This window comes from Pelophylax lessonae, assembly GCF_965119305.1.
Source record: "Pelophylax lessonae genome assembly, chromosome: 6".
Classification (NCBI taxonomy): Eukaryota; Metazoa; Chordata; class Amphibia; order Anura; family Ranidae; genus Pelophylax; species Pelophylax lessonae.
This window is the reverse complement of record NC_138773.1, coordinates 165,813,563-166,037,154: the sequence shown is the minus strand read 5'-3', so window position 1 is coordinate 166,037,154 and position 223,592 is coordinate 165,813,563. Positions and strand designations below refer to the sequence as shown.

At 43.8% G+C, this 223,592-nt stretch overlaps 1 protein-coding gene across 1 annotated transcript; it reads left to right on the top strand.

Moving 5' to 3' along the window:
* Positions 1-9,688: 9,688 nt before the first annotated feature.
* Positions 9,689-208,252, top strand: KATNIP (katanin interacting protein; the record flags this gene model as incomplete). The annotated part of the gene is given in 28 exon segments (XM_082261741.1): positions 9,689-10,343; positions 10,612-10,869; positions 18,366-18,421; positions 21,515-21,588; positions 37,832-37,992; positions 53,676-53,755; positions 57,778-57,903; positions 67,585-67,771; positions 96,023-96,168; positions 122,165-122,238; positions 130,135-130,195; positions 135,239-135,433; positions 136,476-136,613; positions 150,090-151,023; positions 152,152-152,865; positions 156,623-156,834; positions 156,836-156,838; positions 162,373-162,448; positions 176,317-176,494; positions 176,910-177,075; positions 178,527-178,681; positions 178,905-178,966; positions 179,703-179,813; positions 188,699-188,838; positions 192,401-192,502; positions 200,323-200,483; positions 207,721-207,806; positions 208,050-208,252. Coding segments are annotated over 28 exon segments (5,370 nt in total). The 3' UTR covers positions 208,109-208,252.
* Positions 208,253-223,592: the final 15,340 nt, after the last annotated feature.

Sequence of the window (223,592 nt, the reverse complement as noted above, 5' to 3'; positions counted from 1 at the left end):
GAAATGGTACTTTTAATCCCAGACCCTATATCCTTTATAAAGATATTAAAAAGTAAGGGTCCCAACACTGAACCTTGGGGTACACCACTGATAACTTTAGGCCATTCAGAGTAAAGCCCCGTACACACGATAAGGAATTCGGAACGGAACATTCGTCCGACGACCGATCTGCCGATTTTCGGATTGTTAGTATGGTGCTTTCGACAGCCGACTCCGACTTTTCGGCTGACAAAATCCTGATGTGCAGGGTATAACATTTTTGTTGTCCGTAATACAACGTCCGATTTTCGTCTCATTAGTACAGATTTCGGCAGAAAAAAATCTTAAGAGCAAGACTAGGCATGCTCAGAGATGAAAGAACACATACAAAACAATCCAACACATGACATCACTTCTGAAGTAGAATTCTGTCGTACGGGAAAATTCGTAAGAAAAAAACCTCTTCACTTTCCACATCAGACTAGCATGCCACAAAAAACGGACGACCGGTCGGCGGAAATTCGTAGCGTGTGTACGAGGCTTTAGAATCATTAACCACTACTCTCTGAATTCTGTCTTTTAGCCAATTTTCTATCCAATTACAAACTGATCTTTACAAGCCAGTAGACTTTACCTTACTTATTAGCCGTGTGTGGGGAACTGTGTCAAACACTTTTGCAAAATCCAAGTATACTACATCCACAGCCACCCCTCTGTCCAAGGTTTTACTTACACAGGCATTGCTACAAGTCCAGGCAAAGTCACGTGACTTTCAGTTTTCACAAGTGTGAAAGGGGCCTAGGGGCTCGTCCAAAACATACCTGCATAAAAACTGATAGGAAAACCACGAAGATTTCACTTTACAGAGATATCAGTTTCACATCAGTTATCATGTGCGCTTCAGTTAGTTTTTTTGCACGTTGACATCAGTTATATGCCCTATTCACACCAATGTTGATGTCACGTTAGTTTTTTGTTTTTTTCCTGTGCAAGAAACGGCATACACGTTGCCGATTCCTGAGCAGAAAAAAATCTGCACGTTGTGGTGTGAACAGGGCACATAGAGAACCATTGTTTTTTTGTTCCTTTTGCAGAACGCATGCAGAAAACTAACGTCTCTATACCATGGTGTGAACGAGGCCTAAATAGGTCCCTTGTAGACGGGGCAAACTTTACCAAGCGAATCCGCCTGCGCAGCGAGGGATCTGTCCACTTGATCCCTGCTGAGCAGGCGGATGACAGGTCTACGCCTGCTCTTTTTTGTGGGGCGGTCAGATGGAAACGGACTGCTTGTCCATTTCCTTCCAACTATCATCCGATCCACTGGATGGAAATAAATCCTCATCCGTCTGTTTTTAGCGGACCAGTTTAGATCGGATGCCGGCGGTTGTCAGCAGGCACATGTCATTGACGTCTGCCGCTCCATAGAAAGCTATGGATGGCCCGATCAGGTCTGCCTGAAAAGCTGACAGGTGGAAACGATCAGGTCTGCCTGAAAAGCTGACAGGTGGACCCGATGGGTTAGTCAATATGAAAGGGGCCTAAAGTAGAATTTCAGCCTAACACTAACTAGTCTTCAGCCTAGTACACACTAGTATTTTTTTTTTTTTACTTCAACCCAGCGGGCTGAACAAAAATAACCTAACAGCTCAGGAGGAGCATTAGTACAGCAATCTCCTGATGAGAGCTGATCGACAGACCTTTTTCAGTCATGCCCCTTCGACAGAAGCTGGCCAAATGGCCAGCTTCTGTCAGGCCAACGGTCCAGACATGTGATCCCAAGTGTCGGTGCACTGCCTGCAGGGTAGAGGAGGGAGCACTAGACAACGGCTGGGAATTCAAGGAGCCATGGCATCACCCATAGGCTCCTGTGTCTCAGCCGTTGTTGGCACTGCCTCTGACTCTGTCACACGGAAGCCAAAGCTGCAAATCATGTGACCAAAGCGAACTTCAAATAAGTATACAGCTTCTTCCTTTTTTTTTTTTTTTTTTTTTTTTTTTTTACACTGATTAGGCTGTATAGGTAGCAGGAGAGGAGAAGGAATATTTTTAAGACTATTTAGTATTTGGCTGGAATTCCAATTTATCTACTTCAAGACCGGACTGTTTCACCTCTTTTCTGCCCAGACCATTTTTCAGATTTCAAAGCTGTCACACTTTGAGCCCTTGTTCACACCAGTGCGATTTGTCATGTTCAATTAAGCTTTGGCAAGAAAACCTGGAAGCTGATTAGTTTTTGTGCACAGCCACATCAGATTTTGCACTCTCCAGCTTTAGTAAATTTCCTCCTGTGTTTTCAGGATCGCCATTTTGCATAATTTTGAGCACACGCAAACTGTCAGCAGCTAATTAGCCAGTTTGTATGTGGCTGTGGCTGTGGCTGTGGCTGTGGCTGTGGCTGTAGCTCAGAGTGTTGCTGCATTCAGTGTTAATGTTTAGCTACCTCTGAACAAAGCAATCTGCTGCTAAACTGCCATGTGAATGTAGCCTAATGCCCCATACACACGTGCAGATTATCTGCAGACTTTTGTCTGCAGATTTACCTTTTCTATGTAGTGCAAGGGCCTGCCGGATTGCATACAAATTGAAAGTGTTTAGGTTTGACCTCATATTATATGGTTTTGGTAAGTCTGCAGACAAAAGTCTGCAGATAATCTGCACGTGTGTATGGGGCATAACTGAAGAAGATGAAGCCCCCCTCTAAGGGGTTTTCACCATCAATACAACCAACTATCAATGTTCAGCCTCGTAACTCTCTTTGCAGCTTTACTGCTCAGGCCTCACGCCTTGGTCCTCCAGACCATCTAACACATAGACATGGGCTGAACAGCCTCGGGTTTGATTTGTGGCAGAACTTTTGAACATCGAAAACGTTAGGAACCAAGTAACAAACCCCATTGAAGTCTATGGGACCAGAACTGGAATGATCAAAAGGGCCCATTTTGGAGGCTTAAATGCAAGTAATTGGGCATACAAAGGATATGGGGGTCAGGGTACTGCCCTGGGGTACATGTATTAATGAACACAACGTTTGTAAAAAACATAATTTTTAAATGAACAGTGATTTACTGATGCTTAAAGTGAAACCATAAAAATAAGAAATAACAAAAAAATCAAAAATTACTTTAAATATAGTGCCTGGGGTTCCCCTTAGTCTGCTTGTAAAGTGGCACATCTGTACCATGTATAGAACCTGCTATAGCAATAATGACAAAATAAAGCCCAAAAAATGTAATTTTCCCTGTAAGCTTTCTTTATTTTGTAAACAACGATATGGGGAGCCAGTCTGTATGATGAAGTCACAATTTAGTGCACTCAGAGCAAGATTCGAGATTTTTTTTGGATAAATTCCGGTGTCTCTTTCGCACACTTTTGATAGAAGTAACAGGTGGTGAAAAATTGGGCTTTGGGTGTTGGTGGTGTCTTCACACTGTAACCCTATAGAGGTACTCTTAATGAAGGCAAGATTAGACCTTGCTGTCAAAAATTGAAATTATATGCCCCAGTCAAACAGTGCCAGAAATATTGGGATTTTAGTGTGGAGGGTGGACATGGAGGTAACATAAGCCCCTCTGGCAGCTGCGGTGGACTGCGCACTAGTCTCTGCTTAGGTGATGAAAGATGAGGATGGTTTAGTAAGCCAGTCCACCACCTCCTCTGCATGCTGTGGCTGGATAGCACGGGCAACAGGGGTGTTTGGTCCACTTTAAGTTGAGCACTCACTACACAGACACACTCCACTGACACACTACAATATACTGCAGGAAAACTGCACTGACACACTGAAATATACTGCGTTAAATGTGCATTAATGCACTGAAATATACTGCGTTAAATGTGCATTAATGCACTGAAATGTACTGTGTTTAGCATGCATTAGTGCACTGCAATATACTGCAGTAAACGTGCAATAATGCACAGCAATATACTGCGTTAAATGTGCAGTAATACACTGCAATATACTGCGGTACACATTCACCAACGCACTGAAATATACTGTGCTAATGTGACACTAAAGTTAAAAATGAGGGCGTGGCTTGGTCCCGATCTAAGATGGCCGCTTAGTGCCGAGCTCCTGCACCTCGAGGCCTGATCCCCACGCAGCGTAGCCGACTCACACCCTGCCGAATCATCACAACATGGGGAGTACCTCCCGAAGCAACTCCGCCACCCGTTCCCGGACTCCGCGGGAGCCGGAGACACAGCTGAGCCGCGGTATCCCCGAACTCTTCAGGTCCCAGGCGGGGACCTCACAGAGGCCTACTCCCTCCTCCACTCCACGCTCTCGTTCCTGCTCCCCGAGCAGACTATCGTCCGGCGCCAGAGCCCGGTCTCCTACCATGGACACCCCACCTCCGCCGCCCTCTCTCTCCTTTCAGGATCTCCAGCTGGTGGCAGCGGACATCAGGGCGGACATCAAGACCGCCCTGTCGGCGGTAATAGCGGAGCTCCGAAGCGAAGTCCAGGCTGTGTCTTTGCGGGTAGAGGAGGTGGAAGTTACCACTGCGCGCCATGATGCCTCCCTCTGCCATGTCCAGCAGGTGACAGAATCGCATGCATCCCTGTTGGACTTAAACCGGCATGTAGAGGACCTAGATAATCGGGGGAGGCGGAGGAACCTTCGTGTCCGCGGAATCCCCGAAAGCGTGGAGCACCAGAACCTCCCTAGGGCGGTCACCTCCATCTTCAACGACCTCTTGGGCAGACCCCCGGACACCCCGGTTGCCCTGGAACGTATCCATAGGGCTCTGAGGCCTAGGAGAAGAGACACCGACGCCCCAAGGGACGTGGTCTTGTTGTCTTGTCTCCAATTGAAAGAAGATGTCCTCCGGAACGCCCGAATTCGCCGCCATATTACTTTCCAGGGGGCAGAGATCAAGTTGTTTCAAGACCTGTCCAACATAACCCTGCAACGGAGGAGAGAGCTGCGCCCGCTGTTGGATGTGCTACGATCTAGAGCCATAGTCTACAGGTGGAAGTTCCCATTTGGGCTCTCTGCTACCTCCCAGGGCCGTACTGCCCTTCTCCGTGTCCCGGAGGACCTGGAACACTTTTGCTCCACTCTGGACATCCCCTATACTGAGCTACCGGATTGGTACAGTGAATTTCGCCTGTCTCCCCTTCGCAGAGCCACCTCCATGGAAGGGATACAACCGGCGGGGAACTATAGCATCCGACGCCGCAGGGCCTACCCTGTCTCCCCCCCCCCCCCCTGGCCGAGGGGACGAAGCACCTAGAGATGGCAGCCCTATCGCATCTCCTGATCACAGGAGGGCGCGCCATAAAACGCCTTAAACTGAGGAACTCTGTACCGGTGAGTGCTGCCGTGTCCTTGCGGCTACTGACTTCTATTTGACTGCCCTTTCCCCCTGTTTTCATGGACATGGACTGATCGTGAGCCCCTAATTTGCCACCCCTCCTGATTTTGTGCTCTCTTGGTGCCATTTCCATACCCGGTCTGCCTCTTCTACTGTCCACCCTGGATTTACGGCAGCCGCCAATCTCGACGCCTGAATGCCCTTTCTGACGGTTTTTATGAACTGCACTTGTTTCTATCCGCTGGATCGGGGGCCCCCTGCTATGGTCCGCGGCCCTGCTCCCCCTCCCCCCCCCCCCGGGCTTGCCCGGGGCTGTACTGCCGCCCGCTCCCCTCTCCTGTGAAGGACATCCATACATCGGTTTGAGGACTATCGGCTTGGATGCTACCCGGTCTCATCCCTCCACGCCCACTGCTCTTGGGACTCAAGACCCCCGCTGCAGGAATGCCCTTGGCGATGGTTATTCCGGTTTATGCTTTAACTTAGGAATGTTTCTTTACATGGGGTTGTGACTTCTGGGGTTGTTTCTACTGTACTTTCCCTTTTTTTTTTTTTTGTTGTTCCCCATGCTACGCGGCCTTACGTGCTTGACGGGGGTGGGTGGGGCCGGGGATTTCCCGCACCCGGCGGCTGGCTCATCGCGCTACGTGTATGAGTGGGTCACTCCTGCGCGCCGTGTGGGTTCTCCCGGGGCCCCCCCCCCTCTACCTCGTCGCTGGGGGTGCTACGGGCCCGATATCTGATTTGTATGGACTTGTGGTGGGGGGGCCTACGTGTCGGGCGGGAGCGACTGTGTCCCTGCCTTCCTGCTAGGGGCCGCGAATTACCGTGGTGGCCTGGCCGAGGGGCGGGGCGCAGTTCGGTCCAGCCCCTTCACTCTCTACACATGGTTCTTCATACAGCTGCTTATGTCTCCTCTGACCGGCTCTGTGGTTTTAATTGCTGCTCCTGGCTGCCAATAATAGATGGAGGTGGACTGAAGAGGTTCCATGATCCATGTTCACTTGTTTATTTTTTGAGCATTGTTTTTGTTCACTTCTCCTTTTCTTTTGGCCCTTTTTAGCCGTACCCCCATCTGTTGCTGGACAGCACTCGCCGGTATAGTAGGTTATGGTTAACCCTTGTACTACTGTTTCTCTGACTTGCTCAGGTCTGTTATATTGCACGCCCACAGCCATTACGTTGCGTGCCCAGGGGCCGCCCTGCTGCCTAGACGGAATGTGTTTGCTTTATTGGGCTTCCTCATCCCTTTACACTGAACCTTTCTATTGGTACCTACACTGTGGATTCCTGCCGCCCCTATCCTCCCCCTCCCGTCCCTTCCCCCCCTTCTCTCCCTTCCCCCCTTCTTTCCGCCCTCCCCCCTCCTCCTCCCCCTTCTTTCCCCCTCCCATCCTCTACCTTCCCCTGTATTTACCTTCCCCCCCCTTCTTTCCTCTCCCCTCTCGCTTCCCCCCCTCCCCCCCCCCTTATTTTTGTTTTTTCCTTTCCTCTCCCTCCCTCCTCACTCCCCCCTCCTCTCCCATTTCCCTCCCTGAGGCTGCCTGGCGCCTCCCCGAGGCGTCATCTCCCTACTCCATGCGCCCTGCTTGACCCTCCCCAACTATGCCCTTACTCTATGGCCCATCCCCTCGCTGCTCTACACTCCCCTCTTGAGTTTGCCTACTGCCGCTTCCAAGACCACTGTCTACTTCCTATCCCCTGGTGTTTGCCCACCGGTCCCCGCTCCAGGTCCTTCCCCCGTTTGCCTGGGTTCCCCTGTTTAATTACTCCAGTCTACCTCTCCCCACTCCATCCAATTTCTTGCTGTGATTCGGCTACCCTTTACAGCTTCCAATGGCCCTACAGGTGCTTGGTGCTGACTCCCATTTTCGGTCTTCCTATCTTCCACTCTCCCCAACGGTAGAGGAATTACCCTCTCCCGACTGACATCCGCTATCCTCCGCCCTACTCTCCCCTTTCCCTGTCAGGTGCCGTAGCAGGTCTACTAACACCCGCGGATTTACTACCTTACCCTTTCAACCTTCCCGACCCTCCCTCTCCTTAACCCCCCCCCCCCCCGGGGGGTCTTTTTTTTTTTTAATCTAATCTTGCTTATCTGTTTGTTGTTTGTCTTCGTCGATTGTCCGTCGTCCTCCCCGTTGTCTGTCCTTGTGCCTGTCTCCCCGCTGGAGTCTTGCAAGATGCCTCGGCCCCGTTCGGCCCGCTCTGACACCCAAACTTGAAAAATCGTATCCTTGAATGTTAAGGGCCTTAATACGCCCCAAAAGCGCTCTTCGATCTTGACACATTTGCGTCGGCTCCGGGCGGATGTGGTCCTCCTTCAGGAGACCCACTTTCGCTCGGACTCCGTACCTCGATGCTATAATAAATATTACCCCACTGTATTTCATGCCCCTTCACCTGACTCGCGTACCAAAGGGGTTTCGATCCTTGTGGCTAAATCGTTGCCACTATCCATTACGGACTCTCTGGCTGACCCCGATGGCCGCTATCTTTTTCTGAAGGGTTCTCTCCACGATTTTCAGATTACCTTGGCTGCAGTATACAGCCCGAACTCCTCCCAAGTCGCTTTCTTTAGGAAAGTCGCTTCGGAGCTGATCCCGTTTCAGAGGGGAGCTCTGATTCTTGGGGGTGACTTCAACGTCCCCCTGGACCCCTTGCTAGACACTTCCTCCGGCACTTCCTGCCTCTCTTACAGGGCTCTGAAACAGATAAGACTGAGTTTGCAGTCCCTACAACTCCACGACTCTTGGCGCACCTTGCATGCAAGGGACAAAGATTATACCTTTTTCTCTCCGCTCCATTGTAAGTATTCTCGAATAGATTACCTGTTCCTCTCCCAGGCGGCTCTTCCATACCTCACACATTCTTCCATCGAACCGGCTGTCTTATCGGATCGCAGCCTGGTCACTATGACCTTATCGCTACCTCTTTGTACTCCTCGCGACCGTGTATGGCGACTTGACTCCTCTCTGCTGACAGACGCGGCCAGACTTTCTGAAATACATTCTACCCTTCAGGATTACTTTCGTGAAAATGCTACCTCCGACACTTCCCCGCTGATTCAATGGGCTGCCCACAAATGCGTGATCAGAGGCAAGCTCATGGCCCTCTCCTCGGCCCTGCAGAAGCAACGGGAAGCAACCGTCGCGGACTTTTTATCCCGAATCTCTGCACTGGAACGGACGCACAAGCGGTCCTTGGCACAGAGCGCCCTCGCGGCTCTTACGGAGGCTCGCGAGGGCCTTCAAGCCGAATTGGACAGGAGGACACGCAGGAGCTTCCTATTGTCACAGAATCTTTTCTACGAATACGGCAACAAAAGCAGCCGTCTTCTCGCTCGGGCCTTACACGCTAGAAAGGCCAAAACGGTGGTTCACCACCTCCACTCCCCTTCTGGGGTGAAGGTGACGAACAACCGCAATATTGCGGGGGAATTTGAGCGCTTCTACCGTCAGCTCTATAACCTGCCAGGAGCGGACTTATCATCCTCCCCAAATCCGGCTACTAGACCCCGTGTCCTCGCGGATTTTCTGGCCCGGAACTTACCTCGAGCGGTTTCCCAGGATTTTAGCTCCACCCTGGATGCCCCTATTTCTCCACTTGAATGGACTACTGCCCTTAAGCAAATGAAACCCAACAAAAGTCCTGGACCCGATGGTCTCCTGGTCGCGTATTATAAGTCCTTCCCCGATGTCTTGTCCCCCCCCTTCTTGACGGCGTTCAACTCCCTCTCCCCGGAAACCTCACAGCCCCCCTGCATGCTTGAGGCCCACATTGTAGTCATACCTAAGGAAGGGAAGGACTCCTCCTCCCCTTCCAGCTACCGACCGATATCACTGTTAAATGTGGACGTGAAGCTTTTTGCCAAAGTCTTGGCGAACAGGCTTCTCCCACTCCTTTCCAAGGGTATTCATCCAGACCAGGTGGGCTTTGTCCCTGGCCGAGAGGCCAGGGACAATACCATCAAGGCGATCAACCTTCACCATGCTCTCTCTACGACCAAACATCGCGGTTTCCTCCTATCGCTGGATGCGGAGAAGGCATTTGACAGGGTCTCTTGGGACTATATGGAGGCGACCCTGACGGCATGGGGCCTTGGTCGTCGCATTCTCAATTTTATTATGTCTCTCTATGCGAAGCCACGGGCCCGTGTTCGGGTTAATGATACCCTGTCGGATGCCTTCCCCATCGGTAATGGGACCAGGCAGGGGTGCCCTTTATCCCCAATCCTCTTTGTACTCACCCTGGAGCCCTTCCTCAATAGCATCAGAAATAATGCACCCATTCGCGGTGTGCGTTTCGCGGGGGCAGAATATAAGGTGGCCGCCTACGCGGACGACCTCCTCTTATTCCTCACGGAACCCGTTACCTCCCTCCCCGCGGTTATGAAGGAATTCCGACAATTTGCTCTTTTGTCCAATCTCAAAATACATTTTTCAAAATCCTCCGCCTTGAATATGACGCTACCCCCGTCGGCAGTACAACACTGTCGGGACAACTTCCCTTTCGTTTGGCAAAGCGACTCGATAACGTATTTGGGGATTCAGCTCCCCTCCGACCTTCGCCGTCTGTTTATCTGCAACTTCCCCCCGATTCTTGCCCACATCAAGACCGACTTGTCCGCCTGGACCAAGCTCCCAATATCTTGGTTCGGACGAGCGGCGGTTCTCAAGATGAACATCTTGCCCAGGATACTCTATGTCCTTCAAACCATCCCGGTGTCTATCCCGAAACCATTTTTCCGCACCTACAAACAATTGACGACGGACTTCCTCTGGCAACACAAGCGACCTCGCATTCACTATGATCTTTTGTCCCTACCTAAACATAAAGGGGGCATTGGGCTCCCTGACATCCGCAACTACCACATTGCCTGTCATCTCACCAGAATCGTTGACTGGAATGTCCATAAAACCTTTAAAGACTGGGTCACCATCGAAGATGGTTTTACTTCTCTCGACCTGGCATCGATTCCGTGGATCAAGACGTCCTTAGTTCTGCCTGATCTACTGCAGCATCCTCTGATCAGTTCAACACTCTGTACCTTTCGACGGGCGTGTAAAACGACGGCGGTTTCGGCGCCTTTGGGCCCTATGACCCCAATCAGATTAAACCCTGATTTCCCCCCGGGAATGTCCCACACTTACCTTGCGGAGCACTGGCCTGATGCCCATTTGCGTATCCACCACCTCAGTGATGGCAGGCAGCTCTACCCGGTCACTTCTATTGCTCAAAAGACCAATTGCCCCCCTATCCCGCCTTGGGCCTTTCTTCTCTTGAGCCATTTTGTTTTATCCTTCACTCGCAGATTTCCGTGTACGGACTCTCCGTCCCCATTTGATGATCTTTGCCAACAAGAGGGCCCCCTTCGCAAACTTGTTTAGATCACTCATTCTCTTCTCTTTTCGCAATCCGGTCAAGCTGTACGTAAAAGGTGCACCGCCTGGGAAGAGGAATTATCCTGCTCGTTCTCGGAAGAGGACTGGGAACAAATCTTTATCAAGAATCACAAGTGCTCCAGGAATGTGTCTACTCAAGAGAATGGATACAAACTTGTATCCCGGTGGTACCGTACCCCGACGGTTCTGCATAAGATTTTCCCTTCTATCCCCCCCACTTGTTGGAGGTGCTCCTCTGATGCTGGATCCCTTCGCCATGTTTTCTGGTCTTGCCCGCAATTGTCCTCCTTCTGGCGGGAAGTGCATAGGATAACCACACAGGTTACCACGTATGCCTTGGAATTCACACCAGCTCAATTCCTTCTACATCATACCCCTGCCTCACACGCCTCTTACACAAAGTCATTGGCGGTTCACATGCTCAGCGCGGCCCGGCAATGTATCCCAGTGTTATGGAACTCCCCGCTACCCCCGGGGATGGAAGAACTCATTCATATAGCCCATGACACTCCTGCCACATATCACAAAAAATGGGCATGCTGGCTGCACTTTATCAGCACCCCGGAATTTTCTACGCTCAGCCGTTTACCGCAGTGCCATTTCCTGCTGACCCCTTCCTGATACTGGCCTCTCTTGCTGCCACCTGCCTTGCCTGTGCTTACTTCTCCTCCCCCCCCCCCCCCCCTGGTGTTGTGGTGTGTATTCGTTTTGTGTGTGTCTGTTGGCCCTCCCACCCCCACCCCCCCTTTTTTTTTTTTTTTTTCTTTCTCTCTCTCCCCCCCCTACCCCTCCCTCCATTTCCTTCCCTCCTACTCACCCCCTGCCATGCGATACCCTCCCACACTCCCCCCCCCCCCTTGTCCCCTATGCTCTCTGCTGGTTGGCTGTGCCAATTAGCGAGCACTCCCCACACTTCCTGCGAACGTCTTGCCATATTATGTCTGGTAGCTTCATTCCCCCCTCCCACCTACTCCCCCCTCCTGAGTGTGTTTGTTAACTCCTGTTTAGTGGGAGGACGTTGAGTTTGGTCCTCTTTATAAGTGACACTTGCTTCTTGTAGCTCCTTATGGCCTTCTCCGAAGCGCCTCCACATGCCCAGCCTGTGTCCCTTGCTATGCCCTACTCCATTGGGGCAGCTCAAGGTGTCTTTTGCTTACTACACTTGTTGAGGTGATTTTCCCCTCACCTACTGTTTATAAACTGTTATGCATCTGTCGTTTTTCTGTATTGTACATTTTATATCGGAATGTGCTATTTTCAATTGTATTATGTGTTCTTTGCTTTTATATGGCGTTCATTTCATGTAATGCTCTTTACCTTTTATTCAATAAATTGTTTTGAAAAAAAAAAAAAAAAAATGAATGATCCTCACTAGTTTCACACTAAACTGACACTCTACACTCACAATAGAATCAAAACAGTACACTATAGCACACTAATTCGCTAGTAGCACTGAACAGAGCCCTGTTCTAGCTCTCTCTATGCCAATATCGCACTGCAAATGGCCGCAATGGGAAGAAATATTTTTGTAGTTTGGGGTGGGACTAAGAGCAATGAAAATGAGGATCTGGCTTGGATCACTTACGATGTATCTAGCCTGTATTCTTCGATACCTCACGATCTTGCAATACAGGCTATTGAATTTAGTTTGAAACAATACACTAATTTGACTGATGACCTTCGATCTTACATCCTCAAGGTTTTACAAATTCTTTTGACACACAGTTATTTTTCTTTTGATGGCAATTTTTACCTCCAAAGATGTGGGGCAGCGAAGGGAGCCAAGTTTTCTTCCTCTCTCGCCAACCTTTATATGGGTTGGTGGGAGAGACCCCACATCTTTGGAGGTAAAAATCCTTACAGAGATCAGATCGCTCTATTTTTTCGATATATTGACGATCTGATCTTTGTGTGTCATCGAGATGTCAATTTGGATGAATTTTTGCACTATCCTAATTGTAACTCGCTAAATTTAAAATTTACCGGCCATAAAAGTCCGGACAATATAGAATTTCTGGACGTCACACTGGGCCATTCAGGCAAAAAAGTTACGTCCAATTTGTACAGAAAACCTTTATCTGGCAATAGCCTCTTACATGCGAAATCCAGCCATCCTCTACATACAATTAAGGGCATACCTGTAGGTCAATTTTTACGATTACGCAGAATCTGTAGCAATTTGTCCGACTTTAAACTAGAAGCATCTGCACTTTAGTCCCGGTTTCTCGATAGAGGGTATCCACATTGGATGCTCGATAGAGCATATTATATAGCTCTAAATAAAGATCGTACTGACCTTTTATGTTCAGGGACCCCAAAAGAATATCCTGGGATGGATGGTAATGGTGTTGGAGGTGCTGCCCAAGATGTGGACGTTTGTGTGACAGCCACTGATAAACACAGAGTAACTCACAAATATAGGAATAAAAACAAGAACAAAAATATGAGTAAAACAGAAACACCTCCATCTGTCACTCTGTCTCTGCCTTACAGTCTAGAATTTAATGAAGTTAAAAAGATTATTCAAAAACATTTGCCTATTCTATTTGTGCTGACATACTCAGTGACGGGGTTAATATAGTTGCCAAAAGGGCAGTTACTTTGGGAAATTCCCTGTCACCCAGTTTATATACTTCTAAGAAACGCAGCACATCTACCACTTGGCTACACTGTAACGGAAACTTTAGGTATGGTATGACGGATTGTGTGACCTGTCCACATATCCTGCAGAGAAACAATTTCATTTCTACTTATAGTAATAAAACATATGACATATGCAAATTCTTTAATTGCAATACTCAGTTTTTGATTTACCTCATTACCTGTAAAGCGTGTTCCGCACAATATGTTGGTAGAACCTGTAAAGCGTGTTCCGCACAATATGTTGGTAGAACCACGCGTAAACTTAAGGAACGTTTTAGGAAACATATTAGTGATATACGTACACGCAAATCTACTAATGTACCGCGACACTTTAACAATGATCATGCAGGCGATTTAACATTGATACAAGTTATAGATCACATCACCAAACCCACTAGAGGCGGTGATATGTTTCGTCTTCTCTGCAGGAAAGAAGTTTTGTGGATTTTTAGGCTCCACACCCGCATGCCACACAGCTTAAATTGGGAATGGGATGTCACCCATTTTTATGAGTGACATCCCCTTCCTAGGTGGTTGTCATTCTTGTATTATGGTGTGTGTTCTTCGAGTCGTTTATATGCCTTTATATACACATATGGATGTTCTATGGGTTTTTCCCGTATTTCTACCTCTTTTACATCCATATAGCTGAACCATATCAGTTTGTATATGGCACCTTGAACAGCGATTTTCATCCAGAGAGAGTTGTGTGCAATAGTTTACTCTCTCTGGTGAATTTGCTTCTTAAAAGTCTCTCGTATAAGGATCTATATTGTCATGTTGTTCTCTATATAAGTTCTTTATAACTTTTATTTGTGGATATTGGATTTGATATATATTCGATGATACAATAGGTGGGAGGGTTTCTCCATTGTATATTTTCTTTCTGGTTTTGATCTCAATTAATATCCATGTGTTGACCTTCCTTTGTTTTGGTTGATATATATGGTATTGACACATTTGACCGTGTTTATAGATACTTCTTATTTAGATATGTGTACCAACTTCACACAAGTGTGGGTCGGTCTATATCCACACATGTGTGGCACTTGTTCTATATGCGCTCAATTGCAAGGCTTTTTGTACTATATTTATTATATTAATTAAGAGTGATTATCAGCAATTTTTTCATGCGCGTGTATATGTGTACATCTGCTGGTTCACACATGTCCATTAAATCCACTTGGATTATTTCCAATACTAGACATCAATTTTCACATGTGTCTACTTTCAACTGAGATCTTTTTCCACATTTGGACATGTTCATGCACACGGAATCTCTCCTACGCAGGCTGCAGATTTTTATGTATTAATATTCTTGGTGTCTAGTACACTTTTTTGTGTATCACTTTATACGTTCATATATGAACAGATTTTCACTTAATATCTCTTTACACCTGTTCGCAGGTATTCACTTGTTTATCACCATTTATATTGGAGCATGTATGTATGTGTTGCCAATAATTTGGGTTTTAAGACTGAGGTAATTTTATATATATTGTGACAGGAAGTCAGGTAAATCTGGGAATGTAGTCACAGGCAGGAGATACATTTCCACCTGATTTAGAAAGTTCACTAATTACTATAGGGTGTTGGCTACAGAGCTAGCCAGCAGGAAGTTGAACAGACCTCAGCTGCTCAGAATGAGGAAATGAAGGCCTCTATAATTTGTCCAAAGGAAGTCCTATTGATTGCTGCCTCCTGTCGCCGTGTGAGCTGGGAGAGGAGGACAGACATACGTGTGCCTCCCGACGCCATGTGGGCATGGGAGAAGGACTGCTGCCTCCTGTCGCCGTGTGGGCTGGGAGAGGAGGACAGACAGATGAGTGCCTCCCGACAAGCTGGTGAGCATGGGAGAAGACCCCCTGAAGTTATGTGCGCTAAGGAGGGTAAACAAGTGTGAAGACTACTCGAAGTGAGGTCTTGGATCGTCTCAAGGTGAGAAGAGAAACTATTTCTATGTGGAAAGAAATAAATGCACTGCTTGCTATGTGGAGAGACAAGCAAATGAACTGTGTTCAATGTGAAGAGTGTGAAGAGACAAAGGGACATGTTCCATATGAAGAGGAAAAGGGACATGTTAAATGAACTGTTTGCTGTGTGAAGAGATAAAACATGGACTATTGAGAGTCTGCTGTATGACCAGCAAAGTCTGCCCAACAGTAGGTTGGGGACAGACTTCATTAGATAGGTTCCAGTGTGTGAGAAGGTAGCTGCCCACAGTGGCAAGGATTTATTTTGTTTTATTTTATTTTGGCTGTTTTGAGGCTTGCAATTGTGTGAAGTAAATTGCATGAATAAAACAAAGTGTTGTTTGCAACCACTGCTTGGCTATCTCCCAAAGGGGTCATCCACGCCTACCACCGAGCTAATCCCTCACAATATGTACACACATTTTTTCAAATACATTTTTATATATGTGTAATTTTCACCCTCATTGACAATACTGCATATCTTACATACACTGGCTCCTTTTCTTATTTGCCCTTTCACTCCCATATATATATATATATATATATATATATATATATATATATATATATGGGCGATATTTCACCCAATTTTTGATTCATACTTTTATTCTCAAATTCTCTTCTTTTTTTTTTTTTTTCACTTCTATATATATATTAATGCAGCCTGTTATTTATGTGAGATTCCGTTTGTGCACATACGGTTTTACCCCTCTTGCAAATGTTTGTTTTAAATGTTTGTTTTTATTTTTCATTTTCCCATCACTTGGGATCCTATGTATAATTGAAATGTCCTCACTGCGCTATTGCAAGCAGTCCGGCTCAATCATCCATTCAGGTGGTTTAACATGTGTACATCATACCATTTAATTGATGCTCAATTGATTGGTTTTCTTACAAATACTCGGCCGACCCTTGCAATCGCACAATGAGTAAGAGACTGGGAATGTCGTGAAACGCGTCAACCTATACGTCTGCTTGTACACTGTCTGTCTTTTTGCTTTTACTTGAGGAATAAAGAAAACGATTTTTGATTTCAACCAATCATTCTACTGGAGTGCGGTCTCACTTTTTCTACTTTCACTAAGAGCAATGAGTCATAATTGGATAAAGTCGTCATCACAGTGTCCAATCATGGCTCTGACAGTGCTATGTGCCCTGATTGAGCAAAACTATCATTGCTTCAGCCAGTCAGGGCTTCCAGTGCACTGTGCGGCAGCGCAGTGCATTGTGGTTGTTCAGCGGGCCGAACAAACTGTGGAACGCCCCGATGAAACAGCCAATGTTTGGCCCGAACTCATGCTCGGGCCAAACTGTTTGCCCAACTCTACTAACACACAGTCCCAGTGTTCATGCACAAAACTCTACCTTTTTCAGTTTGACTTCTTGTCCTGCAGCTCCCAGCTGCTCCATCTCACAGGCTCGTGCCTCTGCCTGTCTGTCCTGACCTGGACAGTACGGTGCGATGTGCACCTCTCTGCTCTCTCTTCGCACACTGACCCCCTCGGGAGAGTGGGGCCCTGTGCTCTAATGCTGGCTCTAAGATGAATGCAGGACACACCTGTATCAATAGTGTGCCTGCTTCCAAGAAAACCTGGCCCAGACCGCCATATTAAACAGTGACACTGGTTGGCTCTGCCACACTACCTATTTTCAGAGCACTCCTGTCTGGTTATGTGATATCACCAGCCTCCAGCTTCATGGGAGAGGAGAGCGCGCAAACAACACTTTAAATGCTTATGCGGTGACATCATCCATACGTTTTTTACTATGGGGCATCCATTGTCGGCTGTCTCTCCTCTCCCCTGAAGGCGACCGCTGGGAGTTGATCACGTGGCCAGACCAGGAGCGCCCTCAGAATAGGCAAGTATAAACATCTTCCTTCCACAGGGCAGGATTTAAGCTTAGTTCAGGGTTCGTACGGTCATGAAAAACCTGGATAAGTCATGGAATTTTAAAATGGCAATTTCCAGGGCTGGAAAAGTTTTGGAAAATAATTGAACCCACAAAGTTTTGGAAAAGTCATGGAAATTTGTTTCACAATCACTGTATATTCGAATATGCAGAAAAGAGAGAAAGGCGCCACTCAGTGTAGCAGATGTAAATAATTTTATTGACACATATTAAAAACTTACATGGAGGTAAGCATCTATCTTCATAGCTTGGCGTCCTTCCGGCTCCATGGTGTTTCCATCCCTGAGGCTGGCCAGGCATAACAGGTTTTGGAGCATGCGTGAACCGCTCCTTGGAACGGTTCACGCATGCTCCAAAACCGGTTACCGCCCCCCGCGTCATCACGTTCGTGCGGCCCTCCAGTGAGATATGCACTTCACCGCTGCCTCTATCTGACAGAGTCCCCTGATTGGTTCTCCCCTAGTGTCATCTCCTGGCTGCTGGCCAGCCTCAGGGACGGAAACACCATGGAGCCGGAAGGACGCCGAGCTATGAAGATAGTTGCTTACCTCCCATGTAAGTTTTTAATATGTGTCAATAAAATTATTTACATCTGCTACACTGAGTGGCGCCTTTTCTCTCTTTTCTGCCTGTTCGTGGGACTGTTGCTACGGCCTAACAAAGAGTTGCCCTCGATGTAAGCGCCACATTTGTGCATCTATGCCATCCATACCAGTCCGGCTGCACCTTATCCATCATGATAAAGCCTGAACTGAAGCTTTATCCCCAAGCAAGAGCGCCCATCAAATCTTTTTCTTTTTCCAGTATATTCGAATATAGTTGATAACATTGGTTAAATTACAATAGTTACATAGACATTTCATGAAACATTAGGTCATGAATATTTACTTGAAGTCATGGAAAAGTCATGGAATTTTATTGGTAAAAATGTGTATGAACCCTATTAGTTAGATCTATCCTGGAATTCCAATTGAATTAAAACTGTCATTTCATCTTTCTCTCATTATTCAGGTCTTGTTTCTCTTATTCTTGTATCTTGTCTCATGCAAAAAAAAAAAAATGTAATTATAAAAAAAAAAAAAAAAATACGAAGAAACACTGACTTTTTTTATTGTATTTTTTTTTTATTTTTATAGGAAGATCTATAGGAAGCCATGAAAGAAGGCATTCCAGATCTAATACTAAAAATGTGGTGAGTCAAATGTTCTCATTAATATTCTGACACTTAAGCAATATGTTGCTCTAATATAAAATCAGATATGTTTTGCTTGGGTTGAATTTTTACTGCATGGAGGACTAAAAAATGGAAAAAAAAAAACAATATTTTAATATTGTAATGTAATTTAGGCCAAAATGTATTCTGCCTTTGAATAAAAACTAAAATAAAAATAAGTGTGCATTGATTGGTTTGCGTGAAAGTTTTAGTGTCCACAAACTATATATATATATTGGAAATGTATTTTTTTTTTTTTTATACTACTTATGATGGTGATCAGTGACTTTTAATGGGACTGCGATAGTGGGGCGGGCAATCTAAAACGAACTGATGCTGGGGGGGGAACTGACTGACTGCCACTGACATCACCAGTGCAGGGATGTTCAATTCCTATCTCCCGACGCCCAGAACATGCAGTTCTGGGCTAAGGGCAGGACAGTTTCTTTTGACGTGTAGCCCTGCTGCTGGTAAACGGCAGGGTTTAGAGACGTCGGTCAGCTCTCTTGTAAAAGCAGTCCCAGTGGCTAGATAGCTGCTGGATTGCTTTTACAAGCAGCGGAAGGGGTAGTCCCCCCCCCCCCACCTTCCACAGGCTGTCCAATCCCACTAGGACATCCGATCGACCAGCCAGTGCTTCCAGCGGCTGATCATAGAGGCAGAACCGCTCTGTCCATCTCTGAGTAAACTGGAAGCTATGAGCATACATCACTTCTGGTTTCCCCAGCGCTATTTTTAAAGATGGAAAGCATTTCATCACACTGATTTTGGTGTGATCAAATACCTTTAAGGGCAGAGAAGGGAACAATGTGTAATGCGTGCTGCTTTTTACTGCAGGTCGCATTATTTATTATCTCTGCTTTGCAGAGATAAGTAACAGATCGCTTTTCCCCTCTGTACAGAGTTCTGTGTTAATTTTCAACACAGGACTCTGGGCTGTGATTTCACACAGCTGATCAGTAGGTCCCAGCCATGAATCATTGGCTGGAACTTTTTCTGACAGACTCCCGCTGTGTATAATCACGCATGCACACACCCTAAACCAAGAAGTAAGCAGTGGTGTATGGGAATGTTGCTTTGTCTATGCGGGCAGGTGGTTAAAGGATCAGTTCACCTATCTGAACATGTTGCATGTTACACCCATATTTAGGGTGAAACTTGTAGCATGTTAAGCATCTGCTTGCTCATCCCCCAATTCTGCTGATCGTGGGTGCAATGCTTTACAGGTTCCTAAAAATAAACAAACAAAATAATTATAAATATATATATAATATATATATTTTTTTTTTTTTACTTGCATAGCAAGATTTGCATTTTATTATGTTTTAAAACACAATTTGTGAGGTCTTTTGAACTATTTACTTTTTAATTACCTACTGAATATAATTTGCATGTTAAGGAACATTTATTCATGGTTAACAGAAATGTATTATACATACAGTATCTTACAAAAGTGAGTATTGCCCTCCCATTTTTGTAAATATTTCATTTTATCTTTTCATGTGACAACACTGAAGAAATTACACTTTGCTACAATGTAAAGTAGCAAGTGTACAGCTTGTAAAAAAAAAAAGTGTAAATTTGCTGTCCCCTTAAAGAAGAAGTAAACCCTCCTCTGCAACTTGTACCTATAGGTAAGCCTATATTAAGGCTTACCTATAGGTACTGTAAATATGTCCTAAACATGCACCGTTTAGGAGATATTTACTTTGCATGCAGCCATGACGACATCACGGAGCTGGTGGATGTTAGAGACCTTGCGCTCCTCCAACTTCAGTTTTGAGGATGCCCCACAGATGCTCAATAGGTTTTAGGTCTGGAGACATGCTTGGCCAGTCAATCACCTTTACTCTCAGCTTCTTTAGAAAGGCAGTGGTCATCTTGGAGGTGTGTTTGTGGTTGTTTTTATGTTGGAATACTGCCCTGGGCCCAGTCTTCGAAGGGAGGGGGTCATGCTCTGCTTCAGTATGTCACAATACATGTTGGCATTCATGGCTCCCTCAATGAACTGTAGCTCCCTAGTGCTGGCAGCACTCATGCAGCCCCAGACCATGACTTGACTGTAGGCAAGACACACTTGTCTTTGTACTCCTTACCTGGTGGCTGCCACACATGCTTGACACCATCTGAACAAAATAAGTTTATCTTGGTCTCATCAGACCACAGGACATGGTTCCAGTAATCCATGTCCTTAGTCTACTTGTCTTCAGCAAACTGTTTGTGGGCTTCCTTGTGCATCATCTTTAGAAGAAGCTTCCTTCTGGGACGACAGCCATGCAGACCGATTTGATGCAGTGTGCTGCGTATGATCTGAGCACTGACAGGCTGATCCCCCATTCCTTCAACCTCTGCAGAAATGCTGGCAGAACTCATATGTCTATTTCCCAAAGACAGCCTCTGGATATGATGCTGAGCATGTGCACTCAACTTCTTTAGTCGACTATGGCGAGGCCTGTTCTGAATGGAACCCGTCCTGTTAAACCGCTGTATGATCTTGGCCACCATGCTGAAGCTCAGTTTCATGGTCTTGGCAATCTTATTATAGTCTAGGCCATCTTTATGTAGAGCCACAATTCTTTTTTTCAGATCCACAGAGAGTTCTTTGCCATGAGGGGCCATGTTGAACTTCCAGTGACCAGTATGAGGGAGTGAGAGGGATAACACCAAATTTAACACACCTGCTCCCTATTCACACCCGAGACCTTGTAACACTAATGAGCCACATGACATCGGGGAGGGAAAATGGCTAATTGGGCCCAAATTGGTCATGTTCACTTAGAGGTGTACTCACTTTTGTTGCCAGTGGTTTAGACATTAATGGCTGTATGTTGATTTATTTGGGGGGGACAGCAAATTTACACTGTTATACAAGCTGTACACTCACAACTTTACATTGTAACAAAGTGTAATTTCTTCAGTGTTGTCACATGAAACTATATAATAAAATGCTTACAAAAATGTGAGGGGTGTACTCACTTTTGTGAGATACTGTACGTACCAATATGTTTCTAGTGTTCCTCACCTAAACTAATACTATCATTTTTTTTTTTTTTTTTTTTATTTTTTTTTTAGCAGGACTATGATAAACAGAGTGACTTTGATGAGAAGCACGATGAATATTTATTATATCTCCAACAGAAAAACAGGTAATGTGCAAAGAAAATTGTATCTGAAAGCATCTTTAAAGGCTAGTTTTATTAAAATTTTAAACGTTATACTTAGCTGCTCTATGCAATGCTATTGCACAGAGTGGCCCGAACCACCTCTTCTGGAATCCTTCCTGGCGCACCAGGCTCCTCTTCTCATTGTGCCCAAGCTGGGTTGAGTGCATTAATAAACTCCAAACACAGCGCTGCTCAGCCCCGCCCCTGCTCTCTGCCAACAGAGTTTGATTGACAGCAGCAGAAGCAAATGGTTCCCGCTGCTGCTTCTCTGTCCTGGGAGGAGAGAGAGCAAGACCAGCGCTGCTGCAGACAGGCACAGCTCTGGATTGAGATAGGGCTATAATATAAGGGGGTATGAGGGGGCGATACTAGAACATTTTTTTACTTGAATGCAGGGAATACATTAACATAAATAATGTTCTGCCTTTTGGAACCACTTGAGATTCCTGCCCAGGCCAATTTTCAGCTTTTAGTGCTTCTGCACTTTGAATGACAATTGCGCGGTAATGCAACACTTTACCCAAAATACATTTTTATCATTTTTTTTTTTGTTCACACAAAGGCTCCTTTCACACGGCCGCTCCGTGTGAAAGGTCCGCTGCGGGACTTTTTTTTTTTTTCTTCCACGGAGCGGATGACATTTCTGTCATCCGCTCCGTGTGCCCGCATATCATCCCATCCGTTTGCGGATGATATGCGGACATAATGTATGTCTATGGCACTGCGGATGTCAGCGGATGACACCGCTGACATCCGATTTTCCTTCCTTTCCGTGTTTTACACGGAAGAAAAAATGGGTTCTGTTCCATTTGTAAAAACGGAACAGAACTGAATGGAGGAAAATCGGGTGTCAGCGGGTGGTATTCCGCTGACACCCGCAGTGCCATTCACTTACATTATGTCCGCAAATCATCCGCAAACGGATTGGATGATTTGCGGACACACGGAGCGGCCGTGTGAAAGGACCCAAATAGAACTTTCTTATTTTTTATTAAAAAAAAACAAATCGTTTGTTTCAGTTATAAAAATTTGTAAATAAATAAAAATTTGTAAATAAATAACCTTTCTTCAAAAATTTAGACCAAAATGTATTCTGCTACATTTTTTTAGAAAATAACCCAAATCCTAGAGTCCATAAACTATCGTATACTGCATATCTGAAAATCGATCAGAAAATCGATCAATCTTGATATACTGATCTCATTTCTTGAGGCCCAAAAATGCCAGAACTGTACAAATGTCTCCAAAAGTACCCCTTTTTGGAAAGTAAACCATCCAAGGTATTTAGCAAGAGGCATGGTGAGTTTTTTGAAAGTGTAATTTTTTGTCACAATTTTTGGAAAAATTAAGAAAATAAAGAAATTTTCACTTTTTTTTTTTTTCTTTTTTTACATACTGCCACCAGTGCCATACAGCGTTATTGTATAACAGGTGTGGAGAAGATCACTGACTGGTGACCGTATATAAAAAAAAATAATAATAATATATTTAGTATTCATATTCATTTTATTTTTTTATTTGTTTGTTTAATTTTATTTGACAGACTGTGACCAGATCAATACAGTGTTACCATAGTAACACTATAGTACTTTGGGGAAGTGATCAGAATGTTTCTTTTTCCACACATTATGATTGATTATACCTGTGAATTTCACTGATGTATGCAACCATTTTCATTGACTGAAACTGATTCATTCAGTGTGTGTTTTGTTGTGATTTAGCTGTCATTGGCCAAAGCTAATTGCATGGTAAAGATGAGATAATAATTCTAAACAGCACTTGCTATAGTTCTCAATACGTGCCAAACTATGTGAGACATATATATACTCATTTTAACATTAATATAACATTTCTATACCTTAAAGATCAAACGTACAAAACAAAAGTGAAGTTATACTGCCAATCATTTGTGTAATAAAAATATGAAAAAATAGTCCACACATAAAAAGAAAAAGATAAATGTGACAAAGTCCTTCTATATGTGCAGAGAAGGTGTCAAGTATTGATGACCATCAAGCGGAACTTCCGCCACATTATTTCTTGTCTGTAGGTGGAGCGCACTCTGGGGAACAGGCAGCATCCATCTTGTTTGGCAAACCAATGTAATTACTTTGTGGCTTTGTAACTGTTTTAACCACTTAAGCCCCGGAGGATTTGGCTGCTAAACGACCAGGGGGTATTTTGCGATTCGGTACTGCGTGACTTTAACGGACAATTGCGCGGTCGTGCGACGCTGTACCTAAACGAATTTGGCGTCCTTTTTTTCCCACAAACAGAGCTTTCTTTTGGTGGTATTTGATCACCTGTGCGATTTTTTGATCATGCGCTATAAACAAAAAAAGAGCGTCAATTTTGCAAAAATAACAATATTTTTCACATTTTTTTATATGAAATTCCCCCAAAAATAAATGTAAAAATCAAAATTTTTTAACATTTTCGGCCAATTTGTTTTATGCTACCTATGTTTGGTAAAAGAAATTGCAAAAAGCGTATTTTGATTGGTTTGCGCAAAAGTTATCGCGTTTACTAACAAAGGGAAAGATTTTTGTCATTTTTGGTGTTTTTTTTTTAACGCGTAATGCGATTTTTTTTTTTTTTTTTTTGCGGTACTGCGACATTGGGATCAGACCCTTGACTGACATTTTTGACACTTTTAAGGTTACCAGTGACATTTCTACAGTAATCAGTGCTATACATATGCACTGTTACTGTAAAAATACACTGGTAGTGAAGGGGTTAACTTTATTTGGGAGGGAGGGGCTGTGTGTGTCCCTAGGGGCGTGCTTTCTACTGTGATTGGCTGTGGCTTGAGCTGTAAGGACACTGATCAACGGATCTACATAGTAGATCCGTGTGATCAGTGTCTTTACACCGAGGAGAATGACAGGCAGCTTGTTTACACAAGCTGCCTGACTTTCTCCCTCTCCCCCGCCGATCGCAGAGTGGCCGGCGGACATCGGGTCCGCCGGTCACACGCGCGGGGGGGGTCAGTGACGCGCTCGCTCCCCCGGCCCTCCCAGGCTAGTGACGTACCGATACGTCACTCTGCCTGTGAGGGGCTGACCGCCGCAGTACATAGTCGTGCGGCGGTCGGCAAGCGGTTAATATTACTTAAAAAAAAAAAAAAAAAAAACCTCAAAGTAGTTTTACACTATGAGAGGACTCCTCTCCTTTTCTCATTTTACAAGCCACTCCTGCCTATTGAATGAAGTGGCTAAAGACCAGGACCACTTCAAGGAGGGGACAGCATCCAGGACAGAGGTTGATAGAGAGATCAGGATAGGTCCCGCAGTGACCAAGAAAGTGTTATTGACTCCTCTTGCTGTACAGTCATTGAAATCCGGTGCGTGTGGTTTATATCACACAAGCATGAGGTGGAATAGCAATAAGATAGTCGGCCTGGGTGTTGAAGCACAAGCACTTACTCCAGGACTTTGTAACATGTTTATTTTTACTTTTCATGTGTGGACAATTTTTTTTAAACTTTTTTTACTAGTGATTATCGTTTGGCAATGTAAGTTCACTTTTGTTTTTTACGTTTTGATCTTCATGGAATAGAAATGTTATATGAATATTGAAATGAGCACATACATCATATAATTTGGCACGTATTGAGAACTATAGCAAGCACTAAATACAGTAAAACCTTGGATTGTGAGCATATCAAAGCGAATTTCCCCATAAGAAATAATGGAAACTCCGATGATTCGTTCCACAACCATTTATTCAGAAGTCCTTCAGTTTATAGTCCATATAAAAGATTTATAGCAATGTGATAGGTTGTGTAACCATAAAATGTCCATCCACAAATGGCGCCTCCACAAGGAGATTAGAAGCAAAATCCAGCAGGAGCTACAGTGTATAAAAGAGAAGAGAGGCGCCTCTAAGTGTAGCAACATGGTTACATTTAATAAAGGTTCAACATTTAGAAACTCACATGGTTGATGATTAAAAGAGGGACATCTAAGGGACATCCTGGGTAAAGCTGTCCACATAGACCATCCTCCTCACCGCCGGCTCTCACCGCTGTCAGTCTGCAATCGTGACCGGAAGATTACCCTGCAGTAGAGCGATTTGAAAGCGATGCTTGAAGCTCTCGTGGAGTGCAGCGTGGAAGGGAGGACATTGATGGCCGTAAGGAAGACGGTCTATATTGACAGCTTTCCCCCCGGATGCCTGCATACTTAGATGTGCCTGTTTTACCGTATATAGTCGAGTATAAGCCAAATTTTTCAGCATGTTTTTTTTCTGAAAAAGCCCCCCTCGGCTTATACTCGAGTCACTGTCTTTTTAAAAATGGCACCGCCCGGCGCCGACGTGTCACCGTGCATGCACCGCATGACCGGGAATAGCCAAACGTGTACGGGCTTTCCCGAGCATCGGCGGCGCATTCGTGGTGACGGATTGGTGCCAGGATGCGCGATTTTTAAATCGAAGGCGCCTCACCGACAGGTAAGAGAGACTCCTCCGCAGCCCCTGCATTTCCTCATGCAGTGCTGCGGGCATGGTACAGGACATTCTCCTGTACCATGCCCGCAGCACTGCATCTCCTGTGCCATGCCTGTACCTACTGTGCCATGCCTGTACATACTGTGCCATGCCTGTACCATCACCTGTCATATGCCTGTACCATCACCTGTCATATGCCTATACCATCACCTGTGTCATGCCTATACAATCTCCTGTGCCATGCCTGTACCATGACCTGTACCATGACCTGTGCCATGCCCTTACCATGACCTGTGCCATGCCCTTACCATGACCTGTGCCATGACCTGCGCCATCTCCTGTACCATGCCCGCAGCCCCTGTTTTGTGTCTCGTGGGGGTCTAGTTGGGTCCGGTAGCTGCTGCATTTTCCACCCTAGGCTTATACTCGAGTCAATAAGTTTTCCCACTTTTTTTGTGGTAAAATTAGGGGCCTCGGCTTATATTCGGGTCGACTTATACTAAAGTATATACGGTAATCATCAACCATGTGAGTTGCTAAATGTTGTACCCTCATTAAATGTAATCATATTGCTACACTTAGATGCGCCTCTCTTGTCTTTTATACTCATTTGTGACATGATGCTACTTGTATATCAAGACATTGCTTGTTTATCAAGTCAAAATCCTAATAAAAAAATGTTTGCTTGACTTGCAAAATGCTCTCAAACCAAGTTACTCTTAATCCAAGGTTTTACTGTAGCTTATTGTTTTGTTAGAGGTAGTAGACAGCAGCTGCAATTTTTAATTAATTTTAGTAAGTTACTGGGGTGTGGGTGTTTTTCGTGTGTATATATACTGTATGGTAAAGGTGGACTGTGATCACTGTGACCAGCGGCGGCCGGTACACTGATCAGTCATCGGCTGTGTCCAATGGATAGCTGCTGACAGATTACGCCGCAAAGTGGCCAGTTCCGCAAGGACGTCCACCCGGATTGACGAAAGTCCCGCCTAGTCCTTACTTTGCTATAGGCAGGGCGGGAAGTGGTTAAAATAAAAAACATGGTATATTTACCTGCTCCATGCCCCAAACCTGCTCATCTGGGGTCCCTTGCTGGTGCTCCAGGCTCCTCTTCTTTTGAGTTTGCCCTTATTGCAAGCCGCTTGTTATGTGGGAACACCTGGGGCTTCGCTCCAGAGCCAAGCTGTGTGCGCTCATTGACACGCACACACAACGCAGCCCAGCCCTGCTTCCCGCTCTCTGCTTACAGGTTTGATTGATCAGCTGCTGCCGAGGCTCCTAGAGAGAGAAGAGAGAAGAGCAGCGCTGCTGCAGACAGGCACACAGCTGGGTCAAGATCGAGCTCAGTATTAAGAGGAGTAAATAGGGAGGATATCTTGATGTATGGCTACTGTAAAATCACCCCCCCTTTTTTATATGTTTGATAGGAAATCTTTAATAAAATAAGGAAATAAAAAAAAAAATGAAACTGTTTAAAAAGCTTTGTATGCATACCTAAAAAAAAAAAAAAAAAAAAAAAGTCATATTTGGAAAAACATTTAGAGTACATAAAAAAGAATAGCGCAACCATGCAAAAGAAATGACTATTAAATATGGAGACAATCCATAAATAAAAATGGGGATTTAGTCCCACCATATGGCCATATCGTGCTCAAGCCCACCACTGCGTCAAAGTACCCCATTATCAGTGGGTCCTACACTATCCATAAAAAAGGGGTGAATCCAGCCTCTCCAACCCTTGGAGACAACACTCCTTGCTGGGATGGATGTGCTAATGCACTACAAAGGACTCCTCCTATATCTACTTGATGGTGGACTCTGATAGAGTACAGGTGGGTGTGTCTCTATCAGAGTCCACCATCAAGTAGATATAGGAGGAGTCCTTTGTAGTGCATTAGCACATCCATCCCAGCAAGGAGTGTTGTCTCCAAGGGTAAGAGAGGCTGGATTCACCCCTTTTTTATGGATAGTGTAGGACCCACTAATAATGGGGTACTTTGACGCAGTGGTGGGCTTGAGCACGATATGGCCATATGGTGGGACTAAATCCCCATTTTTATTTATGGATTGTCTCCATATTTAATAGTCATTTCTTTTGCATGGTTGCGCTATTCTTTTTTAATATACATGTTGCTTGGTCCATAGCTGCACCGGCTTTAGATATACATGTTCAGGGTTTGCTCCCCCAATTTTTTGCTTGTTTATTTAGAGTACATAGTTACCCAAGACAACTTGGTTAGCATCTAGCACCACATAGCATGCAGAAAAAAAGTTGTTAAATGCCAACTATCGCCAGGTCCCTACTTAGAGACCAAACAGCCAAAGATTGGGAAATGAAGACAGAGGTAAGCATGGGTCAAAGAGGAAACTCCCTTAGAGGGATGTCTGTCTATTGGAAGTCAGCCCAGACACCATGTGAAACATACATCCTGCATAAGAATGGAAATGTCCGATGAAAGAAAGTATGAGCAATAGTCACAGGTGGAAGTATCCAACAAATAACATCACACCAGAAATACATTGAAAAAAACAAACAAACTCTAGATGTGAAAACCAGCCGCCACCAAGAGGACTGGTATTTAAATCTATAATTGCAGCAATTGAAGTGAGCTTCTTGGAATGTATACCAGTGGTCCTCAACATTTTTGACATTGGGGACCGGTTGTGTGAAAGAACATTTTGCCTAGGACTGGGGGGGGGGGCAGGGTTCGGGGGTGTTCGAGATTGTCGCATCACAGATTTGAAGTCCTTACGGCGACTGGCTGGTGCGTTTTCGAGGTCTCGCCTCTTCCTCAGAGCCTGCTGTACTGTATCTCAAGCTCTATATTAATAGAACCAGACTCATTGCAAAGAGGTGTAAACCAGGGCTAGCCCCTCCCAGATGGGTGTGTGAGATCCTATGGTGTCTGTCAACCCACCCAGCATTGTTAGGCCCCCTCAAAGCACATAATGCAAAGGCATATATTGGGTGTATAAAAACATTGCAAAATGATACTTATAAAATTCATTATGAGCAAAATACTTAAAAAGCATATACATACAATATTACATCATTGTCCTAAAAAAGCTCACCCTTTGATGTCATATTGGAAAGTGAGTGTATAGATGATAACTCATTCATCTGTTCCATGACTCCAGTGGAGGGGGAAGGGGGGGTGTTGTTGGGAAAAAAAACAAGACATTGGGAGGAAAAAAAGGAAAGGGGGAGTAGGGGAATAGAGAGGCCAGGGATGCTCCAGGTATCCCGATCGATGTCCTACAGAGGCAACGAGTGGGATCTCCCATGATGGCAGGGCTTTGGAATGGCTGGAACGCATGCCGCTGCTACCAGGAAGTGCGGGCGCCTCCTGCGTTCCAAGCCACTGACATCAATCCTGCCCACGTCATTTCCGAGCCGGCAGCATCTGCGTCCCTTCCGCCCCTAACTGCGAACGCCTCCCACATCAAAGACACCAAATGCTATTAATAACAATGCCATTGCCATGCTTCCAAGGGCCACTCAAGTGAGGGATATAGACCACTTTATTGCCTATAAAGGGGGAAACCAAAGTAATAGCAATTAAATATTGAAACATTCTACATTAATGTATCTATAAAAAGTATAATATATATATGTGTATATATAGCCATGAAATATATATCCCTACAATGTTGACTGGTAGTTATAAATATAAATCTAAAACTCCTAAAAAAAATCCATTAAAACCCATATTAATGGTAATAGTGATAGTATTGATTATATGTCAGATTTAATTCCACCCTAGCTAATGAAGGGGCTGATCAAATCTGAGCTACTGATTACTAGGTGATTCTTTCCTTTTCTGTAAATGACAGATGTATGGTGCCACAATTACTCTGCAAAAAAAATAAAAAATAAGTTGACTCTTTCTCTCGAAGCTAGATCCTTAATTCCAGTGCATCTTGACATCCCCAGTCTTGAGAGGGCAGCAAGGCTGGTGCTATCCCAGGTGGACAAGTATTAGAGCCCTGAGCAATACGTTTCATGAGGCCCATCTCTAAGCGCAGAAGAGTGGTGTTTTTTTTTTTGTTGGAGTCTGGGAACCTAGGACATGGATACTGATTTGGAGCCTTTGTGCTCAAACAAGCATTGACTCTGCTAGGATTAAGTTCACCTTCCGGAGGCACTGTGTTGCCCTGGGCTAAATGCTGCAGTTCCAGTGTCCACCAGCAGGTGTCTCCCAGAAGCCAGCAGGCTTTTATAATCACTTACACCTGTATTCAGCTGCCAGGTGGCTATTTAAGGCTGCTCCTCCCTTTCTCAAGGGCATCACTATTGTGATTGCCTTCTTGTTGCCAGAGCCTTGTTCCTGCGATCCTGAGTCTTAATCTATCTTGTACCCATGTGCCTTGCTCCTGCTCTCTGCTCTTGTACCCCTCTTCCTTGCATCCCTGTATTCCTTGTTCCCACATCCCTTATAAGGTAGATATTTGTAGATTGTCAGTTGTTGGTTACATAGAAACATAGAAACATAGAATGTGTCGGCAGATAAGAACCATTTCGCCCATCTAGTCTGCCCAATATATCTGAATCCTATGAATAGTCCCTGGCCCTATCTTATATGAAGGATAGCCTTATGCCTATCCCATGCATGCTTAAACTCCTTCACTGTATTTGCAGCTACCACTTCTGCAGGAAGGTTATTCCATGCATCCACTACTCTCAGTAAAGTAATACTTCCTCATATTACTTTTAAACCTTTGCCCCTCTAGTTTAAAACGGTGTCCTCTTGTGGTAGTTTTTCTTCTTTTAAATATGCTCTCCTCCTTTACCGAGTTGATTCCCTTTATGTATTTAAAAGTTTCTATCATATCCCCTCTGTCTCTTCTTTCTTCCAAGCTATACATGTTAAGGTCCTTTAACCTTTCCTGGTAAGTTTTTTTTTCCTGCAATCCATGTACTAGTTTAGTAGCTCTTCTCTGAACTCTCTCTAGAGTATCTATATCCTTCTGGAGATATGGCCTCCAGTACTGCGCACAATACTCCAAGTGAGGTCTCACCAGTGTTCTGTACAGCGGCATAAGCACTTCTCTCTTTCTACTTCTTATACCTCTCCCTATACATCCAAGCATTCTGCTGGCATTTCGTGCTGCTCTATTACATTGTCTTCCCACCTTTAAGTCTTCTGAAATAATTACTCCTAAATCCCTTTTCCTCAGATACTGAGGTCAGGACTGTGTCAAATATTCTATATTCTGCCCTTGGTTCATTAGTTATTTTTGTCTTTGGGGTTGGGTTTTGTTTGCTGGTATTGCCTATGTTCACTGGTTGCTGTGTATGCTTGTTTGTATGTTTCACTGTAAATAAACCACACTTTCAGGCTATGTACATTGTTTGGTCTCAGTTTCCATGTGTTGCTATGTGTCTGGTCTCCCTAGCTGCTGCTGAATCCTGACAGACTTTTTAACCCAAATACTGTAGCTGCTGACTTATAATATAAGGACACTTACCTGTCCAGGGCAAGGATCCAGCGATTTCAGCACCCCGTCAGAGCTGATTCTTCAATCGGCTTTGGGCGCAGCGCCGGCATCTTCACTAAGGGAAACTGGCAGTGAAGCTTTCAGGCTTTATAGCTGGTTTCCTACTGTCCATACGCGAGTCGTGCTGCACTTTCTGAATGGTCCCACAGTCTTCAGGTACCTGCTCCCTCACAAAAAAAGTGTCAGAGGTGGGATCTTCTTCCTCCATTTGAGCAGTCCAAGCCTCCATTAGGACTCAGTGTCTGGTGATATCGAAGAAGTGTTCCAGGAGCCGGTCACCATGAAAGCAGAGTTCCAGTGGCAAATACAAGAGATGTTCGCGCAGGACGGAGAGCTTGGTTCTGCCTGGGACGTACTGAAATTGAGAGACGGGATCTGGCGGGAGCTCTGGATGAAGGCTTTTCAAGTGGAGCAAGACAATTGGAAAGGTCCTCCTTGCATCCATGGAACTGTACTCGCTGCAGTTGGACTTGCGTATACCATTCCTAGGAGAGCATCCTTGGGAGGAATGGCTGACAGAGCTGGATAGGCTGGTCCAGATAGAAATGGTTCTGGACGATGGATATTGGGGGCTGGAATAGTATGGTACCCAAGTGTGTCCCTGGCTGAAGAACAGCAATCATATAGAAGGCTATGACTACTGCGGCCTGGGATTGATATTTGAGATGCTTCAGAAGGATCCGCATTTCGGTAGTGCAGCAGAGTGGAGATGGGAGGACATCTGAGAGTTTAGGGAGTTGGAACTTCCCATTGAGCTCAGATTGAGAAGTGACTTGGGCTTTATAGTTCCACAAGAATGGGAGCTGGAACAAGCATATAAAAAACTGTTCAACGAAACTCAACAGTATGCCCCAGCACCCATGGATGTTATAAATTATAAGTCATCCGACGAAGCACTGGAACTTGGCCCAAGTGCTGCCAGCCCATATCCTAGATTTTTAGCAATTCTAGAGGCTGGGGTTTTATTAGACTTTTTTCTGCTGAGGAGGAACAACCCAGTGAGCCACCAGCAGAACAGCTGGCATCAAGGCAGAGTGCTGCTAACTTCTGTCTACAACAACTTGTGACCTTGGAGGATTGGTGCTAGGCCACCAATTTTTTATTTTATTTCCCAGCAGAACAGCTGGCATAAGGGTAGCGCACCACTGACCTCTGCCCAGTACCCACAACACTTCCAGAGCTCCAGTGAGCCAGAGCAGGCAGTCCTTCTCCCCAGCAACAGGCCAATGCAGAGAAACAAAGCTCTAACTCCCAGCTGAAGTGCTGGCAATAATGCAGGGGTCTAAGTCCTCTGCCTACAACCGCAGCAGTTCCAAGGGCCCAGGGTCATAAGGTAGCAGTTCTTCTTCCCCAGCGGCAGACCAGGATCCCCATAGAAAACAGAGAGGGGGTGGTCATCCTCACTCCCCAGCAGCAGTCTGAGATGCAGGGAGGGGACAAAGCCATTCGACTTCCCCAGTGGCAAGCCAAGGACCAGGGAGAGGAGGTGGTCATCCTCCCTCCCCAGCAACAGATCCACAGTCTGGGAAGGGAGGAAGCTATCCTCCCTCCCCTACAATCAACCAGAGCAGAGGAAACGGTCTTCTGAGTTTACAGGTGATGGAGCAGTCGGCTCATCTCCCCAGCCACAGGCCAAGGACCTGGGAGAGGAGGTGGTCATCCTCTCTCCCCAGATAGACCGATATATCGGGGGGGCCGATATGTACTTTCCCTGATATATCAGTATAGGCCCCGAAACTGGCCGATATTGTCAAATATTTTTGTGATGTCATTCTGCCTTCTTAGGCCGCCTCCCTCGCCTTACACTCCCACGAGACTAGTCCAGACTCCAGACGAGGCTGTCTATCACAGCCATACACCCACCCATAGCAGCCTGGTGCCAGCCAGCCACCCACATCCACAGGCCCTGTACCAGCCAGCCAGCCACAGGCCCTGTACCAGCCAGCCACAGGCCCTGTACCAGCCAGCCACCCACAGCCCCTGTGCCAGCCAACCACATACCACAGGGTGCCAGACAGCCAGCCACCCACAGACAGGGTGCCAGACAGCCAGCTACACACAGGCCCTGTACCAGCCAGCCACAGGCCCTGTACCAGCCAACCACCCACAGGCCCTGTACCAGCCAGCCACCCATCACAGGGTGCCAGCCAGCCACCAACCACAGGGTGCCAGCCAGCCAGCCATTAAGCATTAAACATAAATTCACATGTTCAGTACCAGATTTGTGTCAAAAATTGTCTTTATTTTTCAAAACATTAAAGCGGTTGTATACTCATGAAAAAACCAAACCCTGCAGGACAAAGGCATGATGAGCTAGTATGCATCGCATACTAGCTTATTATGAAATACTTATCTTAGAACAAATCCCCAACACTGTCGTCTGGACAACGACGAGGGCGATGACATGCTCCCTTGGCGTCTCTTCCTGGTTCGGTGGCTCCGGCGCTGTGAGTGGCCGGTGCCGTGATGACGTCGCTCCCGCACATGCGGCAAGGCTCACTTTCCGGCAAGATCTGGCAAGGAGCTCTGAAGGTCTGCCGCTGATGTCAGCGGCTGCATGCAGGTTGAATATCTCCTAAACCTTGCAGGTTTAGGAGATATTAATTGTACCTACAGGTAAGCCTTATTATAGGCTTATCTGTAGGTAAAAGTCAAATAGCGGAGTATACTACCACTTTAAATGTACAAAATATTGGCTCATATCGGCCGATATCAATACGTTGTCACCAAAATATCGGTATCTGCCCTGTAAAAACCATATCGGTCTATCCCTACCCAGGAGAAAATTTACAGTTTGGGAGTGGAGGAAGGCGGTCTCCCTCCCAAACAGTTAGCCTCAGTGGATGATGTGGGGTCCCCAGTAGTAGTGCTGACATCAAGGCAGAGTGCTACCAACCTCTGCCCAGCACCAGCAACTACTCCGAAGCTCCAGGGAGTCGGGGCAGGTGCCCCCTCTTCCCAGCAACAAGCTGATGTAGTGAAGCTCCTACTCCCAGCTGAAGCGCTGGCAACAGGGCGGAGCGCCGCTGGTCTCTGCCTTGCACCTACTGTGTCTCCATGGCTCTAGGGAGATGGGGCAGTCGGCCTGTCTCCCCAACAGCAGACCAATCCCCAGAACCGTAAAGACCATCATCCATGTCTTTATGGACCTTGCTTTGTGCACTGGTGCGCAGTCATGTTGAAACAGGAAGGGGCCATCCCCAAACTGTTCCCATAAAGCTGGGAGCATGAAATTGTCCAAAATATATTGGTATGCTGACGTCTTAAGAGTTCCCTTCGCTAGAACTAAGGGTCCAAGCCCAACCCCTGAAAGACAACCCCACACCATAATCCCCCCTCCACCAAATGTTTGGACCAGTGCACAAAGCAAGGTTCATAAAGACCTAGATGAGCGAGTTTGGGGTGGAAGAACTTGACTGGCCTGCACAGTCCTGACCTCAATCTGATAGACCACCTTTAGGATGAATTAGAGCAGAGATTGCAAGCCAAGCCTTCTCGTTCAACATCAGTGCCTGACCTTACAAATGCGCTTCTGGAAGAATAGTCAAACATTCCCATAGACACACTCCTAAACCTTGTGGACAGCCTTCCAAGAGGAGTGGAAGCTGTTATAGCTGCAAAGGGTGGGCCAATCTAATATTGAACCCTACGGATGAAGACTGGGATGCCATTAAAGTTGTATGCATATAAAAGCAGGCGTCCCTATCCTTTTGACAACATAGTGTATACACCTCATATATTTTTTTCCCTTTCTAAAGGTCCCTTTTGCTGTAGAACATCCTACAGATGTGCAGCCTCACAGGCAGCTTTAAGGCATCCCTTGAACATGTTATTTAAAAGAATTGTGCATTTTTTATGTTTCACATTGAGCCTTGCTAAAGAAGCTGCTCCTTGTCAAAGTGGAACTTTTTTTAAAAATACCCTCCTGGCAGCACCCAGCTTCCCATGCCCTTTGTTTGACAATACCTTGCCTATTAGCCCTGAAAATAGAAATTGTTTTTTAAAAGTCTCCTCCTATTGACTTTAATAGGGGTTCACATTAAAATTCTAAATTTTCAGATTGTTTTACATATTCGTTGAACCTGTCCAAGCAGATTTTCTTACCTCCTACTCAGCAATGATAGCTGAAAATAACAGTTGTGTGGTTGACAAAAAGATTATTATTACAAATAACATACGTGCTAGTGTTGTGCAGCTACATCATCTAGTTTGATACTAAGGCTAGCCAGGTAACCAGGGCTAGTGGCAGAGGAGGGGCTTGCTTTTCAGAGAGGGAAGATATGTTTAAACCTGAACTTTGGGCCAGCCCCACTGCAAGGGTCATTTTTTTTTTTTCTGTTTACCAGTTAAACCAGCCATTTTTGCCTTCTGGCGCACATTAAAATAGGCATTTTAGGACTGAAGATTAGTTAAATCCAGCAAACATTATATATTATTTTTAAGCAGACACCCTGGAAAATAAAATGGCGGTAATTCCAACATTTTATGTCGCATCAAAATAGCATAAGTTTTCATCAAAAAAAATACACTAAAGTTCATTTTAGTACACACAAACGCAAATATTACCCAATGTTTTGCTAAAATATAAAAGATGAGGCTGCACCAAGCAAAAAGTTACCCTACATGCCAAGCCTTAAAAATGCTTGTGAAGCTGCAACAAAGCTCTTACAGGTTATCAGTCTAGTGTTACAAACAAGTAGCCACTGCCCCCACATATAACTGGTCTTTGCAGAAAGGAGCACTGGAAGGACGACGTATGTCAAACAAAACCAAATAAATTTCCAAAGCTCCCCTTATCAACGAGCCTGCAGCCAACCAAATGGACCTGTCTAATAATATGTGTTTAAAAACAGAGGTTTAGTCTGCACACAGGGCACGTTAGCCGTGAATAATATACTGGTCAGGCAACATACTGACCCCCCTGCTGCCATAATGCTATGTGCTGGGTGTTCAGTGTGCCCCTGAACTTTTTAAGGAGGTGTGGGCTCCTTCAATACTCACCAGCCCTCTACCTATCCATTAAAATGCATGTGCTTTCATTGTCTCAACAGAAATTATAGTTAGGACTACAGAAAATGGGGTGCCTTGACAGGGCCTGTAGTTTGCACATGTATTTGCAAATGTGTGCAGACTAAACCCCTGTTTTTAACGCATATTGTTAGACAGGTCAGTTTGGTTGGTCGCAGGCTGGTTGGTAAGTTGAGCTTGGAAATTTCTTTGGTTTTGTTTGTTAGTCTAGTGTTAACTGTGAGTATTTGGTCTCACAATTATTGCTGTCACTCCAGCGTTTGCAGCGATAAGGAACAGGTGTAGCATAATCAACATTTTGTATGTAGCCCCTGACGTGTGCACTTGCTTACTTATTTGTAGGGATGGTGGTTAATTGTTTTCTTAAAGAGGGTGAGTTTTAAATGCTTGGATTTTTTTTTTCCTTTTGTTTTTTTTTTTTTTACTTTATTGTCTTTTTATTGTGGTGGGAAGTGGGTCGTTTTTATTTTTGTTTTGATAATTTATGTGATCTAATTTAGGTATTTCATATTTTTGTAATTTTTAGTGTTGCATTTTGAGAGTGGCCTCTAATGCCTCGAAGGCTCAGATTTAATGGTTCTTTTTGTTAGACTGTACCTGTCTGCCAATTTTTTGTATATGTGTGTGTGTGTGTGTGTGTGTATGTATGTGTGTGTGTGTATATATATATATATATAATATATATATGATGCGAATAACCATAGAGCCCGACCCCCTATTGTTGTAGTGAGTGGGCCAGCACCACGTGTATTGATCTGATACCCATTGAATTGAATATCCCTCCTTTTTTAAAAAAAAAAAAAAAAAAAAAAGATGTTTGGAAACTCTGAGCTCAAAGGAAAGGAGGCAGTGACCAAGTTAAAGCTACACAATACAGTAATCAGTAGCAGGTCCGAGTGCAATACAGGACTGGCAGTTGTCTCCCCAACTGTCATTCCCTGAGTGGCAGCTGCTTATCTATTGCTATGCAAGATCTTTAGAAACATTATGATTTTGCTTACTTACATCCTGTAACAGTTAAAGAATGTAAACAAGCTTTAGTTCTCAAATAATTCAATGAATTATGCTATAATTTTAAGGTATTTCATAAAGCAAGCCAGCATCATGGGTGCCTGATTGTTAGAGGTACTGGGTGACCTTCTTCTCTGAAATGCCTGATTAGATTACATACTGTTAGTGATATGGGGGTTATTAATTCATTCTGTTGTTGGTATTCAGTGATCAAAGCTTTACTCATGCATTTTTGTAGGGTACAGAACATTAGCAAAGCAAAGGATCCTACACAAGTCAAATTAGAACATCTGGAACAAGGATTTTCTGTCTATATAAATGGAGCAAATGCTGAGTTGAGAAAACATTACAGCACACACAATTTAGCAAGAGGTGATTTAAAATCACGAGAAGAGAAAGGTGGGTATTGTTTTCAAGAGCAAATATGAATGCCTTTACAATATTCCTCTGTGTTAGCCATTCTTTGTCAATCAAATTGTAAATTGAATAATACAGCATGGTTTCAGGGTTGATAAATGTAATAACTAACTTAGACATACTGGGGTTGATTTACTAAAACTGGAGAGTGCAAAATCTGGTGCAGTTGTGTATGGTAGGCAATCAACCTCTAACTTCCATTTTGTTTAATTTTGGCTTTGACAAAAAAAAAAAACGGAAGCAAAAGAAATGGAAGGATGAGCAGGACTTTAGAGGTAGCCACTGGTGTTCCCATAAGGAAACACAAGTACTCAACAGATTTAAAAATATGAAATTTATTATGACAACATGATAAAAAAAAAATAAAACCATGTCGTAAGGAAAAAAATATATATGGTAAATACAGTGCAGTATCTCCCCAGACGAGGTGGGTATATAGCTAAGCGTATCAAGCTAAGATCTGGCATAAAGGAACACATAATCTGCAATGATCTTTTGGATATCTGGGCCAAACAGGAATCTTAAGCATCATAAGCCAATGGATTGCGATGATACGGCATATAACAGGTTCTTGTGCTATATACCCACCTGGTCTGGGGAGATACTGTACTGTATTTACCATTATATATTTTTTTCCATATGACATGGTTTTAATATTTTTTGTCATGTTGTCATAATAAATTTCATATTTTTTATCTGTTGAGTACTTATGTTTCCTTATGGGATCACCAGTGGCTACCTTTAAAGTCCTACTCATCCTTCCATTTCTTTTGTAGTGTATTTTTTGGATGTGGTGCCACATATCTCTGAGTCATGTCTCAAATCTGTTGAAAAAAAAAAAAATGGAAGCTGATAGGGTGCAACTCTGCATAGAAACCAATTTTGCACTCTTCAGTTTTAGTAAATCAACCCCACTGTCACCATCCGTCCGTGTCTCTACAAACAGGCCTGCTTAATCCTCTTGTTTATGCCTTGCCAGCACTCCCTTCCTGTTCCTGCCTCTGTCCAGGCTGCCTGCAGAACCTGGTCTGGGTTTCTGGTATCTGGTAATCCTGTCCCAAAATAAAAGAATATTAATCAAGGATCAATAAAAATAATTCTGAAACCCCCCCCCCCCCCCTTAGGCACAGCTTGTTCCCTTATGGGGTGCCTGGGGCTGGGAAAAAGGTACGTTCAATTAACCCTCGTAATTGATTGTACTCGTTTTTGCCATCCTCTTTTTTTCTGTTATATCCTTTTGTATTCATTCACACAAACCTGTATTCTGTATGACATGGTGTGATATTTGTTTATCTTCCGTTTGCTGTTAATACTGGAAAAATCCTAACAACCTTTTGAACGAGAAAAATAATTCTGATATACTCAAAAAAAGGAGAAAAAAAAATGAAAAGGATACCTTTTTACACATTTTTTCACTACCAATATTCAAAACTTTCCAAGATAAGTGATTTTTTTTTTGGTTCCTATTTTAATAAAGCTGCGTTGATTGCCTCTAAATAGACATATCTAATACTCCTGTTTACCTATTGGGATTGTCAAGCTCTTCTGGGGTCCCCCACTGGCTCCTCCTCTTCTGCGGCTCAGCTCGGGTACCCCCATAGCAAGCTGCTTGCTCTGGTGGCACTCATCAATGACGGACCAGGAGCGCCAGCGAGGGACCTGAAAAGAGGACGATCGGAGCTACTCTGTGCAAAACCACTGCACAGAGCAGGTACGGTAAGAGTAACATGTTATTTAAAATAAAAAACTAAAAAAAAAAAGACTTTAATATTACTTTAAGTGGAGGGCGGAGCTACCGCGGACGTGCATGGCCGCATGAGATAGGAGCTCCGGCACAGGACCAGGGAATACACCTCTACGAAGCCGAGTTCCCCTCACTATTCGCTCCCCTAGGACGGCGGAGAACCCGTGTACTCAACGGAGATGTCTAGGAGACAGAGGGACCCGCCGCAGCCACGCAAATTGACCCTGTACTTCCCGCCAGCAGCGGGCCGCTCGAGCCAAAATGGCGCCCGGACCTCTCTCAACAGGGATGCGGCGAGTGCTCTGGCAGCAGCAACTCTCCTACGAGATGCACAACTCTCGGCGGACAACGATCCAGATCCAGCCTCAGGTCAGTCGACCCCCTCCACTCACAGCCCGGCCAAAAGTAAGCTGAGGCGATCTTCACTCTCTGACACGTCAGGCCCTGCACAGGGAGGGGATGTGGCGGGGGATCCACTCGATATGGAAACTGCCATCCCGGACCCTATTGCGGCTTTCCCTACCACAGGTCAGTCCATATCTGACACAGCCCTTAAGGACATTGTGATGCTGCTGCGCTCTTCCCTACAGGCTGATCTGTATTCTGGACTGAAGGACTGTAAGAGAAGTGTACAAGTTGTGGAATCCAGGGTTGATCACATGGAGAATCAAATGACTGATTTTGCGACCTCATTCAACACCATGGTGGATGCTCATATGTCTCAGGCAGATGATATCTCATGGATCAAATCCAAATTGGCGGACCTGGAGGACCGCTCGAGAAGGAGTAATCTCAAGATACGCGGCATACCTGAAACAGTTTCATCTAACCAACTCCCGCACTTTGCAAGGGACCTCTTTCTAGCTGCGGTTCCAGGTTTCTCCCCCACTGATGTGACGATCGATCGCATTCACCGCATTCCCAAACCCCCACATCTTCCTGCAGATGTGCCAAGAGATGTGCTGCTTAAAATGCACTATTACCAAGCTAAAGAAGGTATACTCCTAGCCTTTAAACAAAAAGATCAACTGCCTGAGCAAGCAAGGACCCTACAAGTCTTCCCGGACTTTTCTCGCTATACAATGCAACGCCGCAACAATCTGTTAACCGTCACCAAAGCCTTGCGAAACCATGACATTCCTTATAAGTGGAAATATCCGGCAAGCCTGTCCATCACCAAAGAGGGGTCCACCAAAACTATACACTCACTGGAAGCCGGATTGGAACTTCTTCGCACCTGGAATATCATTCCCCCCCAGCCCCCAAATCCAGCGCCACCTCAGAAAGCGAACACATCACTTGGGTGGTCCAAGCCCGTCCACAACCGCCGCAACAAGTTTTAACGGCACTCCTCAGACTCTATCCTGATCTACGGACTTCCCTGGTCCAGTGCCTTGGTACATGTCACCGTACCTTACCCTGCTAAATGTTGCAGGCTTGCCTGCCCGAATACCTCTCGAGGAATTCCCTTTTTTATGCCTGGCGACAGGCCTCCCTGTTACTCCCGTTGGAGTTAGTTGATACCAATCACCAGCGTTCAACCTCCTGCTTTAGTGCACACTTAAGCAACACTCAAAAATTTGCTCCCATGATCCAGTGTCTATTGTCGATTCCGAACTTTTTCACATTATCTCTCCCGCCTGTTGCCCCAAAAGATTGTCAGGATTCACTCTGGCATACCACAGATCCAGCAATCCAATCTTCGAGCTCAAGATGCACAGACCAACCAGCCCATCTCTTCCACTCCCTTTCCCATGGGACTGAAGATCTTATCTATTAACTCCAATGGACTTAACCACCCAGCCAAACGGAGGACCCTGTGGAAAGACGCCATCTCACAAAAAGCCGACATCCTGGTAGTCCAGGAAACTCATTTCCAGGTAGACGCATCCCCCTACTGCCAGCATAAGAACTTTCCTCACACTTTCTTTGCCTCGGCTCCTGTAAAGAAAAATGGGATTATGGTCGCTATAAGAGACTCGGTGGTGTTCACTCTTAAATCGTCACATCTCGACCCGGAGGGTAGATATGTCATATTGATATGTGTTATTGATAATGTACCTCTAACGTTAGTGTCTATATATGCTCCTAATGTTAAACAAATGTGCTTCCTGCGAAAGATCCTGAAAAAGGCTCGGGGGCTGAGGGAAGGTCACCTCCTCATCTGCGGTGACTTTAACTTGCCCCCCGACCCTCGGATCGACACCTCCTCTAGATGCGGCAGGCGCTCGCCGGCTATGGGGAACCTGCTACACCGAGAGGATCTCTATGACGCTTGGCGTTGTTTTCACGCGGAAGAGAGGGATTTTACCTTCTTTTCGGCCCGCCATAAGTCATATTCACGAATCGACCTTTTTATTCTTAATTCTTGGTTGTTACATCGTACCTCTGAGGTTACAATACATGACATCACATGGTCGGATCACGCAGCTATATCTGTCACAATCCATCTGGAGAAGCCTGGTCCTGGCTGCTCCACCTGGAGATGTGACAATAGGCTGATCCAACTGCAGCAACATGCGGCTATGCTTAAAGACCACCTAAAATCTTTCTTCCAGCTTAACGATAACCCGACCGTTTCTCCACAGATTTTATGGAATACTCATAAAGCTGTCATGAGGGGCATACTGATTCAGCTCAAGTCTAGAGAAAGGAAATCGCACAAAACGGCTGTGGACACCTTGCTGGCGGACATCCATAAATTGGAGGTCGCCAACAAGGCCTCTACCACTGACACACAATCGGCGGCTCTAACTAACCTCCGACGCGAACTGCGCTTACTATTGATCCGAGATCATGATAGGGCTATGCGATCCCTCAAGCTACTATTTTACTTGCAACACAACAAGGCTGGGAAATTCCTCGCCAACCGCTTGAGAGCCCGCAGAGCTAAATGCAAAATACCCCATATCTTCCACCCCTTCACCAAGCAGAAGCTCCTAAAACCCCAAGATATCGCTGACGCGTTTTCTGATTACTATGGGGCGCTGTATAATTTGAAAGACGACCCTTCCTGCCCTGTCCCATCTGACAAGTGTATTATGTCATTTCTCAATAAAATCCGCCTTCCCGCACTGACGAATGCCCAACTCCTGACCTTAAATTCCCCCTTCTCCTCTGAGGAAATTACCAATGCTATCCACAACCTACCAAATGATAAATCCCCGGGCCCTGACGGTTTTACCAATGAATATTTTAAACAGTTCCAGGACATATTATCCCCATATCTGCTCCGACTTTACCGAACGATCTCCCAATCTGGCACTTTTCCCCCAGAGATGCTTAAAGCGCACATAGTGGCTCTCCCAAAACCGGGCAAACCACCAGATACCCCAGCGAATTTCCGCCCAATTTCTCTGTTAAACGCAGATGTAAAAATATATGCCAAATTAATTGCCACCCGCCTTTCTGCCATCCTACCCACCCTAATAAATCCAGACCAGCTTGGATTCATGACAAAGACAAGCGGCAGATGCCACGCGCCGAGTCATTAATCTAATCCACTATGCAGAGATATCAAAAACCCCTTCCCTTTTGCTATCCATCGATGCTGAAAAAGCCTTCGATAGGGTCTACTGGCAATATATGCGGCTGGTTTTGGAGAAGTTTGGATTCCAGGGGCTGATTCTATCGGCCATTTTGGCACTATATTCTACCCCTTCCGCTCAGGTGTTTTTATCGGGCATTTTATCCAAGCCCTTCTCCATAACCAACGGTACCCGCCAAGGCTGCCCACTGTCCCCGAGTATATTTAATCTGATGATGGAGCCACTAGCTGAATGTATTCGCTCACACCCCCACATCTCCGGCTTCCGTATTAGAGGTACCCCTCATAAAATAACGTTGTTTGCTGACGACGTCATCCTATCCATCTCCAACCCCATAGTGTCTATGCCCTTCCTGCACCAACTTTTGGAGTCATTCTCAGCCATCTCATACTATAAAGTGAATTTTTCTAAATCGCTTATCCTCAATTTGGGGATACAAAAACACACCAGACAACACCTTGAATCACAATTCCCGTACATATGGACTGACCACGAAATCTCGTACTTGGGGCTAAAACTGACACCATCGGTTTCCTCTCTGGCAGAGGCCAACTACAAACCACTAATGACAGACATACAATCGGATCTGACCAAAAAATCGTACCAGGAACTTTCGTGGCTAGGAAGACTGGCAGCCTTCAAAATGATGGCCCTCCCCAAAATTCTGTACGTTTTTCGTACCCTCCCAGTACCTCTCCCACCCGCAATGATCAAATCTCTCAACCGTATCCTTAAACACTATATATGGCAGGGGAAACATCCCAGATGTTCATGGGCTCACCTTATCAGACATAAAAAGGTAGGAGGAACAGGTATGGTACAACTAAACGACTATTTTCTGGCATCCCAACTATCCCAGCTACGTACATGGTTCCCGGAGCACCCAGGCATACATTGGTCACACATAGAAGCCGCACATAGTAAAGTCGACCATCTATATCTGCTACTCCTAGCAGACATGTGGAAGCCCCGAAACATGACTGACCTGTTGATCACGACCAAAACATCCATTCTAGCTTGGAGGAAATTGCAAAAACACACTAATGTGGAAGAAGCACAATACAAACAGAGATTACCCATCAACCTCCTAGACATTCTGATCCCGTGTCTCTCAACCCTGAAATGGAGAGATAGGGGCATACACTGGCTTGACGACCTCTTTCTCACAGACCGACTGAAACCGTTCGCAACCCTCACGCGTCAATATGACATTCCGAACTCAGAACTCTTCACGTATACACGGATAGCCACGTTTCTGACAAAATATCCCCCTCCTAAGGTCACTATCCCACTTCCGACCATCCGATTCTTTACAAACCTCTCTGGACCGACTAAAGGCATCACCTTCTTCTACCACATGTTTAACGCCAAGACCAAGTTCTACAAGTCTAGCCCCATGATAAAATGGGAAGGCGACATTAAACGTTCTTTCTCGCAATACCAGTGGATGTGCGCATTTCGACACTCGTATGGCGTGTCGAGATGTGCCAACCATTGGGAACTATCCCAAAAAATTTTGTCAAGGTGGTATCTAACGCCCTATAGACTATCCCAGTTCTACCCAACACACTCTCCGCTTTGTTGGCGGGAATGTGGCCAAGTAGGCAACTTATATCATATTCTCTGGACATGTAAAAACCTAGCTAGTTTCTGGAACCAAGTTTTTGGCCTTATCTCGGCAGTGACAAAAACTCCTATCGCACCGAACCCTGCTTTAGCCATCCTCACTCTAGATATTGATGGGATTCCCATCAAAGATAGGTGGGTTACGGCACATATACTATTGGCCGCTAGGGCCACCATCACTAGGAGGTGGAAAAAAACAGAGTCCCCAAACCTGTCAGAAGTGGTGACCTCAGTGAATCTAACATATGAATATGAGAAAGCACTGGCGCTACGCTCACACTCTATTTCTAAACACAATACACGCTGGGATCCATGGATCATTTGGAATGACAATTGACAGTTAATTGTACCTGTTGCATTTTGTGAATTACTATGCCATGTATTTCGGTTGCAAAAGTGAACTATTCTTTTTTTTTTTTCCTGTTATATGACGACATGTTGAATGCATTTTTGTTCATGCTATTTTAAAACCAATAAAAACTATTTGAAAAAAAAAAAAAAAAAATATTACTTTAAGTAATACATTAACATGTATCACTTCTCAGTCTGTTTATGTATAAATGGAAGATTTACTCCTTTAGGCTCGGTTCACACTGCCGCGACCTCTAAGTCGCCTCATAAGGGGCGTCTTTTAGCGTGACTTCAGCGCGACTTGTGAATTTTTTTACACGACTTATATGATAGACGACTTTGTACAACTTTGTAATTGGCCAATCAGAATATGATGTGTTGTGACCTAATTTCCCTTTCCTGTTTTTTTTTTTTTTGCTGGCATTTATCGGGCATTTCTTGGGCGTCTTTGGAGGCAGGCATGTCTTTAGTGTCTGGGGGGGGTCTAAAAAGTGTACCTAATGAAGTTTCAGCTCTGTAGCATGTCCAGAACCCCCAAAAAATATCATTTCTCTTACGTCCTCCGACAGTCGCCGCCCACTCGCAAGTCTTCACCAATGGGTATTGACCTTTGCTCCGCAGGAGTAGCTAGGCAACAAGAATTGTTAATACAAAAGCTTTTAGCATAGACACACCCCTAGGGGCTGTCCCCTCAGTCAATACCTCCCTGCACCAGCATTCCCAACTCAGTTTTTGATCTTGCCTAGCTTAGGAGTAGCAGGCTTTCCTGTGCTGGGGCTTTAGTCTCAGCCTTCTACCCTTTTTGATTTTATTTCAAGTATTTTTCTTTTCTTTACTAGCTGTTATTTTGTCAGCTTTAGTTTAGGGTTCTTCGGATGAAGATGCTCATGCGGAGCTGGGTCTCGGACTGGCCGCCCTGGATCTCAGGGCTGAGTGCCAGATGGATCCCCAGCCTGCCATCAAGCGTTCAGCTTAGGTTTGCCCTGGCACATTGAACGACCCATCCCTGTTCGCTGCAGGGATGCTGCCTGTGAGGTGGCTACCTCACTGGACGCCATGCTGCGATCTATGGCTGCAGTCCACAAGCGTCCTGGCTGCGGCACTCCCTGTCTGCCTTGATAGCGGTTTGTCGCTGGAGACGGTTCCCCACGCCTTCTGGTACGGTAAGCACCTTCTGTGTGGGGACCTTCTGTGTGGGTGTCAGTCTGTGGCTGTGTAGAACCCCCCCATGTCTGTGTAAATGCGGGCTCCCTGTCAGATCCCTGTATGGCTGCATTGCCTGTGGGCTGCGAGGGGGGGCCATCCTGCTCTGCTGTGGGTTATGCTCTGGGTGCAGATTTAGGTACAGACATGTGTTGTGCGACGGCCGCTGCTGCGATCCGCCATTTTTTTGCATATATGCTGTGGCCGGCCCTGTCCCTGTACAGCGCCGTGTTTTGGCGCCATTCGCCGCCATTTTGGCGGGCCGCGCTCGTTCGAGCACATGTCGGCGCCATTTTCCTGTAGCCTCATCCCTCAGCCGAGCGGCCATGTTTGCGGAGCCTCATAGGCTATATCAGTCAGCCAGCTATTGCATCACTTCCTCTTTCTCTGGGAACAGCGATCGGTGGCAGCAGCCTGTTGTGCTCTCTCCAGGTTTTTACCTTCTTTGTCCTGTCATTCCTTGCTCAGTGTTCTATCCCTGCGGGATCGGTGCATACTGTAGTGTACGGTGGGCTGCGCTCGCCGTGGTGTTAAAGGGCCAGTACCTTTTTTTCCTTTTCATTGCTGGGGCATGGATTCTCAGGATAGCAAGTTTCCCCCGCCCTGGTGGGGGACCAGGGGGCTGCTGCACCCCCCGAGGGGGGCTTATCTGGCCGCGGTGGTGGCATCCTTGGTTTCTCAGGTGCAGATGCTGATGGCTGATCGATCCGCTAAAAGGGCCAGGTTATTCATTTCCTCTGATTCAGAGGGCGATGTGGCTGCTGTGGCTGGCGTACCCTTCTCGGGGTCCCGCTCATCTTTGGACCTTATGGGGTCCGAGGGGGAGGCAGAGGTGGAGGGGGTTGATGTTTCTCCCCCTGGCTCGCCTGAAGAGCTTGCACTCATGAATGAGCAGATTGCCTCCATTAAAGATACCTTGCACCTAGAGGATGAGCCTACTCCTCCTGCTAGGGTGTCCGCTTTTGGAACGCAGAGAACTCGAAAATCAGCGCAGGTTTTTCCCTGCCCTGCGGAATTTCATCATACTGTTAATGAGCAGTGGCGCAATTTAAAGAAGCCCTTTACTGTGCCAAGTAAGTTTAAACTGCTTTATCCGTTTGCGCCCTCCACCGACGAGCGTTGGTGTGTGGCGCCTCAGGTGGATCACGCGGTGGCCATTTTGAACAAGGCTACTGCGGTTCCTTCTGAGGATACCCCGGTTTTCCGGGACCCTACGGACAGGAGACTGGAGTCTCTTGCCCGTCATGCCTATATGGTTGCTGGTTCTATGCTGAAGCCTATTTTTGCCTCCATTATGGCGGCACAGGCTGTTGCAGATTGGACGAAGATGCTCAGGCGCACTCTGGTGGCTGATTCGGCTCCGCCTACCACGTTGGCTATGGTGGATCAGATCCATCAGGGTGTCATGTACTTGTGTGATGCGGACTTGAATTTAGCTCCCTTGGCTGCGCGCCTGTCCAGCGTGGCGATACTGAACCGTCGTCTGATATGGCTGAAAAGTTGGTCGGTCGACCAATCTTCTCGCAAGACGCTGGCGGATTTTCCCTACGCGGGATCTCGCCTTTTTGGCGAGGCTTTGGATACTCTGATAAAAGGGGTTACGGGGGGCAAGAGTACTCTCTTACCCCAGTCTCACAAGCATAAGTCCTTCCGTGGTAAACGGAATTCCTCGTTTAGACCCTCTCAGGGGTCCTTTCGTGCCTTTAGGTCGCAATCCAAGGGCAAGCCCTTCAAAGGCCAAGGCTCCCAGAAGAAGCCGTGGGCAGGTAAGCAGAAGTCCGGCCAGTCCGGTTCGACTTCCCATACCACTTCCGCCTGAAGGGGCGCCCTCACCCGTTTCTGGGGTGGGGGGACGTCTGCGCGGTTTCCTACAACCTTGGCTGACCCACATTCGGGACAGATGGGTTCAGGAAATCGTTCGATCTGGTTACAAGATCGAATTTCTCTCTCGGCCGGCGGGCAGATTTTTTTCCCTCAAATCTTCAGCTGTCTCCGGAGCGCTTGCAGGATCTGCACCTGGCGGTGCGGGACCTGCGGGCCCAAGGGGTGGTTGTTCCGGTGCCTCATCGGGACAGATTTCGGGGTTTTTACTCCAATCTGTTCACTGTGCCCAGAAAGGAGGGCAAGGTGCGTCCGATTCTGGACTTGAAAGCTCTGAACCGCTTTGTGCGGGTTCGCAAGTTCCGCATGGAATCCCTGCGCTCGGTGGTGGCTGCCCTGAGTCCGGGGGAATTCATGGCCTCCATCGATCTGAAGGATGCGTACCTACACATCCCCATTTTCGAGGGTCACCAGAGGTACCTTCGATTCGCCATTGCGGAGGATCACTACCAATTCGTGGCGTTGCCTTTCGGTCTCGCTTCGGCTCCGCGGGTTTTTACCAAGGTGCTGGCGCCGGTTCTGGCCCTGTTGCGAGCACAGGGCATTGCTGTCTTGGGGTATCTGGACGATATCCTAATAAGGTCAAACGCCAGTCAGAGCCTGGTGACCGACCTGTCCACCACGATGCGGACACTGCAGGAGTTCGGTTGGACTATAAACATTCCGAAGTCGACTCTGTGTCCTTCGGTTCGTCTTCCCTACCTGGGAATGATTCTGGACTCTGTCCAAGCAAAGGTCTTCCTACCGGAAGACAAGCTTCGGACGAGGTCAGGTCCCTCAGGGACAACCGGCACTCGTCTCTCCGGTTGTCCCTGAGGGACCTGACCTGTCTAGGTTTAATGGACTCGGCTTTCGAGGCGATCCCCTTTGCCCAGTTTCACACGTGGGGTCTCCAAGCGGAGATTCTTGCCGAGTGGGACGGGCGGCCGCAATCCCTGGATCTGCGGATCTCGTTGAGCCAATGCACCAGAAGGGATCTTCTGTGGTGGCTCCAGTCCCCGGCGGTGTCGGGGGGCAAGTCTTTTCGTCCATTATTGTGGACGGTGATCACCACGGATGCCAGCCTGTCGGGCTGGGGTGGTGTTCTGGGCGTTTTGTCCGCCCAGGGACCTTGGTCGGAGGAGGAGTCCTCCCTTCCGATCAACATTCTGGAATTGAGGGCGATAAAGCTTTGCCTTCTGCGATGGACGGACCGGCTTCGGGGCCGTCCAGTTCGGGTTCAGATGGACAATGCCACCGCGGTGGCCTATATCAACCATCAAGGGGGCACCAGGAGTGCCCGGAGCGGCTCGGGAAGTGGCCGACATTCTGTCTTGGGCCGAGACGCACGTCCCGGCGATAACGGCAGTTCACATACCGGGGGTGGAGAACTGGCAGGTGGACTATCTGAGTCGCCAGACCCTGGACCAGGGGGAATGGTCCCTTCACCCGGATGTCTTCCAGATGTTGTGCGCGAAGTGGGGTTCTCCAGATGTGGACCTGTTCGCGTCTCGTCTAAACAACAAGGTGGAAAGGTTTGTGGCAAGAACGCGCGATCCTCGGGCGGACGCCTCGGACGCGTTAGTGGCGCCCTTGCATCAGTATCGTCTGATGTATGCCTTTCCCCCGATTCAACTTCTGTCCAGGCTGCTTCGCAGATTGGCCTCGGAACAGCATGCAGTGATTCTGGTGGCACCGGACTGGCCTCGCCGGTCTTGGTACGCAGACCTCGTAAATCTGGCAGTCGACGCTCCGTGGCGCCTGCCGCTTCGGGAAGACCTTCTGTCTCAAGGGCCGATATTCCATCCTGCTTTACAGTCGCTGGCTTTAACGGCCTGGCTGTTGAAAGCCAGGTCCTGAAGGATAGGGGTCTCTCCCCTGAGGTCATTCCCACTTTGATCAAGGCAAGAAAAGCCTCTTCAGGGAAAATTTACTACCGTACTTGGAAAGCATACTTTGCCTGGTGTGAGTCCAGGGGGTATTCCCCTCGCTCATACTCCTTTCCTCCAAACTGGAGTGGACCAGCGTTTGGCGTTGGCCACGATTAAGGGTCAGATTTCTGCGCTGGCCGTTCTCTTTCAACGCCCTGTGGCGTCTAATTCATTGATTAGCACCATTGTTCAGGGGGTGCGACATTTGGCCCCTCCTAGGAGGGAACCTTTGCCTCCATGGGACTTGAACTTAGTTCTGTCCGTGTTACAACAGGCTCCCTTTGAAAAGATCAGGGAGATCTCGTTGTCTCTGTTGTCCAAGAAGGTTGCTTTTTTGGTGGCGATCACTTCGGCTCGCAGGGTGTCGGAGCTGGCGGCTTTGTCCTGCAGCTCTCCCTACCTGGTGATTCACAAGGATAAGGTGGTCTTGCGACCTAACCCATCCTTTCTTCCGAAAAGGATCTCGGAGTTTCACCTTAATGAAGACATTGTCGTGCCTTCGCTCTGCGCGAAGCCTAAGCATCCGAAGGAGGTTTCCTTGCATTCTCTGGATGTTGTTCGGGCTATCAGGGTTTACCTGTCGTCCACTAAATCTTTTCGCAAGTCGGATTCCCTCTTTGTCCTTCCTGAGGGACCTCGGAAGGGCATGTCGGCGTCAGCTGCGACCATCGCCAAATGGATCAGACGGACCATTGAGCAAGCCTATGCCTTGAAGGGGAAGGTTCCTCCCTTCCCTGTGAAGGCGCACTCTACCAGATCTTTGAGTACGTCTTGGGCTTACCGTCATCAGGCTTCTGTGGCCCAGGTGTGTAAGGCGGCGACTTGGTCGTCCGTTCACACCTTCTCAAAATTTTATAAGGTGGATGTTCAGGCATCGGCCGATGCCTCCTTTGGCCGTAAAGTTCTCAGTGCGGCAGTTTCTTAGGGACCCTTGTTTTTTTTGGGCCCTTGGTTATTGGGGTGTTTTACCCCTGGGTTACTTGTTTTCCTGGGTTGTTGCTCCTGTTGAGCACGTTTTCCTGTTGCCAAGTTGGTTCTCTTACTATGGTAAGGTTCCTTTCTCTGATGTGGGTACTGCGTTGCCTTTTCTACGGTTGCGTCTCCCACCCCTCATGTCTACACTGCTTTGGGACATCCCATTGGTGAAGACTTGTGAGTGGGCGGCGACTGTCGGAGGACGTAAGAGAAAACGGAATTTTTGTAAAATCTTACCGTAAAATTCCTTTCTCTGAGTCCTCCGACAGTCGCCGCCCCCCGCCCCTCTTTTGGGGTTTTTGTGTACTCTTACTGCTATGCTACCAAACTGAGTTGGGAATGCTGGTGCAGGGAGATATTGACTGAGGGGACAGCCCCTAGGGGTGTGTCTATGCTAAAAGCTTTTGTATTAACAATTCTTGTTGCCTAGCTACTCCTGCGGAGCAAAGGTCAATACCCATTGGTGAAGACTTGTGAGTGGGCGGCGACTGTCGGAGGACTCAGAGAAAGGAATTTTACTGTAAGATTTTACAAAAATTCAGTTTTTTCTTATAATTATTACTACAGCAGTGTGGCGGCTTCTCTACACCTTGCATTTTTTTTTTGCTGGCATTTATCGGGCATTTTTTGGGCGTCTTTGGAGTCATGCCTGCCTCCAAAGACGCCCAAAAAATGCCCGATAAATGCCAGCAAAAAAAAAAATGCAAGGTGTAGAGAAGCCGCCACACTGCTGTATTAATAATTATAAGAAAAATGAAATTTTTTTGGGGTTCTGGACATGCTACAGAGCTGAAACGTCACATGTACACTTTTTAGACCCCCCCCAGACACTAAATCCAAAAAAAGTCACGCCTGCCTCCAGAAAAATGCTCTCTTTTTCTTGTTCAGGGCCATTTTTATGGAAAGTCGGATCGCAAGTCGCTTCAATTAAGATAAGGAGGCGACTCCCATTGAAGTATATGGGACAAGTCGGATCACAAGTCGCCTCAAAGTAGTACAGGACCCTTTTCTGAAGTCGGAGTGACTTCAGTAGTGCCAATTAAGACGGCACTGATTGATTAACATTGCTTTTGTTATGTCAAGCGACTTGGGGCGACTTGAGGGCACACAAGTCGCCTCACAAGTCGCGCTAGTGTGAATGGGCTCTTAAAGTTAATATCAAAGATCTACAACATACATTTAAACCTCCAAGGTCAACAACAAGACCGTCTAATGAAACAGGATTTGGATTTGAATGTTCTTCTAGACTAGTGGTGGTGAATTAGAAGAATATAGAGAGCTTTGAGTGCAGGGGGTTCGCACAATAGCAGTGTGTTTTCAGGCATTGAGGTACATTGCATCAAGTTAGGCAACCCATTCAAAATGATTGGACTGTAATCCACCTCAACACCCAAAGATTTCAGTCCTGCTGCTATTTTTGTAGCTTACTGCAGCCCACACTGAAGAGATAGTGGGAGTAAAATAAGTGCCATCATTGGTGTCTGTGACAGTAAGCAAAAACACCAAGTGTTTGTGTCTGTAGATGTAATAATTGCCCCCAGGATTGCGGTCAGTGGCCACAATAATTGACCCCAGCATCGTTGTCAGTGGCTGCATTAGTAACCAATAGCATTAGTGACAGTGGTAGAAATAATAGTCTCCAGGATTGGAATGGTCACTTTAATAACCCACAGCATTGGTGCCTGTGGATCCAATACTAACACCAGCATTGGTGTCAGAAATCGCAAGAATTAACCTCCTATTGATTTTGATAGGTACAATAAGTGTACTAATAAACCCTCCTCCAGCCTTTGTGGTCAGAGGCAATGCTTTTTCTCTATTCCACTGTACCCCCCCCCACCCCTCCCCCCATCCCAAATCATGGCTCAATTGAATAGGTGAATTGAATTTTAATAGTATTGAAGCTATTTACCAATTCCGCTGTTTGTGGTCAGTGGCAGTGAAATGTTTATTTAATAGCATTGGAGGCCGAGACTTTCCTTGCACTATCAGTCGGAGATTTCTCTTCCTGTCAGTACAGTGTTTAATTCAGTGCCAGGTGTTGGAACACAGAGATTGTTCCATTGTCCATTAGCCAAATGCCGCTGTAGTGCCCAACAGGTCGCAGACCCAGCCAAGCACACAGGGTTCTGGACGGTTAGAGGGACTGCTTGGTACAGGGTACATATGATCTGGTTATCTTGTCCCCAACAAAATCTTTAGCCCATAGAGACAGAAAAAAAAAGTACTGGCATAAACAACAGGTAACTTTAATGGCTTTATAACCAATGAACAAACAAAAAGGTTTGTTTATTAGTTAAGACAGGTGTTTAACCTCCCTTGTTGGTTTTGCAAACACTTTTAGGACTATAATCACTCCCACTTGGTTATGATGGCTTTTTTTCTTTTTTCTTTTTTTTTGTATTTAATCTATTTTGGCTTGTTTAGTTTTAGATGATGGAACAACTGTTGTTGGGAGGAGAAATCATACAGCTCCGGGCAAGATACAAAGAAAAGCATGGGTGCAGGTAACAGAAATTCTTTTTATTTAATTATTTGGTTTGATGTTGCCATTGTAAAATTACACACTGGGTGCACCATCTCCTGCAAGTGTCAATGTAATCCTAACGACACCCCAAATGCCCATTGCAAACACAGTGCATTTGCCTGCATTGGATCGCAAAGTACCAGTACCATGCAATCTGGTTACAGTACATTTTTTAAAGTAGTGAATGCACTACTTTTGGCACAATTCACTGTGATTTGTGATTTTTCAAATTAATGGGCTTAAACGTGCATAGCACTTAATTGCACTCGCTCCACGTTCCAGTGCAATTGCTGTGTGAACTGGCTTTAAAGAGAAAGTAGTGATGTGCTTTTACCTTGAATCTTTTATATGACTTTCACATATTTTTAGAAAAAACTTGCTTTTCCATATTTTTGTTCAATATAAAACGTTGTGTTATATATATATATATATAGTGTTTTTTTTTAAAGCTGGTGTTGGAGGTAGCCCTCTGTGGTGTGTTGTGGTTTGGGGCAATTACTTTGTATTGCTCTTAACAACTGTTCTGATACGATATTTAGGATTTCCTGCCTTAATGTTATATTTAATGGATATCATTTCTGGCCTTATTGAGGCCATAGATTGCAGGGGTCACAACTGTGCCCGTTCGACTTCCCCCTCCTGAATCAGATTTTGATTTTGCCTTTGACCCAGACACATTATGCGAGGAGAACATGGTAGTTGATGATGATCCCTCATCTTCTGAGGAATCCAATCAGGATGAAACATCTGTAAAAAGAAACTTGTGGTAGAGTTATACATTTTAATTATTTATAGATTATTAATAAGAACAAATTATGTTCCATGCTGTTTTACATTTGTAGTGGAGTTTTCACCCAAACCTTAAGTGGAAGTAAACGGCATGTCGGGAATACGAACTGTTTGCTTGTGCTTTCAACCAAATCGTGAAACCATCAAATGGCTGACATCATAACTGTGCAGCACCATAGCAGTGTCAAATCAAACAGGCTAAGATGGCAGCTTCTTTGGCTTAAAAAGGGTAGGAGGGTTTAGTTCTGCATTAAGTATACTATAGCTACCCTTGTTGGTGCTGTACACTCCTGTTTAGCGTTAAAGAAGCCCAAGTCTGCTCACTCCAAGGTAGAGCTGCACGATTAATCGTAACAGAATCGAGATCGCGATTCACTCCCCCTGACGATCTTAACATGACACTTGCTCGATTCTTTACATAGCTGTGAAGGAGCAGCTGTCAAAAAAAAAAAGCCTCCTGCAAAAGCCTATCAGCATTAGTCTCCCACTGAACTGTAAACACAAATGATTACATTGTATATTTTCTTTCCCTCTGCCGGAGGCAGGAAGTTTAACCTCTTAAAGACTAAACCTTTTTCCTACACTTATTGCTTGCAAGTTAAATCGGTTTATTTTTCCTAGAAAAGTAGTTAGAACCCCCAAACATTTATATATTTTTTTTTTTAGCAGAGACCCTGCAGATTAAAATGGTGATTGTTGTAAATTTTTATGTCGCACTGTATTTGCGCAGCAGTCTTTCAAACGCAATTAATACACTTTAATGAATAAAAAAATAAAAAAAATAAAACAAAACCGTAAAGTTATCCCAATTTTTTTTATAATTTAAAAGATGTTACACAGAGAATCGTGATCTTTATTCCAAGCAAAAAATTTGTGATTCTCATTTTGGCCAGAATCGTGCAGCTCTACTCCAAGGTATTCGTTATGCAATCCCTTAAATTGCCTCAACCAGCTAAGATTTTTCTGATCCACCTGCTGGTAGACCCTGCTTTGTCTCAATGGATGCCTCAGTCCACAATTAGTTAAACCTTTTACCCACAACCTTACACTACTGCATGAACGAGTTGGTGGACACACTTTGAGTTGGTGGAGTTGGTCAGATTTCCAGGATGAGTCTCTTCCACTCACATGTAGAGGATTCTTTTGGTTTAAATCCTGGTCAACTGGTGCAAAAAGCACCTTGAGCATTTCTCCTTAGAAAGCAAACACCTGTTTGGTACCTCCTTGATAAGTACATCATGAGATTACAGATGGTAAAAATAAACTTGTCGTCCAGAAAAAGAAAACTCGCACATCCTCCAGTGGTACTCCTAAGGTTAGGAAGGTTCCTTTCATCCCTTTCAATCTTCAAGTTCCAAATCTAAGGCAGGAACATAGACTATATTACCAAAAGTATTGGGATGCCTGCACATGAACTTTAATGGCCCACCCTTTGCAGCTATAACCGCTTCAACTCTTATAGGAATGCTGTCCACAAGTTTTAGGAGTGTGTCTATGGGAATGTTTAATCATTCTTCCAGAAGCATATTGTTTTGTTTCTGTTCTCCACCTTACCCCCCCCCCCCCTCCCTTTTTTTTTTTTCCCCTCCTTCACATCTTCTCATGTCTTAGCGGTGTTGGATGGACTCTTTATTCAGCCATTCAATGATTTTGGATCAGGAAGTTTTTTTTCCTTTATCTGAAAGGTTTCACATTTTTGACTAAATCCAGTTTACAGTTCCTAAGCCCACTGGAGGCATTTCTACCATCCTAGATTTAAAGGTTTTCAACATTTTGTATGTTCTCAAAAATTTTGAATAGAATCTTTTCCTTCAGCTATTGCCTTCCATTATCTAGGAGATTTTCTAGCATCCATCGACACCAAGGATGTGTATTTACACATTCCTGTCTTTCCAGATCTCCAAAGTTTTTTCTTTGATTTGCTGTGGGCAAACACCACTGTCGGTTTGTTGTTCTTCCCTTCAGTTTTGCCTCGGCCCCCCAGATTTATTCACAAAGATCCTGGTTCTGGGCTTTCCCTGTCTCAAAGATATCCCAATTATTGGATATTTGTACAATCTTTTGCTTCACAAAGAGACTTTTATGGCCTTGGAAACTAGTTTGTCAGTCATACTGTGGACTTTGGTGAACTTTTGATGAATCCTGAACATCAAGAAATCTTCTGTGACTCCATTGCATTGCTTGGAGTACTTGGGTTGTACCTGATCCCCAATCTCCTCTACTTGCCTGTGAGCTTATGCACCCCATGGATGACTGAATTCCGGCTTGGATGAGAGTGTTACAAGCAGCAGTCTGATTTCTAAAGCTACAGGTGGATTGTTGCTTACGCCAGGCTGTGTTCTCCGCTGACTGGGAAGGCTGTGAGATTAACCCCCTACATGCTTACTTTCACCGTTTTTGTTTGATACATAGGGGAAAAGGAGGATTGTCACTGAGTTTATTCTCCATCACGGGTGAAACCTTCCCTCCCCCCTCCCTCCTTATCAGCAGAGTTACACTATGTTGTGTTTTATGCTCTTCTTCATGACACTACTGAGAGATTGATCGAGGAACTGTCACCTCATTTGATATCACTGGATAAAGCAGCTATTTGATTGGCTATAGACTGTGTTTGACTTTGGACTGTTCTGAAGATAAGTTCCACATTTTTAATTTTAATTTTTCTTTTGGCACTGCAAATTCTTTTATAAGCTTCCTGTGGTGGCACACCAAGAAGAGGAGGAGCCAAAAGTGTTGGTGGGGAACCCAAGAAAGATGAGGTTTGAGGCTGCTCTGTGCAATTCAGTTGCACAGAGCAGGTACGTATGAACCTGCTTGTTGTTTAAAAAAAAATAAGTGAGCCTTTACAGTCACTTTAAAACTTGAAAACCTACTTCCTGCCAAATCTATTATCACATGTGGAAGGCTTCCTTTTTTAATGGTTTGAGACTTTGGGATTTCCTTATGGGACTTTTAGGTGCATTGTGTGCTTTCCTTTTTTCAGTTGGGGTACACCAACATTTAGCCCTCTGCATCATCAAAGGTCAGGTATCTGCTTTCTTGGTGCTTTATCTACTCCATCTAATGGATATATTTTATGTAATCAGATCTACTACTCAGCCATTAAAAAATCAGGGTTTGTTTGTTAAAGCTAAGGTTCTCTAAAACTGTCATTGTTCACTGATGTTTTTTGTTGATGATGTTGTTACAAATGGCTATGTGTAATTTTTGTAGAGTTCCATAAACATTAAATCCGAAAGTGGATCAGCTGTTCATATCGTTCCAAATGTGAATTACTCAGAAGATTTTGAAACTGATGAAGATGGCCATTCGGATCAGAGTGATGAATATGAACAACAGGTAATGATATTCCATTAATGTTTATGTCCTGTGGGTTTGGGGTGAAATTTTTTTTCGAAAGATGATTACCTTAGGTCTAGTTTATGTTTGCAGTGGGGAAACAGTAAAGACAAGCATTTGAGCTGCTGTTTTACCTCCTCACACTGCTCTGCCTTAATCTGCAAAGGCAGTGGAGGGGACGTGTGTACATATGCCAGGGCTATGATGCTTTGTATCATGGTGCAGCAAAAATTATCCTTGCTGTTGTGTTCAGTGGGCAGCACCACTCAGAAAACGTAACCCATTCAAATTTTTATACTTTATATTTAAACTCTAAATAAATAATAAAAAAAAGAGCTTTTAAAAAAATAAAAAAAAAAGAAACACTATCATCGTTTAAATGTTACAAAGAATATAACCGAATATGTAAAGAGAAAATAAAGGCCGCAAAAATTTTAACCGAACGACCAAGACCCCCCCATCTCCCCCCCCCCACTAAGCACCAAGACCCCCCATATCTCCCCACTAAATACCAAAATGCCCCATCTCTCCCCACTAAGCAACAAGGCCCCCACCTGCCCTTCTAAGATCTAAGATTCCTAATCTCTCTCTACTAAGCACCAGGACCCGCTTTCTTTCCCCACTAAGCACCAAGACCCGCCTTCTTTCCTCACTAAGCATCAAGACACCCCCCCCATCTCTCTCCACTAAGCTCCAAGACCCTCCATCTCTCCTCACTAAGCACCAGACCCCCCCAACTCCCCCACACTAAGCACCAGAACCCCCCATCTCTCCCTAGTATGCACCAGGACCCCCCATCTCTACCCAGTATGCACCAGGACACCCATTTCTCCCTAATATGCACCAGGACCCCCCATCTCCCCTGATTGAATTTTTAAGCAGGTATGCAGGGTTGGGGGCCCCATTAGGTAGGTTTCTAACAGCGGCCCTGCAGCTGCAAATAGAGGAATTGATCTTTCCATATTCTTCCTGCAGGCGCTGAATGACTGCAGGAGGGAGAGGAGGAGAATCAGGCATTCAGCAGCTGCAGGAGGTATATGGAAAGATCAATTTCTCTATATGCAGCTGCCCCGCCACTCCTCCTATCCAACTCCTTTTGCTGGCCCTCCAGTGCTCTCCAGCCCCCCCTAGTGATTTTCAGCCCCCCCTCCTCAGTGCTCTTCATCTCTTGTGTCACGTCCGCAGTTTCTGACCATCTCTTGTGTCACGTCCGCAGTCTCTGACCATCTCTTGTATCACGTCCACAGTCTCTGACCATCTGCTGTATCATGTCCGCAGTCTCTGACTATCACTTGTAGCACGTCCACAGTCTCTGACTATCTCCTGTATAATGTCTGCGGTATCTCCTATATCAGGTCCGCAGCTTCTGACCATCTACAATAGCATGTCTCCAATCTCATACTCAAAATTAAAAAACATTGCTAATAGTATTAGCTATCTGTTTATACCGAGGTAGGACTGTGCAGGGGAGGCAGACAGTGTAAAAGGGGGCACTTTAATTAGAAAGGCGGGGGGCAGACTGCAAGGGGCACTATGAGCTTGGTTTGCAAAGCGAGCAAAGTCCTTGTATTAAGAGAGGTATGGACTCCAAAGAGAGAGATATAATTTTCTCTTACGTCCTCCGACAGTCACCGCCTCTTCATATTCGTCACAATGGGGTATTAGACTTTGCTCCGAAGGAGTAGCTAGGCAACAGAATATGTTAACATTAAAGCTTTTAACACATCCCACCCTCAAGGGGTGGTCCCCTCAGTCAATACCCTCCTACTTCCTGCAACCATATCTCAGTTTCAATGTCTAGCTTGTCAGGAGTAGCTGGTTCTCTCTGTGCTGGGGCTTTGTGCCCCAGCCTCTTTCTTCTTTTTTGATTTTTGTTTGAGTTTTTTCTCTACCTTTTACTTAGCTGTTCTTTTTGTCAGCATTTGTTAGTTCTTCTGACAAAGAGGATCATGCGGGCTGGGTCTCGGGCTGATCCCCCTGGTCGCAGGTCGTGGGTCAGTGGCTTCCCAGCCTGCCATCGAGCGTTCAGCCAGGTAACGCTCCTGGCACAGTGAACGACCCATCCCTGTTCGGTGCAGGGATGATTGGTGAGGTGGCTACCTCACTGGACGCTGTGCGGTTTCTTAACCCCCATTTTGTGCGTCTTGTATGCGACTCTCCCTGCCTCATGTGCAGCGGCTTGTTCGCCTGTGTGGGTCCCCCACACCATTGAGAGGTAAGTGTATCTATGTGGGGACCTGTCTGTCTGGGGGGGTGTCAGTCTGGGACTGTGTAACCTGCCTCTGTTCACACTGTTTGTCTCCCTATCACTCTGCTGCATGCTGTGGGCTGCAAGGGGGGGGGGGGGGGGAGCTGTGTGACACTGTCTGTGTCAGCCTGTTGTTCAGTGTGAGAAGCTGTGTGCTGTGGGGCATGTTTTGTGGCATGTTTGGGCACAATACAGCGATCGCTGCGGCGATCTGCCATGTTTTTTTATATGGATGGTGTTATGTGCATTACTGTACTGTAGGAGCGGCGGTTTCGGCGCCAAACGGCGCCATTTTGCCTGCACTCGCTCCGGCCGCATGTTCTACATGCATGGCGGCCATTTTCTTGTAGCCTCCCATAGGCTTTAATAGAGCGCCCTGGTCTCATCACTTCCTCTTCTCCTGGGTACACCGATCGAGGCAGCAGCAGCGGCGAGGGTCTCCTCAGGTTTTATCCTTCTGTTCTTGCTATATCCATTGCCTGTGTCAGTTTATTGTCCCTGTGGGGGTCTCATTGTGCTTGTGTGTGGTGCGGTGGGCTGCGCTCGCCGCGCTTGTTAAAGGGGCAGTTAACCCTTTATTCTCCGGCATATCATATTGGGGCAATGGATTCTCAGGAGGGCAAATTTCCTGCCACCTTGGTGGAAAGCCAGGGGACCGCTGTTTCCCCCCCAGGGGGGGATTTGGCCACTATTGTGGCCGGCCTTGCTGCTCAGGTGCAGATGCTGGTGGCTGCTCAATCTACTAAAAGACCCAGAGTTTCTATTTCCTCTGATTCTGAGGGTGAAGGTGATGGGGCTGTTATGGCGGGGGTCTCCTTATCGGGGTCCCGCTCCTCCCTGGATCTAGTGGGGTCCGAGGTGGAGGCTGAGGTTGAGGGGGTTGATAATTCTCCCCCTGGCTCGCCTGAAGAGCTTGCAATCATGGATGAATTGATTGCTTCCATAAAACAAACGCTGCGTTTGCAGGATTAAGTGTGTCCCCCCGCTGCCTTGGCGGCTTATGGGACGCAGAGAAAATGCAGGACGCCGCAGGTTTTTCCCTGCAATGATGATTTTCAGCGCGCTGTTAAGGAACAATGGCGCAATTTACGCAAACCTTTTGCTGTGCCAAGTAGGTTCAAGCTGCGTTATCCTTTTTCGCCTTCCACTGATGAACGGTGGTGTGTACCACCCACGGTGGATCACGCAATTGCGGTTTTGAACAAATCCACTGCGATTCCTGCAGAGGATTCCCCGGTGTTCCGTGATGCCACGGATAGAAGAATGGAGTCTCTTGCCCGTCATACTTATTCTGATACGGGTTCTATGCTTAAAGCTCTGTTTGCCTCTCTCATGGCGGCCCAGGCTGTCGCAAGTTGGACGCAGATGCTTAGGCGCGTCCTAGTGGCCGATTCGGCCTCGCCGGCGACCCTGGATATGGTGGATCAAATCCACCAGGGTGTCATGTATCTGTGTGATGCGGACTTGGACTTAGTCCCGTTGGCTGCACGTGTACACAGCGTGGCGGTGTTGTCTCGCCGCCTGGTTTGGTTGAAGTGTTGGTCGGTGGACCAATTTTCACGTAAGACCTTAGCCAATCTGCCTTATGATGGGTCTCGCCTTTTTGGGGAGTCCTTGGATGTGTTGATTAAGGGGATCACCGGAGGTAAGAGCACTCTCTTGCCCCATTTCCCCAAGGCTAAGGGGGCTTCTGGGAAGAAGCATGCTAATTTTCGGCCCCCTCAGGGGTCCTTTCGTGCCTTTCGGTCGCACTAGAAGGGCAAACCGTTCAAGGGACAAGGCTCTCAAAAGAAGCCCTGGTCTGATAAACAGAAGTCCGGTCAGTCCGGACCCGCTGCCCATAACAGTGCGGCCTGAAGGGGCGCCCTCACCCAGTTTTGGGGTGGGGGGACGCTTGCTCGGTTTTCTTCAACCCTGGTTGGCCCGCGTGCGGGACAGGTGGGTTCAGGAGATCGGTCGATCTGGTTACAAGATCGAGTTTCTCTCTCGGCCGGAGAGCATATTTTTTCCCTCAAATCTTCAACTGTCTCCAGAGCGTTTACGGGACCTGCACCTGGCGGTGCGAGACCTGAGGGCTCAGGGAGTGGTGGTTCCGGTGCCTCATCGGGACAGATTTCGGGGGTTTTATTCCAATCTGTTCACCGTGCCCAGGAAGGAGGGCAAGGTTCGTCCAATTCTGGACTTGAAGGCTCTAAACCGCTCTGTGCGGGTTCGCAAGTTCCGCATGGAATCCCTGCGGTCGGTGGTGGCTGCCCTGGTTCCAGGGGAATTCATGGCCTCCATCGATTTGAAGGATGCGTATCTTCACATCCCCATTTTCGAGGGTCACCAGAGGTACCTTCGATTCGCCATTGCGGAGGATCACTACCAGTTCGTGGCGTTACCTTTTGGTCTCGCCTTGGCTCCGCGGGTTTTCACCAAGGTGCTTGCACCGGTTCTGGCATTATTGAGAGCCCAGGGCATCTCTGTCCTGGGGTATCTGGACGACATTCTGGTTCGGTCTGCGATCAGCCAGGGTCTGGAGAAGGACCTGTCTGTCACGATGCAAACTCTGCAGGAGTTTGGTTGGACGATAAATTTTCCAAAGTCGACACTGAGTCCGTCGGTTCGTCTTCCCTACCTGGGAATGATCCTGGACTCGGTTCAGGCGAAGGTCTTCCTGCCGGAAGACAAACTCAGATCTCTTCAGGAGGAAGTCAGGTCCCTCAGGGACTTTCCGCACTCGTCTCTGCGGACGTGTGTGAGATGTCTGGGATTGATGGTCTCGGCCTTCGAGGCGATTCCCTTCGCCCAGTTTCACACGCGGGGTCTCCAAGTGGAGATCCTGTCCAGGTGGGACGGGCGACCTCAATCTCTGGATCTTCAAATCTCGTTGGGCCATCGCACCAGAAGGGACCTTCTGTGGTGGCTCCAGTCCCCGATGGTGTCGGGGGGCAAGTCTTTTCGTCCTATCTCGTGGACGGTGATCACCACGGATGCCAGCCTGTCGGGCTGGGGTGGTGTTCTGGGCCTTCTGTCCGCCCAGGGAACTTGGTCGGAGGGGGAGTCCTCCCTTCCGATCAACATTCTGGAATTGCGTGCGATAAATCTCTGTCTTCATCGTTGGACGGACCGGCTGCAGGGCTGCCCGGTTCGGGTGCAGACGGACAATGCCACGGCGGTGGCCTACATCAACCACCAAGGGGGCACCAGGAGTGCCCGAGCGGCTCGAGAAGTGGCCGACATTCTGTCCTGGGCCGAGACTCATGTCCCGGCGATAACGGCGGTTCACATTCCGGGGGTGGAGAACTGGCAGGCGGACTATCTGAGTCGCCAGACCCTGGATCAGGGGGAATGGTCTCTCCACCCGGCTGTCTTCCAGATGTTGTGCGCGAAGTGGGGTCTTCCAGATGTGGACCTGTTCGCGTCTCGTCTCAACAACAAGGTGAGAAGGTTCGTGGCAAGGACGCGCGACCCTCGGGCAGACGCGTCGGACGCGTTAGTGGCCCCGTGGCATCAGTACAAGCTGATGTACGCGTTTCCACCGATTCAGTTGCTGTCCAGGTTCCTTCGCAGGTTACACTCTGAACGCAGCACGGTGATTCTTGTGGCGCCGGATTGGTCACGCCGGTCCTGGTACGCAGACCTCGTGAATCTGGCGGTCGACGCCCTCGTGGCGTCTGCCTCTTCGAGGCGATCTCCTGTCTCAAGGGCCGATATACCATCCTGCTTTACAGTCGCTGGCTTTGACGGCCTGGCTGTTGAGACCGAGGTCCTGAAGGAGAGGGGTCTCTCCCCTGAGGTCGTTCATACCTTGATCAACGCGAGGAAGTCTTCCTCGGGGAAGGTTTACTACCGTACTTGGAAGGCCTATTTTGCCTGGTGTGAGTCCAGGGGGTTTTCACCCCGCAAGTACTTGGTTTCCCGAGTGTTGTCCTTCCTTCAAACAGGTGTCGATCAGCGTTTGGCGCTGGCTACGATAAAGGGTCAGGTGTCTGCGCTGGCCGTTCTTTTTCAACGTCCCGTGGCTTCCAACTCCTTGGTTGGCACTTTTGTTCAGGGAGTGCGGCATCTGGTTCCTCCTAGGAGGGATCCTCTGCCCCCTTGGGACTTGAATCTCGTTCTATCTGTGTTACAACGTGCTCCTTTTGAACAGATCAGGGAGATCTCGTTGTCTATGTTGTCCAAAAAGGTCGCCTTTTTGGTTGCGATCACTTCGGCTCGCAGAGTGTCGGAGCTGGCGGCTTTGTCCTGCAAGTCTCCGTATCTGGTTATTCACTTGGATAAGGTGGTCTTGCGACCTAATCCTTCTTTTCTTCTGAAGCGAGTTTCGGAATTCCATCTCAATGAGGATATTGTCTTGCCTTCGCTGTGCGCAAAGCCTAAACATCCAAAAGAGATGAGACTACATTCTTTGGATGTTGTTCGGGCGATAAGGGTTTACCTTAAATCGACTGAGTCTTTTCGAAAGACGGATTCCTTGTTTGTTCTTCCAGAGGGTCCTCGGAAGGGCATGGCGGCGTCGGCCTCTACCATCGCCAAATGGATCAGGCAGACCTTTGAACAGGCCTATGCTTTGCAGGGGAAGGTTCCCCCTGTGCCTGTGAAGGCGCACTCTACTAGATCTCTGAGTACGTCTTGGGCCTGTCATCCTGGGGCTTCTGTAGCCCAGGTGTGTAAGGCGGCGACCTGGTCGACCGTGCACACTTTCACAAAATTCTACAAGGTGGATGTTCAGGTATCGGCGGATGCTTCCTTTGGCCGCAAGGTTCTTAGTGCGGCAGTTCCCTAGGGTCCCTTGTTAAGACCTCTGGCTGTTGGGATAAGTTTTTATCCCCTGGTTCTTTGTTTTTTCCTGGGTTGTTGCTCCTGTTGAGCAAGTTTTTTTCCTGTTGCCCAGCTGGTTTCCTTCCTTTGGTGAGGTTCCTTTCCTTGATGCGGAGACTGCGTTGCCTTACGGCGCGGAATGCGTTTCCCACCCCCTCATGTTTGCACTGCTTTGGGACGTCCCCATTGTGACGAATATGAAGAGGCGGCGACTGTCGGAGGACGTAAGAGAAAACGGAATTTTTGTAAAATCTTACCTGTAAAATTCCTTTCTCTGAGTCCTCCGACAGTCGCCGCCCCCGCCCCTCTTTTGGGGTTTGGTTGTATACTCTACTGCTATTCCACTGAAACTGAGATATGGTTGCAGGAAGTAGGAGGGTATTGACTGAGGGGACCACCCCTTGAGGGTGGGATGTGTTAAAAGCTTTAATGTTAACATATTCTGTTGCCTAGCTACTCCTTCGGAGCAAAGTCTAATACCCCATTGTGACGAATATGAAGAGGCGGCGACTGTCGGAGGACTCAGAGAACGGAATTTTACAGGTAAGATTTTACAAAAATTCCGTTTTCCCCTGTAAAAATCATTAGTAAGACCTCCTCTGGAATATGCTGTTCAGTTTTGGGCACCAGTTCATAAAAAGGATATCGGGGAACTGTAGAAAGTGCAGAGAAGAGCAACCAAACTGATAAGAGGCATGGAGGAGCTCAACTATGAGAATAGATTAGAGGAACTGAATTTATTCATTCTTGAGAAGAGGAGATTTGGGGTGGTATAATCAACATGTATAAATACAAAAGTGGTCCAGATAGTGAACTTGGTGTTGAGTTATTCACTTTAGGGTCATCAGAGGACAATGGGGGAATTATTTACATCTGGAAGAAAATAGATTTAATGTGTAAATATGGAAAGGTTTCTTCAAAGTAAAAGCTATGAAAGACTCCCTCAAGAGCTGGTTCTGGCCAGCTTAGTAGCTTGCTTTAAAAAAGGGACTGGATTACTTCCTAAATGCACATAATATAACTGGATACTAACATTTATAGTTAAAGTTGATCCAGGAAATATCCGTTTTGCCTCTCAGAGGATCAGGAAGGATGTTCTTTTCCCTGCTGGAGCAAATTGGATCATGCTAGGGTTTTTTGCTTTTCTCTGGATCAACTGTGGGTATAGGATTGTGTATATGGGATTGTATTGGATTTCTCCTTTTTTTTTTTTTTTTTTTTTTTAACTGTTTACCTTTTATTGGTTGAACAGGATAGACTTTTTTCAACCTAACTAACTTTGTTACTATTTGTGAACAGGCAAGATTTGTACTGCAGATTAGACACATAGTATGTCTGTTCTGCATTAAAGTATTCTTATCTGTTTGATCACAATGTACACTGAGTTACGCATGTACAGCTTCATGTTTAGTTTCGGCATTTGCCAAGATAAATAAACTCCTGTGCAAGCGCTGGAGTGTTGTCATCCCAGCCCAGCCTCAAAAAGACCAAAGATTGAAACCCAGGAGATCTGCAGATGAAAGTGCTTGTAGAGGTGAGTATAGTTCTACTTTAGGGACCTTAGCTGGATGCCAGTGTGTGTCCTTGATAAAATGAAAAGCAGGTCTTTATGATTTTGCTAGCTAGAACTGAAATGCTATTGTGTAAGAAATTTTAAAAACAAATCACATTTGGTAATATACAGTATGCTTACCTTCACTCTTTTTTGTACTAACCACTAAACCTTTTTCTCTAGTAGTTTAATTGGAGGCAAAGGACTTCAAGGTGAAGGAGTATTACCCAATTTGTAGAATAATTGAAATCCTCTGTTACCCAATAAACTCTAGAAGAAATATTCATCCACATAATCTGTAAGAAAAGCCTTAGTAAATGAGGGTTAGGAAGCTACTTCTGACATTAAATTCATGCTTGCCTAGTTAAATTATGTACTACTTTAATTTCTTGAGCATTCTGTGTTCCAATTTACCTTTTGGTTTGTTTTAGCTGGTATGAAGTAAAATATGAGTTGTGCTAAATGAAAACCGGACTCTTTGTTATCAGGATTAAACTGGTTATATCCATTTATCTTCAAGTATAATTAGCTACTCTATATGTAGTCCATACTGTAGATAAATATTCTGAGGCTGTAGATACATGGGTGCATTGGGCACACCAACATGCCTGGAAGCTTGGGAGGAATTCACGACAAAGATACATTTTTCTTGTTACTGCTTAGGCAGTTTTTTTTTTTTTTCAAATAATTTTTATTAATGGTTTTGTTTACATACAGCAAAACAAATCACCAACATGAAACATTCATGCTTCAAAAGAGCAGATAGTAGAGATGTACCGAACCTTTAGCGGGAGAAACCTATCAGCCGAAAATGGTGATCAATATGAACAGCATATCAGTTTATCTTTCCAGATCTCACAGCACAACTTACTTTAAAATCTAGGTACTGATTGATGTCATTGCGCATGAACTTTGTCGTGAACTTTACCGGATGTCCTTGTTTGATATATTTTCCCCCCTCTTTTCCTTTGTTCTGTTGTATATTGGAAAAATGTAATAAAAATTGAGAAGGAAAAAAAAAAAAATCTAGGTACTGGAACTGATTTCTCACAATAGAAAATTTTGTTTTTTTCAGGCTTTAAGGGAAAGCTTGAAGCATGGCAACAGTCACAGCTCAGCTGATGAATATGACCACACTGAAGAAGTCCTTGAAGATGAACCACATGAACTTACCAGAAGTTTAACTGAATTAAGGCCTGTATCTTTAGCTGTCAGCCAACAAAGACTGCCGCCAGGAAATTTAGTTGTGCTAGAACTTAAAGGTAAGACTACTTGTAGATTTGCAAATGTATTCAATGGGGATGACAAATATGGGTAAAGTTCAAGAGCTAAAAATACCTATTAGCTCTTGTGAGTCCTAAAGTAAAACTCTTTTCAAGATTTTGTACTAGTTTTGGCTAGAGTAGGAAAGCTTTAGTATAGTCTGTATAGTAAACGTTTGTATTGCTGTCTATGCCTTGATTTTTTTTTGCTTGGGAGAGGTCCCTCTCTCATCACACGTAGGGGAGGGGCACGGACGGAACACTGCACAGACTGAGCGACGGCTGGCTGATGCAGCTGATCCCAGGCTTACAGTTACTTTACCACACAACCATGTTATTTACCTTAATGTCGATTGTAGATTGGTGCACTCAAGCAACTTCCAAATGTGAGAAGTTTACTGTGTTTTTTATAAATAAATTTTAATGGATTTCAGCACTATCGAGTTCTCTTCCTTTCATGTATGACACCACTATTGCATATCAGAAAGAGCGATACCCCATAGAGGATCCCCACCTGGGGGAATTGAACAGATTCAACCCAGCCTAGGAAGGCATTAAGCGCTTTATGACTGAGCTTGGTTGCAAGGTCGCATTTATTAAGGCCGGGACCCAACTACAAGGGGGTGCACAGTTGTGGAGATATTTTCACTGAGGCACCTTTTGAAGCACATTGTCACTTTTGATCATTTATTTGTGGCTTTATTCCTGCATGTTTACAGCACTACTGCCACCTTTGAAGAATTGATTTTTTTATTGTGGCAGCACTTTATATTTATTTGGACTGTTTTTATTGCACAGTATGGACTTTTGAGCACAGTTATTTTTACACAGTTTATTTTTATACAGCATATTTGATCAGTTATTCACTATTTGTGTTATATCACTGCCACAATTTTGATATATTTACACGTGATTTTTTCTATCGCCCATTGACAGACGCAGCCTCCATCTTTATTAGCTGAATGGGTTATGCTGCCCCTGCAGGAGTAGTCAAGGCAGGAATAATTTAAATGTACACGCCCACAGGGCCATCCCCACAGGCATAACCCACACACCTTTCCTGATATTTTAATTTCTCACTTACTTAATGTCTTTAATGAAGCTGCATCCTTTGGCTCTTTTCCCAGAGAAATGCTCCAGGCCATAATCAAAACATTGCCTAAGCCAGGGAAGGAGCCCACTGTGCCACAAAATTTCAGACCAATTTCACTCCTGAATACAGACCTCAACTTATGCTAAGGTTATATCTGTATCTAATATCAGACCTATGCAGATTTCCCCTGATCGGGTGGGGTTTGTAAAACCAAGACAAGCGTCTGATGGGACCCGTAGGATTCTGAATTTACTTAGGATAGCTGAAACTCGTAAGCTTCCCACTGCATTCCTTGCATTAGATGTGGAAAAAGCATTTGATGGGGTCCTTTGCATTCAGATCTAGACCCTGTACACGCATTTATAAGGTGAATTATGGTAGTTTATTGCAACCAGTCTGAACTGAGCTTCCACAACTGGCTAAATTTGAATCATTATGGCTAGAACACATTGCTGGTTTTAAAATGGTTGTGTTACCAAAAAATCTCTACTACTTTAGAACTGTTGTATTAGTGCTACCAGCTCGTTTCTGCCCAGACATTAATGTAGCTATTTGGCAATTTATTTGGAAAAAACAAAGGGTTAGGGTTGTCTTCTCTACCCTTACTAAACGTAAATCCATGGGGGGTATGGGACTACTGGTGTTGCAGGATTATTTTAGGGCTGCTTTATTAGACCAGGTAAAGGTATTGTTTGACCTTTCCCCTGAGAAACAATGGGTCTCTGTTGGACGGGCCATGATCTATAACAGAAATTTTAAAGCGTTATTGCTAGCAGCTGCTACTCAACTACCTCCCAAGTCCCAAATCATCCTGCCATCTCAGCTACATTAGCAGCTTGGTTATTTCTACTATTTAAACCAAGTGTGTCCCTTTCTATTCCAGTGCAGGATTTAGCTCCGCAGGTATACAAATTTCTAAAACCATCCTTTTCTACTTCATGTTGTTTAGACAGAGGTTATACTACCCTAGCAGGGGGCCCTGTAAAATTAAAAACGAAGACTGTTTTTCAATTGCTTCAGGTCAAGCAACACACATTTCCAGGAAAAAAGTGGTCTGGAAATATTATCACATGACCTCTATAATAAAGTGCATTCAAATTATAGTGCATAAATAAATATCTGAAAACAGTGTAAAAATCATCTATATATAATACATTTACGTAAGTCCATCTATTCTTATATACACACACAGTCTATAAATAAATGATTCCATGTTCGTGAAACAAAGTGTGGTCCCATACACCAAAAGCTCTTCAGTAACTTCACCCGACCTTTGGGTGTCTTCTCACCTGCTTGAATGGACCTCACTAATTAAAAGAGGTCTATATGTGCTTCGCAGTGTTATAAGTGGCTCCGATCCCACTGACTGTACACTTCAAATCCGTAGCTCTCAGCATGGTGTCACTCATATAGGAGGTGAGAGGAAAGAACCAACAAATCGCTAATAAAAAGTATTTATTTCCATATAAAAATCCATTCACGTTTTAGAGGGTAAAAAAACGGGCATTTCACAATACAATCCTCGGCATACACAGCTCCACCTAGTCCCAGCATGATTACGTCACCACCCACCTTTGAGAAAGCCCATTAGGCACAATGTGTGGGGTGGGAGGTGACGCAATTACACTTATTGGAGTTGCCACCATCTCTCTTGGAAGGACAATATTCCAAAGGGACAATTTTGTCACCTAAACAGAAATTGCACAAAAGTCAATTTCTGATAAGTTCTGGGAAAAAGGCTGCCCAGAGGAAATCGTTGATAGAACATACATGAGATACCGAACCCCTGAGGTTTCCAATTCAAGACGGAGTAAAAGGAAGGAAAACTTAAGACCTGATTGGGTTAGGTTCATCACCAAGTTTAATTGCAAACATTGTACCATCTCACGCATTGTATGCAAAAATTGGTATATCCTACTGAATGGATCCTAGACTGAGTCTTTCACCACCGTGGGCCCCAAACATCATCTTCTGGAAGACGAAGTAAAAGTTAAAAACCTAGTGGTTCCCACTAAACTGACACATTCAGTCTTTTCTTTGACAAGGGCACTGGGGTTTTCCAGTGCAAAAAGCACAGTCGTTTGATGTGCCGGTTTATTAGTCTGAGACAACGCTTTCAATGATTTGGCAGGCAACAGTTTTCACATAAACCAATTCATTACCTGCTCTAGTCAATATGTGGTTTATGGCCTACAATGTACCTGTAACCTCTTATATGTTTAGTGCACCAAAAGTACTTTGCATAAAAGAAAAGGTGAACATAGGAGGTGTAGATGCTATGGTATATAGTAGGGGCCCCGTTCAGATGCTTAAACAGCCCAATATCGAGGGAACACCAACCCAATAATTGAAAAGCATTAAAAAAGGGAGTAAATGTTAAGTGGGTGTTAAGCTGTGATCCCTGGATAATTTAATTCACCTCACATAAATCCAGATATATTAAAAAGTAAAAAAAAAATGTGTTTATTAATACATAGAAAAATATTAAAACAAAGAATTTGTCGAAGGGGCATACAAAAGCCCACATACATATAAGAACATATATATATTAGGAACAATCAGGCGTAGTGTGGAGTATACCACATGGAGCTTTCCTACATGTTTCGCGGCACAGGCTGCTTCTTCAGGGCTTCTTTCTCTGTGTAAAGAAATATACTATGTATATTAGCGCGCCAGAGAGGTGGTTTCAGAAACCTGGTATGAATAAATAATGTGTAAAAAAAATATAAATTCTGTGATTATTAAATTAATAGCAGCTGCTATGTAAAGTGCGGGTGCCAGTGATGAAAAGAAAAGTAATCACAATAGTGATACCTATAGCGCTTGCTATTTGCTCCCTAGTGGAGATTCATAAATTAACTATTACTAAAAGTACATTGCCAAAAAATATATATCAAATACACTGATAAATATAAATAGTGTATAAATTAATAAATTAATAAACCACTCATAAATAAATGTCCATCCAGTGTATGGTGATAAATTGATCAATTGATAAAATTAATAAAAATAAGTCCAAACACAACTAAGGTGACTAAAGTGCTGGTGCTTCTTCCTTTGACTTCTTGGTGCTTCCTTCACCGTGAAAAATAAATGAAATGCCCACTCACCAGATACTGTGGGTCCTATATGTCTTATGTTCGGATTCCCTCTCCCTGGGTGTAGACAGCCGCTGCGGTTAGACTTCCACCATGAGATGTGTCTCCTCCAGCCACGATCCACTTATTGGGATGTGCTTCCCCTGTAAATCAGCTCCAATCACAAGCCGTGATGGGAGAATAAACGGATAGTGTGGTATTATTTTTCCAATAAAATTTATTTCACACACCCCGCACACTTCAACGGTACAAATCCATAAAAAATTCCCATAGGTGAGTATAATCAGGTGTCATGCACATCCAAGGTTCAAATTTGCAGCAAAAGGTGAGGCAAAACCTGATCAATCCAAACAGTAACAATCAAACAGACAGGACCGTCATACACGTGAGCTCAGTCAGTGGAGAGCGGTAGTTCCGGCTTGCGTTCCACTCGAGCACGTATGACGTCACGGCGTGCGTTCCAGCTAACGCGTTTCGTTAGTGGGAAAACGAGGAAATCTGTGTCTCTTTGGTGCTGTTCACACACAGCAACGGATCAGTTCACCTGCTTGAAACCTTTCCAGCCTCAGCACTCACTTCCACAGCCTTCTGGTGCATGGAGATAATTTGCTGCAGATTTGAACCTTGGATGTGCATGACACCTGATTATACTCCCCTATGGGAATTTTTTATGGATTTGTACCGTTGAAGTGTGCGGGGTGTGTGAAATAAATTTTATTGGAAAAACAATACCACACTATCCGTTTATTCCCCCATCACGGCTTGTGATTGGAGCTGATTTACAGGGGAAGCACATCCCAATAAGTGGATCGTGGCTGGAGGAGACACATCTCATGGTGGAAGTCTAACCGCAGCGGCTGTCTACACCCAGGGAGAGGGAATCCGAACCTGGAAAGGATCTTCTAATAAGCACGGTTGGTTCTAATGTCATAAGACATATAGGACCCACAGTATCTGGTGAGTGGGCATTTCATTTATTTTTCACGGTGAAGGAAGCACCAAGAAGTCAAAGGAAGAAGCACCAGCACTTTAGTCACCTTAGTTGTGTTTGGACTTATTTTTATTAATTGTATCAATTGATCAATTTATCACCATACACTGGATGGACATTTATTTATGAGTGGTTTATTAATTTATACACTATTTATATTTATCAGTGTATTTGATATATATTTTTTGGCAATGTACTTTTAGTAATAGTTAATTTATGAATCTCCACTAGGGAGCAAATAGCAAGCGCTATAGGTATCCCTATTGTGATTACTTTTCTTTTCATCTTCTTTCTCTGTGTCGGACTCAACAAATCTGATATACGCAAACAAAACAAACATAATCAATATTTACATTATAATACGTGAAAGCAAGGATATCCCCCATTGGGACTTTGTAGGCAGTCAAGGATGTCCTTCACAACAGACATGAATCCTCTCTATCTTGAACAGATCTATGCAACAAATTGGCATTTGTGACGATCCTTAAGGGCAGTTTATATGGCCGAGATCTGGTAGATCCCCTCCTTCCCTTGAATACAAGGTGGAGGGAGACTGCTCTGTATAAAAGATAAAAAATCCCCTTTATAATCGATTCATATTCAGCTGATCCCTAGCGAGCCCTTTACTGAGGGCCTACCTGTGCTGCACCCCAAGTGAAACAGGCATTTGGAATCCAATACCTCAGTGTAATACTCTGTATGTGCACTAGGCGATTAATACTGTGTTCAGATTTATTCCCTGAAGAAGGATTTTCCGAAACATGTTGGTATTAGTGATAATATGGGATTGATTTCCCGATTTGTTCACCCTCTGAACCAGCACTATATTTGTACCTATGCACATGAATTGTCCTATTGTTTTTATATGATGTTTTTTTATGTTTTTATTCTTTGTTAAATAAAATAAAATTTTTACTTAATTACACCTTCTCCTTGACTGCCTACAAAGTCCCACTGAGGGATATCCTTGCTTTCACGTATCCAATTAGGGATGTGGCAGTCAGTCATACTGGACCCTCTGCACACAAACTCTATAGTATTTTTTTTATATACATTATAATATGTGAAGCTGAAGGCCTCTGTCAAAGAAACCTGGGCTTCCATAACACCTCAGCAGTGCCACAGGCTGATCGCCTCCATGCCACGCCGTATTGATGCAGTAATTCTTGCAAAAGGAGCCCCGACCAAGCACTGAGTGCATACTATACTACATGGACATACTTTTTAGTAAACCAACATTTCTGTATTAAAAATCCTTTTTCTCTTTCGTTCAGGGACAGACACAGCTCCTGATTCTTCTTAACCTTTGGGTTATGCTTCCCCTTCTACAGGAGTAGGACACTAGGCAGGAAAAAACTTGACTATGCCTATGGGGCAGTTAAAGGGGTATACTCCTACTCCCTGCTATAGGTACTCAGTTTTTTTCTGCCTAGTCAGGAGTAAGGACCTTTTTCCTTGTTGAGAGCTCTGGTCCTGGCAGTTTTTTTTTTTTCATCTTAAATGGAATTTTTTTTCCTCCACAAACTGGATAATATAGTTCCTTCGGGTCCCCCCAGTCTGGCCAGTGAGTGTGTGCAGACCAAAGCTCCGAGCTAGGTCGGCCGCGACATTGCCACACTGGAAGGGGGCTGGCCTGCAAGTTAAACGTCTCGTGAGGATGCATACCAACTGGTCTCAGCCTGAGTTGCAGCTTTTCCTCGTGGGATCGACAGCACCCATATTTATGATGGAGTGGTGTCCTGTCCGGAACGGTTCCCACCCTGTTCCTGGTGTGATAAGTAGCAGTCCCCCTCCCCTCTACCCCTGGAGGGTTTTTGGGTGGACATGGGCCCCTCCCTGGGATGGTTGGACCTCCAGGTTCCCCTCCCTTCCCCCGAGCCCCTCTAAATTTTAGTCACTTTGGGTCTTTCGCCCCCCCCCTCCTCCCTGGGTGAGGTTATGAGTTGGCTGTTGCCACATGCTCTTAAGGGGGGAGGGTTGGAGTTGACCAGGTTTCCCTGGTGTGCAATGGGGGGGTTAAGCAGGGTTCCTTGCCATCCTGGGGGTTGGTGACTAGGGCAGGGATGTCCTCTGGTTTCCGTGTGGCAGTAGTGAGGCTGGGGGAGCGGATAGTTAGCATCCGCGGGCCTCACATGGCCTGATCCAGCTGAAAATTTAGGCCGCGGCTTTGCAGGCCTACTACTCGGAAACTACATGAGGCTGCCCCTATGAACATGGCTGAAGTAGTCTGTGGTCTACAGGGCCATGCAGCCGAGTCGTGCGCCGCCGTTGGGGAGGGGCCCCAGTGCGTGTAGCTGAAGCCCTCACTCTTCCTTCAGGCATCTGCCGAGCTGAGGATCTGTGCAATTGCGGCTGGGCCAAGGCTTGCGGCCTGCTGGGCCATATGGTCCGCTTGGCACCTCCCTTGGACAGGGTGGCTCTGTGGGGGCGCTTCATTTTTAATGTCAGTCTTTCTTCCCATTATTGTGTGGGGCACCTGCCTTGTTTTAGTGAGGGTACCCTGCCTGCGCACCCGCGTCACGGTGGGCGGCCCCCTTTGAAGGGGGCTATATCCTAATATGTCCTCTATGGAGGGCTCAGAGGGTGACCCCCTTGTTTTTTTGCAGGGTCCAATAGGTGGTCCATTTGTTGACCCTTGGCCAGCGTCCCCTTTGCAGAATCGCAGTGGGCAGCCTCCCCTAATTATATTTTCGGGGTAAGCTCATCATATAGCGACCCTACTGGGTCTGTGTCCATGCACCCTGAGTGCTCAGATAGTGTGGATGATTCTTCTGCTCCTCTAGCTGCGCTTAAATAGGCGCTGATGAATGCACGGTTGGTGTCAGTGCGTGAAACTTTAAAAATGGAGGTTGCGGTCGATGCCGCGTCAGAGGCACCGGTTTCTTTAGGCACCCACAGGCCCTCCAGAGCTGCGAAGATGTTTCTCTTTCCGCTTACCTTGACAACATTGTCACAAAACAGTGGGGTGATCCAAAGCGCAGTGGTTGCTTTGTGTTTTTTGCTTGCGGTATCCTTATGAGGATTTACTGCATAAAAGGTGGATGGTCCCACCTGAAGTGGACTCGCCGGTTTCCAGGTCAAATTGAGTTACCTTTATCCCAGTTAAGGAGTCCCCGACCTTTACAGGTTCAGTTAATATGAGGGCAGCTTTTAACGCCGGGACCTGGAGGGAGAATAGCTTTCTCCTGTCTTTGCTGAGCTGGCGGACCTGTTGGTCCAGGGGCTACAGTTTGTCTGTGATGCCTCTTTGGATGCGGCTCCTGTGATTTTTAGGAAGTCTATCCGCAGTGGTCCTTCTGGGTATTGTCTGGCTGAAATGCTGGTCTGCGGACTAGACTTCTAAGAAGGCCTTATCTGATCTTCCGCAAGCTACCAAGGGCAAGAAGCCCAGTCAGAGACGTGGGCCATTCTCCTCGGCTCCTAAGCGGCCTGTTCGTCTCTCCGGATCTCAAGACAAGGGATCAAAAGTCAGGGCCTCCACCGGAGGTTTAAAGAGCACTTGGTCTGGCAAGCCACGAGCGGGCTCTTTCAGACCTGCGGACAAGGCTGCCTTTGCATTAAGGGGTGCCCTCACCCGTCTCTGGGGTGGGGGGACGTCTTCACTGGTTTCCGGATCCATGGACCTCCCTGGTACAGGACAAGTGGGTCCACAAAGTTATCCGGTCAGGAAACGAGATCGCGTTCGGTCTTGTCCTTCCAACCTGCACTTGTCTCCAGATCGCTTATGGGGTCTCTTTGGGGCAGTGCAAGACTTGTTACTTCAAGGGGTGATTTGTTCCGGTTCCAACTTCGGAACATTTGCAAGGTTTTTTTACTCAAACCTCTTTACAGTCCCCAGGAAGGAAGGCAATGTACGTCCAATTCTGGACCTCAAGGCGCTGTGCAAGTACAAAAGTTCAGCATGGAGTCTATTCACATGGTAGCGGCATCCCTACATCAGGGGGATTTATTCTCGCTTCTATCGACCTCAAGGACGCTTACCTGCACATTCTGATATGTGCTGGTCGCCAGCGCTTCCTCCATTTTGCCGTGGATGAGGAGCATTATCAGTTTGTGGCACTGACCTTTGGTCTTACCTCCGCACCTCGGGTCTTCACAGGAGTGTTGGTCCCAGTGCTAGCATTGTTTGAGTCAGTAGGGGATCGCGGTACTGGGGTACCTGGATGATCTTCTGCGAGGGGAGTTTCCTACTGCTCTGATTGACTACTGGAGATTGCTCTGCCAACTCTGAGGGAGTAAGGTGGGATCCTGAAAATTCAGGAGTCTGCGTTGGTTCTGTCCACAAAAACTGGACTATCTGGGTCTGACTCTGGACTCGGCCTCAGTCAGAGTGTTTCTTTCTCAAGAAAAACTCCAGACATTGCGCTGGTTCGGCTGGTCACTGATGCTCCTTGGGGACTTCCTCTCTAGGAGGATCTGCTGTCCCAAGGACCAATCTTCCATCCTGCTTTACAGTCGCTGGCTTTAACGGCTTGGCTGTTGAATGCCAGGTGCTGAAGTATGGAGGTTTGTTTGAATCAGTGCTTCCTATGCTGTTAAAAGCAAGGAAATCTGCCTCTAGGAAGATCTACTGTACCATCGTACGTGGAAGAGGTACATTGCGGTGTGAGTCATTTAGGGTTCATCCTCGCTCCTTCTCAGTGGATCGGATCTTAACCATCCTTCAACGGGGGTTGAACAGAACTTGGCCTTGCCTACCATCAAGTGCCAGGTATTGGGTTTTGGCGGCCTTTTTCCAACAACCTTTGGCCACACACTCTCTGGTGCATACTTTTTCTTCAGGGTGTCCGACCTTCAGTGCGAGCTCCGTTGCTGCCCTTGAATCCTAATGTGTTGCTTTCAGCTCTACTAAAGCTTCTCTTTGAAAATATTCGGGAAGTTTCCCTGCTTACGCTGCCCCAGAAGGTGACCTTCTTGGTGGCTATCATCTCTGCATGCAGGGTGTCTGATGGCGTTATCCTGTCGTTCACCTTATGGTGATTCACAAGGGTAGGGTGGTGTTTTGCCTCTGTCTGTCATTCCTTCCTAAGGTGGTCTCTGACTGTCTTTTGAATGAAGACATTGTGTTGCCTTCCCTGTGTCCCAGGCCTAAACATCTGAAGGGAATTGCCTTGCATGTCTTGGATGTGGTCCGGGAAATTAGGGTGTACCTGGCAGCTACAGAGTCTTTTAGGAAGTCAGACTCTCTATTTGTGCTAACAGACGGACCTCACAATGGGTTGTCTGCTTCTTCTGCAACCATATCCAGATGGATAAGACAGACGGTGGTTCAGGCCTATTGCATCAGGGGTCAGGTTCCTCTTTTCCTGTTTAGGAGCACTCTACTAGGGCGCTTAGTGTCTTCTGGGCTTTCGGTCATCAAGCGTGAGTGACGTAGGTTTGCAAGGCGGCCACTTCGTCGTCGGTGCGCGCTTTTACAAAGTGGTTGTATTGGCATCTGGGGATGCTTCATTTGGCCACAAGGTTTTTGCTGGCTGCTGTTTAGAGGACCTGGTCCTCTTTGAGGGTGTATTGTTTTTTTCAGGTGAGCTCCAATTATTTATGGTTGCGCTCCATGTTCCCTGGTTGGCTATGGTTAGCCTTGGGAATTTTTTTCAGCTGTTTCCCACCCTCATGTTTGACACTGCTTTGGGGCATCCCAATGGTTTAAGAAGAATCAGGAGCTGTGTCCGTCAATGAACGAAAGAGAAAATGGGATTTTTGACTTACCGTAAAATCCATTTCGCTGACTTTTATTGATGGATACAGCACCTCTCTATGGAGTTGGGGTTTTTTTCTTCTGACACTGCTTGTAACAAAACAGAGTACCTATAGCAGGAAATGGGAGTATACCTCCAGGACTGCTCCATATGTGTATTCAAGTTTTTTTTCTGCCTAGTGTCCTACTCCAGTAGGGGGCAGCATAACTCAATGGTTAAGAAGAATCAGGAGCTGTGTCTGATAATGAACATCAGAGAAATTTATTTTACGGTAAGTCAAAAATCCCTTTTTTTTTTTTTTTGGGTCTTATGTAATATTCAAATTTTCTGAGATTTTAGTGTTGGGTTTTCACTAGCTGTAAGCCTTAGTCATCATAATTAAAAGAAAGGAATGCTTTAAAATATTTATCTCTTTGTGTAACACATCTATGTAAGATTTATGAGTTTTACTTTTTGAATTGAATTACTGAAATAAATAACTTTAATAACTTTATGATGATATTCTAATTTTATGAGATGAACCTGTATATTAGTTGTTGGGATTATAAATTCTCTTATACCTTTTGATGTTCTCTATATTATTATTATTATTATACTTTTTTTTTTTTCTTTTTTTTTCTTAAATTTGTTTTTCATCTGTTATGGTTGGATCTATTGGAACTGTACCACCTGTCCTTAAGTTTTTGGTGCATCTGTTTTTTGCTTGCGTCTATCTAGCAAGGCTACTTTGCGGTATAATCAAGGAAGCTCAGACCTCTGTTGTGTATAAATGTGTTTTTACTATACAAAACATTCTGTACATACAAACTATTACAATATTAGGAACATAATACAAGACTGGCAGATACAGATAAAGATAAAGGAAAATATAACAAGAATACTTAACTAAAGATGTTTCCCGCCATGGAGTCCCATTTGCTATTATGCAACATGGCACAGGTAATCAGGACCAGACACTTGCTTCATGGATGTTCTGGGTGAGACTAAACTCTAGCAGCTTGGGCAGTGGTATTTAGACTTGGGTATAAGGAATATACCATCCCCCAAGCTAACACCCTTGTAAGCAACAATATGACATTCACATTCCTGAGGAGAAAGGGCTCGCTTATCCATTGTTTGGACAGTGACTTCACCTTTTAAGGGAGAAGGGTGGGCTTGGTCATACTGCATTCCTCAAGCCTTACATCAGAAAGGTATAAGCTATACATATGACCTTATATGGCTTCTTGACCAGGACTTGGAGGCTTAGAATGCAGTGAGCCACTTAATTAATAAGGAAATATGTAATGTGTAATTTCCACAACAATCTGTCAACCTATGGGGTCACATGCACTTTTGCAGAGCAGCCCTTTTTCATGAGGTCCTGAACAGGTTTAGTTATTTTTGTTTTAAATTTGCACTATAATGATTTTTATTTTAATTTGTTTCTTATCCTTTAAAAAGTGGAAATCATTTTAATTCATGTCTTACTGATGTTGTCTTTAAAGTCCCATTTGAAATGCTTTAAAATGTTTTCTAAGATTTTTGGACTTTTAAGTTTAATGTAATTTTACAATTCTTAAAGGGAATTGAGGGGTTAACTATTAGTGGTGCTGAGGTTCTGCACTGCCTCTTTCCGATGGACCTGCCCCCTGTACTTTTTTTTTTTTTTTTACAAATAAAGAAGAATGCTTTTGCTTGCGCCTTTTTTCTGTGAGTCAATTTCCTATTGAGCTCCTTGGTGACTCGTGTTCATTGCCTCATCTGGACTTGACATTGAAGCTGAAATTACTGCACACCATTGACAGCTGGGATTGCTATGTATTGCCAACCCTTGGGACTACATTGCGCTATAGAGGCATACTTTGTTTATGGTGGCATATTATTCATGTTGTTTTGTGTGTTTTATTTTTTATACATTATTATTAATTGTTGCTATTGCCTGTAGGTCTGCTATTTTTCAACTTCGTTTAACAGGCAAAGCTATCCAGAAAAAGTTTCAGTTACACCTTGAACAACCCATATATCAATGGGTTGGGAGGTGCTTTCTAGTCACCTTTTATTCATACGGCTTAAACCTTTTTTCCAATAAAAAAAATGCTTGTTGCTGTTTTCACTTAACACTTGTTAGCTGAATTTAAGCTTTTATATGTGTTTGTTTTCTTTCAACACAGATGGATATCCTTTTAAAACGCTGATAAACCCAAAAGCAAAAAAATGTTTATACTGTATATTGCAGCTTACCAGTCATTGGATGTAGTAGCTCCATTCGTTTTTTTTTTTTTTCAAGCTTTGATTCCTTTATTTTCATCTGGGGATCAGCCAGTAAAACTCCTCCTGTCTTTGAGTGGCTACACTCACTCCTCCACTGTATCTGTGGAGTAGCAGTGTAGCCACTCTTGGACAGCAGCATTGTCAATCATTGAAGAGAGCTGTGTGAGATGGATTAGTAGATTTAGATAGGCTTAAGTGACTAACAATTTAAAGCGGAATTCTGGCTAACACTGATACAGTTATAACAGTTTTTTGATTTGTTGTTTTTTTTTGTTTTTTTTTGCTGGACAACTTGCACTCGTGTGGCCACAGCTTTATAGCTGTATATCTCCTGTGTGGGATATGCCAGTTCTTCTTCTGACTCCTAGTCAACTGAGATTTGATGATGTCAATACTGTGCTGCTCACTGTTCTCCTTGGTTCATCTTTTTGAATCCAGGGCAGTTTCTTCATTTGTTCTACAAAATTACTTAAAACCCCAAGTTATATTTTTTTCTAAAAGCAGAGGCCATGTAGAACAAAATTGTGTAGTTGCAATTTATGTTACATGATATTTGTGCAACTGTTTATTAGGGATGCACCGATCCGATATTCGGATCGGATATTGGCCCCGATACAGGCAAAATAGCTGGATCGGGGGATCGGTAAAATTAAGAGATCCACGGGCTGATCCGGTTTCGCTCTTTACATAGCATGTGGGAGAGCAGAGAACAGCTGTCAAAGGAAAAAAAAAAAGAGCCTCCTGCAAATGCCTTTCAACTCTCCCAGTTAAGTAAACACAATGATTACAATGTATCTTTTCGTTCCATCTGCCGGAGGAGGGAAGTTTAACCTCTTAAAGACTAAACCCATAAAATTTTAGATTTTGAATGCAAAATTGTTATAAGGTATCTGCCGATACCGATCCGGAAGTATTATTTTGTTATAAGCTCACAAAACAGTACTTCCCGATCGGACTTGGGATCGGCGATTTCACAAAGCAAAAGATCGGGATCTGGACCAAAAAAGTCAGATCGGTGCATCCCTACTGTTTATCAAACTCCTGTATCTTAAACATACAGTACAAGACAAAGGGTTTGCAGGTAACTTTCAGGTGATTGGACTCTGGCAAAACCCTTGCTAGGGCCACCTTCTTCATGCACCCATATAACCCCGCCCACTTCAGGAGACTCCTGTTTTTGCTATTGTCTTTAGGTAATGGACCTGTTCTCTGGAGAGGTGGTTTTTCTTTTTAAACCATTCCATTTTGTTCTTCTTGTACTTCTATCAATATTTGACTGCTTATTACCTTGGGCTGTCTGGCATGTTCCAGATTAGTACCCTTTGGTGTTACTTTGTGGGCTATACCCAGACCCCACAGTGTGGATCTGTTCTGTAATGTTTGCTTCGGGCATTGGATCCTACGTTAGATGGTGACCTTGGCACAAAGTGCATGTGTAGTTAGCTGCAGGGTAATATACAGGTCCAGGGCTTTGGTCTATTTCTTTGATTTCCAGACCCTGAATATTTCTTCATGGATTTGCCCACCATGACGGGACCCTAGTAGGCCCAAGGTGGATAAGGTAAGACAGGGCTAATCTGTCTGTTGCCACTGATTCCTAGCTTTTAATTAGACAACCTGCAGTACATAGCACCCAATACGATTTGATAGGCAGAGAAATCGGGAGTTATTCATTTTGTTGTACCCACTCACGTTTTGTCTGAAATGTTTCTCGGATTGAGAAACTTTCAACAAATAAGAATTTTTTTCTCCTCCTTAGGCCCGCCATACATGGGTTAAATTTCAAAAAAAAATTCTTACAAAAATCTTATCTAAGAATTTACAGACTATATGAGGTTTTCACTCGGTTTACACTCAGAGCCTGAACTGAATTACTATTATACAGATGGTCTTTTGGCTCTCCAGCAGGGGCCAAGAACATTGTGCAATCAAGTCAATCAACCTTTTCTATAATCTATGAACCTGGTACAGGTCTTTTCAAGGAACATTGTGATCTTCCATACATACAACTGACCCCCATTAGGCTGTTAGAGATCATAAGGTTTGTTTTTTTTTTGCACTGTATATTTGAATGTGTTGTAAATGTGTATCATACCTCCTCCTGTGTCATTCCTGTCTTGAAGCATGCCAAAGAATACTGGCTTACAGAGGACTGCAGAGGAAGGGCTATGGGAGGGTATTATGTAACTGTTTCATTTATATGTAAATAAATCACTTCATAGAGAGCAGGGCTCTGGAAGGGCAGGACCTGAGGGGTGGAACTCTCCCGGTTCACACTGGTCGACATATTTAACTGGGCAGGGTTGAATTCAAATTGTTATCCATCCAAACCTGCCCAGCAGCAGCACGGCTAGCTTTTAGAACAGGCTGTGTATGAAGAGGTTTCCTTCTTGTATAATGCTGTGATCTGTGAGGTGGGATTTGGGAGGTTTGGACTGTCTCTGTAGGTGTGACTGGGCAGGATGGAATGCTAATTAGGATGTATACCATCCCACCCGCCATCAGAGCTGTGAAGGAAGTTACTACATCTGCTGAATGACCTAAAATTGACTACAAAGGGGAGTGCACAGACTGTATATCACGTACCTGGTGCTAGAGGCCAATGGAGAGAGAGGGCTTCCCTTGCGGCTAAGTTCCAGACCCCCCTGAGGATGAGAACAGGAGAGGTCAAGCCCAAAGTAGCACGGGTCGCCTGCTGGATTGTGTGCAGGAGGATCCAGAGTACAGCTGGAGTGGAATCAGCAGACAGGTGGCGCCCGTGAGGTGTTTGCAGGACTTGGATAATGCTGAGACTGGAACCTGGTCGGGTGGATAGCCAAGATCAGGAGCCAGGTGGATATCAGAGCAAGCGTGGTCAGGTGGATAGCCGAGATCAGGAGCCAGGTGGATATCAGAGCAAGCGTGGTCAGGTGGATAGCCGAGATCAGGAGCCAGGTGGATATCAGAGCAAGCGTGGTCAGGTGGATAGCCGAGGTCAAACACAGGAAGCAATCAGGAGACCGGTCAAGGACAAGCCGGGTTGGTAACAGGAGACAGGAACTGGAATATCACAGGGATAACACACTGGAGGAGCTGAAGATCAACCAGCAACTAAAATCACTGGCAGGTTTCCTTAAATAGGCCCAGGTAAATTGCTGGTAGTGCTGCTGGGTCCTAAAGTCCTTCTCCTGGTGTTTGTGCCCTGACACTGTAGTTGCTGCAGGAAATGGCTGTGGAAGGGACGGGACAGAGCCTATCTTCAGGATATACAGAGTGTCACATGACACAAAGCCACACCTAAATATCAGGGGATCTGCAGACAAAAGAGTAATATAATACAGAGGTATAATCTAGGCTGGTATTAATCATTTTATTCAGTTCTAGTAAAAAGAAAGTTGAAATTCAGCTTTATGCATACAGTGCCTCGAAAAAATGTTCATACCCCTTGAAATTTTCCACATTTTGTCATGTCCCAACCAAAAATGTAAATTTTATTTTATTGGGATTTTACGTGATAGACCAACATAAAGTGGCACATAATTGTATAGTGGAAAGAAAATGATAAATGTTTTTTACAAATTAATATCTGAAAAGTGTGGCATGCCTTTGTGTTCAGCTCCCTTTACTCTGATACCCCTAACTAAAATCTTTTGGAACCAATTGCCTTCAGAAGTCACCTAGTTAGTAAATAGAGTCCACCTGTGTGTAATTTGATCTCAATATAAATACAGCTGTTCTGTAAATCCCTCAGAGGTTTGTTAGAGAACTTCTTCTTTTTTTTTTTTTTTTTTTAGGTTTGTTTATTGAGTTTCAAAGACAGAGAAACATACCGCAGTACAACAACCTTGCCCAGAGCAGTGCAAAAAAATAAAAATATGCACTCAAGAGAGCTTTAAACAATATAAAATTATCATCACACATATTTATAAATGTGTGGTCACCAAGAATTATACAAGCCGCAGAGTTTCGGTTTAGGGAAATATTAGTCAAAGTGAATAGGGTGTGTTGCACAAACAGGGAGTAAGATTGCTATCACACTGACATTTGGAGTAAGTGTCAGAGGGCTAGCCATCAATCTACCCCATGTTTTATGAATTTTTTTAGCTCTTTTCCTGAGTATCAAATGTAAGTTTATACTAGGGTAACGAATCACTGATTAATTTTAACCATAGGGATCTTGTGAGGGGCTGCAGTCCCTTCCATGACAATAAAATGGATTTCTTGGCATTGTAATATAAGATACATAGTAGGCTCTTAGCGTGAGAGGGGACATGCAGATCACCAAAGACACCCAGATGGCAATTCTTGGGATTTACAATGTTTGGCAGACCCAATGCAGAGGAGATAACAGAACCTATAGCTATCCAAGTGTCCTGAACCAAGGGGCAGGACCAGCAACAGTGAAGAAAGTCAGCGGTTTGGCTACAGCCTCTTAATACATTTAGCTGAATTGGACAACCCCTATTTTATATAGCTTGACTGGAGTAACATGGGAATGGTGAAAGACCTTTAGTTGGATAATGCGGTCTCTGGAGGATATGACCTGAGGATTTATATGTATCACTAAATTCAGACCAGTCGTCCTCTGTAAGAGGAATATGCAGGGAAGCCCACTTCGTCTGCGCAGCCCGAAATCTAGAGTTAGTCTGTAACAAGAGCAGCATAATATGTGGAAATAAGTTTAGTAGGGTCAGGATGTCTTAACATTTTTTTTCAGTGGCGGCACTTTATAAGGATTGTCCAGAGAACCAAACTGTGCACAGATAGCACGTTGAAGCTGGTAATAGTAAACAGATAGGTGCGTGGTATGTCAAAGTCCATGCACAATTGTTAAAAGGACTTAAAACCCTGTGTAGTGTATAAGTTGCACAAATATTTAACCCCTTTGGAGTACCATTGTTGTGGGTCAGGCAGGGAGTAGGCAGGTTAGAGTTGAACCACAGAGGGTTATTAGGGGATGTCAACCACCATTCTTTGGAGATTTTCATAACTATGATCCGAAATAGGGAGAGGGAGGTATTTAGCATTGATGTGCCTGGGCAAGTTGGAACACGGCCCCTATAGATAATATTATGAACAGTTTCTAAGGAGAAAGCGATAGCCCCTTTCGTAGTGGTACAGGCATTCGCGGCAATTGGATGTAGCCAGTCAAAAAAAAAGGAAACGCCAAACCCGCCAGGTGTGCTGGGAGTCAGTGTTTCAAGTGCCACCCTAGGGGAACGGCGATTCCATAGGAAGGCCGTGCATATTGTAACAATGTGTTTAAAGATTTAGGGATTTTACAAGGGGAATAGTCCATAATGTAAAGCAGCTTATGTAGATATATGATTTTGAAAATATTGGCCCTTCTCATGACGTCCAGGGGTAAATCCATCCATTGCTTGGTCTGTTTGCAACTTAGATATCAGGGGCATAGATTGTTATTAATATACAAAGATAAAGGTAATTGAACTATTAACACCCAGGTATCTAAAATAAGACCCAATTTGTAGTCTGGAGTCCAGGTGAACAATTGATGTCGCAGCCTTGCCTAAAGGAAAAAGGTTAGATTCGCCCTAGTTCACCCGGAAGCCAGAGTAGTCGCCAAAGGTGTTAATTTCAGATAGAAGATTTTTAAGGGAGTCATGAGTGTCAGCCAGATATACCAAGGTGTCATCTGCGTAAAGCGAGATACACTCCTCTATAGTATCAATAGGTAGACCCTTAATGAAAGGGGAACTACAGATATGTACAGCAAAAGGCTCCACAGCTAGGGTGAATAGGAGGGGTGACAAAGGACCTCCCTGTCTAGTGCCCCTGGTTATAGGGAAGGCGTCCGTAACATGGGAGTTTACTCTTATACGGGCTAACGGTGAGGTATAGAGGAGTCCATTATATAAAGCGAGGGCCAAATCCATAAAGCTGTAACACTTGGAATAAATAGGGCCATTCTACACTATCAAAGGCCTTACATGTATCTAGGGACACAATAGTATGAGTAGGGTGGCAATCATGGGGATACTGTAAATTATAGAACAACCTACGAATATTAATTCTTGTTGACTGGCCTGGTATAAAACCTCCCTGATCTCTCCTTACCAGTTTTGTAATCAGTGTTCAGATGGTTAGCCAGCACTTTAGCTAGGATCTTAACATTCACATTAATAAGAGAAATTGGGCGGTATGAGTCCCATTTAAGAGGATCTTTACGGGGTTTTAATAACGGAATAATCAGAGCCTCTTGCATAGTGGGAGGGAGAATTCCAACTTCTAGGGCCTTTTTATTATAGGTATGAAGAAGAAATGGGCATAGTAAATCTTTACCCACTTAAGGACCAGGCCTATTTCTGACACTTGTTTACAAGTTAAAATCAATATTTTTTGCTAGGAAATTACTTGGAACCCCCAAACATCATATATATATACAGTGCCTTGTGAAAGTTTTCACCCCCTTGCACTTTGCGACCTTTTGTCACATTTCAGGCTTCAAACATAAAGATATAAAACTGTAATTTTTTGTGAAGAATCAACAACAAGTTGGACACAATCATGAAGAAATTTATTGGATATTTCAAACTTTTTTAACAAATAAAAAACTGAAAAATTGGGAGTGCAAAATTATTCAGCCCCTTTACTTTCAGTGCAGCAAACTCTCTCCAGAAGTTCAGTGAGGATCTCTGAATGATCCAATGTTGACCTAAATGACTAATGATGATAAATAGAATCCACCTGTGTGTAATCAAGTCTCCGTATAAATGCACCTGCACTGTGATAGTCTCAGAGGTCCGTTTAAATCGCAGAGAGCATCATGAAGAACAAGGAACACACCAGGCAGGTCCGAGAAACTGTTGTGGAGAAGTTTAAAGCCGGATTTCCCAAGCTTTAAACATCCCAAGGAGCACTGTGCAAGCGATAATATTGAAATGGAAGGAGTATCAGACCACTGCAAATCTACGAAGACCTGGCCGTCCCTCTAAACTTTCAGCTCATACAAGGAGAAGACTGATCAGAGATGCAGCCAAGAGGCCCATGATCACTCTGGATGAACTGCAGAGATCTACAGCTGAGGTGGTAGACTCTGTCCATAGGACAACAATCAGTCGTATACTGCACAAATCTGGCCTTTATGGAAGAGTGGCATGAAGAAAGCCATTTCTTAAAGATATCCATAAAAAGTGTCGTTTAAAGTTTGCCACAAGCCACCTGGGAGACACACCAAACATGTGGAAGAAGGAGCTCTGGTCAGATGAAACCAAAATCGAACTTTTTGGCAACAATGCAAAACGTTATGTTTGGCGTAAAAGCAACACCGCTCATCACCCTGAACACACCATCCCCACTGTCAAACATGGTGGTGGCAGCATCATGGTTTGGGCCTGCTTTTCTTCAGCAGGGACAGGGAAGATGGTTAAAATTGACGGGAAGATGGATGGAGCCAAATACAGGACCATTCTGGAAGAAAACCTGATGGAGTCTGCAAAAGACCTGAGACTGGGACGGAGATTTGTCTTCCAACAAGACAATGATCCAAAACATAAAGCAAAATCTACAATGGAATGGTTCACAAATAAACATATCCAGGTGTTAGAATGGACAAGTCAAAGTCCAGACCTGAATCCAATCGAGAATCTGTGGAAAGAACTGAAAACTGCTGTTCACAAACGTTCTCCATCCAACCTCACTGAGCTTGAGCTGTTTTGCAAGGAGGAAGGGGCAAAAATTTCAGTCTCTCGATGTGCAAAACTGATAGAGACATACCCCAAGCGACTTACAGCTGTAATCGCAGCAAAAGGTGAGGCGACAAAGTATTAACTTAAGGGGGCTGAATAATTTTGCACGCCCAATTTTTCAGTTTTTTATTTGTTAAAGTTTGGAATATCCAATAAATTCCGTTTCACTTCATGATTGTGTCCCACTTGTTGATTCTTCACAAAAAATTACAGTTTTATATCTTTATGTTTGAAGCCTGAAATGTGGCAAAAGGTCGAAAAATTCAAGGGGGCCGAATACTTTCGCAAGGCACTGTATATATTTTTTTTTTTATTAGGGACCTAGAGAATAAAATGGAGATCAGTGCAATACTTTGTCACACCGTATTTGCACAGTGGTCTTACAATAGCAATTTTAATGGAAAAAATACACTTTTTTTTAACCACTTGCCTACTGGGCACTTATACCCCCCTTCCTATCCAGGCCAATTTTCAGCTTTCAGCGCTCTCACGCTTTGAATGACAATTGCGCGGTCATGCTACACTGTACCCATATGAAATTTTTATCATTTTTTTCACACAAATAGAGCTTTCTTTTGGTGGTATTTAATCACCTCTGGCTTTTTTATTTCTTACAGAAAAAAAAAAAAAAGACAGAAAATTTTGAAAAAAAAAAAAGTTTTTCTTATTTTCTGTGAGTAAATTTTGAAAATAAATAACATTTTCTCCTTCACTGATGTGCGCTGATGAGGCGGCACTGATGGGCACTGATAAGGTGGCACTTATGGGCACTGATGAGGTGGCACTTATGGGCACTGATGAGGTGGCACTGATGACGAGTTACTAATATGCCGCACTGATGAGCACTGATAAGCGGCACTGATGCGTACTGATAGGCGGCACTGATGAGCACTGATAGGTGGCACTGAGAGGTGGCACTGCTGGGCACTGAGAGGCGGCACTGAGAGATGGCACTGATGGGCACGGAGAGGCGGCACTGATGGGTGACACTGATGGGTGGCACTGATGGATACTGATAGATGGCACTGATCAGCACTGATGGGCAGCACCATCAGTGCCCACACTCAGTGCCCATAGTGCTGCTAGTCAGTGCCCATCAGTGCCTAGATGAGCAGGCACTGATGGGCACTGACTGGCAGCACCATGGGCACTGATGGTGGGCACTGTGGGCAGTTGTGGCATTATTTCCCCTCTTCAGTAATCAGGGCACTGGTGATCAGTGCCCTGATTACATTGCTGTGTGTTCCCTTACTGGTGATCGGGCTCTGCTCCTTCCTCACACGCAGTCTCTGTGTGAGGAAGAGAGCTGGCGATGAGAGGTGATCTCATATCTTTACATATGAGATCATCTCTCATTGCACGGTCCGATCACGTGGTAAATGGCCGCTGTGATTGGCTATTTACCACGATCTGTGATTGGCTGTGTCCAAGGGACACGGCCAACACAGATTTTCCCCGATGCGCGCTCGCGGGAGCGCGCGGGTAGCCTGCTTCTGGGAGGCCATATAAAGACGGCCTCCCGAAAATTAGAGTCCGCGCTGCAGCCGTACATAGGCTATAGCGTGGACCGGACGTGGTTAAATTAAAAAATAAGAAAATTGAAAAGTTAGCCCAATTTTTTTTCTATAATGTAAAAGATAATGTTACTCCAAGTAAATAGATACCCAAAATGTCATGCTTCAAAATTATACACACTCGAAGAATGATGACAAACATTGGTACTTAAAAATCTCCATAGGCGACGCTTTAAAAATTTCTACAGGTTACCTGTTAGGAGTTAGAGGAGGTCTAGGGCTAGAATTATTGCTCTTATTCTTATGATCGCGGCGATACTTCATATGTGTGGTTTAAATACTGTTTACATATGTGCGCACGACTTGCGTATGCGTTCGCTTTTGCGCACAAGCTCCGAGGGACAGGGCACTTTAAATTCATTTATTTTTTTTCTTATTTATTTTACGTTTCATTTTTACACTGTCCCTTTTAAAAAAAAAAACTTTTTTTAATCACTTTTATTCCTATTGACATATATTGACAGGATGCTTCCACAGCCATATCTCAGTAACACCATGTATCTGTGCCCAGTCAGTAAATGAAGTAAAGGATCTACTACCACCCCCCCCCCCCCCCAAGCGGTCCATAGCCGGGTCCAAAACAGCATTAAAATCCCCAACATAAAGTAAGGGACCAGGGGGCCTAGACAGGAGCATATTAGGGACAATTTGAAGAATAGGTTACCAATGTGAACGTCACAGAGACAATCTGTATGGCAAGTATAACAAATCTCCCATCCGTGTCAGTTTTACCCTGCATAACCTCTGCAGGAATGGACTTGGCCAGTAAAATAGAGACCCCTCTAGAGTAGGTTGTATAAGTAGCATGAAATGAGTTAGCCAGCAGCTATGGGTGTCTAAGGGCCCATACCTTTGTGTCTGTAAGATGTGTTTCTTAAAGACAGATTGATAGTGGTTTATATTTCTTCAGAAAAGAAAAGACCAGGGACCGCTTCTGGGGTGAATTTAAACCTCTGACATTCCAAGATATAACTTTTAATGACTTGGACATAGTAAATCAAACCTTGCATACCAGTTACCTTTAGGTAGCAGAAAAAAACCCTAACCAACCCTCCCCGTTCCACAATCACAAACATAGTAAGCCTTGGATCCTGTAATTAAAAAAAAAAAAGAAAAAAAAAAACAACCTTAACTGTTGTTGATGGTAGTCAGCTTAAAAAAATAAAATAAAAGGTACATAATGGCAGTGGCCCATGCGACATTCCAGGGGATGGGTTGGAGAAAAGAATAGAAGGTAGGCCGTAGGCCTATATACAAACACTGTAGGGTAATGCCTCAGCAGGGCACAGGCAAGAGGCGGGTGAGGAACAGCAGCCACAACAGGGCAGGTAAGTGACCAGGATATGGTGAGTGTTCACAAATAAGGTAACTTCTGTAAGTAGATAGGGAAATCTAAGGATCTACAGCAAAGAGTCAGGGAGATATTCCTAGTTTCCACAGTCAGGATCAGTTGCGTCTGTGCCTAGGTGCATCTCCAAAGTGATCATTCAGCCAGGCCATAGCTTCTTTTGGGCTTGTGTAGAAATGAGCTTTGCCATTGTGAATGATACGTAACTTAGTAGGAAAAAGCATAGCATATTGTAGGCCCTCAGTATGTAGACGGTCCTTTACAGCCGTGAATGAGGTCTGCTGGCGTTGGACTTCGGCTGCAAAGTCAGGATAGACAGAGATGGTATTGCCATTGTATTTGAGCGGCCCCTTTTCCCTGGCAAGACGTAGAATGGTCACCTTGTCTTGGAAATTAAGGATCTGTGCATTGAGGGAGCATTGAAGGGCTCCTGCGGGAGGAGGGTGTAGAGGTGTGCGATGTGCTTGTTCAATTGCAAAGGTAGACAAAAGTGCATCATTGCCAAAAACATCCGGCAGGCATGAATGGAGAAACCATTCAGGACGAGAGCCCTCTGAACGCTCAGGGAACTCCACAAAGCAGGTGTTGTTCATGTGGGAACAGTTCTCCAGGTCATCTAATTTAGCTCGAAGGTGTACCAGCTTATCTGTAGCTGTGTGCATTGTAGCAGACAAGGGATGCACTGTATCCTCTAGGGAGCTAATGCGTTCCTCAGCCGTCTCAGTTCTATCACGAAGGTTCTGTACATCCTGCTTCAATATGGAGAAATCAATGTGGATGGTTTCTATTTGGGCAGTGAGAGAGGCCTTGCAACTTTGTATAGCAAGCATGATGTGTGCCAGCGTAGGTTCAGCCTAGGTTCATCCTGGGGAGGATCCGTGGCATGGCTGTTTTCCACACAGGGAATAGAGCTCTGGGGCGATTGAGAGTCTGCTTGGGTAGAGAAGGTAGTAGGTAATGAGTTACTCACCTATGGTGCGGAGTCCTGTGAAGAGGATAGTGAAGGCTGCTGTGTATCTGAGGGCAAGGCTGGGGTCGCAGGACCATCTTGCGGAGAGAACCGAGTGAGCTCTGCCACAGATGGGGGTGCGGGCGGCCCATATTCTACCATTATGTCGGTCCAAGGGGATGCTCAAAGCTGTGGGGGAGAACACTGTGCCAATTGGCAGGAGAAAGAACACAGGATGACAGCAATGTTCCGAGCCGGAGCCGCGTGTCTATGCAGCTGCTCGCTTCACCATCAAGCCACCCCCCGCCTCGTTAGAGAACCTTAGGGAACAAACTGCATCATGAAAGCCAAGAAACACTGCAGACAGGTCAGGGATAAAGTTGTGGAGAAGTTTAAAGCAAAGTTAGGTTATAAAAAAATATCCCAAGCTTTGAACATCTCACGGAGCACTGTTCAATCCATCATCCGAAAATAGAAAGAGTATGGCAAACCTACCAAGACGTGGCCGTCCACCTAAACTCACAAGCCGGGCAAGCAGAGCGTTATTAAAGAAAAGCAGACAAGAGGCCTTTACTAACTCTGGAGGAGCTGCAGAGATCCACAGCTCAGGTGGGAGAATCTGACCACAGGACAACTATTCGTGCACTCCACAAATCTGGCCTTTATGGAAAAGTGGCAAGAAGAAAGCCATTGTTGAAAGAAAGTCAGAAGACGTTCTGTTTGCAGTTTGCGAGAAGCCATGTGGGAGACACCGCAAATAAATGGAAGAAGGTGCTCTGGTCAGATGAGACCAAAATGTACCTTTTTTGGCCTGAAAGCAAAACGCTATGTGTGGCGGAAAACTAACACTACACATTCATTTGAACACATCATCCCCACCATGAAACATTTTGTGGTGGCAGCATCATGTTGTGGAGATGCTTTTCTTTAGCAGGGACAGGGAGGCTGGTCAGAGTTGATGGGAAGATTGATGGAGCCAAATACAGGGCGATTTTAGAAGATAACATGTTAGTCTGCAAAAGACTTCAGACTGGGGCAGAGATTCACCTTTCAGCAGGACAACCACCCTAAACATTCAGCCAGAGCTACAATGGAATGATTTAGATCAAAGCATATTCATGTGTTCGAATGGTCCAGTCAAACTCCAGACCTAAATCCATTTGAGAATCTGTGGCAAGACTTGAAAAAGTGCTGTTCACAGATGCTCTCCATCCAGTCTGACAGAGCTTAAGCTATTTTGCAAAGAAGAATGGGCAAAAACCTCACTCTCTAGATGTGCAAATCTGGTAGAGACATCCCCAAAAAAGACTTGCAGGGAAAGGCGGTTCTACAAAGTATTGACTCGGGGGCTGAATACAAATGCACACCACTCTTTTCATATATTTGTACAACATTTTGAAAACTACCCTTTTTCTTTCTACTTCACAACTATGTGCCGCTTTGTGTTGGTCTGTCATATAAAATCCCAATACAATACATTTACGTTTTTGGTCGTAACATAACAATGTGGAACATTTCAAGGGTTATGAATACTTTTGCAAGGCACTGTATTTGTATTTTTTTCTAGTGGTGTTATTATTTTTCTTTTTTAGGCTTGATTGCTTGCTTTTCTTTTATTTTTACCTGCTGATCTGTCCAGTAAGTCTGTTTTTTTCCAAAAGAACAAACTCTCTTGTAGGTGTAGCAGTTACAGGATTGATGCAATCCATTTCTGACAGGGGAGCTTACAATGATCAGCTTTTATTTATTTATATAAAATCTTTATCCTATGAGGAAAAAAACTGTTGCTGTACCTGCTTATAACGTGTGCGCTGGAGTTAATTTTCAGTTTGTTAGTATCTAAATCTGCTAGTACATCTAACACTACCCTCCTCCCAGGCTGACAGTGCTGCTGTGCAAATTTAATTCCTGGCATTTCTGTAGTTTATAAGTCCACCCAATCCCTTTTTATATGTGGACTGCTGATATAAGAACCTCTTCCAGCAGAGCAAGAATAATTGCAATTCCATAATTGCTAAGCCAATTCATGGCACACTGTTCATTAACCACTTGCCGACCGCCGCAAGTACATATACTGCGGCGGTCAGCCCCTCACAGGTACGTCACTATCCTGTGAGGTTCTGGGGAGCGAGCGCGCGCCGCCAGAGGCGCGCTCCCGGACCCCCCCCCCTCCCCGCGCGTGTGAGCGGCGGACCCAATGTCCGCCACTCACTCACGATCGTCCATGACAGAGGGAGAAAGGCAAGCGGCTAGTGTAAACAAGCCGCCTGTCATTCTCCCCTGTGTAGAAACAGTGATCATACGGTTCTACTATGTAGGACCGTTGATCATTGTTCCTACACCTCAAGCCACAGCCAATCACAGTTAGAATCACGCCCCTAGGGACACACACAGCCCCTCCCTCTCAAATAAAGTTAACCCCTTCACTACCAGTGTCATTTTACAGTAACAGTGCATATGTATAGCACTGATTACTGCAGTAATGTCACTGGTAACCCCAAAAGTGTCAAAAATGTCAGTCATGGGTCCGATCTGTCTGCCCCAATGTCGCAGTACCGCAAAAAAAATCCCAGATCGCCGCCATTACGCGTTAAAAAAAAAAACAACAAAAATTACAAAAATCTTTCCCTTTGTTAGTAAACGCGATAACTTTTGCGCAAACCAATCAAAATACGCTTTTTGCAATTTTTTTTTACCAACCATATGTAGCATAAAACAAATTGGCCGAAAATGTTAAAAAATTTTGATTTCTACATTTTTTTGGGGGGAATTTCAAATAAAAAATTTGAAAAATATTGTTATTTTTGCAAAATTGACGCTCTTTTTTTGTTTATAGCACATGATCAAAAAATCGCACAGGTGATCAAATACCACCAAAAGAAAGCTCTGTTTGTGGGAAAAAAAGGACGTCAAATTTGTTTAGGTACAGCGTTGCACTACCGCGCAATTGTCCGTTAAAGTCATGCAGTGCCGAATCGCAAAATACCCCCTGGTCAGGAAGGGGGTAAAATCTTCCGGGGCTTAAGTGGTTAAGGATGTCTGCATCACTCTGTACAGTCAAAGGTTAACGCCCGTGTTCACATTGAATGTGGCTTTGAAATCGTGCGACTTCACCTGAAATTACACAATTTCAAAGTTGCAAGTCAGTGCGACTTGAAAGACATCTGTGCAGCTTCATCCACAGATGTCTATGTAAGTCGCACCTGAAATCGCCAAAAGTACTGCAGGAACTACTTTTTTAAATCGAACCGGCACCGCCAAGTCAGCATCGCACTGATTTTGAACACTGCTATTGCCCACAATAGGGTGTGACTTGTCATGCAATTTGACCTGTGTAAACGGGGGCTTAGTGTCACTTCTCATGTCTGAAGCCATACTAAAACTATTGTAAGCAGAAAAATATTCTGAAACACTAGATACATCAAAAAACAAATTAAATGCTCAAATATAACCTACCACTCAAATGAGCTTTGCTTGTATATATCTAAAATGAAAATAGAAAAAAAATGTGTATTTTGAGTTTTACTCCTAAAGCAAATTTGCTTTGCTTTGTTTCAGATCCAGGAAGTCGGCAAGCAAGACCCCTATCTGCATCAAAGAAAAACATTTCAAACAGCCAAGATCCTGACCATTCAGCATATCAAGTTATAAACGCAATGCGACAGGAAAATGAAGCAGTTGAAAGAGCAAACAGCAGACAGACAGTAAGCCATCCATGAGCTGTAAAAGTCAACACATTAACATAAACCAATTGAGCTGAAGTGTAAAATCCAAAAATTAGCAGTTTGTACATTATTGGATTCAAAAATGGTAAAACCATATAAACTAAAGTGCAGCGCTTATAAAACAAAATGTATATATATCTAAAATGTCCACACAAACAAAAGCACTCTATTGTGAATTCTAGGTGAGCTAATTTTCAAAAAAATCTGCGTTTTAAAAAAAAACACTCTCCTTTCTTCCACACCAGTTTCCAAATCAAAGGCTTATTGGACAGTATGTCCCTTAAAATGTGAAATCATATACAGTGCATTGCGAAAGTATTCGGCCCCCTTGAACTTTTCGACCTTTTGCCACATTTCAGGCTTCAAACATAAAGATATAAAACTGTAATTTTTTTTTTTTTTGAAGAATCAACAACAAGTGGGACACAATCATGAAGTGGAATGAAATTTATTGGATATTTCAAACTTTTTTAACAAATAAAAAACTGGAAAAATTGGGCGTGCAAAATTATTCAGCCCCTTTACTTTCAGTGCAGCAAACTCTCTCCAGAAGTTCAGTGAGGATCTCTGAATGATCCAATGTTGACCTAAATGACCCAATGATGATAAATAGAATCCACCTGTGTGTAATCAAGTCTCCGTATAAATGCACCTGCACTGTGATAGTCTCAGAGGCCCGTTTAAAACGCAGAGAGCATCATGAAGAACAAGGAACACACCAGGCAGGTCCGAGATCCTGTTTTGGAGAAGTTTAAAGCCGGATTTGGATACAAAAAGATTTCCCAAGCTTTAAACATCCCAAGGAGCACTGTGCAAGCGATAATATTGAAATGGAAGAAGTATCAGACCACTGCAAATCTACGAAGAACTGGCCACCCCTCTAAACTTTCAGCTCATACAAGGAGAAGACTGATCAGAGCTGCAGCCAAGAGGCCCATGATCACTCTGGATGAACTGCAGAGATCTACAGCTGAGGTGGGAGACTCTGTTCATAGGACAACAATCAGTCGTATACTGCACAAATCTGGCCTTTATGGAAGAGTGGCAAGAAGAAAGCCATTTCTTAAAGATATCCTTAAAAAGTGTTGTTTAAAGTTTGCCACAAGCCACCTGGGAGACACACCAAACATGTGGAAGAAGGTGCTCTGGTCAGATGAAACCAAAATCAAACTTTTTGGCAACAATGCAAAAAGTTATGTTTGGCGTAAAAGCAACACAGCTCATCACCCTGAACACACCATCCCCACTGTCAAACATGGTGGTGGCAGCATCATGGTTTGGGCCTGCTTTCCTTCAGCAGGGACAAGGAAGGTGGTTAAATGATAAATGAATTGATGGGAAGATGGATGGAGCCAAATACAGGACCATTCTGGAAGAAAACCTGATGGCGTCTGCAAAAGACCTGGGATGGAGATTTGTCTTCCAACAAGACAATGATCCCAAACATAAAGCAAAATCTACAATGGAATGGTTCACAAATAAACATATCCAGGTGTTAGAATGGCCAAGTCAAAGTCCAGACTTGAATCCAATCGAGAATCTGTGGGAAGAACTGAAAACTGCTGTTCACAAACGCTCTCCATCCAACCTCACTGAGCTCGAGCTGTTTTGCAAGGAGGAATGGGCAAAAAGTTCAGTCTCTCGATGTGCAAAACTGATAGAGACATACCCCAAGCGACTTACAGCTGTAATCACAGCAAAAGGTGGCGCTACAAAGTATTAACTTAGGGGGCTGAATAATTTTGCACGCCCAATTTTTCAGTTTTTTATTTGTTAAAAAAAGTTTGAAATATCCAATAAATTTCGTTCCACTTCATGATTGTGTCCCACTTGTTGTTGATTCTTCAAAAAAAATTACAGTTTTATATCTTTATGTTTGCAGCCTGAAATGTGGCAAAAGGTCAAAAAGTTCAAGGGGGCTGAATACTTTCGCAATGCACTGTATAGCGCTTAAAAAAGGATTTGTTCAAATCCTGGATATAAGATGTCGCTACTTCACTCCACCATAGACATTGGCAGCCACTCAGGGGAATACGCATGAAAAAATTAAAACGCTCCACGTGTAAAATCAATGATATCATATACTTAATTAAAAAAAGTCTACGTTGCTAGCCTGTGAGGGTCTAGGGAGCGAGCGCACTCCGCCGGAGGCGCGCTCCCGCGTGGTCACGGACCCCCCCCGCGCGTGTGACTCTGCGATCGCCGCTGCAGAGGGAGAAAGTCAGGCGGCTAGTGTACACAAGCCGCCTGTCATTCTCCCCTGTGTAGAAACTGTGATCACACGGTTCTACTATGTAGAACCGTTGATTACTGTTTCTACAGCTCAACAGACAGCCAATCACAGTTAGAATCACGCCCCTAGGGACACACACAGCCCCTCCCTCTCAAATAAAGTTAACCCCTTCACTACCAGTGTAATTTTGCAGTAACAGTGCATATGTATAGCACTGATTACTGCCGTAATGTCACTGGTAACCCCAAAAGTGTCAAAAATGTCAGTCAAGGGTCCGATCTGTCCGCCGCAATGTCGCAGTACCGCAAAAAAAATCGCAGATCGCCGCCATTACGTGTTAAAAAAAAACAACAAAAATCTTTCCCTTTGTTAGTAAACGCGATAACTTTTGTTCAAACTAATTAAAATACGCTTTTTGCGATTTTTTTTTTTTTTTTTTTTTTTTTTTTTTACCAAACATAGCATAAAACAAATTGGCCGAAAATGTTAAAAAATTTTGATTTTTACATTTTTTTGGGGGGAATTTCATATAAAAAAATGTGAAAAAATATTGTTATTTTTGCAAAATTGACGCTCTTTTTTTGTTTATAGCGCATGATAAAAAAATCGCACAGGTGATCAAATACCACCAAAAGAAAGCTCTGTTTGTGGGAAAAAAAGGATGTCAAATTCCTTTAGGTACAGCGTCGCACGACCGCGCAATTGTCCGTTAAAGTCACTCAGTGCCGAATCGCAAAATACCCCCTGGTCAGGAAGGGGGTAAAATCTTCCGGGGCTTAAGTGGTTAAAGGGGGACGAAAAAAAAAAAGCAGCTGAGAGTACTCAGGGATTCTCACCCATGCAGGGTGAAGGGTTCTAGGGTGATCTGGCAAAACGGGTAATGACTTGCAATTTTCCCAGGATTATTAAGGCTGAACTTTTACCCATAACATCTTGATAAAAAATAAGTTCTTTATCAAGGAACATACATTCCCCATGAATAATGATGCTGCCAAAATGAGTGCGTGCTGTAAATTGCATCCAGCATTGCTCCTGTCTCTTCGTGCTGGAGGCTGCCATTTTGCTAAACCCCCGAACCCCAGCAGTGAATCATAAAGCAGAACTAAACCCGTCAATTTAGCAGTTTTAAAAACACAGTTCCTTTTCTGTAATGCCGGGATTGCTAACTGTCTCATTTACTTGTGTCTTCAACCAAAATGTCAAACCATCAAATGGCTGAGGTCATAACTGATCACATGTGCAGTACCATGGCAGTTGCAGATCAAACAGAAACATTTATCTTGGCTGTAAAGGATAGGGGGGTTTAATTCCTCTTTAGGGCTGTCAGCAGAGCGGCCTCTATAAACTCGGCAGTGTCTAAAAATGGCTAAAAATAGAGTGCAACTGAGCATGTGCAGAGCGGAGTGAGACAGTGTATTATTGAATTTTAAACCGTATAGACTCTTATTTTTATTGTTTTACATAGATATGCCTACAAAAAGGGCCAGCCTGAAGTGATATCCAAAAGTGAGATATCCAAAGCCACCCAACCACAGCAACAGTATTCAGCAACGCAGACCCATGTAACAGTATACAGCAATTCGTAAAGTTAGGAATATTATTTCCTCTTCAGCTCACACTTGACGCAACCTGGCCAAAATTAGTGTGGTTGAGCAACACCCAGGATACAGTATCTAGCCAACCCTGCCATATTTTTAATAATTCATTAGGTAAATTACAGTGTTGAGCATCAGTTTTTCTCGTATCAGAGTGGAATTGACCTGGTTTATCCAGATTTGTTTTGAATTGGGTTGATATCTAATGTCTTGCTTTAAATTTTCGAGCAATATAGTGAAGCCTCGTAACTGCCACAAGGAACAGTTCTTTATCCAAAGTACCCAAATGGCAAATTACCTGATATGGGGAAATGACAATAGATATGGTTTCTTAAACATCATACCAGTATCTACACAATTTCGGATATCGCCAAATCATGTGAATAATGTCTCCTCTATCTCTATTACACTTGGGGCACATCAGGGATTCTCTCCTACCCCACTTATAGTGGAGTTCCAGCCTTTCACTCACCTGTCCAACGGTCCAGCGATGCGGCCGCCCGAAGCCTCGATCCTCTCCCTCGGCGCCGGCATCACTGCTGTGGGCACCCGGCTGTGACAGTTTGCGGCTTCCCAGCCGGGTACCCCACTGCGCATGCGCGAGTCGCGCTGCGCGCCGTGATTGGCCGGCAATCTTCTGGGACCTCTGACGTGTCCCAGAAGATTGCAAGGAGGGAGGGGGAGAGGAGAACTTCCGTTCAGGGCGCTGCGGCGCTCCGAGCGGAAGTGGGAGCGGTTACCTGTCAAAACTAGGTACCCGCTCCCCCCCCAAAAAAATGACATGCCAAATGTGGCATGTCAGGGGGGTCAGGACTCCCTAAAGCGGAAGTTCCACTTTTTTGGGTGGAACTCCGCTTTAAATAGTTTGACTGGCGTTCTGTTCTTTGGATCCGATGAAGTATAAAAAGCTAGATAATTCTCTGAGATGCAGGTCAAGAGGCCGTGGATAAATTCATGTAAAAATTACTATTTTGAGTGTGGTCTGAGTTGTTTCCCGAATTAATGGAGGGTCATCCAATTTCAGATCCGTGAAATGAGCATGTGCTTGTAGCACATGCCGTAGCTCCAGGTATCTGTAAAATGTGTGTCAAACTAGGCCAAATTCTCTCTGCAACCCATCAAATGGTTTTAGTGTATTCCCATAGAATAATGAAGACATAAATTCAATACAACTCCCCTACTAAGAGTGGAACCATTCCAATTTAGCTAATTCAACGTTACAGTTAAGGTCGGCATTATCTCCAGCGTCCCACCCCATTAGGTGCTGTAACTGCACTGCCAGAAACTATGTTTTAAAATTCAGAACCGCCAACCTCCCACCTTTGCATTTTACAAAGTGGACAGTTTAATCCCGGCTTGTTGATTTTTTTTTCAAAATTTAAAGTTCTAAACAGTGTGTCTATATGTGTGAACCATTTTCTAGATATCCATGTTGAGGAATTATAGAATATGTACAGTAATTGGGGAGCCCATATTATTTTGATTAGGTTTACCCTCCCCACCTTGAGAGAGGTAGTGTGCACCAGCTGGTACATTTCAAATAATTTTTTTTTATTTATGGTTTAAGGTTCAAATCTAAGCACAGAGTGGGGCCCGGGTAGAGGAAGGAATGGAAAACTGAACAGGAGGGACAGTGGGGCACAATTTACTATATCTGATCCTTTGTAATTCTCTCCCTGCAGCTATTGAAAGATGGAGGGAGGGGAGGGGGAGGAAAAGAAGCAAACTTTCAGCTGATGCAGGGGGGAACTATAAGGGATTGGTTCCAGTACATGCCACACCTCTTGCCCAGGTTTCCCTTCCTTCTGCTTATTAGCAGCACAGAATATGAAGTTGTTACTTCCCCGCGCCACTGCATATGTGGGAGGAGCAGTCCAGGGGTCGGCGGGGAAGGAACACAATCTATCCATCACTGGCCTGTGATTGACGGGTTGCCGACCCCAATTTAGAGAATGTAGTTCATCCAGGCTCTGGAATGTCTCTTAGCTCTGTGCATATGCAGAGGATTTTGCAGCAAAAAGCTTGGTCTGCTGAACCCGCTTGCAAGTAGCATTTCTATGCATACATGTGAATGTCTTTTTGGGGAATTCCTTGATAAATTCAAGTAATCCTATGGCTACTACTTCTGCTCAGCAAAAGGAATCTTTTGTGCTTTCCCCAGGCAACAATCTCAAAACTAAGGCTTAACATCCTTTTATCACAAACCCTGGATTCCTAAATCCACCAAGCCTGCCTAGAAACCCTTCTCACAGTGAAAGGGTACCCCAACTCCTCGAAGCTTCAAACCACAAAAGCAAATTTAAAGGAGAAGTTCCCCGTAATAGCTGTCACTTTTTGAAATTAGTGCGGCCATGCGGGGCTCCGCCAACACGGCTACGTCATTGGTTCACACGGCTCTCTGTGTGAATGAACTACAAGCCCTTTATAACTGTCGGCTCTTAGTTTTCAATAAACTATCACGGCACTGATTCTTCCTGTCAGTGCATCTGCTTGTCCATACGGGATACACTGACAAATCTGTAGACCTGCATGGCACCAGTGATCTGCTGGACAGGCTCCAAAGGGAAAAAAAATGCAAATTTTTTGCATTGCATGTTAGCACATTTTGAAAGACTTACCTTTAAAAGGGATTCCTCCAGTGGTGTACTGTTCCTGCTGACAGGGCTTCAGTCTTCACCTGGTCTCCCTTCCTCTATGAATGGGCAAGCTGCGATGATGTCACTTCCACGCATGCACACAGGAGCCACGGCCACGGCACAGCACTCTGGAGAGTGCTATCCATTCAGAGTGCAGGGTGCATGTGCTGATGATGGCTGCTACAAATGTGAATATCTCCTAATTGGGGCATGTTTAGGAGATATTCACTGTACTTACAGATAAGCCTTTTTCTAGGCTTTTCTAGGCTTGCCTGTATGTACAACTGAAACTGTGGACTTTACTACCGCATTAAAATCTCTAATCAGATTTCTTTGTGTACCAAAATTCCAGTTAGAATAAACAAGATACGCCATTTCTTCTCTTAGACAAGAAGGTTTCTGGCATCAGTAGACATACAAGATGTTGACCTGCATGTGCCCATCTTCCCCTCTAATCAAAACTTTCTTCATTTTGCTGTGGGAAACAAACACCTGCATTTTGTAGCATCAGGATCTCCTATGCAGCCCCATTGTTCACAAAAGTGATTGCCCCACTTCTGGCTCTTCTGTGAACCGAGGGCATTCATGAAACAGCTTACCAGGGGGACTTAACTTCCATGGTTCCTGGAGTCAAAATTCCTCAATGTTCTAGAACAGAGCCATCAGTTTCTTTACAACCCTGGCCCTCTCATCTGAAAGGCCACCCAGTCTGGGTGCAGGCGAACAATGTTACTGCAGTGGACTACATAAATCATTGGGGGGAGGGTACCAGAAGTCAATCTGCCCTAAGAGAAACAAGTCTACTACTCTCCTAGGTGGAAACTCGCATTCCTGCTCTCTCAGCCATCCACATCCCTGGAGAGGAAAATTTACAGGCAGTCTTTCTAGCCTGCCATTGCAAAGACGAAGGTGCGTGGTCTTTGCACCCCGAGATCTTTCAAAATCTCTGTCAAAGGTCAGGAAAACTGTATGTGGACATCCTGGCCTCCAGGTTCAACAACAAGCCGAACATGTTTGTAGCCAAGACCAGGGATCCTCTAGCCTCCACAGTAGATACTCTGGTGATTCATTGGATTCATTTAAAATTGGTTTATGCCTTCCCTCCATTAAAGATTCTACCTTAACTTCCTTGCAAGATAGAGTTGGGAGGGGTCCCAGTGATTCTCATTGCATCATGTTGGCCCAGCAGGACATGGTACACAGACATACTTAGACTTCTAATGGACAAGCCTTGGCCTTTTACAAAAGGACAAGACTTACTAGCCCAAGGCCCTCTATTTTATCCAACTTCTCAGTCACTAGCTTCACCGACATGGCTGTTGAAACCAAGGTCCCAAAGAATAGGGTTATTTCTGACTTCCCACCTTACTCAGAGTAAGAAAATTCAACTCCTGTTTACTATCACACATAGAAGGCTTATTTTGCATGCTCCAAAGGCAGATAGCTGAATCCAGGGAATACTCTATCACTTGTGCAACTCAAATTCCAAAAAAGTGACGCTGAGTAAAAGCTGCATAAGAACAGAATGCAATGATTTGTAAATCTCATAACCCATTTTTTATTCACAATTAAAAATAGAAAACATATCAAGTGTTTAAGGAAAAAATAAGGTAACTTTGAGATTGATGGTAGCAGCACGTCTCAAAAAAGTTGGGACAGGGCCATGTGTACCCAGGTGTAGCATCCCCTCTTCTTTTACAAAACTCTTTAATAGTTTGAGAACTGAGGAGAATAGTTGCTGGGGTTTTGAGAGAGGAATGTTGTCCCATTCTTGCCTGATATAGGATTGTAACTGCTCAACAGTACTGGGTCTAATTTGCTGTATTTTATTGTTTCAAGCTGTGGCAAATATTTTTATTTGTGAAAGGTCTGGACTGCAGGCAGGCCAGTTAAGCACCTGGACTCTTCTACTATGAAGCTATGCTGTTATAGATGCAGTTTATCATTGTCATGCTAAAATATGTAAGGCCTTCCCTGAAAAAGACATCACCTGGATAGGAGCATACAGTTTACTGCTCTAGAACCTGGATATATCGTTCAGCATTGATGGTGCCTTTCCAGATGTGCAAGCTGCTCATTCCATACAAACTAATAAACCCTTATACAATCCGAGATGCAGGCTTTTGAACTGAGCTGTTTACAAGCCAGAAGTTCCCTCTCCTCTTTAGTTCAAAGGACGCAGCGACCATGGTTGCCAAAAAGAATGTAGTGCTGCCTAAGGGCCCAAAGATCACGGACATCAAGTATGGCCTTGTCCCTTGTGCACAGAGATTTCTCCAGATCTCAAAATATTTTAATATTTATATATTGTAGATATTATATTTAAATTTGATTAATAAAGTTAGGTGGCGCTATAATCAGCGCAATCATGCTAAATGACAAAATAATATAATTTTTTTGTTTTTGCTTAGGAATGAGTAAAGTGCAGTCTTTTAGATGATAATCATATGTGCTCTTCTGAAACAATAGACTCCTTGATTCTTCAATGTAAGATATTATTTAAACCAACACTTGCTTGTGTCACCCAATAGTGTTCTACTGGAATGCCACTCACCAAAAATCCATGATCCCTTTAACAAAAAAGAAGGTCAAAAATCGCCTGAATGATTGGGAATCTTCTTGCACCTGTCAGGGATCCTAAGCAACACTCCTCTTCTTCGCCATAATACCATAAATCAGAAAGAGGAACTGATATAATGTATTACCGTTTAACCACTTCCATACCGAGTCATAGTAATATGACGTCGGCATGGTGGTTGTACGGATCCGGGCGGGCGTCATATGACGTCCGCCCGCTCTAGCTGCTACTGCGCGCCCCCGATCGGGGGTGAGGCTCGTCCCTCGGACATAGCCCATCCCCGATCAAGGTAAACAGCCAATAGAAATTGGCTGTTTACCACGTGATCGGCTGTGTCAATCACAGCCGATCACATGAGCGGCTCCAGCACGAGCCGCTCGTTCTCTCTGCAATGCGCGCCCCCGGGGGCGCGCAGAGCAGCGATCGGGGACGAGGCTCGTCCCTCGGACAGAGTCGATCCCCGATCTAGGCAAAGAGCCAATGAAATTGGCTTTTTACCACGTGACCGGCTGTGTCCAATCACAGCCGGTCACAAATGTCAACAGAGAACACGGTAACTAGCTGTCACCGTGTTCTCCTCCTCACACACTGATCCTGTGTGAGGAAGAGAGTGTGGTAACAGCTAGTTACCAAGTACAGTGCACCCCAACCACACTGATTGCCCCCCCCCCAATAAAGAGCACCTGTCACTAGCCCATCAAAGTACCCGAGTACCTGTCACCAGCCCATCAGGTACTCAGATGACAGGTACTCGGGTACTCTGATGGGCTGATGACAGGTATTCAGGTACTCTGATGACAGGTATTCAGGTACTCTGATGACAGGTACTCGGGTACTCTGATGACGGGTACTCGGGTACTCTGATGACAGGTACTCGGGTACTCTGATGACGGGTACCCGGGTACTCTGATGACGGGTACTCGGGTACTCTGATGACAGGTACTCGGGTACTCTGATGACAGGTACTCGGGTACTCTGATGACGGGTACCCGGGTACTCTGATGACGGGTACTCGGGTACTCTGATGACAGGTACCTGGGTACTCTGATGACAGGTACTCGGGTACTCTGATGACAGGTACGCAGGTACTCTGATGACAGGTACTCTGGTACTCTGATGACAGGTACTCGGGTACTCTGATGACGGGTACTCGGGTACTCTGATGACAGATACTCGGGTACTCTGATGACGGATACTCGTGTACTTTGAGTACCTGTCAATGGAGTACCCGTCATCAGAGTACCTGAGTACCTGTCACCTACCCATCAGAGTACCCGAGTACCTTCCACCTGCTCATCAGAGTACCTGACGCCTGAAGTACCCGAGTACTTGCCGCCTGCTCATCAGTACCCATCACTACTCATCAGTACTCATCAGTACCTATCACGTATCAGTATCATTTATCAGTATCAGTACTACTCATCAGTACCTATCACCTGCCTGTCACCTGCCCATCAGAGTACCCGAGTACCTGTCACCTGCCTATCGGAGTACCCGAGTACCTGCCACCAGCTCATCAGTACCAGAGTACCTGTCACCTGCCCAGCAAAGTACCCGAGTACCTGTCGCCCTTCATACAGCCACCATGTCCAAGTCCAAAAAGGTTTATATACGTCCTCGTTTAAACCTAAATACCGGTGTTATGGCAGCAGATAGCTGCCATAACCCTGGTATTTTTTTAAACGGTGGACGGTTGGCTTTCCGATAAGGGTGGTCCCAGCGGCGGATTCGCCGTGGGATCACCCTTCTGGGATGGCGGAAGAGGTGCCCCCCCCCTCCCGCCGCGTCCGGTCCTTTTCCCCGCTTACCGGACCCGCCGACAGCGGGGAAAACGATCCGGTCCCGAATCCTCACAGACAGGATGTCGAGTGAGGGAAAGCTTGCCCTCACTTAAATCTATGGTCTTGGAGGACCGGAGCTACGGAAAATGTTGTTGCCTAGCAACCGGTTTAAAGGTCCTTTTTTTTTTTCTTCATTTTATATAATAATTTCTTTTTTTTTTTTTTTCTATCTTTTAGTGTACTTGTGAGATCTGAGGACTTTTTGACCCCAGATCTCACAAAAAAGAGGTCCTGTCGTGCCTTTTTCTATTACAAGTAATGTTTACATTTCTTGTAATAGAAATAAAAATGATCCTTTTTTTTATTTTTTTGTTAAACGGTGTAAAAATAAAAAATAATAAATAAAATAAATAGTAAAAAAAAAAAAAAATTAAAGCACCCTGTCCCCGTTAGCTCGCGCGCAGAAGCGACTCATACGGAAACCCCGCCCACATATGTAAACGGTGTTCAAACCACACATGTGAGGTATCGCCGCGATCGTTAGAGCAAGGGGAATAATTTGAGCCCTAGACCTCCTCTGTATCTCAAAGATGGCAACCTGTAGAAATTTTTAAATTGTCGCCTATGGGGATTTTTAAGTACCAAAGTTTGTCGCCATTCCGTGAGCGTGCGCAATTTTGAAACATGACATGTTGGGTATCTATTTACTCGGCGTAACAATATCTTTCACATTATGGAAAAAAATTGGGCTAACTTTACTGGTTTCTTATTTTTTAATTTAAAAAAGTGAATTTTTTCCAAAAAAATTGCGTTTGGAAGACCGCTGCGCAAATACGGTGTGATAAAAAATATTGCAATAATCTCCATTTTAATCTCTAGGGTCTCTGCTAAAAAAAAATATATAATGTTTGGGGGTTCTAAGCAGTTTTCTAGCAAAACAACTGATTTTAGCTTGTAAACACCAAATGTCAAAAATAGGCCTAGGCAAGTGGCTAGGATGCATGATGATGCTCCTTGGATGTTGGGCCCCTCTATATGGCTAGGCTGTGAAAAAGTCTCACACATGTGGTATTGCCATACTCAGGAGGAGTGGCAGAATGTATTTTGGGGTGTCATTTTTGCTGTGTACATGCTATGTGTTAGGAATATCCTATAAATTGACAACTTTGTGTAAAAAAAAAAAGTTTTCATTTTTTTCCCACATTTTCCAAAAACCTGTGGAAAAAAATGACATTTTCAAAGGACCCATAATGCCTCATAGAATATACGTTGGAGTGTTTGCTTTCCAAAATGGGGTCATTTTGTGGACTTTTTCATTGTATTGGTGCTCTAGGGCCTTGAAAAGTGTGATAGGTAGTAAGAAAGTTTTATGTGTATTTATGCTCCTAGAACGCCTGAAGGTGCTTCTTGGACGTGGAGTATCTTTTTGTGGCCAGGCTGTGTAAAAGTCTCACACATGTGGTATCGCCATACTCGGAAGGAGTAGCAGAATGTATTTTTGGGTGTAATTTTTGCTGTGTACATGCTATGTGTTAGAAATAGCTTATAAATTGACAACTTTGTGGGAAAAAAAAGAAAAAAAAAATTTTTTCTTCATGTTCCCAAGAATTGTGGGAAAAAATTACAACTTCAAAAAACCCACCATGCCTCTTACTAAATACCTTGGACTGTCTACTTTACAAAAAGGGGTCATTTGGGGGGTATTTGTACTGTCCTGACATTTCAGGGCCTCAAGAAAGGAGATAGGCAGTCAGTACATCTGGTGTGATCAATTTTCAGTAATTGGTACCATAGCTTCTAGACTCAATAACTTTCACACAGACCAAATAATATACACTAATTTGGGTTAATTTTACCAGAGACATGTAGCAGTATACATTTTGGCCCAAATGTATGAAGAAAAATTAATTTTTTGCAAAATTTTATAATTGAAACTAAAAAAAAGTGTTTTTTTTTCAAAATTTTTGCTCTTTTTTTGCATATATCACGAAAAAAAAAAAACCCAGTTGTGATCAAATACCACCAAAAGAAAGCTCTATTTGTGTGAAAAAAATGATAAAAATTTTGTTTGGTTACAGTGTAGCATGACTGAGCAATGGTCATTCAAAGTGTGAGAGTGCTGAAAGCTGAAAATTAGTCTGGGCAGGAAGGGTGTCAAACTGCTCTGTATGGAAGTGGTTAATGCACACAAATTTAAAAATTATTTACAAGCTGCTTACATATTGTAGTGCTTTCCCCGGCACTGGATAAGTCCACGTGAGGTGTTAATAGGAATGCCGCCACTCTGCTCAAGCCCTGGAGCCGGTGTGCGTTCCATTGACCGATTGATGAAAACCGGAAGACATGGACCCGGAAGTGACGTGACCAGAGATTATGCTCTCATCATTTTTTGGTTTAGGGTACTCCTACACTTTGAGAGCAGCTTCATAAATTTCCTTTTGTTTTTTTAGGTGGCGCAAGGATTATTTTTATTAATAATTATTAATCTGAAATTGTTTGACAATTTTTAGAAGCAGCTTTTCACAGATTGGTGAACCTCTGCCAATCTTTACTTCTGGAACACTGACTCTCCAAGATGCACTTTTTATACCTAGTCATGTTACTGACCTGTCGTCAATTAACCTAATTCAATCTGGTGCTAAAAGAAAAAGTCTGGCTACACCTATGAGCAGTCCCAGAGGGAATACTCCCTCTCTCTGCTATAGGGACTCAGTTTTTTTTCGGCCTAGTCAGGAGTAAGGACCTAGTTCCTTGCTGGGATCTCTGGTTCTGGCAATTTTTTTCTTTTTAGATAGATTTTTTTTCCTGTGAGATCTACAATCAACTGCCGGACTGGCTGACAGGCTGGATAATCTAGATCCAGTGGTCACCCCAGTTTGGCAAATGAGCGTGCACAGACCTCATCTCCACACTTGGTCTGCCAAGACATAGCCCCACTGGACAGGGGCTGGCCTGTGTTTTAAATGCCTCGTGAGTCGCAGCGTTCCTCCTGGCCGACAGCCCCCATTTCAATGGAGAGGTGGTTCTGTTTCGAGCAGTGCCCGCCTCGTTCCTGGTATGGTGAATAGCCCCCCATCTGCCTCCCCTCCTTCACTGACTTTGGGGCTGTGTGGTAGCCTGGTCCACCGCCTGGGGTGGGGGCAGAGTGCTGTGCTGGCGATAGGGGTGGGGGGGTTCACTGCCGGCGACCAGGCGATTGGCTGTGGTGGAGGGGGGACTTTACCTGTTGGGGGCTCCTGCCAGGGCCCCCCCCCTCCTGCCTGTGCTGTATTCTGAGGCCTAGGGATCCCTCCTGGGTCCTTGGGAGCCTTGTGGTGCCGCCATTTTCTTGTAGCCTGTGTGCTCAATGCACAGCGGTAAAGTTTGTGTAGTCTGGTGGCCATTTTGCCGTGGTTTGCATTTGAAAATAGCGGTGGCCATGACAGTGGAGCCCTCCGGGTGGCAATTACAGCAGTGGGAGCCCCTCCTCATCCCCTGGTGCTGACTCCTGGATATTTTTATTTCCTGGTCACCGCACGTGCAGTGCAGATTCTTCTGGTGGCTGCGGTGCCCGGTTTCTGCTGGATGGTGAGTCTGGTGGGGTTCTCTCCCTCTCTGCTGAGGATAGATTGGGTGCTCTGTTACTGGCGACCGGGTGGTACTGCCGGAGAGGTTGTGGTGTCCCTTTTTAGCAGTGTTTTTTTACACCTTTTTTGTGGGGTCCCCCTATTGGCCTGATGGTGTTCTTGGAGCACATTTCCCCACCTAAACCCCTCTCTGAGGCTGCGGGCCCTCTGGGTCCCAACCATCCATTAATACTCTGACGGCGGTCCTGGAGTCCTTTGTGTCCTGGGTGGAGGTGATTTTTGGGAGAAGGGATTGGAAAAAGTGCCCCCTGCCTTCCCCTGCCTCATCTGTCTTCTCAGATCCTGAATCTGATTCGCCCGCGGCGGACGTGGGTCTACCTGCTGGGTCTGCAACCACGCGCCCTAAGTTCTCAGATAGTGAGGATGATTCCTCCACTCCGGTAGCCGTGCATGAAAAGGCACTGTTGGATGCACTGATTGTATCTGTGCGTGAGACCTAAAAATGGAGGCGCAGGTTCCCTTTTGCACTCACATGTCATTCAGAGTGGCAAAGGTGTTTCCTTTTCATACCTATTTTGACAGAATTGTCACCAAAGAGTGGGAACGACCAAAATGTCCCCTTGTTGTCCCTAAGCGATTTACCCCTATGGGGAGTCCCTTCTTAAAAAGTGGACAGTTCCACCGGTGGTGGACCCTCCGGTCTCCAGATCGAACAAAGCAACCATGTTTCCGGTTGAAGAGTCTCCGGCCTCTATGGACCCGGCTGAAAGGAAGGCAGAGGCTGTGGCCCGCAATATGTACACTCTGGCTTGTTCGGCACTGAAGACTGTATTTACCATTGCACTGGTGTCGCAAACTCTGACCGAGTGGGCTAAGCTTTTATACCGTGACCTGGAGGGGGAGCAGCTTCCCAATGCCTTTGCTGAGCTGGCGGACCAGTTGGTCCAGGGGCTGCAGTTTATCTGTAATGTCTCTTTGGATGCGGCTCCCCTAGTCACTGGGATTTCTATTTCAGCAGTGGTATTTCGGCGTATTTTTGGGCTAAAATGCTGGTCTGCTGACCAGACTTCTAAAAAGGTCTTGACTGATCTTCCTTTTCAAGGAGATTGCCTGTTTGGAGCTACCCTGGATGACATCATTAAGGGTCTCAAAGGGAGGAAGAGTACCTTTCTTCCGCAGGCTAGTAGACGTGGGCCATCCTTCTCGGCTCATACATTTTTTTATCCCTCAGGGGCGCCTGACAGGGGATCAAAACCTTTCAGGGCCTCCTATGGTGGGTCCAAGTGAACTTGGTCTGGCAAGTCGAGAGTGGGCTTATATAGACCCACGGACAAGGCTCTATCAGCATGAAGGTGCGTCATTATCCGTATCGGGGGGGGGTAGGGGATGTCTTTGCTGGTTTCTGGACCCATGGACTTCCCTGGTACAAAACAAGTCGGTCCATAAAGTCAAACGGCCCAGCTACAAGATCGAGTTTCGTTCTTACCCTCCGGAAAGGTTCTTTCCTTCCAACCTGCGCCTGTCCCCGGACCGCTTACTGGGTCTTTTTGGGGCGGTGCAAGACCTGTTACTTCAAGGGGCGATTGGCCCAGTTCCAACATTGGAAAGTTTTCAGGGGTTTTACTCAAACCTATTTACAGTTCCCAGGAAGGAAGGCAATGTGCGTCCAATTCTTTACCTCAAGGCGCTAAACTGCTTTGTACGGGTGCAGAAGTTCAGAATGGAGTTCATTCGCACGGTGGTGGCTTCCCTGTATCAGTGGGATTTTCTTGCCTCTATCGACATCAAGGACACTTACCTTCACATTCCAATGTGTGCTGGTCAGCAGCGCTTCCTCCGCTTTGCCTTGGCAGAGGAACATTATCAGTTTGTGGAGTTACCCTTTGGTCTTGCCTCTGCTCTTTGGGTATTCACAAAAGTGTTAGCCCTGGTGCTTGCATTGTTACGTTAACGAGGGATCGCGGTACTGGGCTTCTTGGACGACCTCCTTCTGCGAGCGGAGTCTCCTGCTCTGGTGGAAAAACTTGAGATCACCATACTAACTCTGTGGGAGTTTGGCTGGATTCTGAATTTTCAGACGTCTGCTCTGGTTCCATCCACAAAGCTGGACTATCTGGGTCTGACTCTGGACTCAGCCTTAGCCAGAGTGCTCCTTCCTCTGGACAAACTCCAGAAACTGCAGGCTGCAATTTGTCTCCTGCTGTCCAGCAGATGGTCATCCCTCCTGACTTGCATGTGGGTGCTGGGCCTTATGGTGTCTACCTTTTTGAGACCGTTCCGTTTGCACAGTTCCATAGGAGGTCCCTGCAAAGGGAGATTGTGGGCAAATGGGACAGGAATCCGCAGTCTCTGGACAATCCAATCCGGCTGAGCTGGGGAGCGAATGTGTCCCTCATATGGTGGCTTCATTCTCCAGCGCTTCAGCTGGGCAAATCCTTCCTCCCCTTGTATTGGACAGTGGTCACCACGGATGCCAGTCTGTCCGGGTGGGGATAAGAATTTCTGCTCAGGGTGTCTGGACACTGGGAGAGTCCAGTCTACCGATCAATGTCCTGGAACTCTGATCGATCAGACGGTGCCTGAAACATTGAATGGATCGTCTACAGGAATGTGCAGTTCGCATTCAATTGGACAATGCCATGGCAGTGGCTTATGTCAATCACCAGGGGGGGCACGAGAAGTGTCCTGGCGGCTTTGGAGGTAGTCGTCATTCTAATGTGGACAGAACAGTTAATTTCAACCCTCTCTGCCGTACACATTCCAGGGGTGAAAAACTGGCAGGCGGATTACCTCAGTCGGCAGGTGTTGGACCAAGGGGAGTAGTCCCTTCATCCGGAGGTGTTTTCATTAGTTGTGTCTTCGGTGGAGCATCCCCGAGGTGGATCTGTTGGTGTCTCGGCTCAACAGAAAGGTGCAGAGGTTTGTGGCTGGATCACGGGATCCTCTTGTGGACGCCACAGATGCGCTGGTAACCCTATGGGGTCAGTATCATCTGATTTACGCATTCCATCCTCAAGCTTCTGCCAAGACTTCTATGTAGAATCAAGGCAGAAGAATTTCTGGTCATCTTAGTGGCCCCAGACTGGCCTCGCCTGGCTTGGTACGCCGATTTTGGTGCAGCTGGTCGCCGACGTTCCTTGGAAACGTCCTCTCAGGGAGGATCTGCTGTCCTAAGGACCAGTCTTCCATCCTGCTTTACAGTGGAGGGGGAGGGGTACTGCGCTTCAGGGAAGTAGTATAAATCAATAAATATTAAATATTAATAAAAACCAATAATTAATATGTGATGTTCAATTATATTCAAGTGTCTTCTACAAATTGTGTGTGTATTTCTAAAATATAAAATAATCAATGAGTCTTTATAAATTTCTCCTAAAATTATAAATATAAAGTGCACAGTGCTTTCAAACTTAGTGAAAGAAAAAAGAAAATAAAGCACTGTACTTTCAAATAATTAGAATCATTTCAATAAGTGACATAGTAAAATCTCATATAAGTGACAGTGAAGTGTTCAGTGCTCAATAAATACACAGGTGAGTGCTCTTATTACACAATCTCTCCGTTTTTAGTCCTTATAAAGTGCTTAGAGTGTCCAAAATATAAAAAAATATAAATAGTATCCTTCTCATTCCGGGCGTTGAACCTCCACCTAACACAGTGTGGGAAGAAGAGACTATTTTTAATTAAACCCCAGAAGAATTGCTTTTATATAAAAGGTTTATAGATGATGTATTTTTATTATGGAATGGCACTTTAGACACATTGGAAAATTTTTTAACTAAATTAAATGGTAATGATAAAAATATTAAGCTTACATGAGAGATTAGCAATAAACAAGTCACGTATCTGGATCTCACAATTATTCAAAATGAAGAAAACAAGATCATTACGAAAACTCATTTTAAAGAAGTTAAGAATGGCTATCTCCCCACAGACAGCTGCCACCATATGAATTGGATATGGAATATCCCAAAAGGCCAATTGTTAAGACTAAAAAGGAATTGCACCAGAAGTGAAGACTTTGAGGAAGAAGCTAAGATGATTGGAAGAAGATTTGTCGAAAAACGTTACACTACGAATTTTATTACAGACAAAATAAAAGAAGTTTTATTTTAACATATAGAAAGAAAAAATTAGATAAACACCTGAGCTGCAATTTACCAGAAAAACCCGCCTTTGTTTACAGAAAAGCACCGACAATCAAAAATATGATTGTGAAAACAGTAGTTGATCCACCGAAGAATAATTTCACATTTTTTTCCGGAAAACGCTTTTTTCCATGCAAGAGATGCTATGCATGTTTGAAGACAGAATATCCTAAAGAAAAAATCTTCGAATTTAAATCGACAAGAAATGGACCCACCCACAAGATAAAAGATTTTGTTTGCTGTAACACTGAAGGGGCAGTGTATGTCCTAGAATGCGACTGCGGCTTACAGTACGTAGGGAGAACAAAGAGACATTTAAGAATCAGAATAAAAGAACACATTAAAAATATAGAGAAAGGCTTTGATAAACATAGTGTGTCTAAACATTTTGACAAGTATCATCAAAGATATCCCTCCAAACTCAAATTTTGGGCAATAGAGCCATATAAGAAACACTGGAGAGGTAGTCATAAAGTAGGATCCTTGAGTCAACGTGAATCTTATTGGATTCACACTTTAGATTCCCTTACCCCCAATGGCCTTGATATAGAATTTGACCTCAATTGTTTTATCAGTGACTTTTAAACTATTTATATATTTCATTATTTGGTCTCCTTTATAAGAATCATTTTTATAGAATAATAATTTTTAGAGTTTTAATATTTATATAGGCTGTGCTGTTTACCCCCCCTCTGAATACCCATGCAATATTATTTTAATATAAGAATAAGAGTTACTCCTTCCCCCCTGAAATTCATTTAAAGAATAATTTATTGGCTATTCAATTAAATTCCTTTTTATGGTTTTAAAAAAATGTATGGAGTATAGAATGACGAATTTGGTTTTTATCAGTAGTTTAGTTAACATCATACCCTCTCACTAGTTGAACATGAATTTTAAATAATTCATATAATAAAATATATTTGGTGAAGAGTATAATTATTAAAACACCTCTCTTTGAACATAACCCACAACATATAAGAAAATAGACGGTAATGTCCATATGAATGAGAAGGTCCACTATTATTCCAGTTTGTGCAAATAGACATAGTTTTACATGATGTGATATTGAATGAATGTATTGTATACCTCACTTCCGGTTATAAACTGTTTTAAAGATCTGCTAGAAATAAGTAGATATCTACTTTATTATGGCCCATTATTCTGTATTTTAATTAATTTTCCCATTTGGCAACCTATTATTCGATAAAGTATTTTAATTTGAAGTATAGAGTTTAAAATGAGTTTGAGTGTAGTTATATTCACGGAACTCTCGGGAATTCGATTTTCAAACATGGTGGAACTAGTACATCCGGTTCCGGAAATCCATTTGATCTAAAACAATACAACAAGAAAATGGCGATTTAGGCACATCCGGCTCCAGCGCTATAAAGATATGTCACTCGCATATGCAAATGATCCCCTGAAGAAGTCACGTGAGCGGACGTGACGCAACGCGTAGGGCAGAGTATCGGAAGTGATGTCGTAAATACGGAAGCGAGGTCCGCGATTACCTGTACCCAGCTAAAAGCTTAGCAAACCACGTTTGTTTGTAAGTGTATTTGATTTTATTTAAATAAAACCGTTTTACTATAGCAATATTGCACTATGTGAGCATCTTACTTTGAGATTCGTGGGACTCCTGGAGGACGTATACCCCGATCCACACAGCAGAGGTGACCATCATCCCTTGATTATAGAATGAATAAAGAAGGAGAGGAGTGATACATCTGTATTACAAAGAGGTGCATGACTATAGAATTTGTGGTGAGCAGTTAGCATGCCCTTAGGGGCAATACGTGAGAAGAAGCACCCCACAAATTTCCACACGGTGTTAGGTGGAGGTTCAACACCTGGAATCAGAAGAATACTATTTATATTTTTTTATATTTTGGACACTTTTAGCACTTTTATAAGGACTAAAAACGCAGAGATTGTGTCATAAGAGCACTCACCTGTGTATTTATTGAGCACTGAACACTTTACTGTCACTTATATGAGATTTTACTATGTCACTTATTGAAATTATTCTAATTATTTGAAAGTACAGTGATTTATTTTCTTTTTTCTTTCACTAAGTTTGAAAGCACTGTGCACTTTATATGTATAATTTTAGGAGAAATTTATAAAGACTCATTGATTATTTTATATTTTAGAAATACACACACAATTTGTAGAAGACACTTGAATATAATTGAACATCATCACGTAATTATTATTGTTTTTTATTAATATTTAATATTGATTTATAATACTTCCCTGAAGCGCAGTACCCCTCCCCCTCCACTATATATTTTATACTGTATGGTTTACAGAATCGGTGCATGCAGCATTAAGGGAGCTGACACGTATACATCCCCCAGACAGCACGAGACTCACACCAATATATACATCCTGTTTTACAGTCGCTGGTTTTGACGGCTGTGGAATGCCAGGTGCTGATGAATAGAGGTTTATCTGAGTCAGTGATTCCAACGCTGTTAAAAGCTAGGAAATCTACTTCTAGAAGGATCTACCATCATACGTGGAAGACTTACATTGCGTGGTGTGTGTCTCTTGGGGCTCATCCTCTCTTTTTCGGTGGCTCGGATCTTGACCTTCCTTCAATGGGGGGTTGAGCAGAAACTGGCCTTGAGTACTATCAAGGTCCAGGTGTTGGCCTTAGCGGTCTTCTTTCAATAGCCCTTGGCCACACACTCCCTGGTGTGTACTTTTCTTCAGTGAGTTCGGCACTTGGCTCCTGCATTGCAGTCTCCTTTACCGCTTTGGGACCTCAATTTGGTGCTCTCAGTCCTCCAGAAGCCTCCTTTTGAGAATATTTGGGAGATTCCCCTGCTTACGCTGTCCCAGAAGGTGGCCTTTTTGGTGGCTATCACCCCTGAGCGCAGGGTGGCAGAATGGCGGCGTTATCCTGTCGTTCCCCTTACATGGTGGTTCACACATGGTGGTTTTTCGCCCCTGTCTGTCGTTCCTTCCAAAGATTGTCTTTGATTTTCATTTTAATGAAGACATTGTGTTGCCTTCCCTGTGTCCCAGGCCAAAACATCCAAAGGAAATTGCCTTGCAAGCCTTTATGTGTTCCGGGCAATTAGGGTGTACCTGGCAGCTACGGAGTCTTTTAGGAAATCAGACTCACTATTTGTGCTCACGGATGGGTCTCGGAAAGGGTTGTCCGCTTTCTCTGTGACCATTTCCAGATGGATCAGACAGACGGCGGTTCAGGCCTATTCCATCAACGGTCAGGTTCCTCTTTTACCTGTTAAGGTGCATTCTACTCGGGCACTCAGTGCCTCCTGGGCCTTCCCTCATCAGGCGTCAGTGATGCAGGTTTGCAAGGCAGGCCATTTGGTTGTCGTTGCACACTTTAACAAAGTTCTATAAAGGGGATGTGTTGGCATCTGCGGATGCTTCCTTTGGCTGCAAAGTTTTGCAGGCTGCTGTTCAGAGGACCTGGTCCTCTTTTGAGGGCGTATTTTTCTTTCAAGTGGGCTCCATTTGATTTTGGTTGAGCTCCTGTTTACATGGTTGACTATAGTTTAGCCTTGGGAATTTATATTTTTGCTGTTCCCACCCCTCATGTTTAACACTGCTTTGGGATGTCCCAATGGTTAAGAAGATCAGGAGTGGTTTCTGTCAATGATCAAAAGAGAAAATTGGGTTTTTGACTTACCATATAATACATTTCTCTGATGTTCATTAATGGACACAGCATTCACTGTGGAGTTGTAATTCTTCTGACACCTATTCGCCCCAAAGAGAGAGCACAGCAGACTGACCCCAAAAAAAAATCTGTATTCTTTGTCAAGATCAGCAGACTTCAGCTGCATCACTCACAATATCATTGGCTCCTGTTAGTGGGTGTGTTTGCCCCAAGTATCTGTACCCCTGCTTACACTACAATGATTGGTCTGTCTTTTTGCCTTGGTGTAGCTAAATCTCTGCATGCTTAATACAAATAATTGTGGCTTGGGCAGCTAGCTAGAGAATATAAGCGTAATGTTTGCAGAGCTCATGGAGAAGATGGCACAGTATGGAGTGGAGGGATGTGCAGGCTCATCTGTGTTACTGCAGTCCTCCTGAGCAAATTTGAAAGAATCCACATTTGGATGTGTAGACCTGTTTTATGAATACCTTGATACATTTATCAAGGATGTTACCAGGGGAAGGTACTTTTACTCCACAAAAAAAATCCAAGCCTACTACTACTACTACAGCTACTATCTCTTCTAACAAAAAGGGATCCTTTTGCTCCACCCAGGCGTCCTCCTAGAAGTCAAAGGCAGGTTAATCCTTTTATTACAAGGCTTGAATCCTAAAACCTTCCAAGGCTACCCAGAAGCCATTCTCAAAATGAAGAGAGGCCTCCCTCTGCAGAGTGGGGGGATGTTTGTTGGCATGCGTGGCAGTCTGAAACCGAGATGTGCTGGACCTCTGGTTCTTGTCTGTCATTTAATTACAAAATAGAATTTCAATCCCTTCCCCCTCCTTGATTCCTACCCTCCAATCTGCTAGCTTCATCTCAAAGACAGGCAGATTCATGGTCGACCCTGTGTCAACTTCAGACACAAGGAGTTGTAATTCCAGTTTCTGCAGAGAAGTTCAAAGGGTTTTGCTCAAACATATTCACAGTCCCAAAGCCGAATGGAGGTATTAGCCTTATTTTCGACCGAAAATCCCTAAACAGATATCTGCGTGTTCCCAAATTTCATCTGGAGTCTGTAGGATCTGTCATGGCTTCCCTCAGATCAAGGAACAACTCCCTCTTAAATCTTCAAGAGGGTATCAGAAGTCGAACAGCCTTTAACTAAGCAAACCTGATTTTCACCCTGACCTGTGCGGTGGGTGCCTTGGTCCCCATTCAGACTGGTTTATGAATTCCCTCCTGTGAAGATTTTCCTTGGACTGTTCTGCAAGATAGAGGCAGAATGGAGTCTTGTGGTCCTCATCACTCCAAATTGGCCCAGGATAATTTGGTACACAGACATACACAGCCTGGGGCTCTTCCAAACAGGCCAAATCTCCTTTCACATGACTCTCTGTTCCACTCTGCTCCTCAGTTGCTGGCATTAACAGCAACCCAGATCTTAAAGGATAGGGCATTGCTAACGCTCATTCACACATCACTCAAGGTGAGAAAATCTACCTCTTGTAAGATCTACCATAGCTCCTAGAGTGCGCTCTTTGGCACCCAAAAGAAAGCAGCCCTAGACAAGCTTAGTACTCTGAAGGGACAAGTTTCTGCCTTGTCCATCCTACTGCAGAAACCTTTGGAGTTGCTCATGATATTCCCCAACTACGACCTTCTTTGTCTCTATAGTATCTGAAACTGGTGCTTTCAGTTCTTCATAAACTTCCCTTTGAAACTGATTCAGGAAATCCCATCAGCGGATTACACAGGTAATATGGCCTTTTTGGCCTTTCTTTCAATGAATTTTTTAATCTTACATAGGGCCAAATTTGTCCTGAGAACCAGACCCTCCTTCCTCTTCAAGTTAGTCTCTTCTCAAGTGATGCTTTTGTTCTCCTTTCCTTATGTCCTGCTCCAAAATGCTCCAAGGATATTTCACTGCCTGGATGTGGTCAGAGTGTGTATGGGTATACCTACAGTACCTGCAACATCTTCCTTCAGAAAGACTTATGCCCCGTACACACGTGCAGATTGTCGGCCGAAAAGATTCGGCCGCTGACCGATCGGCCGATTTTCGGCTTGTTAGTATGATGCTTCCGACAGCGCACTTTCGGCCGAAAATAGTCGTGCAAGCATTAAAATTTTTGTATGCTTGTATGCCGACACCAGAGCGGCCGATTGTTCGTCAGTCAGTACAGAATTCGGCCGACAGACAGCAGATTTGCAAGATTGGGCATGCTCAGAAAAGAAAAAACACAGGGAAAGTTAACCATCACATGACATCACTTCTGCAGTCGGCTGTAGTCGGCGGACAAAATTCTTGTGCAGTCTTTTGCACTTTTCAACACGACAGCCCGGGGACAAAAGACGGCCGATCGTTCGGCCGACGATCTGCACGTGTGTACGGGGCATTAGTTCTTATTTGTCATCCCTGAAGGTCCCAAGAAGGGACATCCTAATTCTCTTCCACCATTGCTAGGTGGCTCGGGCTACTTTTTTTCCTAGTGCCTACACGCTCACGGAACAGGTTCCTCCTTTCCCTATACGGGCTCATTCCATCAAATCTATAGGAGTTTTTTCAATTTCAAACTTCTATTTCACAGGTTTGCAAGGCCACCACCTGGTCTTCAGTACATACTTGTTCATATACAGTATTTTTAACAGATAGATAGTCAGGCCTCTACCAATGCCCAAAGGTGCTTCAAGCTGTCATTTGAGTGCTTAGGATCCACTGACCCTTCCTTTTTGCAGGCTTGTATGCTGCTTTTCACTATGTTGTTTCCCACCCTAAGTTTATTGCCTGGGGACATCCCAGAGCAATACTTCATGTACTGTGTCCTGCACTGTATGATTAGGACAATGTGAATTTTAACTTGCAAGTAAATTCCATATCATGAAGAACCGTACAGGAGAAAAATACCCCCCACCTCCATAACCATCCATTTTTTCTCTTTATTGCTTGCTACAAAATTAAGGGGCGTTCCCAGCAAACCTTTTGCCAGTGTTCAGTCACCTGAAGGTTGCTGCATGTAAACCATGGTCTATGACTTCCTGTATTGTACTGTACTCTAGAATATGAAATGTGGAGTTCAGCTCTAATTTGCCTCATCCTGCAGTTTGTATAGGGGCATCTATTTCCTAAGTGACCAGTATTTGTGGTACATTTGGGTATATTCTTATTACTAGTATAATAGCTTGCTTTCCACTGCTTGCTAAAATATTTACAGCATGCCATCAAGCATTGTGATCCAGAACTGACACATTTTAAATACATAAGACATGTCACTTTTTTTTTTACAATATAATGTTTTCTGCAATTTGTTTGTGGCTGTGTTGCATGGCCCGCTTGGATGCAAGTAGTGCTTAACAGAAATTTCCAGAGATTAATTTTACGCAGCTCCAGGCTCAACTTTTTTTTAGTTTTGTAATGATAGAAGGTTAGAACCCCTGTCCGGTTTTCAATTTTGTAACACCTGTCAAACAGGTTGTAGAGAGATTTTCACTAAACAATTCACTTCTGCTCTACACTCATGTCACACAGATGTCTATGCAAGTCGCACATGAAGTTGCCAAAAATAGTGCAGGAACTGCTTTCAAAACGTTTATGTCAGTCGTCATATCGCATGCCAAGTCACACCGGTGTGAAAGGAGAGTTAAAGTTTACAAACATTCTCATTCATCCACATTTGGAGTAGGGTTTTAAATGCAGAAAATGTTAATCTGCTTTACATGTAATGCTGTGTTCCAGTTTCTTTGCATTATTATTATCTATTTTCTTTATTTAATTTGTTACTTTTGTGTTTAAACCAGTTCTTTGACAGAGAAAAGAAGAATGAAGATGTGGTTTCACCAGCTGTTGAAAGACTTCCCCCTCTAAGTTCAAGGTAGAATTTCTATTTTAATCTGATCATTTTTTTTTCTAACATTTTTGTTTTTGTTAAGAAAAGTGTGTCTGGCAGATAAAAGTAGCTGACCATAAACATAGTGATTCTTGTAAGTGTTCATAATAACAACTATTTGGGAGGCTGGCGAAGCCCCCCCCCCCCCCCCCCCAGACCAGGACAAATTGGGGTTTATTTACTAAAGGTGGAGAGTGCAACATCAGGCTCACTTCTGCATAGAAACCAATCAGCTTCTAACCTCAGCTTTTTCAATTAGGCGTTGGCAATAAAACCTGGACGCTGATTGGTTACTATACAGAAGTGAGTCTGTATTTGCCCTCTCCAGTTTTAGTAATAAACCCCATTCTCTCTGTCAGATGTGGGTGGTCCCCGAACAAGACCCTAACAGTCCTGGTGGATGTTCCAATGTTCAATTGCTACCACAGGAATTTGCCAGACTTTGTCAAGCGCATTGCTAAGGACCCAGGTTTTCTGCACATCAGCATTGGGAATTTTTCTCAGAGGTGCTACATTTCTCTGTGGTTGGGTTAGGAGATTGCATTTTTTGGCTCAAATGTTGGTCAGCAAAGCTCCCAAGAAACTGGAAGGGATGCCCTTTGAGGGCCAAAGGCTATTTGGCAATGCATTAGATACATTTATATACAATATTGCTAGGGAAAAAGTACACTTGTCATTAAAGCAGGGCTCGACAAACAACAGGCACCAGGCCGCATTGGCGACTAGAATTAGTGGCCTGGCGCCTGAGCTACACTGCAGCAGGTGTCCTCTCCCCATGCCAGACATCCCAACTTTCCCGCGAGTTGCGGGAGTTGGCTCCCTGACACCTGCAAGTGCCGTGCAATATCCCGGCTCCGGGCTGTCGGCTGTCAGAATAGAACCGATGCTTCTAGTATAGTTCCGGCTCTGTCCTGTTACAGGCGGAGTTATATAAAATGCACTCCACCTATGAGAGGAGAGATACAGGAAGCATCGGCTCTGCATGCTTCCTCCAGCACTGCTCCTCACACTCCGTTGATGTCTCTCAGAGGAGCCAGCATTTCCTGCCAGCAGTACTCGCTAGCAGTACCCACCAGCAGTACCCGCCAGCAGTTCCCACCAGCAGTACCAGCCAGCAGCACCCACCAGCAGTACCCACCAGCAGTAAGTCACATGTGCTAGGGGTGCAACTAGCAACCAAGCACATAATTGTAAATATCCCAGCATGAGCAGTGTTTCTGACTCCTACTACCATGACCACTTCAAATCACTGAAGTGGTCAGGGTGGTTAGTGTGTTCCTTTAGTATCTCTCGGAAGACGTAAACATCTGTATACTGATTGCATTTCATTTGATCATCTTCTAGTTATGTTAAATTGGTGGGGGGGGAGGGGGGGGCGCGGAGTGCCACCTCCTTGAAATTAGTTTTTGCAGGTTGGGATGTCTGCCAGCGGGCTGCGGACTAAGATGCCGCGGCTTTGCGGCTTGCTGGAGCGAGACGCTTACATTGGGGAACTGGTGCCCTCTTGTGGTGGCCAGGGCTGCAACAAGTAGTCACTGGCGTCACTGAGGGTTTCCACTGCCTGCTCTCACTCTGCCTGCCCATCTCTTTCCAAAGAGAAGAGGTTGAAGGTGTTGCAGGCTTGATCTTGCGCCCTGTCCTTACCGGTGAGTGGACAAGGAGTATGAGGCAGCTGGTTGGAACGGCCAGTTCCATTTACTACCTCACAAAGATGGAAACCATTTTGTATTATTATTATTTTTTTTTTTTTCATGAAAATAGATTTTTACACAGGCTTTTAGATCAGGTCCACCTGTCAGTTTTTTAGGGGGACCTGATCGAACCCTTCAGTCTACTCTACTCTATGGAGTGCGGATGTCCGCTGACAATCGCTGCCATCTGATCCTGGCTGCCTAAAACAGACGGATGGTGGTCCTATTTTCAATCCGTCCAGCGGATCGAAGCAGATGGCATTGGATGGAAATGGACAGGCAGTCCATTTCCATCTGATTGCTCCATAGAGGACAGCGGGACTGTGTTAGTGATCGCTGTGCATAGCGGAGCGGACAGGACCTGTCATCCGCCTGCTCAGCTGGGATTAGCGGAGAAATCCCAGCTGAGCAAGCAGATTCTACTTAGCGGAGGTGCCCGTATGAAAGGGGCCTAAGGTGGCATAAGTTACTGGATCTCCTATCGCCCCAACCTTGCTGCACTGTACTTCCCTAGTGAGCTACTGCTCATCACACTATCAAGCCAAGTACACACGGACCGAATGCCAGGCAACATCAGCCGGTTCAAAAAAAACTGGCCGCCATTCGGCCCGTGTGTATGGCAGGTGGTCCGACAGAAGCCGGCAATTCGGCATGCGCGAAAAAAAAAAACTGGCTGCCAACTTTTTTAGCTGGGTACTAGATTCCAAGCAAATTTGTCAAGCCCTGCATTAAAGAATGTTATATAGTTAGACAGGTTGAAAAAAGACACAAGTCCATCTAGTTCAACCAATAAAAGAAGAAAAACAAATCATACAATCCCAAATACACAATCCTATACCCACAGTTGATCCAGAGTAAGGCAAAAACCCCCAGCATAGCATGATCCAATTTGCTACAATCCCTTCCCTATCCCCCGTGAAGCAATCGGATATTCCCTGGATCAACTTTACTTATAAATGTTAGTACCCAGTTATATTATGCACATTTTAGGAAAGAATCCAGGCTTTAAAAAAAAAAAGCAATCTATTGAGCTGGCCAGAATCCGCTTTTGAGGGAGCCTATTCCACATTTCACAGCTCTTACTGTGAAGAAACCTTTCTGTATTTGGAGTTGAAATCTCTTTTCCTCTAGATTTAAAGAGTGCCCTCTTGTCCTCTGTGATGACCCGTAAGTGAATAACTCCACCGATTTTACCATATGGACCCCTTATGTATTTGTACATGTTTACCATATCCCCCCTTATTCTCCTCTTCTGAAGGGAGAATAGATTCAGTTCCTCTAATATTTCCTCATAGCTGAGCTCTTCCATGCCTCTTATCAGTTTGGTTGCCCTTCTTTGCACTTTCCCCAATATCCTTTTTGAGAACTGGTGCCCAAAATTTAACTGCATATTTCAGATGAGGTCTTACAAATGATGTGTACAGGGGCAAAATTATATCATTCTCTCTGGAGTCCAAACCCTCTTAATACAAGAAATGACTGATCTTCTAGAGCTCTACCATTGATTCCCCCAGCTGTACTCCCCCTTAGTATGCATGATGCATGCATATTCTTAGCCCCAAGTGCATAACTTTACATTTATCAACATTAAACCTCATTTGCTTCATAGTTGCCCAATTAAATAGTGCAGTGAGGTTGGCTTCTAGGTTGGAGACATCCTATAAAGATGTTATTCCACTGCATAGCTTGGTGTCATCTGCAAATACTGAAATTGTACTTTTAATCCCAGGCCCTATATCATTTATAAAGGTTTTAAAAAGTAAGGCTTCAAACACTGAACCTTGGGGTACACCACTAATAACCTTAGACCATTCAGAGTGAGAATCATTACCCACTACTCTCTGAATTCTATCTTTTAGCCAATTTTCTATGCATTTACAAACTGATCTTTCCAATCCTGTATACTTTACCTTACACATTAGCCATGTGTGGGGGAACTGTGTCAAACGCTTTTGCGAAATCCAAGTATACTACGTCTACAGCCACCCTTCTTTTTTTTACTTACTCTTCTTTTTTTTTACTTGCCTGCTAATAAAATCCGGTTTGTTTGACAACTTCTGTCTTTCATGAATCCATGCTGTCTGTTTAAGCTTGCTTAAAATATTTTTTCCAGCAAGAACTCATCTATGTGGTCTTTTATTAAACTCTCCAGTATCTTCCCGACTATAAAAGTTAAACCAACAGGTCTATAGTTACTTGGTAAAGACTTTGATCCCTTCAGTGGTAATATTCCAGTCATTAATGAATCCCTAAAAATTAGAAACAATGGCTTTGAAATGACAGAGCTAAATTCTTTTAGGATTCATGGGTGGATGCCATCAGGTCTAGGTGCTTTATCCACCTTTATTCTGTCTAAATATTTCTGGACCATATAACCTTTGAGCCATTGTGGATCATTTGGGGCTGTGTCAATACCATCCCAGTTATGAACCTGAGCTCCCCATGCTCCTTTGTATACACTGAGCTGAAGAAAGTATATAATACATTTGCCTTCTCTTTGTCCCCAGTCACCCACTCCTGATTATTTTGTAAAAAGCCAACATGCTCAGACATGACCTTTTTATTATTAATATATTTGAAGAATTTTTGGGGTTTTGTCCTACTATATTTTGCAATCTGTCATTCGTTTTGAATTTTAGCTTCCTTGATTTCCTTTTTACATATACATACATTCTGTTATATTCTTTGTAACCCTTAAACTATAATAGCGTTCCCTCATTTTTGTATTTTTTAAAAGCTCTTTTCTTATATATAGCTTTTTTAACTTTGGCCACATAGGTTTTATTTTTGTGTTTTTGCTGTGAGCCACATAGGTTTTATTTATAGCCTTTTAAACTTCTTGCCCATGGGAATTTACTTTGCAGTGAGTTTACATACAGTCTTTTTGAAGAAATCCCATTTCTGTTCTGTGTTCATCGATGCCCATACTCCCTCCCAGGATAAGTCTTAGAGAGCAGCCCTTATCCTTTGAATATTTTCTCTCTTAAGGTTAAGTGTATTTATATTTCCAGTGTGAGCCTGTTGCTTACAGCTAACATTAAATTACATCATGTTATGGTCACTGCTACCCAGATGATCTTTTACATGGACATTGGTAATAAGAAATTGATGGGTTTAAGAAATATGCCTTTCTAACCTTCCAGGCTTCGGGTTCCACACAAATTCCAGAACCCCCTTCCATAAATGGAACTAGACTCCCAATTCCTCCAAGGTAGGTGATAAGCCCATGTTCCTGTGAAGGAGGCTGCCCCTACTGCTGGCTTTTGCGTCAGTTTGGACACATTGTGTTCAGAGGCCACAAGTTGGTGTTTTGCCTCATTCAAAAAATGCATCAAATGTGCTTTTTGCTTACAGTAGAAAAGCACTTATTCTGCAATCAGCCTGTCCTTTTAGCACTAGACCATTCTGGTTTGGGGTTTCCTGGTCAGGGTACAGTCTGGCAGTGGTGCACATCAATAATCTTTGCAGCACTAGTGTCAGGCTGCTCTCAAGGAACTGGAACTCATTTGGACCTGGACAGAACTCCCTGTCTGGCCCTGTCCATGGTGCACATTCCATGGTTGAAAAATTGGCAAGCAGACTTTCTCAACCGTTAACCTCTGGATCCAATGGCCTCTCCACCTGGAACTGTTTCTGTCTCAGGTGGGGGACACTCAACATGGAGTTTCTGCCATCTCAGATTCAACAAGAAACTGAACAAATTTGCAACCAGGTCCAGGGATCCTTGGGCCTTTGCATGGGATTACCTCATGACTCTGTAGGGTCAGTGTAGGTAGGTGGATCAAGCCTGCCTTTTAGTTACACAAAGCCACAGGTTTTCATTGTGCAACATTACAACCTTCTAGTCATTGACATTCTAACAACCAATGTTGTAATCAGTTTATAAAGAAAATGTCAGGCACCTGCATAGCATCCTTGTTTGCACCCACCCCTCTCCTCCCTGAGTGAGAAGAGAAACACTGGAATACTAGTCAGTACCAGTGTGACAAGATGTTTTTGCTTTGGAAGAATAAATCACCTCTAACCTTGGGTGTCCTACTTATGTGGAAGCTGTTGCAGTATTTAAACCTATTAGTTTTTTTTTTGTTTTTTTTAGAATGGTGTGCCTTGAGGGTGTGCACAATTTTAAAGGGTCCCTTGCCTCCAAGAAGATTGAGAAATACTGGTCTAGACTTCTTATCTCAAGGACCATGTTCCTCCCTGGCTTTACCGGCTTGGCTTTTGAAGCCCCTGTTCCCGGAAGTACAGGGGATATTCAGATTCAGTCATCCCCACCAGGAAGTCCTCTTCCTGTAAAGTCTACCTCCACACCTTGACATCATACTTTTTTTGCTACCATGAGAAGAAATTTCATTCCGAAAAGTACTTTGTGGGACGAGTTTCGTCTTTCCTTTAGTCAGGCTTGGACAAGTCCTTAGCCTTGAAGACCATTAAGGGTCAGATATTGGCTTTGGCAGTGCTATTCCAGGGACCTCTTGCTTCTCACTCCTCACTCTCACACTTTTTGCTACTATACTAACTATCTCCAGCCCCTCCACTCAAATTCCCCAGGGACATGTATGGTCGTTTCTTTTCCTCCTTGGTGAGTGCCTTTGTCCAGTGAGTGACTCACATGTTCTCGGACTCAGTGGGACCTTAACCTAATTTTTTTTGAGTCTTCAAAGATCACATTTTTAACCTATCAGAGACATTTCTCTTCCTTTCCTTTCCTTTCTCATAAAGTTGCCATTCTCATAGCGGTTACCTCTTTTAGGATCTGAGTTAGTGGCCTTATCCTGTATAGTACAGTTTTTTGTGTCTCAAAAACTCTAAGTTGTTTTGAGGCCTAGAGCCTCCTTCTTAACCAAGGTGGCTTTTGCTTTCCACCTTAGTAAGGTAATAGTGTTGCAATCTTTTCATCCTGTTCCAAAATATACTAAGGAGCTTGCTTTCCGCTGTGTGTATATAGTTTGGGGTATGAGAGTCTACCTTTCGGCTACAGCTCCATTTTGCCTGTCTTGACTCCCTGTTTTATTCCCTTGGGGTTCTTGGAGAGGGGAGGCTGCTAGACCGATTTGCAAACTCATCATTTAAGTTTATTATGTTAAGGAAAGGGTTCCCCTTTTTGCTATAAAGACTTTTTCACTAGAAGTGTAAGTGCTTCATGAGTCTTTCAGAATTTGGTCTCGACCTCTCAGGTCTGCTGCTCACAGGTTTGTTAAGTTTTATCAGATGGATGTTTGGACCTTGGCAGTTTCTCTCAGGCCTCCAGAAGGACCTGTAAGGGGCCTTACCTTGACTTGTTAACATTTTTTTTTTTTTACCCGTTAGTTGTTGCTGTGTTACCTGATTTTTTACTTGCCTGTAAAAAACTTTTTTTTAAGCACATAGGACCTTCCACTCTGTGTCTATGATCACTTCTATATTACTTGCTGTAATACAAAACTGAAACATGCTGAACGTGGGAGGGCAGGTTTCAGCTTTGCTTCCAGTATCCAATCACCTGGAGATGTAGCATAACCCAGTGGTTTAGGAATATTGTTTCTGTGTCCTGTGATGGACTTCATGAAAATATTTATTTAATTTATTCTCCCTGGAAATATTCTCCACTTGAGAGGAGATATGATAGTGGTATACAAATACCTCAATGATGATCCCAGCGTAGGAAGAAAACTTTGCAGTCTCAGGGAGTGTAAGTGGACACAGGACCACACAATGAGATTGGAGGAGAAGCCGTTTAAGCTTAAGCTGCGTAGGTGGTTTTTCACTGTCATGGCGATAAGGATATGGAACTCTCTTCCACAATTGGTGGTGTCAGCAAGGAGCATTGATATTTTTAAAGACTCTTGGACGTGCATCTTAGTGAACACAACATACAGAGATATGGGAAATGATTATCGACATTGACACATACACCTACACAGGTTGAACTGGATGGACTATTTTCCTTATTCAACCTTACCTATTATGAAACTATGAGAATTCTGTTTTATTGTACTAACTTCTCTGAACTGGAACTGAAATCTAGTCCTAATAGATAACTGAAAGTGATGCCTAAATGTTGCATTCAGCAATTATTACGTAAGTCATAACAACTATACCAGCGTTTTGAAGCTTTGCATGTTGTCTTTAATTAGGTGCAAGTGAGTCTATTACTGTATGGTGTAGTGCAATCTGGACTGCTACAATACTTTTTTTTTTCTCCTCTTAGCCAACAGAAGAAAATTATTAAAAATGATGATTACAAATCTTCATGCATTCATGATACAAAGGTAAGCAATTTTAGTTATAATTTAACAGTAATAACATAAAGTAAGCCATTGAGAATATTGCTGTGGTAAGACAGTAGCCTTAAGACTATTAGAACTTTTGATCCCTTAAAAAAAAATAAGGTTCTGTGGAAAAAACTGTTACACCCAAGCACTTAAACTCCCCCCCCAAAAAAGCTTTGATTCCCACATACATGCACAAACCAACATAAACACATGCGTCAGAGTGCCTACATAGGAAAGTGTAAATTACGCCTCACGTGTTACACATCGCCACGCACACTGAAGTGAGAGCAAAACTCTGGGGCCATTATTCATGATGAACTCTTTTTTAAGTTTTGGATAGAGTGGAGAGAGTTTATAACACCTGTTTTTATTGCTGTCTGTACCCCTGTTTGGGAGAGTCGCCTTTTTTTTCTTTTCAAACATTTTTTATTAAAGCAAAAGGAATGTAGTACAAAACAATACCAATAAACATGGAAAGGTATATAATAGAAGTATACACTTCAAAATGACATAGCAAACAGCAAGCAGTTGCATAACAAACAGATTTGGGAATAGGAAAGGGGCAAGCTGGGCCCTGCGGCTTACAAGTACAAAGGATAGTCGCATTGTACAAGGGCGGCTTAGAGTAAGGTTAAAGGGGAGGCAGTAGTACAACAAATGTCGGTGGCCCAGCCACAACAGGTAAATAAGGTGGGTAGAGGTAAACTCGAGGCAATGTGGGGGAGAAGAAAAAGAAGAGAACAAGGGGGGCAAGAGGGGGAGTGGGGGAAAAGAAGGGAGTCGCCTTTTTTTTTTGTCATGTGCAAAGTTATCTTCGAAAGTAGAAGTAAAAAAATATCCCATCTCATCATTAATTGAGGGAAAATCTTACAGTGGGGACACTACAGTAGTTCTGGTGATCCAAGGGCCAACCAGGGTTTCCCTTATATTGGAGGGATTTACAAGCCTGTTTATTGATAAAATATTGCACTTACTACAATCTCCATGTCAAAATCGCCTGTATGAAGTAAGTGCAATATTTTATCAATAAACTGAAATGTTTAAAACTTACTGCACCATGAGAAGTCTCTTTTGCTTTACACTTATGTCTGCATTGAGATCCCGGTGTTATATCTGAGAGCTCGCCATAGGAGAATGGATAGTGGAGCTGAGAAGCTGAGGATCGTTATATTGAGTGGATTCAAAGTCTATATGACCCCCTGTAATTAAGGGGTCATATACTTCTGGTAAGAAGTACCTTGCTTGAACACTGGGTGGAAGTGTGGAGGTGGAGGTTATTTCAACACCACTATCAAGACTCTGCTTTATCTTATATAGTACTGTCAATGCTTCATGGACTCTGATTCTCTGTTGCTGTATATGGACTTTACTTTTTTGATATTAAGCTAATTTTGAGACCCTTTTTCACATTAATTTTTCATGTAAATTATATTTGCACAAGCACTTTTGATTATGATATATGTTGAGCGCAATATCTTTTCCAGTTGTTTATGGTTGAGCTTCACGTTACCTGGTTGGCTACACTCTAGCCTTGGGAATTTTTCACTTGCTGTTCCCACTCCTCATGTTTGACACTGCTTTGGGACGTCCCAATGGTCAAGAAGATAAGGAGCTGTGTCCGTCAATGAATGAAAGAGAAATGGGATTTTTTACTTACCATAAAATAAATTTTTTGATGTTCATTGATGGACACAGCACCCACCCCTCTGTGAAGTTGGCTTTCTTCTGACACTGTTTGTAACAAAACTGAATTCCCTATAGCTGAGAGTAGGAGTATACCCCCTGGGACTGCCACATAGGCGTAGTCAAGCTTTTTTCCTGCCTAGTGTCCTACTCCTGTAGGGGGCAGTATAACCCAATGGTCAAGAAGATGAAGAAGCTGTGTCCTTCTTCAATGACCATCAGAGAAATGGATTTTACGGTAAGTCAAAATTCCATTATTTTATATGGATGCGTTACACACAGAGTGATATATTTCAAGCATTTCTTTCTTTTAACCACTTAAGCCCCGGAGGATTTTCCTGCTAAAAGACCAGGGGGTATTTTGCGATTCGGCACTGCGTGACTTTAACGGACAATTGCGCGGTTGTGCGACGCTGTACCTAAACGAATTTGACGTCCTTTTTTTCCCACAAACAGAGCTTTCTTTTGGTGGTATTTGATCACCTGTGCGATTTTTTGATCACGCGCTATAAACAAAAAAAGAGCGACAATTTTGCAAAAATAGCAATATTTTTCACATTTTTTTATATGAAATTCCCCCCAAAAAAAATGTAAAAATCAAAATTTTTTAACATTTTCGGCCAATTTGTTTTATCCTACCTATGTTTGGTAAAAAAAATCGCAAAAAGCGTATTTTGATTGGTTTGCGCAAAAGTTATCGCGTTTACTAACAAAGGGAAAGATTTTTGTCATTTTTGTTGTTTTTTATTTTAACGCGTAATGGCGGCTATCTGCGATTTTTTTTGCGGTACTGCGACATTGCGGCGGACAGATCGGACCCTTGACTGACATTTTTGACACTTTTGGGGTTACCAGTGACATTTCTACAGTAATCAGTGCTATACATATGCACTGTTACTGTAAAAATACACTGGCAGTGAAGGGGTTAACTTTATTTGGGAGGGAGGGGCTGTGTGTGTCCCTAGGGGCGTGATTCTTACTGTGATTGGCTGTGGCTCTAGCTGTAAGGACACTGATCAACGGATCTACATACTAGATCCGAGTAATCAGTGTCTTTACAGCGATGAGAATGACAGGCAGCTTGTTTACACAAGCTGCCTGACATTCTCCCTCTTCCCCCGACGATCGCCGAGTGGCCGGCGGACATCGGGTCCGCTGGTCACACGCGCGGGGGGGGTGCGTGACCGCGCGGGAGCGGGAGCGCGCCTCCGCGGGCGCGCGCTCGCTCCCCAGACCCTCCCAGGCTAGTGACGTTAATTAACGTCACTCTGCCTGGCAGGGGCTGACCGCCGCAGTAAATCTACTTGCGGCGGTCGGCAAGCAGTTAAAGTTGATTATTACGGCTTGCAGCTAGTGAAAACCCAAAATTCAGTATCTCAGAAAATTAGAATATTACATAAGACCAATAAAAAAAGGGTTTTCAATACAGAAATGTTGGCTTACTGAAAAGTATGTCCATGTACAGTATAGTATGCTCTCAATACTTGGTCAGGGCTCCTTTTACATTAATTACTGCATCAGTGCGGGGTGTCATGGAGGCAATCAGCCTGTGGCACTGCTGAGGTGTTATGGAAGCTCAGGTTGCTTTGATAGTAACTTTCAGCTCGCCTGCATTGTTGGGTCTAGTGTCTCTCATCTTCCTCTTGACAATACCCCACAGATTCTCTATGGGGTTTAGGTCAAGCGAGTTTGCTGGTCAATTAAGCACAGTGATACCATGATCATTAACCACTTTACCACCGGAGGATTTTGCTGTCCTACGTCCAGGTCACTTTTTGTGATTCGGCACTGTGCGACTTTAACTGCCATATGCGCGGTCATGCAACGCCATACCCAAACGAAATTTACGTCCTTTTTTTCCCACAAACAGAGCTTACTTTTGGTGGTATTTAATCACCTCTGCACTTTTTATTCTTTGCGATTAAAAAAAAAGCAACAATTTTGAAAAAATAACAATATTTTTCTACTTTGACAGTTAAAAAATATCCAATATATTCAATTTTTGTCATATATTTAGGCCAAAATGTATATCTGGGGCATGGTTACTAAGATAATCTAGAAAGTTTCAGCCCCCAGCAACCTCTCTAGATGTTTATCCAAGACTATAAAATCTATTTTAGTGTGGGTGGAATAAAACAAATACAAGGGAATGCATGAGTGTCTAATACACTTTTTAGAATACCTACATAGCAAGCATAATGGGGTGTCAGGTCTGCTCCTTTGTGATTAACAGCAGGCAGTGGGCGCAAATCTTTAGCCAGTTGACAGCTTGCTATAGAATGCACCCATTGCCTGATGTCATTTACATGGTGAAAACAGACCTGATTTTGAGCTAGTGTCTCCGCTTCCCCAAAAGGCTCCCCCCACTGCAGAATCTTTGGTTGCTAGGAGGCTGTTTGCTAGTAAAGCTGACAGCGTCCTTAACAACCAATGACAGAGAGAGAGTAGCGGCAATAAATATGTCACTCTGCTACACATCATACAGAAAAAGGCAATTTGCCTGTCTCTGTATGCCAAGTTAGAGTAGATCTTAATTTACAGGTTTGTTAGCTTCGTAGTAGGGTTCAATATTGATTTGGCCCACCCTTTGCAGCTATAGCAGTTTCAACTCTTCTAAGAAGACTGTTCACAAGGTTTAAGAGTGTGCCTATGGGAATGTTTGACCATTCTTCCAGAATCACATTTGTGAGTTCAGGCACTGATATTGGAGAGATGGCCTGGCTCGCAATCTCTGCTCTAATTCATCTCAAAGGTGTTCCATCGGTCAGGACTCTGTGTGGGCCAGTCAATATCATCCACCCCAAACTCGCTTATCCATGTCTTTAGGGAATTTGCTTTGTGCACTGGTTCAAATCATTTGGTGGAAGGGGGATTATGGTGTGGGCTTGTGTTTTGGGGATTGGGCTTGGCCCCTTAGTTCCAGTGAAATAAACTCTTAAAGCATCAACATACCAAGACATTTTGGACAATTTCATGCTCCCAACTTTGTAGGAACAAGTTGGGGTTGGCTCTTTCTGTTCCAACATGACTGCAGATCGGTGCACTAAGAAAGGTCTTTAAAGACATGGATGAGTGAAATTGGGGTGGAGAAACTTAACTGGGCTGCACAGAGTCCTGACCTCAACCAGAACACCTTTGGTAAATTAGAGCGCAAACTGCGAGCTGCTTCTGCTCTGCTATATGAATTATGCTCTCGATAAGAAAAATTTAATGATGGAGTTTTTCCAAAGGCAACATACAGAATATTTGCTTTTTTTTAAATAAATTCTCTGAAATAATTTGGCTATGTCAAATGCAATATAATAGCTGTGTGTGTGTAATTCTTATCTCCCTTTTTTTTTTGTTTAATTTTTTTAGTCAACCGTAAAAAATGATATATATATTACAGTTGAAATTTTATCTAATTGGGGAAATCCCCATTTTGTGGGTTTGACTGAAGTCCAGTTCTTTGATATGAAGAATCAGAAAATATATGTGTCCCCTCTTGATGTAGACATAAGGAATGCTGATTTTCCTGGAGATCTTCAATGTTTGGTCAATGGAAAAGTTAAGGTGAGCGCTGGAAATTTTCCATTCTTTTTGGTAAATATACTTTAGACCACAACTTGGAAGGTGATGGGGAATTGTTCTAGATTAGTTGCTGACTGTTCTAGGGAAAGTCCAGATTCTTGGTATTGACCAACAGCTACATACAATCCCCATTTTTACTGCATGTTATATTAAAGCAGATCTTCACTGTATCTGAACAACACAAATTAAAACTGCTATTTAATTAATTTTTAGTATTCAAAGCAAGTCGCCTATCCATCCATGTCTCCATGCATTATTTTGTTGAGAAATCACTTTGAAAAACACCACCTAGCATCTCTGGTCCATAACAAAAAAAAACATATATTTACCCAAAACATCACACAATGGTTAGATAATAAGCTAGAATTGACACAAGCCTAATCTCATCATAAGAACCTGCAACAGCCAACAAACAGAAACAATAGGTGACTTAAATAACTCAATTAACAATGGGAATTTACACCTAGGGGGTACACATTGAGAGAGACGTATTTAACAGAAAGACACCTAACCCCTTAATAAACAGACTATAGCAGGAGACCCCAGTATCAGGTTGCTTTGAGCTGATCATATTAACATCTGCTCTGAGTATCCCAGTCTAAAGCAGTCATCGCTGGTTTGGGCAAAGAGATCCCAAATATGTATATGGGTCCTCCAGTTCCCAGAGTCTGTGTGTTTAAGGGGAAACATGGACTTGAATCCAAAGCAAGATAAGGGTCCCCCCAGGCACACACCTCCCAAAAAGTCGTGTTCCCTTAAAAGCCAGGGCCCATAGTCAGGAGGCAAAAGGCCACCCTGCATCCCCCCCCCCACCCATAAAAAACCCTGACCTGGTTGGGTCTGTCACAAGAATTTATTGTAATTCATTGTTTTGTGATCTTTGGTCTATGGATTTGAAGCTGTAATATTTATCTCACATATTTCTAGTATATCCTAATGATAAATGTATAAATGTTACTCCTTTTTTCTGTGTGAAAAAAAAGATCTAATGTAAAAGATTTTGCTTTGTAATTGTCCCCTTCAGACCACAAAGGAACATTTCATGTGGATGTGCCCTTTCCATCCTCCTGTGCAGCTTTACTTTGTTATCCGAAATCCTACGCGGTCATGTGATTTTGACATATGCAAGGTGAAGATCTGGAATTATAACAAGATGCTTAGTGTAAGTAGCAGCAGCACATGATGGTATGTGCTCACTCCCTCTCCCCTTGTATTGTGTTGTATTTTAATAATCTGCAAGATATAAAGCACAAGGTAAGTCACTGTGTAGAAAGACTTGTCTTTATTTACAACAAGTAATGTTTAGTATACCTATTTCTGTGTTAAAGAGGCTATTAGTTAACCACTGAAACAATTGCAATATTGTAAATGAGAAGCTGTCATAATGATGTCATCATTTTGTTTTTTTCTTAAGGGGGGAGGGGGCTAGTTAAAAATATTTTCAGTTAAGATTTGCACACCTTTTACCTGGAATTTATGTGAATAGTGGTAATTTTTTATTCATTTTTTGTTTTAAATAGACCCCTCAGAGAAGTCTATCCATTTTGCTACATGCACAGGCAAAACACATGTAGGTGTATATTTATTAAACTGAGATGTTTCCTTTCTTTACACATTGCTGCACTTCACAGTGTATAAAGCTCTCAGAGGAGAGCCAATTGTTTTACATTTGTACTTCTCTTCTCTGACTGAGAAGTGAATGAAATACACTGCAAATGGCCACTATGTGTAGTGTTAGTGAGGTTTGAGCCCATGATCTCGAGAGATAAGGGGCTCAAATACTCTTGAATGAAAAATAAAATATAAAAGATGATAAAATGAGAGTTAAAAAGTGAAATTAAAGTTAAAGAGGAACTGCAGTCTGCTTACATAGTTTGTAATAAAAACATCTTTGCCAATCTGAAGCTTCCCTCCAACCACTTTGCGTATAATTCTATATGTACTGTGATTCTGTACTTGCCAATTATGCTGCATAAATCTCCCTCCACTTAGTCTGGCTGCAGCCATTTTAACTGTGGGCAGCTGAAGCTGCTGACTGTTCACTTCCTGGATTGACACAGACACACACACAAATATATACACACACGTATACAGACAGACAGAGACACAGACAGATACACTCGCACCCCTGCTTGCCTGCACATTTGTCCTCTCTTGATGAATACACATGGATCTCTGCAGTCTATTTTTATCTCCGCCCTCATCCAGCCCCCTCAAGCTCTAAAGCTCTCCTATGACTCACCCCTTCTCTCTTGCTGACAGACTCTCACAGTTAGATAGAGAGCTGTGTATGATGTCATTAGCCTAGGGTCTAGGCCAGGGGTCTTCAAACTATGGCCCTCCAGTTGTTCAGTAACTACAATTCCCATCATGTCTGTGAATGTCCGAGTTTTACAAAACCTCATGGGGTGTGTAGTTCTGCAGCAGCTGGAGGGCCGTAGTTTGAAGATCCCTGGTCTAGGCTAATTACCAAACAAGAAAGAGGAAGTGGGCTGTATAAGGTATTTTCTGGCAGAAAAAAAAATGTTTTACTATCTCAAGTTAAAACAAGGGCAGGGGATTTAATAGATGGAAAGATAAAAAAATGACTGAAGAGCCGCTATAATAAAGGTCCTATGTTAGAGGAATCAATAATTAATAAGTGTGTTTTAATTTATGTCAAGACATTTTTGTAAAACTTGTAACTAAGTGTATTTACTGTAGTTAGTCAAAAAATACACTCGGCTGCAAGTGTTACAGAAATGTCCTGATATAAACAAGAACATAATTATTTATGAATGGTTCCTTGCAAGTGTGTGTGTTTGTATGTGTTTATATACAGGGTTTTTTTTTCAGCGGTAATGAAGGGAAACACAGCTCCATTCCCTTTAGCACTGTATGTATGTAATGGCAAGGGGCGCTGGGATACATTGGAGAATCTATTGATGCTAGCTGTTGGGGATCTATTGTAGCTGAAAGGGGTCTAAATTTGGGAGGGTCTGTTGTTGCTTGTGGGGGATCTATTGTTGCTGGGGGATCTACTGTTGAGGGAGGGGCATCTACTGTTGAGGGAGGGGCATCTACTGTTGAGTGTGGGGTCTATTGTTGCTGGCTGCTGAATGATCTATTAATGTTGGCTGCTAGGAGATATAATATTGTTGCTGAAGTGAATCTTTTGTTTTCGGAGGGCATATATTGTTGCTGGGGGATCTATTGTTGGTGGCGGGGTCTGTAATTGCTGGATGCATCTATTTTACTGCTTTTCTTATTATAATTAACAAATTCCATACAAATTACCTGGCACCAAAAGAAAAGATTTTGTATTCTCTAAAAGAGGTGGTACTGGGAGGTTGCTAGGGGTGGTACTAAATAGATGTGCTCACAGCTGAGTAGGGGGCAGAGACCAGGGGTGACTCGGAAAGGGGGAGATACCTGCACCTATTATCTGAGAAAAAAAAGCCCTGTGTGTGTGTGTGTGTGTGTGTGTGTATGTATGTATGTGTATATATATATATATATATATATATATATATATATATATATATATATATATATACAGTGCCTTGCAAAAGTATTCGGCCCCCTTGAACTTTGCAACCTTTTGCCACATTTCAGGCTTCAAACATAAAGATATAAAACTAATTTTTTGTGAAGAATCAACAAGTGGGACACAATCATGAAGTGGAACGAAATTTATTGGATATTTCAAACTTTTTTAACAAATAAAAAACTGAAAAATTGGGCGTGCAAACTTTTTCAGCCCCCTTAAGTTAATACTTTGTAGCGCCACCTTTTGCTGCGATTACAGCTGTAAGTCGCTTGGGGTATGTCTCTATCAGTTTTGCACATCGAGAGACTGAAATTTTTGTCCATTCCTCCTTGCAAAACAGCTCGAGCTCAGTGAGGTTGGATGGAGAGCTTTTGTGAACAGCAGTTTTCAGTTCTTTCCACAGATTCTCGATTGGATTCAGGTCTGGACTTTGACTTGGCCATTCCAACACCTGGATATGTTTATTTGTGAACCATTCCATTGTAGATTTTGCTTTATGTTTTGGATCATTGTCTTGTTGGAAGACAAATCTCCGTCCCAGTTTTAGGTCTTTTGCAGACTCCATCAGGTTTTCTTCCAGAATGGTCCTGTATTTGGCTCCATCCATCTTCCCATCAATTTTAACCATATTCCCTGTCCCTGCTGAAGAAAAGCAGGCCCAAACCATGATGCTGCCACCACCATGTTTGACAGTGGGGATGGTGTGTTCAGGGTGATGAGCTGTGTTGCTTTTACACCAAACATAATGTTTTGCATTGTTGACAAAAAGTTTGATTTTGGTTTCATCTGACCAGAGCACCTTCTTCCACATGTTTGGTGTGTCTGCCAGGTGGCTTGTGGCAAACTTTAAACGACATTTATTATGGATATCTTTAAGAAATGGCTTTCTTCTTGCCACTCTTCCATAAAGGCCAGATTTGTGCAGTATACGACTGATTGTTGTCCTATGGACAGAGTCTCCCACCTCAGCTGTAGATCTCTGCAGTTTATCCAGAGTGATCATGGGCCTCTCGGCTGCATCTCTGATCAGTCTTCTCCTTGTATGAGCTGAACGTTTAGAGGGAGGGCCAGGTCTTCGTAGATTTGCAGTGCTCTGATACTCCTTCCATTTCAATATTATTGCTTGCACAGTGCTCCTTGGGATGTTTAAAGCTTGGGAAATCTTTTTGTATCCAAATCCGGCTTTAAACTTCTCCACAACAGTATCTCCGACCTGCCTGGTGTGTTCCTTGTTCTTCATGATGCTCTCTGCGCTTTAAACGGACCTCTGAGACTATCACAGTGCAGGTGCATTTATACGGAGACTTGATTACACACAGGTGGATTCTATTTATCATCATTAGTCATTTAGGTCAACATTGGATCATTCAGAGATCCTCACTGAACTTCTGGAGAGAGTTTGCTGCACTGAAAGTAAAGGGGCTGAATAATTTTGCACGCCCAATTTTTCAGTTTTTTAATTTGTTAACAAAGTTTGAAATATCCAATAAATTTCGTTCCACTTCATGATTGTGTCCCACTTGTTGATTCTTCACAAAAAATTACAGTTTTATATCTTTATGTTTGAAGCCTGAAATGTGGCAAAAGGTCGTAAAGTTCAAGGGGGTCACATACTTTCGCAAGGCACTGTATGTGTATATATATATATATATATATATATATATATATATATATATATATATATATATATAATATACTGTGTGTATATATATATATATATATATATATATATATATATATATATATATATATATATATATATATATATATATATAAAGTGTGTGTGTGTGTGATATATATATATATATATATATATATATATATATATATATATATATATACATATACATATACATATACATATACATACACACACACACACACACACACACACTGATGGTACATTATTGTGGTATACAGATGTGAGTCAGGCACTTTGGGATAGACCAGCCCTATATATATGTATCCCAGTGGAAAAAGAGGGCAAAGAAATTAATCTCACCCCACACAACGCGGGCCTTTAAATGGTATCTCCCAAAGAGTATGTAGTAGTAGTAGTACAAAAATCGAATTTAAAATGTACAAAAATATATTTATTAAACATACAATGTTGTATACTGTACATAGCCGTACTGTATCTAGAGCCAACAAAGAAAAAAAGGGGGCCTTTAGAACATTATACATACAGTGACATCAATAGTGTATAACAGATATAGGTATGAAAAAATGCCAACATGTTTTGCGGTGTAAGTATTCTGCTTCTTCAGGGCTTCTGTTGTCCGCAAATACTTCACAGATGTCTGCTATATACATGTGAAAGTGTAGAAAGAGAATAAAAATACAAAGTATATTTACAAAAGCACTATACGTAAAGATGCAGTATATATGGGAAGAAAGAGAAGAAAAAAAAAACAAGTTATAAAAAAATAATTTATATATATATATATATATATATATATATATATTGTGAGGGATTAACTCGGTGGTAGGCGTAGATGACCCCTTGGGGGGTGCGTTTTCACAGAGAGATAGCCAAAAATTGCTTGCAAACAACAGTTTGGTTTATTAATGGTGTTTTCTTCACCAGACTGCATGCAGCAAAAACATCCAAAATAAAATAAAACAGAAAATAAATCCTTGCCTCTGTGGGCGGCTACCTTCTCACTCTGGAACCTACCTAAGAGTCTGTCTCCAACCTACTGTTGGGCAGACTTTCTTGTCCTACAGCGGACACTCAATAGTCCATTTATAATATCTTCACAGGGGATAACAGTCCTTTATTTCTTTCACACAGAAACAGTTCGTCTTCTCACCTTTGAGACGTCTTCACACTTGGTTACCCTCCCTGGTACACATTACTCCGGGGGGTCTTCTCCCAGGCCCACACATCCTGTCGGGAGGCACACGTCTGACTGTCCTCCTTCTCCCAGCCCACATGGCTTCAGGAGACAGCTTCCGGAGGCAGCCATCCTCAGACTTCCTTTGGACAATTATAGAAGCCTTAACTCCCTCATTCTGAATAGCTGAAGGCCTTTCAACTTCTTTACACCTTCCTGCTGCCTTCTGCAGCCGACACCCTATAGTAACTGGTGAATTGTATCTCCGATCTGTGACAACACTCACAGATTTAGCTGACTTCCTGTCACATTTACTTGACGTCCTGTTACATATCCCCCCCCCTTGTCTCAAACCTGGGGTTGGGACACAGTTTTCCAGGCACGCATGTGTCTGGCATTGCTCTTGACTCTCACTGATAAGCCTCTCAGTATCTTCCCTAGTAATGTTCAGTCCATTCAATTCTCTGTCTGCTTCAGCTGCCAGAGATACATCCTTCTGAGCAATCTGCTCGGCTCTCTTCATCAGCCATTGTCCTCCATGCCGACATGAATTTACAACTGCCAACCTCTGTTGAAAGGCCTGCAGGAGTGGCTCTCTCTCCAAGTCCGTCAGCTTGTCCACATACACTTGTTTTGGCTGATCCTCTCCATCTTCATTTAGCCAACTCTCTGTATTTTCAAGCTTCAGGATGAAACTGTTTCTGTCATCTTCACTGACAGATTTCTCATATACATATTCCTCAACTGCATTTTTGGCATCATTTAGCTCCTTCTCAAGTTTGTCCTGCATACAAGTTTGTCCTATCCGCCATGGGGGACCGTGATCCATAGGCAACTCAATTGTGCTAGTCTTAATGTCTTCAACATTCTTGAGTCGCCTCTCTCTGCAATTCATAAAGGTTTTCCACAAAACTTTGAGAACCTTTGCTTCACTAAGCTTTGTTCCAAGTAGGGACTCTTAACGTCCCTCTGTGACTGGAGTTGCCTCTCCATACAGCTGTACACAATCATTGACTCTTTGTGTCTTGAGCTTAGCTTGCTCTAAGATGCTGTGCAGAGGATTTTCCATTTGCGACAACAGGCTGCCACACATTTCTTCAAAGTGACCCCTGTTCCTTTTTCCAGAGACATCAATATCATTCACCAAACATTTCATATTCAGAGGCAGATCTGAAGCATTTGCACTCATCCACTTCTTAAACTTTTCGCCCTCCTGAGCGAGTCGCAATAAAGGCCTATTATTTGATTTGATATCCAGTTTATATTTCTTGCCCAACTCTTCACAGAAGTAGCCAACCAGAACATCATCAACTTTCCTTCCACCAACATAGGGGTCAAAGGCAACAATACAGTCTATTACAGGTTTCTTCAATGCACTTTCTGCTGAACTATTTGACCACTCAAGGTCACCTCCTTCCTTTTCTTTATCTGAACTCCACATGGAATGTATCTCAAGATCACGATCAAACTTCTGCCACTTATCTTTCACCAGTTCCATTTTGGAAATATTCCCTGAAAGGCACTTATTCATTTGCTTCACGTTTTCACCAACAGCCTTAGTTTTCTCAACTAGGTGGTGTTTGCTTTTTTCTCCCAGCTTTATACCACGTGCTTTAGTTTTCTCCGCTTTCGTTTTCTCCACTAGGTTTTCAGCTTGAACTGAGAAATCACCACATTTCTTACCCAGCTCCTTTTGTTTGCTGAAGTTCTAATGGTACATTTTCCAATGCTTGAAGTTTTTGAAGGAACTGTTTATTCCAGAGGGGTGATTCAAACAACATGTCATCACATTTCTGATGCTCACTCAGGACAGACCCCAAAACACTGATCCTTTTAAAACTTGCATCAGGCACACTATCCCGTCTTTGGGAAAGATCCTTTGTCGCCTGTAATTCCTCTTCAAGTTCTTCCAACTGAGTCTTCATCTCTTCTACTTGCTGTTCTAAGGCTCGCTTAGACTTTTCTAGCTCCTGAACGTTTTTCTCAACATCATCCTTGGAGCTGACCAACTCTTCCATCTCTGTAGACAGCTGTTTGTTAACTCTTTCTAGTTCAACCTTACACTCTAGAGCTTCCTCCAAGCAGCGAGCCAAGAACAGGGCTTTGCTCTCTTTCTCCCGAGCCTCTGCTTTTGCACGGTCACGTTCTTCTGCATATTTTGCAGACACCGTCTTCTCCTCACCAAGCATCTGACCAAACTTCTTTTGCTTCTTCTCCAGGTTGGACACAATCTGATTCTGGTGATCCAGATTCACACTCAGTTCATCCAATTCCTGCTGAAGTCTTGTCTTGGTCTTCTCAAGCTTGTCATAAGCAGCTGTTTTTTTCTCATAGCGTTGATTAGCAACTTCAAGGTCTTTCTGCAGTTTCTTTTTCACAACTTCAACACTCTCTAATGAATAAACGCTTTCTTCCATGCATTTTTTCATATCCGCTATCTTAGCTTGCAATGTTGCGACTTGCTCGGATAGGTTTTTCTTTGCTTCCTCCTCCTCTTTAAATTGTTCCAGGAAGCCATTTTTCTCATCTTCCATTTGTTTGAGCTTTGTGCTAAAACTCAGCCTTTGACACCTCTCTTCCTATAAGAGTTCCTGCATGTCTTGCAGCTGCGATTCCAAGATAGAGAAATCCTTGGCAATTTTTCTAGATTTGCTGTCTGCTTGAGAAAGCTGATTTGTAACATTGTCCAGCTCAACCTGCAGTCGGTTTGCCTTCTCTGACAGCTTAGCACACACTCGGTCACCTTCTGACACCTTGACTTGCGATTCCTGCAGCTGTGCCTCTACTTTTTTCCTCTTGTGTTCCGAATCTCCTTTTCCCTGCATAAGAGCTTGCACCTCATTGGCTAGCTTTTGGGAATGAGACTGTAATTCTGCCACACAGGCTTCTTTCTCCTTTAACTGCTGCTGGACACGTTGGACTTCATCTTTCCCACTTTCACAGTCCATACGCAATTCATCTACCCACTTCTCAAAGTGGTGAGCTCACACATAGTACTCAGTAATTTAGCCTCTCTTTCACTTTTCTCCTTGTCGCTGAGCGACAATGTCGTTTTCAGAGCGACATTCTGTTCCTGCGCCCCCTGCAGGTCTATTTTGGTAGCTTCAAAAGACTGAAGACTTTTTTCCAGCTGATTACGCAACTCCAACATATCAGCCATACTTTGCTTCTGCAAAGTCTGAATTTCACTTTCCTTTTCCATGAGGATGGTATCTTTCTCCATTATAGTCTCTCTGCGTTTGTGCAACTCGGAAAAAAGAAGAGCAGTGGATTCTTCCCACTGGAACACCTGAGCCTGCACGTTTCTATGCTCCATCCTAAGCAACTCCAAAGGCTTGTTCCTTTTCTTCCATTTCCCGTTGCAAGGCATCCAACTCAGTCCTGCACACATACTCGGTTTTCTCCAAACCGATTTCCTCCATTGGCTGCTGGCGTCTCTGTTTCCAGCCTGCCATGCTCTCTTGGTGAGCCTTTTGTTGAGCTGCAAAGCTCTGCTGGTTCAGCATCTCCCCCATTTTGGGTTTACTTTTCATCTGAGAACACTGCGTCTCCATAGCAGTTTCATTTGCCCCAGTGTTGCTAGGGACAACAACCTTTCTCTTTAGCCGATTCTTTTCAGGCATGGATGGGGCTGGTTCAGACGGTAACATCCCCTCCATCCATAGAATCCGGTCCCTCATTTCAGCGATCCTTGCATCTTTCAGGCGTTTCGATCGCCCCATCTTTAGTCACTCCACAAAAAAAATGTTTCAAAGTCCAGAAAAACTTTTAAGACCACTGTCTCTTTAATAACTTAGTAGTTTTTCTCTCTCTTGCAGGATTTCCTTTCCTGTACACACAGTTTGTGCAGTCCCTTGCACCAGACACAGTTCATCAAAAATTTTGAGACCGCTGTCTCTTTAAAACACTTTTTTTCTCTTTCAGGATCTTCTCTCCTGCACACATAGATTGTGCAATCTCGTGCACCAGACAAAGTTCATCAAACATATGCACTTCCTTGCAGAGATCTCTGCTTCTGCCCACTGCATACCTCCACCATATGTGAGGGATTAGCTCGGTGGTAGGCGTAGATGACCCCTTGGGGGGTGCGTTTTCACAGAGAGATAGCCAAAAAGTGCTTGCAAACAACAGTTTGGTTTATTAATGGTGTTTTCTTCACCAGACTGCATGCAGCAAAAACATCCAAAATAAAATAAAACAGAAAATAAATCCTTGCCTCTGTGGGCGGCTACCTTCTCACTCTGGAACCTACCTAAGAGTCGGTCTCCAACCTACTGTTGGGCAGACTTTCTTGTCCTACAGCGGACACTCAATAGTCCATTTATAATATCTTCACAGGGAAAAACAGTCCTTTATTTCTTTCACACAGAAACAGTTCGTCTTCTCACCTTTGAGACGTCTTCACACTTGGTTACCCTCCCTGGTACACATTACTCCGGGGGGTCTTCTCCCAGGCCCACACATCCTGTCGGGAGGCACACGTCTGACTGTCCTACTTCTCCCAGCCCACATGGCTTCCGGAGGCAGCCATCCTCAGACTTCCTTTGGACAATTATAGAAGCCTTAACTCCCTCATTCTGAACAGCTGAAGGCCTTTTAACTTCTTTACACCTTCCTGCTGCCTTCTGCAGCCGACACCCTATAGTAACTGGTGAATTGTATCTCCGATCTGTGACAACACTCACAGATTTAGCTGACTTCCTGTCACATTTACTTGACGTCCTGTTACAATATATATATATATATATATATATATATATATATATATATATATATATATATGAAAATACCTACCACAAAAGGAAACAAGTAAGTGTTGTCGGATATGTTCCAGTTAGGGGGAAACCAAACAGTAGATGCATCAGGCACTGCGGGTTGGTAAAATTTCAGTACTTATCCAAGAGTAAATTGGGACTACCAGCTCTGAGACAAGCAATCTATCACATTCCACTATAGATACATATGAAAAAGAAAAAAGAGAAATATGGAAAAAAACATATAAAATGGGTCAGATCAAAGACTGTTAAAAAATCTAAAAATAGGGTCTACCCACCTATTATAAGGAAGATGGTCTACTGTCTTACCATCACCAAAAGTGGACAATCGTATCTTCAAAGTCCCATGTCAAAAGGTAGCTATGTTCAAATGAGGACCCCACAGCAAGATGCCTGGGTCTCCCGAGACCCCACCAAATTGACATTGATTGCCCCGTACAAAGGCCACCCCTTATGAGGCCAAAAGGGGGGCGGTCTTGAGGTGGGCTTAGCGGGAGCTCTCTTGTTAGATTAAAAAAATACCAGCTGATTTCACCTGAATACTTACCCATAGTAGCCTAGGCCAGTGTTTCTCAACTCCGGTCTCAGGGCACACTAACAGGCCATGTTTGCGAGAAAACTGAAATACATCACAGGTGATATCATTTGCTGCTCAGTGATTGCAGTATTCTAGTCTGCATCTCCCCAAGGTAATACTTAAAATCTGGCCTGTTAGTGTGTCCTGAGGACCGGAGTTGAGAAACACTGGCCTAGGCTGTGGGAGGCAAAAAGAGGCGAGTGGAGTAAAGGCGATGGCCGGCTCCACATGGAGAATACCTTCTGGCCGAAAGACGCTGACGCCTGGAAATTAAGTCAGTTCCTGTTCCCCGGGCGGAAGGGATGTTGGAACGTGATGGGATGTAAACATCCGTCAGTCACCCAGCGGAGATATCCGGGCCGTCGTCAATGTCTCTCAAACAAGAGGAGGTGACGCCCGGCCCAAATAAAAAAAGACAACAAAAAGGAGGCGTCCAAGCGCACAACATACACCGGGGAATCACCGCCAACGCCCAGTCCAAATGTAAATACACATCAGACATACACAAGAGATACAGATCAACCAAAACAGCCCTCTGTTTGCAACTTATCTCTGTGCAGAGACGGACCTGTCATGTCAGAGTTCCACTCTCCTCTACAGGGAGATCAGATGATACGCTTGACAAATGCCGAACGTATCGCCATTCATCTGTTTTCAGTGGATCTTTTCGGATCGGATTACAGAGGGGTGTCAGTGGACACATGTCCCCTGACATCCGCTTCCCAGAGAGCCATACACTGTAAAGAAAAGCTAGCATATTTCCGTTACTGGGAGTTTAAATGTATACAGGGACTGGTGTGCATCCAGGCCTGTTCTTCTGTCCCTGTAAGCATGTAAACGCCCAGATGTATTGTCCCCAGTGCACAGCTGCAGCCTTTCTTTAATTTGTATAGGCCGCTTCTTGGGGCTGTATGCAACCACTTGTATTCTTGACACAGAAATATACACTTCTGTTGATGGTGTATTGCAGCAGTGTAAATGCTAAATCTAAAAAACATTATAAATAAAATTCCCAAATCTATTACAGGTCTTTAAAGTGTTTTTAGAAATGAGTTCAAGTGATCAGCTTAATGTAAATAATCTTATGAATTTATGTTCATTTTATCAAAAAAAAAAAAAAAAAAACTTATTTGCACATCACTTATTACAGGGCTTACTTCCTGCTTCATAGTGCTGTACAAAAAATGTTGCCTTTAGACTGTCCTTAAGTTTCTTGTTGTAGTGCCTGATATGACACTTGGGCTGTTTATGGGTGCATCTTGGTGTTGAAAATACATCTAGCTCTAGAAAAAATTATTTCCGCAGATATTTTTTTACTTTTTGGAAAATTGCACATAACCTGGCAAATTCTTCTTAGATGCACTGGCCTGAGAAGTGAAAAATGAAAAAATACAGTATTTCTTAATTGTAAATTTATGGGACACAAGATTGGGACTGTGTGCTTGTGAATGCAGTGAAGTTCAATCATATAATGGTGCCCAAGCAAAAATCCTGTTCTTTCTGACACTTGAGTGGGTAACCCATGCAAAGTGATTTTTTTTCATTTCCTTTGCCGTCTTTAAAGTGAAAAATAAATTTGCACAGTAAAAATTCACTATTCTCCTAACGGACCCCTTCCCTTCCCTTTTTTTCTCTCTGTTCACATATATCCTATTCCCTACCTCCCTTCCACCACCCTCCTCATTTTAGCCATGACTCCATCCGGTACCTCCACAGCTGGACACCTTTGCACATATAGCTGGAGTTTAAAGCAGCCCATGCATGAATAATTTTTTGTTGAACGAAAAAAAGATGACTTGATTCCCTTATCCATTTGACGTATTTGATGTGTTAGGAGGAATCTTCCCCTTTGAGTCTTTGTATCCTGACAGTGGGGAGAATTCTCTGCCATCAGAATACACTGATCATCACTGCCAGCTATAGCTGGCGGCACTGATTGTGCAGAAATTTTCCAACAGGCTGGTTGTACAGAAGTCAACTTCTGTACAACCAGCCTACCCATACATGGATTAAAATTAAGCTGATCCGTGCTGAACCAGACCATGTCCATGTAGGGACAGCTTTAAGTGTTTCACCCCAACAATACCCCCCCCCCCCCCCCCCACACACACACACACACACCTCATTTCTTTACTGCTAGGCTATGATAAACCATTGTTGGAAACTAAACAATGATAATGACTACCTCTGTTGAAACCACTACAGAAGCACACATTTAAGCCAGCTATACATGGAGCCAGCCAGTTCAGCAGAGATCGGCTAAATTTTGTAGGTTGTACAGAATTCTATCTACCAGTTGACTTCTGTACAACTGCTCTGTTGGATTTTCCCTGCTCAAGCAACACTGTAGGCTATAGCCTGCAACACTGATCTATGTACCTTGTACAGGCAGGCAGATACACACTGACAGGAAGAGACAATAAGCTACCAGAGTGCTCAACAGCGTCAAGGTAGTTTATTAATCACTACAAGTACTATCTGCAGTTTTCCATTCACAGAGTTCTGTGAATGAATGGCGCTGACAGAGCCCTACATGGCTGTATTTGTTTAAAAATTGTGACCGCAAGCAGATTCCACCCCGTCTAGAAACGGGGTGGAACAGGTAGCAATTTCCCAAAGGTGAACTTATCCTTCAAGGTGCCCAGGTAAACTTTAATTTGACAACTAGGTATATTGCATTGTATTGCATTTTTAATTTTTATTTATTTTTTTGCATTCTTTATTTATATTCATTTTTCAATACATATATTCAGTACAATAGGTGGCAGAGTCACCCTAATGTGACTTGCAGTATATTACTTGAGTGCATTTAATTTTTGATTTATGACCCAATAAATAATGCTGCATATTAGTTATTTTTGCTGCAAACATTTGCATTGTATAATTTTTTCATGTATCTGTATACATGTGTCTTTTTCAGTATCTTAACATTGGCGCAAAACATGTGAGAATATACAAAAATGAAACGTTGATGTTTGATGGGTTCTTAGAGAAAGGATGTGGAAATAAAGTATTTGATTACAGCAACACTATTGATTTATTTACTGGACAAGTAAAGTCTGTCTCCCCACCACCTCTACCTATGTCCAGTAATCAGATGGATGTAGAAAATGAAATAAACAGCTCACGCAGCACTAATGACCACTTGCCACAATTCTCAACCTGTGGAACGTTGAGCCCTATACTTCAAGCCCCTACATCAGAAAGTTACTCAGTGTTAAAAGAACATAAGCTTATTTTACATTGTAAGCTGGATGATTTAAGTACCAACAAGCTAAATACATCTGTAACAAGACAAATTGAAGAAGGTAATGAGCCTGAAGATGTTGAAGAGAAAAGACAGAATTTGTTCAGAGAGGAAGATAGACATATAAATGAATCTAAAAAAATGCCAGAAAACCCAACGTCTCCATCAGATAATGAAGACCTGGTCATGAAAAAACTGGAAACAAACACTGGACAAATGGTAGAAGGATCATCAAATAAAACCCCGCAGTGGCTGTCTTCTTTCAACTTACAACAGAATTTGCATGATCAAAGTTCTTCAATGCTGGATCTAGGTTTGACTGGTATTCAACCAAATAGAATGAATACTTACAAAAATGATGAAAATACTATTATAAATGATTTTGTGCAAAGTCCCATTACACATAGGGGACATCTAGATAGAAATGAAAACAGAAGAAACCTTTCTTCTTTATCGTCTGTGAATATCGGTAATGAGTTAGAAAGCAGGAGCCCCAAGTACTTTTCTGAATTAGAACGGCCAGTCAGTGACAGAAGAAGGAAATTACATGTCAAGGATAAAAGACTGGACACTGATAAATGTAGAGATGTAAACCTGATAACAAAAAGTAAGTGTGCAATATGAAACATTGTTATAACTGAACTATTTTTTGCTACGACTATTACCATGAAATATTTTTGTAAATGACGTAATGTCCCACATTTACTTGCACCCTTTACCTGTTGTCTTTGTCAGTAGCTAGCACTTGCTACATATTGCCGTGCTACAAATATGCTTTCTGAGCTTCTGTAAGAAAGGAAAGCCAGGTTCATTAGGCAGATTGCTGGAGAAAACACCCTAAGGCCCCTTTCACACTTGGCAGAAGCGTAGAGGAATAAGCCAAGGGTTGATAGCGAATGGTAGCAAAATATGGAGAGCAGGGAAAGACAGGAGCAAGATACTGGCTGAAGAGAGCACAATAATCTGGTAAACAGGAAGAGAGACATGGCTGTTTACCAAATTATTGTCCCTGGAACTTTCTAGCATTCCAGGTAGCTCAGCAAGAAGAGACATTGCCTGACAGAGCCGAGGTTCTGTATTCAAATCCAGCCTCCCCTTTTTTTTTCATCTTTTCTTTGCACACAACTAGGTATTTTTTGCAAAGTGAATTTTCACTTGACTTGAACTCATTCACTAAGCTAAGTGAAAATTCTCTTTGAAAAGTGAATACACTGTGTACTCCTTTAGGCTCCATTCACAACTGAGCATAGCGATTTTACTGGCGTTTTTCGGGCATTTTCTTAAAGCATTTTTGCAGCTTTTTTGCAGCTTTTTACAAGCATATTTAAAGCATTTTAGTAGTGTATTACAAGCGTTTTACAGCTTCAGGTGTTTTTGTTTAGCCAATAGAAAGCACAAGGGGAGGGGAGGAGAGGGAGAGGAAATTAGGGGTGTAGAGCTGCTATTTGAGCAGATGCTCCTAAAACGCCCAAGTCAAGTTTTTCCATTGAAGTCTATAGGGCCAAAAATGCTTGTAATCTGCCAAAAAGAAGCTCATGTACTTTTATGAGCAACAGGCATTTTTCTTCAGACCACAGAACACTCATATGTGAACAGGGGCATTGAAATTGATAGGATTTGGCTTATTGAGCGTTTTTAGAGCTACAAGCTTCAAGCAGAAAATCAACCCATTGTGCATCAAAATTGTATGTCACTATTACAATTCCATTTTTTTAAAACTTATTTTTACTTTTAGGTAATCCAGGAAATGTTAGTTCCAAGCAAAGTTGCAGCAGGGATCAAGATAACATTCTAATGGAGTCATGGACTTCATTAATGCAATTTAATCAGTCTCAGCGTGGTCGAATCTCAAACATGGAGTTTGAAGGGGATATCTTTGATGAGTTTTTGCAGCAGCAAAAAATTGGAAGGCAACATGTAACAAAAAGAGATCACCAAGAACTGTTCAATCCAACAGATGTGAATCTGTATGAAAATGAAAAAGATGATGGAATAGAGTTTGAAATACCAGTTTTACCTTATGGCCAGCGCTTATGCATTAAAATAGTAACTACCTGGGGAGATAGACATTATGTTGGACTTAATGGAATAGAATTGTATTCTTCCACTGGCAACCCCATTCCTATAACAAAAATTGAAGCTTTTCCCCCCAATAAAAATACAATCTCTTCATTTTCTAAAGACCCTAGAGTTGTATCAAACCTTATCGATGGTGTTAACAATACACAAGACGATATGCATCTTTGGTTAGCACCATTCACACTTGGAAAGAGTCAATATATTTACTTAGACTTTGCATCCCCATGTCAAATAGCTATGATTAGAATATGGAACTACAATAAATCAAGAATTCATTCATTCCGTGGTGTAAAGGACATTGAAATAGTTCTAGATCACACTCTGATTTTTAAAGGAGAAATTGCCAAGGCATCAGGCACTCTGTCTGGAGGTATGTACAATGCTTTTGGTTCTACGTTAAAATAATCAGTTAACCACTTAAAGTTGGTCTTTGGAAGCATTAGAACTTCTGCCCAGTTACAAAGAGACCCTGTCATGAGAGAAGTATGGGGGCTACTATCTCTGGCCTCCTTCTTAAAATGCTTTTGTCAGCACTTTTTTGGAGTAGCAGACCTGAAACATACAAGCTGCAAAAGAGCCTTAGAATTCCATTTTGTTGCAGGTTAGTATGACAGCTAGATATCCAGTGTTATCAAAAGGGGCTTAGGGGCTAAAAATATGCATGCATCATACATACTAGGGGAGTACAACTGGGGGGATCAATGGTGGAAAAGGATCTAGGGGTTTTGGTAGATCATAAGCTTAATAATAGCATGCAATGCCAAGCTGCGGTTTCCAAAGCAAGCAAAGTCCTTTTCTAGTATTAAGAGAGGTATTGACTCCAGAGAGAGAGATAATTATGCCTCGTACCAATCATTAGTAAGACTTCATCTGGAATATGCAGTTCAGTGTTGGGCACTAGTTCTCAAAAATGACATTGGAAAACTTGTAGAGAAGGGCAACCAAACTGATAAGAGGCATGGAGGAGCCCAGCTATGGGGATAGATTAGAGGAACTGAATTTATTCTCTTTTTAAAAGAGGAGATTAAAGGATAAGTCCACCCTAACACTAAAATCCCTGCATCTATAGATCTCCACGATCTAACACTAACCTATCTAGCCCTGTAAAGAAGAAATCAGTATACTAACCTTTTTTTGAAGCCGCTCCAACCCGATCCCACACTAAGCTGTCATTCGCAGCTTCGCTGTGGAGGCAGGTGGAGAGGACACATCCAACAACGGAATCCCCATAGTAAGTCTTTGGATGACGTAATTTCCTATTCATTTCACAGCGGTTGTCGGCCGTGTCCTCTGCAGAGCTTCCGCCGCTAGAGATCGGGTAGGATCGGCTTCAAAAAAGGTATGTATACTGATTTCTTCTTTACGGGGCTAGATAGGTTAGTGTTAGATTGTGGAGATCTATAGATGCAGACATTTTAGTTTTAGGGTGGACTTATCCTTTAAGGGGGAATATGATCCACATGTACACTTTAAGGTCATCACAGGGGACAAGGGGCACTTTTTACATCTAGAGGAAAAGAGATTTCATCTACAAATACGGAAAGGTTTCATCACAGTAAGAGCTGTGAAAATGTGGAATAGACTCCCTCCAGAGGTAGTTCTGGCCATCTCAGTAGATTGCTTTAAAAGAGGCCTGGATTCTTTCATAGATGTACATAATATAACTGGGTACTAACATTTACAGGTAAAGTTGATTCAGGGAATATCCCATTGCTTCTCAGGGGATCAGGAAGGATTTTTTTCCACTGCTGGAGCAAATTGGATCATGATTTGCTGGGGTCTTTCACCTTTCTCTGGATCAACTGTGGGTAAATGATTGTGTATATGGGATTGTTTGGTTGTTTTTTTTGTATTGGTTGAACTAGATGGACTTGTGTCTTTCATAGCTGTCAGTGCCCCCATTGAGATTTTTCTTTCAGATTTGTATTAATTTTGTTTCCTTCATAATAGAGATTTCTTATTCCGTTATGTATTACACCTGTCATTTAGACAAGAATGGAAAAACTTTTCTCAAACCCTTTGTTCTGTGGAATAGACATAATAGAGTATAAATAACAGATTGATAGAACATTATTATCATAGATCTTAAGTCTTGCTTATAGACTTATTCAACCTTCAAAACGACACCGTCTCCTTGTTGAAAAAACTGAAACTTGAGCAGACTGTAAAAGATGATGCGCACCTACCGTTTCTTTTTTTTTCTCCTCAACAGAAAAATACTTTATAAAGCAGATTTTGCTCTTCAATGACAGGGAATCCCTTTCCAATTATAATTTGCTGCAAAAAACTGTCTAAATAATCTTTTTAGGTGATCAAATTAGTTATTAATAACCCCCCTTCCTGCCCACAGTGCCTAGATAAGTGTGACATCACCATCTTTCTGGTGAGATCCCAAGGACTGCAAAGAAGATGCTACTGCACTGTTCTGTAGAGTAATTTCCTAAGATCTTGGGTACTTGACCCATGATTGCATCAAAAGGATGGTGACATCACACAGACACTACAGAAACCGAAGAACAGTTGTTTTGTGACAGTGTTCTTCACTGGGTAAGGATGTGGGTTGGGCCCTCTCTGAATTAGTGGATCTTACATAAGGGTAAGGTCCAATTTTACTACAAGTGTCCCTCCCTCTTCAAGTCAGACACAGTTGGGTAATGCTGTCACCTGCAGTGGGACTTAATACTGACAAACAGAATAATCATAAGCTAGCCTCCAGTATAACGTCACCTCTACCCAGCATGGCTCAGTTTTTACTAGTCTAGGAGATCGGATGCCTTTTTTTGTTAACTCTGCTGAGCAGTCTAATTATTTTTCTTTAATGTACATTCAAAGACACAGGATATCTTCATATTTATTATGATAGGGTTATGCTTCCACCTTCAGGTGATTAGACACTGGCAAAAATAATAATAATGAAAAAAAAAAAAGAACCCCCTATCAGGCATAACCCCTCCAAGCCAGGCAAAGCCTGATGGTCATTCATGTGCAGTCTCTGTACACAGCTTTGTTTTACTTAAGATTCCATATGGGATTAGGAGACTGGTTTATCTGGATTTGTTCCTATGCCATAATACCTGGAACCAGTATCTGTAACATTGCCGGTTGGCACTGGGCTCTGTGTAACGGGACTCTGTGTAGTGATAGATTTCCTGGTGAACCAGCATGACGTTATACTGGTCCAGGGCTGTGATCCCCAGCTGGGGAAACATGTTCCTGAAGGTCCGTGTGGCAACAGCCTGCTGTCACCCCCCAAAGCAAGGGAGAGTGTACAGTATCTGCGGCATGAACTAGTGAGTGGAAGTCCTTCAAATTTACTGGTACTGAGTTTGTATGGGGTTGAATGAAGGTCTCAATATTCCTGTATTTCCCTGGGGTGAGCTGGAACGCTGCTGTTTAAGCTGGTCCCTGTAGAGAACCTACCTGCTAAGTGTTTTTAAAAATGCGCATGTGTACCTAGAAGCAGGCAAATGGTGGCTATGGCAAATATTGATTTGATTTGGATTTCTTTTCTGTAAATTTACTTTCTATTTATAAACTGATAAAAAAGAAACTATTAACACTTCTCATTCTAAAAGCATTCTTAATTTACAGCATTTTTTTCTTTCATACCTGCCTAAAACTTTTGCATAGTAGTGTATATCTTTCACAACCCATCCCTGGTGTCCTATACTATATATATATAGTATATATATATATATATATCTATATATATATATAGTATATATATATATATATCTATATATATATATAGTATATATATATATATATCTATATATATATATATAATAGAGGACACCAGGCAGAGGTTGTGCAAGGTATATACTACAGTGCCATCAATATATTTAGTATAGGACACCAGGGATGGGTTGTGAAAGATATACACTACTGTGAAAAAGTATGTGTGTGTGTGTGTGTGTGTGTGTATATATATATATATATATATATATATATATATATATATATATATATATATATATATATATATATATACTGTATATCTAGATCAAATTCCATTGTGTGCAATTGCAATTTTACACACCTTGTGATTTGCAGAAAGTATTTTGAAACATTGTTCTCTATGTTCTGTTTGTCTATTTTACCTTGAATTTTTTATTTCTAAACTGCAGAACAATTTGGGGATACAATATTGTTCACCACCAGCGATGAAATTTTGCAAGCAATATCAGTTTATGATCATGCATTTGATGAGGATTTTGAAAACACATCTGTTCAGATAGATGCAGAAAAAGTGAACATTCGTCCAAAGACTGCAGACAGTGGTGGCGAGGGAATGCCAATGATCGAGGCAGACTACAGTGAAAAAGTACAGGTGATGACTTAAAGTGATTATAAAGTCTCATTTTTTTTTTTCACTAAAAATAATAAACATGTTATACTTGCCTTCTCTGTGCAATGGATTTGCACAGAGCAGCCTGGATCCTCCTCTTCTTGGGCCCCTCCTCTGCTCTCCTGGCCGCTCCCTCCTGGTGGGTTCCCCCACAGCAAGCTGCTTGCTATAGGGGCACCTGAGCCGAGTCACAGCTACCTTTGTCCATTCAGACATGGAACTGTGGCCAGGCCCCGTCTCCTGATTGGCTGACTGACTTTGACAGCAGCGGGATACAATGGCCCTGCTGCTTTGTTTCAGCCAATCAGGAGGGAGAGTCTCGGACGGCCAAGACAGCCGTGGACATCACTGGACAGAGATGGAACTAAGATTAGTATTAGGGGGTGCTGGGGAGGCTGCTGCACACAGAAAGTTTTTTGTCTGAATGCATAGAATGCATTCAGATAAAAAACCTTCAGATTTTACAACTCCTTTAATACATAGTTTCGTAACATAAAATGGGAAGCAAAACCCAAACAACATGGTGGAAAATAGCAGAGTTTTACAAATACTGTTTTCCTTCTTATTCCCCACAAATTGTCTAAGATAACAATTTTTTAGTAGTCAGCAAATTATAATGATTCTAACTTTAGATGGGATATCGCTGTTACAGCCTTTGCAATCCAGTATTTTAAGGAGCATTTTCCCTCTTTTTAAACTGCGATTGGCTGTTGAAAAGTTTAGAAAACAAACTAATCGTAACCACATACTAATTAGTTAGTCTGCCATATAATGAATATGAAGTGCAGCGCTATAAAATTACAAATAGTGCATAAAATCATTCACATTAAAATGTATAAAATGCACAATAAAAAGCATGTGGATCATAAATCATAAAGTCCTTAAAAGCTGATTTCCAAAGTGAAAAACAGGAATATTTAAAACGACACTGCAAACGTGACTCCTCCACCACAGATAATACAGCCTCTCACCTCCTGTATTCGACCACTAGGGGTCACAACACTTTGTATCAGTAAGCCAGAGGCAGCCAGAAGATCTGTATATCCAGGATCCAACAGGTTCACAGAAACTCGTGTATGGCAATCCGGAAAAGATAAATAAAACGATCTAATGCTCTCCGCTTAATTAAGGACATTTATTAAAGTAAAAAATAAAGCATCACTCACAAGCAAGGCACTGTCACAGTGCCAGATGAAAGCGAAAGTGCAGACATGTGTTCCAGGATCTCAGAGAGCTGCGGGTGACATCAGACTCCTTCCCCCGTATGCATTACGTCAATAAGCATGACTTCCTCAGCAGGGGTAAGGAGGGAGACCGCACCCGCTCATTATAAAGGCGTCTCATAGCAACCAGAAGCCAGGTCATTACAAAACAGGAAGTGAAGGGGAATGGAAATCCTCCACCCCCTTCAACCAAGGACCAGCCCAACTTCCTGTAGACACAGGAAATAAGAATAACAGAGCTGAACAGCAGTGGTCAGAGGAAATAAACAACACGGATTAACCCCTGAAGCTCCGCTGCAGCTCACCATCAGTGACTAAATAAATTATGGCAATATAATTGGAAATGCCCGAATAATTCACTGCCTAACATAGACAGTCGAGCAAAATATTAAATATTAAAATAAATATCCAATTTAAAACCAATATAAAATCGGAATATGACAACAACCGCAGCTCTCCGATTGGAACATCATGCAGATTAAAAACATATACATATAAAACCTGCGCATAGAGAAATACATATATGTATAAATATAAATATAAAACATACAATATGCATGACCTACATGATACATGCAATAAAATTCCAAAAGAAAAACTGAATAATAAATAAAACAGATCTATTAACTATTAGAGATAAAACAATTCAAATCAAAATCGGCATTTAAACCTCCTGGTGACAGCACATGGGTCCGATAAATCCAGAAGGATTCTCTGCGACTCAATTGTCGCACGAAATTCCCACCCCTCCAATGATGGGCTGTTTTTTCAATGCCCCAAAATTTTAAACTGGTAGGGTTGCAATTGTGGTGTTTCTTAAAGTGTCTCGGCACGCTATGATTAGTCTTTCCTTTCCTGATCTTACTCATATGCTCACCTATGCGTACATGGAGCGGTCTAGTAGTTCTACCCACGTATTGCAACCCACACCCACACTGGAGCATATAAACTACACCCCGTGTGGTGCAGGTGACAAAATCTTTTATTACGTGGGTCTCATGAGTGGCAGTAGCAATAAACTCCTTTCTCCTTTTTAGATTTGCTTTAGAAGTCTTGCAAGCGGCACATCTGCCACAAGCGTAAAACCCCTTTAAATCTGGGAACAACCTGTTCTCAGCTCTAGACGGGGGGTCAACAACCCCAGGTGCTAAGCGATCCCTGAGAGTCGGAGCCCTCCTATAGATGAACTTAGGTCGTTCTGGAAGGGCGGGGCCTAAAATACGATCGCTTTTTAATATGGGCCAATGTTTAGCTACAATGCCCTCAAACTTTTTAAACTGGACATTATAGTCCAGAACCAGACTGAATTCATTATTGGCAGGTGTCCTTTGCGTTCCAGAAAGAACTACCTCCCTATTCACTGAGCTGACCTTCACTATTTCATTATCAATAAGTGCCGGATCATAACCCTTCTCAAGAAACCTCTTAGCAAGTACTTGCGACTGAGACCGGAAATCCTCTTCCGAGGAGCAGTTGCGCTTAATGCGCATGAATTGCCCTCTCGGGATATTACATAGCCACAGATGGTGATGGCAGCTGTTCTTAGGTATGTAGGAGTTCCGGTCCGTCGGCTTGAAATAGGTGCGAGTTTTTAGGGCTCCATTTTCCTTAAATATCTCCAGATCCAAAAACACGATTTTTGAGTCGCTAACATTCCATGTTAACTTAATGTTTTTGGTATTGGCATCAAGCCTCTGCATAAAACATTCCAAACTGGACATATCACCCTTCCATACCAAGACCAGATCGTCTATATAACGACGATAGCAGCTTAACTGGGGGGGACGGTTAGCAAAAATGGCTTCCTCCTCCCAGTGTGACATAAAGATATTAGCCACACTGGGAGCAAACCGTGCCCCCATAGCTACTCCCTTTGTCTGTAAGAAATACCTCTGGTCATACCAGAAGTAATTTTTCAGCAGGCAGAAATCGAGACACTCCAGCAGGAATTTACAATGCCTAGAAGGTAATTCAGACTTGGATAGGGCCCATTTCACAGAGGTCAGGGCATCCTCGTGATTAATGATAGTATATAGTGACCCCACATCTGCGGTCACTAATATACTATCCGAAATGTCAGGTAAGTCAGACAACACTTGTATCGCATGCTTAGTGTCTTTTAAGTATGCAGTGGTGCCAACTACTATCGGTTGGAGGAAACAGTCGATGTACTGACCAAGTCTGGCCGTCACAGACTCAATGCCATTAACGATCGGGCGGCCCGGAGGCCTGGTTTGATGTTTATGGATTTTGGGTAGGAAGTAGATTATAGGGGTTCTACAAAAACGGGGATTTAGATAGGCCGCTTCCTTAGAGCTTAAAATCCCCCGTACTTTGCCCCTATCCACAAGACCTCCCAGCTCCTTTTTAAACCTAACCATAGGGTTACTCGTGAGAGGGGAATATGTTTCCCCATCACCGAGCAACCGCTGCATCTCCTCCCGATAATAGGCACCACTCATAACAACCAGTCCTCCTCCCTTATCCGCAGGGCGGATCACAATGTCCTTCCTACCTTCTAATGTTTTGATACCTTTCTTAATCTGCTGAGGGTCATTCGCCCTCTTCAGCTTAAGTAAATCAAGATCTCTGCAGACCAGATTTTTAAACACTTCCAGATGTCTGGTATCAACATTCGGAGGATTGAACACAGACTTATTCCTCAGTTGTGAATGGATAGTGGTGTCCGTAGACACATTTCTTTGGACTGGGTTTGATAAAAAATGCTTTTTAATATTCATTGACCTGACAAATTTTTGAATATTGATATAAGTATCAAACTTATTCATATTTTTTACAGGTGCAAATTTTAACCCCCTATCCAGGACTCGGACCTCATCCTCCGTTAGGGTAACACCGCTAAGGTTATAAATCCCTGTACCTATTGGGGTTTTGGCCTTTTGTGCCCTGCGTCCTCCCCTACATCCTCTTTTTTTCTTTTTCCCGATCTGTTCATGGGATACGATGGGGGGTGCCTCATGTTGGTTCCCTTTGGGGTTGATGGACCCTGTGGAGGATCCCTCCTGGGGGTCCTCTGCACCCCTAAAAAATGAGAGTCATCATTATAATTTTGCAATGGCTGGAACCTATTATCCATGGGAATTGGACGGTTAATAGTTGGATGGCCACCCCTCGAATAGGTTAAACTTCCTCTATTCTGATATGGGACTGTTTGCCAATAATGGTCATCCTGATGATATACACCACTATTCCAATCGTCCCTAGAGGATGATCGATAACTAGGTAGATTACCTCTGCCTCTACCTCTACCCCTCCCTCTCCCTTTTCTTCCTCCATGGCCTCTCCCTCTAGGCGGTGGGCCGGTCCTTAAAGGAAGATTGGGACGGGGGGTCCCTGATTGGGACACCACTTTGGGTAAATCATCCTCCTCAATAGAATGTGGGAGAGGTGCTGCACCTGTACTAATATCGGGCACTGTGGCATTCCCAGACGGGACCTGCCACCTATAGATCAGGCCTGCTCCAAAATCTCCCACATCCCTGAGGAATTTTTTCTTTTTCTTATCTTGGGACTCTTTATCCCATTTAATAAGCTTATTTTTAAGCTCATCAGACAACCTAATAAATTCAGGTTTGTCTTTATCCTTTTCAATGGATTTTTTGATAGTATCAATTTGGGTTTCTAGAGTCTCCATCTTCCTCTGCTTCCGTGATAGCAAAAAAGATAAGAGCTCTAGACCCTTGGAGGTGAAAAAATCCCCCCACTCTTTGTTAGAATCAATATCCATTAATCCGTCATTAGGTGGAATATCCCAACGCAAACGGCGAGGGATAATCTTGGCAGATAAATATTGCTGGAAGGACACAATATCCCACCAGGTTTTAATCTTTTTCTCAAAGATATGCCCCAGTTTCTTAAAGTTGTACACCAAATCACTGGGCTCCTTGGAAACTGCCACCCGTGAAAATACATCATCTAACCTGATTTCACGGGCTTCTATATAACGGAAGATATCCATATAAATCAGATCAGCAGCCAAATTAAATAGGATTGGGAAAATATACAATAAAAATAAAAATTCAGCGCTTAAAATCAAATGGATGGGTAAGCAGCTGTTTTTTTTACACCAGGATAGGTCAAACCTACCAAAACCTATAATATATAATATATTATATATTATAGGTTTTGGTAGGTTTGACCTATCCTGGTGTAAAAAAAGACAGCTGCTTACCCATCCATTTGATTTTAAGCGCTGAATTTTTATTTTTATTGTATATAATGAATATGCTTATGTGTTGCTGTGTTATTGCAATTTGCAATTTTAAATTTTTTTTCTGTTTTACAGCTTTGTGATTTGAAAATGAAAGCAGAAAGTCCCCAAAATCTTGCCAGCACTACACCTGGTATATACAATGGTAAATGTAAGTATTTAAATCAGAAAATCTTATACAAAATTGCAGCATTTTTTTTTTTTTTGCATTCCCAATGTTTACATGGAATCCGCAAGGTGAGTTATTGCCTATCTGTGACGAGGTGAATACTTGGGATCAGTAGACATTTAAAGGTTAAATTCACCTTTTACAAAAAAGATACAGGTAAAAAAAATTAATTTTTTTACTCTGCAGCCTGTAAGGCATTGCACCGGTGATCAGAATTGAGGTCAGCTTGTAAGTTGGAGACCTCCTGTAAGGAAGTTATTCCACTGCAAAGCTTGGTGTCATCTGCAAAGACTGAAATTGTACAATTAATCCCAGACCCTATATCATTTATAAAGATATTAAAAAGTAAGGGTCTCAACACTGAACTTTGCCAAGATTCAGCAATACCAATTAAATCATAATTCTCCTTGTGCACCAGAGTTTCCAACTGACCTATTTTGCTTGGCAGACTTCTGACATTGGTCAACAAACACTTTAATTCATTGTCAAATTTTGCACACTTATTTTGCCTATTTTTTATTTTGGTACAAATCGTACCATTTCCAATGGTTGTTTGTAACATGGGAACCTTCTTATCCTCTGCCATAACTCTCCCTCCATCTTTCCCTATTCCACCCACCAATAGTGTTTCCATCTCTTAGTTCAGGGAACCTTGTCACCTAGGGAAGCAACGCTCCTGATCATCATTTTGGCGCTCAGAGCAAAAAAATTGCAAATTCACCAGGTACTACCAATGAGGGTGCAATCAGACAATGCTACATTAGGGGTCTATATTAATCATTGGATGGACCCAGGAGTCAGGCAGCCTTGAAAGAAGTAAGTCATATTATCTCCTTGATAGAAAAGCACTGTTTAGCAAACTTTTCTGTTCACATCCTGGAAATGGACAGTTGGAAGGTGGATTTCCTCACTTGTCACTGCTTGGACCAAGGGGAATGGTCCGTCCATCCCGACCTCTTCAGTTTCCTATGTTATAAATAGGGGAACCCCAGGTGTGTTTATCCTAGCCTCCAGATTCAACAGTGTTACACCTCTTTGTAGCCATGGCCTAGGATCTTCTAACACTGGCATTGGATAATCTGGTAATTCCTTGGAATCCTTTCAGGTAATATACAGTATCTCAATAAAGTGACTACACCCCTCACATTTTTGTAAATATTTTATTATATCTTTTCATGTGAAAACACTGAAGAAATGACACTTTGCTACAATGTAAAGTAGTGAGCGTACAGCTTGTATAACAGTGTAAATTAGCTGTCCCTTAAAAATAACTCAACATACAGCTATTAATGTCTAAGTCGTTGGCAACAAAAGTGAGTACACCCCTAAGTAAAAATGTCCAAATTGGGCCCAATTAGCCATTTTCCCTCCCTGGTGTCATGTGACTCGTTAGTATTACGAGGTCTTAAGTGTGAATGGGGAGCAGGTGTGTTACATTTGGTGTTATCACTCTCATACTGGTCACTGGAAGTTCAACATGGCACCTCCTGGCAAAAAACTCTTAACTTTTGCAGCACTCATGCAGGCCAAGACCATGACACTCCCACCACCATGTTGACTGTAGGCAAGACACACTTGTCTTTGTACTCCTAACATGGGTACCACCACACACGCTTGACACCATCTGAACCAAATAAGTTTATCTTGGTCTCATCAGACCACAGGACATGGTTCCAGTAATTAATGTCCTTAGTCTGCTGTTCTTCAGCAAACTGCTTGCAGACTTTCTTGTGCATCATCTTTAGAAGAGGCTTCCTTCTGAGACGATAGCCATGCAGACCAATTTGATGCAGTGTGGGGCATATTGTCTGAGCACTGACAGGCTGACCCCCCACCACCCCCCCCCCCCCACCCCTTCAACCTCTGCAGCAATGCAGGCAGCACTCATACGTCTATTTTCCAAAGACAACTTCTGGATATGATGCTGAGCACGTGCACTCAACTTGTTTGGTCGACCATGGCGAGGCCTGTTCTGAGTGGAACCTGTTAAAGCGCTGTATGGTCTTGCCCACCGTGCTGCAGCTCAGTTTCAGGGTCTTGGCAATCTTCTTATAGCCTAGGCAGTCTTTATGTAGAGCAACAATTCTTTTTTTCAGATCCTCAGAGAGTTCTTTTTCATGAGGTGCCATGTTGAACTTCCAGTGACCAGTATGAGAGAGTGAGGGTGGTAACACCAAATTTAACAGACCTGCTCCCCATTCACACCTGAGACCTTGTAACACTAACAAGTCAAATGACACCGGGGAGAGAAAATGGCTAATTAAGCCCAATTTGGACATTTTGACTTAGGGGTGAACTCACTTTTGTTGCCAGCGGTTTAGACATTAATGGCTGTGTGTTGAGTTTTTTTGAGGGGACAGCAAATTTACACTGTTATACAAGCTGTACACTCACTACTTTACATTATAGCAACGTGGCATTTCTTCAGTGTTGTCACATGAAAAGATATAATAAAATATTTATATAAACGTGAGGGGTGTACTCACTTTTGTGAGATACTGTACGTGAAAGAATGAGTACCCCTTGGGGGGGGGGGTGACTGTGGCACCACACATAGCAGATCATAAGCTCAGGAACAAAGGATCACATGGTTTTGTTAGATTTCGACTCTGCTCTCAGTACTCTGCAAGGGGCTCCTAGGACCCTCTGTTCCGATAACTGCCCTCAGTCTGATTCTCCACCTTTCTCTGGCAGATTTGCTGATCCTTCAGTTGCACACCTTTCCTCTTACCTATCTAAAGAGGAGTTTTTTTTTCACCACCATGTGTGAGCTTTTTTACTTTTGGAAGCTAGAGATTGCAGGGTTTACAAACGAGGCCTTTCCGTTTCCCCTGCTGTTGGTCTCTGATGCACTGCCTGAGGAGGGGATAGATGAGAAAGATTGTCTCTCCTTCAATTTTTAGCAATTGGATCAGGATAAGATGCCCTCAGCTGAGATCTCATCCAAGGCTAAGGATGCTATTGCTACTATTGTTGGCCCAGTACATTCTTCAATGTTAGAGATTCCATAGTCTGTTTACCCCAAGGTCTCAAGCTTGGATTCCCTAAAATTGTCATAACCAGCCAATTCCTTTCAGTTCACTCACTCTTACAGACTTTCTTAGTTTATCTTATTGGATCCATCTGTTTACTACCACCTGGAACTCCTACTTGTAGCCTTACACCACTGTGTGAACAGCCTGATTGATACACTTCACCAAATTTCCAGGATGGGCCTCCTTTTTGTCCACATGTGGAGGATTAATTGGCTTCCCTCAAAGGAGAACACCTGTTTGGCTCCTCCTTAAACAAGTACATCACTGGGGTAAATGTACACTCCTCACCCAGAAAATGAATGCCCATGCTCCTGCACACTTTCAACTGAGACTAGGAAAGTTAATTTTGTTTCTGTCAGGCCTCCAGCTCTAAAGGCTGCCAGATCTGGCTCCAATGAAGGAGTGCCCCTCTTGTCAGAGTGGGGGAACGTCTGTTGATCCTTTTGGCCTTTTTTGAAATTTCAGACATTTGGCTCCAGACTCTCATTTCCAAGGGCTGCAAACTGAAATTTCAAACTCTACCTTCCTTGCTCCATGCTTCTAAATTTACCCCCTTTCCCACAAGACAAGCTGATCTTGCTGGTGTTCAGCAAATCTTTTTGGAAGTACCCCAACGCTTTCAGTGTTTAAAATGGAACCTGTTCACTGTTCCCAAGGCAAATAGAGACATTCAGCCCATCCTTAATCTTAAATCCCTCAACTTTTCTTGTGGGTTCAAACATTTTGCATGGAATCTGCTAGGTTGGACCTTGCCTTCTTCCTTCCTTGGGATTTTCTGGCTCCAGCGGACAGCAGGGATACTTACTAGGAGATTACTAATTTTCTCCCTTACAAACGCTATCTCTGCTTTGCTGTGGACACTCAACACTACCAATTTGTCACATTTCCTTTTGGCCTGTTCACAGCCCCCTTGGTCTTCACAAGGCACAAGGTTCTTGCTCAGTCCTAGCTCTGCCCTGTTCTCAAGGGATTCAAGTTGTGGAATACCTAAATGATCTTCTCCTAAAGGAATGTTCCTCCCTAAACCTGTCAGGGAATGTATATCAGACAATGCAGAGTTTCAGTTAGATCCTCAATCTTCAGATGTTGTTGCTGGAACTGACTCACTAATTAGACTACCTGGGTCTGGCTTTGGACATGGCTGTGTCCAGGATCTTCCTACCACAGGACAAACTTCTTTCCTCTATTCAGTCTTGGGTTGTCCAGGTCCAGATTTGGACCTCAATTCGTGCCTGCATAAGGGTCTTGGGCTTTAAACCCATTTGCAATCCAGAATGTGCAACTCAACATTCTGGCAGCTTGGGACAAACCTGGTCCCTGGAACACTCCATACTTCTGACCTACAAGATCGTACTTTTCCTCATGTGGTGGAGGTCCAGCACTGAAGTCAGGGAAATCCTTTTTTCTCTATCGCTCATTGACAGACGTAGTCCTCGGTGATACAGCACCTTCGGGTTATGTTGCCTCCACAGGAGCAGGACTAGACAGGAAATTAAAATGCTCTGGCCACACCCTAGGGGCAGTCCCAGAGGGTATATCCTCTCTCTCTCTGCCTCAGCAAATCAGTTATTTTCTGTCTAGTTAGGAGTAAGGACCTAGATACCTTGCTGGGATCTTCGGTCCTGGCAAGATTTTTTTCTTAAAAAGATTTTTTAGACAGCTTTTTTCTCCAGTGTTCCTGTGAGATCTTCAAGCAAGAAAGCTGAACTGGGCGACGGGCTGGATGTTGAGATCCGGTGGTCACCCCAGTTCAGCCTACGAGCTCGTGCAGGCCATAGCTCCGCGCTGGGTCGGCCGCGACAAAGTCCCATTAAGGGACTGACCCCGCGAGTTAAATGTCTCGCTGAAACGCCAAAGACCATGAGTCACGGCGTCCGTATTGGTCGACAGCCCTCCCGCCCCGGTGGAGAGGGGTACTGTCAGGAGTTGGTGCCCGCCTGGTTCCGGTATGGTGAGTAGTATGTTCCCCCTTTTCCCCCTGACGGGTCTTGTGGTGAACGTGGGCCCCTCTCTGTATGGTAAGATAGAGTCCCCCTCTATCCTATAACATGGCACAGATCCCCCTACTTTGAGTGTGATTTTATGTGCAAAAAGCCAGGAGGCTTGGTTTGGGAGCTAACAATCTAATTGTATACATGTTTAAAAGATTGTAATCAGTGGCAGTCTGGGAATCTTACTGTGATAAGAATAAGGTACCTACCAGTCAGAAGCCACGGACATGTAGACTGCCTTCCTAGTCAAATCTCCAGCTATAGCAGGCCTTCCGAACGGCCATGAGGTCCGCCAGGGCCGGTACCGCCAACCACGCCAAAAATCCCCATGCAGAGATAGTGTTGTGTGCCCTGCAGCACACCGCTATTCGGTACAGGCCGCCGCCATTTTTTTTGCTGGATTGCACGAGCCGCCATTTTGGCGTAGCCTCGTGTCTCCAGCATGGGGGCGGCCATGTTTGAGGTGATCCAAACACCTCGTGGAGCTAGGGGAGGCGCCGGAAGGCGTGCAGAGGGGCGGAGCCGCCTCCTTTCTTCCTGGGCAGCCAGCCAAAAGACTTCCTGTTTGTCAAGACAGCGCTGTAACCTGTTGCAGTTAAACTCTGAGCATCAAGTGGTGAGCCTGGGGGTCTATCTCTCTCTCTCTCTCTCGATCGATAGGGATCCCTAGCAGGTAACACTAAGGGGCTTTTGTGGCGCTGGGGGTCTGGAAAAAAAAAAAAAAAAAAGTTTTTTATTTTTGAATTATATTATCCGGGAAGTTACTGGAATAATCATGGACCCTGCCACACAAATTCCCCCACCTGTTTCCCTCGAGGGGGCCACGGGACCCGCCGGTGCACAGAGTGTAGAGGCATTTACAGCAATTTTGGAGTCTATGGTGGCTCGGGTGGAGGCGGCCTGTCAGGGACGAGGGTCAAGGAAGCGACCCCCGCCTACCCCTATATTATCTGACACCTCTGACTCAGATTCAGAGATGGTCACTGCAGTTGCAGGTCCCTCTGCAAGGGCTGTTACCTCAGGTAAAGCTCCCTCAGACAGTGAGGAGGACGTTTCTTCTCCCGCTATAATTCAGGAAGAAGCATTGGTGGACGCACTAGTTGTGGCAGTGCAGGAAACCTTAAAACTTGAGGTTTTACCGGCAGAAGCAACTGATACAGAGATTCCTTTTGGTACTAACAAGCCCATCAAAACGGTGAAGGTTTTTCCTGTACCCAAGTGTTTTGGTAATAAGATTAAAGGAGAATGGGAGCATTCTAAACGTACCTTTACTATTTCCAAGCGTATTGCTAGACGCTATCCGTTTGAGGAATCCATCATTAAGAAATGGACGGTACCACCAGTGGTGGATCCACCTATTTCCAGGCTGAATAAAGCCACGGTTATCCCAGTGGAGGACACTTCGTCCTTTAAGGATCCGGTGGATCGAAAGATGGAAGCAGAGTCCCGCACTATCTTCTCTCTGATAGGGTCAGCATTTAGACCAGTAATTGTTATTGGTCTAGTTTCCCAGACACTTATGGAATGGGCGAGATTGGTACGCCAAGACCTTAGGGGAAAAGATATTCCCCAGGAAACATCTGATTTGATGGAACAGATTATACAAGGGCTACAGTTTATCTGTGACGCAGCCTTGGACACTACTCCCCTATTAGGGCATGCATCTATGTCAGCGGTAATCCTCAGACGTGTGCTGTGGTTAAAATGCTGGTCAGCTGACCTAGGTTCCAAAAAGACCTTGACGAATCTCCCCTTTCAGGGGAATCGTCTATTTGGGGCCACCCTAGATGAAATCATTAAGGATGCCACTGGGGGCAAGAGCACTTTTTTGCCACAGGCTGCTAAAGCTAAGGGACCTCGCAACAAGCGAGGACCTTTCTTTACCGCCCATAAAGGGTTCGCACGCCCGGCTGGAACAAGCGGGAAAGGCAAGACTCCTCCAGGAGGGTTCAAGAAAGGCTGGTCGGACAAACAGAGGACCAACTCAGCCAAACCCGAAGCAAAGGAGTACACAGCCTGAAGGTGCGCCCCCACCCGGTTTGAGGGTGGGGGACGTTTTTCACCGGTATTCAGGACATTAGATCGAGCATCAACTACTACTACCGGTGCGATTCTTCCCTTCCAACATTTAAGTACTACAGGGAGCGGTAGTCACCGTTCCCTGAATAGATCTTTTCCTTTACCTTTTCCTAAGATTAGTCTCAATTCCCCACAGGAATCGGATCTAGTTGACCAGACAGGCCAAGAAGCCTCTAGCCGGGTGACTTCGGTCCCTGAGGTTCAACCAGAAAAGATCACCCTTCCTGATAGCAATCAGGTATCTGATAAATGTGTGGGAACAGAAAACGACCAGACTTTCTCGGATGGTCGGGGCCAGATAGCTCTAGGGACGCCTGGTTCAGATCCAGTCAGCACCAGTGGTCCTAGAAATTCTAGGCTGGCCTCGTCAAGCCGGCCTGGCCGACTTGGACAGGCTAGTCGCAGACGTTCCGTGGGAACTTCGTCTCAGGGAGTGTCTGTGGTCTCAAGGACCAATTTACCATCGTGCTTTACAGTCGCTGGTTTTAATGGCCTGGCCATTGAGACCCAAGTACTGAAGGACAGAGGTTTGTCAGCTTCAGTCATTCCTACCCTTATTAAAGCAAGGAAAGCGACTTCCAGCAAGGTCTATTATCACACATGGAAGACTTATATTGCGTGGTGCGAATCTTTAGGATTTCCTCCACGTACCTATTCGGTGACTCGAATATTGGCTTTTTTGCAACAAGGGGTTGAGCAGAAGCTAGCCTTGAGCACCATCAAGGGTCAAGTTTCAGCATTAGCAATCTTCTTTCAGAAACCTTTAGCTACCAAGTCCTTGGTGCGGAATTTCATCCAGGGGGTGCGGCACCTGGCTCCACCAGTCCGCGCGCCCTTACCGCCCTGGGATCTTAATTTAGTTTTGTCGGTTCTACAGAAACCTCCCTTTGAAAACATCAGGGAGATTCCCTTGCTTACTTTATCCCAGAAGGTGGCCTTCTTAGGGGCTATCACTTCTGCTCGCAGGGTGTCAGAACTGGCTGCATTATCATGCCAGTCCCCATACCTAGTGATTCATAGGGATAAGGTAGTACTTCATCCTAAGCCATCCTTTCTTCCTAAGGTGGTTTCAGATTTTCATCTGAATGAAGATATTGTACTACCTTCCTTGTGTCCTCAGCCCAAGCATCATCGGGAACATGCGTTGCATTCCTTGGATGTGGTTCGGGCAATCAGAGTATACCTGAAAGCTACGGAATCATTCCGTAAGACGGATTCACTTTTTGTGATCACGGATGGCCCCAGAAAGGGTTTGCCTGCATCTGCCGCGACCATTGCCAAATGGATTAGACAGATGGTGGTACAGGCTTATTCTATTAAGGGTCAGAGTCCTCCGTTCCCTGTTAGGGCGCACTCCACTCGAGCGCTCAGTACTTCCTGGGCCTTTCGCCATCAGGCGTCAGTGGTCCAGGTATGTAAGGCGGCCACCTGGTCGTCGGTACATACCTTTACAAAATTCTATAAAATTGATGTGACGGCATCGGCGGATGCCTCATTTGGCCGCAAGGTTTTGCAGGCCGCAATTTGAGGAGACCGGTGGTCTACCTCGAGAGTTTTTTTCTGTTTGAAAAATTTCTTTTTTGTTGAGTCTCATCATTAAGGATGAGCATTGTAAACTTCTAGTTGGCACCGGTTGGGCCTTCTAGATTGGGATTTGATTTCCATTTTCCCACCCCTCATTTGTGATACTGCTCTGGGACGTCCCGAAGGTGCTGTATCACCGAGGACTACGTCTGTCAATGAGCGATAGAGAAAAATGGATTTTTGTAAAATCTTACCGTAAAATCCTTTTCTCTTAGCTCATTGACAGACGTAGTCCCCGCCCCTCTGTTTTTGAGTTGGGTTGGGTTAAAATCTCTAAAGACTGCTTTTTGACATAACTGATTTGCTGAGGCAGAGAGAGAGAGGATATACCTTCTGGGACTGCCCCTAGGGTGTGGCCAGAGCATTTTAATTTCCTGTCTAGTCCTGCTCCTGTGGAGGCAACATAACCCGAAGGGGCTGTATCACCGAGGACTACGTCTGTCAATGAGCTAAGAGAAAAGGATTTTACGGTAAGATTTTACAAAAATCCATTTTTTTCCCAAAGACATGGAACGGTCTCATGATTAATGTGAGTCTGTTTTGCTGGGGATGGGTCCTGGATGCCTTTTCAATGCAAGGAACTTGATCATCAGAGGAAGTTCAACTTCCCATCAACATCCTAAAACTCATGGCGACTTGGTTGTCCCTTCAACACTGAACCTCACAGCTGCAAAGTTAATGGACCAGAAACCAGTTGGGAAATACCAAGGAAGTAGCCTTCTTCAAAAATCAAGGAGGTTTCCAGGAGGACTTTCTCAACCATAGAGTCTGGATCTTGGGCACCGGGAGATTTTCCCAACCCTTTACCACAAGTATGGAATGCTCGACGTGGACCTTCTGGCATTCATATTCAAGAAAAATATAGACAAGTTTATTACAAGGGACCCTTGGCCCTTCGCAATGGATGCTCTAGTGGTTGGAATAGGTTTATTTTAATCTACTTGTCTGCTCCAAAGGATTGAGATGGAGGGCAATCCAGTGATTCTCATTGCAACAAACTGGCCCTGGAGGATGTGGTACTCAAACATGTTCATACTCTAGGTGAACTCTCCTTGGGCCCTTGTGGATCACCTACACCTTCTGTCCCAATGGCCAGACCACCATCCTGTTCTTGGTCACTGGCATAGAGAAATAGCTGTTCCCAAGGGATAGGGTTCTATCGAATTCCTTCACCTCTACTCTCCTGAAAGCTAGAAAGTCCACTACTAGCACGGCTCACCTGGAAGACATGCTTTGTGTGGTGCAAGTCTAGGAAATCCCATCCTAGAAAGTACTGAATGGGACACTTCATGTCCTTTCTTTAGTCTGATCTGGACCAGCATCTGGCCTTAAGTACCATCAAGGGGCAAATTTCAGCCCTGGCTGTCTTGTTTCAAAGGCTTTTGGCCTTTCATTCCTTAGTTAAGGCCTTTGTGCAGGATGTTGCACACATTTCTCCACCTGTACATTCCACTGTGACTTCATGGGACCTTAAAGCTGAATTCCAAGTATTCAGCCACTTTGTAAAGAAATGTAGGCACACTATGAGTTCAGTCCAAGAAGGTGCATGACATCTCCTAGACTTCCCTCTATTATTTACATCTGACAGGTTTATTGCTCTGCTGGAGAGACATGCCTGGATCTGAGAGGGGAGAAGCACACACAGCAGCTATACCTGCCCCTCCCCTCTGCTTCCCATTCAGAGAAGCATTTGTGTTCACATAATGCTAAGGCTTTTGTGATTGGGCAGGAGGAGGGGAGGGATGGGCATAGCAGCACAGCGATTATATTGCTGTAGATGCAGGGTTTAGAAGGATCAGCATCGGGCTCCAGGAAATACAGCTATAGCTGTCTTCTGGGAGTATTGTAAACCTGTCAGATATAAATAATAGAGATAAGTCCAGGAAATGTCTTCAACCTCATTGGATTTAAGTCATAGTGTGCCTTCACCTTTTACAAGGGAGCTGCATTTCTTGTATGAATACAAAGGTTCCCCTGATTGGCTGAGTCAGAGGTTGTAACATCAGCCCCACCTCTCTGATTTAGCCAGAGGAAGCTTTGTATTCATTGCTAGAATACATCGCTTTCTCTGAATGGTGAAGCGCCAGACTCTACTGTGTTCTGAGTATGAGACAGGAAGTCTCGGCTCAAACCCGGAACACAGTGCGATATGCTGTATGTAGCCTCAACTACATACAGTTTATACCGCAAATCTAGCGGCCTCACATTTTAGTTGTTCGGCCCCAACAAACTATATAAAGAGTATCAAAAGCTAGATTTCCGCTTTGAATGAAAGTATTTGTTCCAGGAATTCAGATTTAACAGTTTAAAACTAATAGGAGCAACTACTTAACTGTACAGAGCTAAAAAAATTCTAAGGTTAGCTTGAGAAAGAGCCTTTGGAGGCCTTAAAATGCATAGCTCTGCCCCGGTCATGCCAATGATGTCACTTCTGGTCTGCTCTGCATCCCACAGAAGCTCTCTGACATCTTGTTGGTTTCCACTTCCACAACTAAGCTGTCATCCAGCCTCACGTCCACACTTTCCAAGCTGCAGTTTTTAGGAAGAGACTACCTATACTAGATGCATGAGCCGACTGCTCAATACAGTTTGCACAATAGCCTTTGCATTTTTAAATAAAGTCCTTAATATTTGCAATTTACACAGTTTTAGCAGGTAAATGTAAAATAGAGTTATTCAAACTGCCTGCCCTTCTGAATTCTACAATTTTATATATCCTCTACAGAAGCTTATGAGGTCAGGGTGTTTTAGGAATTTTATCAAAGAGCATTATTATAGTTCTTTTAAAGTATAACTAATCTGTCAACTTGTCCTGTAATTTAAAGTATATCTACTGTTTTAGTTATCTCTGTATACCAGAGGTAATATAGTAAACACTAGGTCTTATTTCTAAGGCTCCTTTCACACGACTGTTCCGATCAGGTCTGTGTGAAAAACTGATTCACCCCTATGGGCCGGCGGGTGCACCCGGGCTTGTGCCTGTTTACACCTACCTACGTCTGATCCAGTCTGCTAAAAACAAACAATAGGGGATCCATCCTACTCTATCTAGGAGGATCGGATCGGAGGTAGTCGGGTGTAAATAGAGAGCAGAGTACATATACACCTGGCTCCCCAGAGAGTAGAGCGGGCTCTGTCCATGTCCGATCTGCATAAACTGAGCAGACCTGAACCTGTCACCCGCCCGCTCTGCTCTGACCTTGCTTTGGTGCGCAGTCATGTTGGACCAGGAAGGGGCCATCCACAAACTGTTCCCACAAAGTTGGGAGCATGAATCTGTCCAAAATTTCTTGGTATGCTGATGCCTTAAAAGTTCCCATTACTGGAACTAAGGGACCAGGCCCAACCGCTGAAAAACAACCCTACACCATAATCTCCCCTCCACCATATGATTTGGACCAGTGTACAAAGCAAGGTCCATAAATACATGGATGAGCGAGTTTGGGGTGGAGGAACTTGCCTGGCCTGCACAGAGTCCTGACCTCAACGCGATAGAACACCTTTGGGATTAATTAGACTGTGAGCCAGGCCTTCTTACCTGAGTGCCAGGCCTCACAAATGCGCTTCTGGAAGAATGGTCAAACATTCCCATAGACACATTCCTAAACCTTGTGAGTAGCCTTCCCAGAAGAGTTGAAGCTGTTATAGCTACAAAGGATGGGCCCACTCAATATTGAACCCTATAAACTAAGACTGGGTTGCCATTAACGTTCATGTGCGTGTAAAAGCAGGTGTCCCAATACTTTTGACAATATAGTGTGTCCACAATAGTACACAGAAAATCACTACACATGCCTTAACAAGCACATGTATCTCAGTTCAGAATAGACTGTATGGTGTGTGGTGAGGAGTTTATAAATTACCTGCAAATTCCCTACACAGGCCCTGTAGGCTGAAGCTCAATTATGCATGTCTTTTTGTGCTGGCTTTTTAATATTGTTTGAAGGCTGAATCCTTCAGCCATTTGACTTTTAGCTGTGATTTTTTTGATAAGTTCAGCATGAAAAGAGCTCTCCTGGAAAATTTTAGTCCCTAGTAGTGCAACTGAAGCAAACACACAACTATGGGTTGGCAAGACACTGTCTAAAGATCTCTGGGATAAAGTTGTGCACAGGCAAATGTCAGGAGATGAATACAAACACTTTTTAAAGGTTAACACTTAAAGGTTTTTAAAGGTTTTATCAATGTCTAGAAGCACAGTGAAGTAAAAAAGAAGTTGAAGGTATTTGGTAAAACACAGACCCTCCCTGGACCAGGACATTGTTCCAAACTGGATGAAAAAGCCAGGAAGAAACAGGTCATAGAGGTTACCAAGAGGCCTACAGCAACTCTGAAGCAGTTTCAGGATTTTATGACAGTGGTGAATTTGTGCATGTGACAACAATATCAAAAATTCTCCAGAAAATGTGGCTTGTATGGGAGGGTTGCAAGAAAAAATCCACTCCTCAAGAAAAGCCACATGCAGTCATGACTGAGCTTTGCCAAACACACATTAAAGATTCCAAGGCCATATGGAGAAAGTCATTATGGTCAGATGAGACTAAAATTGAAATATTTGGCCTCAACACCAAACCCATATGTCTGGTGGAAATCCAATGTAGCCTACCATCCAAATAACACAATTTCTACAGTAAAGCATGGAGGTGGTAATATCATGGTAGGGGTGTGTTTCTCCGCAGCAGGAACTGAAGCACTTATCAGGATAGACTGCAAAATGGATGGGGTAAAATACCATTTTATTTTTTAGGAAAATCTGCTGCCTGCTCCTAATGGGAAGAAGGTTTACCTTCCAACATTACAATGACCCAAAGCACACAACAAAAATGACCACATAGTGGTTGAAGGAGAAAAGGGCGAATGTCCTTACATGGCCTAGTCAGAGCCCAGACTTAAACCCTAATAAACATATGTGGAATGGCTTGAAGACTGCAATACACAAATGGTCACCATCAGATTTAACTGAACTTTAGCAGTTCTGCAAAGAAGAGTAATACATGTGTTTTTTTAGTGTAGTGATTTTACTTTTTGGTATCAATGAATATCACCCATTCCACTGGCCAGAGTCTGTCAGCAAGTTTTGTTGCTTATACAGCAGCCTGTGAATGAATGAATAGTGAATGAACTAACTAAATTGACATTTTAATTTTTTTGTATTACTAAGGTCTTCAGTTGAATTTTACAATGACATGGGGAGACTTGCATTACCTTGGACTTACAGGACTTGAAATTGTGGGATTGGATGGTGAAGCATTACCTTTAAATATAAACATAATATCTGCATCACCTCGAGACCTGAGCATACTTCCTGACTATGAAGAAGATTACAGGACCTTAGACAAGTATGTATAAACTTTACTTTGTAGCATTTTTATGGCTTGATGGTTTAAGTTATGCCATAATACTGACTTACCAGAAACGGAACCTTCCATATACAGTATATGAGTACTTAATTAGTTGGAATCCCTTGATTATAGAATGGTAATTTTGATTTAACTAGTTATGTGATTTTGGAAAATAATTGGCTGTACCAGTAATAAGTTAGGGATGCCATATTCAAGATGGTGTTATGGTGTGTTCTTGTTTTTTTTATAAAAAAAGAAAATACTCCGCTAACTTTAAAAAAAAAAATAAAATCAAGATTGATTTACTACAAAATACATGAACACTTCCTAGTTAGGTGAATACTTTTTTTAAGGCACTGTATGTAAAAAAAGAAAAACCTTAAAATGTACAAACTTACATTTTCTTTTTTAGGCTCATCGATGATGTAAAAATAACCACTGAAGATTCTCACATGTGGCTGATTCCATTTACCAGTGGAGAAAATCACACTATAACTATTAACTTTGATAAAGCTGAAACTATTGCTGGACTGCGGTTCTGGAATTACAATAAGTCCCCTGAAGACACATATAGAGGGGTAATGCATTTTTATATTGAGTGTACAGTAAAACATAATATTACAGCAGCAGATGCAAGTGAAAAAAGTTCAATCAACATAATATATATATGTTGAGGAGTAAACCTTTAATGGGTCAAAGTAATGCCTTGAACTGCCAACTATATTGGTAAAGTTGTGTGCTTTCTGCAGTTTCTATATTTCGTCAGAAGCACCGTGGGATATTTAATACCTTTGGCCCTTGATCTTTACCCTATGTTATCAAGGGAGTTGTGTTTATTTAGAGACTAATGTATAATCTAAGAAAAAAATTAATGTATACGTTTTGATCCTGCATATCATCAGGTCAGTGGACCTCATGGAGGACTTCATTTATGTTCTTTAAATACATAAAACCTCAATCACTAAACCTTCATCTAATCTTTAACATGTTATTGTAATTTCAAAATTAAGCATTTTTAAATCTGCATCTCTCATTAAAATAATACCTGGTGATCCTTCCATGGAGGTCCCTTTTGAAGCACCACCTGTTATAGTGTAAAAATGATCTGCTCCTGTTCCCCACTTGTGCTTGTTTGTTGTCACACAGGCTTCCAATGGCAACAACAGGGGGCAGGTTTTACACTGATTGCACACTCTTGGTCCATTGGTTTCACTATCAGAAATCCCACTTTGAGAATAGCTATGCAACCATCGCTAAAGTGTATGCATGTGGACAGGAAATGGCTGGAAAAAGGCTGCAGAGTTAAAGCGGAATTCCAGCCAGTTTCAGACTTTTTGTTTTTTAAATCACCCCCGTGATAGTCGCCAAATATGTATTGGAAATCGGCATATGCTGCATATGTCAGCATTTTCTGTGTCATTATAAGTGTTAGTACTCACTGTAGCCTTCTGATCCAGCAAGTGTCCATCCTGAGTGTGGGCATCTGAAGCCCACTAGGAGTCTCTCCTGGGATAAGGTGCTGCTGGCTACCCAGCAAGCACCTCCCGATCTTACGCATGTACAGTGGGACTTTATCATGGCCGTAGCAATGGAGCCTAGCATCATGTCATTTCTGGTTTAGAAGTAACGCGATGCTAGCCGCGGAGGATGCCCCCATTGGCTCCTGGGTTTGCTTACACTGATATCCCAGGAGCCATTGCGAAAAAGGATATGATGTACTTTGCCGCAGTTGGGTTTGGATGGAAGTGGATCTTTTTTTAGAAGAAAAGATACTTATATATATTAGAAAAAAAAAAAATGACCCTATCCAAAAGGGAATGGCGGAGTGATCAGCAGCACATGCAGATTTGGATGCAAATTAGGGTGGAACGCCGCTTGAAGCAGCACTGAGATGCAATAACCAGACTGCAGGAAATTTTTCAATGCTGTACTATTAATACATAATGTAAATACTGAAAAATATATTCGTTTTCTAACATTTGTTTACAATTTTACTGGTTTTCTGACTAACCAAGAGTTTTTCATTTAGGCACAAATTGTACATGTAACTCTTGATGGATGCTGCATTTCCCCACCTCAGGGATTTCTGATTCGGAAGGGTCCTGGCAACTGTCACTTTGATTTTGCTCAAGAGATTCTTTTTGTTGACTATGTGACAGAACGTCAGTGTGATAAACAATGCAGGTAACAGTCAGAAATATATCTTCTGTCAGTTTGTTTTCTGGATTTGAGAATTTCTTGCTTTTTATGCTAAATAGTTTGTTTAAATGCCACTTTGCAGAAACTCTGGCTTTATTGCAAGGATTCTGGCAAATATGTAGCACATTATATCTATACAAAAGCTGAATCTTAACAGTAATATTGTTTAAGTGTATTCCATGCTAAAAGCTAATTTGTTCTTTTTTAGCTATTTAAAATGCACAGTGCCAACCACCATGGATTATGAAGCACCATTGATGCCTTGTGGCTGTATCCTTTTGTTTAGAACCACTGAATCTGAATCTGTATATACATTTAAAAATCTAATACTACAGTTAGTACCAGGCTACCTGTGCCTATTCCATATCCCTATAGCAGGTACTGTGTTTTATTCAAGTTTATGGGACTTGTGCGCAAGTAGGGCAACTCAGCACTATATTTTTACTGACCAGTCTGCAGACAGCTCGAGAAGTTGAAGCCACTGAAGAAGGTAAATATGGACCAAGGAAAAGGAGGGGTGAGAAGACACAGAAAGCTATCAGGACTACCTTGTATTGAGATTTCATAACAAGCAACCCACAAGCAGCCTGATCATTGCAAATGGTGCTTGAAATGAGAAGTGTTGATTTTATGGGCAGCAGCACCAGAAGCAGTGATACTCTATAATAAAACGATAAAGCATTTGCAACATAATTGCAAATTGAAACATAATTTTCTTTTCCTTATCACATTGTCATTTGAGCATTGTTGATATATTGCATAAGGTGCAAGTTGGCTTATAATGATCGAATAAAGTTATATGAATGTGAAATGATTTCACGGACAGATATGTTCTTTTGCGGTTTGTTGGGTTATGAGTCCTAAGGAAAAACATTAAATGAAATTAATGTTCCAAATAGAAGACTGCCTTTATGATTTATCTTTGTTGTAGTTTAAATCCAGGTTATTTTAGGCTTCTTTTTAATGTATTACTTCCAAACAAACTTTTCCTTAATGCTTCTTTCAGTTATTTTCCAATTTCAGCTGCTCACCAGTTGGGGAGACCCATATTACATCGGACTGAATGGTCTGGAGATTTATGATGAACACGGAGAAAAAATTCAGCTCTCAGAAAATAGTATCCTTTTTTTTTTTTTTTGTTTCAATAAATTTTTATTTAAGTAAGAAAAGAAAAATACAAGCATGTATAAACACATAGCCGTAGATCCATATACACAGGATAAGAACTTTACATAAAATAACAGAAACAGTTACAGTAGGTCGTTAACGGCATATCAGGGTTATACAGAACATCAACATTAAGCAATAAGATTCTTTCAATAGCTTAAGAGCCAGCGATGGGTACTTTGTTACCGAATATAGACATCTAAACTGGCTATGCAGTAAATGGCTCAACTGTCTCGGGGCAGTTGAATGATAGTATAACACATAATCCAAAAAAAAAAAAAAAACAAATATAGGAACTACCGCTCTTACCTATTTCCCCTGGGCGGGTCTACCTGAGTGCACTTAAATGCCCAAAGCCCTCACCCCTAACGGGTGCAAACTGTGAGGGATTGGACCAGACTTACACCACACAGTTGCATAGGTGTCGCCACTACCTATACAAGAGACCTCGGCCGAGGAGTTATGACGTGGAGTTAAGTAGGGTTTGGGGGAGGGGAGGATAAGGGGAAGTAGTGGAAAGGGGGGGGGGGAGGGGGGGCACTTCCAATATGCTTAGGTAAAATTCACATTTACATGTATATTATCACATTTATCAGAGTAGCTATAATATGTTAGAGGAATGATTTAACCAGACCTGCCATTGTTTCAGAAAGGTGGCCGCTCTGCAGTTCTTAAACGCCAACAATTTTTCCATCTCACATTGAGTGGACACCCTGTTTTTAATTGCCGTCAAGTGGGGAGAGGAGGCTTCTCGCCACTTAGCAGCAATTGTAATTCTTGTTGCAAATAGAATATGAGCCAGAACTTTTCTGGAGCTAGGAGGGAGGTCCTCTAGACCCAGGCTAAAAAGTGCGAGGGCCGGGGAAGGGGGGAGGTTGGTTCCCAACAATGAAGATGCCCAAATGAAGACCTCTTTCCATAATGGTTGAACCACTGGGCAGCTCCAGAAGACATGTAGCAGATTTCCTCTTTCCTGACATTCACGCCAGCAAAGGGGAGAGCACTTTGGGTCAATGGCATTAAGTCTAGTAGGAGTCATATAGTACCTATGCAGAAGTTTCTGTGAGTTGTCCCAGTGGTCCACACATGCCGAGGATGCATAGTTGGTTTTAAAAGCCCTCAGCCATTGTGCAACCGAGAAGGATTGTTGTAAGGCATCCTCCCATCTCAGAATGGTAGGGGATTTACGGAAAGGGTGGTGGTAATTGTAAAAGCGATAGCAGATCGAGATCCCCTTCGCCTGGGAATTGCCTTTATTCAAGAGATAGTGCCATAGTATTTTCGGGAACAGGGTATTCAGGGATTTGTGGGAGCGATCAAAAGCAGCTATCTGATATTCGGTCAGTAGGTCACTAGCAGAGTCGGGGTGGGTAGGGTTGCCAGGAAATCGGAAGCCACGCTTCCTCCAATTGAGGGTCGACACACCTGGAATCAGGAGATCATAGGCTGCTAGAGGGGTGGGAATATGCACACATACTTCTTCAGTAAAATCAGTTTTTATAATTCTTGTCCATGCCAGAATGGTGGCTTGAACCGTAGGGAAGGCAGGAATGTTCACATTGTGGCGTTTGGTGGCCGCACACAGTAAGGCATAAAGATCATGACCTGGGGTGAATTTACGTTCTATTTGGTTCCATAAATTATCCTCTTGTGCCGTTAACCAGTATCGCGTCTGCGATAGTAAAGTTGCATTGTAATAGGCTTGGGCATTTGGAAGACCTACTCCACCAAACCTACGGGGTTTGTATAATGTAGACATGGCTATTCTAGGAGGTTTGCCGTTCCAAATGAACTTTCTTAATGACGAGGCTAGTTTATTAAAAAAGATTTGTGGCACAGGGATCGGGAGGGTCCTGAAATAGTACAAAAGCTTTGGGAGAACCTGCATTCTATATGCAGCGATCCTTCCTAACCAGGAGAGGTGTACTTTTCCAATGTGGGAGAACTCTTCTCCTATTTTAGACAAAAGGGGTAGGAAATTGCATTCATATAGTCTAGATACCGGAGATGTAAGTTGGATACCCAAATACGTGATGGAAGGTGCTTCCCAATTACATGGAAAAACTGATTTAAGCTTACATACTTCGGAAGCCGGGATTGAGATCGGAAGAGCAAAACATTTGCTTGTGTTGACTTTATAGTAAGATACATTTCCAAACCATCGAATAAGGGATTGAAGCTCATGTAGAGATGCAAGGGGAGATGTCATAGTGATAATTATGTCATCTGCAAATAGTCCTAGTTTATGTTCCGTCTGACCTATTTTAATGCCTTGGAGGTTGGGGTTGCTCCTAATTGCTTCCGCCAGTGGTTCAATTACTAGGGAAAAAATTATCGGGGATAATGGGCAGCCTTGGCGAGTGCCGTTTGAAAGATCAAAAGAGTCAGATAGGATTCCATCCGTTAATACTTTCGCCGAAGGGTTAGAATACAATGCCATGATTGCAGAGTGGATGAAGCCTCTGAATCCGAAAGTAGTCAAGGTTTTGTCAAGAAATCCCCAATGGACCCTGTCAAAGGCTTTCTCAGCGTCCAGGGCTAAGAAAACCGTTGGAGTTCCTGACCCTTCAGCAGCAGTCAGTAGATTTATCATACGTCGAGTACCGTCAGGGGCCTGCCGGCCCTTCACGAACCCGACTTGATCTAGACCCAGAAGATATGATGTGCAGTATAGGAGTCTATTTGCCAATATTTTTGCATAAATTTTAAGATCAACATTGAGTAAAGAAATAGGCCTAAAGTTTAGGGGGGAGTCTGTCGATTTCCCTGGTTTGGGTATAGTGACTACTGTCGCCTGTAACATTTCTTTTGGAAATTTGCCAATTTTGGGAGCGTCATTGAATAGTCGAACTAAGTGCGGGGTGAGGATGGGGGCCAGTAATTGGTAGTATTCCGAGGAGAATCCATCAGTGCCCGGGGATTTATGTAGAGGAAGAGATCTTATGACCTCTAGAACTTCTTCTGGGGAAATAGGGGCGTTCAGTGTTTGTAAAGAGTCTTCGTCGATGGAGGGAAGTTTCAGGGCATGTAGAAAGGAGTCAATGTCATTAGGTGTTGGTTTGTATGTGTCAGGGTCGTCTCTTAGATTGTATAAGGAGCTGTAGTAGTCTTTAAAGACGTTAGCCACTTCTTTCGGATTACAAAAGGTTGCGCCCGTCTTGTGATGTTTAATGAGTGAGATGTGAGATTTTACACGTTGCTTTTTAAGTTGAGAAGCTAAGAGTTTGCCTGCTCTATTGCTTTGTGAGTACCAAGACATTTTTAATCTCTTAAAGTAGGTGTCGTAATCAGATAGAAGGGTATTTTTTAAGTCATTTCTAAGGTCTGTGAGTTGTTTCAGGATATTTGTTTGTGGAGATGCATCTTTTTTGTGTTGCTGTTCCAGCTGAGCTATTTGGGATTGTAGGTGTGTTATGTGAGCAGTTTTCCTCTTCCGATCTCTAGCCGTCTGTTGGATTAATAAACCCCTAGCCACCGCTTTATGCGCGCACCATGTGATTTCAGGAGATGTAGACCCATTATCATTAAGATTGAAATACTCCGCAACTTTCACTTTAAGTTCCTCACTATACTCCGGATGGGCCAGGACAAAGGTGTTGTTGCGCCATACCGGAGCACAGTTTCTGACCGGACCATCCACCACATCTATCGTGACCGGGGCATGATCCGACCACGTGATGGAGTGGATGTCCGCTCTAGGAATCTTTTGTAAAAGAAATTTGTCAGTCAAAAACATATCAATCCTGGAATAACTATTATGTACTGTAGAATAAAAGGAGTAGTCCCTTTCAGAGGTGCGGAGAGAACGCCAGGGATCATATAGCCTCTCCTCAACACAGAGGGGGCCCATGTTAGGTCTACGCCTCCGTCCCGCTGAAGAGCAGTCCATGTCTACATTCATGACAGCGTTGAAGTCCCCACAAAATATCAAATTTCCCTTAGCCAGTTTCCTCGCCCATGTGATGGTTTTCCGCACAAATTTCAAGGGATGTTTGTTTGGAGCGTAGATATTTACTATAGTGTAGAGTTTACCATTCACCTCAGCAATCAACAGCAGGGTTCTACCTATAGAGTCTTCTTCCGAGGCAATCAGCTTAAAAGAAACAGTATCTCTAATTGCTATCAAAACCCCGTTTCTTTTAGCAGTATGATTCACAGAAAAAACATGCGGGAATTTCCGATGGGAGCAGTTCGGGGCTTTGCCCTTCGCAAAGTGGGTTTCCTGGACGCAAATGATGTCGCATTTGTGTTCCAAAGCCGTTTTCCATAGAGATTTACGCTTGAAGGGGCTGTTGAGTCCTCTAACATTTAGTGACATTAGTCTAATGGACATGGCGGTGGAAGAAAATGCTGGCATAAATAACATTGGAAGTGCCGGGGAGGGTGAGGGAAGGGGAAGCCATCAAGGGGGTAAGGAGACCCAGACCAGGTCCAGTGTGAAAAACCGTATTCAAGGAAGTTATTCTAGACCTGGGGGGTTCAGTGAAGGAAGACTGCAAGAGCCCAAAAAGGGGCCAAACCAAAAGAAAAATAAAAGGAAACAAAAAAGGAAAAGTTCCAACAAGTATGCGGGTCATCCCGCACCGGTTCCAAGGGAGGGAACAAAACCAGTGAACCGCACAGCGGGCGTGCAGTGGCCCTGCCAGAACTTAGGTGTGGTCCAGTGGGCGACTCCGGAAGCTAGACGTAAAAGCCAGTAGAAGTCACCGGAGGGTGAGTATGGGTGGTTATGTACCCCATATAAGGCGTTCTCATTTAGCCGCATTACGGGAAGTGGTTGGTCTGCTTGAAGGGCTACGCTGAGGTAAAGGTGGTGGGTCGTCTTCGCGGGGAAGGTAGCCCCATTGTCGGAGGAGTTCCAACCCCTTAGGGAGGGAGGAGATGGTGTGCGATACATTATCGACAGTCACTGTGATCTTGGCTGGGAAGCCCCATTTATAAAGGACTTTATGATTTCTGAGAATTTTTGTGATAGGCACCAAGGTGTGTCTGGCCGCCAGGGTAGCTTGAGACAGATCCGTGAATAGGGAGATGCCAGCGAACGGGTCTGGGAGAGCTGGGTGTTGTCTTGAGAAACGCATAAGCTGGTCTTTTACGTGGTAGAAATGTATGCGAGCTATCACATCTCTTGGGACCGCTTCTGGAATGTAGGACGGTTTGGGCAGTCTATGCGCTCTGTCAATGATGAGGTCCGATGGAGTCAGGGAGGGAAGTGCAGTTTGCATAAGGTGTTGCAAGTAAGAAGATGGCTCCGCAGGCTTAACAGATTCCGGGACCCCCCTGAATTTAACGTTGTTCCTGCGGGATCTGTCCTCTATGTCCGCCACTTTCAATTTCAGTTGTTTAAGCTCCTCCTCTAACTCAAAGTGAGCGTCCACCAGATCGTTATGTGCTGCTGTAAAGTCTCCCATTTTGCGTTCTGTGTAATCCACTCTGTCCCCCAGCTTATCAATCTGTCTGTTAGTGCTTTTCATGAAGGCATTCATGTCCTGCTGAAGTGCCCCCCTGAGAGTTCTCATCATCTCCTTCATGGCTGTATCAGTGATAGCTTGGCCAGTTGTGGGGTATGAATCTAGCTGCTGCCCATACGAGATGGTCTGCTCCATAGCCTCCCCCTCCTCAAGGAAGGAGTCCTCCTGACCCTGCTCTTCCCCATCCTCTGTCAGCTTTCTACGTTGTTTTAGAGGGCTTGTGAAAGGGGATGGACGTTCCTGCTGTGTCAGGATGTGATTATCTCCTACCTCCTCCGATGCCTGTGAGGTCCGATCGGCAGCTGTGTTCGCCGAGGTGCTGGCGCGGGACCAGGCGCCGGCGCCATCTTGGGAGGAACGGCCTGCGGCTGGAGAAAAGAATTCGGTCAGTTTCTTCGGCCGATCCTTTTGCTTTCTCTTGCCTGTTTGCGACATCTTGTCCTCCGGAGTCTCGGGAAGGGATGTGGCAGGGTGAAGGAGCTGAAAGTACGCTGTGTGCTGCTTAATTTAGCCCGCTGAGACAGAGCGATGGAATCACACGGCCATCCGCTCTGGCTGCCGGCTCCGCCCCCCGAAAATAGTATCCTTTTTAACTGAATAATGTTCTAGTACTGTAATTCAAAGAGTTCCCTCCAGCAGAAAAAGTTTGGGATCAGTACTTAAAGTTAAATAACCAGCAGAATTACTACACAGCTGTGAATTTGACTTCATGAAAATCAAACACTGATCTAATAAACATATTATACCGTTCTACATTAAAGTAGAACTAAAGGCACTTTTTTTTACATTTTCGATAGAGAAAGGAAGGGTTATAACCCGTGTCAGGTTTATTTTTTTTTTTTGCCATTGTGGAGATTTCCCTTCACTTCCAATAGAGAGGGAGAATCTCCCTAAAGGGGACACAGACCGCAATAAAAACCTGACAGGTATTCTGATTTCTCTCCACTCCATCCAAAACTAAAAAAAAAAAGTTGTCTTTATTTATACTTTAAATGTTTTCCACCCACTTTAAATCAAAATTTTAACAAAATATATCAGTTGGTCGTTCTTTCGTAAAGCGGTAGTAAAAGCTGTTTTTTTTGTACCCTGCAAGTAAAGCCATAATGGGAAACTTACCTGATAATAAAGTCTTCCAGCAATGCGTTGTCACCGCTAGAGGCCGCTTTCATCTTCACCCAGTCTTCCTTCTGGGTTCGCAGACTTCAGCTGTGTGAGTATCCAAAGCCGCAATGACGTCACTCCCGCACATAAACACGGGAGCCGCCGTTGGCGCCACAGGACTCTGAAGGAATGCCCCAGATGGTCGTTCATTCAAAGTGCATGCACTGGTGACATCACCAGCTGCATGTACAGTAAATATCTCCTAAACGTTGCACATTTAAGGAGATATTTACACTACCTATAGATAAGCTTGTCGTAGATGGGAGTTTACTCCCACTTTAAGAGATGCCTTGATGTATTCCATTTTGAAATGAAAATCATAGTTTATCTAAAAAAAAGTCATAATGATGGATGGGGGGGAATCACAGTAGATCCAGTTGTGTAAAATTGCTTTATTAATATCAAGTGAGAGTCTTTTTCGTAGGTAGCGTTCTGTGCATATTGCACTTGCTCTCATTCAATCTGTGGAATGGCTTTTAAATAAAAATATGTTTTTATTTCTGTCAGTGTGATTTGTAGCTCCATCCCAGGCTTAAGCTTAATGTACTTGGTGCTCCCATGGGGAAGTTACAGCCACCAATGAGCACCAAGCCCTTTACACTGCAGCCCTCCATATTCATGCAAGCCCTGTGCCTACCCTCTGCCAGAAAAAGCTACTGAGCCCAGTACCCACCCAATACCAACTGCCTGCTTTTTTGAACGAGAGCAAGTACAGTAACATTTTTCTTGTGATGTTCTGAACAGCTGCTTTGGAGAGCAGCACTGTCATTCTCAAAAATATAAGCCCAACACAGCACACACCTGCTATTACACTAGAGGCTTCAGAAAGCAACACTAAAGTGTCACTAACAAAAGATAAAACCAAGGTTAGGATATCAAAGAACCTGTCTACTACTCATATTCAGGACGTGGGAGGGTTCTTTCAGAAAAAGCGAGAGGTGTTTTAGGATTTACCTGGCACTGGCAAAACTAACATTAGGACTGAAGCTATGTCAAAATAAAGTTAAATCCTTATCAGGTACCTGGACCCCAGAGAAAACTAATTTCAAAAGATGCACAGAAAATGTTGCCAGGGGGCTGATAATGGACCGTGACGCCCACTGTATTTTGGCAAAATATGTTTGTTCCCACAGTTTTGAGCAGAGAGGAAGGGTATGTGAGGCACTGTCTGGTAGGTTGTCTATGGTGTACAAGTGTCACCTAGATTTATATCCGTTAGTGCCCTTCCACACGATGACCAGACTGCCATCCAACCTGATCCTCCAGATCGATGGGGAACAGATACCCATCTGTCTGTGTTTAGTGGTTCAGATCAGATGTCAGTGGGTGTACAAAAAGCAGCTCCATAGAGGAAACTGAAGGGTCTGATCTGGTCCACCTGAAAAACTGGCAGCCAGACCGGTCATTCCGCTAGTGTGATAAAGCCCCTATTCCTAAGTCCGCATCTTACCTGTTAGCCAGACCTTATTAATTATTTTCTGTTGTGTATAGGCCTTTTTATCTGAGTTGACTGAAAGTTCTATCTTTCTCTCTATATTGTGAAAAGGCTGACTGCTAACGAAGTGCTAACAAAGGTACAGGTGCTGTCTGCTTATAGGGAATCCTATTGGGGGGCACCCTGTTAATTATGAATTGACATAAATTTAGATAGTGGCTCAGAGGGGCAGATGTTTTGTTTAATGCTATTGACTTGCTGTACAAAGCACTTCTGCATTGAACTAGGTTTACTTTTCTGCTAAACAAAAGCGCAGGACAAACCATGGACAATATTAAAAGTATTTAGTTTTGCAAATTGGTCAGAGAAGTATTACCATTAGAACCAACAAATGTGAACGCCGCTAAATTTATCCCAGACATCTAGGCTTCAATGACCTTTGGTTAGGAAAGGGTTGAATATTATTTTATAGATGTAGCACCCTCCTAGGTAGGTTCCTAGGTGTTTTTTTTTTCTGGTCTCATTGTAATTAGTGAATTGGCCTTCAATTGCTTTGGGCTGTTCTAGAGTTCATAGGCTGCATATTTAATTGCTCCCTCTTGCCGTCTGGATGTTTCAAGAACATAGGGTCAGGAGAGTCAAATAGGTAGCCTGGATATTTATTGATCTTCAGCCAATCTCAAGTTGTGCTTTAGCGTTCTTCCCCATACTACTTTAAATATTATACCTTATATAAAACTTGTATAAAATAAACTTGACTTTTATTAGATATTGCTGCTTATCCAGAAAGCATTAACATTTTAGAAGGAATATGTGGAGATGTAAGAACCCCTGACAAGCTCATTGATGACATAAATAATACCACTGATGGCAGACATGCTTGGCTCTCTCCAATTCTTCCAAGCCTGGTATGTGTTATATTGTTGTATTATTGTTGTATTACTCAATTTATTGTGTTCAGGTTTGACAGTGAGTTTCATGTTTTAAAGCCCAATTAAACTTGTCAGTTTAATGTCTCTAAATACATTCCAGGTGCATCAAAACAAAAGATGTGCAAAGTCTTACAATATTTATTTAGCCCCTGTTCACATATATGTGAATTGGATGCATTTTGAACCCCATTCGATTCACATGACATGACAATCCCAAACTGGATTTCTAAGGAGCCAGTTACTTGTGTGGTCCGGCCACACTGCGTTTTTAAAAAGAGTCCTGTCAGGTTCAAGTGCGATTTCAAGTGTCATACACTTTATAAATTTGCACGTGACTTGGTGAATGAAACCACAACTTGACTCCTTTGAAAAATCCTACTGAAACCAGACCCTTGCATATGTTAACCAGCTCTTAAAGAGGTTGTAAACCTCCAAATTTTTTTTATAAAAAACGAACACCTGAAAGAAAAAACACATAATGAGCTAGTATGCATCGCAAATGCCATGGCGGGAGGCAGGGACAAGTCGCCCGGTCTGTGTCAATAGACACAGACTGAGCTGCTCGGGAGCCCCCAGGGAAATTGGCTTTCCCTGGGGGCATTCGCTGAAGAGGAGGGGCCTGGAGTGCTAGAAAAGGCGGATCAGGGCTGCTCTGTGCAAAACCATTGCACAGAGTAGGTAAATGTTTGTTATTTTGGTTTAATAAAAAAAAAACAAAGGTTTCTAATCACTTTAATTGTTTCACAGTACCTGCGGCTATAGGGGTCAGTCAGAGCTTGTTTAATCTCTTGGTGCCATTTCCTCCCAGGCCCTTTAAGAGGTTTAGGTTGCCAGGAGGTGGGGCAGGTTTATGATAATGTGACCGCTGTGATTGGCTGTCATGGTGGTCATGTGATCAGAAAGCTTCTGATGGCAAACCGCAATTAGGAACTTTCTGTTAGCCGCCTGTAACCGTGCCTGGAGTGTGCTCTCGGCAAAGCTGTATTTGCACCAATTCACGCAAATATGCAGCTGCTAGGTGCCAAGGCCCGCCTGCTGAGGGGCCTCATATTTGCGTACGGTGCGGTCGGTGCCAATGGGTTAAAATGAATACATTTATTCTGCAATTAGGATTCTCGCATATGGGGTACAGATATTTCTATTTCTTCTGTGCAATTGTTTTGGGGTAGTGACATGTTTTTTAGGCTGTTAACAATGTTAATAAACCTACAGACCTATTCAATAAGAAATAGGTCATCAAGAAGTACATTCCATCTTATCAGCAACCATTTGTAAAACTGATCACACTTAAAGAGGAACTTTACCCATAACAATGTGATAAAACAATAATGTTTTTTAGCAAGGTACATACATTCCACATTATTAATTATGCTACCAAAATTAATGTGTGCTGTAAATCGCCTCCAGCATTGTTCCTGTTTCTTCTTGCTGGAGCCATTTTGATGAAGTCCAGAGCCCCTGAACAGCAGTAAATCATAAAGCTGAACTAAACTCATCGGTTTCAAAAAACAAATACATTTCTGGAATGCCTTGATTGCTAACTGTCACATTTGATTGTGTCTTCAACCAAACTGTCATGCATAACTGATCACATGTGCAGCACCATGGCAGTTGAAGATCAAACAGGAGCAGCTTCCTTAACTGTAAAGGATTGGAGGGTTTAATTCCGCTTTAAAGCTGTCAGCAGATCTGCCTGGTGGTGAGACCGTGTATTACTCAGTTTTAAACAGCATTGATAGATATATATATATATATATATATATACATATATATATATATATATATATATATATATATATATATACATTGCTTTGCGAAAGTATTCGGCCCCTTTGAACTTTTCGACCTTTTGCCACATTTCAGGCTTCAAACATAAAGATATAAAACTGTAATTTTTTGTGAAGAATCAACAACAAGTGGGACACAATCATGAAGTGGAACGAAATTTATTGGATATTTCAAACTTTGTTAACAAATAAAAAACTGAAAAATTGGGCGTGCAAAATTATTCAGCCCCCTTAAGTTAATACTTTGTGGCGCCACCTTTTGCTGCGATTACAGCTGTAAGTCGCTTGGGGTATGTCTCTATCAGTTTTTCACATCGAGAGACTGAAATTTTTGCCCATTCCTCCTTGCAAAACAGCTCGAGCTTAGTGAGGTTGGATGGAGAGCGTTTGTGAACAGCAGTTTTCAGTTCTTTCCACAGATTCTCGATTAGATTCAGGTCTGGACTTTGACTTGGCCATTCTAACACCTGGATATGTTTATATGTGAACCATTCCATTGTAGATTTTGCTTTATGTTTTGGATCATTGTCTTGTTGGAAGACAAATCTCCGTCCCAGTCTCAGGTCTTTTGCAGACTCCATCAGGTTTTCTTCCAGAATGGTCCTGTATTTGGCTCCATCCATCTTCCCATCAATTTTAACCATCTTTCCTGTCCCTGCTGAAGAAAAGCAGGCCCAAACCATGATGCTGCCAACACCATGTTTGACAGTGGGGATGGTGTGTTCAGGGTGATGAGCTGTGTTGCTTTTACGCCAAACATAACGTTTTGCATTGTTGCCAAAAAGTTCGATTTTGGTTTCTTCTGACCAGCGCACCTTCTTCCACATGTTTGGTGTGTCTCCCAGGTGGCTTGTGGCAAACTTTAAACGACACTTTTTATGGATATCTTTAAAAAATAGCTTTCTTCTTGCCACTCTTCCATAAAGGGCAGATTTGTGCAGTATACAGTACGACTGATTGTTGTCCTATGGACAGAGTCTCCCACCTCAGCTGTAGATCTCTGCAGTTCATCCAGAGTGATCATGGGCCTCTTGGCTGCATCTCTGATCAGTCTTCTCCTTGTATGAGCTGAAAGTTTAGAGGGACGGCCAGGTCTTCGTAGATTTGCAGTGGTCCGATACTCCTTCTATTTCAATATTATCGCTTGCACAGTGCTCCTTGGGATGTTTAAAGCTTGGGAAATCTTTTTGTATCCAAATCCGGCTTTAAACTTCTCCACAACAGTATCTCCGACCTGCCTGGTGTGTTCCTTGTTGTTCATGATGCTCTCTGCGCTTTAAACTGACCTCTAAAACTATCACAGTGCAGGTGCATTTATACGGAGACTTGATTACACACAGGTGGATTCTATTTATCATCATTCGTCATTTAGGTCAACATTGGATCATTCAGAGATCCTCACTGAACTTCTGGAGAGAGTTTGCTGCACTGAAAGTAAAGGGGCTGAATAATTTTGCACGCCCAATTTTTCAGTTTTTTATTTGTTAAAAAAGTTTGAAATATCCAATAAATTTCGTTCCACTTCATGATTGTGTCCCACTTGTTGTTGATTCTTCACAAAAAAATACAGTTTTTTATCTTAATGTTTGAAGCCTGAAATGTGGCAAAAGGTCACAAAGTTCAAGGGGGCCGAATACTTTCGCAAGGCACTGTATGTGAATTTAATGGCAGTAGAGCTAGTTAACAATAAGAAAGTGACTAACATCTACCATGTTAAATCTTGTTAATTGCAAACATCTGTTTTTTGATAGGTTAATCGCATTTATGTTGTTTTTGATCAACCAACAAAAGTGTCAATGATCAAATTATGGAATTATGCTAAAACCCCACAAAGAGGAGTAAAAGAGTTTGGTGTAAGTATTAATAATAATTTCTGTTGCAATCACCAAATAAATGGTCATTAGATAGACTTTCTGATTTACTGGTTTAATGAAAAAAACCTAGACCACTACAGTGGGTACGGAAAGTATTCAGACCCCCTTACATTTTTCACTCTTTGTTATATTGCAGCCATTTGCTAAAATCATTTAAGTTCATTCTTCTTCCTCGTGAATGTACACATAGCACCCAATACTGACAGAAAAACACCGAATTGTTGACATTGTTGCAGATTTATTAAAAAAGAAAAACTGAAATATCACATGGTCCTAAGTATTCAGACCCTTTGCTGTGACACTCATATATTTAACTCAGGTGCTTTCCATTTCTTCTGATCATCCTTGAGATGGTTCTACACCTTCATTTGAGTCCAGCTGTGTTTGATTATACTGATTGGACTTGATTAGGAAAGCCACACACCTGTCTATATAAGACCTTCCAGATCACAATGCATGTCAGAGCAAATGAGAATCATGAGGTCAAAGGAACTGCCTGAAGAGCTCAGAGACAGAATTGTGGCAAGGCACAGATCTGGCCAAGGTTACAAAAAGATTTCTGCTGCACTTAAGGTTCCTAAGAGCACAGTGGCCTCCATAATCCTCAAATAGAAGACGTTTGGGATGACCAGAACCCTTCCTAGAGCTGGCTGTCCGGCCAAACTGAGCTATCGGGGGAGAAGAGCCTTGGTGAGAGAGGTAAAGAAGAACCCAAAGATCACTGTGGCTGAGCTCCAGAGGTGCAGTCAGGAGACGGGAGAAAGTTGTAGAAAGTCAACCATCACTGCAGCCCTCCACCAGTCAGGGCTTTATGGCAGAGTGGCCCGACGGAAGCCTCTCCTCAGTGTAAGACACATGAAAGCCCGCATGGAGTTTGCTAAAAAAACACCTGAAGGACTCCAAGATGGTAAGAAATAAGATTCTCTGGTCTGATGAGACCAAAATAGAACTTTTTGGCCTTAATTCTAAGCAGTATGTGTGGAGAAAACCAGGCACTGCTCATCCCCTGTCCAATACAGTCCCAACAGTGAAGCATGGTGGTGGCAGCATCATGCTGTGGGGGTGTTTTTCAGCTGCAGGGACAGGACGACTGGTTGCAATCGAGGGAAAGATGAATGCGGCCAAGTACAGGGATATCCTGGACAAAAACCTTCTCCAGAGTGCTCTGGACCTCAGACTGGGCCGAAGGTTTACCTTCCAACAAGACAATGACCCTAAGCACACAGCTAAAATAACGAGGGAGTGGCTTCACAACAACTCCGTGACTGTTCTTGAATGGCCCAGCCAGAGCCCTGACTTAAACCCAATTGAGCATCTCTGGAGAGACCTAAAAATGGCTGTCCACCAATGTTTACCATCCAACCTGACAGAACTGGAGAGGATCTGCAAGGAGGAATGGCACAGGATCCCCAAATCCAGGTGTGAAAGACTTGTTGCATCTTTCACAAAAAGACTCCTGGCTGTATTAGATCAAAACAGGGCTTCTACTAAATACTGAGCAAAGGGTCTGAATACTTAGGACCATGTGATATTTCAGTTTTTCTTTTTTAATAAATCTGCAACAATGTCAACAATTCTGTGTTTTTCTGTCAGTATGGGGTGCTATGTGTACATTCATGAGGAAGAAGAATGAACTTAAATGATTTTAGCAAATGGCTGCAATATAACAAAGAGTGAAAAATTTAAGGGGGGTCTGAATACTTTCCGTACCCACTGTAATTTATAACACTTTAGGCCATACATTATGGTTGAAAAAAAAAATGTAGCCGATTCCCACATACACATAGAGAGAATTACTTCTACTGAGCCTTTGTATTCTGACAGGGGGGAATCTTTCCAGCCGTCACACAATAAATGTGTGGACGGGGAATCAAGTTGTTTTTTTTTTTTTTTATTCAACATGCTAGTTAACCACTTGCCAACCGGGCCATAGCCGAATTAAGGCTACAGCATGGTCAGATAGTTCTAGGAGAGGGGGCTATGACGTCCAAGGCTGCTGTTAGAAATCATGGGGCCCCATAGAGCCCACCTGACAGGGCCCCCTTCAAAAAAAACTTTACCCCACCCATGGCCCCACCCCTGATCCCGACTCAAAACAAAATGCAAGTTTGTTGCCATTTATATATGCGTGTGGAGCCAACGTGTGCGCATAAGCACAAAGTAGTGGGGGTCAGTTTACATTTTTTTTAAATTGTATTTTATTACAAAGAAAAAAATCTTACACTGTATCTTTACATTTTTTTTGTTTTTTTTGCTTTCACAAGGGATGAACAACATCCCTTGTGATAGCATGAGCCATGACAGGTCCTCTTTATGGAGATATCAGGGGTCTTTTGGACCCCATATCTGTCCTCTGTTCTCCAGAGCATCTGATCAAACCAAGATCAGTTAGATCAGATGCTTGTTCAAACCGGTAATGGCTACATGAGACCGAAACAGGAAGTTATAAAATCCTTGTTGCTTCTGGTTTCTGACGCCGCACAGTGGGAGGAATGACATCTGCCCCTCTCACTGTGTCCCAGGAACTGGATGCTACTGTTTGCATCCTAAAGGCGGTAAAGGCAGGGGTGGGACCCTCTTCTACTGCCTGCAAAAGTAATCCAGTGGCTTCTTAGTCACTAGAATTACTTTTACTGTGTGCAGAATCGCTGAGGCTAAAAAAAAAAAAAAAAAAAATGAAATCTCGATCATTGCTGTAGTGATGACCAAGATATCACCCTTCCAATCCAGAATGTACTGGTATGTAGCTGGATGGGAAGCATTTAAAGGGGATTGGTTTAGGGGGCAGTAAAAATGCAACTGAAGTATAAAGTAGCATCTCACCGTGTCCTATGATCATCAGTGTTATAATAATCGCACAGGCAGCACTATAAGTAGGGGCTCTATCATGGCTCTGTGTCACGTGGCTGTTGGGTGCTGACTTTGTCCACTTATGGCTGTACTGAGTGTTACAGACTTTAACACAGCACACCCATAACAAAGTCAGCATCCAACAGCCCAGTGACACAGATATAACACCACTCCATAGGCAAGTAGGAGCAGAAGAGGAGTTTTGAAAGCAAATTTGTTTTAAATGCAGTAACAGAATGTCATGCTGCCCGGGCCCCCCTGTGTAGCTGATGGAGGGCGGGCCCGGTACAACAGGGCTGATTGTACTGCCCTATCAGCGGCCCTGATGGCATCCTCCCAAACTCACGCTTCCCCTGGGGCATGCACACAGAACCCAGTGCATCACAGATCGGGGTAAAGGGCCAATGACAGCGGCCCTTTACCACATGATCACTCTGTCCAATGACAGAGCGCTCTCTTGTCAAAAAACTGGTGCATGTCCGGTTCAGTTCCTCCCCCGTCCTCACACCGATCGGTACAGCGTGTGAGGGGAGAAGGGAGCCGAGCCATTGCAGCAGCACTTGTGGGCTGGATCTAAAGTGCCCACATAGCTGATCTGTACTCATCCATGCCCATTAATTCCTCATCCATGCCACATCAATGCTCATCCCTGCCCATCCATGCCTTTTTCATGCTCATTGGTGCCCATCCATGCCTCATCCCTGCCACATCAGTGGTCATCCATGCCACATCAGTGCTTATCGTGCCACATCCATGCCACATCAGTTGTCATCCGTGCCACCACAGTGTTTATCAATTATCAGTGCCCTACATTGCCTCACAAAAGTGTAATATGTAGTCAGGAAAGTAGATTTGAAATGTATTAAAAATGGGTGTACTTGCCCTTCTATGTTGTACTATTGAGTGCTATAAGGCTACAAAACTAAACCCTTACAAAGTGGATTGCTTAAAACTACACACACTCTCTAAACGTGTATCAATGTGCAAAATGTTATTAAAAAGTAGTGCTGAGCTCCCATGTGCTAGTATCCCTTTAAATCTGTTTGCATAGTAATTTTCAATTTTCAGAATCAGCATAACATATTAAACCATATATAACATAAACAAAACAAACAATGTATCAGTCCATAAAATGTCCCTTGGTATGAATTTGCTTGCATATGCTCAATCATTAATAAAAAACAGACTTGTGTTCACATATCTAAACGACTGCTTCCTTAATTAGTGTGCATCACTATGTGCTCCAATAATCCACATATATTAGTGATAATCCCCTCATCCGATGTGCCCTCACCTGAGGGATAAGACCAACCAATGGTCTATATGCGCTTCTGTCCCTCTTTGGGGATTTGTTTTATGCTGTTTCACTCCTTTAGTGGCAACCTTGAATTTAGAATCCTCCTTCTCTCATACTTCTCTCCATACGCCCAAATCCTAAAGAGAGAAAGCAGGACATAGTGTTTTATCTTTTAAACAACCGGTTTATCAAACACTAAATATAAAAACACTGACATTTTCTTGGTGCTTAGAGTGCACCAGACTGTAAAAAGCATTCAGTCCTCACAATACGGGTATAAGATAATCAGACAGTATTACCACGGTATGCTCACAATGTGCTCCTCAGCGTGACGACAGATTGGCCCCTCCCCTATAGTGCTTCCTGCATGTTTGCCTCTGTATGTGGCCAGGCTGTGTAAAAGTCTCACATATGTGGTATCGCCATACTCAGGAGGAGTAGCAGAATGTATTTTGGGGTGTAAATTTTGCTAGGTACATGGTATGTGTGTATATGTTTTAATTTTCTTTCCACGTTTTACAAACATTTGTGGAAAAAAATGACATGTTCAAAAGACTCATGCCTCATAGATTATGAGTTGGGGTGTTTGCTTTGCAAAATGGGGTCATTTTTTGGGCGTTTCCATTCTCCTGGTGCTCCAGGGCCTTCAAAAGTGTAAGAGGTAGTCAAGAAATTAAATGTGTAATTTATTTTCCTAGAACACCTGACAGTGCTCCTTGCATGTTGGGCCTCTGTATGTGGCCAAGTCTGTGAGTGAAAAAGTCTCACAGGTGTGGTATCGTCATACTCAAGAGGAGTAGCAGAATGTGTTTTGGGGTGTAGTGTTTTGGGGGAGAGAAATAACCTGGTAATATTACATTTTTGTGAAAACAAAAAATAAATCTTCATTTTGCAAAGAATTGTGGGAAAAAAATACAACTTCAAAAAACTCACCATGCCTCTTACTAAATACCTTGGAATGTCTGCTTTCAAAAAAAGGAGTAATTTGAGGGATATTTGTACTGTCCTTGCTTGTTCGTGTCTCAAGAAATGAGATAGGCCAGCAGTACATCAGATGTGATCAATCTCCAGTAATTGACACCATAGATTGTAACTTTTTACAAAGACCAAATAATATACCATGATTTTGGTTATTTTTACTAAAGATATGTAGCAGTATAAATTTTGACCAAAATTTATGAAGAAAAAATGACTATTTTGCTAAATGTTATAATTTTATAACCAAAACTAAGAAAAATGCATTTATTTTACAAAATTTTTGGTCTTTTTTCATTTGTAGCGCAAAAAATAAAAAACAGCGGAGATTGAATACCACCAAAAGAAAGCTCTATTTGTGTGAAAAAAAGAACAAACATTTCATATGGGTACAGTGTTGCATGACTGAGTAATTGTCAATCAAAATGTGAGAGCACTGAAAGCTGAAAATGGGTCTGGTTAGGAAGGGGGTATAATGGCACTTTTCCACTGCAAGTACCGGCTAGTACCGGCTCGGCTCTACTCGGCCCTGCTTGGCCCGGTTTGCTTTTCCACTGCGGTACCGCATGGTATAGTGTCGGAACGGTTCGGTACGGTACGGTATAGGTTTGCTTTTCCACTAAAGTAGTACTAAAGTTAACTGGGTGGGATAACAACTGGGTGGGTGTGATTCTCTGACCAATCAGTGGCTAGTAGTGACTGCATGCAAAGGATTGTGGGATATGGTACCAGTTTGGTACCTGTTGGAACCACAATCGAGTAGGTACTGTTTTTTCAGAGCCGTACCGTACCGTACCGTTCGGTTCCATGCAGTGGAAAAGCAAACCTATACTGTACCGTACCGAACCGTTCCGACCCTATACCATGCGGTACCGCAGTGGAAAAGCACAAAAGCGTGCCGAGCCGGTACGGTTCTATGCAGTGGAAAAGCGCCATAAGTGCCCAGTAGGTAAGTAGTTAAACAAAAAAAAAAAGAATTATCTATGGGCTGCTTAACCACTTCAACACTGGGCACTCTCACCCCCTTCTTGCCCAGGCCAATTTTCAGCTTTCAGCATGGTCACGTTTTGAATGATAATTACTCAGTCATGCAACAATGTACCCATATGAAATTTGTATCCATTTTTTTTTTTAAGACCAATAAAGCTTTCTTTTGGTGGTATATAATCACCACTGGGTTTTTTTGCTAAACAAATAAAAAAATTCACTGATGAGGCTGCACTGATCATCAGTGTAAATGTGTGCTGTCAGAATTGGCGGGTTATCAGCTCTCCTCTTTTCATGTTGTGACAGCGTGTCAAGAAAGGCATGCCAATAACCACAAAGTTTGCATTTTTTTTTTTTTTTAACCTATTTTTCACAGGGCTACTGCTTTGTTGAGCACTGTGGTGAAAAATATGGTCTTTGGTCTGTTTATAGTGCATTACGGTACACTGGCAGCTGAATCAGAATGACTGCATTACCACTTAAGCCCCGGAAGATTTTACCCCCTTCCTGACCAGGGGGTATTTTGCGATTCGGCACTGCGTGACTTTAATGGACAATTGCGCGGTCGTGCGACGCTGTACCTAAACGAATTTGACGTCCTTTTTTTCCCACAAACAGAGCTTTCTTTTGGTGGTATTTGATCACCTGTGCAATTTTTTTGATCATGCGCTATAAACAAAAAAAGAGCGTCAATTTTGCAAAAATAACAATATTTTTTTATATGAAATTCCCCCAAAAAAATGTAAAAATCAACATTTTTTAACATTTTAGGCCAATTTGTTTTATGCTACATATTTTTGGTAAAAAATAATCGCAAAAAGCGCATTTTGATTGGTTTGCGCAAAAGTTGCGTTTACTAACTAAGGGAAAGATTTTTGTCATTTTTGTTTTTTGTTTTTTTATAACGCGTAATGGCGGCGATCTGCGATTTTGTTTGCGGGACTGCGACATTGCGGTGGACAGATCGGACTCTTGACTGACATTTTTGACACTTTTGGGGTTACCAGTGACATTACTACAGTAATCAGTGCTATACATATGCACTGTTACTGTAAAATGACACTGGCAGTGAAGGGGTTAACTTTATTTGAGAGGGAGGGGTTGTGTGTGTCCCTAGGGGCGTGAGTCTAACTGTGATTGGCTGTGGCGTGAGGTGTAGGAACAGTGATCAACGGTCCTAAATAGTAGAACCGTGTGATCACTGTTTCTACACAGGGGAGAATGACAGGCGGCTTGTTTACATCAGCCGCCTGCCTTTCTCCCGCTCTAACGGACGATCGTGAGTGCCCGGCGGACATCGGGTCCGCCGGGCACACGTGCGGGGTGGTCCGTGAGCGAGCGGGAGCGCGCCTCGGCGGCGCACGCTCGCTCCCCAGAGCCTCACAGGCTAGTGACGTACCCATACGTCACTTTGCCTGTGAGGGGCTGACCGCCGCAGTATATGTACTTGCGGCGGTCGGCAAGTGGTTAATGCACTGCATTGCAGGGTTTAAGTGCAAATAGGCACTAACAAATACGTTCTCACTCATACAACCTCATCCAAATTATTTTAAATGCATTGAATCTTATATAGTGGAGTGACTACTGAATTTTCTTTCTTTCTTTACCTGTAATGTACTATACTGCAAACTCTTAATATAAACTATTTGTATGCAGATTCTATTTCACTGTTATTGCATTTTCTACCCAGATCCTTGTGGATGACTTGCTTGTGTACAATGGAATTTTAAATATGGTCAATCACATTTCCCATGGGATCCTGCCAACATGTGACCCTGTGATACCATATTATACTATCCTCTTTGCGAATGATCTGAAAATATCAGAAGCAGACAGACGAACCATAATTAGGTAATTTAAACGAAGTTGACTATTTTTTTTTTTAGGATCTCTTTCTTTATGAAACTTTAAATACTATGCTAAATTAGTCTACTTCATATAGGTTTCAGATAAACATTTCGATTTTTTTGTTTTATGGAGTATGTAAATAAAAGTAGGCTGGTAAAGCCTAGAACTGATGAAACTAAAAATATGCAAGCACAAGGGGGTGGTGATGTATAAAGTTACATATCAGAAGTGCACTCATAAACCATTGCAAATGGAAATGGTGGTTTTAAAGAACTAACATACAGTATTCAGTGCGGTGTTCAGACAGCGGTACAGGGGCCGAGTTAGGCTTTTAATCCGACAGAATGGGTCCATATGCTAAAAAGGTTTAAGTGTATTAAATGTTCACCCATTTTAATCTTTAATTAGATTTTTGTATTTTTATACACTGTACACTCTATAAATGTAAATTAGCACATCAGCATTCATAATGAATTCAAGTTATTTTAACATAGTGATGCCATTGAATGTTAAAGTGATTTCAAACTTTTTTTTTTTGTTAAATAAACATGTCGCACTTTCCTGCTCTGTGCAATGATTTTGCACAGGGCAGCCCTGATTCTCCTCTTCTGGGGTCCCCCGCCAGCACCCTGGGCTCCTCCTCCCTGCCGAGTCCCCCTGTAACAAACCGCATGAGCATCTGTACCTGAGCTGCACTCTGTATTTTTATAGACCAAGCAAAGCACGGCTTGCTTCCCCCTCCCTGCTCTCTGTTTGCTGGCTATGATTGACAGCAGCAGAAGCCAATGCTGCTGGTTCCATGTCCAGTGAGGAGAGCACAGAGAGAGCTGCTGCTCTCAGGCACAGCACTAGATCAAGATTGGGCTCATGTAAGTTTAAAGCGGTTGTAAACCGTGGCAGTAAAAAAAAAAAAAAAAATAACCTTTCCCATGTAAGGCAATTGCATAATGTGCTAGTATGCATCGCATATTATAAAATATTTGCCTTAGAATGAAGCCCTCTAGCGGTGTGCCCTCACCGCTAACACGGCTTCAATCTTTCCCTTGTCTTTCTTCTGGTTTTGTGGACTCTGGCTGTATGAGTGGCCAATGTGGTATGCATTTACAATCCCATTAAAGCTCAATGGCATCACTATGTTAACCACTTCCATACTGGGCCTATTCTGGCACTCCTCTCCTACATGTCAAAATCATCATTTTTTTTATAGAAAATTACTCAAAACCCCCAAACATTATATATATATATATATATATATATATATATATATATATATATATATATATATATATATATATATATATTTTTTTTTAGCAGAGACCCTATGGAAAGAAATGGCTGTTGTTACAACTTTTTATGTCATACTGTATTTGTGCAGCAAGTTTTCAAACAATTGTTTTTGAAAAAAAGCTGTTTCATAAATTAAAAGAAAAACAAAACACTAAAGTTAACCCAATTTTTTTGTATACTGTGAAAGATGATGTTTACGCCAAGTAAATAGATACCCAACATGTCCCGCTTTAAAATAGCGCACACTCATGGAATGGCGCCAAACTTCGGTACTTAAAAATCTCCATAGGCAAAGCTTTAAAATTTTACAGGTTACCAGTCTAGAGTTACAGAGAAGGTCATGGGCAAGGATTGTTGCTCTCACTCTAGCGTGTGTGGTTTGAATGCTGCATACATATGTGGGCGCAATGTACGTATTCATTCGGTTCTGCGTGTGAGGGCACTTTCAATTTTTTTTGTTTTTACACTTTTCCTTTAAATTACTATTATTATTTTTTTTTTATCACTTTTGTTCCTATTACAAGGAATGTAAACATCCCTTGTAATAGAAATAGGGCATGACAGGTCCTCTTTATGGAGAGATGTGGGGTCTATAAGACCCCACATCTCTCCTCTAGGCAGGAAAGACTGAGACCGAGTCCGAGACTGAGACCTTCCCACCCGAGTACACGGCAGTGTTTACATCTGCATGGCCAGACGTGAAGTCATAACGTTGCACCCAAGCCTTTGAAGGTCAGAGACCATCTGGTCCTCAGTATTCTCTATGATAAACTTCCACCACTGGTGGATTCCTTCTCCAGCTCTCCAATCGCACTGACGAGCCGGTAGAAGCACCGGAGGGTGGCAGGAGGGGGAGATGTCCCCTCCCACCGCCTGTAAAAAAGTCAACTGGCTAAACAGCCTATATTTATTATTATTATTATTATACAGGATTTATATAGGGCCAACAGTTTGCGCAATGCTTTACAATGTGAGGGAAGACAATACAGTTACAATACAATTCAATACAGGAGGAATTAGAGGGCCCTGCTTGTTAGAGCTTACACTACAGAAGGGAGGGTTAAGTGAAACAAAAGGCAACCGTGGGGGATGGGCTGATGGAGAAAATGGAAGTATAGTTGTTAGGTGTGGGTAGGATAGGCTTCTCTGAAGAGGAGGGTTTTTAGGGATTGTCTAAAAGCTAATAGAGTAGGAGATAATCGGACAAATTGGGATAAGGAGTTCCATAGGATTGGAGAGGCTCTGGAAAAGTCCTGGAGGCAAGCATGGGAGGAGGTGACGAGAGAGCTAGAGGTTTTGAGAGGAATGAAGAGAGCGATTAGGTTGGTATTTTGAGACTAGGCTAGTGATGTAGCTGGGGGCTAAGCTGTGGATGACTTTGTAAGATGTTGTTAGTATTTTGAATTTAATTTGTTGGGTGAGCAGAAGCCAGTGGAGGGCTTGACAGAGAGGAGTAGCGGACACTGAGCGATTGGTAAGGTGGATGAGTCTGGCAGCAGCGTTCATGATGGATTGAAGGGGGGATAGCCTGTGCAAAGTTAAACCACTGAGAAGGGAATTGCAGTAGTCGAGGCGCGAGATGACCAGGGAGTGAACTAGGAGCTTTGTTGTGTTATTGGTTAGAAAGGGGCGTATTTTGGAGATGTTGCAGAGGTTGAGGCGGCAAGATTTGGACAGTGATTGGATGTGGGGCTTGAAGGAGAGTTCAGTGTCCAGGACAACACCTAGGACCTTGGCATGCGGGGATGGGCTGATAGTTGTGCCATCGATATTGACAGAGAGATCGGGGGAAGGGGCACGTGGTGGAGGAAAAATTATAAGTTCGGTTTTGGATAGATTGAGTTTGAGGAAGTGGTGTGACTTCCAGACTGATATATCTGATAGTAAATTATTGATATGTGAGGAGACTGAGGGAGAGAGCTGAGGGGTGGATAAATAGATTTGGGTATCGTCAGCGTAGAGATGGTATTGGAAGCCGTGGAAGGCTATCAGCTCACCCAGAGAGGAGGTGTAGATTGAAATTAGGAGGGGTCCAAGAACAGAATCTTGGGGGACCCCAACAGAGAAAGGAAGAGGAGAGGAGGAAGTAGAATTGTAAGTAACGCTAAAGGTGCGTTTGGATAAGTAGGAAGAGAACCAGTGAAGAATACGGTCACAGAGACCAAAGGCGTGGAGTTTTTTGAGGAGGAGGGGGTGGTCAACTGTATCAAAGGCAGCACAAAGGTCCAGGAGTAGGAGTACAGAATAGTGTCCATTGGTTTTGGCTGTTAGTAGATTGTTTGTTAGTTTTAGGAGAGCAGTTTCAGTTGAGTGTTGAGGCCGAAATCCAGACTGAAGGGGATCAAGAAGGCTATTCTCGGCAAGGTGGTCGCAAGTCGGTTGTAGACCAGACATTCAAGGAGTTTGGATAAAAAGGGGAGCAAGGAAATAGGGTGTAGGTTGTTAAGATTGGTTGGGTCCAGTGAGGGCTTTTTAGGTATGGGGCTAACTAGTGCATGTTTTAGAGAGTTGGGGAAGCTGCCAGAAGAGAGGGAGAGATTGAAGATGTGGGTTAGAGAGTGTAGAATAGGGCCAGAGGGTGAACGTAGCATTTGCGAGGGAACAGGATCCAGAAGGCAGAAGGTTAAGTGGATGTTAGCAAGTAGTTTAGCAACCTCGTCTATAGTGGTGGGGTTAAATGAGGGAAGTAGTGATTGCACCTGTGGTCGTAAAGCGTGGAAGGTATCTGAACAGCAGTGATCTCCTCACGAATTGTATCAATCTTCTGTTTGAAGTGGTTGGCAATCTCCTGGGCAGTGAGTGAGTCAGTGGGGGGAGGCAGTGGAGGATGAAGTAGAGAATTAAGGGTAGCGAAGAGTTGCCGGGGGCAGGATGATAAGTTGTTAATGAGAGTGATAAAATAGGTCTGCTTGGCAGTGTGGAGACTGGAATTGTACAGTGGGTACGGAAAGTATTCAGACCCCCTTAAATTTTTCACTCTTTGTTATATTGCAGCCATTTGCTAAAATCATTTAAGTTCATTCTTCTTCCTCATGAATGTACACACAGCTCCCCATATTGACGGAAAAACACAGAATTGTTGACATTGTTGCAGATTTATTAAAAAAAGAAAAATTGAAATATCACATGGTCCTAAGTATTCAGACCCTTTGCTGTGACACTCATATATTTAACTCAGGTGCTTTCCATTTCTTCTGATCATCCTTGAGATGGTTCTACACCTTCATTTGAGCTTAGCTGTGTTTGATTATACTGATTGGACTTGATTAGGAAAGCCACACACCTGTCTATATAAGACCTTCCAGATCACCATGCATGTCAGAGCAAATGAGAATCATGAGGTCAAAGAACTGCCTGAAGAGCTCAGAGACAGAATTGTGGCAAGGCACAGATCTGGCCAAGGTTACAAAAAGATTTCTGCTGCACTTAAGGTTCCTAAGAGCACAGTGGCCTCCATAATCCTCAAATGGAAGACGTTTGGGACGACCAGAACCCTTCCTAGAGCTGGCCGTCCGGCCAAACTGAGCTATCGGGGGAGAAGAGCCTTGGTGAGAGAGGTAAAGAAGAACCCAAAGATCACTGTGGCTGAGCTCCAGAGATGCAGTCAGGAGATGGGTGAAAGTTGTAGAAAGTCAACCATCACTGCAGCCCTCCACCAGTCGGGGCTTTATGGCAGAGTGGCCCGACGGAAGCCTCTCCTCAGTGTAAGACACATGAAAGCCCACATGGAGTTTGCTAAAAAAACAACTGAAGGACTCCAAGATGGTGAGAAATAAGATTCTCTGGTCTGATGAGACCAAAATAGAACTTTTTGGCCTTAATTCTAAGCGGTATGTGTGGATAAAACCAGGCACTGCTCATCACCTGTCCAATACAGTCCCAACAGTGAAGCATGGTGGTGGCAGCATCATGCTGTGGGGGTGTTTTTCAGCTGCAGGGACAGGACGACTGGTTGCAATCGAGGGAAAGATGAATGCGGCCAAGTACAGGGATATCCTGGACAAAAACCTTCTCCAGAGTGCTCTGGACCTCAGACTGGGCCGAAGGTTTACCTTCCAACAAGACAATGACCCTAAGCACACAGCTAAAATAACGAAGGAGTGGCTTCACAACAACTCCGTGACTGTTCTTGAATGGCCCAGCCAGAGCCCTGACTTAAACCCAATTGAGCATCTCTGGAGAGACCTAAAAATGGCTGTCCACCAAAGTTTACCATCCAACCTGACAGAACTGGAGAGGATCTGCAAGGAGGAATGGCAGAGGATCCCCAAATCCAGGTGTGAAAGACTTGTTGCATCTTTCCCAAAAAGACTCCTGGCTGTATTAGATCAAAAGGGGGCTTCTACTAAATACTGAGCAAAGGGTCTGAATACTTAGGACCATGTGATATTTCAGTTTTTCTTTTTTAATAAATCTGCAACAATGTCAACAATTCTGTGTTTTTCTGTCAGTATGGGGTGCTATGTGTACATTCATGAGGAAGAAGAATGAACCTAAATGATTTTAGCAAATGGCTGCAATATAACAAAGAGTGAAAAATTTAAGGGGGTCTGAATACTTTCCGTACCCACTGTATTTTTGGAGGGCAGATTTATATTGGTTGAAATCTTCCTGAGATCTAGTCTTACGCCATAGGCGCTCAAGAGCACGGCTATGCTTTTTCAGACTTCTAGTGTTATCTGTTTGCCAAGGTTGAAGGGGTCGGGCCTGATTCGATGTGTAGTGAGGGGGGGCCAGTGTTTCCATGGAGGCTAAAAGTGAAGCGTTGTAGACAGAAGTGGCTAGGTTGGTGCAAGACAGCGGTGCGATTTTGTCATAGAGGTGTTTGGTAGCAGAGTAGAGAAGAGAAGGGTTGAGATGGCGTAGGTTTCTGCGGGTAACTGTAAGGTAGCTGGAGGGAGAGGAGGTGGAGGAGAGGGAGAGAGAGTGAAACTAATAAGGTAGTGATCAGAGAGAGGGAAAGGATAGTTTGAAAGGTTGTACGGAGTGCATAGGTGGGAGAAAACAAGGTCAAGGATATTGCCTTCAGAGTGAGTAAAAGCATGTATCCATTGCTTCAGGTCAAAGGAGGAGGTTAGACTGAGAAGTTTGGAAGTGGCAGGAGTGTTAGTATTAATAGAGATGTTGAAGTCGCTGAGAATGATTGTGGGGATCTCAGAAGAGAGAAAGTAGGGTAGGCAGGCGGAGAAGTCGTCAAGAAAGGTCGATAGTGGTCCGGGGGGCGATAGATCACAGCTATCCTTAGAGAAACAAGAGAGAAAAGATTAATGCAGTGTGCCTCAAATGAGGAGAGTGACAGAGAGGGAGGTGGGTGAAGTACCTGAAAGGTGCAATGTGGGGCTAGAAGGATCCCAACACCCCCTCCCTTGTGTCCACTGGGTCTGGGGGAGTGAGTCCAGAGAAGACCACCTTTAGATAGGGCAGCAGAAGACGCAGTCTCGGATTCATGAAGCCAGGTTTCAGTAATGGTGAGTAGCGATTAAATGAGTTAGCGATAAAAAGGTCATGGAGAGAGGTGATTATGATTGTTTTTACGGTGCAGGGAATAGCCGGCTGAAAAGAATGATATCTGAATAATGCCTGCAGCTGCAGGCATCATTCAGGTATCTCCCCTCGAAGTCCAGGACATCATATGACAGCCTTGGGCGGGAAGTGGTAAAAATAACTTCAATTCATTATGAATGCCAATGTGCCAAGTTACATTTCTGTATTTTACAGAGTATAGGCTTACCTGTAGGTAAAAATCACAAAGCGAACTTTACACGGAAGGCTTTTTTTACCTTAATGCAGAGAAAGCAATACGGCAAAAAACCTTCTGCCTTTAAAATTACCTTCATTTGTGGGATTTTTTTTAGATGTAACTAAGCCCCAGTATTCATAACAAAGTTGCAGTTATCTAGACGTGGTTATGCTATTAGCCTTCAGTTTTTTTTTGTTTTTTTTTATCTTATAGCAACAATGTTGAAGACCAAGATGTCAGAATGATGAATGATAATAAAATAGTTGTCAACTCCAAGAAGAACCAAACTCCTGATCCAGGTACATCTGCTTGTGTTTTTTTCCTTTATTTTGTTTTATATTAAAGTATAACTATCCAAAATGAAAAGAAACCCTTTGCCTTTAGAGTGTAAAACCTATCAGGTTTTTATAACTGTCTGTGCCCCTATTAGAGAGATTCACTCTCTCTTTCTGTCATGTTTGCTGATATTAGTGAAAGAAAATTCCAATTTTACTGATTAATTTAGTTATTGTTGACATGTTTTGCTTTGTCTTTTTCTACAGCGTTGCGTCCAAAAACGTGTTTAACTGCCAAGGAGAAAGGACATATGAGAAGACTCTAAAAAAAAACAAAAAAAAAACAAACAAATGCCTTAACTTTTTATGTATAGATTATTTATTTCATAAAATGTTTACAGAGAATAATGCATTGTATGTTGAAGTATTTTTTTTATATTTGTGGAAATAAACTATATTATTGTACATAATAGTATTTGGATTGTTCTTATCTAGGCATTTTTGTGATTTTTCCCATGATGAAAGTTTGCATTTATCCATATTTTTTTACAAATCTTTATCAGCAATTATATTTGACATCGAGTTTTAACAGATACTATGTGAAATCCAAGCAGAATTTCACTTGGTACAGCCATGCAACATCTGTGCTTGTTATCAGGTCAACTGGTAACTTACGTCAACTAATAGCACAAAATGTAGTATTACTCCTTATAAACACAAATATATAAAGTAAACCTTAATACATATACTGTAGCTCCAAACACACCAAAAAGGCCAGGCTTCTGTTGTATTGCAGGTACCGTATACGGCAAGGATCACTTCAAGCATTCTCCTGTAGCCACAGTCAAATACATTGCAACCTTATTTGAGGGGAAAAAAAGGATGAGGCTTTATCAGAGATCTGCAAGTATAAAAGAATGCATCTGCTTCTGTCCTAACCACTTGAGCTTCGAAAAGGTTTTGCCCCTTCATGGCCAGGCCATTTTTTACTATTTAGCACTGCACTACATTTAAATTGGAATTGCATGGTCATGCAACACTGTACCCAAACTAAGTTGATATCATTTTTTCACACAAATAGATCTTTCTTTTGGTGGTATTTAATCACCACTGGGTTTTTTTTTTTTTTTGCAATATAAGCAAAAAAAAGACTGAACATTTTGAAAAAACACAATTTTTTTTCTTTTTTGTTATAAAACACATCCAATCAAAAACATTGAATTTCTTCATTTAAGCCAAAATGTATTGTGCTACATGTCTTTCATTAAAAAAACAATAAGTGTATATTAATTGCTTTGAAATTTTGATGTGAAAGTTATAGCATCTACAAACTATGGTATTCTGTATATACTGGAATTTTATGCAGCTAAAGACACTATACTGTAATGGCGGTGATCAGCGACTTCTAGTGTACCTGTGATAGGGTGGCAGGCAATCTGGTCCTAAAAGACACTATCTGGGAGGATCACTAACTGACACAGACGTCGCTAGTGACAATAAAACAGTGATCAGTGATAATACTGTACACTGTCACTGTACTAATGACCCTGGCTGGGAAGGAGTAACATCTAGGGGCAATCAAGGGCTGACCTGTGTGCCTAACAATGTGTAACGTGTGCTTCTTTTACTTTACTATCTGGCTGTTTTTTCTCCCTGCCTTGCAGGGAAAAGAAACCACTAGATCGCTGTTCACAATAACACAGAGTTCTGTGTTTTTGAAAACCCAAAACTGTGTATGATAGGACACAGCTGATCAGCTATCTTCAGCCTAATTCATTGGCTAAAATCAGCTACCAAACTGGTGCTTTGTCAAATCACAGCACGGGTTGGCAGGGGCGTGTACATGAGTGCCCCGAAGAAAGGTCACTACATAGAGGTACGTTGCCCAGCCATGAGCTGCCACCCACCTGCCAGCAGTACAACTACTATGGGCAGGGGGAAAGTAGGTAAACTGCAGTGAATGTAGATCAGCGAACACTGAACTCTCCCTAACCATACAAAATGCAATTCACTGCACATGTATCAATAACTAATACATTTTACAGTACACAATGTAGTACAATATATAGCACTAAACTGTAGAACTGTGTATAGCATGATACTGAAAGCACACTACACTAAACTGTCTTTCCCTTGAAGATGAATTTCCAGGTATGGCAATTTTATACATAGTTACATTGGTCCAGCTAATAAAATTGTGCATATACCATACCTGGCCAATGCCCCTGGGAGCTGGAAATCACTGAAGTAGACACCAGTATTCCAGCAATCCCCACTTATTTCCGAGTCCTGTGGCAAGCAGCTGACCTGCTGCATTTTGAACGCAGGTCAGCTGTTTGGCACGGGCGTCATTCAGAGAATGCTTTGCATTTTCTGATTGGACGATGGAGCTGTGGCGTCTATCCCTAGAATTCTTCTTTAAATGTCAGCAGTCCCATACTTGCACTAAGTCAAACTGGGGTAGTGTGGTGGTTTGGGCTGGGGCCTGGTGCTATAATGGTGGTGGGGGGGGGTACACTGCTGGTGACTTGGCTGTTGGCTGGGAGGAGGGTTGTACCTGTTAGGGGCTCTGTGTCCCGGTCCCCCCCTTCCCTCTGGTGCTTTTTTTAGGCCCCAAGGATCCCCCCTGGGAGCCTCGTGGAGCTGCACTGGGTGGCCATTTTGTTGTAGCCTGTATTCTATATGCCGGTGGTCATGTTTGTGTAGTTCGAAGGGCATTTTTCATTGGTCCGGCATAAGAATAAGCGGCGGACATTGCAGAGGAGCCTCTGGGCAGCTATTTTGGGTATGGGAGCCCATTCTTGTCCCCTGGTGCTGACTCCTGGGTCTCTTCTTTCCCCAGACACTGCATGTGGAGTACAGTTTATCCTGGTGCTGCGAGGGCCTGTCTGGTGGGGTCCTCCCTCTCTCTGCTGCAGGATCGAGGGGTGTTCTGTTGCTGGCGACCTGTTGGTGTTACCAGGACGGTGGAGGGGGGTCCCTTAACAGTGTTTGACACTTTTTGTGGGGGTCCCCCTTTTACCTAATGGAGTCTTTAGAGCACGTTTCCCCACACAACCCCCTCTCAGATACCTCGGGTTTCCAACCACCTATTGATGCACTGACGGCAGTCCTGGAGTCCTTTGTGTCCCGGGTGGAGGTGGCTTTTGGGTGGCGAGCTAGCAAAAAGCACCCCCCCCCCCCGCCTTTCCCTGCCTCATCTGTCTCCTCAGATCCTGAATCTGATTTGGCTGCCTCCTATGTGGCCCACCCTGTGGGGTCTGCGGCCACGCGCCCTGACTTTTTCTGATAGTGAGGATAATTCCTCCACTTCTGGAGCTGCGCACGAAAAGGCGCTGGTGGATGCACTGATTGTGTCTGGGCATGAAGCTTTTCAAATGGAGGATGCAGCTGAAGCTGCAGCGGAGGCACTGGTCTCCTTTGGAGGTACCCCTTTGAAGAGTCCCTCCTTAAAAGGTGGACTGTGCCACTGGTGGTGGACCCCCTGGTTTCCAGGTTAAATAAGGCAACCATGATCCCGGTTGAGGAATCACAGGCCTTTAACCACTTAAGCCCCGGATGATTTTCCTGCTCAAAGACCAGGGCCTATTTTGCGATTCGGCACTGCCTGATTTTAACAGACAATTGTGCGGTCGTGTGGCGCTGTACCTAAATGAAATTGACGTCCTTTTTTTCCCACAAACAGAGCTTTCTTTTGGTGGTATTTGATCACCTGTGCGATTTTTACTTTTTACGCTATAAACAAAAAAAGAGCGTCAATTTTGAAAAAATAACAATATTTTTCACATTTTTTTATATGAAATTCCCCCCAAAAAATGTAAAAATCAAAATGTGTTTAACATTTTAGGCCAATTTTGTTTTCTGCTACATATGTTTGGTAAAAAAAAAATCGCAATAAGCGTATTTTGATTGGTTTGCGCAAAAGTTATTACGTCTACTAACTACGGGAAAGATTTATGTCATCTTTATTGTTTTTTTTTTTTACTTTTTTACTAGTAATGGCGGCGATCTGCGATTTTTTTTTTTTGCGGGTTTGCGAACTTGCGGAGGACAGATCGGACCCTTGACTGACATTTTTGACACTTTTGGGGGTGCCAGTGACATTACTACAGTAATCAGTGCTATAAATATGCACTGTTACTGTAAAAATGACACTGGCAGGGAAGGGGTTAACTTTATTGGTGATCAGTGGGTTAAATGTATCCCTAGGGGCGTGATTCTAACTGTGGGGGAAGTGGCTTGTGATGTAACCACAGAGACATACGATCCTACATAGCAGGATCGTATGACCTCTGCAGTTACATCAGGGAGAATGACAGGCGGCTTTGTTTACATTAGCTGCCTGCCTTTCTCCCTCTCCAGCGGGAGATTGCGAGTGACCAGCGGACATCGGAGCTGCCGGTCACTCGCACGGGGATGCTAGTGAACGAGCGGGGGCGGGAGCGCACCTTTGGCGGCGCGCGCTCACCCCCTAGAGGCTCGTAGGCGAGCGACATAGCCCTACGCTGGTTTGCCTGTACGGGGCTGACTGCCAGAGTAAATAGTCGTGCGGCGGTCAGCAAGCGGTTAAGGATCTATACAGGTGCAATTGGTTAACTATAAAAAAGGAAATAACATGAAAATCACAATGCATATAACAGTATAGACGCCCATTAGGAAAAAGTATTGTAAAGTGGTGTATAGAGTTGCTTACAATTAAATTGAAGCTGTTGCCTCAAGGGACTCGCCATGGAAGGTCCTCTATAGTTATACCATCCGCCCCGGGAGCTGAGGGAGCAATACCAGGCACGCATGGTGGGGAACAATAGAAATGCAGTAAAGGAATCTTGGTAGTAGGAGAGATAATAAGCATCTCAATAGTTCATCCGATATGGTTTCTAAAATAGGGTTAAATGTGTATGCTGTAGTAAAATATATATTATATTATAAATAGTAATATAGTAACCAATTATAGAGTTGAGAAGATTAATGAACTCCCAAAGCCAAGAAAAGAAGCAGAGTAGCAAAACCAACATAAAGTGCCCCAAAAGTGTATAAATACTGAGAGTGTCAATAGAGGTGTTGGTAAAACAATAATGAGATTGAAAGATGGTGAACATAGGGTGGATATAGAGCATCACCAGTATGGCACAAAGTGAAAAGTATGAAACAGAGTGAATATAAATTAAATTAAAATAAAATAATATAATAGTGAGAACAGCGTAAAGAAACAAACCACTATTCCAAAAGGTGAAAAGGCGTGAAGGAATGAAAATGTGAATGAAGTGACAAGGGTCCAAAATATTTACCAAGTGTAGATCAGTGCCTTCAAATAATGATCCAAAGAGAAAATGAAAATGTTCCACCCAAAAGCACACCGGGAGAGCTCCCAGCGTCCAGAGGGGAAGCACCGGCGACTGCTAGCAGTGTGCCAAGCAGGAGTCGGCGCCTCAAGGAGGAACGTATATGGTGAGTCAGCATGCTGGTCGGACGGGCCAACCAAGTGGCGTCTTAACCAACACGGAAGGGGCGTGGTGCCGATGCGCCGCTGCCAGACCCGCCCCCGCATCACAAGGATGAAGGAGGAAGGGGAGGGAGGCAGGAGCGCATCGCAGCTCCCGGAGCAGATAGGGAGGAGAGGAACAGCAACCAATTGGCGAGTACCGAGGGAAAAAAAAGTAACAATATACTCTAAATAGGACCTCTGTCAAAATTGTAATGGTATATCTAATTGTATCCGTCATTTGATCCTGCTACAAGATTTCGCTCTTGTCCCCTGGCAAGGCTTCTTACAACTTGCGCCTGTCCCCAGACCACTTACAGGGTCTGTTTCGTGCGGTACAAGACCTGTTCCTTCAGGGGGTGAATGTCCTGGTTCCGACTTTGGAACGTTTTCAGGGCTTTTACTCTAACCTGTTTACAGTCCCCAGGAAGGAAGGCAAAGTGCGTCCAATCCTGGACCTCAAGGCGCTAAACTGTTTTATGCATGTACAGAAGTTCAGAATGAAGTCTATTCGAACGGTGGTGGCATCCCTGCGTTAGGGGGATTTCCTCGCCTTTATCGATATCAAGGATGCCTACCTTCACATTCCAATATGTGCCAGTCACCAGCATTTTCTCTACTTTGCTGTGGGAGGAGCATTATCAGTTTGTAGTGTTACCCTTTGGTCTCGCCTCTGCTCCTCGGTTCTTCACAAAAGTGTTAGTTGCAAAAAAAAAAGTGTTAGTTGCGGTGCTAGCCTTGCTACGCCAACAGGGGATCGCGGTACTGGGCTACTTGGACGATCTCCTTTGGCGAGCGGAATCTCCCTCTGTTCTGGTGGACAACCTGGAGATACAACACAAACTCTGTGGGAGTTCGGCTGGATTCTGATCTTTCAGAAGTCTGCTCTGGTTCCACCCACAAAGCTGGACTATCTGGGCCTGACTCTGGACTCAGCCTTAGCTAGAGTGCTCCTTCCTCTGGACAAACTCCAAAAATTGCAGACTGCAATTCGCCTCCTGTTGTCCAACAGATGGTTGTCCCTCCAGACTTGCATGCGGGTGCTGGGCCTGATTGTGTCTACCTTTGAGGCAATTCTGTTTGCACAGTTCCATACGAGGTCACTGCAAAGGGAGATTCTGACCAAATGGGACAAGACTCTGCAGTCTCTGGAAAATCAGATCCGGCTGAGTCGGGGAACGAGGGAGTCCTTGATATGGTGGCTTCGTTCTCCAGCGTTTTGGCTGGGAAATTCCTTCCTCCTCTTGTAATAGACAGTGGTCACCACAGATGCCAGCCTGTCCTGCTGGGGAGGCGTCCTCGGCAAGCATTCTGCTCAGGGGATCTGGACACTGGAAGAGTCCAGACTACCGATCAATGTCGTGGAACTCAGTGCAATCAGACTGTGCCTGGATCATTGGACAAATCATCTTCAGGGTTGTCCAGTGCACATTCAATTGGACAATGCCATGGCCGTGGCTTATGTCAATCATCAAGGGGGCACAAGAAGTGTCCTGGAGGTAACTGGCATTCTAAGGTGGGCAGAACGGTTTGTTCCAGCCCTCTCCGCTGTACACATTCCCAAAGTGGGAAAATTGACAGGCGTTGGACCAGGGGGAGTGGTCCCTTCATCTGGAGATGTTTGATCAGCTGTGTCTCTGATGGGGCACCCCCAAGGTGGATCTGTTGGTGTCTAGGCTCAACAGAAAGGTGCAGAGGTTTGTAGCTCGGTCAAGGGACCCTCTGTCGAACGAGACAGATGCGCTGGGGTCAGTATCGGCTGATTTTAGCCTTTCTTCCTCTCAAGCTTCTGCCCAGACTTTTACACAGGATCGAGCCAGAAGAGATTCTGGTCCTCTTAGTGGCTCCGGACTGGCCTCGTCGGGCTTGGTACATCAATCTGGTGCCGACGTTCCTTGGAAGCTTCCTCTCAGGGAGGATCTTCTGTCCCAAGGGCAGATCTTCCTCCTACTTTACAGTCGCTGGCTTTGATGACTTGGCTGTTGAACGCCAGGTGCTGAAGGATAGGGGTTTATCCGAGTCAGTGATTCCTTCCCTGTTGAAAGCTAGGAAATCTACTTCTAGGAAGATCTACCATCATACGTCGAAGACATACATTGCGTGGTGTGAGTCTCTTGGGTTTCTTCCTCGCTCCTTCTTGGTGGCTCGGATCTTAACCTTCCTTCAATGGGGGTTAAACAGAAATTGGCCTTTAGTACCATCAAGGGCAAGGTGTCAGCCTTGGAAGTCTTCTTCCAATGACCCTTGGCCACACACTCCCTGGTGCGTACCTTTCTTCAGGTTGTCTGACATTTGGTTCTGCCAGTGCGGGCTCCATTGCTGCCTTGGGATCTTAATTTGGTGCTTTCAGCTCTGCAGAAGCCTCCTTTTGAAAATAGGGAGATTCCCCCGCTTGCATTGTCCCAGAAGGTGTTTTTTATAGTGGCTATCACTTCTGCGTGTAGGGTGTCGGAACTGGCTGCGTTATCCTGCCGTTCACCTTACCTGGCAATTCACAGGGATATGGTGGTTGGGTGCCATGGATGTGGTCCAGGCAATTAGGGTGTACCTGGCAGCTATGGAGTATTTCAGCAAGTCAGACTCTCTATTTGTGCTCACGGATGGACCTCAAAAAGGGTTGTCCGCTTCCTGTGCGTCCATTTCCAGATGGATCAGACAGACGGTGGTTCAGGCATATTCCATCGGGTCAGGTTCCTCCTCTCCCTGACAAGGCGCACTCTACTAGGGCGCTTAGTGCCTCCTGGGCCTTCCGTCATCAGTGACGCAGGTTTGCAAGAAGGCCACCTGATTGTCGGTGCACACTTTCACAAAGTTTTATAAAGTGGATGTGTTGGCATCTGTGGATGCTTCCTTTGTCCACAAGGTTTTGCAGGCTTCTGTTTAAGAGGACCTGATACTCTTTTAGGGTGTATTATTTTTCTGGTGGGCTCTGATTGTTTGGTTGAGCCCCTGTTGCCTGGTTGGCCAATGTTTAGCCTTTGGAATTTTTGGTTGTTCCCACCCCTCATGTGTAACACTGCTTTGAGACGTCCCAATGGTTATGAATACCAGAAGCTGTGTCTGTCAATGAAGGCAAGAGAAAATGGGATTTTTGACTTACCATTAAATCCATTTCTCTAATGTTCATTGACGGACACATCACCCACCCCTTTATGGAGTTATTATTCTCCTGACACTGCTTGTTACAAAACTGAGTGGCTATAGCAGAGAGAGAGAGTATACCCCCTGGGACTGCCCATGGGTGTATCTAGAATTTTTGTCTGCCTAGTGTCCTACTCCTGTAGGGGGCAGTATAACCCAATGGTTATGAATACCCGGAGCTGTGTCCGTCAACGAACATCAGAGAAATTGATTTTACGACAAGTCAAAAATCCCATTTTTGTGCTTGTGTGATTGGCTCCCCAATTTTCCCAGAAGTCTGTCTAAGATGCAAGTCAGATGTTAGGCATCCCTTGCAACAAAAATGTCATTTTTGGTGAGATACTCCCAATAGGAACACGTCTAAAGGTAAGCAGGCCCAGCAGATTTCCTCATTATTGCCCTGCAGCTGCACAACTGACTGCATTTTTAAAACCACTCCCATTAGACCCACTCAACCCAGAGGCACAGAGGAACAAACAGTGATTTCTAAAGAGTAAAAAAAAAAAAAAAGGTAGGAATCTGCAACAAAGGTTATAATCCTTGCAATGTACATATGTCACCTAGAGGGGAATGTTTTTCTTGTCAACAAAAGTGGAGTTACGCTTTAACTCTAAACTAGTAATCTGTAAAAGGCTTTTAAAGAGTCGCCTAGGGAGATTTTTTTGGTACCGTAGTTTGGTGCCGTTCCACAGGCTAATGCAATTTCAAAGCGTCCCATGTTTGGTATCTATTTACTTGGTGTCGCATCAACTTTTACCAAAAAATTGGGTATTACATTGTGTTTTTGTGCATTAAAATTCATTAAAGTGTATTTTTTTCCAAAAAAAATTGCATTTGAAAAACCGTTAGGCATATATTGTGTGACATAAAAATTAGCAGCATTCACCATTTTATTTTCTGGGGCCTCTGCTGAATAAAATACACTGCTCAACAAAATTAAAGGAACACTTAATAATCAGAGTATAGCATAAAGTTAATTAAACTCCTGGGATATTGATCTGGTCAGTTACATAGCAGAGGGGGTTGTTAATCAGCTTGAGCTGCTTTGGTGTTAATTAAATTAACAGATGCACTAAATGGGCAACAATGAGAAAACCTCCAAAACAGGAATGGTTTTACAGGTGGAGGCCAATTACTTTTTTTCCCTACTCATCTTTTCTTACTGTTTTTTACTAGTTTTGCATTTGGCTAGGGTCAGTGTCACTACTGGTAGCATGAGGCAATACCTGGACCCTATAGAGGTAGCACAGGCAGTCCAACTCCTGCAGGATTTCACAGCAATACGTGCCATTGCCAGAAGGTTTGCTGTTTCCCAGCACAGTCTCAAGAACATGGAGGAGATTCCAGGAGACGGGCAGTTACTCTAGGAGAGTTGGACGGGGCTGTAGAAGGTCCTTAACCCATCAGCAGGACCGGTATCTGTTCCTTTGTGCAAGGAGGAACAGGAAGAGCACTGCCAGAGCCCTACAAAGGGGCCTCCAGTAGGCCACTGGTGTGAATGTCTCTGACCAAACAAACAGAAACAGACTTTACGAGGGTGCCCTGAGGGCCCGATTTCCTCCAGTGGGCACTGTTCTCACTGCCCGGCACCGTGGCGCTCGATTGGTATTTTCAATTGAACACCAGAATTAACAGGTCTGTCACTGGCACCCTGAGCTTTTCACAGATGAGAGCAGGTTCAGCCTGAGCACATGTGACAGACATGAAAGGGTCTGGAGAAGCAGTGGAGAACATAATGCTGCCTGTAACATCGTTCAGCATGGCAGGTTTGGTGGTGGGTCAGTGATGGTCCGGGGAGGCATATCCATGAAGGGACACACAGATCTCTACAGGCTAGACAATGGCACCCTGACTGCCATTAGGTATTGGGATGAAATCCTTGGACCCATTGTCAGACCCTACGCTGGTGTAGTTGGTCCTGGGTTCCTTCTGGTGCACGACAATGCCCGGCCTCATGTTGCAAGAGTATGCAACCAGTCCTTATAGGATAAAGGAATTGATACTACTAATAGCCCTCACGCTCACCTGACCTAAATCCAATAGAACACCTCTGGGACATAATGTTTTGGTCCATCCAATGCCGTCAGGTTGCTCCTCAGTCTGTTCAGGAGCTCAGTGATGCCCTGGTCCAGATCTGGGAGGAAATACCCCAGGGTGCCATCCGTTGTCTCATTAGGAGCATGCCCCAATGTTGTCAGGCATGAATACAAGCATGTGGGGGGCCATACTAACTACTGAGTACGATTTTGAGTAGCTGCAATGAAATTTCGGCAAAATGAATTAGCCTGCTGCATAATTTTTTTACTTTGATTTTTAGTCCCCGTTCACACTAAGGCGACCTGTGAGGCGACCTGGTCGCCTCACAGGTCGCCTTCCATAGGGAAGCTGCGGACCCGTTCTAATAGGAGCGACACAAGTCGCTCCGACTTAGAAAAAGGGTCCGGAGCTTCTTTGGGGCGACCAGGAGACGACCGCCATAGACTTCAATGTTATGAAGTCCGTGCCGGTCGCTCCGAGGTCGCGGTGCGCTGCTCGCACCGCAACCTCGGAGGTCGCCCCTGGAAGTAGCGTCGCTCGTATGTGAACGGGGCCTCAGGGTGTCTTTGAATTCGGCCCCTCTGTAGGTTGATACATTTTCATTTTCATCAAACGATGTGCCATCCTTTCAATCCTAACACATTACCCAGTCTATGTCAGGATAGATATCCAGCATGATATTTTTCTCCATTGAGATCTGATGTGTTTTAAAAGTGTTCCTTTAATTTTTTTTGAGCAGTGTATATATTATTTGGGAGGGGGTAAAATCATTTTCTAGCAAAGAAATTATAATTTTTTTTTATGTAGCAAGATTTCCAGACCTGTGGCCTGAGGTGGGTCTGCCATTGTTACCGGTTACCTCTCCAGCCCATGTGAGCTGCGGCCCTGGGTGTCAGAACTGACACATTGACAACTCCGGCATCTTTGCTTGGTTATTTTATTGTAATTTTAGGGGATGGGAGAAGGGAATGAGTGGGATACTCCTTTGGCTTGACTATGTACAATTCTGGGACTTTTACAGCAAAAATGCCCATTAGCGCTGTCTTGACGGCAGCCGACACTAGCCAACGCTCACTGACGGTTTGAACACACTGTATTTCTGAAAGCTGTGCTGGAACTCCTACTTATGTCCAGAAGATCCAGGACTGTGAAACATTGAACATCTGACACTGCTTGCATTGCAAAGTCACTGACTACTCTCTCCAGCCTTGCCCTGGCTTGAGGTAGCTTGCTGTGTAATCCTGCATGGCTGCAACTCTCAACTTATGCGCTCACACTGTGCATTAACTCTTCAGGGCCCACACTACAGGCGCCCCCTTTACCATTTCAGGGTCCTCAACCTAGGTACCCCCTCTATCACTTCAGGGTCCTCTGACTAGGTACCCCCTTTACAGCTAGCTGACACTTGGATCCTAGAACCTTCTCCGGAGTGGTCCCCACTGACTCTAGGCAGATCCCCAGGGGCAACCCTCAGTACTCACGACCTGTGTAGGCTTTCCTGGGACTGGACCCCTCTTGCTCTCCGCTGGTTCTCGGCACACCTGATCCCCCTCAGCTCAACTCAGCACTCTCTGGATTCTCAGGCAGCACCCGAGACATCTGCTTCCTCTGAAAGAAGGAGAGACAGCAATCCTCTCCCTCCTGGAACTCTGCTTCCTGCCAAAGACTATGAGTCATGCCCTCCCTCAAACTTCTACCCACTCCCAGAATCCTTTGCTTCAGAATCTGCCTCCTGGGGTAGTTACAAGCCTGAATGTATCCCTGATTGGGTTTCCTCCACTGCCCTATGAGAAGCTTCTCACAGAGCCAGTGGGGAGACTCCCCCTTCAGCAGACACACCTGGAAGCCATGACACCCTACCAAAAAGAAATCATGGCCCTGCTGTTAGGCAGACAAGGCCCACTATACATTTACCTAGCACCTACCTGTAGGGTGCTACATTTACATGTAGGAGAGGAATGTCAGAATTGGCCCAGCCTGGAAGTTTGGTAAAGTGGAACTATAGTCAGAAAATTAAGTCCTGCGATATCACTTAGCAGTAGCATGCAATGTCAAGCTGCAGCTACTAAAGCCAGCAGAATTTAAGCATGCATAAAAAAGGGGATATACTCTAGATTTAAAACTATGATCCTGCCACTTTATAAAACTCTTGTCCGGTCACATCTGGTGTATTCTGTCCAGTTCTGGTCCCCAGTCTTCAAGTGATGGGCTGGAGAGAGTCCAAAGAAGGGCAACAAAACTAAGGAGATTGGAGGACCTCCGTTAGGGCTCTTTCAGACGGCCGCTCCGCTGTTTTAGTCCGCTGCGGGACTTTTTTTTTTTTTTTTCACGGAGCGGATGACATTTGTGTCATCCGCTCCGTATGTCCGCATATCATCCCATCCATTTGCAGATGATATGCGGACATAATGTAAGTCTATGGCATTGCGGATGTCAGCGGATGACACCGCTGACATCCGATTTTCCTTCCTTTCCGTTTTTTACATGGATGAAAAAATAGGGTTCTGTTCCGTTCCAAAAAACGGAACAGAACTGAAAGGAGGAAAATCGGATGTCAGCGGATGGTATTCCTTTGACATCCACAATGCCATTGACTTATATTATGTCCGCAAATCATCCGCAAAAAAATAGGATGATTTGCGGACAAGCGGAGCGGCCGTGTGAAAGAGCCCTTAGGAGGAGCGACTACAAGCACTAATTTTATTTTTGCTGGAGAAGAGACACTTGAGAGGGGACATGATAGTGATTTACAAATACCTCAATGGTGATCCCAGCATAGGAAAAAAGCTATAGTCTGAGGGAGTGTAAGAGAACACGTGGCCACACGGTGAGATTGGAGGTGAAGTGGTTTAACCAGGGGGCGGGCTGGTCATGGGTGAAGATGGCAGCCGGTGGCTCGGTGCATGTGCAGCATCGCTCTTGTAGTCTCTTCCTGCTGTCCGGACCGGCTCCCTCCACGCTGGCTGCTGCTGACATGCTGTGTCTCTCCTCCGCTCCGGATCGCCTCCTCAAGTCCCCATTGTCTGGACACAGAAAGAGGTGAGTGATGTGCTGCCTGCCGCGGGAGCCCAGGGAAGTGGACATGGCAGGGGGGAGATAGGTCAGTGTAGGGGGTGTCAGTGTAGGGGATGTCATTGTATGGGGGGGGTCAGTGTAGGTGTCAGTGTATGGGGGGGTCAGTGTAGGTGTCAGTGTATGGGGGGGTCAGTGTAGGTGTCAGTGTATGGGGGGGGGGGTCAGTGTAGGGATCAGTGTATAAGGTGGTCAGTGTAGGTGTCAGTGTATGGGGGGGTCAGTGTAGGTGTCAGTGTATGGGGGTTAGTGTAGGTGTCAGTGTATGGGGGGGGGGGGGTTAGTGCAGGTGTCAGTGTATGGGGGGTCAGTGTAGTTGTCAGTGCATGGGGGGTCAGTGTAGGTGTCAGTGTATGGGGGGGTCAGTGTAGGTGTCAGTGTATGGGGGGGTCAGTGTAGGTGTCAGTGTATGGGTGGGGGTCAGTGAAGGGGGGGCCAGTGTAGTTGTCAGTTTAAGGGGGGTCAGTGTAGGTCTCAGTGTAGGGGAGTCAGTGTGTGCTGTTAGTGTAGGGGGGTCAGTTTAGGGGAGTCAGTGTAGGGGGGTCAGTGTGTTGTGTCAGTGTAGGGGGGTCGGTGTAGGTCTCAGTGTATGTGGGAATGTAGGGGGGGGGGTCAGTGTAGGGTGGGTCAGTGTAGTTGTCAGTGTAAGGGGGTCAGTGTAGGGGGGGGGGGTCAGTGAAGTTGTCAGTGTAAGGGGGGTCAGTGTAGTTGTCAGTGTAAGGGGGGTGAGTGTAGATGGGTCAGTGTAGTTGTCAGTGAAGGTGTCAATGTGGGGGGGGGGGGGGTCAGTGTAGGTATAAGGTAGGTCTCTGTAGTGGTCAGTGTAGGTGTCAGTATAGTAATCAGATAGGTCTCTGTAGTGGTCAGGTAGGTCAGTGTAGGTATGTAGGTATAAGGTAGGTCTGTGTAGTGGTCAGATAGGTCAGTGTAGGTGTCAGTATAGTAATCAGGTAGGTCAGTGTAGGAATAAGGTAGGTCTGTGTAGTGTTCAGCTAGGTCAGTGTAGGTGTCAGTGTAGTGGTCTGTGTAGTGTTCAGCTAGGTCAGTGTAGGTGTCTGTGTAGTGTTCAGCTAGGTCAGTGTAGGTGTCAGTGTAGTGGTCTGTGTAGTGTTCAGCTAGGTCAGTGTAGTGGTCTGTGTAGTGGTCTAGTAGATTTGTGTAGGGGCGCAAATTACTTACCTTGCCCCGGGCGCTGACAACCCACGCTACGCCACTGTACGGACATAATGTAAGTCTATGGCATTGCGGATGTCAGCGGATGACACCGCTGACATCCGATTTTGCTTCCTTTCCGTTTTTTGAACGGAGGACAAAATAGGGTTCTGTTCTGTTCCAAAAAACGGAACAGAACTGAAAGGAAGAAAATCGGATGTCAGCGGATGGTATTCCGCTGACATCCGCAATGCCATAGACTTACATTATGTCCGTAAATCATCCGCAAAAAAATAGGATGATTTGTGGACATACGGAGCGCCCGTGTGAAAGGGCCCTTAGGCATTATCCTGCCAGTAGTTCTGGTGTTCAGAGGGGCTTATTCGGATGCCCTGTGTGCATGAGGCCTCAGGCTTGATTCACACCTATGTATGTTGTTTTTGAGCTGTGCTTTCAATGTTTTCAGATGCATTTTTGATTATTTTTTATTTTTATTTTGTTGTTGGGCAGAATGAATAATGCAAATCGCTTCAAAAATGCACTACATGCTTTTCTGCTGCTTCTCCATTTTAGTTTGTTGAAACGACAAAAGCAGCGTTTTGCGTTTAAAAAAGTCCCTGTCCCTTTCCAAAAACACAGAGGCACAAACATGAATTGAAGTAAAAATGATGTCCTGCCTTTCTACAAAAAGCATGAAAAAAAACACATTAGTGTGAACTGAGCCTAATGCCTCATACACACATTCAGATAATCGGACGACTTATCGTTTCCGCATTTTGTTGCATGATACTAATATCGAATTCAACAATGCATATAAACGTAGGATTTTTTTTGTATGATTCTGGAAAAGCTTCCTGGTTGCGTAGCTACGTATCAGATGGTGCAAAACAAAAACAATGGTAGCCAGGCTTTTTCCGTGTTATTTA